The following is a 231439-nucleotide window of genomic DNA, read 5'->3' as shown; positions in this document are numbered from 1 at the left end:
CTGTAGTGTCCTTTTCTGGCTTAGGTATCAGGATGCTGGCCTCATGGAGTGGAGTTCCCTTTTCAGTTTTTTGGAAGAGTTTAAGAATTGGTGCTAATTCTTTAAATGTTTGGTAGAATTCACCAGTGAAGTCATATGGTCCTGGGCTTTTCTCAGGAGGTTTTTAATTGCAATCCAATCTCTTTCTGGATATAGGGCTTCTTCATATTTTGATTCTTCATGATCAGTGTTGGTTAGGTAATGTTGCTAGGATTTTGTTCAATTTGTTGATGTATAATTCACCTACGTTCTCCAATTTATTGAGGTACAGTTCATAGTATTTATTCTCTTATAATCACTTTACTTCTAAAAAATTGGGTTTTAATGGCCCCACTTTCATTTTCTTTTCTTAGTCTAATGGTTTGTCAATTTTGTTGATCTTTTCAAAGATCTTTTTTCATTTTTATATTTTCCTCTATTTTAGTTATTTCTGCTCCAGTCTTTTAATATTTCCCTTCTACTAGCTGTGGGTTTAGTTGTTTTTTTTTTTTGTTTTTTTTGTTTTTTTTAGTTCCTTATGGTTCAAAATTAGATTGTTGGTATTAGATCTTTACAAATGTGTTTATAGCTATAAATCTCCTTTTAGCACTACTTTCACAGCATCCCATTTTGGTGTTTTTATTTTCATGTCTTGAGATATGTTCTAATTTCCTTTCTGATTTCTTCTTTGATCCATTGGTTAAGGGAGTGTTGTTTAATTTCCACATGTATGTGGATTCCCCAGTTTTCCTTATTCTGTTGATTTCTATTTTTATTTACCTGTGATTAGAAAAGATACTTTGTATGGTTTGTCTTAAAATTTATTGATTTTTGTGAGCTAGCACATGGTCTGTCCTGCAGAATGTCCCATGCACACTTGAGAAAAATGAATATTCAGCTCTTGTTGGGTGGAACCACCCATATAAGTATGTTAGGTCCAGTAGGCCTTATAGTTGTTCAGGTCTTCTATTTCCTTATTGATCTTTGCATAGGTGTTTTATTACGGATCATGGGGTTTTGAAGATTATTATTATAGGGCAATTTCTTCAATTCTGTAAATGTTTGCTTTATATATTTTGGAGTTCTGATATTTGGTGCTTATATGTTTATATTAGCAATTTAATTCTTATCATTTTGTGATGACCTGTGTCTTACAAACTTTTCACTTTGAGTATATCCAATCCTGCTGATTACTGTTTGCATGATATAGTTTTCCCATCTTTTCACTTTGAATGCATGTGTCCATAGATCTTGCGTCTCTTGTAGACAGCATATAATTGGATCCTGTTTTAAAATTCCTATGCCAGCATTTGCCTTTGATTAGGTAATGCCATCTAAATAGATTACAGAGGACTGACTGGCATTTTGTTATGTTTTCTGTGTTTTACAACTTCATTGTCTCATTTCCTCAATTATCTTACTTTGTATTTAATTTTTTGTAGTGGTTCATTTTTATTCTCGTTTTATCTACATTCTCTAGTCGTCTTTGTAGTTCCAGAGAGATGACCTAAAACATTCTAAAGTTTTACCAATCTATTTTAAATTAATACCAACTTCAGTCACAAAGACTCTACTCATTCACAGTTCCACACATCTACAGTTCTACTGCAAAACGGCTTTTGTTATGTGGAAATTTCTTATTTCTCCATTTCTGAAGGGCAAAGTTGACAGGAATAGATTTCTTGGTTTACAGTTATTTTCATTAAGCACTATTGCTTCCTGACCTCGTTTCTGCTGAAAAATCCACTGATAAAAGTAATGGATTATGTTATAAATCACTTTTCTTTTGCTACTTTTAAAATGCTCCTTGCTTTTGGCTTTGATGGTTTGATTATGATGTGTCTCATTCTTTGGGTCCCTTTGGGTTTAACATTCATTGAGCTGCTTGAATTTGTACATTCCTATCTTTCCTTACATTTGGGTAATGTTCTGCTACTGTTTCTTCAAATCTTGTTGCAGCTTTTTTTTCCTCCTGGGACTCCCATAATATATTTTCATCCATTTAACATGACCCATAGGCAGTTTTCAGATTTCTAAAATTTTTGTTCTCCTGAGACCAAATAACTTCAGTTGACTGGTTTTCCTGATTCTTCTGTTCAAGTGTTATTAAATCCCCACTCAGCTTTTCAATTTTCAGCCAAGAATTTGATCCTTTTTCTAAAAAGGTAACTCCTATCTTAGTTGACATTTTGTTGTTTTTAAGATTTGACAGCACAAGCAGAGGGACTGGCAGGCAGAGGGAGAGGAAGAAGCAGGCTCTCTGCTGAGAGTCCGACTTGGGGCTTGATCCCAGGGCCCCTAGGACCATGACCTGAGCCAAAGGCAGATGCTTAACCAACTGAGCCACCAAGGTGCCACTATATTTTTAGTTTGACTTTTTTACCTGTAGTGTACTTAAAAGTTAGTCTTTAGTGTCTGATGCCTGTTTGTTAAAGGATGATTCCTGTCACATTATGTTCTTCCTTTGTATAGGCCATGTTTTTCTGTTTTTTTGTATCTTGGGATTTTTTGCTGAAAATTAGGCATCTGAAAAAGTAACGGTCTCTTCCAGTTCGTTTCAGACGGGCTCTATGCCAGAGAAAACCTTTATTAACTTGCAGTGTCTGAGCCTTGGGATCAACCCAGGGTAGAAATTTAAGGTTCTCTCAGGTCTTTTCTGGCCAAGTCTCCCTTGGGGCCATGTGCTGTTTTTTTATTCCCCTTTTATACATCACTTTAGCTGTTCTCATTCCTGGACCCATAATTTCTTGCCTGGTCATCTCCAGGTCTGCATTATCCCTGCAGCTTTTATAAGCTGTTTCTCCTTTATTTTTCACAGTTTTTGCCAACCAATAACACTTTTCCCTGAGCCAAATTAGGTGAAAATGAGACCCGTTTTTCAGGCAGTCCTACGTATGTTAGAATGTTGCAAATAAGGTCTGTCCTGTTTCCTGCTATATGAGAAAGATCCCCGGTTGCTCATAGGTTGCCTTCTCCTAACCACACTATACTGTGGAGGGAGTGGAGAAAGGTTGAATAAAATCATCAAATTTTTATTGTGACTTTGTCTTTATTAGACAGTTATTTAGTTGCTATAGACCACTGCCAGTCTTCTGGAACTCCTATAAAGCCAGTAGGTTTTTTGTTTTGTTTTGTTTTTTTGGTTTTTGAGGTTTTCATGAAGGAAATGAGGGCCTGGACTTCCTAATTTGCAACCTTGCTCCCATGTTGTGTGCAGTATAATACAAATACAATACAAAAATCAAATGTACAGTGTAACAAATTTTATTTTTTAAAAGATTTGAGAACAAAAAAAGGGAGAGGGGCAGAAGGAGAAGCAGCATACTCCTAGCTGAGCAGGGAGCCCCATGTGGGGCTTGATCCCAGGACCCTCGGATCATGACCCAAGCTGAAGGGAGACACTTATCCAACTGAACCACCCAGGTGCCCTTGTAATGAATTATTTTAAAGCAGACATTATGTAACCACAATCCAACTCAATAGAACATTGTCATCACTCCAGCAACACTCTACTTAGCCACTTGTAATCAAAGCCCCTATATTATCCCCTCCACCTTCACAAAGTTGAGTAATGTGGGTAATTGCATCCTGCATTGCCTTATAGCTTTAGCACTGTTACATTCCTAAACACTGTTAGATTTTTTGAACTGTATAAATGAAATCATATTATATAATCCTTTATAGTCTTTTAAACTTATTTTTAAGATCAGTTATTCCTTATAAATGTAGTTCATTCTCATTTTATACTATTTCATTGTATGAACATACTGCCATCAACTATTTTTGACACGCTTAAGAGTAGAATTACTGGGAAATGAGGAATGTGTATCCTCAGAGAGGTTTTAAGTTCCCACGAGCAATATAGGACACTATTTTTGTACATCCTAACACTTAAGTTTTACACATTTTGCTAAACTGATAGTAGGTTCCTTTTTATATACTGCCATTTGGATTTCTTAAGAACTAAACAAATTCTTTTGTGGCTTCCTAAGAGTTATTTGTATATTGTAGATATGTCAATTACAGGTTATAGGTGATGATACATACCTGAATTGCCCAGAATATCCAGTGTGTGCTTGTGGTCCCAGGGTAAATATTAAAAGGCCAGTGAACAAAGGTGTAGGACTTGATAGTCTAATCAAAAGGCCTCCAAGTTCTTTTTAAGATTTAAAAATCTCTCAAAGAAAAGTCCATATTTTCTAAGTAAATTATTTCTACTTCTGACAGTAGTGGACTAGGAAGTTTGGACCAATTCCCTGCCCAAGAACAAGTAGAAAAGCTAGACAAGACCTACACCTGCTTTAAGACTTCATAGAATCAAGATACTACCACCAGCCCAGAATCTAGGAGAATATGGAAATCCCGAGGAAGAATCTTGGCATTTGGGGCCATTTCCGCCTGGAAATTGGGAGAGAGCAAACAATAATTTTAGTAGTCTGCAGAACTAGGAGGATAAATGCTGGTATTTAAATCTGTGTTCATATGATCTTTGAAGAGTTTCAGTCTAGGAATAATGAGCCCATACCTACAGGTGGTGGACTAGCTTTGTATATCCTCCCTTAAATTGGATGAGGTTGATTCTGGCTTGCTAGTTTCCCAAGTACCTAGCAGAAACAAAATCCTCTTATAGAAATCAAAAGATACTAGGCCTAAAACATTCTTATACAATTTCTTATGTCTACAACACATTAAAAAAAACCCTGCATATTAGAAAATAAGATCACATGAACAAAAGTCAGGAAAAAACCCCACACGCAATAGAAGCAAGATCCACAGAGCTCTAGCCATGGGTTTATTAAGTACAGCTAAAAAGAACTATGCCCACTATGTTAAATGAAAGCTTGAAAATGTCAGTGGGTTAGCTATAAACCGTAAAAAAGAAAAAACCAAAAACCAAAAACCAAAAACCAAAAAAAAACCTGAGGTGGGTTAAAAGCTAGAACCAAAAAACAAAATAAGTAAAATGAAATAAATGAATGAGTTTAACATCAGATTAGCCACAAGTAATGAGAGAATTTAAGATTTAAGTAAGGAAAAAATACGTAGAATGGAAGAGCAAAAGGAGAGAGCACCAAATAGGATCTTTAAGAGTCTTAGAAGGTAAACAGAATGGAGAAGCAATATTCAAAGAGCTAAGAACTTTGAGTTTTGCTGTTGGAAACCAACAAGTTTAACAAACCCAAAGTAGGATACAAGAGAAGGCTGAAAAAGATACATCATGAACACATCTTAATGAAGCTGCTGGTAAGACACTATTATTAATCAAAGTAGGCTTTAACAAAAAGTGTTACTGAAAATCTGGTATTTCCAAAAAGTGAAGGATGATTAGACAAATCTGTTTCCAGCCTACAATTTTAACACATCACCTCAGCAAGTAACAAGTTTTAGGGAAACAAACATGCCTATATTGACCGTATGTTGGACCACAGAGCAAATTTCAATTATTTTCAAAGGGTTAAAGTCAGAGTATCTGACCACAATGCAATTAAGGTAGAAATGGACAATAAAACGATAACTAGAAAATCACATCTGAGTATTAAGAAACATATTTAACCTATGGTTCAAAAAAAGTATAATGGAAATTAAAATATATATTAAACTCAGTAACAATTCACATCAAAACTTGTGAGAATGGAACTCAAGCTATATTTGCAGTAAATTTATAACTTTAAAAATTTTATAACTTTAAATGCATATGCTGTGAAAAGAAATCAACATATTAAAAAGAACATCTAAGAAGAAAATTGACACAAATTAATGAAATAAAAAAATACTATAGAAAGTGTCAGCAAAGCCATACCCTATCTTCGAGAGAAAAACAAAATTAACTAAAAACTGCCAAAGAATATGAGCACCATAATGAGGGGGAGTACAGACAGAAACAAACACACAGGGATGCAAGACAAAAAAAGAAAACCAATGTTAGGAATGAAAATGGACATCATTATAGATTCTGCAAACATTTATACTGATATAAGTAACAATTTTACATTAACCTATTTTTAAATTTAGATGAAATGGACAAATTCCTTGAGAAACACTTCAACAACTCACATAATGAAGTAAAAAAAAAAAAAAAACAATAGTCCTATGTCAATACAATTGAATCTGTAATTGAAAACCTTTGCACAAAGAAAAATCTAGGCTCAGATGTTTAATCAGCAAATTCTATCAAACATGCAAATTTAGCATACCACTGTGAAGAGTCCCTAATTTACTATATTAACAGGATAAAGAAGAAAAATCAATTATCTCAGTAAATGAAGGAAAAGAAACATTTGACAAAATTCATTAATGATAAGAACTCCACATATGGAAAAAAAAAAGAACTTCCCATATGAGACGGGGACAAAAACATGGATGTTACCTTTTCTATGCAGTACTATCCTCGATGTCCTATCAGTGTAGTGTTAAGAAAAAAAAATGTAACCACTAGAAAGGGAGATAGAAAACTGCCATTATTCCTCAATTATGATGGTGTATTTATTAATAATTTGAATTGTTAGAATGAATTTAACAGGTTGGAGTATAATTTCAACATACAAAAGCAAACTTCCTATATGCTGACAATTGAAAAAATTCTCAGACAATATAAAAAATACATTATAATAAAGCTTATGAATATGTGCAAGGCCCATTTAAAAACCAGGAAGCAGAAATTAAAGATGACCTAGCCCTAAGTAAATGCAAGGATATCCCATGTTCATGGCCAGAAGACACAGTATTTCAAGGGTGTTTTCTTCAAATGATTCTACAGTTTCAATGCCCAAAAGCCTGACAGTTTTTCTTTCCCTCTTTTTGGTGTTCCTTAACCACTTGATTCCAAAACTTATATAACAAAGCAAAGGGCCATAAACAGCCAAGGGAAGATTAAACAATGAGGCTGGAACAGGAGAAGGACTTTACTGTATCTTAATGGCTACAGTAAGTCAAGACACAAAAGTAATGTAACAGAGTCTAGACACTGGGTTTCCTGCATAGGAGTCCTGCAGAGGTGTAGGAATAGGATTTTTTCAAGAAATGTGCACAATTAAGTGTACATACGCAAAATGAAACAAAAAGCATCCAAAGCCAATTCACACTGTATCTACAAATGAATTCCAGGCAGACTACAAAGCTAAAATAAATATAAACTTTCTGGAAAAGAATATGACAATCTTCACATCTCAGAAGTTCTTTTTTTAACAGGGTGTAGATGGCTACAGGCACACACAAGATTGAAAAATAAGGCTACATTAAAATAACGAATTCCTAGGCAGTTTGCAACACAAATGATGAAGGACCTATATACTATATAAAGTACTACAAATGATAAAAAAAAAACCAGAAAAATGGACTAGAATCAAAACCTATATAAAAAGATTTTCAAATGGCCATCCTCATTAGTAACCTGAATAGGCAAATTAAATAAACGAAATGAGAAATTATTATTCATCCACCAGAACGGGAAAATTAAAAAAAATTAATATGAGCTGACTAGGATGTAAGGATTACAAGAACCTTCATATCCTACTGAGCAGTTCTACTTTATTAGGTAAATCACACAAAAAAAGTATGCATATGTACTCAGAAGTAAAAGGATATTTCCATAGTACTTGTAATATCCTCAAACTGGAAAACAATGTATAAATATCCACCATTAGAATAAGTATGTGTGAAGTGGGATAAAAAGAAACTGACAAAAACAAGCACTACTATTAGTGAAAAGAAAGCAGCTGCATGCAATGTTCTGGATCAATTTCACAAAAACTGGAAAAGCACACACAAAAGAATAATTTGATTTCATTTATATTGTTCAAACTGTAGGTGCAGGGCACCTGGGTGGCTTAGTAGGTTAAGCATCTTCCTTTGGCTGGGAAGATGCTTAACCTTTGGCATCTTGAGGTCATGATCCCAGGGTCCAGGGAACAAGTCCTGCATCAGCCTTCCTGGTCAGCGGGAAGTTTGCTTCTCCCTCTGCCCCTCCCCCTGCTTGTTTTCCCTCAAAAATAAAATCTTTAAAAAAAATGTAGAAAGAGATTTAATGCAATTAAATAGTATATTTGAAGAGAAATACTTAAGTATTAGAACCAGAAATCTGTAATTACTATGAAATCTAGGAGAGTAGTTAGTTACCTTTTGGAGGGGGAAGTAGAGTGAAATCCACTAGGTATACAGTTTTATGTTCTCTGTGTTATATTTCACAGTAACAAAAGCTTACTTTAAAGAAAATTAAACATCATGACATTTCTTTAGGGATGCTCTGTCTCAATTTCCTATCATCTCAATTGTGGATGGCTCTTGAGCTCTCCCTTTGTCCACTACTCTACCTACCTTGAGGATTACGGGCAGCAAGGTAGATGTCTGACGAAACCCCTATCAAGAAGCAAACAGTTCTAGCAAGATGAAGACCATTCTGGAGATTGGTTGCATGACAATGTACTCAAAAGTACTGAACTGTATATTTAAAAACGTACAGATGTGAGATGGTAAATTTTATTCTTTGCCATAAAACTTTTTTTTTTTTTTTTAAAGGGAAGAAGGTGCAGTAGCTTCAAATCTCATCTTATGGATCTTTAGCATGAAAACATTAGTACTCTACAGAAGATACTTTTACACTAGCCCTCTGGCCTCTTGGTCATGACCTAGGGACTCAAATGAAGTAAACCTCTACAAATGCAAACTCAAGTAGATAACCTAAGTTTGAAAACTAAATTTCAGGGACACCTGGGTGGCTCAGCAGTTGAGCATCTGCTTTCAGCTCAGGGGATGATCCCAGTCTGGAAGTCGAGTCCTGCATAGGGCTCCCTGTGAGGAACTGCCTGCTTCTCCCTCTGCCTATGTCTTTGCCTCTGTGTCTCATGAATAAATAAAATCTTAAAAAAAAAAAAAAAAAAAGAAACCCTGAATTTCATCTTTGGATTTGTGCCTGACTGCCTTATTTATATTCCAAAGCACTCAGCTTTAATTCTAAAATGTGGAACAAAACAAAAGCTGTTTTATAGCCTAAAACTTCAAGGCTATGATCTTTAATACCTCCCTTTATGATGTGTGGTGTTAGTGCTAAAGAATATTCTGAGCCAATTATTGTATATTCCAATGTATTTAAACTACTGTAATTTCCCTTTTGTGCTAGAGTAAAACCACAAATGGGGTTAGAATATGATGTTTAACTGCACCCAAATGGTGTTCCCTAAAACTGAGAAAGTAGATTATTCCTGCTCTTAATGAGAAAATTCTACAATGAAAGCTTGACTGGTTACATACTTTAGAAGCAGGGCTTTTATTGAAGATCTATCCTTACTTAAAAGAGATGAGTTCCTACTTCGCTACATATTTCCATCTGCTGCCCTCCCTTCACTCATTCATAAAAAATACCAAATGAGACTTTAATTCTCGAGTAGAAAGAAGGAAAAATAAAATAGTATGTCTAGGCTGAAGTAATCTAGCACTTCAGTCCTCACAATTGTCCTCCCCTTATCTGTGTGGGGACATGTTCTAAGACCCCCAGTGGATACAGACAGTACCCATGCAGACAGTACCCAACCCTATATATTCTATATTTTCCTACACATAATACATATAAAGTTTAATTTATAAATTAGGCACAGTGATTAACATAAAACAGAATGACAAAAATCTACTGTAATAAAAGTTAATGTGAATGCGGTCTCTTTCTTTCAATATCTTATATTATACTCACCTTTCTTCCTGTGATGATGCGAGATAATAAAATACCTATGCAATGAAGTGAGGTGAATGACGTAGGCATTGTGATTTGTGTTAGGCTACTACTGACCTTCTAAAGATGCATCATAAGGAGAATCATTTGCTTCTGGATCACGGTTGACTGCAGGAAACTGAAACTGAGGAAAGCCAAACCACAAACAAGGAGAGAGGACTACTATTCTACATATTCTCTAAAATCTTTGTAAAAGTGAACAAGGAAGGAATTATGTGTTCAGTACTCTAACTCCTTTCAAAAATATTTATAAAAGACAACACTTAACACAAAATTTGAATTAACTTTATTTCCCCTACAGTCAATAACTTCTCTGCATTGAAGTTTAAAGCAACAAAAGTAAAATAAAATCCCCCAAATGACAAGGTATCAGAAATCCAGATTTAGTTACACTTTATTTGTGAAAATGTTCAGCCATTTTATTGGTCTGTAAAAGAACCATCATCTGGGTCAAAATGAATTCTATAAATCAAAGAATATTCTACACTTTGGAAAAGAAAATCAGCAGTAACATTCTCACTGAATATTGTAAATTACACTCTTCTTCATAAAAGGTACATACTATTCTGCACTTTTCCACCAAAAGCAGTGGTAAGTTATGCTTGTTTATATAAAAAAAAGTTATATCCTGTGGCAGGAAAAACCCTTTCTCTTTCACTTTTACTAAACAACTGGAGAAAATTTTCAAGTCTATATAAAGTTGCCTATAAGCTGGAAAATGAACATGTTCAATCTCCATTTATATTTTAGTGCATTTTTGACAATTGTCACATTTTTAATAAAAGTAAGAAAATGCATATAGCATTAAAGAGTGTTTCATCAAATGCTTCAGGGATTTAAAAAAAATGGAGCAGAGGATAAAATCATTGTGATGAATGAAACTATTAAAAAATGAGAGAAATCCAGGCAAAGTTTACAAATCCTTTGTCATTTTGAAGAGTCACAGATAAGGAACTTTGGATACCTGTCCACTTTAAGGGTTTTTTTCCTTAATCTTTTGCATGTAAACATAGTGCTAATCTCAGTGATACCAAAACTTATCCTGGTAAGCAACATTCTGTGCAGTTGCCATGCCTTCCAAAGGATATAAATTTAGCCCTTGAATGAACAATGCATGAGATCTGCTCTGTAAGTACCTAGTGAAAACAACTGCTAACAGCAGCAATGCGTCAACATAAAAAACTATTTGCATCAATTAGTTACTCAGAGGTCCATCTTTGAAACAGCAGCTTCTTCTTTGACAGAGCAAGTAGTAAGCAATAGAAAATGTACATTTGATGAAACATTCTATGCATTGGAGAAACATGAAAATAAATATAGTTCAAGGAAGTATAATTATTTTTCTAATACCTCTTTCTCAGACCTGTACTAGTTTACTGGATCAAGAAACATCACATTTGTCATTTGTATTTTACATATTGCTATTTGGGTAATTCAAATAAAATGTAGGTCTTGTAAAAAATAAAAACATTGACAAGTATGCATGTGCCAGGGACCAAATTAGAGGGTTCTTTGGTGCAATTAGTCCAAATTCTCAGATTTGAAGGATAATATGTACCAATAAAAAAAATCTGCTGTTAGACATTTACAGCAGTGCTCTGTCTTGCTTCACATTACAAATAGAAAATAGCTGTTCTCAATAAGCCAATTTTATTTTTTAAATCAGGCGTTGCCAGAGAATTTTGTACATTAATCTGGACCAGTGATGGTTCTGTACCCTCTGTTGTGAAACATGACATGAGCTAAAGGCAAAGACCGGTTCTCACAAAGACAACTGCTTCAAGTTAGGAACCAGAACAGTATATTTAAACAGTCTTCTTAGATATTTTCTTGCCTTTCTTAAAAACTAGCTTATTTTTAATGTAGCCACGCTTCCTCTTTGTAGTCTAAAAAAGAAAACAGAACACATGAGATTAGTGTAGGTTTACCATAGATTAAAAAATATATACACACATGGTTTAAAGCATTGTGATGCGAACTGTCGTTAACAAGCCTTTAGAGTTCTTCCTATGGCTGGACTGCTTGAACAATCAATGAGGCCCAATAATCGTTCTATGTTAAATATGCTGAGAGATCCAAGGTAAATTGAACGAGGTCCCTAACTAAGATGAAAACAATACCGGAGCATTCCTTAAAAGCCTTTCATATATTCCTCACCACCAGGTAAATGAACTCCTACCTTCCCTCTCAACCACTAAATGCTTAGCTGCAATAATTACTCACATTTCCAGCATGACAATATAACACTAGACTAAGGAATCAGGAAATGTTAATGCGGCTCTTGATTTAGCCTCCAAGAATTAGTATCAGAAATACTGATTTAATAGTATCAGAAATACAAATTAAAACTCAGTAATTTTTGTTACATGTAAGTTGAGGGTGATTGTACCTATCTATAAAAATGAAAGGAAATAAAATTACTTGGCACATTTTCCCAATTTAGGTAGAAAAATAAGAACTTAAAAAATGAAAAACAAAACAAATACCAAACACGGAAAAAAAAAAAGCTGTAACATTCTTTGAGTTTCATAGATCTTTAAAAAAAATAACATTTTTCTGAACACTTCAGGGTCCCACTAAAGTACTTTCAACAGATGTTTTTTGGTCTAAGATAAATCACTACAAATGTGGTGGTAGAACTTACTGCAAAAATGTTTGCTATTTTAGCATCTTAGAAGACAAATCATATAGACACATGTGTCTGACACTCTAACACATCCACAGATACTGAAAACAGCAAATATTTTTTTGCAAACAAGTAATTTAAAGCACTTAGAAGTCAGAAGAGGTTGAAGACAAATACAACTCCTGGAGATGGTTTCAGAAACTTATTAGAGTAAATGCTCTATCATGTAATTTATATTAGGTTTAAAACAATTTATAGTTTTTTCTAACAGGCACAAGAATACAAGGCAAAATGCAGTCCTTTTTAAGGTTACAAAAATTAGCTACTGCTAACTTGCCCATAATTTATTTTACTTTATTACTGATTTACAAGGGCAGAAAAGTAAAAAATACCAGAGGGCATAATTTAAAAAAAATTCAAACCAGGTCAAGGAGTTAGTTTCCTTATTATCTGAAGATTCTAACATGAAACCTTTTCTATAAGATCATGTAAAATGCCCCAGGTTTGTCAAGTATGTAACTAGACTCTCAGTGAACCATGCCAAAAAGTCTTTTCTCCAGCCCTGAACTACAATTCCTAGTGCCTCAGCCTTGTCAGCTTTGTAGTGGCAGGAGTAAGTTCTCAAATGACTGACTACACAGCCCCAGAAGTAAAAACTAGGGTAGGGAGAGGAAAGCAAATATTCCTCTAGTGCTGGTATAAAACAGAACATAAAGACATGGAAACTTGAAATTCAAAACTCCATGTTGTTGGCTACTAGAACATGTTTTGGGCACACAAGGCAGACTAATATTTATCCATTTATTTATTGATTTGGGGGGAAATGATGGTTTGACAGAAGAGGTCAGATTAAGAAAATTCACTATCATCAGTTAGACAGCAAGTTCAATGTACTTCTCAGGGTAGACTTTAACTGGGCTTAGATGTCTCAGGACTGACTGCCTTGAGACTAGCAGCATCTGTTCTGACTCTTACACTGATGTAACTCACCAGTTTCTCCTCCCACATGGTAATGAAAAATTAGGTCATTTGATTTGCCATTTCATGTAAATAAAGGCTGTTAAGTGAATTTGATATGACTAACACATGCATGTCAGCTCCATGTAACACATTTAAATATATTAGTCTACAGTCTAGATATGGTTGGTGATCTATATCTGAGAGAAAGTATTAATTTAAAAAGTTCCTAATAATTTTATAATACACATTGAAATAATCTTTACTTTGAATATATTTAAGTAATGCAAAGGGAAAGACAACTGCTTTAGTGATTTTAAAATACTCATCCGAGCAATGTAAACCTAAGCATCTTTCAAGACTTAAGACTGAAATGAGTCTAATAGTATCATAAGTACCTTAAAATACAATCCTAGTATTTTACCTGACTGCTCATTATTTCCCATCTCCCACAGAGAGAAACCTATATAAATACTCATTTTTAGTTGCCTATTATAGCAAAGATTAGATCTATTTGGCTTAAGTGAGCAATAATGGCCTTCAATAAAGTACTTCATTTCTTATTAAATATTTATTACAAAGGACTAGAATAGTCTCATCTTCATAATTCCTGTCTACAAGCTTTGTCATGATAATTACACTTAAAAATAGTTGTCTTAAGATAAATGATTTTTATTTATTTAAAGATTTATTTATTCATGAGAAACAGAGAAAGAGAAAGAGAGAGAGAGAGAGAGAGGCAGAGACACAGGTAGAGGGAGAAGCAGGCTCCACTCCACGCAGGGAGCCCGACGTGGGACTTGATCCTGGGTCTCCAGGATCATGCCCTGGGCTGAAGGCGTGCTAAACCACTGAGCCACCCAGGCTGCCCTAAATGATTTTTTTAAATTCAAGACTCTACCAATCGAATTCAAACTTAGTTGTTGTTTTTAAAGATGTTTATTTATTTGAGACAGAGAGAAAGAGAAAGAGAACACAAGCAGGGACCCCAATAGCATGACCTGAGCTGAAGGCAGATGCTTAACTAACTGAGACACCCAGGTGCCCCCTCAACTTTGGTTTTTACTTAATAAATAATAAAGTAGCAACATACTGAGAATGGAACATGAAAGTGCAATATAAACGTGCTTTAACCAAAAGATGAAAAATCAATCACATTTTTACTTTCACAAAAGTTCAGAAAGTGATGGCCTCAGACATATCTTACCTTCAATAAGTCTTACTAATGGGAATGACCCAAACTAAAAAGCCAGAATGCCTCTGGAAAATCCCAGCTTGGTTCACTGATAACCACATGCTATGCATTAAAGACTGTTGCTTGGGATATTTCAAGTGCTCAGTTTGAAAGGAATGGCCCTAGTTGGCTAGCTTGATTCTTAACTTTGTATATAAGCTAGTCTACACAGATGGGGCAAAAGAAAATTAGTAATCTTTAGTAACTTTTTCAGATCAACCAACCAACTACCAACTCTGAGCTACACTTTTCATAGATATGACTTCCCTTGGCACCCACCTTCTTTGACAAATACTTCTGTTTTGGGAAAATGTTGGTGACTCGAGGTTTATGGTCTAGTGTCTCCCTGTTATCAGGTGCTTTCACTTTATATATCCTCACAAGCCAGTGTTCTGATGTAAAGGCTTCCTCCAAATGTTTGAACTTAATGTCTTTGTTTCCAATCTCAGCATTACGTGTTCGATCAAAACCTGGGGGTGTACGAAAATCCAGCTGCAAAAGTGACAGTAGTAGATGTTAACTATTTTGGAAAACATTCAGTATTAGAAGATAGTAAATGGTATAATCAGAGTACAACTCTCTCCCTTTAAACTAGGAAACAGAATCAGAGCAATATATCGTAACATTTCTCATATGCTGCTAACTAGATAGGAAGAAATCAGGAAGAGTGAAATTAAATACAGCAGAATTAGAATTTCACTGAACCCTTAGGAGTAGATGAGCAGCCTGCAGGCATAAGAAACCAAAACAGCCAACCAAAGGAAATCCATCAAATCCCTTTTTCTAGGTATATAGAGAAACAGAGGGACGTCTTTTCTGTTTCAGGGCCTTGTGCTATCTATTCTCTCAACCCGAAAGTTCTTCATTCAGCTCTTCCGCTAGGCTGTCTCCTTTCTATCCTTTGGTCTTAGCCCAAACACCATCTATTCAAGGAATTATTTTCTTGAAATTGGTGGTTGAGAAGTCTCCTCCACTGTTTCCTTATCTTTTATTCTATAGCATTCACTGCTAACATTTTTTATTTATTTTTAAAATTACCTGTATCCTCCACCAGGAGGTAAGCTGCATGATGACTTTATCTTATTCAGAGTGTGGCTTTATCTCCCCAGTGTTATTTCTTAAATAAATGCACAAGTAAGCAGTGATACTACAACCAGAAAGTGGAAACTATAAAGGAAGTTAGAAAAGCCGAACCACGGGAGGATTTATGAGGAATGAAAAAAGGAAAAAATGGGGGGAAGGGAGATTTTAAGAAGTTCTCTCAGACTATGTTTATGTTCACATAGAGCATAAGCATATTCAACTTTAAAACAAAACCATAATAAACACTAATGAGGGAATAACTTGTTCTCGCATATCTACAACAATAGAAAAGTTGTATTCGTGTCTTAAACATTTATTATTCTTGAATAGGGAAGGTGTCAAAATGAACGCATGCCAGAAGCATGACTTGAAACTCTTAATTAAGGACACACACATGAAAAAGTCTTTTGATGCTATCATTAATGACCAGAGAAACTCATCTTTGATTCATTTTCTGAGATAGATAATTATTTAAGTGCTTTTTCTTGAGCTTAGAGACCATGCAGCTGCCTTCAAAGAAAATCAAAACACAAAACCTTAAATCTTGTAGTAAAATTATTGTCTATTTTTTAAAAATTATTGTCACCTACAGAATATAGATAATATAGTCAATGGTTATTATAATAGCATTATATGGTGACAGATGGTAGCTATACTTGTAAACACGATGTCTAAACTTGTGGAATTACTACCTTGTACACCTGACACTAATGTAATAGTGTTGCCAACTGCACACAAAAAAGAGCCACCTATAGAGTAATTCCAAATGAATAATAATGAAACATTATCTTGACCTGTTTAAAGTTCAACAAGCAATTTTTCCTCTGCCTTCTAGTATCAACCAGAAAGCAACATGAAATCAGACAGTCTTCACTGAAATCTTAGTATGAAGGTGTAACTTGGTACTACAGTCATGTAATCGAAGAGCTATCAAGAATGCCAGAAACTACCAGTCCAATATCATTATATACAGATAAGGACAAAAATGAGTCCAGGGAGGATGTGACTTGTCCAAGGGTTACATACTCTGACAAAGCCAGACCTAAAACCCAGGTATTATGGCAGGAAGTCCACTGTTTTCTTTTTGTCTCGTGTCTGCACGTTCACTCACTAGGTGGATCCTTAAACTTTTGTACGCACATCATTCTACTATTCTAGCAAACTCTTACCCTGATAGTCCCTGTGAAACAGAACAGGGAGAGAGAATATCTGAAGTGACTATATAACTCGACTCTTCAATTTCAGGCTTTCCCCCACCTAACAGCAAAGTAGCCTACCCACTTAAGATCACATGGATTCCTCCCTAGAAGACCTCTTCCCTGCAGAAAAATATCTTCCAAAAGCATGAGGTCAAAAAGTAACATGGCAAGCAAAGGCTGAATTTGAGCCTAGTGCTAATTAGTATTTTGGAAAGAAATCTTTGTTCTAAAAATATTTCCCCCTAACTTTTTACATAGTAGTTCCAGAAATCTAAATTTAAGGAGGTGGGGAATCTTCAGATAATGTATTTTTCTTCACAGCACAACTAAAACATTCATTATCCTGCTTTTAGAGGCAAACAAGACTGCTTTAAAAATATTACTTTGAATAAAGATTATAGGAAAACTGATGTAACCAACCTGCATTTCTCCAAATCTGTAGTATGACATTTTATACATAAGGCAATTCAACAATGTGGGGGATCCTGCTTTGTCTACACGGAATTCTCCTTGTGGGGTGAAATAGTCACTTTCCTACAAAAGAAATCAAGTTTCTGTGTCAGTTCAATCCAACACATTTAAAGCTACCAGCTTTCCCCCCCATTCATTTCCCCCTAAGAAGTAGCTTTTGAGGTATCTTCAAAAAGCCATTATTTAGTTATCTCAAAAAAAATATGGTATTAAAAAATATATATATATGGTGTTAGAAGATTAATTTATAAATTTAACATGATCCCTAAAAGAAACCTGCAAAAACTATCTAGCTGAGTCTAGAAATCATTTATAAATAAGAAACAAAGAGCATCTAAGAAAACACAAGAAATGGGATGCCTGGGTGGCTCAGCGGTTGAGCACCTGCCTTCGGCTCAGGGCATGATCCTGGAATCCCAGGATCAAGTCCCACATCGGGCTTCCTGCATGGAGCCTGCTTCTCCCTCTGCCTATGTCTCTGCCTCTCTGTGTGTTGTCTCTTATGAATAAATAAATAAAATCTAAAAAAAAAAAGAAAAGAAAAGAAAACACAAGAAAAGAACAAGTTGGATGAGGGAGGGCAGATTTTAAACCATGCTATAAAATCTCATTATTTAAAAGAAATGGTCCCAACACCATGGTTTAACACCCAGGTAAGCTAGCCCCTTCCAACTGCTCCATCCTCAATTCCATTAAACCTTTTCAGTTTTCCTAAAAGTTATTTATAATGCCATTTGAACTCTAAATAATCAGTTCTTTGGCTGGGGAGGAGAAATGTCTAAAAAAACTGGTAGTTTTTATTGGGATTATGTAAAATTTATAAATTACCCTCTAAGAGGGCCAATGTGGCAATATAGATAGAAATTTGTCTAGGAATTTATCCTATAGAGATATTTATATAAGGGCAAAATAATGAGTGTAGAAAGTTATTACACCACTATTTATAAGACTAAAAACCTAAATATCCATCAAGAAGAAAAGGTTAAAAAATCACGGCACACACACACAACCAACCAACCACTGTGCAGATATGCAATAAAGGAACGAAGAAGGCTCTCCATATAGTCTAAGACCGGAAGATCTCCAAGATATTGTATGAAGTGAATAAAGCAAAAACAAAGTATATGTTTTGCTACTAGTTACCTGCTAGAATAAGAATTATAAGAATATAAAACATGGGCCTTTTTTTTCTTTTCTTGGGGAAGGGGGTAAATGTTTACTGTGTATCTCTTTATATATTTATATTTACTTTTTAAAAAAGATTTTATTTAGGGGTGCTTGGGTGGCTCAGCTGGTTAAGTATCTGCCTAAGTATCTGATCCTAGGGTCCTGGATCAAGCCCCTCATCAGGCTCCCTGCTCAGCAGGAAGCCTGCTTCTTATTCTCCCCCTCCCCAATGTTCACTCATGCTGTCTCTCTCAAATAATTTAAAAACCTTAAAAAACAAACAAGCAGATTTATTTGAGAGAGAGAGAGAGAGAGAGAAAGAGAGAGAGAATAGTGGGAGGAGCTAGACAGGGAGAAACAGACTTCCCACTCAGCAGGGAGCCAGATGCAGGGCTTGACTGCAGGACCCTGAGATCATAACCTGGGCAGAAAGGCAGATGCTAACCTGACTGAGCAACCCAGGCGCCCCTGTATCTTATTATTTGAACCATGTGAATGCATTATCTATTCTCAAAGTGCAAAGAATACTTAATTTAAAAAGCATGGTAACTAGATCTATCATATGTCACAATTTTAACACTGCGAAAGCAAATCCACAAATGAAAATCACATACTGGAAAAATTAAATTAAGATTAATTTAATACAATGAAGTAGTGTTTTAAAATCATAGTTAAAGGAAAACATCACAGCATTACATGTGAACAGAAAGTTGGGAACTTTACTTCATCCCTATCACACGACACACATTTTCCCCAAAGTTTCTTTTATTCTGGTCGTGATGAATGTTACTCTTATCTTTTGTCCTTTTGTGGTTACCATGTAACCACAATGCTGGGTGCCCATCCTCTATGAGCTCATAACTCAGGGGAAGAGATATCCTAGAATCTATTAACAAAACAGGCTGCATGTGATTTGATGATGAATAAAACACACAGGTGCACCAGAAGAGCTTCTGGAGAGTGGATAAATCTGTGGTAGGGAAAGTATTCCAAGAAAGAGAAGAGTATATAAACACAGGTAACAACACATAAGTAAAAGAAAGAAACCACAAGGTAAATTTCATGGGCTAGAGTAGATTGACAGATGGAAAAAAACTGACAGAGAGACAAGAGGTCAGTAAAGAAAAATAAAGTATGAAGGGGTTTATACTCCAAGCTAAGGAGTTTGGATAATATACCACTACTTCATTACAGAGATTATTTCATATCAACTCTTAGGTTGAGCTTCATCTATATCACTAACAAATTTTCATAACAGCACCACAAATCAATTATTCCTGGCCTCCCCATTAGTGACAATTTTATGCTACCTTAATCACCATTATAACACCAGAACCAAGAATCAAACCTAGTGTTTCAACCAGGTAGCCGACTGGCCAAAAACAAGCTGCCCACTGCACCAAGCTGATAGAGGCAGGGTTTTAGTTCTAACTCCTATCTCTCTGACTTCAAGGCCGTTTATCTACTGAAGGCTTTTAAGCTGGAAAATGACATAATCAATGTCATGTTAGAGAAGCATAGGAAACAAGATTAAGGCAAAGACAGCAATTTGGTTAGCAATACTGTGCTATTTTAGGTTTACAATCATAAGGGTTAGTGTCAGAGTAGAAGCAATATAAATGGAAAGAAAGGGCAGAACTGAAAGGCTGTAATGGAGAAAAAAAGAGTCTTGAGAGGGAACAGTTTCACAGGGGAGAATAGAAATATCAATGAACTTCATAATTTTTATTTTATTTTTTTTTTAAGATTTTATTTATTCATGAGAGACAGAGAGAGCGAGAGGCAGAGACATAGGTAGAGAGAGAAGCAGGCTCTCTGCAGGAGCCCAATGTGGGACTTGATCCCAGACCCCAGGATCATGCCCTGAGTCAAAGGCAGATGGCTCAACCACTGAGCCACCCAGCTGTCCCAAACTTCAAAAATTTTAAACCTGGAAAAATGCTCATAGTCTATCTTTAATAAATAGTAAAGTCGGAGTGAGGGACTAATTTAGGGGAAAAGATGATGAGAAAAAGACGAGATACAATTAGCAAGATAAGAAAATTCCTCGGACACTGGAACTGTCTTTTATATGTGTAGAATGACCTCGTTTCTTACCCGAATGTCTTTTGGATGTTCTCCTTCAGCTATCCTAACCATCCAGAGAAACTTGTTGATGTCATCACCAGAATAGCCAATAACTCCTCCAAAAATAACCAAAACATAATCTACATCCAGACTCCTCATGATTTTATAGGCTGCTGATTCATTTGAAGACATAGCTTTTCCCACCTATAGAATAAAAAATGACAAAGTGTGTACTCATTCCCACGGTACACTATAAATAAAAATGAATGTATATCGGACAGAATGTACCTCAAGAGTTTGATTTACATTGGAATTCTTTCTAAAGAGATGATTTGCTACGAATTCAACAAATTTACCAGCATCTAGAACCACCTCACTTACTATAACCAATTATAGCAGAAATGTCACCATCTGAATACATGTTCTAATATTGTGCTACTAATTAAGTTCCAAAGCAGGCAAGAAAAGAAACGCAATTTCTCATAACCTCAAGGCCAGGAATGACCAGTGATATAGCTGGTACAAATATATTCTTCTCAGTCTACCAGATGATTAGCTACAACACTAATACAACTAGAACTCATTTGGTTAATATCCATTATCTATTTAAAATCTTTAATAGAGACGCGATTACCTTAATTTATGCAAATTACTTACTTAATAGAGTGAACATAATTTACATGCCCATAAAATGCAGTACATTTGGCTTTATATACTTACAAATATTTTTAATTTAATAATGGAAAATACAAGTTAAACAATACTTTAAAAGTTTCAGATTTTGCCTAATTCTTCAGTGAGCTAAATTTGTCATGTGATGTGCCAGAAATCAGCCTACAATTCTGAATATTTAAATAAGTATATACCATTCTTAAAAACAAAGTATATAAGCATAGCTTGCATTTACTTTATTGAATGTGTGAAATACCATTTTGAGAATTCAGCAAACAGTACTTTTACCCACATTTCCCCTACTCAAAACCAAAGTGAAACCTGCTTACTAAGTAGTAAATAAAAATTTATAATTTTTAATCTTTTATCAAATTCTTACCAGTGCTATGTGGCTGTTATTCCAGGTGTTATTATCCACCAGAGTAGTTCTATTAGCCATTCCAGCTATCTGATATCCATAATCCCACCAAGACATTACTCGGGCATGTTCATCTGTATTTTGCCTTAGCCAAAAGTAAGCTTCTCTAAAATCATCTAAGATATTCCTGGTGCTGAAAGGAATCAGAATATTTTTAAAAATAAGATCTTAAATGTGAAGAGGATCACTTAAAACCTTCAGGGGATAAAACCATTAAATAATTTCACATTTTAAAGCCTCAACAGTAGGGGGGAGGAAGACACACAAAAAGAGCTGGGTTAGTATTTTTTTATTAAACTGTAATATGCACACAAATCACCTATCTTGAAAAAAAAAGCGGATTCTGGTTTAGTAGTTCTTGGGTGGGGTCTGATATTCTCTGCAAGTATAACAAGCATTCAAGTGAAGTGGAAGCTGGGGAAGAAGGGTCATTGGGGAGGTAAAAGAAAAACATGGTGGATTCAAATGTAGAACCTCACACATATCATTCTATCTTTTCAGAAAGAAAAAAAGGGTTGGTAAAAAATCTTATAGCTAAGTTACTTTCTTACCCATCATGATTATAAGAGGCCAGGACCACACTTGGACTGGAGTAGGCATTGCTTGTGACCCAGGTACAGTGAACTGCAAACATCATCAGCAGCATCAGCATCAACATGGTGACAATGCTTTTTATATTAGGACCTAATCCTTCTTCAGTTTTTTCCTGTTCAGTTACATGTTTCCTCACTTTACCTGCCTGAAGATAGAAAAACTGGTTAAACAAACTCATTATTTCACTTCCTTCACTAAGACATTCAGGAAAAATGTGAGAATGTTAAATTTAATTCTTTAAGAAGGAAAATGTATAACCATAGGTATTCTTGTGTGAGTGATACAATGTTTTCTAAAAATTATCAAGGTAGATTCTAAAATCAAATGTGAATAAGAAGGATTTCTGGGACTATATCCAATTCAGGAGCTGATCACAGAGCATAGTATCTTTAGTAAGAAACTTTCAAACCCAGGTACCCTTAGGTTTTATTTAAATACAAAGGGAAAAAAAAACAAAACAAAGACAAAGGAGATAACCAAATTGTCTCATTTTGGCAACCTTTCTTATATAAAATCTACATTTGTCATCCTGAAAATGGCAATGTCCATCTATAATTCAGACCTGGACTTTAGTATAGGAAAAACCTCCATTATCATAATCTTCTAATTACCAAAGCCTCAAAATAACAGATTGGTTAAGATTACATTTTTGTAAACAGCAATAACAAAATCTCACCCAAAACTAAAAAAACAGAGTCATAGGTTCTAAACTGCAAGGCTCGTTTAAAAAACCACATAACAAAACATAACCACCACAAAAGCAAGAACATGCTTTATTAACACAAAGATGTATGAATTCTCTTGGACTTGTAATAAGGAAAGGAAGAATTTCAAAGTTGATATTTATACCAGGAATTTTCATTGCTTATTGGTTGGTATTTTAAAACCTAGTTAATATTCAAATAGTGAAGTTTAATATGTCCCCTACACAAGGATGATATGCAATTTTGTGACATATTTCATATTTTTTCATAAAAGGTTGCCCCCTCCATGAAAATAAAAAACAACATAGGATTAAAAAATATATCATTCAAGACATGTGCTGTTACAAGTCTTTTCTATACCTGCACCAAATATTACCCTGCTGTGTTATGTGAGAGGTTAAAAGTGAATTACAGTAATATTGGCCAGCTATCTGTTGCTAAAGCTTTTTTTTTTTCCTAAGAGTGAGACATTGTATGTGCACACTCACGTAAGTGAAGGAGGGGCGAGGCAGAAGGAGAGAGAGAATCTTAATCACTCTTCACCAGTGTGGAGCCTGAGGGAGGGCTCAATCTCATGACCCTGAGATCATGATCTGAGCCAAATCAAGAAAACATGATCTGAGCCAAATCAAGAGACGCTTAATCAACTTATCACTCACGTCACCAAGAGGCTTGTTTTTTAAAAGGTACTTTATTCCCTTTATTTTACTTTTAATCAACCAAATATTTAAAAAGTTTACACTGAATATGGACCTAAAGGATTAGTATGCTTGTGCACATCGTTTCAAAAGGGCTTATAGTGCTAAATTTGCATAATTAAGTAGAGCACAAGGTTGTTACTCTCAAAAGTAGAGAGGTTTCAGATAAAACTTGACCAATAAGAAATGAGAATCCCTTCTCTGATTACATTATATTTTCTTATTCTAAGCTAAAAGATCAAAAGACCAAATAGGCCCCAAATTTTGAGGCAAACAATAAAGACCAACTAGAAATGTCACAGGTGGTCTAAATCCCTGTTTAATCATTTTTCTTAATATGTATAGTTCTTACCATGGTAGAAAAATAAAGCACATCAAAATATTAAAGGTCTTACTTAGATTCCCACCTTATCATACAAATTTCCTGGGTTTCTTTTATCATCCTCATCACTGCTGTCTTCCACAGGTGGGTTTTCCCTTTTCATGTCATCCCCCAAATAGTGCTCAAAAACATTTGAGAACGCAATTGCCGACAGCATACAGACGACCGGAGTCAAAGTCAACATCAGCCGCACCATCACTCCAGCAAAATAGACAGCACTGATTGCATACAGAGCAACTGCAAAGACAAGTTCTCTTATAACACTTCAGAAAATGTCCACAGAAAACTGAGCTCAATGTTTAATACCACATTATAAACCAAAGCTAAAAAGAAACAAACATCTCATAAAAGAGCTAATTGTTTTAAATTGATAATACAGACCAACTGACTTAATAGTCATATTTAGAAATTATAAGTTGACTAAATACTACATATCAACAGTTTTAGGTAAATGTATCATGATTCAAACTTAATTATTATGGGAAAAATGACAATTTAGCATTTGTCAATAGCATCACATATTAGGAAATCCAGAGCTGACAGACTAAACATATTGGGTGAATTATATTATTAGGCACAGTAAGTTTACAGAATCAAACAGTCTATGAAAAGTCAATGCAAACATCTGGTATAAAGCCTGCGTTAAAGTGAGAATGGGATGAGAAGAATATAACTTATTAACCAAAAGGGGAACTTGTAAACTTACTGCCAAGAAACTTAAAATTTTTTAAAGTAATTTTTAATACTAAAGGCTCCACCAATTGTGGCTGAAGGCTGTTTGACTTTACAAAGTCAATGGTCATCAGAGCTCTTCTCTCATTTGAAACTAATTTTTTTTTTCTTGACCGTAGATTGTACCATATAGATGATCAGCTCAATGAATTTTTACATAATACAGATCTATGTAATTACCACCCATATCAAAATACAGAACATTTGCATATCTCCCTCAAAAGGAAACTTCATGCCTTTTCCCAGTCAACAGCTACCTCTGCTCCTATTAAAAAAAGGTAATCACTATTTGAACTTCTAAAGCATTAATTTGGGTTTTTTTTAGTCTTGAACTTCTTAAAATGAAATTATATCAAAGTGTTCTCTTTTGTACTGGCTTATTTACTCATGCTATTCTTTTATTAAATGCTGTGTTTTATATACTACACTATACAAATACATCAAAATTTATTATATTGCTGATAACCTCTGGAATGTTTCTATTTAGAGGCTATTACGGATAAAGTTGCTATGTATATTCTTAAACATGTCCCTTGTTGAACGTACACACTCACCTCTCTTGAGTATATATCTGGGATTGGGAATGCTGCCTAATGAGGTGGGCAAAACGTTTAAGCTAAATCCTTCTGAATAACAGAATATTAACACAACCTTATCCAAATTCCATTGATCTATATCAACAGAACGAGAATGATTATCATCCCTGGCTATAACTCATGCAGGTGCTATTTTTCTCCCCTGACTTTACTCTGGAATAGTAACTTGAGTGTCACTAATGGTTCATGCATCATACTTATAGAAGTTCAGTCCTGGTACTACAAATTATTTGGTTTTATGACCCTGTGCATGTTCCAAACCTTTTTAAAGTTTCAGGTTTTAACACCTGCAAAACAGCCACAATATACTTCTTGCGATGACTTTATCATGTAAAGGTCTTTAGTCTGCTTATTTCATCTACTTGTATCATGAATGTAAAATCCTAACCACTTGGCTTTAAAATAGTTTGTCTCATCACCTTTTTAGGTGGAAATATACATACACAAATCTAACAGTGAAGCGGGTATTAACTTAAAGGTGATTCTTACTCCATTACAAAATAACTTTATACTGAAATCTGGACAATGATTGCCGCTACAAACTTCTTCCTACTTAATAAAGCTAATTCAGAAAATGAAGACAATATAGTCAACAAAGTTATAATTTCCAATTCTCAGCCACAGACTATAACAATCTCTCAGAAAATCTCTACCCAATTGAAAATTTATATAATAGTTCTAAATTAATTTAAAACATTTTAATATGAGTATATATAATGCAAATTCACTGAATTTTTCTTGGCTAAACACACAAATTGAGAGAGGAAATTTATCTTGAATATGCAACGACTCCAGCAAAGAAAAACAAAACTTTTTTAAAGTGATATCCTCAATAAAGAAAATTGTTTCAAATCAAAGTATTTATTAAAAATCTCTTACCAAATACTCTTTCATCGTTGATATTTTTAATGCAGAACCATAGGCCTGCTGGGAAGGTACACACAAGAATATGTAGATCAAAGAAGAAAGATACCCAAGTCGTAGGTTGATGTTCAGACACTGATGCAATAATTGGAATGTGTATTTTTGCATACCTGGTATTTAAAAAGTTAATATTGTTTAAAATTTAATAAAACAGGAGGAGTTCCTTTTAGATGAAGAAATTTCCTTTGACTGTAAATATGGTTCCTATCCCCTCACCCCTTCTTGCTTAAAAGTATATTCCAATGTAACTTAGAAACTGGAAATAAATCTGGTCTACACTGGTAAAACTAAAACCAATATGCCACTTCTAAAATTGGAAGACTTATCTAAAGCCAGTTATAAAAGTGCTGGCTCTGACTTTTAATACAAAAATCTTTGCTCAAATAGAATTTTCTGCAGTTTTGCTTAGCATCTCATTGTTTGTATCAACAAGCTACACATATTTTGGACTTATTAATAGTAGAAATACCCCATCCAGTAAGATATCATATTGCCATACCTTTCTTAACAAGATGACACAAAGGCAGGTGAGGGAAGAGGAAAGGATAGGACAAATAGCTCCTGAAATGCCCTGAGATTCTAAAACAGTCAATTAAGTATGACTTCTAAAAATCTGACCTAGTATTTTAACCTCATCAGAATAACGGTCTACAACCAGGGTTTTCTTTCCCTCAAACTTTTTGGTGATCCACAGGCTGATCTCTTAAAACATGTCTAAATGTTAGTTTCATTCATTTATACATCATTTGCTTATGCCTTTAATTAGATCTGGGCCTGAGCCCTTTTCATATTATATCAAAAGGCAGGCCCAATCAATAAATTGTTTATTGGTAGAGGTTTACTGGGCCATATAGGAAGTAACAAAAAAGACAAACAATGGGGAAGAGGGAAGAGAAACAAATTATCATCAACAGATTATAGTCTATCCTTCGGAAAACATTTTAGAGACAAAAAGTTTTACTGAACTAGTTGTCTAATTTAAAACCAAATTTTTTTTATTAATTCATTTTATAATAGCACTCTTTAAAAAAATGTAAAAATACCCTCAAGTGTATTTGATAGATTAGAAATATCAAGGAACTTAGATAATGTGGTATTAGGAAAAAAGTTAGGTTTTTTCTTCACAACTCTAGCATATGGGTTTATAACACAGCACCTTAAGAATTAAAAATTAAGTATTACTAAAAGATGGAAACTAAACATAATTGTTAAAAACAAAAATCAATCATTAAATGGGCACACATGTTACCTGCAATGTTTTTTGACAAACGGAACTAAAATAAGGATTTGACCATGTAGAACAGAAATGTATGACTTACATATATCATACTAAAGGTGCATTCTAAACAGGAATTTTAAACAAAGATAAATTACACGGGATGATTCAACATTTACTAAACTAGCATAAGCTGGGTACTTCAGAAACGTTGCCAAGATACTGAAATAGAACAACAGAGAAAAAATGGTATTTTAAAATAGTATTAGGGCAAATAACTTATCCGCACTTACCCAGTGTCCCACAATGAGTAAAACCTGCCACTCCATGGTGCAATGTAACCTTGGAAGAAAAAATGTAGAGGAAATCAATCTGCCTTTTTATTGTTTATTTTTACTGATTGTTATGGGTTAATATAAGTTAATATTAAATAATTTCAGGGTTGTTTTTTTCTTTTGTAAGTGACAACGTATTTCATGCAGCTGGCAGTCAGATAAAATAAGGTTAGTAATCATATAACAACAAATATCCATGGAGATCACATTCTCAGAGAAATAAAAGTTGAGAGATAAAAATCATAAAAAATTTTCACATTCTCCTTTAAACTTCTAGTTGACTAGTAAAGTAAAATAAAGCTAAGACATTAAGATAGCATTTGATAATTTAAAAAAGGGGAAAACATCTAAATAATCCAGTATGCCAAATTTAGATAAATGCAAAGATGATTTTAAACATTCTTGCCTTTACTCTTGTAATTAATCCTTCTTGATTTTGAGCTAGGCTAGTGTTTTAATTTGACAGATGGAATACCTTTAGAGAGAACTGGATTTGTTTATAGAGACAATTGAAGTCAGGATTAGAAAGTCACTTAGAATCTAGAAGCAGGGATCCCTGGGTGGCGCAGCGGTTTGGCGCCTGCCTTTGGCCCAGGGCACGATCCTGGAGACCCGGGATCGAATCCCACGTCAGGCTCCCGGTGCATGGAGCCTGCTTCTCCCTCTGCCTGTGTCTCTGCGCCTGTCTCTCTCTCTCTCTGTGACTATCATAAATAAATAAAAATTAAAAAAAAAAAAAAAAAAGAATCTAGAAGCAGATGGAAACTGATTTGGTTTGAGTGTTCAAAAACTGGAAAGACAAAGTGTATGCAAACAAAAATGGCAAGACTGCAGTAAGTAACACTGGAAACTCTGAATTTTATACACTTTGGGGCTATTCATTTATCAAGAGAAATATGCTTGAAAGTTTATCTATGTGGGGCTAAAGCACTAAAATTAAGATAGAGTTTAAAAAAAAATCACATTTGTAGTATTATTCAGATTTTAGTAACTTTTACTATTATTTTTTATTGTTTAGACAGAATACAACTGTGGTTGTATTTAACCTACTAGGACAAAATAGAAAATGTACAAAATTTTTAAAGTAATTACCTTTTTGAATAATCTAAAGACAAGATTCACAATCTACAGGTGATGACACTTACCTGTATAAGTCAAATAGATGACACTAAGGAACACAGCACCTGCAGCTAGTGATACACCCAAAAAGAAAAGAGTCTGGAACTCTTGTTTTGTTAATCGGTCTCTCAGATACTGCAAGAAAGCATAAGCTTGCAGCAATGCAAAGACACCTAATTAAAGAAAGAGATGATATAAATAATCAAAAGTACTTTCCCAAAGATATTTAAAAATGTTAATTTAGAAGAGCTTCTTAGGATACCCTGTACCACACATATCAAAGACTAGTCATTTCATCTAACCAACATTTCCTTTGTCAAATAACAGTTAACCAATTAAAGCATTTAAAAAATTGATATTCTTATTTTAAAAATGATCAGACTCCTCATACATGGACCAGATGAGAAAAATCTTATTTCAATAACTAGAACCTGTTTACCACATTAAACTACTTCCTTGTCCCATATTTTAGTGATATGCTTTCTAGGGGCTAAAAAAATAGAATCATCATTATAAATAGTCCTAAAGTTTATTGAAGGATACAAGTGACTTGGATCAGGAGAATCTGAGTAGTTATCATTTATAGTTGAGTGACAGGCTGTAACCTTAGTTACACACTTATATATAATTCTAAATGACTAAGTATAAATTGAATATAAGATAAAATTAAAGCAGTAACAGCAAAAAAGTACTTTTGTTAAAATATACAAAATTGTTAAAATATACAAAACACGATACAAAAGCACTAGGTGTAAAACTAATAGGCACAAGAGAACCCTAAACCCATATAGCATATTGATTTTTCTTTTAAAAAATTTAGTCATAAGAGTTGTTTTTCAGAATTTTAGAATTTTAACCATTTTAGAATGATTAAGTAAGTATAGTAAAATATTTACATTTTAGGAAATATAAGAACCCATTAACAAAAAGTCAGGTGATTGTGTATCTTCACACACACTGCTATAAAGGATTATATGCTCAAAACTGGATATGAGAATCTGATAAAAGCTAGGGAATATCATGTCAGAGAGTTAAATATTTATAAAATGTTGCAAATAAAATAACTACCCACGGACTGCCTGTGGGTGACACAGACTTTGTGTTAAGAATCTGTTAAAGTTTTATTCAAATATTTCCCATTATCTTGTTAATTGTGACCTAGATTAATAATGGCAAAATAGTCTGCTCATACGGAGAAGAATTAAACTACTTCATAATCAATATAAAAGCCATTTAATTTCAGTTAAAATATATTTTAGGGAGATGTAAAGGACATAAAATGTTCCATCTAAATTTGCTGAAATGCAAAGTTGGTAGTACAGTAAACTCAGTGTACAAATATACTGTTTAAGATTTGTTTAAACAAAGCAAATGTTATTTACTGTTTGCAAATAACATGGATTGTGAAAAGGGAAGATTTTCCTTTTTCAAAACAACAGTAGCTGGGAAAATAGGCTCATTTGGAACACAGTATCACAAAGTCTTAATAAAACTCTATAAGACATTCAATATTTATAAAATATTACTGGCAACGTTTCAGAACCAATATGATGTAAACTTAAAGAAACCCAAAACTCTGAAAGAACTTAATTCCCTTCAGGACTGGCTGGTTATACATTCACATATTCTTTAGAAAAAGGAAAGCAAATATTTTTTTCATACCAGCAGCTGCCATGTGTTCACTTGTCCTGATTGGCTGGAATCCCACAAAAGGTATCTGCATGGATAATATTAAACCCACAATGTAGAAAGTGCTATATGCTATAAAGACAAAATAGGAAACAAGGATAATTTACTACTGCCATTAAGTACTTCAAACATAAATGTATACAATAACTCATATTTTTAAGCAAATTTTTAACTGACCTTATTTTAAGAACAGTATCTTGAAATGACCGCTCTACTTGATATTCTATTTGCTGATTAATTATAAATCATGAAAATTCTTTCTGCTGATCCTTAAAAAACGTTTTAAGTACTTTATTTTGCAAAATATCATTTAGAACAGTTTAGGAGACTGATGCTACTTTCCTTTTCCTAAAATGGAATCAACTTTTCAATCTATCATTAATAATAATTGACATGCCCCAGAAACTATTTAATATATAAACACTATTCCTACTGGCATTACTCTGAAGCATGACTTAAAGAATACTGATCCTCATCATATACAAATAGCTGCTCCTGCTTCAAAAGTTAAGTATTCCACATCCTTTTTATAGTCTAACACTTCGTATAGTACCTCTTAGTGAGAACCACTAAAACCTGTCCACTAAGTTTTATGTCATAAAAGAAGAGATTAAGTATACAAAAGTCAAGCCAAAACACACTAGTTGTATTTAGGTCACTATTTTCAGTTCATTACAGAGAAAGTTAGAATTGGGAATCATTGTAATTGGAAGTTTATCTAGAAATGAAGATAAAATCCAACTGAAATAATACGAAAATTGTTCCATTTATAAAGCTTATTCACATCATCTTATGAAGCATAGTCCATAGTTGTTGGCAAATATTCTATTAGGAAAAAAGACTGGAGTGTATTTAGGAAGAGAACTGTTATAGTATATATATTCATGTTCTACACTCTGTGTAGCACAGCCTTCAGCATACACTTCTTTTCCCCTGCTCAGTTGAGAAGGAATGTTTATTTGCTTTCAAAAGAAAGCCATCTATGGAAGGTAAACCATGGGCTAATGGTTCAAATGTTAAGTTGTCTCCTGAGCTGCATGGTTAAGAGATGACTACAGTGTTAGGAAAAGGATAAGAAGCTCAAGTAAATTTAATAGGAAGAATCAGTATATGTGAATAAAGTTTCCAATATCCTCAAGATAATAGAGAACTGATTGTCTAGAGACTATAGAAGTCATTCACTTAATAATGTACTTTCCAGGCATATTAATAATGGAATGGAATTACCTTCAGTGAGGTATTTGAACATAAATACATTAAGAATTAAGTAAACAAGAATTTCTATATTATGTGACATAAACTATCAATCAATTTGATTGACGGGATTTCTAGTATCAGTATGTTTCTGTCAGTATTGTGCAGATGCCCTGGCAAACAGTCAAAGGCAGAATCAGGAAAAAAATGGGAAGAAGTGATCTTGAACAACTACGTAACAAAAATTTCAGTTTCCTCTCTATAGAGTGAGGTTTAGATAAAAAGATTTGTAGATCCCCTTCCCACCAACAAAAAACCCTAAGGCTCTATGACCAACCGGCTTTCTACTAGACACCTTCTGCTGAGAAATCAAACCCTAGACAAATACTGAACATAGAAAGGCACAACTAGAAAGGCCAGGCCTGGGATTAACCTTATGTCATTTATGTATTTTAATTATAGGTAAGTCTACTTCTGTCTAAATAGCACCATCACCTCTTAGGCTAGATTTCTCTTTCTTGCAAACACTAATGAACAATGAATGTTCATACTGTGTCACAGAATTTGGATTAAATATGACAAGTGGCACATATGAATAAAAAAATACTTAAAAAAACTTGAGGTGAAGTTTATGCATAATCATCTAAAAGTGAACATTTTAGATGTATTTAGTACACTAACAATGTTATGCAACTACCACTGCTCTCTAGTCCCAAAACATTTTCATCACCCCAAAGAAAACTCACACTCATTAAGCAGTTGTTCCCCATTCCCCTCATCCCAGTGCAAAGTAAACATGAATCTTCATTTGTCTCTATAGGTTACTAGTTTGGTCTAATTGCAAAGGTAATACGTTTTTTGTTTTAGAAAAAAACAAAAAGTAAAAAGTCTCTAGTCATTTACTTCCCTAAGTCATATTTTCCAGAAATAATCACTAAAAGGTATGGTGAGCACACACAAACCTATTCATATTCATATTCTCTCTCTTCAAATCGAGCTATTATTATCATGCTTGGCAATGTAAAAAAGTTCAGCAACCACTTGCTTGGGAACTATCGAAGTTTCCTCTCAGTGGTTTGCTCAAGTTCATCCAGACTTATTCAAAAAGAATAAACCTCATAATATTCTCAATTCAGTGGTTTTATGCAAGTTCACAGAGACACTGTTATTGGTAAAGAAAAAAAGTCTTTATTATAGAAACAGATGCACTAGAATCCAAGTTATTTAATAAGAGTGATGGGAGAGTTGTTCAAGAAAAAGAAACTCCATCTCAGAAAACATAAAAAGACCAGATGGGACTTCAGTTTGTATTAGTTTGTAAACATAGGTTAATGCCAAATAAAACTGAATAGAAATAAGTTCAACAATATTTTACCTTTGAATACTCTTATCCATATCAGATATGCACCAATGATACAAAGTAATGAATAATATATGCAATAATCCAAAGATCACCATTTTCTTCTAAGAGAACTGGATTCATGTTTTCCTTATTTTTATATTTTTTGGATCACTGATCCTGTGATGTTTACACAGGGGGACAGATGTTCCTCCTAACAGCATTTCTTACTACACAGACATTAAATAAAAGTCAGGATTGCTTGCTAGGTAATATAAAATATCACAAACTCCTCTTGCTTAATATTGTCCTTCTCCTTTAACTGTAAAATTAGATAGACATTTCTGTATCTCAATTTAAATCCCATTTACAAAGCCATGTTTTAAAACATAGAAAATAAGAATTAGATAATACTCAAATAGAAAGAAGTAACTCTCAATTCTTAAAAATAAACACAATCTTTACTACTAAGTAAAAACATATTTTCCTCCATGCTTTGTACAATAGCATCTGTGTTTAAAATTTACCTAATTAATTCATTCAAATATAAACTTTATATCATTATGGTCAAGGCACTCTAAGAATACCAAAAAACCAAAAAACAAAAACCAAAAAAACCCAAACCATCATTAAGATCAATTCCATTCTCTAAGAGTTAGATATCTAATTGGGAAAATCAGAGATGTATGTAACTACGATACAATGAATCAAGTACCTGTCACATCAGTGAAAAATCCCTGGCTCTACAAAAACTTCAAGGAGAGATCTCTTCTGACATGAGAACTAAAGAGGCAGTGGACAACATCTCTACCATTCTCAGAAGACCTCAACAACACAAAAACCCACAGACAGCAATCATTCCCTACTAAGTCGTCCTATGAACTCTCTAGGACTCCTGAACAAATTACTTAATACCCATATCTAACACAACTTTCTACCCATCCATGTTAACTTACAATTCTTACCTATAAACCAGAAGAACAAAGCTTTCCATCAAAGTAGTGAACTCTTAAGAAAATGCACAATACCAATAATGTTGTAAATCATTTATTACATCATGAAAATGTTACCACACTGCCATCCTGTGGAAGCACAGTTACAGGCATTCACTACTGCATATAATATTCCCAAAGTGCTCAAAGAATTCCAGAAAAAATTGCCATTAGATATTTACAAGGTCTACTGTTGTTTGATTATTTACAGCCAAAGAAAATCTCTTTGACTTGGGTCAAATACTAATCTTCTAAACAGACCCTAAACATCTTTCACTGTTAAAATACTTTTATTTTTTTATCCAAAGGTATATATGGAGTAGAGCCAAATTAATTCAGAAAACTACTGTCCTTGACTTAAGGCACAAAACAAGTTGTTCTAGAAAATAAAAGGTACTGAAACTTCTGATTCAAGCTCCATTTAAGTTTTTTCAAGAAGCTCCTGCTGTTATTCAAACTAACCTTTAAGTACCATCTCCCAGACAAAGCCAAGACTTATGTTGATAGTATTCATTATACTTATAAAATACTGTGTACTGTGACTCTTGGGTGGCTCGGAGGTTGAGCGTCTGCCTTCAGCTCAGGGCGTGATCCCCAGGTTTGGGGATGAGTCTCACATCTCACATCAGATTCCCTGCGGGGAGCCTGCTTCTTCCTCTGCCTGTGTCTCTGCCTCTCTCTGTATATGTCTCTCATGAATAAATAAATAAAATCTTAAAAAAAATACTGCGTACTTCCTTTTACTTCAAGTTGGAAAAGGTTTTATGAATATTACATTTCCATTAACTATGATCTACCATTAAATCACCTTAGCATTTCTGAGTTGCTTCATATCCTGGTTGATATATATTTAATGGAAAGGGCTAACAAAATATTCCTTTGCCATCCCTCTGCTCTCTCAACCAAAACAGTATTAACCAAAAGAAAACCTGTGGAGAAATATCTTAAAATTCAAGCAATTCTGCCTCATTGTTAACAAATATGATTAAAGGACTTTAAGACTGTTGAAGCCTTTGATTAACAAAGATACTTTTACTATTTGATTACTGTGCATCCTGGGTAAATAAGCAGATGAAGAATGCTAAGAAACTTACAGGATACGAATTAAAGCTTAAAAACAAAAAAAGAACCATAAAAATATGGATAATTCTTCTTCTTCTTTTTTTTTTTAAGATTTTATTTATTTATTCATGAGAATACACAGAGAGGAGAGAGAGAGAGGCAGAAACACAGGCAGAGGGAGAAGCAGGCTCCATGCAGGGAGCCCGACATGGGACTGGATCCCAGGTCTCCAGGATCACACCTGGGGCTGAAAGTGGTGCTAAACCGCTGAGCTACCAGGCCTGCCCTGGATAATTCTTCTTCTTTAACAATTAGCAGACATATATAGTAAATACTTTCTTTTCCAAATACACTGTTCATCATTAACTACGTAGAGGATCAGTCTTTGAAACAGGTATTTTACAAGCTCAATTTGTATAAAGAAGCAATGACTTGTTCAAAAACACTTGAGAGACAATTATAACTTTTAAAAATAGCATATGTATTTCATACTGATACCTAAAATGACATCAAAGATAGTAGGGCAGAAAATAAAGAGAAATATATCTGGGTTTGAATTTTATTTCTATCATATGAAAAGCATTATTCACTTAATTTCTGACAGTGGTTAATGAGTTATCAAAGTACATTAAAATATAAATAGTGTGTGTTTTGAAGACTATAGGAAAAAAGTCATGAAATATAATTTTTTTTTAGATTTTATCGATTTATTCATGAGAGACAGAGAGAGAGACAGAGAGAGGGAGAGAGAGAGAGAGGCACAGAGACACAGGCAGAGGGAGAAGCAGGCTCCTTGCTGGGAGCCCGATGTGGGACTTGATCCGGGACGCAAAGATCACGCCCTGGGCTGAAGGCGGAGCTAAACCGCTGAGCCCCCCGCTGAGGCTACCCCATGAAATATAATCTTTACATAACTTTTAAGTGTTGGATAATACTCCTAGATAATTAACTCCTTTACAACTGAGATCAGTTACTAAATTTAATATGCAAAGAAGCAGTAACAGACAATTACCAGCAACCTTAATGCACTCATACACTAAGATAAAACAAAGAATTTAAACCATGCAGAATCATAAATCATATTACCACTAAAAATTAATTTGCTTAGGTTCTTCTTAACATATCTCTTTCTTAATGTCAACTACTATGGATAACTAGGTTTCTAAATTCATTTAACTAATACTACTAAGAATCTGTTAATTTATACTACACAAAAGCAAGTCTTCCGGAATATGAGACAAAATTCTCAGTTAAGAACAGACTCTTAAAGAAAATCTCAAATCTATTCTTCTAGTCAGAGTATCAAATGATTTACTCCTGTTTAGCTTGTGGAACATGAACATGCATTGTTTCTATTCACTGAAGAAACCTTTTTGATTAAGCTAATGATTACTGCTAAATCATAGGTGACACTCTTATTCTGTATATCCTGGGTCTTAAAGCAAGAAAATAGAAGACTAATCCTTCACAACCTACTTAATGAGTCCTATTAACAACATAGATGGCAGAAGCAAGAGCATCTTCAAGTGTACACCTGAGGTAAAAAATTCTCCCCCAAAGTAACTTTAAAGTACCCACTGAGAAAGGCACTGTACAGTACCCACTATAAAAGGAATCCTTAAGTATTATAAACAAGTCTAAGGAAAATTTCCTCAACCCTTTCCTCCAATAATTATGGGATATGTTAATAAGGATAGGTATGAGTACAGAAAGTTAATGTCATGAATAGTTTACCAACTAAACTTCATGTGAACAAATGGAGCTGTTTCTGATCTTGAGCCCACAAAATTAAAGCCCATCATAGTGTTTTTCAAGGGACATTTACCAAAACAAAGAGTTCTATGTATTTCAAAAAATAAAATTGGTAGTCTTCCCTATTTAAACAGATATCAGATTTTATTTTTAAAAAGTGCATTTAGAAGCAGAGATAGGAAATATCTGAGTATAAATACATGGATGACAGCTAAATCTTAAAAGGGAAGAAATAATAGACGATCAACAGATAGCATCGAAAATTGAAAAATAAAAATCAAGAAATAGGAGTTTCAAGTTGTGCTACTGTGCTTCGTATTAAGAAATATATATTTAGTCTTCATCCACTGTTCCTGGCACAGAGCTCCTAAAACCCTGGGAATTTCCTAAGTGATGAGAACGAAGGTGTCTTTTATAATGGTAATGAGGTGACCTTTGCATTTCACCTAAGAATAAAGGCTGGTTGCTGGAGGGAACCAACCACAAGATTAGTGGGTTAGGAATTCCAATCCCACCTCCCTGACCTCCAGGGATGGGAGAAAGGTTAAAGACTGAATTCAATCAATGGCCAACGGTTTAACCAATCATGACCCTGTAATGAAGTCTCCTAAAACCTCAAAAGGACAGGGCTCCAAAAACCTTCAGGTTGAATAAATGGAGATTTGGGGAAAGTGAAGTGCCTGGCGAGAGCATGGAAGCTCCATGTTCTTTCCCCATACTTGGCCCAATGCATCTCTTCCATTTGGCTGCTTGTGAATTACATCCTTTTATAATAAACCTGTAATCCTGTAATTATTCCAGCAAAGTAATCAAACCAAGGAGGGGGTCATGGGAACCTCTGATATACAGCCATATGGTTAGAAACACAGGTTACAACCCAGACTTGTGACTGGCATACAAAGCAGAGGCCAGTCTTGTGGGACTGAAGCCTTAACTGAACCCGGCTTCAGATGCCTACCTAAGGATTGATGGTATCAGAATTGAGTTGAATGGTAGGACACTCAGCTGGTGTCAGAGAACTGTTTGATGGTGTGGGAAAACCACTCCCACAAGTTGGAATTGGTGGTCAGAACCCTTTAGAAGTTTATTAGTTTTTAACAAACCAAAAGGAACAACTGAAAGAACTAAGAAAGTGGTTGGCTCAACATAAGAATTTAGGGAGTGAGCCAATTAAGGAAAAGATGGAAAAAAAGATGTGCTGATTTTGCTTATAAACTTTGTAGAAGGGGGAGTCGCACCGACCGGCCGGGCCAGGTGCAGCCCCCGCGTGCCTGGGGGCCACAGCAGCCCCGGAGGACTGTCACGGCGGTGGGCGACCCCGGAGCCCAGTTGACACATCTGTGCCCTTGGCAATGAAAGAAAGTACTCTCAAGAGTTGGACTGGAAAGGTGCCTACCACCACCGAGGGTTCTTGACATCCTTATCCACTTGCGGCAGTTCGATGCTTTCTAAATCAGCGAGCACATCCATAATCCCATGTGCTTTTCCAGACAGCCTGGTTTCTGTCTCCTACGCCTGGCTGTTCGAGGTGCTTAAGAGCTGCCTTGGGAAGAATGTTCAGGTCACACAGAAGGGCAGTTCCTCGGCTAAGCAGACGGCCACCAACATAGGATGATTTGAGAGAGCCAAGGAGAAGTGCTCCCCATTAGACCCCATCGCTAAAAGAAAACTCGCAGTGCTGCTCTCCAAAGGTGGGCAGTTCCTCGGTTAGTGGTGAACACGGTGCCCCTTTCCCAGGACACTGGAGAACCAATGTCGGGCCCCCTGGCAGCCCTGGGGGAAAGGATGGAGCTCCAGATCACTGGGCCAGGGATAACAAACCAGGCTGAGAAGGTGTGACCAGCTTTGTGGGCCCGGAAGAGTGAAGACATTATTCTGCCCAAGGTTCTGGTGGAAGGAAGCTTGGGGCTCTGAGGCCTCACTTAGGAATGTGATAAGAGTGATTTCCTTGCAGGACCCAAGAACTACACAGGTGTAGGGATAAGCAGGGTGGAGAAACTCTCGAGGGTGGGGGTAGAGTAGAGGTCCAGGAATGGTCTGCCGTAGAAGCTGGAACTTTCCATGTGATCAAAAGTATGGGACACGCCTAGGCACGCACCAAGCGGCTTCAGCCTCCATCCCCTCCCCCATCTTTCATCCAGCTGCCGTCTTTTCAGCAAAGGAATTTTATTTGTGTTTTAAGGCAAAAGTCTGGGACCCTATGGGGTCATCTGGAGAAGAGATGTGGCAAGAAGACTCTCCAAGGCAGCTGGCAAGGGTGTAGGTGGGAGGTGGGAAATTTCCTCACACTCAGGGGAAATGTAGCTCCTGCCTTCTTTTCTGATTGCTCTGAGGGGGATGTTTACATTTGTAATGCTGATAATGAGCACTCCATAATCGTTAGCTGGTTGCCAGGCACAACCACCCAGCAGGCCACACCAATGGAGAGTCCCGAGGCCAGGATGACGGGCAGGCATGCCACTCACAGAGGAAGCTCCCCTTGTACAGTCCCACACAGTGGATTCGTGGGGAGCTTTGGCTACTTCCCCACGCCCTGCTCCTGACTCCCAAATCCTTGCCTGTTGTCTTTGTGGTTTGCCAAGTTAAGAGTGGGAATGCCCCTGGGCCTTGGTGTTGGGGGGAGACACCCAGAAATTGTGCCTCTAAGGATGTATAGGAGTTTACTGGCTGCTTGGAAAAACTGGGGAGGGAGGGGATAGGGAGGCGGAGGGAACACATGTAACACTTGTCGGAAGCCAAAAATAAATAAATAAATAAATAAACTTTGTAGACTATCTGACTTTCTCAATTATATACATTATCTTTAATTTGAAAATTATAAATAAAAATAAGCACACCACTCCATTATTAGTTGTGTTTTAGTTGCTATTTGGTACTTTATGTAAGTACAAGTGTTATTTCTCTGCTATTCTTCTCATAATCAAAAACAGCTGTAGTGAAAGTACATCTTCATTTAAAAAAAAAAAAAAAAAAAAGGAACAATCTTTAGGTATCCCCAGTCTTTATAATCACCTCTCAGCCTCTGGAACTATTTCTTCTTGTCCAGTTATTCCTTCATAATTTTAACACAAACAACAAAGCAAACACTTAAGTAGCACTTTTCATTTAATAACCTTAATATTCTGCAAGGTGGGAATTCTCTCTATTTGATTCATGAGAACACTAAGGCATAAGGAAATTAAGTAATCCTCCCAAAGTTGCATCACTAGTAAGTGACTAGCCCAGGAACTGCTCTGCAGTTCACATTCCATTATAGCACCTCTCATTTAGGGTTATATCATCACAAACCTTCTATCTCTATTTTTTTTTCTATCTCTATTTCTATACTATTTTCTCCTCTCAAAATTTATTTCCAAAATTTCAGAAGGACACAGTCAGCTGGAAAGCCTAACAAGACTTTCCTGAAACTCAAAAGTCAAAACTGGTTTTCATAAACTCCTTCCCATTTCCATTTTATTCATATGCTGTAATTACATTGTAATAATTTTTTTTAAAAGATTTTATTTATTTATTCACAAGAGACACACACACACACACACACAGAGAAAGAGAGAGGCAGAGACACAGGCAGAGGGAGCCCAACGTGGGACTCAATCCTGGGTCTCCAGGATCACGCCCTGAGCCCAAGGCAGTACTAAACCTCTGAGCCACCTGGGCTTCCCTACACTGCAATAATTAATTATGTTGTACATTATAAGTTCCCTAGAAAGAGACCAACTTTTGATCATCTGTGCCTTCCTATTGGCTGCTAGCATATAACTATCTATTAAACATTTAATTCTCTAGTGAACCGATTTGAATTACCTCAAAAAAAAAAAAAAGGTAAAATTAGACAAACTAAATTCTAGTGCTTCCAGTTTTTGTATCCTAGAATTTTTACATGCAATTTTTCCTTTTAATTTTTTTTCAAAATTTTATTTATTTATTTGACAGAGATAGAGCACAAGGAGGAGGAGCAATAGGCAGAGGAAGAGGGAGAAGCAGGGAGCCCAATGTGGGGCTTGATCCCAGGACCCTGGGATCATGACCTGAGCTGAAGTTAGAGGCCCAACCAACTAAGCCACTCAGGTGTCCTTTTTTTTTTTTTTTTTAAGATTTAATTTATATTCATGAGAGACACAGAGAGGCAGAGACATAGGCATTCATGAGAGACACAGAGATATAGGCAGAGTCCCCACAGTGAGCCCGATGTGGGACTCAATCACAGAACCCTGGGAATCACAACCTGAGCCAAAGACAGATGCTCAATCACTGAGCCACCCAGGTGTCTCAAGTGCCCTTCTTTTAATTTTTTGTTGTTTAGCATTAGGTATGTTTCGTTTATATATTGCCAAGTATAAATACAATGCTTAAATATTTTTATTTTTTGGTTTTAATTTTAATTAAAAAAACTTTTAAGTAAGCTCTATGCCCAATGTGGAACCTGGACTCATGATGTCAAGATCAAGAGTTACATGCTCTGCCAATTGAGCCAGCCAGGCACCCCTCTGATTTTATTTTTAATTCACTCAACAGCAAGATTATCTTTCTCCACTCACAAACTCTAAATTCCTAGAATAATTTGTACAGAAATAAAGTATGTGGTATGTCTATAATATCTAATTTTTTATATGATGATTTCACCAGAAAATATTACCATAAATAAAAATACATTTTAGATATAAAAATTGTTTAAAAAAGGGTGACTGTTACTTTTCTTACTCTACCTCACTAAAGAAAACAAAGACAATAAGTGAATTCCCCAGTGACATTTAAAAATCATTTATCAATACTAGAAACCAATTTCTTCCTTCTCCTTAGATTATTATTCCAATGTAATGAGACCCTTATAAGTCATCAGAGATAAAATTCATATTTCTGTAAATGAAAAAGTCTCATTTATTATAAATTTAGTACATGCTCATTGTAGAAAATGTGAAAAGCAGAGAAAAGTATGAAGGAGAAATATCAGTAGTAATCCTTGCTATCTGCCTGCTTTTTATTCAGATTTTCCTATATCATCAAATACTAACTTTAATGATGCCATAGTATTTCTTATGATATGGCAACACTACAATTTAAATGGAACAAACTATTTTCGCATTATAACTTACACCATAGTGAACACCCCCTAAACATATCTTCATCTTTAATAAAGTGTGATAAACTTTTATAAAGGTTAAGTAATTTTACATCTCATTAGGGTTATGTGATATCTGCAGACCAGTCTTTCTATAAATGCAAAATAAGACATGAGTGTTCTTTTATCTTGTTAAAACATCAGAATCCTATTTAAACATAACTTTGTATAATTCACATTTGAATATAGTGACATATACCACGTCTAGAATATTTCTTCACGAAATAATTTAACTTTATACAATTCCTCCCCACCCAAATTTCAAGTAGTAGGAGCTTTTCTTCTCCCTTGCCCTCATGCCCTCCTGTGCCATATCTACCCTACATCCATATTAACTTCCAGTGCCCCCCTTTCCACATGTGAACAAACTGAGTCTCCCCTGGCTTACCAATGGATTCTAAAGACATATGCAAAAAATTTATTAAAAGGGAAAACCACTTTTCATAATTATTTCAAATGATTCATTTTTATTTCATTTAATTTGATAATGAAAACCCAATCAAACACATGGTTAAGAGTTTGGCATTTATCAATCATTATTTCTTTATCTAAATGTTTCTGTTCACCTGGAGAGAAAACTACAAAGGATGGTATGTGGTAAAATGAGAGGACAATCTATATCTATATCTATATCTATATCTATATCTATATCTATATCTATATCCACACTTTATAATGTTTTCATATTTTCCAGGACCATTAAGCTAGGTTAAATTGAACTTAAATCTTGATACATTAGGATATAGAAAGAGAATTGACTGTTTTATACCATCACTTTCCATCTATTTAGAACTATAAAAGAGCATAAAACTCACCTCAAATACTCTTAGTTATATGAATGGAATAAGTGATTAAGGAACAAGGAAGGTGGGTTAGAGAGTCTGAACACTATGAAATTATCTGAGGCATTTACTAATCTAACTTCATATACATGTATAATACCATCACACTATTTTATTTTTCTTCCCTGTGAAAAGAAGAAACATTTTCAAGAGCCAAATAAGCAGTATTAATTTCATACTTCTGTAAAATTACAAGATAAATCTTATTCATCAAATATAAGGTCTTTTCTTAATTTTTACCCTACTAGATTTTAGTGCTAACACTCAAAAGAAGTTGGACACTGCTCATGTCTTATACTTTCAGGTAGAAAATCCTTTCATTTGACCTCTTCAAATATATTTATCTGGCTACTTCTGACTACTTTGGCTCTCTTCCTCTTCCTGATTCAAGGATATTTAATAAATCTATCCCTCAATCTACTCCCTATCCTATTCCCCTAACCATTACATTTTCTTTTTTTTTTTTTTTCCATTACATTTTCAAGACCTGGGGCACTGGGTGGCTTAGTTGGTTGAGCATCTGACTCTTGATTTTGGCTCAGGTGGTCATCTTGGAGTCATTGGATCGAGCTCCATTGGACTCTGTGCTCGACGGGGAGTCTGCCTGAGATTCTCTCTTTCCTCTGCCCCCAGCCCCTTTGAAATAAATATATAAATCTTTGGGAAAAAATAATTTCAAGACCCAAAAGTTTTTAAATTAAACAACCTCTTAGTTCCTCCCCTATTACCATTTAACTTAAAAAACAATTCCTTTATAGATTTCTAAAACAAAAAGTTGAGACTTAAAATCTATCATCTTCCTTTCTGGATCCCAAAGACTGTTTACAGTGTGTTCAGAGTAGAGATATATCACTGATTGATGTATTTCAACAGTAAGGTATTTATTTATATGGTAGGCACACAGTTAACAGTAAGTTTTAGCATCATGGGTTGTGCAGCTAAAACATGTTAAGTTCAGGCTACAACCAAATGATCTTGAATGAATTACATCCTTTCTTGTTTCCTCATCTGTAAAATGAGGATAGGATAGTAATAGTACCTACTACTCACTCACAGTGTGGTTATGAAATTAAATGAGTTAAGTACATGTAAAAAACAGGATCATTTGTAGTGTAAAATTATTTCAGTGATGCCCCATACCCATTAGCAGTCACTCTTCCACTCCCCAAACCCCTAGTAACTGCTAAACCTACTCTGTCTCTAAGGATTAGTCTATTCTGAACATTTCATACAAAAAGAGTCCTATAACATATGGCCTTATGTGTATGGGTTATTTTACTTTTCAAGGCTCATGATGTATCGGTACTTCATTCCTTTTTGTGGCTAAATATTCCACTGTATGAATATACCATACTTCATTTATCCATTCATTAGTTTATGGATATTAGGTTGTCTTCACTTTTTGGCTATTAGGAATAATGAATACTGCTATGAACATTAGTGTACAACTTTTTGTGTGAATAATTACTTTCAATTCTCTTGGTTATATATGTATACCTAGGAGTTGAACTGCTGGGTCATATGGTAACTCTATGATTAAGTTTTTGAAGAACTGCCAAACTACTGTTTTTTTCTTTAATTAAGAAAATAAGCTTTGTATCTTAGTGTTACTGCTTACCAACAACATTATCATAATGGGATTGTATTATTTTATTAAGACATTGGGTTCAGACCACAACTTCTCTCTGATTAATTCAATCCATAAAAGTTCAGCCTTCATAGAAAATGAGCTCTAAGATTTGAGACAACATCTATCACTAGGCATCTTATTCAGAAGACATGTTTTAAAACCTAGAGAGAAAATAAAGATTTCATAGGAAAAAGACTCAGTCTATGCTATTGTCTGTTTGTGTCCCTCCAAAATTATTAAGTTTAAAACCTAATGCCCAAGGTGACAGTATTAGGAAGTAGCCTTTGGGAGGTAATAAGGTAGTGTGAGTTCAGGGACTAGTACCCTTTCAAAAGCTGTCTGGAGAACTAGATCATCCCTTTCACCATGTAAGGACAAAGCAAAAAGGTTATCAGCTATGCACCAGGAAGGGAGCCCTCACAAGAACGTCTGACCATTCTGGAACCTTAGTCTTGGGACTTTCCAGCCTCCAAAGCTGTGAGAAATTTCTGTTGTTTATATGCTACAAATTCTGTAGTATTTTGTTTTAGCAGCCCAAATGGACTAAGATTACCATACATTACACAGAGAGAGCTTTCAAAGGTTTATTAAACTGTTTATTTTGAGAATATTCAATCTCCTGACTACGCTGAATTTGAATAATATGTATATGTGAATGATTTTCATAATAGAAGCCCATTCTACCAAAAAAAAAAAAAAAAAAAAGGCTGGGCTGACAAATATTATGTAGACTAATTTCTACAAAAACCAAGCAAAAACTCATCAAGTAAAAATTGGTAACAATGCACTTGGGTAAAAATACATGACCAACCTTATTAATACAGAAAAAGCAAAAAAATATATAAAATTATTTTTACCTTCTTATGGGTAACACAGCCAAACAGAAGTGGCTGCTCAATGAAAAGAATGTATAGGAAACATCTCTTAGAAGATGAAATTTCAAGTCAAATCACTTACCTATGTAGACTCTTTTGCTGTATCTCTGCATCAGTAACAACACAAATACATGCAGTGGAATAAGGTTGATAATAAACACATAGCCACCCCAAGCAGAGACCTAGGAGTTAAGAAATGCAAAGTTAAATAATTTAAGATATCTGCTTTTAAAAATAAGTCTTGTCATGACAATCTAAATATATAATGAACAAACATAAACACTAGGATTCTCAGCAGTTGTGAGATATACTAAAAATTGATTTATATAACCTAACAAAAACCTATCTCTACTTATCTTTATTGATTATTAAAATAACACAATCCCATAAATCCAATATGCTTTTCTATATTCACTGGAGAAATGGTCAAATTAAACTAAATAAGAACACTGAGAACATTATAATTTGTGAGCTGATAGTAAAAAGTCTTTCATGAAGATAAAGATTCTTAGGATATAGTTCATAAATTTTTAAAAGAAAAAAAAAAGGTTTTTATTTCACCCATTTTTGAAAGTACATTTCAAGAAGCTTGACCAAGAATAAGAACAATGAATGTTAGCACCAGTCAACAACTGAACTACAAGGAACACTCATATAATCTTGACATGCTTTGAGATACTCAAAATAAAAGGTGCTACCTTGAGTATAAATTATTCCCTACTAACGGATTACAAATCAAGATTCCATTTTAATGTTTAACATATATCTTAAATATAGAATATTCTACTTAATCAGAATAGCTGAGTATGTTCTGGTCTAATTTTTTATGTGATTATTATTTTTTTAAAGTAAGCTATATGCCTAAAGTGGGGCTTGAACTCAAGACCCTGAAATCAAGAGTCACGTGTTCTACCAACTGAGTCAGCCAGCCACCACTACTCTGGTCTAAATTAATAAAGATTCTAAAGATGTTTGTTCTCAACCAAGAGTATTATGTTTTTGAGTATATTCAACAGGCAATAAACTCTTTTGAAGACCAAAGTTTTAGATGTGCTCTAATAATTAAAAGCTTAAAAGAACCATTTTACCAATAGTCACATTAAGAGACTGAATATTGGGATCCCTGGGTGGCGCAGCGGTTTAGCGCCTGCCTTTGGCCCAGGGCGCGATCCTGGAGACCCGGGATCGAATCCCACATCGGGCTCTCGGTGCATGGAGCCTGCTTCTCCCTCTGCCTATGTCTCTGCCTCTCTCTCTCTCTGTGACTATCATAAATAAATAAAAATTAAAAAAAAAAAAAAGAGACTGAATATTAACATATATATTGTAACTATGCTGCCCTTGCCTGAAATAATCTCATGACCATTTTGTAATTAAAGTTCATTTTGTAATGAACTACCTGCACTGTACAATGCATATAAGAAAATCAGTTTATTGCTTCAGTCACATGCTATTTTGCACCAAAAATAACGTTACTCTGATTGAGCACCAGTCCTACCTGAAGGATTTCCTAATTACCTTCAAAATTTAAATGCAAGTTTCAAAGAGAATGAGTTTGCTACTACTTGGGAAAACTGCACAGAATGTGTCCCAGGCTTTAACCATTTTAAAAGGGGCATGGAATTTGGATGCATAAATTCCATGAAATTTATTTAAAAACAGAAAAAAAGCTTACCTAAAATTATCACTAATTTTCAGCACAAGATTACTCTATAGGCTGTGGTACGGGGAAAAAGGCAGGAGAATGAAAAAGTAATTCTGAACGCCAATCTGAAGTAATCTAATGAAAAAAGTATGTAGGTAGTTTATCTGGAGGATAGGAACATTATTCAGGTAAAGTTTTACATCCGAAAAAAAAATTTTGTTTCACTTGTTGCAAATATTGTATTTGAGGGGTTGAGTATTAGCCCTCCCCATTAAAACAAGAGTTGCTACACATCCCAAGGATAGGGGTAAAGAAGAGAATGGCAGTAATGAATGGGAATACATTAAACAAAATTAAGATCCTAAAGATTTCAGGGGAAAAGAAGTGGAGAACGAGCCCAAATGAGAGGAAAATGATGAAGAAGAGGAATTGGTCTACCAAAGACTTGCTAGACCTCACAGAATTTAAAATATGACTTCTTACCATATAGAAATACGACAAGCAGCAGCACATTGTCCAAAAAACTGACCCAGTTTTTACAGATTTTACCTAAAAAACAAACAAGCAAATGTTTATAAATGTGCCTGCCAAATTAAAAAAAAAAAAAGTGTTTATAGTACACTTGTACTACAAAAATCCAAAGTTATAAATTAAAAAAAGAAATACAGCAGTTGTGGTTGTTATTCAGATATTCAGATTCACTTAACATATGCATTTAGAACACTGGGCAACAGTCAGGCATTTTATAAACAACCCTGATTTTTCTGTTATACAGTTTTCAGTAAAAAGAATCATCTTTCTAACAGAAGTAAAATTATATTTTTCTATTTTATTTTCTATTTAAAAATAATAACAAATTGAGATTTTAACTAAATAAACTTGTTCAGCAAATCTACATTTTTACATTTGGTTGGTTTTCTTAGGCATAACACCTTAATCTAATTTTTCTTCATTTGACTATATACATCTCACAGATAATTCAAATTATGAGCATCCATTTTTGAAAACCTATCATCTACAAATTTTTATGTGCCATAACCAATATCAATAATAATCAATAAATAATAATCTATAAAGAAGTTGGTAGCCCTAAAATAATTTCTTGGATATGTCAGCAAAATTCTCAATTACTCCAAACCAGAAAGGGAATTTACAATCAATGAAACATTAAAAAAAGAAACAAAGAAATAATTCCCAGATAAGTTTATATGTTCCTCTAAAAATAATCATTTGGTTCAGAAAAAAACACAAGTTCTAAATACTTATTTATGCCAACAACAAAAGGTCATCTTTATTTAAAACATATATACCTGATTTCAAGAAATTTACTTTAAAAATGAGCCTCCTCTGGTACATTAAAACAAACTACAGGTGACATGTAATCTTTGGGGGAACTGTAAAGCAAACACACACACACCCCACAGCAATGAAAGGAGGGGGAGAGCAAGGAAACAGAAAACATTCCTAGTTTATAGCACTTAAAGATACTATCAGGCTGACTTCTATTAGACTAGTGAAAGACTGTTTGAATTCAACATCAAAGTATATATATGTGTGACAAAACAAAGTATATATATGTGTGACAAGACACAACCACTTTCCCCCACTGAAACTAGTTTGATCCATGCTAAAATGTAAATAGGGAAGGCAGTGTATTAAAATACTGACCTTTTAAAAAGTGAAAAAAATTTCCAGGGCTGATTAGAAATTATTCCTATAATACCCAATCTCTAGAGAGTAGAGAGGTGAGAGTTGGAACCAAGTGCCAATGCCAAAATCACAGGGACCAGAAGACAAATTAGAGAGATCAAAGATGATTTTTAGAAAGGAAAGTAGCTACCAGGAAAATGGGAAAGAAAAGAATCTTCAAAAAGGCCTAATTCTTTTTTTTAAAGATTTTCTTTATTTATTTGAGAGAGAGACAGAACATGAGTGGGGGGCAGATGTAGAAGTAGGTTCCCTGTCAGGCAAGGAGCCCTAGGACATGGGGCTCCTTGACCCCAGGACCTGGAATTGTGACCTGAGCTGAAGGCAGCCACTTAACTGACTGAACGACCCAGGTGCCCCCAGAAAGGCCTAATTCTAAATGGAAAGACTAGAAGACATAGTGTCCTCAGAGAATGAGATGCACCAGAAACAAAAAGGAATCCCAAGAAAGGGGTCACAGAAGACTATGGCAGGTAGATCAATAGAAAAGAAAAAAAATGATTCTACCTAGTAACTGAGGAAAAAAACGACAGGCTAACCAGTGAACTGAAGGTAGAAAAGACAAAATGTTAGCAGGAAAAGCTTGCAAATGACCATTTAGTGCTTTATATTTGTGAGTTGGTTCCCATTTTATTGCCTCTTAGCTCCAAATGCACCCTTCAATATATATGTTCTATGGTAAACCAAAGCATTTCTAAGTACTTCTCCTTTATAGTGAGTATGAAGTTTTCTCGGTAGAGGGGTGCTGAAGGAACACTCCAGAAGAGCCTCCCCAATCATTTCCAATATAGGCTGGCGTTGGTGGTATGGGTGTGAGAACATCTGGTGGTGCTGACCCTAGCCATGGGCCCAAAACACAGTCCTGTGACTTTGCAGCCTTGGTCTAGTAATAACTTTTCTGCAGTCCTCTTGACATGGTACCCAAAGCCCCATACACAGTCTAAAAGCTTCCTGCCCCTGCTGTACGTAGACTCCCACTGTACACCATGCTTCAGGTCACCAGCTCCCCACTCCTAAATGCCTCAACTCCGGAGAGTGGTCAATTGCCTATCAGGCAGCTCCAAAGCAGCTCTAGGCTAGCCTAATCATCAAACTTCACTGGTATCGGTGGGCTGAATCACACCCTCTTGAATGAAATCTGAATCCTTTCTATAAGTTTCTGCTTCCTTAGGTATTTTCCTTCAGCCATAACATATCATATAGTTTCCTTCTGTATTACTCTTCTACCACAGTTAATACTTGTTTTTATAAGATTCCTCTTATTTACTATAAATGATTGGGCCCAGTCCTGCTACAATCTATTAACAAAAAAACAAAATATACTTGTAATCGTTAAATATAGTCCACACCCTGAAATTTCCTCAAACTCTAAAACCAATTATAAAGGCTGTGAGAGAATGAGGAAAGAATTTATACTCTGAATCAAACAAATTCTGCTGTTTACTAATATATATAAAACTCTACGAGGATATACTGGACACACAAATTAGAACTCAGTCATGCCCAACTAGAAAGGTACAACACTAAAGCAAGGACTACAGTCAAAGCACAATATGACAGAGACCACATGGTGGGTACAGACACTGAGTGGCATAATGTCCTTACAGATCCTGATGCCGTTGGTAACAGAAATACAAGTCCAAAAGCTGGTATATGACTGAGGGTTGAGTCCAAACTTAAAATAGTATGAATGTCAATATAAAGGAGAGGCTATGTTCAAGGGCCAAATCAACCTTTTTTTGGTGAACTGCTAAAATTTGAGAGTAATGCAGAAAAGGAAGCTGAGAACTCCTAGTTTCCTACCTTGAGGTACTACCTACCCATCAGTGGGGAGGAGGAAGGCCAACAGATGGTAGGTAGGTTTGGATAGAGGGCTTTTTTAACTCAGTCTTTGACATGTTAATATTAAAACTCCTAAATTAGAATTCTTCAACAATGGAACTAGAAATCAAAAGAAAAAAATGCCTGAGAAATTCCCAAATATTAGGAAATTAAACTACACATTTCTAAAGAACCCATGGGTCAAAGAAGAAATCAAGAATTAGAAAAAAATTTTAACTCCATAACAATGAGAATATAACATACTGAAATATACAGAGTATAGCTAAAGCAATGATGAAAGTATAATTTAAATTTCATATCAGAAAAACAGAATAGCTAAAGTAACTTGGGCTTCAACCTCAAGAAGTTATAAAGGAGCAAACCAGATACAAAGTAGATAATAAAAGTCAAGAATTCAATGAAATAGAAAACAAACACAGAGAAATATACATGAAACCAAAAGCTGGATAAACTTTAACTAGACTGACCAAGAAAAATGATATAAATGACCAATACTAGGATAAGAGAGGTAACATCACTATAGATTGCACAAAAATTCAAAGAATTATAAAGGAGTATGATGAATAATTTGTGCCAACAAATCAGATCATTTACATAAAATGAAAAATTTCAATAAATACTTCACACCAAATTACTCATAAAGAAACAAAATCAGAACAGAACTATGTCAATAAAAATTGAATTAGTATTTAAAAATCATCCCAGGTTGAGACACAATACCAAATCCTATAAAAATTCTTTCAGAAAACAAAGGAGAAGGAAACACTTCCCTAAACTTATTTTAGGAGCTCAGTATAACCCTCATATCAAAGCTAGACCGGAGCATTTGGGTGGCTCACTTGGTTAAGTGGCTATCTTCAGCTCAGGTTGTGATCCTAGGGTCCTGGGATTGAGCCCCTATCATTGGGCTCCCTCATCAGTAGGAAATCTGCTTCTCTTTCTCCTTCTGCCCCTCCCCTGCTTGTGCTCTTGCGAGAACATGCTCTCTCAAATAAATAAAATCTTTAAAAATAAGATAAAAAACAAAAACAAAAACAAAAGCCAGACAAATGCATCACAAGAAAACATGAGTTAATATCCCTCATGGATATAGATAAAAAAAAATCTTAAGAAAATATAAACAACACAAAACCACCAATAGAAAAAAAGGATTATGTGTCACAAGTGGAATTGATTGCATGAATTCAAAATTGTTTTAACATCTGAAAAAAAAAAAAATTAATGCAATGGTTCCCAACTGAGGAATAGGGAGAATTTACTCCTGGCATCTAGTGTGTAGAGGGGTTAAGGGATGCTGCTAGATACTCTATAACACAAATGTAGTACCCCCAAATGTCAATAGTATTTAAGTAGAGAAACTTGAAGTAATATAATTAAGAATGAAATCATATAATCATCTCAATAGACACAAAAAACTACTGACAAAATCTAACACTGATTGATAATAAAAATTCTTAAACTGAAAATACAAGAAAACTTCCTTAAGCCATGATAAAGGACATCAATTAAAAAAAAAACAAACCCATCATACTTAATGGTGAAAGCCTGAATGCTTTCCCTTTAAAATCAGGAAGGAAAGGATGTGCATTTTTAATGCTTCTACTGAACACTATGTTAGAAGTTCCAAACAATATCATCAGGCAAGAAAACAATATTTTAATTTCTGTTCATAGAAAGATATTGTTAAAAAAAAATAAGACAAGCTACAGACTAGGAGCAAATGTTTGCTCAACCCACATCTAATAGATAACTTATTTCCAACATATACAAAGAACTCTTAGAACCCAATAATAAGAATACAACCCAACCAAAACAGGCAAAAGGTCTGAAGAGAGCCATTTCACCAGAGAAGAATCAGAATTGGGAAATAAGCATATGAAAATATGCTCAATTGTTTGTCACTGGAGAAAAGCAAATTAAAATCATGAGATACCACTATATACCTACTAGAATGGCTAAAATTTAAAAATCTGAACATATCACATGCTGGTAAATGCAATGCCTCACATTTTGGTTGAGAGAATGAAAAATAACATAGCCACTTTGGAAAACTGTTTGGCAGTTGTTATAAAATTAAACATGTACTTATCTTACAAACTAGCAACCCCACACACCTAGGCATTTGTCCAAAAGGAATACTAATATATGCCCATATGCTGAACTGTATGCAAATATTTATAACCACTTTATTCATAAATGCCAAAAATTGAAAAATAAGCTATAGTATACTCATATAGTACACACATACTACTCAGCAATAAAAAGTAACAATCTAGTAAAAAATGCAACAACATGGATGACTGTCTAAAGTCTTATGCTAAGTGAAGTAAGCCATACATAAAGGGTCACCTCCCTTACTGTATGTTTCTACAACACAGCATTATGGAAAACAAACTCCCAAAGATATGTAAGATAGAAATCAGATCTGTGGTTGCAAGAAATATGGGTTAAGGAGAGGAATGATTGCAAAGACAGAGGAGAAATCCTTAAAAAAATTCTATAGGAGGCAATGATACGTACTGTTCCCAATACTATTTTATCTGTATCGGCTCTATTGTTGGTGAGTGGTAACAACAGCACAAACAGGTACTCCTCAATTTCTGTGTTCCTACAATGTTTTATACATTAACTTACTTAAACCACATAAGATAGGTACCTTTATAACTTCCATTTTATAGTTGACGTAATAGACACGGAGGTGGTTTAAACAACTCCTCACAATAGAAACTGAAATCCAGGTAAGAGGAAACCAGACCATGGCAGTTTGGCTCCAAAGACTCTACTTTTAACCACTTGATCCTGACAAAAAAAGATTAGAAACTAAAGAACACTAATCTAAAAGCATATTCAAAAATGTCTGGAAACAGTGCTTTGAAAACAGAGTACTTTATCTTAAAAAATTTAAAGACCTAACTTGTAAAAGGCATTAAGCAATTGGTTTAAAAATAAATACACCAGATGAGGAATTAGTAGACAAGTTACATTTACGTTTTAGAGATTACACAGAAAATGTTTTCAACTTCATAAAGTCATTTGGGTACAAAAAACTTTTCATAGTATTCAGAGCTGTTATTATTTTTACTTTCAATTGGTAAAGATCAAACTTGAAGTAAATGTAATTATCTACTGCAACTCTGTAGCTAAAACATTTTTTATATTTATAAGAATAGTGAATATTTATATAAGAATAGTGAATGAGATTAAGTGTCAAACACCTTACCACAAATCAGAAAATGAATCTTTATGCCAGAACTCCAAAACAACTCCTCATTTCAAATACTGGAGCTGCTTTTACTTTAAACCTAACTTATTTTAAATATGTTGGTTTAAAAAACAGAACAAAGGAAAAACTCACAAAATAATCTTTTAGTCCTTAGTGAGGATGCTTTATTATTATTCTGTTACGCTATCATTCTGAAAAGCAATAGGATACTGATAATTCCCCTAACTGCTCATCAACTTCATTTAACTCTGTATAATCAACATACAAAACAGCACCAGTACCACACCGTGTTCTACAAAAAGATGTTGAATTAATAAAAAAAAAATTATGGCATTTAAGAAAAAAAGTTGTAATGGAGAACTAATGGAATTCATAGAGAAATACAAAAGACCCCAAGTATCCAAACAAACCAAAATTACTAGTGTTTAAAAGCTAACTAGCATTATTTTAACTTTGATTTAGAACTCTAAATTTAGTCTTCTACATACTTAAACTAATACAATTAAAATTATTAGTTTACATTTCTGCACACACATGTATAAAAATCTAATTCTGTGACATCAACAATCAAAAAGGTAAGAACAGAGTTGTAAGGAAGATTTTTTATGTACTATTGAAGATGAGCTAGGATAAACTGAAGTAAGAGCATTATAATAGAATGCTAAATGTAACCTGCATGGTAACCACAAAGAAAACAGCAATACAATATAGACCAAAAGGAAATGAGAAAGGCATTTAAACATTTCATTACAAAAAAAATCAACTAAACACAAAAGACAGTAATAAAGGAGATAAGGGACAGAAAAGCTACTAGGCATATAGAAAATAAATGCAAAGTGACAAATAAGATCTTTCTTATCAGGAATCACTTTAAATGTAAATGGCTTTAAGTTCAACTCTCCAATCAAAAGACAGAGACTGGTAGATTGGATAAAAACACATGGTCCAATTATATGCTAGGGCATTCACTTTAGATCTAAAGACACAAATATATTCAAAGTTAAAGGATGGAAAAAGATATTCCATGCAAACAGTAACTAAAATGGAGCAGTTAACTATACTGATGTCAGACACAAGAAACTTTAACTCAAAAAACTTTTGCAAGACAAAACAGGACAATATATATTAATAAAACTTTCAATACTACAAGTACAACAATTACAACATTTAGACACTTAATGACAGACTATCAAAATATATGAAGCAAAACTGACAGAAATTAAGAAAGAAACAATTCTTTATTAGTTAGAGACTACAGTACCCCACTCTGAATAACTGGTAGAACTAGACATAAGTAAAGAAGACTTCAGAGGACTTCACAAAATAGACCAACTAGACACAATAAGATCAGGATACGCATTCTTCTCAAGTGCACATGGACATTCTCTAGGATAGATCGTATGTTATAGGCCACAAATTAATTCTAAAGAGACAGATATCATAGAAAGTATATTCTCTGACCACAATGGGAAGAAATTTGATTATCAATAACAGAAGTGAAAATACAAGAATTGTAAGAGTGCTATGAGTAACTGTATTCCAACAAATTAAATAACCTAGATGACATGGACAAATTCCTATAAATATAAAACCTACCAATACTAAATTCATGCAGAAACAGAAAATCTCAACAGACCTGTAACCAAAAAAGAGACTGGATCAGTAATCAAAACTTTCAACAAGGAAAAGCCTGGGACCTGATGGCTTCATTGGTAAATTCTATAAAACATTAACAGAATGTATATCAATTCTCAAACTTTTCTTTAAAAACTGAAGAATATGAAAGCGTTCCTAATTCATTCTATCAAGCCAGCATTACCCTGATATCAAAGTCAGATGAAAACACTACAAGAAAACCTACTGATCAGTTACCACCTATGAACATTGATGCAAAAATCCACAACAGAATACTAAAAACTAAATTCAGCAGCATGTTATGAGAAATGAAAACACCTGAGAGAAAGGAAAAGGATCATAAAATGATATAGAAGACACTTAGAAAATCCAAGGAAATCCAAGAAAAACAGTGAGACAAAATGATATTTAAAACTACAATTAAGAATAACTTCTCAGGTGCACATTATATGCCACAGAGCACTGCTTTTGGCAAGGTAATGGTAGGAAGAGAAGGAGCTTCCTGTGAATTGCCATAAAAGGCTCAGTAAAGAGCTATAGCACTTCTTTCCCACCACTTCCTTGGCATCACTGATTCCCATCTCTGAGAAACCCTCCTCCCCTGATACTCACCTGCTGAGTTAGTGACCCTGTATAGTACTGCCTCAGCAACATCTAACACCCCATCATCCTAATAACCTCAAAGAATTGAATCCTATTAACCTTCTTTCTCATTAGTCTGTGAGTTCACTGAAATAGGGATGATTCTATTTTTGATGATGAGTTACAGTCATAAGGAGTTGACATCTTTGTAGGACTCAGACTTAAAACCAAAACTTTAAACTCCATTTATTCAACTAATGCTGACGTAAACTTTGTATTCAAAATGGTTTGTTATTATAAGCATGAAATTTAAATTATTGAGAACTTTGTGGTTCATATTCCTTCTCTGGAAGAACTTTTATTAAGAAACAATATTTGACAAGGGCACCTGGGTGGCTCATTGGTTGAGTGTCTCTCTTTGGCTCAGGTTGTGATCTTGGGGTCCTGGGATTGAGTCCCGTATCGGGTTCCCTGTAGGGGCCCTGTTTCTCCCTCTGCCTGTGTCTCTGCCTCTCTGTGTCTCTCATGAATAAATAAATAAAAATTAAAAAAAAAAAAAAAAGAGTAACTTCTCAGAGGGGTACTTGGATGGCTTAGTCCTGGGAATGATGGAGCTCAACAGGGAGTCTGCTTCTCCCTCTCTCTTTTTGCACCACACCCCACTTATATGTACCTGCAAACTCTCTCTCAAATAAAATCTTAAAAACAAACAACAAACACAACTTCTCAGAAATAGTATCAATCTACATGTTGAAAAGGATGAACATAACCAGAAAGGTCAGCTTTTGGACACACCTAGGAAATTTATTACTTTACTGATATAGAAAAAAAAAAAATCTCTATTACTTCAGGAAAAAAAGACCACATTTCTCCACGCCCCCCACCCCCAAACAAGGAGATTTATTTTTTTTTAAGATTATTTATTTGACAGAGTGTGTGTACATGTGTGCATAAGTAGAGGAGGAGCAGAAAGAGAAGTAGACTTCCTCCCTCAGGGAGCTCAATCCCAGGACCCTGAGATCATGACCTGAGCTGAAGGCAGATGCTTAACTAACTGAATCACCCAAGCACCTCCATGTTTCTTTTTATTTTTTAAAAGATTTATTCCATATTAGGTTCCCTGGGGAGAGCTTGCTTCTCCCTCTGCCTATGTCTCTACCCCTCTCTCTCTCTCTCATGAATAAATAAATCTTTTAAAAAAAGGATAAATAAAATCTTTAAAATAAATCTTTAAAAAATACATTTTAAAATATTAATATACAAAATATTACACAATAATATATATTACATATTTAGTAACATTATATTAATATACAATACATAATATAAATGCTATATGTGGAAAAGCCACAGCAAATATACTCAATGGTGAAAGACTGACATTTTTCCTGTAAGATCAGAGATACAAGACAAGGCTCACTTTTCCAACTTCTGTTCAACACAGTATAGTTGGCCCTTAATAATGCAGAGGTTAGGGGCACTGATCCCACACAGTTGCAAATCTGCATATAACTTCAGACTCCCAAAAACTTAACTACTAATAGCCTGCTGTAGACTGGAACCTCACCCCAACATAATCAGTTGATTGACACATATTTTGTATGTTTCATGTATTTTATAATGTATTCTAAAAATAAAGCCAAAGAAAATATTTTAAAAATTGTAAGGAAGAGAAAATACATTTATATTGTACTGTAGACCTTGAAAAAAATCCACCTAAGGTGGATCCATACAGTTCAGATCTGTGTTGTTCAAGAGTCAAATCAGGCAAGAAAAAGAAAAGGCACCCAAATTACAAAGAAGTAAAACGATTCCTGTTTGCAGATAACATGATCTTACATGTAGAAAACCCTAGATTCCATACATATACAAAAACTATCAGACCTAATAAATGAATTCAACTAAGTAGCAGGATACAAAGTCAATAAACAAATATCACGTGTATTTTTATATGCCAACAATAAACAATCTGAAAAGGAAATTTCTGAAAAAATTTCAATTTCAATAGCATCGAAAAGAATACTACTTATGAATTAACCACTGAGGTAAGAGTCTTACAACAATGAAAACTCTAAAATACTGCCGTAAAAAGTTTAAACACATAAATAAAAGCACATCCCATGTTTGTTCATGAATTGTTAGACAGTATTAAGATGCCTATCGTACTCAAAGTGATCTACGAAATCATTATAATTGGATTCAAAATCCCAATGACATTTTTTGCAGAAAAACCCATTCTAAAATTCATACAGAATTTCAAAAGACCCCTAATATCCAGAAGTATCTTGAAAAAGATTAAAGCCAGACACATTTCCTGATTTTCAACAAGGGTGCCAAGATCATTCAATGAAGGACAATCTTCAATAAATGATATCGGGAAAGCTGGACATTTGTGCAAAATAATGAAGCTGAACCGTTACCTAACATCATATACAAGATTAACATAAAAAGATTTAAACATGAGACCTAAAACCCTTAGAAGAAAACACAGGGTAAAAGTTTCATCACATTAAATTTGGCAATGATTTCTCAGATAAGACACAAAAGGAACAGCAACAAAAGAAAGACAAATTGGACTTTATGGAAAATTAAAAATTGTCAAAAGACATTATCATAGAGTAAAAAAAGGCAACTCACAGAATGGGAGAAAATATTCAGAAGTCATGCATTTTATAATACATTGATATTGAGAATAGAGATCTACTAAAACTGATCAACAACAACAAAAACCTGACTCAAAAATGGGCAAAGGATTTTATAAACATTTCGCTAGATATACAAATGGTCTTTTAACCGCAAAGATGTTCAACATCATTAGATACCAGGGAAGTACAAATCAAAACTACAATGAGATACCATCTCATACCCATTAAGATGGCTACTATCCAAAAAGAAAAAGAAAAGAAAGAAAAAACAGGTACTGACAAGGATGTGGAAAACCTGGAACTTGTACTGCTTATGGGAATGTAAATTGGTACAGTGGCAATGGAAAACAGAATAGCATTTCTTTTAAAAAAAGGAAATAGAATTATCACATGATCTGGCATTTCACTTCTGGGTACATACCCCAAAGAACTGAAACACGATCTCATAGATATCTGTACACCCATGTTCACAGCAACATTATTCACAATAGTTAAAATACAAAAGCAACCCACATAACCATCAACAGATGAATGGATAAACAAAATGTGGTATATTAACAGAATGGAATGTTATTCAGCCTTAAAAAAAAGAAGGAAATTCTGACATGCTACAACACGTATGAACCCTGAGGACATAAGTGAAACAAGCCAGTAACAAAAAACAAAAACTATGTAATTCCACTTATAGGAGATACTTAGAGTAATCAAAAGCACAGAGCCAAAAGTGGAATGGTGGTTGTCAGGGGATGGGAGAGGGAAGAATGGGGAGTTATTGTTTAATGGATATAGTTTCAAGTATCATTAAGGTGAAAAGCTATGGAGTTGGATAGTAGTGATGGTGAGTGTATTTAACATCACTGAACTCTATACTTACAAATGGTTAAGTTTTATGTGTATTTTACCATAATAAAAAGAAACCATGAGTCGACCTCTTACCTTAGGTGATATATTAAAAACACACACATATAGGAAAAAGGTAAGTATTGGCAAGAATTCATAAAAATTAAAACCTTCCTACATTGTTGGTAGGAATGTAAAATGGCGCAATCCTGTGGCAAACAGTCTTGGGGTTTCTCAGTCTACACAGAGTTACCATATGAACCAACAATTTCACTCTTAGATATATACTAAAGAGAAGTGAAAACATACATCCACACAAATACTTGTACACAATGTTGTTAGCAGGACTATTCATAATAACATGTGAGAACAACTCATATGTCCCATCAACTTATGATGCCTAAAAAAAATTCAGTATACTCCTATAATGATTTGGCCAATTAAAAGGAATGAAATATTTATGTGTGTCAACATGAATGATTATGCTACATGAATGGAAGCCATATGTAAAAGGTCACATATTTTATGTGGGTTTTACTTATATGAAAAAGTCCAGAACAGGTTTAGTCTGTAGAGGCAGAAATTAAAATTAATGGAGAGACAGGGAATTGGGAAAACACAGAGTTTCTTCAGGGAGTGATAAAATGTTCTGTATATAAATAGAAGATACTTAAAAACACTAATTTGTACGCTTTAAAATGGCTGAAATGGTGATTTTATTTTGTTATGTGAGTTTGTCTCAGTTAGATTTTTAAAATATTGAAAGGTAATTAAGATATCAGTTATGGCACTCCTGCAATGGCTCAGACTCATGGTACGCTTATAAGGAACTAAACACCTATGTGGCGTTCAGTCCGTTGAGCGATCGACTCTTGATTTCAGCTCAAGTCACGATCTCAGGGTCCTAAGATCATGCCACATTTCCAGGCTCTACATTGAGTGTGGAGCCTGCTTAAGATTCTCTCTTCCCCCTTCCCTCTGACCCTTCCTGCCTCCGCTTGTGTGCGTGCGTATTCTCTCTAAAAAACAAAAAAATAAAAATACCTTTGTATACAGACAATATCACTTTTGCGTTTCTTAAAAGCATAAAAAAATAGGTAAGTGATAAAAAGCAAATGGTAATAATATCCAGATGATGGTTTCTGTACATCATTTCTGCTTTCAAATTTCTGACAAACAGGATTTATTTATTTATTTATTTATTTATTTATTTATTTATTTGAGAGAGAGGGTGCATGTGGCAGGGGTTAGGGGGAGTGCAGAAGGAGAGTCAGTCTTAGGCTGACTCCGCAGTGAGTGTGGAGCCCAGGGCAGGGCTCGATCTCACATCACCAAGATCACAATCTAAACTGAAACCAATAGTCAGATGATTCCTAACCAACTGTGCTACCTAGGCACCCCAGGATATAGTGTTTTTTAAATTACAAAATATAGTAGAAGAGTAAAGAACAGCCATCCAGACTTCTAAATGAGAATGCTTATGTGCTTCAGATGATTTATTTATTTTATATATATTTATTTTTTATTGGTGTTCAATTTGCCAACTTACAGAATAACACCCAGTGCTCATCCCATCAAGTGCTCCCCTCAGTGCCCGTCATCCAGTCACACTCACCCCCCGCCCACCTCCCTTTCTACCATCCCTTGTTCGTTTCCCAGAGTTAGGAGTCTCTCATGTTCTGTCTCCCTTTCTGATATTTCCCACTCATCTTCTCTCCTTTCCCCTTTATTCCCTTTCACTATGTTTTATATTCCCCAAATGAATGAGACCATATAATGTTTGTCCTTCTCCAATTGACTTATTTCACTCAGCATAATACCCTCCAGTTCCATCCACGTCAAAGCAAATGGTGGGTATTTGTCGTTTCTAATGGCTGAGAAATATTCCATTGTATACATAGACCACATCTCCTTTATCCATTCATCTTTCGATGGACACCGAGGCTCCTTCCACAGTTTGGCTATTGTGGGCACTGCTGCTAGAAACATCGGGGTGCAGGTGTCCCAGCGTTTCACTGCATCTGTATCTTTGGGGTAAATCCCCAGCAGTGCAATTGCTGGGTCATAGGGCAGATCTATTTTTAACTCTTTGAGGAACCTCCACACAGTTTTCCAGAGTGGCTTCACCATTTCACATTCCCACCAACAGTGCAAGAGGGTTCCCCTTTCCCCACATCCTCTCCAACATTTGTGGTTTCCTGCCTTGTTAATTTCCCCCATTCTCACTGGTGTGAGGTGGTATCTCATTGTGGTTTTGATTTGTATTTCCCTGATGGCAAGTGATGCGGAGCATGTTCTCATGTGCTTGTTGGCCACGTCTAGGTCTTCCTCTGTGAGATTTCTCTTCATGTCTTTTGCCCATTTCATGATTGGATTGTTTGTTTCTTTGCTGTTGAGTTTAATAAGTTCTTTATGGATCTTGGATATTAGCCCTTTATCTGATATGTCATTTGCAAATATCTTCTCCCATTCTGTTGATTGTCTTTTAGTTTTGATTTCATTGAATTTTTTTTACCAATACAGTTGAACCTCTCTTAAAACTCCTTCCTCAAAATTAATCATACTATACTGAGAATAACCACTACCATGAAGTTGTTGTACATGATGGATATATAACCTATATTTTTGTATACAACATATGGTATGATTTGTATTGTGTAAAATTTAAATAAAGATATTATACTGTACATATTCTACCTTAACTTATTTTTCAACTTGGCATTACATTATCAGATCTGTCAACATACGTACTTTTAAAATATTAAAAATTATACATTAAAAGGCCTCAAACAGATGTTCCAAATTTTGTGGGATTTTCCCTCATATGCATGAAATAAAGACTGTTTTTAAACATTTTTGGATGATTACAGCAGCATTAGCAGCATTCTACTGCTTGTCATCATCTTCATCTCCATGGGTGCTTTCTTCTGAAACTCAAAAATCAAGCAACAATCTACACTGTTGACAACATTTTCCTCTGAGATTTCTTGCCAAAGTATAAATTTCCACGAGCTAAGTAATTTTAAAAGATGTAATTATTAAAGAGAAAAATAATGCTCCCATTTACCTAGATACCTAAAAATATACTTAAAATATAAAGAAGTATTCACATGTAAAAATTTTGGCACTTTTCAACACTGAAGAAGCATGAACATAGGCTACAGATAATAAACAAATGCAAGTTTTAAGTTGAAGCCAATACTAAGTAACATCCTTTTACATGTTAAAAAGAACATAAGTTTAGAATAACTTGGCAAAATACTTCTGGTTCCAAATGTAAGGAACAATTCTATCCTAACAAAAAGTAAAAAGCTGAACAGACTGAAAAATTAACAGCTCTTCTTGGATTTGTGAGGAATGACAGAGGACAAATTGCTGCCCTCAAGATTAGAGACACACATGCAAAAACAGTGACACCAGTGGGAACTGATAAGGGAAAACAGTGGGAAATCTGAATTGTTTAAGGAATGGCTAGAAGCTCAGTGTGAACAATTCAGTGTGGGAACTTAAAAAGTCTAGGGTGGACCCAGTCATACAAGGACTCCACAATTCTGTGGGATTTACCTCCGAGGTTCTTATATAGATATGAGACAAATCCTCTGGTTTCCAGCACAAAAAAGGGAAAAAGGAACCATTCTGAAATATGCCTGAGCATTCTGTTCTTAACAAGGCCTGGAGAAACTGACACGGGGGAGAGGAAATATACAACTCTGATCAGCTTTAACTAACCACCCTATTGACTTAAGTAAGGCAGGAGGAGGAGGGTAACACAAGGTTTACAGTCCAGCTTACTAAAAGACTCAAACTTAATCATACAACTAGAGAATGCTTTCCCTCTCCACACACCGTAACTCCCCATTACTAAAGGCTTATTTACCACAATTCCTTTTACTTAGTACATCAGAAGAAGAGAGAGAAATAATAGAGTATTCAAAACAATAATGACAGAAAGTTTTGTCAAACTAATGTCAGACACCAAACCACAGATCCAGGAAACTAAAGCGCTAAAGAAAAAAATGCCAAAAAATCAAACTACACTGTACCAGGCACATCTCTGTCGAACTACAGAAAATTAAAAATAAAAAAGCCTGAAAGAATCCAGAGGAAAAACACTTTGCCTAGAGAGGAACAAAGACAAGAATTATATGACATCTACTCAGAAACCAAGCAAGCAAGAATAGAATAGAATAAGATATTTCATGTACTGAGAGCGAAAACACCAACCCAGAATTCTGTACCCTGTAAAATTATACTTCAAAAGTTAAGGAGAAATAAAGACTTTTCCAGACAAGAAAAAATTGAGAGAACTTCTTGACTGTACATCTGCCTTACAATAAACATTAAGTTGTTTAGAGAAGAAAAATAATACAGATCAGAAACTAAGACCTACATAAAGAACAGAAGAGCACTGAAGATGGAATAAGTTAAAATAAAAACTATTTCAAGTGCCTGGGTGGCTCAGTTATGCATCTGCCTTCAGTTCAGATCATGATACCAAGGTCCTGGGATTGAGCCTCTCATCCAGCTACCTGCTCAGTGGGGAGTCTGCTTTTCCTTCTCCTTCTGCCCCTCCCCAGCTCATGCTCATGTTCCCTCTCTCTCTCTCTCTCCTCTCTCAAATAAAATCTTTAAAAAAATCCATTTCTTCTTAATTGATCTAACACATTAAGTTTTTTGAAAATAATACTGTGTTCTATTCTGTACGCTAATGAGTATACCTTACATATATATATGATTATATATGCATGACATGAATGACAGTAATGATACAAGGAACAAGAGGGAGGAATCAGGATTATTTTGTTATTAAAAAGTACTCCCAATACTTGTGAAGTAGTATAGTTTTCTTTGAAAGACAATTTTGAATAGTTGTAAATGTCTGCTGCAAACTCTATGAGAACTACTAAAACAGCAAAAAATAAAACAAAAACTGATATGCTAAGGAAAGAGAGAAAATGGAATCCTATAAAATGTTAAGGTTAAAACCATAAGAGGCAGAAAAAGAGAAAGGGCAAAACAGGAAACAGAGCAGGGTAACAAACAGAAAACAGTAACACATATAGTATAAATATTAATCAACTATATCAATAATCACTCTGAATGTCAACAGTCTAAATGTACCTATTAAAAAATGAATTGAGAGGGTGGATCAAAAAACAAGACCCAACTATATATTGTCTGCAAGAAACACAGAGATTAAAAATAAACAGATGGCAAAAAAATGTACCGTACTAACACTAATTGAAGCTAACACTAATCAAAAGAAAGCAGAAATAGCTATACTAATTTCAGATTAGATGTCAAAGCAAGTAAAGATATTAGGGATAAGAAAAGCTATTACATCATGGTAAGGGGATTAATTCGCCAGAGGACAGAACAATCCTTAAAGTCTATGCACCTAACAACAGAGCATTAAACTAAGGGAGGAAAAAACTGACAGAAATTTAAGGAGAAATGGATGAATCCACTACTTTAACGGAGACTTCAAAACCTCTCTCAGAAATAGACAGAAGCAGCAGGTAGATAATCAGTAAGGACATAGCTAAACCCAAAATCATCAATAAAATACAAACTATTTCATCCACAACTAGGAAAATATACATTCTTCTCAAGGCCACATGGAATATTCGCCAAGATAAGCGACATTCTGGGCCATAAAATATATCTTAACAAATTTAAAGAATATGTCACATAATGTGTGTTCTTAGCCCAGAAAGGAATCAAACGAAAAATCACTAACAGAAAGATAACTAAAAAACCAGGAGTAAATAATATACTTCTAAATAACACATAGGTCACAGAATAACTGCCAAGAAAAAATCAAAAATATTAACTAAATAAAAATTAAAACATAATATTAAAATTTAGAAATAGTGCTTATAGGGAAATTTATAGTACTGAATGCATATATGAAAAAAGATCTAAATCAGTAATCTAAGTTTCTACCTTAAGAAACTAGAAAAAAAAAAGAATTTAAATCCAAAGGAAGGAGATGAAAAAAGAATCACAACAGAAATCAGTAAAACTGAGAAGAGAAAAATCAATGAAACCAAAAACTCCTTTGAAAGATCAACAAAATCAATAAGGCTTTAACATACTAAGAAAAAAAGAGGACACAAATTACTACTAGAAACGAAAGAAGTGATGTGACTACAGATCCCACGGACAATTTATTAAAAGGATAATAAATAGTAGGAACAACCTTATGCCCACAAATATAATAACCCAAATGAAACGGACCAATTCCTTAAAAGATAAAATCTGCCAAAATTTACACCAGAAGGAGATGATCTAAATAAATCTGTATCTATTAAAGAAATTCAATAATAGTTAATAATACCATAGTTAATAATAACCTTCCAAAAGAGAAAATACCAGGCCAAGCTAGTACTTGAGTACCAGGTTCATGAGTGAATTCTACCAAACATTTAAGGAAGAAATTATACCAATTCTCTATAATTTTTCAGAAAATAGAAGTAAAGGGATTACTTTCCTAACTCATTCATGAGATCAGAATTATCCTAATATCAAAACCAGACAAAGACATTACAAGAAAACTACAGACCAAAATGTATCAGATGTAAAAATCCTCAACAAAATATTACCAATTCAAACCCAGCAATATATCATAAGAACTATATACCATGACCAAGTGAGATTTAGCCCCTGGTATGAAAAGTAGGTTCAACATTTGAAAATTAATTAACGTATTACATCAAATTAAAAAAATCAAGGGAAAATCATCAACAGATACACAAAAAACATTTGACACAATCCATCCATTCATGATAAAATCAGCAAGCCAATTAATAGGCTAGAACTGCTTCAAATTGATAAATATCTACCAAAAATCTATAGTTAACATCATACTTAATACTGAGAAGCTCAAAGCTTTCCCACTAAGATCAGTAACAAGGCATAGATGTCCCCTCCCACCACTCCTTTTGAACATTATACTGGAAGTACTAACTAATGTGATAAAACAAGAAAAGGTATATAGATCAGGAAGAAGTAACTTGGCAACAGCAAAATAATGCTAGTTTTGCAACAGAATTCAAAATCCCAAGCCACTAAATCACATTTCAACTTTCTGAAGTATTTTTGACCCCTTTCCCCACTCAAAAAGAAACAAACAAAATCAGTAGGTGGCTTTTTGACAGCCTCTTTTTTAGAGCTATGACATATAAAGTAAGGATATTATCATCATCTGTAAAATAGGCATAACAGGATTGTTGTAAATGATCATATACACATGGCTGGCAGGCAGGGAGTGGGAGAGCATGCACAGGAGAGATACATGACATTTTAAAATTATTCATTATTAAGTTTACCATAAATAGTAATAGGTCCCTGTGTGGAACTATAATTGATACAGGACAAATGTGTACAACCTAGAGCATTTCCACACAAAGTTCATGAGTATTAAGTAGTAGCAAAACATGGAGTGCTACTTACCCACAAATAGTATGTGAACTGAAGTGCAAAAATAGCAATGCCTTCATTATCAAAGGAGCCAGCTACTGACCGAGAAATGTAACCTGGTACAATAGCAATAAAACAAGCAGCTAAAAGTCCTGCTCCTTGGTTCCAAAGTTCTCTGGTAAGCAGGAAAGTAGATATAGATGTAAGGCCGCTAAAAGTTGGTGCAAGAAACACACATACATCTCTTATATGAACTGTTATGTTCAATGTATTTAAAATCCAATGGATAAGGCCAGCTGTTATCATCAACCCTGGGTAAACCTAGGAAGACAAAAATGGAAAATCTAATTACATATAAAATAAGGTAGCTTAAAACACTAAAATAAGTTCTTTTACTATTACACAATGTTCTAGTAAGTTTGAGAGTAAGATCTCAATACAGTTTACCTTCTTCACTATGGTTCTACACTACAAAATTAAATGTTCTTTTATATTGGATGCAAAACAGAAGCTCAGACATGGAGCAATAGATATTCAAATAAAAAAAGGTCAGAAAGAATAAATCATCATAAATGAAAGTGTTTCGAAATGGAAAACCAGGCAATTTATTGACTCCACTACTTTTTCACTATAAAACAAAGTCCTAGTCTAACTTACTCTTTAAGTTTGGGGTTTTAAAATGTTTCAACTTTGCCCAACTTTTATATATATGAGGGAATGAGAAAAAGGAGAAGAAAAGTTATGTTCAATATTATGCGTCTTCCTTCCTTTCAAAGCCAAGATTTAGAATATAAACAATTCTAGCTAGGTATAAAAACCTAGTCAATTGATGAATTCAAAGATATCATGGGACTCTTGGAATGTTGAACATTTTTATATCACTTAAGGTGATGTAAGGATGGAAGAGAATATGGGGCATCCAGGTGGCTCAATTGGTTAAGTGTCTGCCTTCAACTCAGGTCATGACCTCAGGGTGCTGGAATTGAGTCCTACGATGGGCTCCCTGCTCAGCAGGGAGTCTGCTTTTCCCTCTCCCTCTGCTCCTCCCACCCCCCTCATATTCTCTTTCTCTCTCAAATAAATAAATAAAATATTTTTAAAAAAGGAGAGATAGAAGAGAATAATAATGAATTAGAAGAGGCCAGTTATGGGGATCCCTGGGTGGCGCAGTGGTTTGGCGCCTGCCTTTGGCCCAGGGCGCGATCCTGGAGACCGGGATCGAATCCCACATCGGGCTTCCGGTGCATGGAGCCTGCTTCTCCCTCTGCCTATGTCTCTGCCTCTCTCTTTCTCTCTCTGTGACTATCATAAATAAATAAAAATTAAAAAAAAAAAAAAAGAGGCCAGTTAACAGTTATATTCCTTAACCTCACTATAAAAGAGGAAGATGAAACATTAGGAGGACCCAGAGAAAAATAAGCAGAATATTGTTTTTAAGCTACTCATGTGATTAAAATGTGTATTGACATTTCCATACTTACCTAAATCCTAAAAGATTCCTTCCTTTCTCCATTATAGAAACTACCAAAAAAAAGTTATGAATTTCTTTCCTAGCTATATTATGTAAAACTGTAAATTCTCTATGATCTTTACCTCTTCCCTTGCTTTTTTCTCCTTCATATTTATCACCATTTCACGTACCTTTTTATCACTTACTTTATTCATTGTGTATTAACTCAACACCCTCACAAGGTAAGCTCTAGAAGAGCAGGAAAATTTTCCTTAGCACCCAGAACAATGATTGGCACAAAATGACACACAATACCTGTTGAGTTACATATGGAAGGAGAATGGGATTAAAGTAAAGTGTAAAGTGTGGCAATCATCACAATTCTTAAAAACTAAAATTTTGTTCCTTTTCAAAGCATAGGTTCCAGTGTATGATTTTGACAGCTCTATTCAAAGAAAATGAAAATAAATCTGAAAATACCTCTAAAGGTAGTCAATATATCCATGATAATAAAGCAAACTAAATGGACAAAATATAGCCAAAACACATACAAGTATAGGATCTAAAAACCTTAAAAACAAACCAAACAAACAAAAAAATCTCATACTTAAGTTCAAAAGAAAGGGAACCCTCTAGATACCAAAAATAAAGAGGGAATTCAAAGTAGATACAGAAGCCAAGGGAGCCCAAAAAAGAATACAAACCACTCCAGGCCAGATATACACCTTAGGGACTGGAGGTTGGCAGGGTTACTGCTCAATACAGGTATCAGAGAAAATGCCTAATTCCCAGCACAAACCAAGCTTCTGTTTATGAAACTGGACTAGACAAATTATACCCATCCATCAAGGGATTCAGTAAGAAACTTTGTGCCTTACTTCCAAACCTCAGAATACAAACAAAATGAGAAACTCATTCAATACATGTGTGAATATGGGTTCCATGTTTATAACAACTTCAGATGTGAGAAACCTCAAGCTAAGAAATAACCTCTAAAAACTGTCCTAGAACCAATGAAGCCCCTATGGCCTCTAGTGAAAGCAAATAAGAAAGATTATTACAGAAATGGTCCCAAATACTAGGACACCAAAAGTCTCAGAAAACAAACTCCCAGTAAGGATTAATTCAAAATAAAAAGTTAGGGCAGCCCGGGTGGCTCAGTGATTTACCGCCACTTGCTTTCAGCCCAGGGCATGATCTTGGAGACCCGGGATCGAGTCCCACATCAGATTCCCTACATGGAGCCTGCTTCTTCTTCTGCCTGTGTGTGTGTGTGTGTGTGTGTCTACCCTGTGTCTCTCATGAATAAATAAAATCTTTAAAAAAAGTTTTTTAAATAAAAAAATAAAAAGTTATAAACATACCCAGAAACAAACTATAGTCATCAAATATTACAATAAGGTAATTAGTACCATGAAGTGCAGATAATAGCCATCTAACTCATCTCTAACCACTCAATACCTTCCTAATTTGCTCTGGAGACCATGACTCCTCTCTTTGTTTGGGTATCTCTGTTTACATCAAGGATAAGAAAATGCCCCAGATTAGAAACAACACCTTATTATCATGGACAACATATTCTTTCCAAACAGGGAGGGAACGAGGGAACATTTATAAAATGTGGCTATATGCTAGGCCACAAATCAAGTCTCAATAATTTCAAAGGACTGAAATGACAGGATTTGTTCTCTAACCATAATATAAGTATAAAGCAAAAAAAGATAACTATGAAGTCCACTTATGTTTACAAGTTAAATACAATTCTAAGTAACACATGAAACAGCAGGAATGATAATGGAAATTGAAATAAATTTCAACTTGAATGACAATAAAAGTACTATGGATCAAAACTCAGGCATTATAAATGTAGCTAAAACAGTGATATGTGGGAAATTTATAGCTTTAAAATAAATACATTAATAACAAAGAACGGTTATTGAACCAACTATATCAAGAAGTCAGAAAAACATCAAAATATACCCAAGAAAATAGAGGAAGGAAATAAATCGAAATGCAATAAAAGACTAAAATAATCAAAAAGTCAAAGTTTCTTTGGGTTAAAAGATCTAATAAACTGATAAACCTTTGACAAAACAGATCAAGAAAAAAATAAGACTAAACACATCTTTAGGGATGCCTGGGTGGCTCAGCTATTGGGCGTCTGCCTTCGGCTCAGGGCATGATCCCGGGATCTGGGATCGAGTCCCACACATCAGGCTCCCTGCATGGAGCCTACTTCTCCCTCTCCCTGTGTCTCTGTCCCTCTGTCTCTCTCATGAATAAATAAATAAATCTTTTTTTAATTAATTAATTAATTAATTAACACATCTTTCCCCAAAGATGTCTATCTTGCACTATCTCTTCAACATTCTCCTTACATTCCAGACCATAAAAATATTTCCCTTATGTCACATTCTGAATATAATAGTTCCCCGTGAGCTATGATCAGTACTCAATTACCTGAAGTAACTTAAGGCAGCTTTAGGGCCTAAAAATTAAAATGATCTGGGGGCGCCTGGGTGGTTCAGTCGGTTAAGTGTCTGATCTTGATTTCAGTTCAGGTCATGATCTCAGAGTTGTGACATCAAATGCCAAGTCAGGCTCTGCACTGGGTGTGGAGCCTGCTTTAAGATTCTTTCTCTTCCCTTTCCTCTGCACCACCCCCAAAAAAATAAATAAAATTATCTGGGCAGCCCGGGTGGCTCAGCAGTTTAGCACCACCTTCAGCCCAGGGTGTGATCCTGGGGTCCCGGGATTGAGTCCCACGTCAGGCTCCCTGCATGGAGCCTGCTTTTCCCTCTGCCTGTGTCTGTTCCTCTCTCTCTCTCTGTGGCTCTCATGAATAAATAAATAAAACCTTTAAAAAATAAAAATAAAAAATAAAATTATCTGATTCTTCTAAATTTCTATTTCTTTTCAAAAAAAATTTTCAATTAAGTTGCTACAGAACAAAACAAAAACACAAATAACCTGAACTTAAGATGTAGTATGACAAGAAATCCTCTTTCCCAGTCTCCACTTGTCAGAAATAGCGGCTAGTGTGAGGTAACCCAAATGTGTGCAGAAAAGGTGGGGAAGCAAAGGGGGGAAAGGGAATGTCAAGAAGAGATTTAGTATATTAAATACTAGATAATCAGCCACAGAAAATTGTATTAGTTAACTATACAAAGGTTTCAAGGATCTCCATCACCTTAACAACTAATGATTTATAAAACTTTATGATTAACATAAATAACTGCAGATATACTTACAGTACCACCTACTATTCTTCCTAGTGGATACCATGCTCTTTCATCAAACCAATTTAAAAATTCATAGAACCCATGGGATGCAAGATGATGTGTTGATCTATAGTTAAACCTAGAGAAAAGAGGAAAAAAGGAAATGTTATGAAAATGTGCTTACCAGAAAGAAATAGCCCTATCTTGTTAATACTATAAATGTAAATATATGGCTACATACTTATTTCTTTCATAGAAATTGAATAATATTATTCTCCAAGGAATAGGCTTATACTACTTGTATATGACTAAAAACAAAGGACCCCCCCTCTTCAAAAAACCACACTTACAAAATTAATAATGCTCAAATTAACATTTGGCCATTGCTTAGATACAGGTGGCAGTACACAGCTATATATTTGAACAAAAAAGGTGAGGGTACCTGGAATTCACCACATGGTCCAAATCAATGATTCTCAAAAGATAAAGAATCACTGACGGAAGACAGCAACAAAACGAAAGAAGCATACCTGACATGATCACCTTCAATTCTACAACCCTAAAGACTACAGGAATAAAGAATAAATTATAATCGCACTAGAACCATAAGAGAATAAACTATTTGAGCACTGTAAAACGAGAATATGACCTTAAGGAATGAGAAATTTAATCAATGAAAGACAAAAGACAAATGAGAAGAAATGCACTGCAGCATTTTTAGACAAATTTCAACAAATACAAAACTAAGCACACCTAAAACAATTTGAGAAAAGTAAGCAATATGAAAGCTATGCATCACATACAATTGGAATGCCACAGGAAGCAGAAATGAGCCTATCTGAAGAGACTAAGAAGCCACAGCAGCCTGAAAGGATGTAACAACTGTAAATATGTATGCCCCTCAACATCCAAGCACCTAAATATATTAAGCAAATGTAGCAGATCCAAAAGCAGAAACAGACAGCAATACAATAGTATTAGGGGACTTCAATATCTACTTTCAATACTGGACACATCATGCAAAGAGAGTATCAGTAAGCGATATCAGGCTTGAACTACACTCAAACCAAATGAATCTAACAAATTAATATAGAACATTGTATATGACAGTGGCAGAGCCCATATTATTCTCAGGCACATACAGAATTTTCTCCAGAATATATCATATGTTAGGTCACAAAAACAAGTCTTAACAAATTTTAAAAGACTGAAATTATATCAAGTATCTTTTCCAACCATCATGATAAGACTCTAGAAATCAATAAGAAAACTGGAGAATTCAAAAACATGTGGAAATTGAAAATATGGTCCTGAACAATCAATAAGCCAAAGGAGAAAAAAAGAAGGACAATTAAAAACTCTCTTGAGACAAACACAAATGGAAATATAATACAGTAAAACTTAGAGAATGCATCAAAAACAATTTAAGAGGGAGGTTTAGAGCAATAAACATGTACATTAATATAAAAACAGATTTCAAACAACGTAACTTTACATCTCAAGGAACTAGGAAAATAAACGATGTCCAAAATTAGAAGAAAGAAAATAACAAAGATCAGAGCAAAGACAAATGAAATAAAGACTAGAAAAACAAAGATCAACAAAACAAAGAACTGGTGATTTTGAAAAAATAAACTGACAGAACCTTTAGCTAGACCAAGAAAAGAGAGACGACTCAGATAAATAAAATCAGAAATGATACTACAAAAATGCAAAGGATCATAGGAGACTACTATGAACATTTATATATCAACAAATTGGACAACTAGAAGAAATGAACAATTAAAAAACATATAACCTACATCAAGATTGAATCAGGAAGAAATAGAAAATCTAAACAGACCAGTAAGTAAGAAGATTGAATCAATAATCAAAAATTTCCCAAGAAAGAAAGCCCCAACAAGATGGCATCAATGGCAAATTCTATCAAACATTTAAAGAATAATTAATGCCAATCCTTCTCAAACTCTTCCAAAAAATCAGACAATACTTCTAAAACTCAATTTATGAGACCAGATTTACACTATCAAAGCCAAACAAGGGCACTAGAAGATAAAATTATAGGCCAATGTCCCTGATGAGCATACATGTAAAAATCAAGAAAATACTAACAAATCAAATTCAATAGCACATTCTTCAATACAACATGATCATAATCATACAGCATGATCAACAGGTATTTACCCCTAGGAGTTGAGGATGGCTCAATATATGGCAATCAATAAATGTAATATACCACTTATTAATAAAAATGATGAAAAAATCATATGGTCATTTCAATAGATGCAGAAAAGACATCTGGCAAAATTCAACATCCTTTCATGACAAAAAATTCTCAACAAATTGGGTATAGAAGGAAGGGTACCTCAACATAATAAAAGTTACACATGACAAGCCCACAGCTAAATCATACTCCATGGTGAAAATTTAAAAGATTTTCTTCTAAGATCAGGAACAAGACAAGGGTGCCCACTGTAAACACTTCTATTCAACATAAAACTAAAATCCTAGCCAGAGCAGTTTGGGGGGGTGTGGTGGGGAAGGCATCCAAGTTAGAAAAGAAGAAGCAAAACCGCAGCGGACATGATCTTATATACTGAAAAACCTACAGACAAAAAACATCATTCAAAACTCCGCTGCATTTCTATGTACTAACTGAAATATCTCAAAGAGAAATCAGGAATGCAATCCCATTTACAATAGTATTAAAGTCAATAAAAGGGCAGCCGGGGTGGCTCAGCAGTTTAGCGCCGCCTTCAGCCCAGGGCCTGATCCTGGAGACCTGGGACCGAGTCCCCCATCAGGATCCATGTATGGAACCTGCTTCTTCCTCTGCCTATGTCTCTGCCTCTCTTTCTCTGTCTCTCTGTGTGTATCTCTCATGAATGAATAAATAAAATCTTTAAAAAATAAATAAAGTCAATAAAGTATTTAGGAATTAATTTAACCAAAGTGAAAAACATGTACACTGAAAACTACATGATGAAAGACCTAAGTAAATGGAAAGATATACCATGTTCTTGGATTGAACCATTAATATTGTTAAAATGACCACAGTACCCAAAGCAGTCTATATATTCTATGCAATCGCTATAAAAATTACAATAATATTTTTCACAGAAATAAAAAAATAATCCAACAATGTGTATGGTACCACAAAAGACTTCGATTACACCCAAGGCAATCTTGAAAAGAAGGTGGTATCACAAAGGTGGAGGACTTCAAAATCTATTACAAAGTTATAGTAAACGAAACAGTATGGTACTGGCATAAAAAAAAAAAAGAAATAGACCACTGGAACAGAATATGGGGCCAAGAAATAAAATCACACATGCGTGGAGTCAATTAATCTTTGACAAGGGTGCCAAGTATAAGCAATGGGGAAAGAATAATCTCTTTGATTAATGGTGTTGGGAAAACTGGATATTACATGTGAAAAAGAATAAAAGTGTACTCCTATCTTATACCAACCACACACAAATTTTTTTTTTAAGATTTTATTTATTCATGAGCAACACACAAAATGAGAGAGAGAGGCAGAGACACAGGCAGAGGGAGAACCAGGCTCCATGCAGGGAGCCCGATGTGGGACTCGATCCTGGAGTCCAGGATCACACCCTGGGCCGAAGGCAGGCATGAAACCACTGAGCCACCCAGAGATCCCCCCCACACAAAAATTAACTAAAAATACATTATAGAGTTATATTAACACCTAAAACCATAAAACTCTAGAAAGCAAAACAAAAAAACAGAAAAAGTTCCTTGACATTGTCCTTGGCAATGATGGGGGGCAGGGCATCAAAAACACAACCAACACAAACAACAAAATATTTTTAGTATATGTGCTGCCGAAGCAAGCACTACAAACAACAAAATAAAGTGAGACTATCAAACAAAAAGTTGGTGCAAAGCAATGAAAAAAATAATATGAAAAGGCAGTCAATGCAATGAGAAAAAATATTTGCAAACCATATACCTAATAAGAAGTTAATATCTAAAATATATGAGGAACTGAGGCCACTCAAAAACCTCCCCAAGGGTGCCTGGGTAGCTCGGTTGGCGCTTAAGCGTCTGCCTTCGGCTCAAGTCCTGGGATGGAGCCACAAGTCGCGCTCCTTCTTCAGCAGGGAGTCTGCTTCTCCCTCTTCACCACTTGTTCTCTCTCTCTTTCTCACCCTGTGTCTCTCTCTTTCAATAAATCTTTAAACACACACACACACACATACACATATATACACACACCTCCCCAAAACAAAAACTAATCTGGAGGGTATTATACTATGAAGAAATAAGCCAGACAGAGAAAGAAAAATATATGGTATCACTTGTAAGTGGACTACCTTAAAAAAAAAAAAAAAAAAAAAAAAACAGTTTAACTTAGAGTGGTGGTAGCCAGGGGATGTGGGATTGGGACAAATGGGGAGATGATGGTCAAAAGGTACAAACTTTCAGTTACAATATGAATAAATTCTAAGGATTTACCATACACCATGGTGACTATAGTTAATAATACCACTTTATACACTTGAATGTTGTTGAATTAGATCTTAAGGGTACTCATAAAAAAAAAGCAACATGTGAGACAATACATATGATTAAATTATGTAATTATTTCATAATTTAGGTCTATCAAATCATCAGTGTATTTAAATATATGCAACTTTGTCAATTATATTTCAATAAAGCTGGAAAAAGGATTATGAAAAAAATTAAGAAATCTAAAGATAAATCCAGAAGGTTTTACATTTCTCTTACCTGGGAAAAAGAAACCTCATATATATCTCAATAGATTTCAAAATGCCACTGATAACTACAAGTCTCTGGATTTTTACACCATAATCTCCAGTCCTTTCCCTATTTCCTGTGCAGGCAGCCTCCTCTACCCAAGATCCTCTCATTAACTCATTCTAACTCTCCCCAAGAGATGTCAATCACTCTTGGGTCTCTTTAATAATTATTACCAGCATGCCCAACAATCTACCTGCCTACATCTGGTTTTTTGTTTGGGCTTGGTTTTGTCCTTGAATGTCACAGAGGCATCTCCAACTCAATATCCAACTAAACTCATGATCAGACTCCTATCTACCCCCAACACATATAAACATATGCCTGCTTTTACGATATTCTACCACCTAAGTTAAAGACAAAAATTTAGAGGTCATCCTTGACCTCCATCCTTCTCCTTCACATCCTACACACAAATCATAATCAAGTTGTCATTTACTCCTTAAATATCTCTGAAATTTGTCCACTATAACCGCTATCACAAAAATACAAAAGATCCTAAGAGACTACTATGAACAGTTATACACCAACAAATTGGACAGTTTGTCCCCTCCTTCCCTACTCTGATACCAGCACTCTAACCCAGGCTATCATCCTAACCAAACTCCTGCAGTAGTCTCCAACTCATCTCCTAGATATCCAATCTGTACACATCTCAACAAAGAACATCTTTTCAAAATGCAAATGTGATCATACTGTAATTTTCTACTAATATTCAAAGGCTTCCCCTATTAAAAATTTAAAAAAACCCATGTATTTAAAAAGGAAGGAACCTCCACTTCTTATTATAAAGCCATACACACTTTAGCTCTTAAATAATGCTAGTCTCATTTCATACCTTACTATATTCCTACTACCCAGATATAGTAGCCCCCTTTAACTGTGAGGGATAACATTCCAAGCCCCCCAATGAATATCTGAAATTGTAATGGAACAGAATCCTTTACATACTGCATTTTTTCATATACATACCTATGATGATTAAGTTTAACTTTATAAATTAGGCACAGAGAGTAACAATAATAAAATAGAATTATAACAATATAGTGTAATAAAAGTAATGTGAATATGGTCTCTCAAAATATTTTATTGTATGGTACTCATCCTTCTTATGATGATATGAGATGATAAACTGCCCACATGATGAGATAAAATGAGGTGAATGATATAGGCAATATGATGTAGCATTAGGCTACTGCTGACCTTCTGTCAGGAGGATCATTTGCTTCAGGACTACAGTTAACTGAAACCACAAACTGAAGATCCTTCCTAGGATCTTCAGACTGCTAATTCCCTCTCTCTGGATCACTAATATCTCCCACTCATCCTAAATAATTCACCCTTCAAATTTCAGCACATTTCTAAGGATGATGTTGTGAAAAGGTGTAGTGTGTTTTTTTCTTCCTAACACTTGCCAAAGATGTAATTTCACATCAGTTCACTTAATATTTACCTCACTAGATAAACACTCCCATTAGGATACCACTGTCTCCAGCATCCAGGACACCACGTAACACAAGTAGTCCTCAAATATTTAAATGAATAACTGATTTCATAAGTATGTTTTTCAGTAGGGGTGAGATACAATCAAGCTACTTTGATAGGTACCTAATGCCAGTTTGAAATAGTATCCCCAAATTAAAGACAAGGAACAAATTTTAACTACACTTCCTGGGATCTAAGCCTAAAGGCATAATTAAAAAGTTAGGATAAACAAGAAAGCTCATTAAGATTCTATTAAAAACCTAGTCAAGGTACCTAAAAACTAAACATAAATATAAGCAGAATGTGTTTAGTCCCATTTTATCCCCAGGATCAAGTTACTCCTGGTATGCGAGACTCCCAGAATTCCCTGATGGAATCTTACATACCCATTCTCTTTGATTTTCAGTTAGCTTCCTCCTGTCTAAATTATCATTTGTTTTTCTATCCATTTTCTGGCTTTTTCCAACCCATCACAATGAACAATCTTCTGGAATGCCCTTATGGCTTTCATTGTTTTTTACTTCCTGGAAGTGAAACAACAGGACTATAAAAGGCAGTACATTCAATTCACTGGGTACTTGTAGTGTTATAGTAGTCACTATTTTTTTTAGACCCATAATATAGTACCACATCCTCATCCTTCCCAACCATAAGACACACTACTTAAGTAATCTAAGTGTCCTGTGTGATAGCTAAATTAACTGTGACTGTAGGGGTAAATAAATAAAAAGTGGACACTCTATCCAAGAGTTCTTTCTTGTTGCTTAGCAATATTACCAATATAGGATTACCAAATTTGGTTCTTGCCAACAATGGTAACTATATGTTGATATTTCCATGATAACTCCTGATGCTGAGTACTTTTCATTTATTTACTGGCCATTAAAATTTCCTCTTGGGTAAAAGTGTATGTTGAAATACTTTGCACATTTTTTTTTTCTAGGTGATTTGATTAAGTTCTTTATAAGCTGTAAAAACCTCTTTCATTCCGTGGCCTCTCTTTTCATCACAATGGTATTTAAAAGAATAGAAATTCTTGACATACACACCTAAATTTACCAACATTCTGCTATAGGGTCGTGTTTTACTCCTAGGTAAAAATAAAGTCCTAACCCACCCCAAAGTTATAAGGATATTGTTTAATTCTCTTCTTCATAACAGTTTACAATTTCAACTTATTTATTTAGGTCTTTAATATACCTAGAATGGGTTATTTTACATGGTGTGAAATAGGGATTGAATTTTATTTTTATGTTCTCTTTTTAAATAATCGTTCCACCATCATTTTTTAAAACAACTAGGGGCGCCTGGGTGGCTTAGTCGGTTGGGCATCTGCCTTTGGCTCAGGCCATGATCCCGGGATCCCGGTATCAAACCCCGCATGGTGCTCCCCACTCAGTGGGGAGCCTGCTTCTCCCTCTCTCTCTGCCTGCTGCTCCCACTGTTTGTGCTCTCTCTCTGTCAAATAAACAAATAAAATCTTCAAAACAATCCTATCTTTTCTCCACTCCTCTGAAGTTCCACCTCCATCATATATTAAGGATTTGTTAATGTGCAGATCTGTTTCTGGATTGTCTTGTTCAAGTGGTCTTTATTTCTATCCTTGTATCAGTAATATGTAATCTTCATTACTGGAGCTTTAAATTATATCTTGACATCTGGAAGAACCTTCTTATTAATTGTGCCTTTTATTTTGTCCTTTTGCATTTTTATATAAATTTTAAAATAAAGCTTGTCAATTCCACCAAAAAAAGAAAATGTGAGGCTTTGATTGGAGGTCCATTAACTCCACAAACCACTTTGGGGAGAATTAACATCCTTACAATACTTGACAAATCCATAAATATATCTTCTTCATTTAAATCTTTAACGTCTCTCCAGAAAATGTGTAGTTTCACCTTACAGGTCTTGCACATCTTTGCTTAGATTTATTCCCATCTTTAATGGTATATTCATTTAATTTTTTAAAATTCTGCTTGACATTGACAGGAAATCTCTTGATATTTTTATATTGATTTTCTAACCAGAAATATTGCAAATGCTTATTAATTCCAATAATTTATCATTAGATCCCTTCAGACTTTAAATTTGAAAATCAATAAACATCCCCGTGACTGTTAAAAACATATAGATGTGCCAAAGACACTTCAGGTTTTGAAAGCCGTTAGAATAAGTAGTTTTTTTCCTATTTCAGTCTATTCAAAATATCAGTCCTTACAACTGACAATCTTTTCAATTAGCAGAAAAATAGAAGAATATTAATTTCAAAGTAAACAAAGTTAATCAAAATAGTTAAGACATACAGTATGAAATTCCAAAATGAAATAAGCTACTGCATTTCAAACTTTTAAGGGCATACAAACTTTATTCAAATAAAATCGTTATGAAAAATAAAAGATAAAGTATACTTTTCAAAAGAAATTTAAGTTGAAATTTATAGTATTTACTTATAAAGCCAAACAGGAAGAACAATTAGATGCTTTCAGTGAATACAGAATCTTAAACTTGAGGTTACATATCATAGTTGCAATGATGTTAACCATGTCATCTAATTTTTCAGCATTTTGGTTCACAAAATTGATATTTGTCTATCAGTTAAAATTTGTACAAGGGAGAATTTTTAAATGTTTTCCTTGTTAAAGATACTGTACAATTAGATGGAGAAATCTATTTGGAGCCTAAAAGAAAATTGATTGAAGACTGACTACAAAATTTTTGTATTTCTCATTATGTGTGTGTATGTGTACACATACATATAAATTATATTTGTAAGATTAAACCAGAAGCATGCAAATCCAAATTTATAAAATATCATGACATTGTGCTGCCAATTCAGTTGTTAGTATAGTTTGATTATTTTCTTTTATGGAATTCCCAGGATACCTCTGTGGAGCATTAAACATCCAATCCAAACTAATCTTTTTTTCCAAAGACATACAAATGGCTACAGATATATGAAAAGATGTTCAACATCACTCATCACCAGGGAAATGCAAATCAAAACCACAATGAGATACCACCTCACACCTGTTAGAACGACTATTTTTTAAAAAGACAAGAAATGACAAGTATTGGCAAAGATGTGGAGAAAACGGCTCCCTCATACACAATGTTATAGGGATAGTACAGCCACTATGGAAAGTAGCATGTAAGTTACTCAAAAAACTAAAAATAGAACTAGCATATCATCCAGTAATTCCATCTCAAAAAGATATCTGCACCCCAAGGTTCACTGTAGCACAGTCGAGATATGGAGACAATTTATCAACTAATGAGTAAAGAAAATGTGGCATGTAAAAACAACTCAAATATTATTCAGCCATAAAAAGAAGGAAACCCTGCCATTTGTGGCCACAAAGATGGACCCTGAAGGTATGCTAAGTAAAATAAAACAGAGAAAGACAGATACTATATGATCCTAAAAAACCCCTCATAATCAGAGAGCACACTGGTTGGTGGTTGCCAGAGGTAGGGAATGGGGAAGGGTGAAATGCGTGAAGGTGGTCAAAAGGTATAAACTTCCAGTTATATGATAAATGAGTCCTATGACATAATGTATAGCATGATAACTATAATTAACAATACTGTTCTGTATGTTTGAAAGTTGCTTAGGGAGTAGATCTTAAAAATTCTCATCACAAAAATAAAATCTATAACTAAATTTACTGTGTTAATCATTTTGCAGCATCTATATATATCAAATAATTATGCTGTACACCTTAAACTAATAGATTGTTATATGTTAAATAATCTAAATTTTAAAAAAGGTTTCTTTTTTTTTTAAAAGGAACCCAGGGGGGGCAACGTTAGTAACTTAGGAGAAAAAACAAACATCTCAATCGAAACAAATATAAAAAGCATTTGGACTGACAACACAAATACACTTGATTCTATTATTAAGGAACTTTAACATAAATTTATCAATTTTTAGTTTCACCTTCATATTGTTCAATTTTAGCATGGTCATTCTCAGGCCTTTGTTCCATCTACATAGAAACCTACCACAGCCATACATTATATTCTTCCTCATGCAATCCTCTCAAACCTGAAATTCACTCTTGAAGAATCTTCTCTAATATTCCATCACCCCCCCGCCTAGTCCTTTCACTTGAGCCTTGAAAACATCATTTTGGAACCTCTACTGTAGTTCACCTCATAATGAAATATCTTTTCTCTGTGATTTTTGTATCCTTGGAGGTATCTCATAGTTCCTGGCACTTCATTCACGAGGTTCAACTAATGTTTAGTTAATTCTCCTTTTTTGGAACACCAGTAATTAGAACATTGACTTAAATTTTTATCTTCTATTTTCTCCTTCATTAAACTCAAGCAGCTGTGTGCACAAAAGCAGTCAATTTTAGCATGTCCAATTTACATATTAAAAAAAATTTTAAGTAGCAAGAATAGGAGGTTACAGAGAAAACAAGAGGACCATAAAGTGGTAACTACTGAAGCTGAGTGATGTATGCCTAGAGGTTCCTTATATTATTAGATCTACTTTTGTGTATGTTTGAAAATGTGTGGATAAATATATAGTTTACATATACACAGGTATGTATATATGAAATTGTAATAAAATTTATATACACATATTATTTACATAATTATACACATAAGGAACATGATACATATATATATTAATAAAACAAACAGGTATGTGGCTTCTAGAAGCAAGTTCTTTATTCCTATTTTCTTACTTTTCATGGTTTTCTATAGATACATGGAAAGGCAGTTATAAAATACAGTGTCTCTGAAGAGTCAGATGTATGTATATATGTAAACTTTATTATGGAAAGTATCACAAATACACTCACTCTCATACATACAAATTAGTTTTCCCCAAGTAAAACTAGGTAAACAGACTGAAAAATGATGCATTAAAGGTTAGAAATCACCAAAATAAAATGGAAATAAAAGAAAAAGGTGGTAAAATAACATCTATCTTAAAATAGTCTGAGAACACTATCAGATTTTACATATATCCATTCTTTTATTAATATTGTCAAGTAACTTTCAGTATTTTAACTTCAATAATATAATTTGTTTTGAAACAAATATGACAAAAGATAATTATTAATACAGATGGTAGCTACATGATGTTCTTTATCGTTCTATCTACATTTGGTTTATATAACGTTTTCATGAAAGTTTTTTAAAAATAATGAATGCCTCTACCAAATTCTCTCAACTCAATGTCGAAAGCCGTTCTGCAATTCCAATAATGTGTGGAAAAATGACTTCATTAAGACAAACAAAATAATTTTCACATGGACATTTTTATTTTCTGAAAGGAGCATATCAATAATTCCACTACTTCCTGATAACAAGCAAACTGGCAGTTCAAAGATACAAGGAAAAAAAGTGAGGATAAAAGAGCACAGTATGATTTTTAAATTTGATAAAGAAAGTGCAATAGCCACATTACAAATTAAAAGAGGTCTTAAGAGATCCAATTTTACACAGAAGCTAAGATACGTTAATTTTGCTTTCTTCTGCAATGTATATTTAGGTAAGACCTAAATGTTCTTTGGCTATTCAAAGACACTGCATTTTATAACTGCTTTTCCCTGTATCTATAGGAAACAATGAAAAGAAAATAGGAATAAAGAACTTACTTCTGGAAGCCATCCACCTGTTTTGCTTTTTTAATCCTTGCAAATCCCACAGTTCATTATTTCTTCATTACAATAAACCCATCAGAAGTTAAGAAAGGTTTATGTACTTGATTTAGGGAGAAGAGACTACCTCCTCAAGTAGCAACATGTGATTAAATGATGAAATCTTATTTATGAAAAAAAGGTTATATTTCTTGGGTTCTAGTACAATCCTGTATTCAAAACATTACAGCTTAGAACTTTACAAGCTGATTTAAAGTTTATCCAGCATATACTGTATTGTTTCTTTATGAAAACAAACGCTAAATTCCATCTCATTTGTAAACCAGTACTGTATCTTTATGAAAGAGAAGAAAAAGCCATTAACAGCTGCCTCTGCAAATTTTTCCTCCTGTAAATCTTGTTGGATGTAACCACTTGTACATTTGATTTTGGATTTATTTCATCTTATATGAAATAACCTAAAGTACACCCTAGACAGTAACAACAAAAACAAACTCTTATGATCATGAAGCAAAATACCACAATATACCCTTAATCTTAAAGGTTAAAAAAAAAAATTATGCCTCAGCCCTAAAATTAACCTACAGCTTTTCAACCTTCAAGAAGAAACCTCTGGGGGAAAAAAAGAAGAAACCTCTGAGGTGGGAAAGCGTTTTGTTTATTTAATTAACATTTCCAATTCTCTACAAAAATATGGCAGTATGTCAGAAAAAATATTAACATAATTGGAAAATGCCTAAGAATAAATGAAGTGGAAAACAGTATATTGTTATCCTTAATGCCATGATGAACCTTAAGGCATCTAATACCCTATGACTAGCTTTTGAAACATAATATATAGTATGTGTAGAATCCGAATTGGCAAAGCTAAGAAATAAAAGCTTCACTAATTTACAGGAGGAAGTAAAAGACAAAGTTCTAGCCCAAAAACAAGAGCTAAAGGCAGCACTGAAAGTAAAACCTTGACAAGCTTTCCAAGGGCCAGTTCTGTCATTCTTTTCCCTAAATCACGTTACTTCTCTAAAACTATCTACCAAATACATACAAGTAATTATATCTTCAACTAATGTTTCCTATTGGACATTTCTGGGGAAGGGAGGTGTGGGCAGGTGATGTTGCTTTTTTTTAACACTGGCATTAAATTGATTGTCTCAAATAAGTGCCTGTTATAACAATTTCTACCTTTTTCCTATACAGATACAAGATTAATAGTTTTAGATAAATTTAGAAACAAGATTTATGGAATAAATTCAAACTATAAGTAACCAGTCTAAATACAGAGGTGATGAGACACAAACATGTTCACATCCCCAAAGTGTTCTATCCACAATCTGATTTTAAGACAACACAAGTCTAGTTTAGCTCAGCCTTTGCAAATAAAAATCTAAGGAACAGAAGAGTGGATCAGAAACAGAAAAGAAGAAAGAAACAAAAGAGAGGTAACAAATGCAAGTAGCAAATGAGGGTTAGGAGAGGAGGGAGGGCAAATGGAGAGTGAGGGGCGGAGTACTGTACCAAGTATTACCACATCCCAACCTAGTCCCCTTAAGAGGGAAGTCCTGAATCACCCTAGTATTTTAATTTGCCTTGAGGGATCCCTGGGTGGCACAGCGGTTTGGCGCCTGCCTTTGGCCCAGGGCGCGATCCTGGAGACCCAGGATAGAATCCCACGTCGGGCTCCCGGTGCATGGAGCCTGCTTCTCTCTCTGCCTGTGTCTCTGCCTCTCTCTCTCTCTCTGTGTGACTATCATAAATAAATAAAAATTTAAAAAAAAAAAGAAAATTTAAAAAAAAATTTGCCTTGAGATGAGAAACCAGATTAACTAAACTTAGGTTTCTATGAAAAATAAGGATATATGGACTCCAAGTGAGGCCTCAAGGTTTCCTCTTCGGAAAAACAACTTATCTCAATTTGACTGCTATGTCCTTCAAAACTTTCCCAAAACTCTTGCCTGTCAAAACATTAGAATAGTATATGCCTCTAAGGGTGGTTAATCTATACTGGGCATTAATATGGTTTTCATTTTTGAAAGATAAAAATCTTCTTTTCAAATTCTTGAGCAAGAAATATGCACCAGCTTTCTGTTAGGCCCTAAGAACAGAGCACTGGCAAAGTCACAGCTCTACTGGAGTTTAAGTGCAATAAACACAAACCAGGTAATTACAGATTGAAAAAAAAAGCTTTGGAAGAAATGAAAGGGATGAAACCAAAGAGTGAAATAAGAAGAAGGGAAAGAGGGAGGAAGAGGGGGTAAATACTTCTTTAAACAAGGTAGAAGTGGAGTCTTATAATATTTGTGAGACCTTTAAGGATGGGAGTAACCGGTCATTCCAAAAGGGGAAAAGAGCTCTCTCTAGATAGAGAAACTAGCAAAGGCAAAGACCTTAAGGTGGGAGCGTTCAGCATGTAAGATGTTTAACGGGAGTGGTGAAGAGACAAGTTTTGAGTTCTATTTATTAACAATTATTTTTAAAAATTGTTAACTGTCAGGTACTTTATAAGAACAGCTTTCATTTAATCCTCACACACAAAAATAAAACCTTTCAGGTAGTATACAATTTTATGCCCAGTCTACAGATGATTATACTAAGGCACAAAGATGTCAAATAACTTATCCAAAGTCGTAACAGCCATTAAGTCATCAAACTGGGATTTGAACTAGAGGGCTTTGACTCTGGTGGGCATGGTGAACCTTCTAAGTGGATTTCAAAGTTCTTTATACCGCAGGGATTTGAAAATGTCCATCTAGAAATACATTTCTGACATGAGTCAGGTATAAACTTTGAAGGGAGTGGGAAACACACTTTTGAACAGAAAAGGGCACCATTCTATTTTATATACTTTTACCTGTTTATATATTAGATTCTTGTGTATAAAGTCTCATTTGAAGAAAGCGTTCAAAAGCTAAAACGAGTGTTTGAAAAACACTGGTATATGTTTAAAATTATATAAGTAAGGGCCACTAAGTAAGTGGCTTAGTCAGTTAAGCCTCTGCCTTTGGCTTAGGTCATGATCCCAAGAGTTCTGGGATCAAGCCTGCATCTAGCTCCCTGTTCAGCAGAAGCCTGCTTCCCCCTCTCCTCCCAGCTCATGCTCTGTCACTATCTTGTCTTCCTGTCAAATAAATAAAATCTTTTTTAAAAGTTATATAAGCAAAAAAACCATTAGCACAGTTCTCTTAGTTAAGATGAAACTCTGAATCCTGAAGTTTATGCCCTTTCTTAAGTCACTTTGGAAACAAAAGGACAGAGAAGTCCAATATATCTCATTATAGATTTTAACTCTTTGGTACATACTACCTTTTAAACAGTCACATCCAGAATACCCATTACCTTGTATGTTACAATCACTGTGTCAGATGGAGAACTTTGGAAGATGGAGCACAATAAATTCTCAGCTGGGAAGAAATACATATCATTTACACTCTGAATTCAATAGCCACTTCTAGTCACAATCCCCCACCGTTGTGCACAGGAGAGAGGGAAGGCAGCACTAATGGCTACCATATATGTCATGTTGCTTTGTAGATGAAGCAAAATTCATTGGTATGTATGACATAATCCTATGTATGCCAATAACTTAAAGATTACATATGCATGTATATGTACATAGATATTTCTTTTTTTTAATTTTATTTATTTACTCATGAGACACGAGAGAGAGAGAGAGGCAGAGACACAGGCAGAGGGAGAGAAGCAGGCTCCATGCAGGGAGCCCGACGTGGGACTCGATCCCGTGTCTCCAGGATCAGGCCCTGGGCTGAAGGCGGCGCTAAACCGCTGAACCACCCAAGCTGCCCCAGTACATAGATATTTCAAAGATCGAGTATCCCTCAAAGAAATCCTAGGAAGCTACATAACAAGTTGTCAATAGATTGTGCCTCATTCTTTTGACTTTTTTTGAAACAATGAGCAACTGTTAAAGAAAAAAATAAGAAAAAAAAAAAAACACACAAAAAGCCTAGATAAAGAAAACCGCAGTCAGAAAATGTTATTAGGGGATCCCTGGGTGGCTCAGCGGTTTAGTGCCTGCCTTCAGCCCAGGACATGATCCTGGAGTCCTGGGATCGAGTCCCACATCAGGCTCCCTGCATGGAGCCTGCTTCTCCCTCTGTGTCTCTGCCTCTGCCTCTCTCTCTCTCTCTCTCATAAATAAATAAAATCTTAAAAAAAAAAAAAGAAAATGTTATTAAGTACTGCTTGAGCAGTAATAATCATCACCATCTTATTTCCATCAGACACAATCTATAAAATGCTTATTCCAAACCCTTCAGCAAACCTTACTCTCACAAAGGAGATAGAAAGCAAGTGATCCCCTTCTCTGCTTCAAATTTCTCCCCTTCTTGGCAGCTTTGCAGCTTTCTTATACTTCATATATTAAATCAATTCAACCAGTGTGTGTCTCCAGATAACCATACTCTACTTAGTATGCTATAATTTTTTAAGGTTTTTTTTTTTAAAGATTTTATTTATTTATTCATGAGAGAGACAGAGAGGCAGAGATATAAGCAGAGGGAGAAGCAGACTCCTTGCAGGGAATTCCACGCAGGACTCAATCCCCAGACCCTGGGATCACAACCTAAGCCAAAGGCAGATGCTCAACCACTGAGCCACCCAGGCATCCCTTTTTTTGAAGGTTGTATTATTTATTGGAGGTGGTGGTGGGGTGCATGCAAACAGGCAGGGAAAAGGAGCTGGGGAGGGCGAGGGAGGGGTAAAGAATCAATCTCAAGCTGATTCCAGCCTGAGCACAGAGCCCAATTCTGAGCTGGATCCCAGGACCCAGGATCATGACCTGAGCCAAAACCAAGAGTCAGATGCTTAACTGACTGAGTCACCCACGTGCCACAGTATACAGTAATTTCTAATCTTTACTCTCCCAAAACTTCTCATCCTAAAAAGTCATGTGCAAGCATGTGTGTACATAATTTTCCAAAAGACTTGCAATCCCTCCTTCCTCTTCCACTATTAACACAGGCTTGTTTTTCCTCAATTCTTCCTCCCTTATAAACAACTTGCCACATAAATGTTAAGAAACTATTCTAGGACAATGTCTAATGATAACATGAAAATAATGTCTGCTATCATTTGCATATTCAATATATCAAAAAGAAATGAGAAAAGGACAGGTAAGTATTTTTTTCTCATTCAGTTTTCTCCTTCATGTTTTTTTTTTTTTTTAAGATTTTTTATTTATTTGTGACAGAGAGAGAGAGAGAGAGAGAGAGGCAGAGACACAGGCAGAGGGAGAAGCAGGCTCCATGCAGGGAGCCCGACATGAGACTTGATCCCGGGTCTCCAGGATCACACCCCAGGCTGAAGGTGGCACTAAGCCGCTGGGCCACCGGGGCTGCCCTCCTTCATGGTTTTAAAACCGTTTACAAGGTATAAAACAGAGAATTAAGAATTCCTATTTGACCTAAAAAGACTGTTTCACTTTTATAATATACATGGATCAAAAACTGATTGTATATAAAGCAAAGTCTCAGTTCTCATGAAGAAGAAAGAAAATGAAAGAGAGACAGACATGGGAAGTTAATTCTATTATTTCTATTGCCCATTACAATATCTCCCAAGAGATACACAACTTCCACTATTATCACCATAATCATCTACCAGTATTTTGACTTGAACAAACTTATGAGATTTAAAGTTTATTTTTTAAAAGATTTTATTTATTTATTCATGAGAGACACATAGAGAGAGAGGCAGAGACACAGGCAGAGGGAGAAGCAGGCTCCATGCAGGGAGCCTGACGTGGGTCTCGATCCCCAGACCCTGGGATCACGACCTGAGCCAAAGGCAGACTCAACCGCTGAGCCACCCACGCATCCCAAGATTTAAAGTTTAAACAATTCATTTAGAATTTCTTCCTCTTTTCCCTGTTATCAAGTATTTTCTAGTTCCATAAGAATTTCAAGTATGGTTGTTTCTCACCCTTTCTGAATTTAAAAATCCTTACTTTATTCATTATGCCATTTTTCATTAAATCTTTAAATAATCTTATTACTAACATGTCAGAAAATTATTCATATACCCATTTCAGAAATGAAGTCTATAAACCATTTGTCTGTCTTAGTTCCGTCTCCCTCTTTCTGAAGAAGAAAAGTGCCAAAAATTTGCAGGAGTGGCTAATTTGCAGCTCCTTTTGGCTTTCATTCTTACTGTAATATATTACTTGAATAATCTATCTAAAAGTACAATCTCTACCCTAAGTGAAGCAATGGAAGCTCACCTTCTCCATTACCTATGTCTATGACTTAACTATTTCAATTTGTCCATTTTCTTTCTGGCATTAGTCTAGGTCTTCCATAAGGAAAAAAAAAAAAAAAAAACTTTTTCTATTTCTTCAACTACTGTAGCAAAAACTGCAGTATGAAAACACAAGAAGAAAACGTACTGTCCTTTAAAGAAGGTACTGTTTTTAATAGAAAAGACCTATTTTTCTAATTTTAGAATTCTAAATTTGCTTCTCTAAAGTATCACAGGATTTGTATCGTAATTTCTATCCCTGAAATGACTTCTGTTCATTTTTCTCTTCTCATGTAATACTGACTTTTCTGCTTTACTTCATGCTTTAGAATTAGTAATCTTTAGTAATCTTTATAATTTTCTCGACTTGCCCTCATAAACATCTCAGAATATATATTAGTATCGTAATGATAAATTTGCTATGTTTGAGCTCTAAGGACTATGATTCAACAAATAAACTTCTAAGAACTGAAAATGTCAGAAAGAATCATAAAGTTGTTTCAGTAACATGTATTTCACTTGTTCTCTTTAGAGAAAGCATGGTATTTCCACACCAACACTGGAATTGTGCCTTCATTTGAAACCCTAGATTTTCACATCTCAGGGCAACTTACAGAACAGGTGAGTGATTATGCTTTCCTTTTGTAAATGGATGATGGATGACTGTGCAATAACACATGGGAGAAAAAAAAAATCAGTCTGATGCCTAAACTTCAGTTTTAAGTACGTAAAGAACCATGCCCCTAAATCCCTTGGAAGAAAAAAAACTGAACACCATACACAGATATTTCCTTAGACACAATATTCCAAATATTGATGTCATACCTTGGTCTTTATTGTTCTCTTTTCACTGTTATTTCTCCTTTCTCCTCTTTCCTTTGTCTATTTCCTAAATTTGACTATGATGTATGATTCCTAAGTATGCAATTCTTTTTTCCAAACTCTGAATCTATATATTGAAGAGCCTACTTGAGTGTCTTCACAGATATAATATTCAACAAACCTAAAACTGAACTCATTATTTACTCTGCTCCCTACTATTAAAGTAGCTCTTGGGGCTCCTGCGTGGCTCACTCAATTAAATGTCCAACTCCTGATTTCAGCTCAGGTCATGATCTCAGGGTAGTGAGATTGAGCACACCCAGCATGAAGCCTGCATAAGATTCTTTCTCTCTCCCCCCTACCCTAAAAAAATTAACTAAAAAAAAAAAAAAAAAAAAAAAAAAAAAAAAAAAGTTGCTTTCTTAGTTAAAATGTTACCATTATCACTGGATTTATCTGGTAATCATTATAAAACCCTCACTCCCTATACTCAGCTCTTAAATTCCCCTAATTAAAGCTCTCTTCATATTTTATCTAGACTATTTCACTTGCCTCCTTACAGACTTTCTAGCTTCTGGTATTTCCTTCCAACTTCCCAATCCACCAACACAACAGAAAAATCTCTAAGATGATTATACCAACCTTTCACCTGTTTCCCAAAATGTACAAGATGAAGTCCTAATGTTTTTAAGACTCCCTGCCCTATCCTTACACTGAAATGGCTCCTTCCTATTTCTTGCTCACCTTATATACCTCAACTTCTGGTTTTTCACTAAACATGTACTATTCATGATTTTTCATACTTCCCTACCTTTGCACAAGGTGTTCTTGTTACCTGAAGAGCAAATCCTCCTTTAATATCTTCCCACATCTATCTTTCAAGATCTAACTCAAAAGATACCTCTTTTTAAGCCCTAACTATCCTTTTTGGATAAGAGCTGGTACTTCCCCCTTTATTCTTCGATCTTGAGCTTTTCATTTTACCATTTTCTAGTGCAACATACTAAACAGCATTAATTTACTATTAGTAGGTTCCCAACGTAAGTAAATAATAACAAACAGCGAACATTTAATGAGTGATTATGAATTATACACTGTTCTAAGTACCTTCATTTGTATTAATTTAATCTTCATGACAACTTATTGATACAGATATTACTGTCATTCCCAATTCACAGAGAAGACAAATGCAGAGGTTAAGTAACTTACTCAAGGTCATTCAACCAATAAATAGCAAAGCCCAGAGTCTATTTCACTTGATCTGATCTCTAGGCAAAGATAAATGAATTGATCTTCCTACCCCTAGCACCAAGCACAGTACCTGGCATGTAATAAGTTCAATAACTGCTGTTAAAGTGCCTCTGAACATTTTATATATGATCCAATTTTAAAACATTTTCCACAAATGTTCCGAGTTGAGTGATTTAGTGCTAGTATGAGAGGTTATGAGTTGTAGAAAATACTTTAACTCCCACTCTAAGATAAACTATTCTATAAAAATACACTATTCAGGTAGAAGGTAATAAAAATAGTGTAACTGATTTAATTAAATTTTCATGTGTAAAAAAAAATAAAATAAAATAAATAAATTTTCATGTGTGAACACTCCATATACCTGAGTTAGTACACTTGGGTCCCTTTTTATGCTCTGGGCTCTAAAGCCTTTCATCAATCCTCTATATCATTCTCAAGACTATTCAGTATTGTTATATAGAAATGGAAAACATCTACTGCAACCAAAACAATTTCTGTTCCCTTATTCTTTAAAAAAAAAAAAAAAATTCCGATTAAGAGTTTAACTTCCATAATTACCACCTCAGTGCTTGATCTGGCCCTATCCTAATACTACCCATACCATGTTTCTCGCTACATCCTAGCTATGGGGGCTTTATTTTGTCCCTTCAACATGCCAAGGTGTTCCTGCTTGAAGGGATGCTCTTAATTCAGATCTTCACAGGAATAGCTAACTCCTTGTCATTTTGATCTTAACTTAAATATCACCTCAAAAAGGCCTCTTCACTTCCATATCTACAGTGGTAGTCCCATGGCCACATTCCAGATATTCCATACCATATTATTTTAGTATTTTCATAGCCTTTATCACAACTGAAATGATTTGGATCTTTGTTTACACATTTACCTGCCAGAAAATAAGTTCCATTACAACAGAGACCCCTGTATATAATCCTAATCCTTAGTACTGTGCCTGGCACAGTTAACACTCACTAAATATTTGTTAAAATGACTTGAATGTTGAATGTACCATTAGTACTAAAAGCTTTTGCAATAAAAGCCTATTTAAAGAATTATTTTTAAGATCCAAAGATCTGTAAGATGTCTTAATTCCACAAAATTCCACCATCTTATTCCACAAAAATAATGAAATAGAGGCAACACAGAAAGATAAAGGACAAGAGAAGTATAGATACAAAAATTCAAGACTACATAAAAACACACAAAAATGTAGGCCATGAGAGGGCCTAGGGGTTTAAAAAATAAATCTGACTTCATTTCCCAGAAATCAAAGCCAAATAGGAGGGGTTGCCTAGGCTGGCTCAACTAATAGATCATGTGACTATTGGTCTCAAGGTCCTGAGGTCAAGCTCCACATTGGGCACATGGCTTACTTTAAAAAAAAAGAAAAAAAAAAAATTCCATGGTCTTTAGCTACAATACTAAATTCGATTTGTTAGACTAAAATAGAATACAGAACTCAAAATGCAGTGACTTTAACATGAATTTTCTTAATTTTTGCAATTATGCTATTTTATCCTTTTACAGGTTTTCATAGCTAAGCACCAACTCAAGGATAAAAGCAACAATATTAGAAATAGAGTCAGGACAGAATAAGTTATCAGGTGACAGGTATGTATGCAACCACACAGTTTCAGATTTTGACATTCCTAAAAATCTTGCCAAGTATGCATTCCCCTCCCCCCAAAACTGGTGTTTTTAAGTGAGAGAGAACAAGCACTTCTGACCAGAGTTTCCATAAAATTAAAAAATTAAAATAAAAATAAAAAATCAGGTTTACTGAAGGAAATGTTTCTTCTTTTTTTTTTTTTAAAGATTGTATTTATTTATTCATAGAGACACAGAGAGAGAAAGAGGGGCAGAGATACAGGCAGAGGGAGAAGCAGGCGCCACGCAGAGAGCCTGACATGGGACTCGATCCTGGGTCTCCAGGATCACACCCTGGGCTGCAGGCCGCGCTAAACCGCTGCACCACCGGGGCTGCCCAGAAATATTTCTTCTTCATCTTTCTTATACTTGTGTCTGGAATGATTTAGAACACAAAGAGGGCAGTTATGATTTAGTTCTGCAACCAAAAAAGGTCATAAAAACAGTCAAAACAACAAAAAATGAAGAGAATCAACAGACATCAAATACACTTTCACTGTGTTCAGTACAGGAAACACTCAGTGTAAGTAATTAGTTGCCGACCTTAGAGTTGGTTGTTTCTGAGAAGTTGGCAAAACCATGGACTGGCAATGAAAACCACCCAAAAAAATTAAAGGGAGAAATAGGCTTTTTAATCTTTCTGGGTGAGGGACTCTGAGAATCTGTTAAAAATACGGATCCTCTCCCCAGAAGAATGTGCATAAAAATTTTGCAGAATTTTAAACTTAATTTTAGAAGACCTCCAACACACATATTAGAAAGGCATTTCTTCCCAGCACTGAAAAATCTGCTGTGAGTTTGGAAAGAACCACACCTGAGATCTACTGAGGCAGTTCTGGGAAATCAAGACTATACTTATTTTTCAGCCATTAGATCATTCAAAACTTAATATCATTTTAATCAAGGGAAAAAATAATACCACCACCATTAAGGATAGTATCTTCAAAGTGCTATGTAATCGCCTGGTTCTTTTTCAAATCACTGTGGTGCTTAAGGGCTTTCTGTATCAAAAAGCAAAATTAACAGGTTATCCTTTTTATGTCCAATCTCAAAAAACTAAGGAGAGATGACAAAGATTCTGGAGAAAACAGAATTAATATTTAGTTTTCATTTAGAAGAATAAAATAAACTTCACATTTATAAAAAAGATTGCATTTTAAAATTTTGGTATATAAATATAGCATTATGCTATCTCAAACTGTGGTTGGCAAAGCTGTAATTGGAGCAAGATTACTCTACCAACACTTAAACAGATGTCTTTTGTGCATCCTAGAGCAGAAAAAGCTAGAAGCTACATAAGGAAAAACACTGAATACAAGATTCCATAATAATGCAAATATTTTTCTTGAAAATGCAACAACCATAAAATATAGATACCAACTATGAAGAAATTAGAGTTCACAAATAACTTTTCCCCTCAGAGCCAATAAACCTGGGCATTATACATACAAGTTCACAGTTCTAAGAACCAAAGGCAAATCTGGTCCATGACCTCATAAAGCTGACAATCTTTGACAATCTGGCAGGAGGGACAGGCAACAAGCAAATACAATCAAGCAGAGAAGGGAACCTATCGGATACTAAAGGACACCTAACATTTCTCTGAAGAATAATTTATATTAAGTATTAAAATATACTGACCTTACATATTTGATTCAGTGAATTTTGACAATTTTATACAATACCATCAACCGTTAACTATCACCCAAAACCATCACCCAGAAAGTAACCATGTGAATCTTTCCAGTCACTTCTCCCTCCCAAACACTGAGTTCTTTCATAACAGATTTATTTTGTTCTTAGATTTCAAACAGAGCATAGGGGCGCGTGGGTGGCTCAGTCAATTGAGTGGCCAACCTTTTAGTTTCAGTTCACATCATGGTCTCAGAGTTATGAGATCCAGCCCCAGGTCAGAGACACTGTGCTCAGCGGGGAGCCTGCTTGAGATTCTCTCCCTCTCCCTCACTCTACCCTCCCCCTGCCCATGCTCACGCACGCTTAAATAAACAAATCTTAAAATACAGTTAATAAATATAGATCACAGATTCTACTCTAGAAGTGTCTGGGTTTTTTTCACCCAACATAATGTTTTTGAGATTTAATCATGTAGCAGCAGTTTGTTCTTTTTATTGCTGAGTAGTATTCCATTTCATAAATACTACAATTAATTCTGTCTTTTTTAAGGACATGTGGTTTTCTTCAAACAAATATTTAGCAATTCCAATCACATATATTTAAAACTATTAAATGGTTCTCCAAAGTTGTATCAATACTTCTACCAGTAATGTATACTCCGTATCAAAGTGTGGGTGTTTTGTTTTTGTTTTTAATGGGCCAACCTGCACTGTGCTAGGTGAGAAACAGAATTGACCTGAACTCACAAAGCTCCCTCATGGAACTTAACTGACATCTAACTTATATCTGGATGGATTACAGAGCAAAACGGCAGGAAAGAAGTGTTTTAGAAAGAAGAAAGAGCATGTGCAAGGGCTAAAAAATACACCTAAGTTATTTTCATAATACTAACAGGAAATAAAACTAGACCAAGTTTTGTGATGTCAAGATTATGCTAAAAAATGAGAAAACAACCCAGGAAGAATAAGTTTTTAAAAGATCAATTAAGTTCTAAAGAGATACTATGGTTTATTAGATGCTCTCATGGCATCATAAGTCTTCCCAGTATATGTTATTCTTAATGGTTTCAAGATGATCTCTCCCTCAGACTAGAATCATGTCTATTTGGGCTCACACCATTGTATCCACAACGCCTGTCAAATAGGTAACATTCAGAGATGTGAAAGGTTTATCAAGGGTATTTGTATTAATTTTCTATTGCTATATAACAAGTTACAACAAAATCAATAGCTAAGAACAACACATATTACCTCATGGCTTCATGGGTCACAAGTGTTGGCACAGCTTAACTGGATTCCCTGCTTAGGGTCTCAAGGTGAAATCAAGGAGTTAACAGGGTTGGGTTCTCATCTGGAGGAGACTCATTCACAGAATGAACTGACTTCCAAGCTCACTTAGGTTTGCTGGCAGAATTCATTTTCTTGAGGCTATAGGACCAAGGGCGCTAGTTTCTTATTGGCTGTTGGTTGGAGCCTCTTAAAAGGCTGCTTGCAGTGCCTCGTGCACGGACTTCCCCCAACAAGGCTGCTGACTTCATAAGTCCGCAAGGAGTCTCTGGTACAAGTCTACTAGCAACACAGTCTTACATAACAAAACAATCATGGAAGCTACATTCTTATCACCTTAGACTTTATCCATTACTACTTTTCAAAGGCTTTCATCAACAGGCTACCTTGAAAATAATACATTCTGTGAAAAGCTTCACACAGTCCATCATAATTTTGAGTTTGTTTGCAAAGTGTAGTATAAGCTTTACAAAATTGACCAAGTTAACATGTATTCATTCACCTAGTAAATGAGAAGGCAACTAGTTCCACCAACAGAAATGACCAATTATGCATAACAATGTAAATGTAAGAGAATCAAGAAATAAAGGATAGAATTCCACAGAGAAAAAAATAAAAATTGAAGTAAAAAGCAAAGTATTAGAACACCAATGATTATATTGAGGATTAAAAGTTTTCTGTTCCTTCTCCTTTACCCTGTCACGCCAAGCATGTTACAAGGTACCAGTTCAACCTAAATCCCACTAGAGGAAAGACTTCATAAATACCCTAAATTCAGCACTAATAGGAATAGAGAACAACCAAGGTAAAGGAAAAGTACAAAGCAGCTAAGGCCACCAGCTCAAACCGGCATTTCAATCTACCATTTATTATTCCTGCCATCTAGTGGCAGGAACCAAAACAAAGCATACCAGACTGACAAACACCAGTTTACTCGAACTACTAAAACTAACATCTAAACCCAATCCTACCATATCTACACATGACCACCATCTCGGTAAGATATTAAACAAGCAGCCAATTTTATTACTTAAACTACAGAAACTTATGTGAGGATATATTCAAGCCTCGTAGGGTAACAGATTCATTGGTGTTTAACAAACAGCAAACAAAATTTCAAATGATACAGAAAAGTCTTTTTTTTTAATTAATTAATTAATTTATTCATGAGAGAGAGAGAGAGAGAGAGGCAGAGACACAGGCAGAGGGAAGAGCAGGCTCCATGCAGGGAGCCCGATGCAGGACCTGATCCTAGAGCTCTGGAATCATGCCCTGAACCAAAGGCAGATGCTCAACCACTGAGCCACGGAGGCGTCCCTTTTTTTTTTTTTTTTTTTTTAACTGTTTTACTTTTACTAGGTCAATTCTGAAGTTTGTAAAGACCCATAAATATACAGATTGACCACTGCCACTCCACCAAATCACCACTACTCATTTAATATAAAAGCAGTTGCAACTGGGTCTTAAGACTACTCTAACTTCTCTGCTCTTAAAACTGATGGATGAGTAATAATGATTCAAGATCTTCCCTAAACAGAGTTCAGGCTGTATTTATCAGATATACAAACTATTTTTCAATTTGAGTAACACATGGCAAAAAAACCGGTTGTTCAAAAGCTGAAACTGTCATGCAAAGTTTTTTTGGACTTCTCTATACCTTCTCACTTAAGATGAGATTCACTACAAATCAAAAAGGTATCAGAATTCATAAGAACAAACAGCAAGACTGCTTCCGAACACATTAATTGGAAACAAGATCCATGTTGCAGTCCTGTCTTCTAACTTCTGCCTTAACTGACCATGAACTATCAGTTATCCTAAGTATTCATTTGAAAAAGGAGGGTCTGTTCTGCTTTATAAAGCGTACTTAATAAACTAATTGGAAAAAAAGGAAAGGACAATGACAAGTTGGCACCAAAAAATTGTATCAAAATAACAGGCTGATAAAAGTACTTTAATGCCATTCAAAAAAAAAAAAAAAAAAACTTGAAAAAAACTCTAGCATCACATAGAAAATAGTGGATTTGGGGGTACCTGGGTGGCTCGGTCAGCTAAACATTAGACTCTTGATTTTGGCTCAGGTCATGATCTCAGTGTCCTGAGATCGATTAAGCCTCACACTGGGCTCTGCACTCAGCAGTGTCTGCTGGAGATTTTTTTTTTCTCCTCACTGCCACTCCATCCACTGGTGCACTCCACCCACTGATGCACGTGTTCTCACGAGCTCTCTCTCTAAAATAAATAAATCTTTAAAAATAATCAAATAGTGAATCTGACAAATTAAAACTAATGACAGTTTTTGCTCAGTTAAATCCAATATACACTGAAATCTAAAAAACCGGGGCAAAAGGCAAAGAGTTGCACACACTTATATATTTTCTTTCTCTCTGCATAGCACACATACATATGTGTATAATACATATTTTGGTCAGACACACACATTCATTTATTTTATTTTTTTAATTTTTTAATTTTTATTTACTTATGATAGTCACACACAGAGAAAGAGAGGCAGAGACACAGGCAGAGAGAGAAGCAGGCTCCACGCACCGGGAGTCCGATGTGGGATTCGATCCCGGGTCTCCTGGATCGCGCCCTGGGCCAAAGGCAGGCGCCAAACCGCTGCGCCACCCAGGGATCCCACATTCATTTATTATAGAAAAAAGAAAGACCTCCAACAAACATAATATATATAAACATGTCATATTTACACTTATCTTTTGTTATTAAATATCTACTTATTGATATTATGTAATTATTACATATTATACAATATAAATAAGATTTCCCAAAAAAAAAAAAAAAAAGATTTCCAAATAAGCATTGAAAATATAAATATGTATTATATTACACATATTTAAGTCAGGACATATATTCATATTCTACAGAAATAAGATTTCCAACTAATAAGCATCAAATATGCATTCCATGGAATATTAATTTTCTAAAAAATCCTACATAAATTCCTAAATATGGTAAACACTAGATTAAATAAAATTAACACTGTATTCAAGAATGTCTCAGCCTTTAACATGCTAACATGTATTATAAGTAAGTGGATGGGATAAGCAGTTTTTCCAAATTTAAAGTATCAGAGGTTATTTTGTTTTGAACTACAATTCCTGGGATATTCTGCGGAAAACATTTTGGCAAGTACTCTAACAAATGACTTCTGTATTTTCTTCTAGGTATGAAGTTCATTCTATAGTCCAGAGAAACCAAAAGAGATCCCATTTACCTAGTTTTTAATCAGAAACTTTTCAAACAAAGTATCAGCAAACATAACTCAAGAAGGGACTAAGAAAGAATAAGCAGAGAGTTTTCTCCTCCTGTTTGAAATGGGTTGAAAGAGACTGAAAATACTGAGCTACATGAAAACTTTAGTATCCTTCCCATATCTAATGTAATTTTACTCATTTCTGTAAAATAACAACATGTATTAAACTCCTGAGATTAGACCTATTTGGGGTATACCCTATTTTAACATGTGTTTATTCTGAGAATTACAAATGTTGCAAATGCATTTACTGAATTTTAAATGGACTTAACTTCTGCTCCCCCGCCCTTTTTTACAAATGGGTTACACTATGTTCAACCTGGTAGAATCTGGCATTTTACGTTCTTTGCCAAATTATTGCACTTGACACTTACATTTCATCATGGTAGCATTATATCAATACTATAGCAAATACCTTATAATTCACTTTATTTCTTGAGAAAGGTAACTAATTCTAATGCATGACACTGAAAGTGGAAGAATCTAGGGCAGGAAAGAATAAAAATGAATAAAAGGCTTGGTCATACAACGGCTGGTATCTCTGGCGGAAAATGTTTCTGAGTCAAAGTCTAAAGATGCTCTGTATTCCATTACATGTCAAAGAATTCCTCCAATAAGCAGAAGTATTATAGACTTTCATTTCTGCCTTTGAATCTTAGATCCAAGAAATCTGAAGGGACATGAAAATAAGTCATGCTCCCTGAAGCACTGCTTTTACACTGGAGAGCTGTACTAGAGAATCTGTCTGCAACATACAGAATTGTAATGATGGGAAACTACTCTTACACAGAACAATCTTCCTAATTTAAGAGCTGGGATGTATCTACAAGTTCATTTCTGTGTATTTTGTATTTGTTTAAGCATGACAGAAAGTTGTCTCATTTAAAGTCTTGCATTGTGGAATTCAGAATTGCTCTGTAGTACTTTCACTTTTAAAACAACTCACTACATTCAATGCCTAAAACTGTGTTTTTTAAATATCTGGATACTGGTTGTAAATCTCTGGCTTTTATAATTTCGAAAAAATATTCTGACCACAACACTTGAGAAACTTAATTCCTATTGATAAAGTTTGGAGGTGGGATCAGTCAAGAAAATCTCAAATATCTGCCAATTCCTTACCACTGCCTTCTGAAAACTCCAGCATACCCTCAAAGTGGGAAAATAGTTCTAACAGCAGAACTATTCTGGCTATCAAAAACATAAGTTTTGAAATGTGCTGGCAGATAGTGACTGAGCCAACTGAACAATTTAGTGGGAAAAAAAAAAACACTAAAGTATGGGTACAGGCGAGACAGTTAAGACCAGAGAAAACTTGGAGATGTACTGGTTCTAATTCTGTCACTCTGGCCAAGTCACTTAGCACTTTACCCAGAATACAACAGACCATAAGCAAATAAAAAATACTTGTAAATTTTTCCAAACCTCAGTCCTTTGGAAGTGGAGGGGTGTAATAAGTAGACTGATGGAAGCATCATGCCATTTCATAATTGTGCACATTTACACATGCTATTTTTTTAAAGATTTTTTATTAATTTATTAGAGAGAGCGAGAGCGAGAGCGCGCACCAGAGACACACAGGCAGAGGGAGAAGCAGGCTCCATGCACGCAGCCCGATGTGGGACTCGATCCGGGGTCTCCAGGATCAGGCCCTGGGCTGAAGGCGGCGCTAAACCGCTAAGCCACGAGGGCTGCCCGCACGTGCTATTTTTAATACCAAAAGTATTACCAGAGGCTTCTGACTTCACATAGTATTCTCTCAACATAGTAAACAATACTACTTTTCTTGTCTGTAAAATGGGGGTAATAAAATATCTACCTATCTTATAGTGCTTAAGAATAAGACACAAAATTTGCAACGAATTGGGACGCCTGGGTGGCTCAGCGGTTGAGCATCTGCCTTCAGCTCAGGGCGTGATCCTGGAGTCCCTGTGTGGAGCCTGCTCCTCCCTCAGCCTGTGTGTCTCCGCGCCTCTCTCTCTCCCTCTCTGTCTCTCATGTATAAATAAATAAAATCTTTTTTAAAAATTGCAACAAATTTAACCCAGACTTAATAGCCCTCCCCTCAAAATACAAAATAATCAAGTTAAAAAACTGACCAAAGACACAAGTATAAAACATAAAAACACAAAAGTTGGGATCCCTGGGTGGCTCAGCAGTTTAGTGCCTGCCTTTGGCTCAGGGCATGATCCTGAAGTCCTGGGATCCAGTCCCACATCAGGCTCCCTGCATGGGGCCTGCTTCTCCCTCTTCCTGTGTCTCTGCCTCTCTCTTTCTATGTGTCTCTCATGAATAAATAAATGAAATCTTAAAAAAAATGATAAATGCACTATGGTAACCAGTCTCCAAAACTGGTCCTAAATAATTCTGTCCCTACCAGTATGACTGATAAGCCTGTGTCTATTTTGAATAAAATACAGAGGAAGTGACACTGACCATTCCACACCTATCTCTTAGTTGGACAAGCAGCTTTCTTGTTTTTGGAATGCTCTTTCTTAGAAACCAGATGCTGCGATGCTTAGGTGGCTCAGTGGTTGAGCATCTGCCTTATTTAGGCCGGGGGAGTAATCATAGGGTCCAGAATCGAGTCCTACATCGAGCTCCCTGTGAGGATCCTGCTTCTCCATCCGCCTATGTCTCTGCCTCTCTCTGTCTCTCATGAATAAATAAAATCTTAAAAAAAAAAAAAAAGAAAATCCAGCTGCCATGCTGTGAGGCAGCCTAAGCAGTCACATGAAGGAACTAAGAACCACAGCTGAGCTCCCATCAAGACTCCAGATGACTCCAATCTTAGGCTGCACAGCATCCTAGCACTTCCAGCCCCAGCTGACTGCAGCCTGTTGACACTCCAGATTACTGTAATCATCCCAGCACCATAGCTGACATCATGAAGCATAAAAAATTCCCACTACACCCACAGAATTATGAAACAATGCAATCCTTTTTGTCACCAAGTTTTGGGGTGCTATATTTTTGTGAATTTAAACAAAAATTATCACAAAATTCCCAGGTATCTACTCTAGCAACCATCCACACATATACATTAGAAAATAGTTTTTAGTGTTCACAGTAGTATTATTTATAAAAGCAAAAAATGGGAACCTCAAATATTCATCAACCAGGAAATGTATAAATACAAATCAAAGAAAATTATATATAGAATAATACTATTTTTAGAGCTCCAAACAAAGCAAAACAGCAATAGACTGTACACACACACACACACACATATATATATATATATATATTTTTTTTTAAATAGTGATGAAGGAGATTCGGGCCTCTGAGAGGGCACCAAAAAAAAAAAAAAAGAAAAGACAAAGGAGATGTTAAAAACTGTAATAATGGTTTGCTAGTACTGAGACGAAAATGAGGAGGACAGGCTAAAGAAAAAATATGGATAGATGTGAAATTGGTAATGCCCTAGTTCTGTAGTTGGGTAGGGGTTTCACATAGGTGTTTATCATTATCTTCATAATTACATATGTAGCATATACATTTTATATGTAATATGCTTTCTCAATAGTTTGATTTATAAAGATTTACATCTTTTTATTATGTTGCAATTCATATCCAACAATTCTAACATGTACTTACTACAATCTTTTTAAAGGTCTAGAATTATTTTTACTTCAAAAGGAAAATTTTTATTTTAAATGCTGTTTATATTATACCTTATTTAAATGCGGTAAATTTTAAACAACCAAAATAAAGTGTACTGAATAAAAAGAAAAGATCCCCCTTTCTAAGTGAGCCACTCATTTTAACAACCTTCAAAAAATATTTAAAAATTTTTTAGTTGCAGGGTGCCTGGGTGGCTCAGTCCATTAAGCATTGGACTCTTGGTTTCGGGTGGCATGATCTCATGGGTCATGGGTTGGAGCCCTGCATGGTTTATAGCTCTGTGCCAGTTGTGGAGTTGGCTTGGGGATTCTCTCCCTCTGCCTTTCCCCCTGCATGTGTGCACTGTCTATCAAATTAATAAATATATCTTGGGAAAAAAAAAAGCTTTTAGTTGCTTCTCAAGCTAATTTTTCTATTTTGAATGAATAACTGGCCTTTATATTTAAGATTAGATTTATCTCATTTCTCACATATTATTTCATTATCCCGTTCCTTCTAATGCCAGAAAGCTGCTTATTAGCCTATTAAAATAAAGTTTTCTTTAGCTATGGTGTAGAGTAAAAATGATTTTAAAATTAAACTTCCATGAATCTTTTTTTTTTTTTCAGTTAAGAACATATGCAATATTTTGTCAGTATGTTCAACAAATCCTGTTCACTATAACAGACTTAAAGGCACAATGATGGATAACAGTTTTAAGAAGTACACAAAAACATCCGGTGAGATCATTACAACATATCAGTTTTAGGATTTACAGGAATGTTACTACTATTACACAGAATAGTATAAAGAGCTGACCAGTCATTTTGTTAGAGTTTGATAGTTAAAAAAATATAAAAAATAAAAGGTAAAGGCTTGGGCACCAAGCTGGCTCAGCTGGAGGAGCACAGGACTTTTGATCTCAGGGTCATGTGTTCCAGGCCCACACAGGGTACAGAGATGTTTTAAATAAACCAAGAAAAGAAAAAAAGGTAAAGACTTTATATTTTGGCTTATTTAACTCTCAGGATCTACAATATTCAATGATCCTCCCAGTGATTAGACACAACAAAGCTATTTCTATTGCAGGCACTTTGGAGACAAGCAATTCATTCCATCCCTAATGAGTATTTTTGTTTAGTACCCTTTAACCTCTTGTGGTAAGTTTAAATGAAATCAGTCAGAGCTGTGATGGCTTCCTAAGGTGTTAATTTCCATATTAATTACCAGTACAGGTATCCCCAGCTTTTTGAAAGTTCCTCTACCGCTCCTCTACCGCCACTTTGCCTTCAACTTTACCACACCAATCTACATGAGTACCTACTCTCGATAAGAATTTTCACTTTTACGGAAAATGGTAAAAAGGAAAAACAGTGTTCAGTGTTTATTTTGCAGCATGCCATTAAGGAGGCAGCCTGCATCCTAAGTAGCAAGAATGGCACCATCAATGAGCTCCATCCCTTGGGAACAATACTCAGCATCAAGCCACCATAGTTTTGAACTTTGTCTGTGAGCAACTGTCTCTCTCTCATTTTGTGCATCCTTTAAGCCTATGCCTCTTGTGCATCAGAAAAATGTGGGGTTATTTTTTGGGTCTGGGAACCCCCCCAAAAACTTTCCACATAGATTTATGGTTGCTTTATGCATTTTTGGCTCATAAAAGATTTCATTGGAATGCTGTACTTTTGGGTGGGGGATGTTATAATCAGAGTTAAATAAATCAAGAGCCAAGAAACTAAATGGATCATTAATCCAACCCCACCCAAACTCATCATTTGTATGAATTTAATGCCTACATACCCAATGATCATTTGTATTCTCACTACTCCTCCACATCAAGATATATTTCTCAGGACGCCTGGATGGCTCAGCGGTTAAGCTAAGCGGCTGCCTTCGGCTCAGGGAGCGGTCCCCCAGGTCCCGGGATTCCAGGATGGAGTCCCACGTCGGGCTTCATGCATGGGGTCTGCTTCTCCCTCTCTGCCTATGTCTCTGCCTCTCTATGTGTGTGTCTCTCATGAATAAAAAAAATAAAATCTTTAAAAAAAAAAAAAGATATATTTCTCAACAAGCTCAAACAAAATGCCATCTTGTAAACTTTACTTTTATTGCTGACATGTCTTTTCTCAACTCAAAAGTTAAAAGCATTAACTGGTTGCTCTTTTCTTATTCCATATTCCTTAACAGTGAGTTAAAACTTGAGACACTTATCTGCATTGGAAAAAATACTCATTGAACTAAAATCTCCCTCCCCTAAAGTTCTCCTAAGATATTCAGCCAGCCAGCCATTTCCCAATTGCTGATGGCAATCACTCACGCTCACAAATTATTTTTCCATTAGCATTATCACCTCCTTTCTGCATCATCAACTTTCTCTATAAGATTAAAACAACAGCTTTATTGAGGGTGAGATTATGACATTCACTACTAGGAGGTTCATCAAAAATTCCAAGGAGGGAGTGGTGAGTTTCCCTACCAACAATTCTCCAACACCTTTGTCCTACAAATCATCTTAATTCTGACATTAAGATAGTGTTAGATCCCAAAAGGCTCAGTGCTACAAGACTGATATCCCTAGCCCTCCCAAATCCCACTTTACATACCAATCACAAGTCCAAGTTGTCACCAGTGCTTCTAACCAACTAGCTATAGACCAAAAGTTCCAGGGACTCCCTCCTTAGGTTCAACTACTTCGGTAGAGCTGTTCAAAGAACTAAGAGAAAATATTTAACTTACTAGATTACCTATTTATTATAAAAGGATAGAACTCAGGAACAGCCAGACAAAAGAGATTCATAGGACAAGATCTGTGGGAAGCGGCATAAGGCTACCACACCCTTTCTGAGTACACTACCCTCTCCAAATCTCATATTTACAAATGTGGAAATTCTCCAAACTGTCTTTTGGGGGGTTTTTATGAAGACTCCATCATATTGGTATGACTGATTAAATTATATTGGCCACTGGTGATTCAATCTCCAGCCCTTCCCCCCTATCCAGGGATCAAGGGGTAAGGACTCTTAGTTCCAACTCTCCTAATCACATAGTAGGTAGGTTTCACTGGCAACCAACCAGTCACCATCCTTAGGTGACCTAAGGGCTTTCCAAAGTCACTGCATTAATAACATAACAAAAGATACCATTTTTCCACTCTCATCACTTCGAAAATTACAAAGGTTTCAGGAGCTCTGTGCCAGAAATGAAGATGAAGACCAAATATGTATTTCTTACTATGAATCACAGTATTCAATCAAATACCACAATCAAATCCAAGGTTTATCAAGGTATTACACAATAGAGACTGCCTGGGTTATTACTATCAAATGTGGTTATCTTTAAGGATAAGAATCCATGTTAACATAAATTGAACACCCACTATGTTCCTAATACAGTGTAGGATATTCTAGGATGATTAGAAATGATATTGTTACCCTAAAGGATCTTACCTCTCTATGGTAAATTACTAATAATATTATTCATTAGAGAGGAAAATAAGAACCTTATCACCATGATAGTATTTTACCACCTTAGGCAAAGAACAAATAACAACTTAAATCCCCTTCAGTGTTTTACATTGTACAGATGTTAAAATCTTCAAAATGGCTCTCGCCTATTTGGTTAAATGAAGGGCCCTGAATAAAATTTAACCAAAGTAAGTTTGTTCTATATTGATCAATAAAATATGTATCCATACCTCTCACACAAGGCAAATTAAACTATATTAGATTGTTATTGCTCAAAGATGTATGGCTGACATGTTTCCTAACAGTTAACACATTTCAAAAAATTATCCCTACTTCTCTGGGGAATTCAAACAAGACAAATACTAGAGGTGTTAAAGAAGCTTAAATCATTAGGGTTGGACCATTATTCAAAAACAGCCTAAATCAAAGTCATTCATATTTCTCTCTGGCATTTATTATTACAAGGGATATAGGTGAGAAGGGATAATAAGCATGTGTATACTTTTCTTATGATACTGGGTTTAAATTTTAAGTTTGAATTCTGTAGAAATACTGTTCTAGCTGACTAACTTGGGAGTTTGAAGAAAGGCAGTCCTAGATTTAAATTCTTCAAAAATGCATTACCTACGGTAAACAAGCCTTTATTTGTTTACAGAAGAGATCAACTGTTACCCATTCATGTAGTATGGATTACTTACTAATGGACAGCAGATAAATACCAAATTTTATGAAAATCATTCCGACCAATAAACAGACATGCATTAGAGAGCATTCATGTTTACTATTTCACTCAAGAACTGCTTTCTAATTAAAAGAAAAGCTTACAGGCTAAAATGCATTTCCAATATCCTTTATCATTTGCTACCATAGAGCCAAATTTCCACACTCACTACAACAGATTTCAAGTTCCTAGATAAAGAATCATGACCTTCTCTTTACTATTCTTTTTTTTAACTGAAGACTTCCGTTATGAAGGTTCATACAATGCTGTATTAGTTTCAGGTGTACAACGTAGTGATTCAACAATTGTATATATTACTCAATGCCTGACCTTTACTATTCTTTGAATAAAACTTTTTATCCCCTGAGAACAGTTTCTGAAAGGATCCTACTATCAAACCTCCCCTATTCTCCCTGAAGACCAAGACAGTTACTAAATCAATAAAGGAAATAAAGATATGGGAAAGAAAAATAAGGTAGCCATGGAAGACTGGAAGAAGAATACAGAGTAATCCTTTACAAAGATACCAACATATTGAACAACCCATTCTTGGAGTTCTCAATTCCTTTCAGCTCAGATCCCTTTTCAAGATTCTTTCCTTCTTTCTTTCAAGAACTACTCCCTACCTTATATAAAATTCAATATATAAACCTTAAAGTAAACAATAGTTGGCAAAAGCCATAGTTTAAAAAGCAATACTTTTGCATTTATCTGACTATCATTTGTCTCTTCAAAGACAGCGATGTCTCCTCTTTTACCCTCTCTTTCTTGTAGTCTCAGTGTTAGTTAAAAGACTGAATCTCTCTGGCCACTTAGTACTTTTTGAAAAGTTGTCAAGGTTATCTGGAGACAAGGTTGACTCCAGCTCAAAAGATCAATCTTGAGATAATTTTTGATCTCAAGTGAAGAGAAGGATGCTTTCCCTTTCCTACAGGTATTTCCTGCTGCAAAAGAGCAGGCAACCTCCTCAGGGGGGGTAAGAAGCCTGGTTAATCAAATTATTGCTAAATCTTATTGCCACATATTCTCCACAACCCTTTGATCAACGAAGATGGATCTTAAATACAATGTGGAGCAAAAAAAACAAGACACAAAGGCTGTAAGTGCATTTATCTCAAGTTTTAAAATAGGCAAAACTAAATTATATTATTTAGGAATGCACACAAAACTGTACCATCTATGAAGAAAAGTATGTAATTACTATATAAGGGAGAAGGGAAGGCAAGCACACATCAAGGCTTCTGAGGTGGTGGCAAATATTTTCTATTGCTTGATCTGGGTGATGATCACATGAGTGTTTATCTTATAATTAGTCATTACATTGTACATTAGGTTTATATACTTTTCAGAATGTGTTACATTTCACCATAAAAGAAAAAAAATTTTTAAAGACTGAAACCAAACACTTTCTCACCAAAAGCCTTTGCAGAACATTTTTCTCATGCTTATGTAAACATTTAAGACATTTTCAAAGAGTATCTCAAAAACTTCAAGAGTGCTGCCTTCCAATAATTCTGCGCTCCATTATTGTTCCTGTGGATTATACAAGTAGTAAGATGGTTTAATAATTTACCTTAATAATAAAACCTACTTAAATAGAATTTATTCTACTTTCAGGAGTTACTGGTATTTTAAGAATAGGCATGAAACCACTAAGAAAGTAGATCTTAAAAGTTCTCATCACAAGAAAAAAATATTTTTGTAACTTTTATAAGGTGACAAATTTTAACATCTTACTATCACTTCAAAATGTATACAAATACTGAGAGTCATTACGCCATACACTTGAAATTAATATAATGTTATGTCATTTATACTTCAATTAAAAAAAAAAAAAGGCATGAAATAAACATGGCGGTCACAAGGGAGTTTTCCGGTCACAAGGGAGTTTTCCTTGATTCTTTTCACCAATGCCACTCCACACATTTGGCCAGCAATAAACAATTATTTAAGCTGTGCATATATGAGAACTTTAGAAATTAATTATGAATTACTACATTTTAAGATAGTACAGGACATAGCATATGCTACAATATTATCTATCCATGGATATCTATGTATGGAGAGAAAGACCCAATTTAAGTTTAAAAACCAAATTCATCTGAAGTCATGCATAGAAAGATTGCTAGATATCACTGAAGGAAAGAACACTGCCCTGTGAAGAAAAATCTTTACGGGAGAATAGCTGATAATGCCCTGTGAAGAAAAATCTTTACGGGAGAATAGCTGATAAATCTGTAAGGCATAAAAAAGTAGCTAAAAGAAAACCTCAAAAGAAACATTATCAATTTAGTTATCAACTAATCATTTATACTTTACTAATATAAACATAATTTTTCTTTATGTCTTTATAATTTTTCTCTTTAGATGGGAATGAAGAAAAAAGTAAAAAAATATTTGAAAACTTAAAGCATGGAAACCATTAAACCCAATGAAATTACAGATAACTGAAGCATACAATCTTTCTATATCACCATTTCTAAAAAAAAAGTCAAACTTCACATAAAAACGATTTCATAGCTAAACTTGAATTGCCAACATTTCCAATATTGTCAATTTAAAGTGAGTGGTAGAAACTAGCTTCCCTTCATCTTCTCAAGTAACAATTTTCAAACAACTTCTCACAAAACTCCCTCTAATACAAACAAAGGTGCAAAGAAAATAGAAAAGTATCTAACCAAACTACAACCTTAAAAAAAGTACTTCACTCCTTTGGTGTTCAGCTACTTTGAAGCCCTGAAAACAAACCAAGCCAACATATACTCTGGAAGTCCTGTAGGCTATAGAATTCTGGGTCTATGCTGAACTTCCACCCCATAATTCTCTTAACTGGAATGGTTTAATATTTCCAAACTTCTTATAGTGAACTTTTTACAGACCAAATAAATCTGAATAAAAATAATATTCACTTGGATTCATTCATCTTTTCTTCTCATTCAGCTATTCCCCTTAAAAGCTCCATCTCTGAAAACTCCCTAGTCATTCAGGTTTAAAAACTTGAAGTCATCATCAACTCTTCTCTCTTCTCTGCATCAAAACAAATTAGCCATCATCCAACTAGTAAGCTTAGTTAGCTAGGCATGGATTGTGCCCAAGCACTTTGATAGGCCAATATGTTAAGACTTAGATCAGGGCAGCTGATTAAAAAACATAAATTAAATGCAGGACACTTTCATTTAAGCCTGCCTTGAAGGCAGAGGATGCAGTAAAAAGGACATAGACTTTGGAGACAAGCAGACCTGTGTTATTCAATTCTTAGGGGAATATCTTAGTATCTTTTATCTACAGAAATAAAAGATGTTACCTTATCTCCTCAATTCTAGGATCTAAAATCAAGTTGTTTAGAATGTTTATTAAAGTTATCCTGCAACACTAAGTTCCACAGAACAGAAAAAATGTTCACAGATGATATAGTCAATTTAATTACTGTAGCAGTCACAATTCTATAGAAAAGTATATTTCTAAAAATAGCATAAACTTGACCAACACAAAGGCATTCACCAACTTATGTACAGGCTATATTCCAAAGTATGTTTAGATGCCTTTCATGTGAAACTCTTAAGAGTTTCTTTTTACAAAGAAATAAAATTTCAGTCTACACATGCCAGTTTATCAATATTTACCTAAAAATGAAAGCCCTCTGGCAATTGCTTCTATCTCTTCCAACCCTTACCTCCATCTAACACTTTTTTTAATCCCATGGTATTGTATTGACACCTTCTATATCAATTTCTATATCCCTGGAAATTATTCATGTCATAAGTAGGTCCAGTGAGGATACAGAAACTTCCTCAGAAAAAGAGTAAGTGATTTACAAACAAAAAATATCTACCAGAATCAGTAAAGGAGTGAAGATGGGGTAGCAGGTTAACCATTTACATTTTTTTTTCCCCTTCAACATTATTATTTTGGCCCATGCATGTATTTATAGGTCCTGTATTATTTGAAAATGTTTTCACTTTTTCCTATTTATTGTAGGGACTAAAAGAAGTCACTTTTGCATTATCATCTGGACAAAACATGGCAAAAAAAAAAAAAAAAAAAAAAAGCATAAATATGACTCAGAGTAAGCAACAGGCTGACCAGTAAGAGGCTTCTAATAACCCAAAAAGAATTTAGGTGCTCCACAATAAATTAAGTCTAATAAAACCAACATCATACCATTCTAACAACTTAAAGAGTTTCTTCTGAGACATCAGATTTGGCAAAGTCAAGTCATTTAACAGACCCGCATTAACTTATGATGTACTCAGGTAAGTAAGTTATTAAGCAAAATCTAGAAAGATTAAATCTTGATTCTAACCTGCAGTCCAATTGAGGATGATACAGAAACAGTATTTGTACTCATTATGTTCAAGTAATCTAGAAAACAAATGTCCAGAAATAAGAGATCCTCTTAATCATGGAGTTGGAGAACAAAGAGAACACTCTTCATATTACAGTGAACGATGTACTATCAGTGTCTACAAGCAGAATTTAAAAGCAGTATTAGAAATATATGACAGCAAATAAAGTAAAACACGAACTACAGAATCTAGGTGCTCAGAAGTGTTTACTATAAAATTCTTTCAACTTTTCTGTATGCTCAAAAATTTTTAGAATTTAACAATTTAGCAATGTACTAATCTGCTGAATTGTGGGATGCTTTATACTTTGGGTTAACAGTAGTATGGTCCCTAAGAGCACTAAGTTTTCAAAGTAAGTAAAAATATGATTGTCACTCTAGAATATTAATCTTGCCAATATTTCTGAGAGCACATATGCACTGACAACTACTAAGATATTAAAATGAAGATAACTTTTAACATTTTCTCATATCCCAAAATACTCATAACCTACAGGGAGCATAAAAATCAGAATCAGATTAAGTATAGATAGGCTATTAAGTTCCCCCATATTCGTTAACAACGAGGTCAGAGCCCATAAGGAGCTTCTAATGCTTGGTCTACAACCAGTGTTATCTTTAGGCAAACTACTCCCGGCAGTAAGAGGTCTGCAGTCTTACTCAAGTTAAGCTCTCAAAATATGAAAATCCCGAACAAAAAGGAAAATTTCCAAACTCTTTGCTGTCAGATCCTAACATCCCAGGACCTACTACCACATGTCTTATGAAACCTATGATTACTACCTATAAGAACCATCACACCAAATGGGAGCAGGTCTGATCCTATTATCCAATGTAGCCGCTCAAGACACTCCCTGAACCTCCACCCTAAGTGTTCTTGTAACTTACAATGATCTTAAGCTCAAGGCTAGAAAAATTGTAAATTACAATGAATCCAGTAACCGTATACCTGTTCTGAACTGCAGGTGGACTGCTGCTAATGATGCCACAGTCCAAGTAACTTTTTAAGATTTGAGATGTTTTTTTCTAGAGCTGGTTTTGTTACCCCTTTTGTCTTCTTCAGAACTGAGGTCAATAGCCTCTTTTTTTCATCTGCAAAGTGAAGAAAAACATGGAGACCTTAAAGTGTAGGAACTAGTTGTCAGCTCACTAACAGCTTATGTTCCATAGGTTTATCAATCCTTTGAAAACATGTTTGCACTAATTAATCTATTTATATCATAGTTTCTTCGAAAAACTATATTCTAAGCTTCAATTCTAAACTGCAGCTTTCTGCCCTGCAAAAAGACGTCTGCCGCCCTTTTACAGCTAACAGCAGCCAAAACTCAGAGAGGCTCAGAGAATTCTCTCTCAAGGGCTCTAAGGAGAACCCACTGCAACTTGTGCAGGCAGGGAAAAGGCAGCTCTCCCTACATAGGGAGCTATGGGCAAAGCTACCACAATTGAACAAGAGCACAGTTATGGAAAAGGTATTTGGTTAATATAATGTAAAAGTATTAATAGTCGCAACAAAAGTAAGTAGAAATTACATTTTGCTCCAGATAAAAAGATAAAATTAGGCGCTGTTAAACTAGTTGCTCAACCAAATGTTTGGCAAGTACAGACAACATATTCTCAAACTGCTTCCTCATGTCTGATAAACTCAACTGATAAGGGGGGGGAATTACTAAAGTGGTGAGGAGATCATACCACAAATGTTGCTAAGTTCTAAAAAAAAAAGGGGGGGGGTAGTGTACTTTAAAATTCAGTAAACATATAATATCCAATGTTATATATCAACCCTTATAAAACTGTAAGATTTATAAAATAAATAGAGTGACAAATTTAAAAAACAAGTATAACTTTGTGACAATGAGTCACCTCTGGCAGCTAACTAGAGTCTTACGCAATTTGAGAACTACTGTAAATTATAGAAATAACTCTCAATCAAACTGAAAAAGTAAACTTTTCACTAAAAAGACTTCAGAAATGAAGCCAGTAACAGAGATATGAAAAAAGGGAAGAGAAGGCCAGAATAAATTGGTTTGTTGATATAAAATGTGAAAGAAATGTTTAAATATTATTGAAAGTTCATGTCATTGCTGTATGTTAAAATAGTAATCTGAGAGACTCCGAAGGTAGTGTAACATTAGAGTATTAGGATTAAAGATCAAACTGTTGGTACTCCTAGTAGCTTTGAAGAAAAATTGCTTTAAAAATCCAAAGTAATAACGATAGACAATCTAACCCTTTTCAAAATTTTTCAAAAAGAATGGATTATAAGAATGAGATACCTAACTACTTGAGATCTTCAAAAGACATGAAAAAAACAAAAGTGAGCAAATAGGGATTTTTTTTTTTTTTTTTGGTCTGAAAACTAATTTTCTCATTAAGTCAACCCAAATTATACCTAGACATTAAATTTATAATGGCAAATCTCTGCTCACAGTAAGGGATAGGGACGATTCCTTTATTGTAAAAAAACGACTGTTTAATACTAACGACAATTATCTAACATTATAAACAGGAGCATTTAATCAAGAATATAATAAAATATAAATATCAAAACTACCAGTAAGCAGAAGACCTAAATTAAGTAGATCTTTAAGAACAAACAGGTGCATATACACCTTTAAATTAGTGTATATGAATAAAGTTCAAATTTCATACCTTTAGCTAAAGGACAGTATTTCTGAAATGTGTTTCTATACATGAAAACATAGAAGTGAAAGAAATTTTCACATGGATTAAAAAAAGGTTATGCTCTCCAAGCATATTCTTGAAACTTGAAAAAGATCGACTTTTATAATTCTCTGCCATACTTTAAAAAAAATAGAAAGGAATACTATCTGTGAAGCAACCTGATTAAGACTTCATAATTACAATCCTCAATTTCAATAGTAATTTTTGGCTGACTTGATGCAGATTTCTAATCTTCCTTCAAAATAAGGGAAAATAAAAATCACCTTGTATCATTCAGTTGTGAATTTTTCTGCAATCTTTAATTTCAGCCTCAAAGTTCTTACTAAACAATATCCGGCCTTTACAAAAAAGATATTCTCTGCAGAAATAACTATTCACAATTTTTGTTACCCTTCATGTTGGGTCACCATGCACTTCTGCTGCTGTAATCTAAACAGGCAACTTTCTCTTTTTACACTGTTCAGTAAAATATTAGCAGTTTTCATTTTCTGGTTCCAATTTCATTTTTATCTAATTTGCTTAAGTGTTTCAAACCTAGACTCAGAACACTGTATCTCGTTCCTAAGGCTTCACAGTATTTTCTTCTATGATTTCAAACAACATAAAACTCATTTTTTTAAGTGTTAGAAAAAAATTAAAACCTCTTCAAGGATAATGTCCCAGTGATCAACTGTTGACCTAAACCGAATTCTCCATGAGTGGGCCTCTGTTGTATTCAATAGATGATGCATTACCAATTTCTCTATCTATAACAGAACTTCTTCCTATCTGGTATTTTAATACATAGGTAATTCACTTTCCCAAATATTTATAATCCATATATTAATGGCTCAAGAAGATTCTCTCTGTATTCAAATGAAAAAAACAGATATCCTAAAGTTTAGTTAAATCTACTTGTAAGGATATATGATTAACTCAAGGCTGACAAGGGGGTCAACACGAATCAAGTTAGTGCAAAAGGCATAGGCTCAGGTATAAAACAAAAACAAACAAAACCCAAACAGGCTGGCAAAGCTGGGGAAAAATTTAAAGCCATCTTCCTATCTACACGGTTCACAGACCAGTGCAGTGCCTAAATTAGCTAGCGCTCTTTATAGGTTAGTTCCCTAACACATTCAGGTCATTCCGGCTGTTCCGTGCAACTTCTGGATTGTAACCTAAGGCTCCCCATCACTGTGGCAGTTTGTTCTCTTATCCACAAACCTTCCTGCAGAGACCAATAAAGGAACTAATGCCATGCTTTCGGATATCGTGCCTCACACACCTCGGGTGACAGTTGGGCTACCGGGGTGATGGTCTTGCTCTCAAAAGCAACACAACATAATCGGGGAGCAGTGAGGTGCTTACTGAGTGCACTCAGGGGCCTTGGAAAAAAGCCACTCCTGAAAATACCTAACGTCAAATACATAAGAGTGCCTACCTTTCAGATCACTTTCGGGGATATTATTTCCCTTCCTACACCGCCGCGCTCGCTCTCTTTTCCCCTTCTTGTGTAGGAGAGCAAAAAAGGAGGCACCGTGAAGGCGTAACACTGCGAGGCTGGGCAGACGGGCTCCGGCGCATCTGGAGTCACCTCCAGCCGCCACAGGGCAACCCCTGGGCGATCCCATCTCCGGCAGCAGAAACGCGCCGGTCGAAAGGAGAGAACGCGAGAGGCGCGGGCGGGGAGGCGGGGAGGCGGGGAGTCCGCCCCGAGTCGGCCGAGGGGAGACCCGCGGGGGCCGGCGCGGCCGCTCCGGACTCAGCCAGCCGCGACCGCGGCGGGGGACTCGGCTCGCCGTCCCGGGGGGCCTCTCGGGGGACCCCGACGCCCCGCGTCCGGCTGCGCGGGGGAAACTTCGGCCCCGGGCGGGGGGCGCGCGGGGAGCCCCGGGACCCTGGCGGCGGCGCGGGGCCGCGTCCCGGATGAGCCCGGCGGGCAGAGGCGCGGGTCCCGGGGCGCCGCGGGCCGCGGGCGGGGGAGGGGGAGGGGAGGGGAGGGGAGGGGCGGCGGGGCACTCACCACGGGTCGAACTCGTGAATGATGCTTTCGAAGCGGATGACCGCGAAGAGGCGCGAGCTGAAGCCGGCCAGCCAGGCCAGGAAGAGGATGGTGAAGGAGAGCAGCGACTGCCAGCCGGCCGGCTGCGACAGCCCCCCGGACAGCCCCGCGGGGGCCGGCTTCGGCGGCGCCACGCCGCCCGCCGCCTTGTGCGCGCACTGGGCCCCGGGCCCGTGGTGGCCGTGCCGGCTGTTCCCCAGGGCCATGAGGCCGCTCCACGGGGACGAGTTGAGGGACGACTTGTGCTTGCTCTCCGGGGCCGAGGGCTCCGCCATGTTGTGCCCCGGCGGCGGGTCTCGCTCCTCGCCGCCGCCGCCGCCGCCGCCGCCGCCGCCGCCGCCGCCGCCTGGTGCGAGGGGTGCTGGGCGGGGACCCGGAGGAGGAGGAGGAGGAGGAGGAAGAACGAGGAGGAGGAGGGAAGAGCGCCGCGCGCTCCCGCCCTCAGCGCCGCGCGGCCGGGGGACAGGGGGTGGAGGCGGCGGCGGGGAGTCTCCGCCTCAGCAGCGGCCGCGGCCGCCGCGCTCTCAACTCGGATGGCCCTTGCGCCCCACTAGCCATCCGTGTCCCCCGTGCAGCTGCGGCAGCGGCGGAAGCCGACGGGACGAGGGCGCCAGAGAAGAAGCGGCAGACGGAGGCGGCACCACAGCGCCGAGCAGCAATGACATTCCCCCTCACGCCGCCGCCCGCCCCGCGGAGAGGAGCAGGAGGAGGGGCCCCCGGAGGCGGGGCGGAGCTGGGCCACCTCGGACTCCGCCCCCGGCCCGACAGGAACTGGCCCTTCCACCTGTCACAATGCGACAGGTCCGTTAGGGGGCGGGCCCGGCGCCGCGGCGCCAGCCAATGGGGGCGCGAGCTGGGGCGGGGCTTCGCCCAACCGCTCGCCCCGCCCCCCGCCGCTCCCGCCTCGCGCCCGTGCGCCCGGAGCGGCGGTGCTGCGCGGCTACGGCTTCATTGTCAGTTGAAAGACGCGGTTTCGCGCGCCGGTGGTGTCGGCTAGGAAGGGTGCTAGGCGGCTCCGCTCGCTGCATGAAGCCGAGCCGCGACGCGGGGTCGGAGGGTGGTCGACAGCAGCGGAGGCAGCTCCGTCAGAATCGGCTTAAGGGAGGCGAGCGGCGCCGCGCCGGCCAACCGGGCGCTCGCGGGCTCGCGGCGGTCGTGACTTTTAACCCGCTTTGCGCGGAGCGCCCGCCACGTGACCGAGCGCGCAGGCGCGTTGCGCTCGTCTTGCGCGCGCGGGGCTGGCCGGCGGGGCTCGGCCTCCGGGGCGCCCAGCGCAGCCTGCGAGAGCCGCCGCCGCCGCCGCCGCCGCCGCCCGGGTCCGCCCGGGTCCGCCCGGGTCCGCCCTGCCCGCCTCCCCGGGGTCCTGCTTCCGAGGTTGCGAGCGGAGGCAACTCCGCCGGCGCTGGAAACTCTCCGGAGCCAGACGACGAGCTCCTAAGAGACCCAGGGGGCAGACCAAGTGCGACTTTTCTTTGGCTCTTTTCACCTCTTGTATTTTTCAAATTGTTAAGGTTGCGTTTGTTCGCTGGAAATGGGAGCAGATGCAGCGCTTCTTTGTGAGCGGGCTGCGTGCAATCCACGGAACCAGTGAAACTTTGTGTCCGCTCTCCCTGAACTCTCTTGAGTGAATAACAACGGGTTGAAGACGCCTGTCCGCAAATTTTTGCAGGTCCTCTGTTGTATTTTTAGACCTTCCTCCCCTTTCTTCCCTCCCCCCCCCCCAAGAAAGTGCCACCGGAGACACTAAATTCAAGGCAGAATGAGTTTAAACGTAAGTGGCGTCGTGAGCCTCGAGTTACCCTAAGATACACCCCGCCCAGGGCACGGAGCTTTGATTCCCTATTTTCCGTGTAAAGTCATTGTCGGTGCTATTGGGGTGAATAACGTGAGCTTAGAAGCCCGTGTTCGCGTGATATTATAAAAGAACTCAGTTATGAAGTCATTTAAAAAATGTAACACATCTAGCAAACTTAAACATTTAGAGATTGTGGTTAAACGGTAGGTCTTTTCAAAATGTTGGATAAATGAACGAGTACGCGACTTAGTTTGAGATGGGTCTTTGAAACTCATGGATCCTTTTAACCTGCTAAGTGATGAACTTTTCTCAGGTCTCCTTACAAAAAATAAATAGTTTCATTAAGGAAAGGATTGAAAAGGTTTCCAGAAGCGGTCATTGCCAGTAACAATTTAATAGCTGATAAATTTGTGGAACATCTACATTATAGTGAGAATTATCATAGGGTATTCACTGAGCCCTGTCGTAGAAGGGTCACATGCTCTTTCTCAGAACCCAAATGGAATAGGCTAAAATGCCAGCATTTAGAGTATTGATGCCCATATTCCATGAATATGGATATTGATATTCTATCAATCTAAAATGAACTTTATATTTTTATTTTGGTATTTCTATTTTACTATCTTTTGTATAGATACTATTAAGCTATATATACACTATCTTGCTTCCTTTTTGGTGTTTTTTTTTTTTTTTTTTTAAGATTTTATTTATTCATTCATGAGAGACAGAGAGCGAGAGGCAGAGACACAAGCAGGCTCCCTGCAGGGAGCCCGAGGTGGGACTCCTCCCGGGTCTCCAGGATCAGGCCCTGGGCCCAAGGCAGGGCTAAACCACTGAGCCCCGCCCCCGCCCCGGGCTGCCCTCTTTTTGGTGGTTTAATCGCCAAAGTCTTGGTCTGAAAAGCGACAAGACTCCGTTCCAGTTGCATATTTTTGCTTACAAGCCATGTAGCGTTCGCCAAGTCACCTACCTGGGTTACCCCTTATACTCATAAAGTCAATTGTTAATATCACATGAGATAGCTTATCTGAAAATACTTTGAAAAATTGTTAAGAATCACAAGCAAATGCAGCTTAGCCGTGAGTATTAAAGCAGTAGGGGAAAAACCCTGTTATTCTTGGTCTTTATTCACTTACTAATACATTCAGCAAGTGTTTATTGAGCTCCTTTATGCCAAGCACTATGTGGGCACAGGATGCAGTAGGGAACATGAGAAATGTGGTTCCTTCCTCACAGAGCTCACCAGCCAGCCCTAGGGAAATGGGCATTGAGTAAACCACCGCCTTCCTAAGTACCAGAATGAAACGTGACAAACATTATCAAGAGAAACACATGGAAATTTGATCTGCACAAGATGAGACTGTTACCCAGAGAAGCAGCACTGGGAATGAGGATAAAATGACCAGGGGAAGAAGAAAGGAAAGAATTACCTAGACAGAGAAGCACAAAGGCTCTGCTTTGGCTCCTGGGAGGCAGGTACAAGTAACCCAGAACATGGCCAATATGGCTGCAACTCAGTGGAACTACATGAGATAGGAGTTGAATAAATGGCCAAAGAGTGTAGGTCATGTTAAGAGATGTTTTTGTTTTGTTTTAACCAGAGACTAATAGGGAACCATAAAGAGATTTAAGCAGAATTTGGTATGTATGAGATGGAGTGAGAGAATTCATCAGCTGTGTGTTTTGAAAAGATTAAAAAGAGTGCAATGTGAAAAGCACGTTGCAGAGGGGACCAATAAGAGATCTCCTCAGTCCATCTGTGCCAAATCTGAGATTTCAGATATTTTGTAAGGAATGAATTACAAGGAACCACTAAGGAATCCATAAAAATAAATTGCAACATGGTGAATTCTCAATTTCCAACCCATCAACATAGAAAAGTGACTCAGTTCATGCTTGAAGCTTGAATGTGTTGTTTTGACTCTGCACTTGAGCTTCTTGATCCTGCTAAGTGTTTTAGATGCTGAAACTGGGACAGGAGGGCCCAGAGAGGAAGGGATTTTTAGGGGCGGTAACAAAAGAATGGAATCTGGAAAGGGACATAAAGTAAGGACAGGAGTGACACAGAGTGCAGAGAAAAGTGATGTATGATACAATTGAAAAGTGTGCCTGGCATTGGCAATCAGGGTTTCACCAATTACTTTGGCAAGGTCAATTTTAGTGAAGTGGTAGGGAGCAGGAACCAGATGGCAGCAGGTGAGGAGGGTTTGGAAGCTAAGGATGTGGAGGCCAACCTTTTTAGAAGTCTGGCCTTTAAAGCACACAAAGAAAAGACAAAATGATCCTCAGTTCCTGGCTTTTCCCAATAAGGTCAAGAAAAGATTTCAGTGCAGATAATGTGCCTCAGAAATGGCACAGGTCTAAGAAAAAGTTTCATTCTCTTAGAAACAACATGACACATACTCTTGCACTGGGCACTGGGCATGGTAGGGAGCTGCCAGAGTCTGGCATATGACTGGCATTTGTAAATATTTGGTGACTGAAGGACTTCTCTACCATGAAGTCCAGAGAAAGATAGTTGCTGGTATTGATTCCATTGCTCAAACATGTCTTCGGGGTTTCCATCTTTCCACTCTATGCTGGATTGTCTGTTGTCAACTCATCTTCACCCCCTTCTGTGGTCTCCTTTGCATTGCTTGGGAGAAGCTGAGAACAGTATTTCCCAGGTCCTCTTCCCTGTATGGTTCCATGTTAGAGTTTGAGAGGAACCTAGTCAAGATTTGGAAGACAGAAAAGAGGGGGAGGTGGCTTCAGACAAATGGAAAAGAATGAGCAAATGTGCGATTCACAACATCTTTTTAGCTGCTGTGAGAACCACTTACACCATTGTCGTTGAGTAAGACAGACATAGAGTAAGGGAGGTGTTTTTTTTTTTTTTTTTTGGAAATGATTGGAAAGTTTTTGAAAAGTACCGGTTTCAGCCCTTTAGGTTGAAGTTTTCAAGGTTGGCTTCCCTGACCCTGACTTTTAGGAAGCAACTTCACTGATCTTAGTTTCCCTCAGTCTTCCAACATTCATACAAAAAATCATCCCTATACTAAAACCTTTATTTCCGAAATACCTAGAATAGCTCTGTTTCACCAGTTGAACCTAATAATACACATTCAGTTCTCTTAGTGTGTTGGTTTTCATTCCTTTGATTGTTGCCTGAAATTTTTCATTCCTTTTTATGGCTTCATGGTATTCCAAAGGATGGTTGTACCATACTCACTTAATCAATAGCCAATTCGTGGGTGTTTGGGCTGTTTCCGATCTTGTGCAACTACAAATATGGATACAATGAATAGATTTATAAAGAAGTGATTGTTCCCAAGTGTAGGAGTGTTGGTTGGAGAAACTACTGTAAGGGAAATTTGATATAAGCATATTTGGAATTTCAATAGATAAATTGTCCTCCATGTAGGCTTGTATCAATTGCATTCCCACAATGTGTGAGAGGCCCATTTCCTTGGGTCTCACCAGCGGAGTGTGTAAAGAAACTGTGGGCTTTTTGCCAACAAGTGAGGTGTAAATTGGCAGTTTTAATCTGCATTTCTCTTACGAGTAAGTAAGGCCAAGGGTATTTGATTTTATATTTAAGGCAATCTTTTCACATCCTCAATGAAGCAGAGTTGGCATCACTGATTGTGTATCTTTAAGCATAATTATTGGAGTAGTATGCTCCAATGTTATGGAAACCATTAACATGTATAGTTTTATTTGCCAGTTGCTCAGAAAACGAGGTCATCTATATTGAATTCATGCAAATCTGTTCTTAAAAAAAAAAAAAAAAACCTCTTCCGTTCAATTTAGCATATCCCCTAGATTATCTATTCTAGATCATGTACTTCATGAAAGTACTTTTGAAGTAATGAAAGGATTTTTTTTAATGCTTCATTAAGAAATTCAAGTAGAAATTTTCTAAAGATAGTCACTGTTAGCAAAAGTCATCCCCTGATAGAAAGGTGATTCTTCATTTTGTTTTAATATCATGAAATTCTGTGCCTTCCTGATATGTAGCTAAACTGTCCATTTCTTCCTAAAAACCTTATAGGAATAAATGAGTAAATAGTTACTTTAGCAAATAATATTTTCTTTCAATGTGTTTCCATTACAATTATAGTGATTCTGATACAGTATTATCACCCATCCCCATACATTTGGGATATTTTTTATGTTAACCCAAGAAGTCACAATAACTGCCTTATATTTATAAGAGAAATTTTTAAATTATGTTCTTATGAAATAAGAATAATGCTCAAAAAAGGTCATAAAATATGAAGATACTATTATTTCACCCTAAAGGTGTCAGAAAAACAGGAAACTTGAGCTAGAGGCTCCATCTTGCTTAACAAAAGAATTTGATATATACTGAGCTTCAGAATTTGTGTATACGTTTTTTTAAAAATCTCCTCACTTCTTTCTATTACAAATCATTGATATTTCGAATGTTTAATTTAAACTCAGGTACAAAAAAAAAAATAAAAAATAAACTCAGGTACAATAAATACAATGCTGAAGCAATGTATTCCACTTAATAATTACAACAAATTCATTTACTAGGGAATTAGAAGAGATTTTGTTGGTTATTAAATTAGTGACACAATGGAGAACGGAGGGCACATTAGCTGGAAGGTATAAAATTGAAAACTACATTATAATTTTGAGAATAAAAACAAAATTAAAAGGAGCTGAAGGGACATATTAATTAAAAATAGTTGAAACATCTAAAGCATTGTAAATGCATTTATGATTGGGGTGTTGATTTTATTTCTGAAAGTGTGGGTTTCTTAGGCTTTCAGTTTTCAACAAACATTCAACAAATGGATTGGAGGTACCGGGTAATGGATGTATTGAATGGATTCACGGAGGGATAAGGGAGACCAGAAGACATCTCTATAGCTACACAGCCAGACCTCACAGCAAACAAGAAGTTATTTGACAACATACAGCATTTGTGGTGGATCAACAAAACTCTGCTAGGCCAATGGAGTGACCTGTCTGTCATCTTCCTTGCACTCAGCAGCAACCTACACCATGCCCTCTCCATATGCTGACTTCACTGTTCTGTGTTGGTTTCCATTGTGACCACCTCTCTTGTCTTTACCCTCTAATTCATTCACTATTCTTGTTCTCAGAAACTCTTTATGCATGCTTTCTTTTAACTCCTACAGCTTTGGGACTTCTACTTACAGCCGTCTGTTGAAAAATTCTGTCTTCTCGTGAAATCTTTGCACATCTGCCTTAGATCGGTTTCCTCAGAAGCAGACCCTTAGATGAGCCTTTGTGTTATTTTTTGGTAGTGCTCTCAGGATTAAGTGGTAAGGGAAGAAGCCAATCAAGGATGCACTGTCAGCAAAGTCCAAGGAGGGTCCTTCAGGATAACCCCTGGATAGGTCCCAGGGAGCTTGGGAGTGTAAGTTATGCCTCTGACATCTAAACAAGAGGCAAAGACCTGAGGCGCTGCAACTTCCACACCTGTGGCTTGCTGGGAAATGAGCCAAGGCGATGCATGAGCTTCTAGGCACTTCTGGCTCTCTGGTTATTTGAAGGGAAAGTTTGGGACAGAAACACAGGCACATGGTAGAGGGGGACCTGCAGGTCTTGGATATGGATGAAGCACTGCTTCAGCATCCCTCTCACATTCAAATGTGGCTCAGATTGCAGTTCCCTGAAAGAGACAATCTGCTGGGTAAAGAAGTTATCCTCCCTTGTAGGATGCTCCTATTGGACTGCTCTACAGGCTCACTCATTCCATGGACTGTTGGTTACATCTAGACCAGTCACATTTCTCTGGTCTTGTCAGTTGCAGCTCAGGTAGGAGGGCCACATGCTACAGTGCCTGGTCACCTAGGTACACGGTCACCTCCAATAGGTGGCTATGACTGACAGTTATGCCAAGGCTCTTAAAAGAGAGCAGAGTAACTGGCCTGCATCTTGTACCTTGCATGGTCTGTTCCAATACAGACTAGTTCATCTTGTTTGAGTTTATTTGCACCTAAGTGCATACTTGTTACTTTAATTTTGTGTTTTGTGGGGGTTGTTTTTTGTTGTTTGTTTTTTTGGGGTTTTTTTTTGTTTTTTGTTTTTTTGTTTTTGATCAAGTGTATCTTGAAAGCAAACCACCATTTCTTAATCTCAGATTTGATTTTTTTGGATGAGTAGGAGTTCTAAATAGTAATTACTACTCGTGCAGGAACAGGAACAGGTGCTTGGTATTTTCTTATTTAATTTACTTCTGACAATATTTCTCAAAGCAAGACCCCACAATACATATATTATAACCACCTGGAGAGCTTATTATAAATGTAGATTCTTGTACCCTACACCCAGTATGTCTGGGGCATGACCTATGAGTCTGCATTTTCAATAAACATCCCAAGTAATTTGATTCACTTTGAAGTCTGATTACCACTGCTTCATAGTATAGGTATTAGTCACATCATTTTACTTTTAAGGAAACTGAGGTTTTATATTTTTTTAAGATTTTATTTATTTATTTGACAGAGCACAAGCCTTCTCCAGGGAGAAGGAGAGGGAGAAGGAGGCTCCCTGCTCCTAGGAGCTCAATCCCAGGACCCTGGGATCATGACCTGAGCCAAAGGTAGACACTTAACCGACTGAGCCACCCAGGTGCCCAAAATTGAGGTTTTAAAAGGCTAAGAAATTTATCTGAGGTCATATACAACTAACACAGAAAGTGTCTTGAAAGTTCTTTTCCATAAAAGGAAGTTTTCACTGATGCTATGTGAAGGTTTGCTTGCTTGCAAAAATGTTTACTATCAAGGCAAATTTCAATTGTAGTCAATACAAAATTATGATTTGAATATTTCTATATTCCTATCAGGAAAACGAACAAACATCTGAGTGCAAAGGAAGTAGTCAAGCAAATCTGTGAAGCTAAAAGTGAAGGGGTTGGTAAAAGAACATCATCAAGAGATTGAAGTGGTAGTTCAGCAATTTTGTTCCAGACATAGTGATAGTGTATGTTTGGTGGGATGCTGGGAAGGTTCAACACCTCATATTTGAGCCAGGAATGCTGTACTTTATGTAAGATAACCTGAGCATACACATGGAATTTTGAAATGTTCTTTTGACCCAGGCAAGAATGCAGGAGGTGGATGCGGTGGAAGTTCTTCCTATTTAAAACATAGCTGTAGACTTTGCATGCCAGGCCTTGACCATGTACAGAAGTGGCCACATTTCTTGGTGAAGTGTGGTTTAAAACATTTGGCAGAGTAATAGCAATCAAGGATTGGCTTGCTTGTAGAAAGGTGGAAGGTAGTAAAAATCTGATTTCCTTGTGTTTCATTGCCCATGAGGCATTCTTCTATGGAAACCAACTTAGAGATACCCTAGGAGGTAACAGGCTCTGGTCCTAAACTTTGCATATTGAAGCCAGAAACTGCTCTTTCTACTAAATTCTTCTTTTTCACTATATGTGTTGTTATGGACTGAATATGTCTTCCCCATATTCATATGTTGAAGCCTTAACTCCCAATGGGATTATATTTGGAGAGAGGGCCTTTCAGGAAGTGGTTAAGGTTAAATGAAGTCATAAGGGTGGGTCTGGTGTCCTTAAACCAAGAGGAGGAGATGTTAGAGATCTCTCTCTCTTGTGCAGACCACATAGAGAGAAAGCAGCTTTCTGTAACCTAAGGAGAGAGATCTCACCACAAACCCACACTTCTAGCACCATGATCTTAGACTTCCAGTCTCCAGAACTGTGTTGAAAATGAATTGCTATTGTTTTAGCAATCCAGTTTTGGAAACTGTGGGAGCTAAATAGGATGTGTACTGAGCACAACCTAGATGATCAATATATTTTTCTTTAGGTGACTTTCTCTACTCTAGAGTAGTCACAAACATTTTTGAAATGACAGAATCTTAAACTTATAAGATTCAACCAGATTGTATAAGGAAGTGGCTAACATATACACAGTCATTTCACCTTACCCACTGGAAATATGTTCCAAGACCCCCAGTAGATACATGAAACTGAGGGTGGTCCCAAACCCTATATATGCTATGTATTTTCCTATACATACATACTTATGATAAAGTTCAGTTTGTAAATTAGACACAGTAAGAAATTAACAACTAGTTATAAAATACAATTATCACAATATACTATAATAAAAGTTATGTGAATGTGGTATTTCTCTCTCAAAATATCTTATTGTATGGAACTCACCCTCCTTCTTAGGAGGGTGATGTGAGATGACAAACTGCCCATGTGATGAGATGCAGTGAAGTGAATGATGAGGGAACGTAATGTAGTGTTGGGCTATTGTTGACCTTCTGACCATATGTTAGAAGGAATATCATCTTCTTTCAGACCTCAGGTGACTGTGAGCAGGTGAAATGACAAAAAACAAAACTGTAGATAAGGGAGAACTATTGTAACTCATTTATTTAGGAAACTTAGGACCTTTACAAATACCCAGAATTCTTTATGGTTTGAATTCTCACTTTACTTATATTCCAAAATCTATTAGCATATAAAAGAAGCATTACAGATTTTTTTTGTAAATACTTCATACGAATTTGAAGACCACAACCCTAACATTTTTTCCTATAAAGAATCTAATTCAACACTCATTTTATAGGTATATAAAGGTCCTAGAAAGGCAAAGGCAGGTCCTAGAAAGGCAAAGTGACTTGTGAAAGACACAGAACTTATTAGTGGCCAAGCCAGGATTTCCACCCAGTTTTAGTGATTGCTAGTATATCATGAATGCCTTCCAGTTCAATGCACTAAGTGCTATATTACAAATGCAAAAAGTTTTTATTACAAAATATGCTTCAGATTTGTAAGATAATACATTTGAGAGGGAAGTGTTATTTTGAATGTTACTTCTTTCTTCTTTCTTCTTTCTTTCTTTCTTTCTTTCTTTCTTTTCTTTCTCTTTCTTTTATTTTTTTAGATTATTTATTTATTTATTCATGAGAGACACACACACACACACAGAGAGAGAGAGAGACAGAGATATAGGCAGAGAGAGAAGCAGGCTCCCAAGAGGGAGCTTGATGTGGGACTTGATCCTAGGACCCTGGGATCACAACCTGTGTTGCAGGCAGACACTCAACCACTGAGCCACCCAGGTGCCCCTAAACATTACTTTTAATAATAATTTGGGTAATAATAATTAGTCTGCTACTGATACAATAATGCGGCATAACAAACAACTCCAAAATTTAGTGACTTATGACAAGTATTTATTTTCACTCATGGACCTATGACTAGTCTGTGATTCCGTTGGGCTTAGCTGATGTCAGTTGAGCTTAGCATCAGATATGAGGAAGGATGAGGTCTTCTCCATTTATCTCTTCAGTTTCCTTGGACTCAGTTGCTTTTCAGTTCTCAGGGCAGATATCAGAAGCTCAAAAACCAAACCAAATCATGCAAACATATTTAATCCACTGTGTAAAAAAAAAAAAAAAATCCACTGTGTAAGGTCTGCTGTTGTTTCATTAACCAAAATAAGTCCTACAGCCAAGTCCAACATCAATGAGTTGGGCCTGGATGTATGACCAGCTCTCCTGAGATCATTGCAAAACCTCAATGGCAAAGTACATGGAAGTATAATTATATTACAGAAAAAAGATGAATTGAAAATAACAATCTAACCTATGAAAAATGACACTTGCGGTTTCTGGTATTAGAATATAGTTTATAAAATGTACTTTATATAATTCTGTGCATCAAATTTATGAGCCAAAAGTGAAAATAAATTTCAATATGCTGTATATAACCTCTTCTTTAAGATAAGGAAACATAGAATTAATGAAAAGTTCTATATTTCTTCAACAAAATATATGTCTCCTCTAAAGAGTGTCTGCTTTACCTATATGCAAGGCTTTGTTTAAATGACAAAAAAATATATTTTGATTGTAAACTTGTCATTTTGGAAAAATTTTAATTATATGAGGAGTTTTAATGTTTAGGGTGTGTAAACCTAAACTTCATTTAATCTTGCTTTAAAATTAATTTAATCATTAACACAAGAATTAGGTAAAGAAGAGTTCTGAATCCAAGAATATGGAATTTAGAGGCAGTAAAATAAAGAGGCCAATACAGAATCCAGAAAGAATGATAGAGAAAAAGCTGTAGAACTCCAAGAATGGGAAGGAACACCATATAAAGTCATGTTATCCAAATTTTAACACCATCTAGCCAGAATTAGACACTTTTCTTTTGGGCTACCCAAATGTCACTTCTAAAAAAATTCTGTTTTTAAACTGGATTAAGAATAAAGATAACTTATGAACTCACTATAGTGAAAAACCCAAAGTTTGTTTGGGTTTCAGGTGCAGCTTGATCAAGGGCTTTGAACAATGTCCCTAGACCCCAATTTCTCCATCACTACCATCCACTTGCATTCTTATTCACTTCCACGTTGGTTCCATTCCGAGACATGCTCTTCCCTTGTAGTTCAAAATAGCTGCCACCTCTCCAACCACATCTTACATTCAGATGAGAATAGAATGTTATAATCTTTTTTTTTTTTTCCCCAAAATTCCCAGCGTTCTCATTGCATCTGCTCATTGGCTCTGAGCAAACAGTATTCCTATCCTTGAACCAATCACTATGGCCAGGAAACTGATAATTGCCTTATTGGCCTCAAGTCCATGCTCCATTCTTGATTCTGGAACTTGATTCTGGAGCCCCACCAGAAGCATGCTTGGTTGAAAATGGGAAAAGATTTCCCTTGGGTTATAGTTAATAAAAGACAGGAGTGTGGATGCTGGGTGTACATTACAATCCTGTGATGTGTTGTACTGAAAATATTCTTCAGTTGTTTTATAGTTATAAGCAATTTATAGGAATCCAGTGATAAGCCCTGCTACAAAAATGTCCTTCACATTCTTTTTTTTTTTTTTTCACATTCTTTACACAATATGTCACTTGAGCTTTTCTGTGACTTCTATGTAATATAATACTGAATAATGACAATAGCAACCATTTATTGAATAAGTCCTATTTATCAAGCACGCCAGGAGCTCTCACTTAATCCTCATGTCAGCTCCTCCAAAAAAAGCATTAGTGTTTATATTTTAAAAAATAAAGAAATGATGCTTGGAGAGGTTAGCCACCTTTTCCATGAATATGTAGAGAACCTGGTAAAACTTGTGGACTATATTAGTTAGATAATATCAAAGACAAATTACTCTGAACTCTCAGTGGCTTAACACAATGAGGGTTTATTTCTTACTCATGATTCACATCCAAGTGGGCTTCTGAGGGCCTCTGCTTTGTGTGATTACTCACAGACCTAGGCTAACTGAGGCTTTACTTTCACAGGGCTACAGCATCTGGAACAACTGGCTTTCTCCATCACCATGGCACCATGGCAGTTGAACAGCCTGGAGAGTCTGTTTTTCAGTCCAGAAGTGGCCTGCATTATTCTCACTTGCAACCAATAGTCAGAACTAGTCACAAGGCCTTAACTATTACTATGGGCATAGAAAGTGAAGGAGAGCATGTGGATATTCAGCGAGCAGCAAGTATCCTTACTCCAGAGGCAATCCCAGATCTTTCTGACTATAGAATGGGTATTTTGTCCATTAGACCCTAATTTCTCCTGCGTCTAGCTACCTATTATTTCATTGTTTTAAAATACCAATTGTTAAAGATTTTCCTTATAGAAAATGTAGAAAACAACACAATGGTGACAGTGGTATAGTGATCAAGAGCATGGGCCTTAGAACCAGACTTCTTGAGATCATATCCTGGCTCTCTTTACTTGCTGCATGCCCTTAGATGAGTTATTCATCTTTTCTGTGTTATCAGTGTTGTCCATCCGTTAAAGGGAATAATAATGATGTTTACAATAGGGTCTACATAACAGGGTTATAAAGATTAAATGAGTTGATTGAAATAAAGCGTGAGTACAGCACTCCATAGCATGAGTGCTCAATAAATTGCTATTCACTTTGTAAAACTGTTTCTCAGCTGTGAGATGTAACTTCAGCCAGAAAATTTGGAAACAGGGGCCCTGGGTCACAAAGGCAACCACATGAGAGGGAATAACAGAGCAAACCTCAAACTGCGATTGAAAAAAACAACTCAAAGGTCAAGTTCAGTTGAAAGGGGGTAAGCAGGTGGTCTTTTTTGGCAAAAGCAAGTGCATGTGTGCACATTTGTGTGCAAGGCACAAAATGTAAAGCAGCAAGTTTGACAAGCCAAGTATGAAATTCTAGCTTGATAATCCCTCCTCATGTATCCTGTAGATAATATAATATATTTGGACATGGTTTCATATGTTTATGAATCAAGAAATAAAGCCAAGATTAGAAATACAGATTTTATTTAACCTGCTCTCATTTCACACACATGCACAAGAAATATATTTCAATCTCTCCTTGGCTACTAAGCCCTGAAAACAGTCCAGAGACGCTTGATACTTCTTCAACTCATTCCTTCTTTCCTAGACCATCTCTCTGGGGAATGTGACTTCTCAGTGGCTCTGCACAAAATTCAGGAGCACCATGAACTCTTAACTCTGTCCCCTAGGGGTATAGGATTGAAAACCAACAATCAGCATTTTGCCCAACTGGTCAGAGCAGCCTTCTACCACCTGTTAGCATCTGTTGGACACACGGGACTCCCTTTCATGTCAATGTTGAGAACACAACCAAACATTGGTGAGAATAAAATCTTTCCCAGGTATGCTAACAAATCTGAAGCATTAACTTTAAATTAAATTCATTTCTGCTTGAATTCAGTTTTTGTCTCTCTAAATCTCGAGCGCTCAGTGAGGTTCATGAGTTCTCAAGCTTACTACGAAGCATAGATAAGAAAGCCCTTAAGACTCTGAGTGCACTTTAAAATTTACTTTAAAAAAGTAAGTACTTTTGAAACCAGAAATTCAAATCTTTCTATGTACATTATTTAACAAAAATAATGACCAGTTAATAGTAACTTCTATGAGTATAGTAAGGACCTTAATTTAGTTTTCCTCTATTTTTCCCTATTCATCTTTGTGTCCTTTAAATAAAAGAGATTTATTTCATACTCTACACATAATTATGGCTTTGTGCCTTAGCTTTAGTACTAGGAGATGCCTCCTTCCATCTCTACTTGAAAAGAAGGATCTATAATTTCAGAGGAATAGTTAAGGATCTTGAAGGCAAAGCGCTTAAGTACAGATTATATAGTAGACACTGACCAAATATTGTTGACATTAAGATGTATACAGGAATTCATAATGCTCAGACTAAGTGGAAGAAAAAGCCCTGAGAGCTCCCAATAAGTTTAAGAGGTTTTTAATTAACTTTACAGACCAGGATTAAAAGTAAGGAATTTATTCAATTAATATTCATGCCCGTCTAAACCAGATATGGGACATTCTCACCAAGTCAATGGCACATTTATTATTCTAGTTTTGTTTGGGATGCAGGTTGAGCTATTTATTTTCCAAACAATAGCCTGTAAAAATGAACTCTGTCTTTTAATAACTGTTGCTGGCTCTCCACATTCATTTCCTTTGCCAAGTTGTATACCTGATATACATTTTAAACAGCGGGTCACAAACCTCCTTTGAAGTCATAAAACCCACTCGAGGTCAAGAGGGTACATAGCTCAGGCCCATTTTACCCAGGGGCTAAGATGCTGTTGTAACGATGCAAGTAGACAAAAGCGATGGATTTTACATGGGAATCTCAGCAACGCACAACTAAAATTTTGGCTTCTGTGTGTTGATGTCCCGAGTATAAAAAAACAGTAATATACCAGGCCTCCTTGTTTCTCTTATGTTGATGGTTCCCATTCATCTTCCTTAGAGATTCCAAGCCACTTGAGGAAGAGATGGTGAAGAGAAGGAAAAGAGGTATGGAAGGGGAAGAAATAAGGTGATATAATTATGGAAGAAACATTCAGAAAGACAGAAGCGAGAGAGAACTCTAGGGAGCAGGAAAAGTTGGGGGAAGGAATTTTCTATAAATACTGTTCCAAATAATCGTAGTAACTAAGAACAAAACTACAACTAACTATAGCTGTGAGATATCAAATGCTCGAAAACAAGAGATTTATGTGCCAAGGGGAGAAATGCTGCCCATGTATTGACATTAGCAGAGGAGCTTTTTGCAAGAGCAAAATCTGGGAATCGGACGGCTACATGTAGTGTCAAATTGTCATTTCTTTTCTACCTTGATGAACATTTTGTTATTTTTACACGATTGCTAACCAACAGAACCCAGGCTTATTTTTTTTTTTTTGCAAATTTTATAGCTGATTTCTGTACTTTTACATTTACTTGTATTTACTTTCTAACTTTTTATCTGGAGAATCTAAATATGTAGTAAAGAGCTCCCGTGTACTCGTAACTCGGCTTCCTATATAAGGCTAGCATCTTATATAATCATACTATAATGAGTAAATTATTTTATAGTTTCTGTAGGTTAGGAGTTTGGGCACAGGCTTCATCAGATCCTCTGCTTAGGGTCTCACAGGCTGCAGTTAGGTGTCAGCGAGGCTGCAGTCGTGTTTGGAGGCTAGACTGGGATGAATCTGCTTTCAAGCTCATTCAAGTGTTGGCAGAGTTCATTTCCTTGAGACAGTAGGACTGAAGACCCTGGCTTCTAGCTGGATGTTGCCTGGATGCTGCCCTCAGCTCTTGCATGTGGGCCTTCTGAAAGGGCCACTTAATTCTTCAAGGGCAGTGAGGAAGAGAGATCTTGTGAGTGAGCAATGTGAAGTCTTATATAATGTGTCAGGGTCACAGAAATGACATCCCATCATCTTTGCCATAGTCTACTAGTTATAAACAAGTCAAGGGCCTGGGATTGGACAAGGGCATGACCACTTAGGTTGGGGACCATGACTAGCCACCATGGACTCTGTCCCCCAAAGTTGTCATGTCTCCTTAATCTCCTCTAATCTGTGGCAGTTACTCAGTCTTCTTGTCCTTCATAACCTTGACACTTTTGAAAAATAACAATCAGTTATTTTATTGGTTTTGTGTACTTTTCACCATTGCATTCATGAAGTTATTAAAACATTTTTCTCATTGGGGGCCTGGTTAGCTCAGTCAGTGGAGCTTGCAACTCTTGATCTCAGGTTGTGAGTTTGAGCCCCACTTTGGGCATAGAGCTTCCTGAAAAAATAAAATAAATTAATGTTTTCCTCAGAGAATCATGATCACACACTTATCTTTTACCCGCCCCCACCCCCCCCCAAGATGACACCATCACCTAATAATGTGACTCTTTGCTTTTGTTTCTTGGGAGATGTTGGGGAACAGATTATACCAAAAGTAATGGATTATGTATAAAGTGTTGTGAGCCTAGACAAATGATCATATCTTTGATAGAAATCAGAAAGTTAGGGAAAAAATCTAGTTGGGAAACAGAGTGAACATTTGTTGTTTCCCCTCTGGGAAACCTCCCTGATTTTCAGTCTGTGCAGTTCAGATGGAGAGAACTCCACTCAGCTCCAGCAGTGGGCACATCTGTTACACCTGTCAGAGCCCCACGCCACAGTGATTGGTTCAGGGATTGGTGCATGAGCCAATAAGAGCTATAGAAATGTTCAAATGAAGCTCTAGGGCTATGGAGAAAGAGACAGGCATAGTAAGCTACGGGGTTCACATCATAGGATATATACCTGGAACTGTGGTAAAGCATTCTGCTATGTGTATTAATTAATATTAGGTTTTGCTGTGAGACAGAAAATCCAAATATACAATCATTTAAACGAGATAGAAATATATTTTCTCTAAAAAAATGGAAGTCTGGAGGTAAGCATTTCAGGGTTACATGTGACTCCAAGGTCATCAGAGAATTGTTTCTTTCTCTCTCACTCTAATCCTTGATAGCGTGGCTCGACCTGATGGTCCCAGATGGCTGTTTGAGCTTCCAGGCTGTGAAGAGGAGGAAGGGTAAAGAGGGATCCTTCAAGGACATTTTCTAAAAACTGCTCATGACACTTCTACTTATATCCCATTGGCCAGAACTTAGTCACACTGCTATGTTTAACTGCATGACATGGAAATATAGTCTTCATCTCAGGAGGCGGTGTGCTCAGCCACATATTAGAGTTTTTATTACAAAAGAGTAAGAGGGAAACACCTAAAGGAGGAAATGAGCTTTCTTTGCCCTATCCCTACAAAAGGAGAGCCTGAGAGTAGAGTCCATCCTGAAAGAACAGAGTTGAAAAATGAAAATAAATCAGTGTTGCCCTAATGATTAACTTTCAACCTCTTGATCAAGCTGTACCTGAAGGCAATACCCTGCTACTTAAGTTAATAACTTTCCTTCCTCCTTCCCTCCCTCCCTTCTCCTCTTCTGTTCTCTTCTGTTCTCTTCTCTTCTCTCTTTCTTTCTTCCTTTCTTTCTTTCCTTCCTTCCTTCCTTCCTTCCTTCCTTCCTTCCTTCTTTCTTTCTTTCCTTCCTTCCTTCCTTCCTTCCTTCCTTCCTTCCTTCCTTCCTTCCTTCCTTCTTTCTTTCTTTCTTTCTTTCTTTCTTTCTTTCTTTCTTTCTTTCTTTCTTTCTTTCTTTCTTTCCTCCTTTCTTCCTTTCTCTTTTTTTCTGCAACTGAAAACAATCTTGATTGGTACCGAAAGGAAGGTTTCCCAAAGAACTATAAGGTCACCTTTATTCCTTTGTCCTCTCAAACTCTCCATTGCCCTCACAGTTGCTCAGAATGGCAAACTCAGAATGAGTTTTCCTTTAGATCTCCTACAGGCCAAATTATGCATCTCCATGCTCCATTTACTTTCAGCCTAAAGGAAAGGGAACTTCCTCTGTTTCTTAGAACTTGCCTTCTTGGATTTGGTTACAGTTTTTAAAATATGTTGGCTTGTAAATGAGAAATCTCAGCACTACCTATTCTAGATTATTTATTTATCTTTAGCAAATGCTTCTTGGAATTCTTTTGCTATTCAATAAAAATTCCTCTATCAGATAGCTTGGCTGCATAACCACCTCTTTTTTCTTGATTATTATTTTTATTAACATTAATAATATTTGTGGGAATTAGAGCTTAATGGATTTTTTTCCTGTTTGTCTGAGAGTCTTGCCATAATAGGTCTCATTTTAAAGGGTTTTAAACAGTTAGTCAACGAGACAGCTTTTTTTTCTTTCCTCTTTTAAGTAACTTTACTAATAGTTTTAATTTGTCTAGACTGTTCCCTTGGCATCTTTTTCTCTGGGTCTTCTCTTTGGAGCAGAAGATACAAAACATTAGCTTTAGAGGCTTTCCTATCAGATTCTGAAAACATGGTTTTCACTTAAATTATCATGCTTCTCTGTACCTACTTATATCAGTAAAGTGATTAGAAGTGTCTACCAACTGCAATTCTCAGGCTATGAAATTCGGCTTTTTGAATTTAAATTATATGGCAGCACCATATGGCCAAGGAAAAAGGAGTGCTTAATTTCTTATCTAACAGAGAGTGCCTCTCAAGCAAGGGAAATTGCCGTCACAGTCCAAGCTTCACAGGCTCTCTGAGGCTTAGCATTACCTGCTGCCTCCCAAAATACACACATACAGGATTTTCTTACGCAACTGTGAGAAAAGTTACTACAGCCCAGCAGAGTTGAGGAGAACCCATCTGAGTCAGCTAGTGCCCATTTTCCCACAACTGGATGCTGAGGTAGCCATGAGTACAAAGTTCTGGAAGTGGGAGAACGCTGGGCATCTTTCACTTACATATATTTTTTAAAAATATATATTTAACCTGGGGTAGAGCCATGTTGCAGAATATCACTCATTTCCCCCAGGGCATTATATGCAGTTGCTACCAGCCTAATGCAGTTATGCTTGGGAACACCATGGAGACTCCTAAAGCTTCTAAAACACAAGGTCAAATTCTACAAATGTCCAAGTATGAAGGGGAGATGCTGCTAATTTATGATTATGGGGACTCTTCTCTTTGAGTCTGTCACAAATTAATTGAACTGAGGGAACCACACATCCTCTTTAGAATTATAAATGGGATCCTAACATTTTAGAGTCTCTGCCATTGCAATGACTGAGTATTCTTTCTCTCACATGACATTAGGGGACATCTTATTGCCTGATGAGATGGTGAACTCCTACTTATCGCTTCTTAAGTTGGTGTCAGGACAATTCAGGTATTAAGGGGTGGTGATCTCTTTCATCTAGCTTGCATATGAATTCGGCAAATTCTTCTCTTCTAAGAGGTACTGGCTATCTCCTTTTGCCCTCCAGATCTACTTCCCACCATGCCTTCTCTTCCTGGTGATTGACCTGGATGGGTGAATCCACATGGTCCCTGACCCGTGGCTTCTGGTTGGAGTTGTCCCGTGGCGAATACTGGCAGGTGAAGTTGGGCTACTTATTCCCCTGGCATCCTCTCTGTGGGGTCACTAGTGTTGACCCACAGACGCAGCTCCTGCCAGGTGGCTCATATGTCATAATTCTCTCTCTCTCTCTCTGATTTCTGGTAATTTCTCTCCCCCTGCCCCTTCAGGCTCTGAACCTCCTCCCTGTTGTTATTAGTTATAAATATTACACTAGCCATTGTGGTTTCCCTTGTCCTGCCCACACTTTCATAAATAATCCATTCTTTAAATTCCCCTCAAATTACTCATTTTCAGTGTACCTTGTTTTTCTTGTTGGAATCCTAAGTGATAAAACAGCTTTTTCTTGATTTGCCCATTTTCCCTTCTGACTTTTTCACATGAGCAGACTATTATAGTCTTTCCTTTTAAGTGCCTATGAGAGACCACTATATTTGTTTGCTTATATTTACTCACCTTTATACACTGTTGCCCTTCTCATTTCCAGAAGATTGTGATGATACTGTGTATTTGCTGGGTTTACCCTAGTCTGGACTTGACTCTACCCACACAAGAAATTGGAGAAAACCTTCACACTGGCTATTTCCCATCATGAAGAGAATCTTTAAAAATAGATTTTGTGGAATTTAGTCTCTTAAAAGTTAATTTGACTGAACCTGTGTGCCATGGATAAAACCTCAGAAATGTAATATGCATTTGCTTGGTGACATTGAAATATCTACTGTTTTGGTTAGCACAGATTAAACTGTGATTCTTTTGAAATAATTGTCTTCTTTTTCTTTAAATGCTTCCTTTGAAGATGTTATTTATTTATTTATTTATTTATTTATTTATTTATTTATTTATTAGAGAGTGTGTAAACAGGGGGAGGGAGAAGAGGAGGGTGATAGAGTGGGGGAAAGAATCTAAGCAGACTCCATGCACTGACCTTGGAGCCCATCATAGGACTTAATCCCACAACCCTGAGATCATGACCTCAGCCGAAACCAAGACCCAGATGCTTAACTGACTGAACTATGCAGGCACCCTAGAATAATCATCTTCTTATATAAGATAGATAATTTCTTCTCTTAGGTACCATTGCCCTATAAGAAAAAAATAAACCGACAACAACAAAATACTAATGTACTACACTTGTGATAAAAAAATGATCCAGGGGTGCCTGGATGTCTCAGTTGCTTAAGTGACTGACTTGATTTTGGCTCAGGTCGTGATCACAACAAGTTCGTGAGATGGAGTCCTGCATTGGGTTCTGCATTTAGTGCGGAGTCTTGGGATGCTCTCTCTTCCTCTTCCTCTGCCCCTCCCCCCACTCGTGCTCTCTCCCTCTCTTTCTACCTCAAAATAAATAAATAAAATCTTTAAAAAGTGATCCAGATATAGGTGTTAATTTATAGGCTATTCAAAATTGGGATAGATTATTCAAGACTGAATTTTCACTACATAATTTTTAGTACAACTAAAGTATATGGTGCTTTAAAGTAGTGGTAAAAATGTTTTGAAACCTAGGTATTCTGATGTTAGCTTTGGGCCAGGATTAACTTTTACCCACAAAGAACAAAACAGCTTCTCCTCTACTGCATCTCTCTGCCAATGAGATTGTTCTGGGCGAGGAAATGCCCACTGTGCCTGGGATTTAATGTCCCAATAGCAACCCTCATCCATGTAAGGACAAATATCCACATTTCCTCACCCCTTTTGGAGAAAGGACAATTCTAAGACATTTTCAATGCAAGTGTTTGGCAGGTCACCAGCAGGATTGAGCCCCTGTTGCCCAAGGAAGTAACATACTCACTAACGTACCATTTATTGGTTTCCTCCCTTCCCGTCTCACTTCCACACTCACTGTGCTTCCTGTGATCACCTCCCAGATAAACTATTTATATCCAAATTCCTGCGTCAGGGGCTTTTGGGAGAACCTATTCAGGATAGGAGACTCTAAAAGAACAATGGGAGAGGAGAAATACCGAATGATAGATCATGCCATCCTACGCTTCAACACAGTGTCTTTTATATTCTTCTGAATCATCTCCGTCTTTAGATTGTAAACTATTAAGAACACTGGCTGTTTCTAATCAACTCTATAAATCTCTGCAATCTATGCATGCAATGAAGAGGACTCGATAAATATTTGATAATAATGACAATTTTAAGATTATGCTATTTATGGGTAACCATTACCATAGTGAAGGGGTATAATTATTGCAAAACAGCAAATAAAGTCCTGCCTTTTTTTTTTTTTTTTTTTTTTAAGGTAAGTGCCATTTTAGTCATCTCTAAAGGCTCAAAAAGAAATAAGGTCTTACTTACATGAGCACTATTAGGGAAAGATAAGTTTATACAATTGTGTTCAATACAAACCAAATTTTTTCTAAGGTATCTTGTAAGGAATTTTTCACATTCCTTGCTCATGTGAAAGGCCTAAGCAAAGAAAATGCTATATGTCTGCATGGTTCCATTAGACCACAACACAGTTTCACCAAATGCACACTGGGGGTGTGTTTTGCATGTACAGCTCAGTCTTGTCTGGGGACTTTTATAAAACTCACTGAAAGAGCCCAGTCCAAAAATAAGTGGCAGATAATTCCGTAAAGAAAACAATAATGAAATAGAAATTATATGCATTATTTAACTCTGAGCAACACTCCAAATCTTGGCCCTTATTCTTTGACTTATCATCCATCCACTATTCAGTGAGAAGAATAATGTTTTCAGCATGTTGTTTTAGGAATCCCCCCCTCCCCAAATAACTCACTAGCATTTATCATATAGTAGAATGGTGAAAAGTCACCCAGGATAATACCAGACAATTTCTTCATCTAGCTAATGTTAATGAAATTGAATAGGCTTGTTCCAAAATTCATTGGGAGTCATTATTCACTGTCCTAGAATGCATTTAATCATATTCAGTTGTCCAGAGGTTGCATTACACATCTCTGAGGAAGGAAAGTTATGGTATAAAAAGAATCTTCAAGGCTGTACACAGTAGGACAAAATATGTGATGATCGCTCCTGGAAACCAAAGCACGTCAGCTTTAATTTAAAAACTTCAAGCTTAATTTAAAAACATCAGGCTAAAATGTAGCATATCTTAGCAAGACAAGGTAAAGTGCTCTTTCAAATTATCACACATTTCATCCTTCAAAATATATTCTTTATTCATTTTCAAAATCGTCATCCTAACCACATTTAGGCATCACTTGCAAATAAGCTAATGGTATAGCAGCACAAAATGCCAAGACAACTACAATTATCTCTTAATTACACACAGCAGGCTTCCAGTGTGTGTCCCCCGCCACCCCCTTCTGAGGATACTTAACAAGAAACAAAGAAAAGCCAAGCAAACCAGTTAGAGATCCCACGCAGGCTTCTTGATGGCAGGTTTACTCTGAAAGGCTGTAGAGCAAGATACCCCCGTAGCAGCAAACTGTCACCAGGAAGAGCTTCCCCAGCTCAAAAAAATAATCGGCCTGAATCTGATTATTCTGTCCACACTGAAGGATCTGAAGAAGTAGGAAACAAAACAATGGAGATAATCTGATCCCCCAAATCAATGGTTTACAAGGAGTTCCAGCCCTCTACATATGAAATAAGGAAATTTCAAGCAATTCACCCTAGGGCGATTTTATATCTTCTTTGAGAAAGAATCAATATCTCCTTGTTACTGTGAGATCATATATTTAGTAGGGGAAATGGTCTAAGACCAGAAATATGTCAAACAACTCCAAACAACTCATCTCCAGGGGAGATTAATGTGATTGGGTAAAGCCTATCAATTAATTAGTCAATACAAGTTTATATAGCATGACTATTAGTTGCCAGCTATGTCCAAAGTATGGCTAATAAAAACTTTGCATGTACTCTGTGCTTTTTTACACATTCAGTGACACACCTGCCAGGAGAAGTAACCCTCAGACATATATGGATTATGTGAATGCACGAATGGATCTACTGACTGAGGGTGATAACAATTATTCTGTGTGTGTAAATCACTTGCCAGACAACAAAGGATATTTGTAAACTTTCTTTCTTTGATTCATACCACCAACCTGTTAAATGGATAGGGACACGCATTAGCCCCTTTCTACAAATGAGAAAATCTCTTGATCAGTGATCTAGAAATTTCCAAGAGCTATGGGAATTTGAGTGTATAATACACACCATTATTACACTTGCCAGAGTTGGATACCAGAGTGGATATGGAGGTTTCCAAAACCAGATCTGAAGACAGGTGTTTTACTCACGGATCCAGTTCCACGCGAGAGATTTTAATTAGCCCCACCTGAGGTTTCCCAGCCTCTGTCTTCACAGAATATTTTCATATCTTGAATTTGGCATGACATATTGTTCCTCTTTCTTGGTTTTCTCTTTCTTCTGCTGGAACAGTGGCCTCAAACCAGGCTTTATTTTAGTTGCCTGCTGAGTTTATTATCAGTTCAGTTTTCTGGGCTCTACCACAAACCACCTGAATCAGAGATGCTGGATATAGTCTGGTACCAGACCTGGCTTTTGTTACTCTGAACCACTGGGCCAGAACTTGCCCAGCTTCTCTGGGCATTTGCTTTGTCTTCTTCATTTTTATGACCCCAGTCTAATATAGTGTAAGCAATATTCCAATCAATAAAAGTTAACTGGTGAGCCTAAGTGAAGGGGATGTATGTGCTCATTTGGTCATTCTTGCAACCTTTCTGTGAGCTTGGCATTTTTTAGTAATGAAAAGTTGGAGAGAGAAAAACAAGATGTGACTGGTTAAATAACTATTAATATAATTGGAAATAGTTTAAAAACCAAAGTAATTGTGCTTCAATAATTAATGTTTGATGAATGAATGAATGAATGAATGAATGATCTCATCTCTCACCTTTTGTTTGCGAGAAGATATTAGAAGCGAGAACTATCAGATTGAGTATTCAGTTAAATCAGAGGGAGGTAAAAGGTACCAGGAAGATCCTAGAAAGTGGGAGAGTTAAAGGCTAAAAAGAAGTTTCCCAGTTGCATTGCTGGAGCTCACAACCATTTATTTTCCAAAAATTTTCCCATAACATATCCTCTAAATAGACATCTGTTTCTATTTTCACTTCCAGCTAACCCTCTCTTGTCTGTATAACAGACAGGAAGCAACGGTGTGGATCAATGGGAGCAGCAGCAAGGGATCAGGTCAAAAAAGATGCTGGCTGGTGATATTATTCCTTTTGGAGAAGCCTTGGAGTCTCTTTCTACAGAGGCCTCTACACATTGGACACCATGCTTTGTACCATGCACCTTCCCACCATCCAGATCATACTTGACTGGAATAGTGATGGAGTCCAGCTTCAAAGATGGTCAAAGATCATCAGTCTTAGAGATAGACTGGTTCTATCCTGGTTCATGCCTGGCTTCTCTGAGGATGTTGGAGTATGAGACATGTAGACATACAGCAAGAGCTGGGCAGCAGAGAAACAGAGGGTAACAGAGATGGTTCTAGTGTGGAGGCTATGATGGAAAGATGAAGAGAGTCAATTGACCATGGCCACAGCAGTAGAAGCAAAAGCAGAAAAATGTTTGTCAGGATTCTTGGCTTCAACAGACAAAAACCCAGCTTAAACTTGCTTAGGCAAAAGAAGGAATTTATTGGCTAATACTGCCAGGATGATTGAGTATGTAATGAGGTAGGATGAGAAGCAAGATTTGGATCCCCTCAGAAGTTACTATCTTAGGGGTGCCTAGTGGCTCAGTCAGTTGACAATGACAATCTGACTCTTGATTTCAGCTCAGGTCATGATCCCATGGTCGTGGGATTGAGCCCTGTGTAGCTGGGCTCTGTGCTTGGTACAAACTCTGCTTGTCTGTCTCCTTCCCCCTCTACCTCTCGGCCCTTCTCCCCACTGGTCACTCTCTCTCTCTTCCTCTCTCAAATAAATAAATATATTTATTTTTTTTAACTTAAAGATTATTTATTTATTTATTTTTAAAAAGAGCACAGAGGGAGAGGGAGAACCAGACTCCCCGCTGAGCAGAAAGCCTGACCTAGGGTCTCATCCCAGGACCTCAAGATCTTGACCTGAGCCAAAGACAGATGCTCAACCAACCGAGCCACCCAAGCACCCCATAAATCTCTCTCTTTAAAAAAAAATACATTACTATCTTTATTTTGTACTTTTGTTTCCCTCAGAATGTTTGCTTCATTCTCTTTTATTGTCAGTGCAGGGAGAGGGGCCAAGGACACCTGCAGCTCTGACGTTAAAAAATCCTGGAGAAAGGCTCTGATTGTTCCTGCTTAGGTCACATAACCATCACTGGACTAATCAGTGTGGCCCGGAGGGCTGGGAACTATGGTCGTCAGTCTCTAGTAGAACCTCACAATTTGTACAGAAGACAAAAAACAAACCTCCGAGAAAGAGAATGGATTTCCCTGAAGAAGAGGGAGAAACTCTGGGTAGAGTAAACCATTGATATTTACTCCAGTTGCCATAAAATCAGAATGTGAGAGACAGTAGACACCTACTTCTGAGCACATTCCCACTTAAGATTTGGTTTCATCATCAGAGCAGCTGCTGCTTTGCTAGGGCTACAATTTTTTAAGTGTATTAGCCAGCTATTACTGTAATGAGCTGGATAACAAACAATCCAAAGATCTCATGGCTTGCGACAACAAATATTTATTTCTCATTCATGGGTCAGTATGCTCTTTGGGATGCTCTTTGGAATATGGGTTGGATTCTGGTATCTCTACACATCTTCTCCTTTTGGGACAAGTGTTATCTGAGACATGCTCTCCATATCCATAGTAAAGATCAAGAGCACAAAGAGCAAGCCAAATTGTGAAAGGATATTTTTAAGTGTCTGTGTTTCCACTTGTATCGTGCCTACTAACATTCCATTATCCATATCCACCATCGATAGGCTAGAGGAGTTCCAGTGAGGTAGGGAAGAGAAAATGAATACCTGCTGGAAAATAAAAAAATCTGGGCAGCCAGGGTGGCTCAGTGGTTTAGCGCTGCCTTCAGCCCAGGGCCTGGTCCTGGAGACCTGGGATCGAGTCCCATGTCAGGCTCCCTGCATAGAGCCTGCTTCTCCCTCTGCCTGTGTCTCTGTCTGTATCCCTCTCTCTCTGTGTCTCTCATGAATAAATAAATAAATAAATAAAATCTTAAAAAAAAATAAAATAAAATAAAATAAATGAAAAAATCTACCATGATACTCAATGGCATTAAAGGACCTTCTAAAAGGTCTGCTGAAATTGCTTCTTATTGTTTTATTGTTTTCCTATACATGTATTTAGTGGATATATATCTTAGTTCAGAAATTCTGCTGTGCATGGTATAGAACTTTGTTTCCTATAATGCAACTTAATTCTATTTTGAACCCCCATTCAGCTAAGCGGCTGAAACTTAACCTCATTTAATTCAGAATTATCTCTCTCCATCTTTTTCAAGATTGCATCTAAATCCTGGGGGCTTACATATTACCAAAATACACCTGGAGAGCATCTGGTCTTTGAGCCATCTATCTGCACAGACATCCACTGAAATGTTCATCATTCTGTCTTAGAAGTCAATCAACACAAATGACCACTGAGATGTCACTTCTTTCTATGGCTGCTTTACTCCTTCAGTACTACATTTTGGAGCATGAGAATCATTCAGCTGCTTCTGTGCTATGGTGGGCTCTCTAAAGTCAGGTATGATCAAAGTTCTTCCTGTCTTGATGCGTGTAACTCTCCCTAGATCTCTGTCTGATGCAGGGTCACCACAGATTATTGTGTAGGCCATGCCACATCTCTAGGCAGTGTCATTCACATGGGCAGCAGAGAGCAGGTATTCATCCCCTGATCCTACAAATCTATCTTAAGTTTTGCTGCCTGACCAGGGTCTCTGATCAGGAAAAAGAGTACAAGGCCACAATCTTAAGGACTTGCTATTTTCCAAATATTTAATGTGTCCCCTAGATTTTTTCCCCTTGGACTTACCAGGAAGAATTTTCCAAGTCTGAGGGAAACCCTAATTAGCTCAACAACCTCCCTCTACCTCTTCCCTTTTCCCAACCATGAAATTTCTCTGTCTATGCCGAAGATGGTCTCCATCTATCCTCTCATCCCTCAAAACAGAGCCTAGGATTTTGGAAACCTACAACAAGAAAGCTTAATTGTTTCAGTTTTCCGTCAGAGTTCATCCCTTCCTTGAGGCAATGAGCCTAAACCAACCTAACTGCTTGGAAAGAAAAGGATGTAGGAAAGAAATGCGCTACTTGGGGGGTGAAATCTCAAAAATGTTATCTTTATTACATTTACAGACTGAGACGCACTGATCATGCTTCAGTTATTTGAAATATGAAGGAAATAAAAATCCAACAACACACTTTCATAAGTCATATTTGTTGGGCTTTACATGGTTTTTGATACTTCTATTAAAATGTTTTGTTTGACACCATGGAAAATCAGAATATTTCAGACTAAATAGCAAATCCATTTACATTATGAGAATAAGGTTAAGAAGAACTAGAAAGCTGTCCCAAATCCTCATTATTTTCCTACGACAAGCTGGAAAGGGTCCCTTTCAGAATGATGTGGAACACTGGTCTAAAGCATTCCTCACTTTTCACTCCAGTTGCCAAACTTTCTACAGCACTCCTTCTATGGGATAACAAAATGTTGGATAATTTGGTGTGATTTTTTTTTGTTTTTATTTTTAAACAAGATGATATTCTTTGGAGGACTCTTTTGGGGCTATCTGAGCAGCCAATGAGATAACAACTCACTGTTTTCCTGTGACCGACTCCCATCTTAAAACTCGGTCCTCCAGTCGCTACAGCTCTTCTGCGTGAGCCCATCTCTGGCCATGGCCACCTAGACTGGGCTGGATATCTGATCCCAATTAATCAGTCTCCCCAGGTACTTGGGATCGAGACTGAAGAGAGAGTCTGTCTCTTGGCTGAACTTGCAGCTCCTGGGAAGCCGACCAAACTGGTTTGTGGAGAGAGAATGTAGAAGACACCTTTGCTGAATCTGTCCTGGCTTTGTAATTCCCAGATTCTTCTCTCCTAAGACCACATATATTGCTACTTTGATGTCCTCCAGGATTTTGAGATGGCACAAACTTACAATAAAGCCCTCTCCTTGATGAGCTTGAGCTCATCTAATTGCATTTCTCTTGCTTGCAACTAAAGTACTTTAACAAACACACTTTTCCTTTTGCTGAGCTCAGTTAAACCAAAACCTTGTTTATATCAACAAAGGACTTAATTAAGCTGTGTGGGTAACAGAAGAACTTGGATAAATATGAGTAGCTGATAGTAGTGACTTTAAGGGAAAGGGGAACATAGCAGTGGCTACCCATTGAGTTGCAAAGCCCCTATCTGTAATCTGTGCACATCAAACTGCCAGTGCAAAGTTTTGGGTTTTTTATATGAGAGCAGAATTGGTAACAGTTATGCCCTCAGTTAATGAACAGCCTGGAACAAAGGAAGGGGAACTTTTACAGCCTGCATGAAGCAGCTGAGCGTTTAGAGGTGGAGGGAATGCACAAGAGCAAAGTTTCCACTTCAAACATGGGAGGTTTTTGTAGTGCTTATTATTTTAGGCTACCAGACTGCCTGCTTTCATGTATTGATATATTGACTCTGTAAAAAAAGAAATCATTAAAAATATAAGTTTGATCACATGTTCATAGCCATCTGCTCTGGTGACTAAGTTGGGGTGCAGAATGCCAAGAAAGGATGTACCATCTTTTGTCAACGGAGGCAAAAATAAAAATCACAGATCAAAAATCGGAACTTGGGGGAAGCATCCGGATTTCTCAAATAAGTCAAGAAATATGCAAACTGCAGACCTCTTTTAAACTCTGCAATAATCTAACTTTTTGGGTGAGTTTTGTCTGCTTGGTAAATGAATTCAGATTGATGGATGAGGATGCAATAGGAAGCGAGGTCTCAGGGCCCAGATCCAAGCTCTCTGACATCACTCGAAAAGAATCTCCCCTGCCCCTGCATCTCCTCTGGTAGGGGATGAAAATCTAAAAAATGAGCCTATCTGAGAACCCTTGAAATTTTTCCTGATTTAATTTGTTAAGCATTCCATTTAAAGTCCCCAGTTTCCTGGTACAAGCCCCAAGAAAACACTTGCTCTGAAAAGAACCTTATACCGTGATCTCACCTCACATTATTGGTCAATAAGAGTCTAGCAATTAGCTTTTTGTAGAGTAAGGAGACAATCTTTCTTCTGAACCATATTTCTGGTTCTTTAAATTAACGGAACTTACTTTTCTTGAGGATGTTTTTAGAGTGTAGTAGAGCATGTATTCTTCATTCTTCAGCTTCAGAATTTAACTTCTAATTCCACTAAGTCTGCCCTTGGCTCTTGACCTCACTTCCAGCTGTTAAATTTAGCTCTCTGTGATTGCCATGGACAAGATGAGCTCTAGACAAAATTGGATGAAGGTAACATTTGTCATTGGCTCTTTTTCATCTTCCACATTAGCACGATATCTCCTTTTCTCCCCCATCCCCACCAAGCCATTCATGTTGCCTGGGTTAAACAGGCTCAACTTTCTCTGTAGTGTCCAGAAATCCCACTTCTGTACTTACCCATGAATAAAACTATATTCATTTATTTTTGTTAACTTAAAACACATGATTATTGAGCATATATTATGTGCCAGCCTATGTGTTAGACATATGGACACAAAAGCAAATTCCATGGGCTCCTGTTTTCAAAGAACTCATCATCTAAGCAAGAAGATAGAACATACCAAGTACACATGGACAAAAGCAAAAGCCAGCAACTATCATAACAATGACTACATAGATAATAGTAATGTGACATGATAGAAGTTGGTGAAAGCCCTTGGGAGTTAGGGGGAAAGAGAATTGGAAGTGAGGGGAGATTCGGGAAGGGTTCAGGTTGTCTGAATCAAATTCATTTCTGAAAAAGTGTGAGATAACACATTTTCAGATTGGGGGCATTTGTATTTCATTATTTTAAATGGGAAAAATAAGAAAGCATTTTCAGGCATAGAGGTGAACCACACAACAGGACCCAAGGATTACAATTGAAAAACATTTGAAATCGATTGACTCTGGAAGAGCTGGGCTATATGGTCATTATATCCACATTTCTTACAAGATTAGGGGGCTGGATCATAGCCTAAAATGTAAAGTGTTGATCATTTCTTCTTATAAAAATAGTGTGCAATGAGATAGATATCTATTTTGAAGTTAGAACCGGAGAAAACTGGAATTGAGATGAACCACACTGGCATATTTATCGATCTGCTTTGGCTTAGGAGTTCATCCTTTGCAATATAGGTTTTCATAAAGAAGGATAGTAATATGATAGGTTTCTTCAAAAGTCTATTATGAATATAGAAAATGACATTTTCTTCCTGGGTAGATTTAGCCTGATCCTGCCAAATCTGTCAGGACATTGCTTTGTATACCATTCTTATTGAAGAACTCAATAGATGCCATCACTGGTGTCAGCCCATAATCGGGGGTGAGCCTGGAGTAGCACCAAAGGTCAAAGCAGTGAACATTTGCCTGTTTAATTTAAGTGCAAAAAGGCCATCAAGGAAAAACACTCAGAAAATGATATGAAGTCTCTAAATTTTTAAAAGGTTTTATTTATTTATTTGAGAGAGAGAGAGAGAGAGAGCATGAGCACAAGCAAGGGGAGAAGCAGAGGGAGAGAGAGAGAGAGGGAGAAGTGGACTCTGCTGAGCAGGAAGCCTGATGTGGGGCTTGATCGCAGGCTCCTGGAACCATGATATGAGCCGAAGGCAGACACTTAACTGACTGAGCCACCCAGGTGCCCCTAAATTATGGTATTTTAATTCTCTATATCTATCTATCTATCTATCTATCTATCTATCTATCTATCTATCTATCTATCCTACTAATTTGGGGTGTAGAATCTGGTTGTATTAGTTAGTTTATACATTTCAGCTACTGTCATTGAAAGACTTCCAAGTAACTGGCTTAAGTAAGAAGTTTCTGTGCATGCAGCACAGGGCTGATAGGGCAGCTCCCTTAGGTCAGGAATGTAGATTCCTTTTCTTTTGCATTCAGATTCTTTGAACTTCATGTCTTCATCAGTAGGATAGGAGTGATTGCACCTCATTTTCCTCGTGAGGGTGATGAGAGGTAATGCATGCAGATGCCTGGTACATAGTAGGACCTCCCAATGTGTTCCTAATATTCACTCCCAGTCCTGCTGCCTTGTACTGTCAATCCTGAGGGCCACTTTTAAATAAGTGTATCATAGGGGTGCCTGGGTGGTTCAGTTGGTTAAGCATCCAGCTCTTGAATTTGGCTTAGGTCATGATCTCAGGGTCCTGAGATTGAGCCCTGCATCAGGCTCCCTGCTCAGCAGGGAGTCTGCTTATTTCCCTCTCCCTCTGCCCTCCCCTTCATCTGCTCTCTCAAATAAATAAATAAATCCTAAAAAAAATAAGTGTATCATAAAACCGCACTACTCTCTCTCTTAAATCTTAAGGCATCTCTCTTTCTCTCTCCTTTGCTGGAACTATTCTGTTTTTCACTTGATGTCACCTGCCTGTTTTGAGGGGAAGGTGTGATTCTTTGGGGTAAAAGGGTACCAAGAGGGAGTTCTGTTGATGAACACCAGAGAAGAAGGCATCTGTGGATTTTAATCTAGGGAGGTTCTTCCAAATTTTCTTCCCTGCCATCAATACTCTAAAGACATTTGACCTTGAAAGACTAAGACACCAAAAGAAGCTCCAGGCAGTACACATCTCTAACCTCTGTGTCGGATGGAACCACTCACTTAAAAGGTCCCAGAGATAGGCAGAGCTGTGTCTCTACATCCACAGGCCCAGGATTGTCCCATCCTACATTTCTAGATGGCTGGATAACGCACAAACTTTCTAAATGGGTTGGTAATTGTGTCTTTTATTGAAAAGGCTCTCTTTGTACCCTAACCTGGAAGGAGATCCAAACTTTCTTCCTTTCCAGTCTGCTGGGCCAGTAGGCATCTAATCTAGGTAGCTGCTGGAGGCTTGGACTTATTTGGGTATATCTGAAGACCTATGGGTGCCACTGGCAGCTATTTGCATGAGGTAATTTGTCTGTAGGGAGAGAGTTTATAACCAGGAAGAGGACCTTCATGTGGAATTAGTTTTATTGCTCTTGGATTGGCCCAGCCCCTGGAAAGGTATTTCTCAGTCTTCTAAGATAAGGGCTACAGCAATGAGATGTTTCTCAATGTGTGGACTCTGAACTACCTAGAGAGACTTGTTGAAAACATGGGTTCCACTTAAACCCTCTGAATCATAATCTCTGGTAGCAGGGTGTAGGAATCTGTACCCCACATGATTCTTATACCTACTAAAACCTGTTGCTTCAAGTGCAGTACAGGGCCATTCTCACTTGGGAGCTCGTAAGCAATGCAGCATCTTGGGCCCATCCCAGATCTCCTGAATCAGGGTCTGCCTTTTAATGAGATCTCTCAGGTGATGTTTGTTTGTTTGTTTGTTTTTATATTTTATTTATTTGAGAGAGAAAGAACATGCACGCATGAATGGGGGCAGGTAGGGGCAGAGGGAAAGGGAGAAGCAAACTCCTCACTGAACAGGGACTCCCCCTCCCCCAACTTGGGGCTTGATCCAAGGACCCTGAGATCATGACCTGAGCCAGAGGTAGGAACTTAACAAACAGAGCCACCCAGGTGTCCCTCTCAGGTGATTCTTAACGCACACTAACTTGAAAAGTACGGGCCTAATAGTTTCAGATCCATTGAGCCCAAAGGATTCTTTTCCTGACAGATTCTGTGAGATGGGAGGAGGAAGGTAAGGCACAAATAGCATTCTTTGGATGCCCAGGTGATGTACCATGGCTCATAGCATCTCACTTCCAGGGAGCCCAGAATGATTCTGGCCCAGTGAGCACTCCAAAGAAGATGGTATCAGTCTGCCATCTGCAGGGCTGGTGTCTTTGAATGTTACCAAAGGCAGCATGAACAGGGAGGAAGTGTCCTCAAATGGCTTTCTGAGGGGCAGATGCCTGGCACAGGGGTAAGGGTAGTGAGGCTGGGGCAGATGAGGAAAGAATGGCAAGCACCACGTGTTAACTGACAGTGGTGCTCCTTCAAGCATGACTTTGGGACAACACCTGCTGATTCCCAGGGGGAGCAATCTGAGGCTCTGAGGCTTTGCGGAGGGCTGACCATCTGTGTGACAGCAGTGCAGGCGAGGCCTCCTGAGTACATACTCAAGAGGCTGAAAGAAAGATGATCATATTATAGTTTGTTACAGAAAATATATATGTAATTAGAGGAAGTGCCTGAGAGGTTTGCAATCAGGGGCAATTTTTAGAGTCCCAGGGGGACATTTGGCAATGTGTGGAGACACTGACATCTAGCAGGTAGAGGCCAGGTATACTGCTAAACATCTTTAATGCATAGGGCAGCCTCAGTAACAAGGATAATCTGGGCCAAAATGTCAATAGTGCCCAGGTTGACAGACACTATATTGTATCCCAAAGATAGATTTACAAAAAAATCCCAGTATTTTCTATCGACTTTTACAACCACCCTGGGTGATAGTTAAAGGTTGACCATACAGGGTTAAACTAGCAAAGTGAGTACTCTCCTGGCTGGCAATCATTTCAAATTGACTATTTTTTCTAGGACCTTTTCAGATACTGAAGATAACTGATCAATCTCAAAAAGCTAGGGGAGTCTTCTGGCCTTTTAAAAATAATGGGTACTGTATTTGTCCTATTCCCTCATTTTTCAGGTATTTCTCTCACTACTATCAGTTCTGAAAAATAATGACATGTGACTCAGCAGTAACGCCACCAATTCCTGCCGAGTGAGCGCTGAGGACTGTGTTATCAGAGCCCGCCACTCTGAATACTCCCACTTTATCATGCACTGCGCCTCCAGGTTAGAAGAGAGGAAATGATTATCCATCACTTATGTACTTGCACCCAGCACTTGCTCTTCATATCTGATCAATCCTAAGCTTAAAAACAAATTACATGCATATAAAAATTACATTTTTGGAATAACCTGTTATTAGGTTTTTATTCCTGTTATCAGAGGGCTACACTGAGAACTCATAGAATAAAGGAGAAATATGATTCTGGGAAGTCAAATTTCTGGGCAGGAGAATGAAGACACTTTTCTGGGGGTGGGGCTAGTGATCTCAGTAAAAATCATCTGAGAGACACTGGAAAGTAAAAATCAAATTTATTTTGATTTATGGAAAGAGGAATATAAAGTTTAAAGGAGAAGCATGTTGTAGGTAAAGGAACACTGGATTCTCAATCAGACAGATTTTGGTGTGAATCCTGCCTCTGCAGGATACTAGCTGTGTGACTTTGGGCTTATTTCTTACTCTGTTTCCATTTTGGTTAAAAAGGGATAATACTATTTACCTCATAGAATTGTGTATTGGTTAGCTATTGCTGTGTAACAAAAGCCACAAAAATCCCAGTGCCACAATACGATAAACCTTTATTTAGGTCCTGCATCTGTGGAGCACCAGGGTCATTTGGAAGTCAGCTAATGTAAGTTGGAGTAGTTTTGTTCTCTGAGAGCCTGGGACCAGAGGTCTGCCTGAGACTATTTTTCCTTGTATTTCAAGTTTCTGCTTGTATCACATCTACTAACACTCTACTGGCCAAAGTTGTCACATGACCGAGACCAAACCCAAGGGTAGAGGAAGTACACCTCCCCAATATGAAGCCAAAGAAAGTCATATAGGCAAACCCACAGTCACCAGAGAAGGAAATATATAATTCCCATGGGAGTGAGGGGGTGCAGAGTGAATATTTTTGGACAATAAACTAATCTACCACAGGCTGTTAAAATGATTAAATTAATTTATGTCTTCAAAGCACCTTGCATAATATCTGCGACTAAAGTATTTCATATATGTTAGTTCATTTATCCTTCTCCAAACCCAGATCTTACAGTGAAGAATGGGGAACATAAACTTAATTTCAGAGACACCGTAATTATTTTAAAATAAACTTGACTTCTGTATTATGATTGGTTGGGAGAGACAGAATAAAAGGAAAAAGCAGAGATATTTAAGAAAGTAATAAAACAGAAGAAGAATAAGAGAAGAAAGAAACAATACCTCTTCAAATTTTGAGAGGGTAAAGTATGGGATAAAGAAGTAATACTTCTTGTAGCATCTGGGTGGTTCAGCTAGTTGAGTGTCTGACTCTTGATTTTGTCTCAGGTCATGATCTTAGACATGTCTCCCTTTGCCCCTCCTTGCTCATGCATGCTCTCTCTCAAAAAATAAAAAATAAAAAATAAAAAAGGGATCCCTGGGTGGCGCAGCGGTTTGGCGCCTGCCTTTGGCCCAGGGCGCGATCCTGGAGACCCGAGATCGAATCCCACGTCGGGCTCCCGGTGCATGGAGCCTGCTTCTCCCTCTGCCTGTGTCTCTGCCTCTCTCTCAATCTGTGACTATCATAAATAAATAAAAAATTAAAAAAAAAGAAGGAAGTAGTACTTCTATAAATAAAATATAAATTGATAAACAGAAATATAGCTACAAAACAGGAACAATAAAAATAAAGGAGAAAATTACATAAGAGACTCATCATGAGGGCAATGAGGGCAGCCTCGGTGGCTCAGCGGTTTAGCGCCGCCTTCAGCCCGGGTCGTGATCCTGGAGACCCAGGATCGAGTCACGCCTCAGGCTTCCTGCACGGAGCCTGCTCCTTCTGTCTGTGTCTCTGCTTCTCTCTCTCTCTCTCTCTCTCTCTCTCTCTCTCTCTCTCTCTCTCTGTGTCTCTCATGAATAAATAAATAAAATCTTAAAAAAAAAAGAGAGAGAGAGAGACTCATCATGATACCGGGAGAGCTTTTTCAAAATACATGCACCATTTCTTCTGCATCCCAGATTCTGAGATACACATTTTTCACATGGAATAGGGTAGGAAAGGGAGAGGTGTATTCATAGTTTTATCACCTCCTGTCAAGGTTTTATGAAAGACTAATTAGTGTTTTAACCAGTTTTTACAAGGTCACTGAGTACGCTTTATCCTTGATACTTCAGAAGCTCTAATCTGAATGTGGTCATTATTTCAACCTACCAAGTAAACAATCATTTTCTGGGAATGTGGTGTGAGAAAGAGAGAAATAGTATCACAGGGATCAAATGAACTTGAGTTGGTTTTTTCCAATGTGATGACTTGGTCCACTCTAAGAAAAGAATATTCTTAACATAAATCATCCGATTATTAAGTATTTCATATAACCAGGTTGCTCGGTATTTTATGGTAGAAAAAAGATGGTGTAGAAATTCTTTTCTAGAGTACAATAGGACCTTCAATATAATCCTCTGCCTATCTTCTAGAATAAGAAGAAATGATTTGGTCAAATTTGATTTGGTTAATAAGGAACAAAAGGAACCCCTTATTAAGATGAAAAGTGTTAATATTTAACGAGGCTCTCCTTGTAAAGAGCAATGGTAAATTGTCTTTATATTACATGCTTAAGAGAAGCAAAGACATAGAAATTCATCCCTCTTTAATTTTTGTATTGAAACTCTTGTTCGCTTCTTGCCTGTGCCATCTTGCTTTTTGGTCATACTACCAGTAACCGGCACACAGGAGATACTCAAAAATTGGGGCAAGGTGAGGAAAAGGCCATTTTTAAAATGATAATTAGCAAAAATATAACTTATCGAGGATAGGAGTGGGCACATGGAGAAGCTATCACCTTCTCACTCAGATTCCTCAAAAAAAAAAAAGTTTGTACTGCTTGGAGAAATGAAAGTCTGTCTTTCTGTCTCCTTTCTTTCTTTCAAATATCTAGGGTTTATATAAAAAAGCTAGGTCTGGAATGTAAAGATGTTTTAAAAAAAAAGCATCTCTTGAATGGTTGCTATAAACTGATAGCCTGAGGTAAGGAGTGACTTTTAAAAGAAAACAACTAATTTTTAACTGAAAGCCTTCATGGTCTCCAAGGAACCTAGTAATAAGAAAGCAGAATGCAAGAATTTTCTAGAATTTTTCTTCTCCCGCTCTCTGCTCACTCTTGCTGGCCTCCTTGCTCTTCCTAAAGCACACTAAGCTTACTCATTCCTACACTGAGGTCTTTCCACTTGCTCTGCCCTCAGCCTAGTAAGCATTTCTCCACCTGATATCTGCATGCCTTCCTTTCTCTATTTATTTAGGGATGCTTAAATATCATTCCCTCACAGAGTGATGCCCTTACCATCTTACCCAAAATTGTTCCCAGTTTCCTTCTATCCCCTAACTTGTCATTAATTTTCTTCATATCACTTCCTACTACCTGACAGCATATTATACACTTATTTTGCTAATAAGTTTATTGTTTATTCTTCACTAGAATGTAAGCTCCATGAGGGCAGGGCCTTCGTTTTTCTCACTGCTATATCTTCAGTGTCCAGGACAGTACTTGTGTACCTAGTAGATAATTCTATTAAATGAATGAATTCCTGTAGGGTGGTAAAGACATAATTGTCTGTTCACCATAGTTCTAAAGATGAAAATATCCCTAACACAAAGAAGGGTGTTTGACTACCACAGCTTTATAAAAAATTCATTTGAGGAGCACCTGCATGGCTCAGTCAATTGAACGACTGAGTCTTCATTTCGGCTCAGGTCATGATCTCAGAGTTGTGGGATAGAGCCCCAAGTCAGGCTCCTGCTTCAGATTCTTTCTTCCTCTCCCTATGCCCCTCCCCTGGCTTACTCTCTCTTTCTAAACAAACAAATACATAGATAAAATATTTAAAAAAATTCGTTTGAATATATGCATTCTTTCTTCTAAAAGCCATTTAAATCTATCAGACATGGAGCACTGTGCTTGGTGTTCTATGTATAATTTTTTTTGTTGTTGTTCTATGTATAATTGAATAAGGCAGAGTTTCTGCCTTAAGAAATGATAATTCAGAGGTGGAGTAGAGTCTCTCCATGTGGATCCTGGGGTGCCACTCACTGACATATACATACAACAGAAATCATGCCTTCCTAAAAGCTATGAAGTACACACCTGTCCTACTATACACAACCCTTAGGAAACAGCATTTCTTGTCTTTTCAGCTAACTGGTACTTCCTCAACAATCCAGATGCACAGGACCTTCATTCATTCATTCAACAAGCCTTTATTGAGCATCTACTACATATAAGAAAAGTGCCAGAAGTGGGGATACCAAAGTGACCCCAATAGAGTGTGGAGACAGACAAGTAAACAGGCAAATACAGCACACATGGTAAGTATATGGGTGGACTTCCAGGAGAGGACATAGAAAGGGTTTCCAATCCCATCTTGGGAGATGGGGGAGATTTGAGCAAGTTTTCCTGAAGAGGATGTCTCTAAGTAGATTCTTTACAGGGAAGCCTGTATACACCGTTTATACCTCTGTAATTATAGCGGACTACATATTGGATTTATTAGCTTTGCTTCCTGATGACAATGCTGACCTCTCTAGGGAATGGAGCACGTTTAGGAGGTTACAGTGGGTGATATGGCCACAACACTGGGGAAGCAGCAGGCTTTTGAGCTCTGTCAGGGGCAGGAGGAGGGTGAGCTTGTGAAGTACGTGAGGGATCAGGAAGCAGCTGCTCTGGTGAGCTGGCAGGAGGAGAATAAACAAAAGCTGTGGTTGTGGAGGGAGGTGAGAAAAAGTATGGAGAGAACAAGCGAGAACGGGAGCGGGAGAAACAGAGTCACAGAATATGGGTGAGTATGAGTTAGTTTGTCCTATGCATTGTGCTTTGAGGAGCATAGAAACAAAGCAAAGTCTTTATATACTGTACATAAATAAATCCCCTCATTATTTATATAATTATGCAAATATTTTAATAGCAGCATTGATAGAATTCAAATTCAAAACACAGAAAATAGTTCACCCACATTTTTTACCACCCCAACAAATGTACTTTAATTTTTGTGGCTTTCCAGGCCCAGCAGGAAAAACCTTTAAAATGTTTCTATCTCTGTAATCAGAGTGCTAATATGATTTTATGGCCAAGTCTTTGTCATCTCCAAGCTCTGTCAATGTTATGTAATGAACACCTGTACTTCTCTTTGCCTTGTCTTCAGCAAGTGCATGCAAGCTTTTACAACAGGACCCCAGAGAGGCAGCTTAAGGGGAAATGTGGAAGTGAGTGTAGCCAGCTGTGCTAAAGCAAGCACAGTTGTGTGTAAGCACCTTGTCAGCTCTAAAGCACAAGGCCAAAAATACACATGTGGCAGAAATAAAGTAAAAGAAAGCAGATTATATTGAAATGGTTGCAATCTTCCTCCTTCGCTGATTAGGAAGGGTTCTTGCTTATTTGGTCAGTCCACAGTCTTCTTATTTTCAGAAATAGGGAAATAGGGAAAATGAAGACATAAAAGGAAAAAAGAAAAACAGAAACAACAAAACCCTCTCAATCTACATAATAAAGCTGTATTTTAAAGCTTTGTAGGATCCTTGAGTGGCTCAGCGTGTGCCTTCAGCCCAGGGCGTGATCCCAGAGTCCCAGGATCAAGTCCCACATCAGGCTCCCTGCATGGAGCCTGCTTCTCCCTCTGCCTGTGTCTCCGCCTCTCTCTCGCTCTGTCATGAATAAATAAATAAAATCTTAAAAATAAAAAAAGCTTTGTAATAAAGAACTAAGGTGAAGACAGAGCAGGGGACACTGGAAAATGGAATAGTTCTCTTGCAAACACCATAATGACATTAAAATGACATAGTCCTGGTAAAAGTTTAATATAGACTTTCTGAAAAAAACAAAACACTACATGTGTATTGTAGATTTTATTGTGTAGCACACAGTTTACAAATAATAATAAAATATGTATACCTTTTATTATAAATTCTATATAAACAATTGATTCTCACAGAATGCTTTTATTGATTTTCGTTGAGCTCTAGTAGCCACTACAATTGACAAATGAATATACTTCTGACATAAACAATGGTTAATATTTTCGTTGATGTTAACAAGTTAGCCATAAGAAAGTGAAGCAAAAAAAATATGTTTAACTTTACACATTCATCAATGATGTGAGTGGGAGACTGCTGAATCAGATAATAGTTTTTGAATACTGAAAGAATATTTTCTCAATTTTATGCACTATTCATAATATAATGGCTATAGGCACAATACACCTTAGAGTTCAATCTGTATTATTAGCATTTTTCTATGACTTTCTTAAGTCTAGACATCCAACAAAACAAAAAAAATCAAGCCCTGATTTGTAATGCTTGCTGATTTCCATGGTGTAAACACTCCTACAATGGCCAATTTTCAAGCTACCAACATGATGTCACTGAACACAGAATTAGAAAAAGATGCCAAAAAAGCACAATTATATAGTATTTCTACAATACAGACACAAAGATGTAAAGAAACCTCAAGAATATAGATGGAGGGGGAATGTAGTAAAATAATTAGAAAGTGATGGATTTTGAACATTTATCTAACAGCTTTATTAAAATATAACTGACATTGAATTGCACGTGCTTAAAGTATATAATTTGAGAAGTTTTGACACATGTATACATTTATGAAACCATCATCACCGTCAAGATGATAAACATATCAATTACCCCCCCAAATTTCCTTATGCCCCTTTGCAATCTTTCTGCCTCCACTGCTTCTTACCTCTACCTCCAGACAACTACTGATCTGCATTTTATCACTACAGATTAGTTTTCTATAAAAGGAATCATGGACTGTGTACTCTTTTGTTTGGCTTCAGCATAATTATTTTGAGATTCACTCATGTTGTTGCATGTCCTTTTTTCCTCTGAGTATTGCATATTTATCACCTTTGTTTATAATCTATTTTGTTGTAAGTTTATATAATTTAATTTTTAATAATGGATGTGTTTAACAACCAGCTGGCAAAATTCCTGAAAATTTAACAATCAGCTCTTTCAAGCTGGTGCAAGCTGGCTCTGGCATACTTCTGGCGGGCTGTGTGCGTGCGTGCGTGTGTGCATGTGCGCGTGTGTATGTGTGTGTGTGCATGTGCCTAGTTTTAGAGAAGGCTGAGAGACTTTGGGACAGCTGCAGGGTTTGGGAATAATTGAAAATGAATGAAAGAGAAGAGAGAATATCTAACAAGTTCCTCTGTGTTCCCTCTTTGGTGTTCTTTGAGAGAAACTGCAGTAAAACGCTAATTAAAAATTACTTTTGATTGCTGGCTTGTTGTTTTAATTAATGCATGATGAGACGACAATACAGCTGGGCTTCGGGTATTTTACACAAGGGACTTTTATCATGGAGGGTTCCAAGAGAGACCTCCAAAAGCCAAAGTCAATAGGGGCAAACTGGTAGAAAGGGATTTGGAGTGAATGACTGGGCACGAGGATGCTGAGACTCAGTTGCCCATGTATCAGGTGTCATGGTCATCTCTGAGCTCTCCTAGAATGCACTGGATAGACGGGTACATGGGAGAAGGCCTGGGTTTCATTCTGGATCACTGGCAGATTGTCTTTAGGGAGCTCTAATTTGGGATGTAATGCTCACTGTGTACTGCCCCTAACATATCCTCAGGCAGAGCCTGGGGGCATGGGATGGGGGTTGTTCCATGCTTCTTCTATACTGTAACAAACTAAAAAAGTTAGTAAGGAGAGCTGCAACAAGGAAGAAAACTATTTACTGAGTGTTTGCTACATACAAGGCACTCAGCTGAGGGCCTTCTCTACATTATCTGAGTTAACAACCAGAACAACTGTGTGGCGATTAGTAGAATTTACACTCATTTTACAGGGAAGTTAAAACCTTTGATGAAAGTCACATCAGGAAGTGGTAGGGATGGTGCTTGAACTCAGGTCTATCCGATGCTTCCGGTCCTAATTTCTACACTGTACAGCCTTCTTGTTTGCTGAGCTATAGGTAACTGAGCACACGAGCACTTAAAAATTACAGGCCTGGCTGGTAAAGGGCCTTTTCCCAACTCAGTGACAGCATCCCTGGCTGCTTGGAGAGTGTGCCCAGAGATGACACTGGAGCCCGATCACCTGGGGCCTTTTACACTTGTTTTGGAAATTTGGATTCTCTCCTAAGGGCAATGGGGTTGCCATTGACAGAGGTTAGTGTGGAGTAATAAGCTCAACTATGCATTCGAGAAAAATAGGTTGGAGAGTAGTTTGGGTAAAATATAGATGGAAGATACCCCAAAATATAAGGTAGAGGTACTTGTCCTCTCTCCTTTTAAAAATTTCCTTTCCAACTATTCTTTTGCAGATCAGGTTCAGAGATAAGTAATTTGCCAAGGTCACACTGCTCCTTAAATCCTGTATCAGGATTTAAAAACTTTAGTTCATACAGTGAAGGAAGGATTTACTATCCTCTCAGATCTGAGGAAGAACAAAGGATGACTGAAAGTGGGAAAAGCAGGAGTGGATAAGGCGAGAAAGGCTGCTGTAACAAAGACATAGAAAACTAGTGGCTTAAGTAAGTAAAAGCTCATCTCCCAAGAAACAGTCTAGAATGAGGTATCTTGAGCTGGTAGGCTGTCTCTGCTATACAGGAACATTCAGGGACCCTGGTACCTTCCATCTCGATATCTTGTAATCTTCCTGAATGTCCACATGGCTGCTGCTGATTGACCTCCACATTCATGGCAAGGGGGAAAAAATAGTGTCTAGGTCAGTCTTTTAGAAGACCTTCTGTTGCTGGTATCATGTATGTCCACATCCCATTGGTCTGAAGTAAATCACGTGGCCTAACTGCAAAGGTGACTGGGAAATGTAGTTTCTTCTTGGGTGATTATATGCCTACCTAAGGCATAGGGATTCTACTACTAAAAGAAAGGGAAAAATGAATACTGTATGATCTTTCTAAGTCTTTCATTACAATTGCTCCTAGGGAAGTCATGTGGCAAAGCAACAACAAAGACTGCCCACATAATAGACGCTCATACAAAACAACTAATGAAAACAATATTCTGCAACAATTTGGAAAACAATGTCCTGTGGCAAATAGTGCTTCTACTAGACTGAGAGAATACATTTAGTGTCCTTGTGCTCATGTTATTCCTCTAGCTCTCTTGGCATTTTAGCATCGTTGGAAGATGGTGGCAATGTCAGAGTGGGTATTTCCCATGGCCAGGCCTTTGTAGATCAGTCAACAATTGGTCATAATATTCTGCTTGTTCTTGTGAGAGGTGAGAACCAATAGACACTCATGATTGATGAGCATCAGACAATGAAATGAGTGATGCTGGTTGATGGGGCCAGTGATGGTTGGAGAGAAATAACCATGGGCAACTACTCTTCAGCTCTAACCATTGATTGCCATGAAGGAATTTGAGTAGGGTTTCCAGGAATTTGAAATTCTCAGTAGAATACAGAAATATGGGTTTTTAGCACGTAATCTAATTTTTAAATTTTGGCTTAAATATTTTAATATGACTCTGTGGGCCAAAAAGAACACCCCTGTGAGCTGAGATTGAGCTCTGGTCTCTGTTTTAATGTTTCAGAGCTTATTTTGTCATTTATAAAGTGGGAGCAATACTCACCTCAAATAATTATAGGGTGAGTAGAAAGAAATAGTGTATGACAAGGGCAGATAATCATTATTGCATCTGATTTTTCTCATAATGAATTTACCTTAATATTAGGACATTCTCAGATCCTATCCTAGTGGATAAGAAGTTTAAGATGGATATTCCAAGAAAGATTAATATTCTAGAGTGTACAAGATTTACTAGAATTGGGTGTTCTGTTTCAGGTCTTCAATGCTCTCCTAATTTACACTTCCCAACATTTATTTTTGGAGGTGTTGTGGTAAAGATTTGGGTCTAGCTAATCTGAGCAACCAGTTTGGGTTAGAGATAAGGATGGTTAAATTCATCCTCTAATCATCCCTTGTTTGCTGTGTGACTTTGGCTCAGTTACTTAATATTCCTATGCCTTGCTGTTCTTATTTTAAAAGTGAGAATAATAGTAACTTACCTCATAAAATAATTGTCAGGACTCAATGAGATAATACATATAAAACCCTTAGTGTTTTTTGGACTATATATAGTGGACATATAGTAAGTATTCGATAAACATTAATCATTATTAACTATTTTGTCTCACCCAGGTGGATGATATATAAAATAGATTTTTTAACCTTTTGATTTTTGACAAAACATATTTTCAGGCAAACCACCTTACTTAGTCAACATCCTGAGCTGTTTATTCTCTGGGAGAACTGGGATAATACAGTAGATAAAAATCTTAGGAATATTGCTTAAATTGTCCTTTGTACAACTCCCTACAGTAAAAGGATAGTCAGGTGTAAAGTGTTCTAAAACAACAAAGTGACCTTTAAAGAAAAGCAATTTATTCATAAAGTAAATCACCAAAGAAAAAGGGGAAAAGGTCTTCTTGTATATTGCTAGTATCAGATCTTCGGGCTGGTGCATTGTTTTGCTTCACTTGTGTTGGTTACACACTATATGAAGACTTTTTTATTTCAGAGGTGATGGAGCCTGTGAAAAAGGAATATTAAAATTTATGACAGTAAATGATACACAACCTGTTCTACAGAAAGCCCCATAGGCAGAATAGTGGATGTGAAATACAATGTGTACTTTCAAAAAAATGGCAATTAAGCTCCTTTTCAAAAATAGACAAATTCCCATAGGATTAGTTAAACTTATTGATCATCCTTATCTTTATTACTATTATTGTTAGTAGGAGCATTAATAATTACTGATTTTTACTGAGTGTTTCCTATGGACCATCCATTGAGTAAACTGCGACATGCTTTATCTCACTAAATTCTCTCAACAACTCTATGAGTTAGGGACTATTATTTCCCTTTTTCAGATGAGGAAATCAATGCTTAGGAATGTTAACTAACTCCCTCTGTTTCATAAGTTTGTAAGTGGCATGACTTGGCTTTTCACCTAGCACTTCATAGCTCCAACGTCCATGATTCTGTGAGGGAATGAAAATTTTGATGAGTGAAATGGAAAGACAGGAAGAAAGAAAGAAAAAGAAAGGAAGGAAGGAAAAAGGGAAGGAAGGAAAATAAGAGAAAAAAGAAGGAAGGAAAAAAAGAATGAAAGGCAGGCTTCATTTTGCAGCTTTAAGCCCTTTCCTGGAGAGTATGTCTGAACTGAGTGCCTCATAGTGGGGCTTTCCACAGACAAAGTAATCAGGCTGCTGAGAGCTGTGGAGACAGAGAGAAGGGAAGCCGGAGGTTCAGGAAGGGAGGCTAACAAGCAGTGGGAGATTTTGAAGACCAGCTCTGAATGCTCTGCCATTTTGGCAGCAGTGTTGACATCTCATGGGCATTCTTTGAAATCCTGACCTATTTGTTCTAAGGATAGCTTTTATTGTCTCTGTTGATGATCACTATACTGGGATTCCTGGGAAGTCCTGCTTTCAAATATCCTGTTCCATTGTCCTCACAAGCACATTCAAACTTGTCAGTCTAAGTTTGGGAATTGCGGTCTTGCAATTATGGGCATGATTTTCGGAGCCCCTCAGTTCCAGTTCATTGACTCCAGCTGGCAAGGTGGATCCTCTCTCTGAGTGCAGTCAGCCTCTGTCAGAAGACAAGAACATCCCAGTGACAGCTCTGACAATCTCCCATTCTCCTGTGTGGAGAGGCAATGTTGTGTAGGACTCTGGATTGTTGGTTAATTTTACCTATGGTGTCACCATACTTCATTCGTGTTGTTTAATTAAATAGTCTAACTCCCTCTTATGGTAATAATTTAACATATATACTTTGATCGCTTTTAAACATAATTGGTGGTTTGGATGAATTTATCTATAATTACAGAATGTTGTCCTTGACTATGTCAAGTTTCTTTTTGACAAAGAAACTACTTCAATCGTGAAGCTATTGGCCTTGAATTGGATGAAACAGAAACTAGGTATACACTCATAAAAATATAAGAGCAGAAATATTTTTCTCTATAACATGCTGGGGGAAAAAACTCAAACTAATTTTTGTCATATTAAAACAAAATACTGTTTATATTTTTTTATGTTGGCTTTGGAGCCCACCCACCACATCTTTTTTTTTTTTTTAATTTAAATTCAATTTGCCAAATATAGTATAACACCCAGTGCTCATCTCGTCGAGTGCCCTCCTTAGTGCCTGTCACCCAGTTACCCCATCCCCCTATCCACCCCCCTTCCATAACCCTTTATTTCCTAGAATTAGGAATCTCTCATGGTTTGTCTCCCTTTCTAATTTTTCCCACTCAGTTTTCCTCCAGCCACATCTTGTTAGGCAGTGCTGTGAAGAACACTGGACATTGGGACACCTGTGCTCTAGTTCTGGCTTTGTCATTGTATCATCCAGAATTCTTTGGGTTGTAAGTTGCAGACAGGGCAACTTGAAATCACCTAAACATAAACGGAGTTTATTGCTTATGTAACCTAGATATCCAGGGTAGATCTGACCTCAGGTACCTCCAAGGAGTAAATTATATCATCAAGAGTTAATTTTTTTCTATTTCTCAATTCAACCTTTTGCTTGTCTGCTTCATTCTCAGACTACAAATGGCAGCTTACTACAGCTCTGGTATCATCTCCTCCCAGGCTGCAGACCAGAATGAAAAGGCAAGAATCTTTTCCAGAAATCCTGTTTCATTCTGATTGGACAGGCCTCCTGTTACTCCTAAACCAATCACTATGGTGTTTTGATCAACCATATTTGGATGGAGCTTCATCTCGACCCCTTAAGAGAGGGAACAGTAGATGTCCAGACAAAAGTGGGGGCTGTTGTCAGAAGGGGGAATTTATACCTGGGGAGTGTCAATGCCACTCACCAACTGTGTGACCCTAGGAGTATAATTATTAACCCTATGAGTAGAGTTAACAATGTCTACTAAAAATGGATTAAAAATTGCTTGTAGACTACATATACCTATTCTTGTGCTTTGTTAACTATACAGTATTATACAATCTTGTGTTATTATTTTTAGAAGTTTGTCTATAATCTACACCTAGAAGTGAAATTGATGACTTACACATAGGCTATGTACATCTTCAACCATACCAGGTAATGCCAAGTTGTTTTCCACCATTTGCAGTGGGTAAGAATCCCTGTTGTCTTACATTAAACACTAAGTATTACATTTTTTGGTTACTTTTAATACAGTGGATATGAAGTGGTATCTTATTGTTAAAATTAGCGGTTTCCTATTAATTAACAAAGAACATCTTTTCTCATATATGTTTTTTAACTATGTCATATTTGTTGGCTATATTCAGAGAATGTACTTGTTCATATATTTTGCCCATTTAAAGTATTGTGCTGTTTGTTTCCTTTCTCAACTATTCATAAGATTCCTTGTGTTTTTAGGATACTAATACTTTGCTGATTAACTTATTGTAGACACTTATCCCAAGTTTATGGCTTGCCTTTTCACTTTTTGATGGTGTCATTTGCTGAATATAAACTCATGATCTTAACAGTCTAATTTACCAATCAATCTCATCCTATAAGGTTTGTAATTTTTGTGCTACATGTAAGAAAACTTTCTGCTCCCTAACCTGTAAGGTCATAAAGATACTCTCTTCTAAAAGTTTTAGTGTTCTACCTTTCATATTTGAATTCTTAATCCACTGGGAATTTATTATGTATGTTGTAAGATAGGCATTCAATTTCAAATTTTCCACATGGACAACCAACTGTCCCAGCACCATTTATTCAATGACTATTTTTCTCTATGGCTGTGAAGTGCCACCTCTATCATACATCAAATATCCTTGTAGATATGTGTCTGTTTTAGGTTACCTGTCCTACTCCTTTGGCCTATCTGTACATCCCTGTGTCAATAAAGGTATTTAGAAAAAAAAACAAAACAAAACACAGGGCTTAAAAAAAAATCACATTGCTTGTGATGGGACGTGGCTAGAGTGTGGCATAGAGAATCAGCACTGAACCCAGTGAAGGTTTTTTTCCCATGTTTCATCTTATATATCAACAGTGCTTTGCTGATCTAGTTTCAAAAGTTTTATTAAGTTCTGCTTCATAGATGTCATTGCTCATCTCTATTCTTGTCCACCCATGTGTAACAATGGCATTTGTGTGTGTGTGGTTTTTTTTTAATCCCTGGTGGTATTCCATTAAATAAAGTTAAGTTTGAAAATCTGAGAGATTTGGAAAAGTTTATGTATGTCTTTTTATCTGTAGAAAACTTGGAGACTGAGAAATACTTTTGGAGAGAGGACTTGAAAGATTCATAGTTTTAAAGTGGAAGGTTCAGTAATCAGTAAATCTGGGTAAAAATGGGGCTGCTCATAAGCTGGGATTTCATGTAAAGAGACCTTCCAAAACATTCCTCCTGGGCCACTCACACAAAAAATTCCAGAAGGAAAATTATCCTTATGGCTCTTTTAGCCTATAGCACACTATTAATGCTTGATGAAATATAATAGGATTAAAATAAAGGCAGATAGAGGTTAGCCAGAAAGGATATAGATAAAAAATATACATAATTTTTTGAATACAGCTTTTTAGCCTACAAATATCTTTTTTTTTTCTCCCTGTGAATAGGTTTATTATCATTGTATGTTCTGCCTCAATGTGATTTTACATTGACAATACAAAATAACATGATTTTTATCTTCCTACTTTAATTTTCTGGCCCTTCTCCAGTGGCATTGACCACCTTTGTTGTTCCTCAAAGAAATTTCTTTGCCTGCAGCACTCCCAAAGAATAGGCTTGAGCAAAATTTCATGGAGAGACAAATTCAAATGGCTACCTGCTTGAAATAAGCTAATCGTGTTAGAAGAAATAGGGGAGTGAGATCCTAGGACTGCATGATTAAAATAGAAACTAAACTGTTTAGCTCAGAGATCACGTCTTTTCAGGCTGTAGTGTCTGGCACACTATGTATGTATGTGGTGGTTATTGATAATAATTATAAGTATGAATTGAAGAATGTGTAGGAAAGCAGCTGCCCTAAGATGAATTGGACCAGAGCCACAGTGAACGATGTCTGATTAATTAAAAACCCTGGTCCTTATTAAAATCACCATTATATTCAACAGAAGCCTGCCAAGGAAATATACAGCAAGGTTAAAGACTGCATGCGCAATTCAGATATCAGCTGTGCTCTTGGCCTTTGACTTCTGCATCTGAACATGTTGACTCTCAGCCAGTGGGATGTGGAAGTCAGTTCTCTTTTATTTCCCCAGTCAAAATCCCTCCACTCAAGTGATGTTTGGTGTCGACAAGCAAAGAATTGGTACAAACATTTTGTGGAGAAGGTGGAAGATTGGAATTTATGTTGCATATCCCACAGCAAACAAGTTTAAAAGTTCGCTTAAATATTTCTAATTTCCCCAATCTATTGTCTTACCCCAAGGGAAGAACTCTCTCTGGCTCCTCGCAGTTACCCCCAACCATGCTGGACTCTTTTCTCTATATTCTACCTTTATTTTCTTTTTTCTCACTCTTCAGAGTAACTTGGATTCTCATCATCTTATGAATAGCAGGTTAGCTACCATGCTTCATCATTTGGTCATATCCTCGAGGTTCTTATATCACTCTAGTGGGCTTATTCATACCTTTAACAAGCATTTATTGTGGTTTATCATGTGCCAAGCCCTATTCTAAGATCTAAAAATACAGCAGTGAGCAAAACAGACAAAAAGTCTTTTTTAAAAAAGGTTATTTATTTATTTGAGAGAGAGAGAGAGCACAAGTGAGAGAGCACATGAGCAGGAGGGGGGCAGAGGAAGGGGAGAAGGGAGCCCACTGAGCAGGGAGCCTGACCCATGACCCCAGGATAATGACGTGAGCTGAAGGCAGATGCTTAACTGACTGACCCACCCAGGTGCCCAAAATAGGCAAAAATTCTTACTATCAAAGAGTCTATAGTGGAAGGAGATAGATAGAAATAAATAAACAAGACAAGCAATAATTAGAATGTGTAACATCAGAAGAATTAGAGAGGAAGTGGTTCAAGATGGTAATATAAGAAGATTCTGATCTCATCTTCTTCCATGGATATAACAAATATGCAGCTCAAGAAGCAGTAATTCCTTCTAGAAAGAGCTTGAGAACTAGTTGAATACTTGCTCTACAATAAAGGACTAAAATGACCACACTTAAATGGGTAGGAGAGATAGACAGCTCTCACCAAAAACCTTACCCGTGCACAGGGACCCACAATTAGGAGGAATCTCAAAAAATAAACAAACAAAAATACATATAAACAGAGCTTCTCCTTAAGGGGCAAGGAGTTTGTGCTTTATACCAAGCACCCCAGTCCTCAAGTTCTGCACCAGAGAGACAAGCCCCCAAAATACCTGACTTTGAAAACCAATGGGAATTACACCCAGAGGGAATGGATGGCTTTGGGAATGATGATGCTACTCTTTAAAAAGTTTGTGCAGAGACTCATTCACCCAGGGACCCAGTGCAAAAAGCAGCAGTTTGAAAAGAGCCTAGGCCATAGATGAAAGATTCATTTGCTAAACTTAAAGCCTCTGCCAGAGGGGCAGAAGTCTGTTGAGACCCCCTGGGGAGAGAATACTAGCAGACATCATTTTTATGGCCTCCCTCTACTTTGCTTGGACTAGTGCTGGCAGGCAGTATTTTTGTACCTTCACTCTAACCACTTAGCAGTGGGCAAATAGCATAGCACTGCCAGAGTGGCAAGTGAGAGAAGCCCTGCCATCTGTGCTGCTCATGTGATGCTGCTAGACATAGTGGACAACCAGATCTGCCCTTCTGAGCCACTCACATAGCCACAACAGAGCCAACAGGTGTATGCAGCCCACACAGAGTAAGAGAGACATAAAGCTCGGGTTCCTAGGAGGGACTGCATTTCTGGACCCTCTGGGTCTTATACAATTGGAGAGATAGCTCAAGGGATAGCCAAGAACTAGGGCAGGGTTAAACAATGAGGTTCATCTACACAGGACAGGTAGAGATAAGCACTGTTTCACAGAAACAAGCATAGAGAGTCAAGCAAAATACGGAAACAAAGCTATATTCTAAATGAAGGAATAAGGTAAAATTTGAGAAAAAAATTCTTAATGAATTGGAGTTAAGTGATTTATCTGATAAAGAGCCAAAGCAATTGTCATAAAAATGCACACCAAACTTGAAAGAAGAGTGGATGAATACATAGAGAGCTTGAACAAAGAGACAGAAAATATAAGAAAGTGCTAAACAGAACTCACAGAGCCAAAGAACACAATAACTGAGCTGAAAAATACACTAGAAGGAATCAACAGCAGACTAGATATAGGATAATGAATCCTGTAAGATTCATTTACTACTCCTGAAGATAAGGTAGTGGAAATCACCCAAACAGAATAGCAAAAGGAAAAAATAATTTTGAAAATAAAGATAGTTTAAGGGATATGTAAGGCAATTTCAAGTGTACTAAATTTTTCCTATAACGGTCTCAGAAGAAGGAGAAAGAGGAGAAGGAGGAAGAGGAGGAGAGGGGGAGGAAGAGGAGAGAAAGGGGCAGAACATGTATTTATATAAATAATGGCTGAAAAACTCCTTTAACCAGAAGAAGGAAACAGAAATCCAGGTTCGGGAAACAAAGAGAGTCCCAAACAAGATGAACCCAACATGGTCCACACCAAGACATGCCATAACTGAAATGTCAAAAGTTAAAGATAGAGAGAGAATCTTAGAAATAGCAAGAGAAAAACAACTGATTATATGCAAAGGGAGCCCCATAAGACTATCAGCTGAGTTTTCTGCAGAAATTCTGCAGGCCAGAAAGGAGTCACACAATACATTCAAGGTGCTGAAAGGAAAAAACCAAAACCAAAACCAAAAAAACCTTCCAATCAAGAGTACTCTATCTGGTAAGATTATCATTTAGAATTGAATGAGAAAGAGTTTCCCAGTCAAGCCAAAGCTAAGAGAGTCCATCACCACCAAACCAGCCTTACAAAAAAACATTAAAGGAAATTTAAGCCAAAAAGAAAAAGTTATAACCAGAAGTAAGAAAATACGTAAAAGAAAAAAAAAATCTCCCTGATAAAGGCAAACTATAGTGAAAGGAGTGGATCAACCACTTATAAAGGTAGGATGAAGATTAAAAGATAAAAGTAGGAAAATCAACTATAACTACAATAAGTAGGTAAGGGAATAAAATAAATAAAATAAGAAGATGCAAAATATGATGTCAAAAACATAAAACATGAACTAAAAATGTAGTGCTTTCAGAATATGGTCTCACTTAAGTGACTATCAACCTAAAATAGACTGCTAATATATAATCATATATGAACCTTATGGTAACCATAAACCAAAAATCTACCAGTCAAAATTTAAAAAGAATTAGGATAGTCAAAAAAAGGAGAATGAGAAAGGAACTAAACATGACACTAAAGAGTGTTATTAAATCACAAAGGAAGAGAGGAAGAAAATAAAGGAGCAAAGAACTACAAAAACAACTAGAAAATAATCAATAAAATGGTAAAGCCTATCAATAATACTTCAAATGTAAAAAGATTAAATTCTCCAATCAAAAGACATAGTGTGCCTGAATAGACAAAAGGCAAGACCCATCTTACAAGAGACTCACTTTAGATCTAAAGATACTACAAACAAAGTGAAGGGATGGAAAAAGATATTCCATGCAAATGGAAATGAAAAGAAAGCTGGGGTAGTAATACTTATGTCAGAGAAATTAAACTTTAAAACAAAGACTAACAAGACACAAAGAAAGGCATTGCATAATGATAAGGGGGGTCAATACAACATAAAGATATAATATATGTAAACATGTATGGACTCAACAGAGGACTAACTAAACATATGAAACAAATATTAACAGAAAAGGAGAAATTGATTGCTGTACAATAATATTAGGGAACTTTAATATCCCACTTACATCACTAGATAGGTCATCTGGACAGAAAATCAATAAGAAAACATTGGTCTTAAATGACACATAAGACCAGATGGACTTAGTAAATAATTACAGAATATTCTATCAAAAGCAGCAGAATAAGCATTCTTTGCAAGTGTACATAGAACATTCTCCAGAATAGATCACATGTTAGACCATAAGCAAGTCTCAATAAATTCAAGAAGATTGAAATCATATCAAGCATCTTTTCTGACCATAATGGTATGAAACTAGAAATCAATTAGAAGACAAAAATTTTAAAAATGCAAAAATGTGGAGATTAAACAACATGCTGCTAATTAACCAGTGGGTCAATGAAAAAATTAAAAGGGAAATAAAAAAATACCTCAGACAATGAAAATGGAAACAACATTCCAAAATCCATGAGATGCAATGAAGACAGTTCTAAGAGGGAGGTTTGTAGTGATACAGACCTACCTCAAGAAACAAGACAATTCTCAAATAAACAATCTAACTTTATACCTAAAGGAACTAAAAAAAGAAGAAAAAATGAAGCTCAAAGTTAGTAGAAGGAAGGAAATGATAAAGAGTAAAAATAAATGAAATAAGGACTTTAAAAAACAATAGAAAAGATCAGTGAAACTGAGAGCTGATTCATTGAAAAGATAAATAAAATTGGCAAACCTTTAGCCAGACTCACCAAGAAAAGAGGGCCAAAATAAATAAAATCAGAAATGAAAAAGATAAAGTTACAACCATATGGCAGAAATACATAGGATTATAAAAAATTACTATGAACAGTTATACACCAACAAATTTGACAACCTACAAGGAATAAATTCCCAGAAACACAATCTACTAAGCCGAACCATGAAGAAACAGAAGTGAGCAGACTGATTACTAGTAATGAGATTGAGCCAGTAATCAAAAAATTTCCAAAATAGGAAAAAAAAAAAAAAAAGCCAAACAGGATGGCTTCACTGGTAAATTCTACTAAAAATTCAAAGAAGATTTGATACCTATTCTTCTCCAACTATTCCAAAACATTGAAGAGGAGGGAACACTTCCAAACTATTTTAAGAGGCCAGCATTACCCTCATACTAAAACCAGACGAAGACAGTACAAAACAAGAAATTATAGGCCAATATCCCTGATGAACATAGATGCAAAAATTCTCAGTAAGATACAGCAAACAGAATTCAACAATATGTTAAAAGAGTCACACACCATGATCAACTGGGATTCATTCCAGGGTTGCAAGAATGGTTCAACATCAACAAATCAATCAATGTGATATACCACTTGAATAAAATAAAGGATAAAAATCATATGATCATCTCAAAAGACGGAGAAAAAGTATTTGACAAAATTGAACACGCATGTGTGATAAAAACTCAATATAGTAGGCATAGAGGGAATGTACCTCAACATAATGAAGACCATATGTGACACATCCACTGCTAACATCATACTCAATGGTGAACACTAAAAAAACTTTTCCTCTAAGATTAGGAATAAGACGAGGATACTCACTCTTGTTACTTTTATTTACATGGTATTGGAACTTCTAGCCATGGCAATTAGGCAAGGAAAAAAACAAAGGGCATCCAAACTAGAAAGGAAAAAGTAAAACTCATTATTTGCAGATGACATAATATTATATACAGAAAACCCTAAAGACTCCACCAAAAAACCATTGGAACTAATAAATGAATTCAATAAAGTTGCAGAATACAAAACTAATATGTAGAAATCTCTTGTATTTCTATACAGCAATAAGGAAATATCAGAAAGGGAAATTAAGAAAACAACCCCATTCACAATTGCATCAAAAAGGATAACATACTTAGGAATAATTTTACTTTTTATTCCACCAATGAGGCAGAAGACCTGGACTCTCAAAAGTATAAGACATTGGTGAAAGAAACTGAAGATGACACAAACAAATGAAAATGTATTTCATGCTCATGGATTAGAAGAATTAATATTGCTAAAATGTCCATACTGCACAAAGTAATCTATAGATTCAATGCAATCCCTATCAAAATATCAATGATATTTTCACAGAACTAGAATAATCCTAAAATTTGTATGGAGCCACAAAAGACGCTGAATTGTCAAAGCAGTCTTGAGAAGAAAGAACAAAGCTGGAGGTATCATATTCCCTGATTTCAAATTACACTACAAAGCTCTAGTGATCAAAACAGTATGATATTGAAATAAAAACAGACATGTAGATCAATGGGACCGAATAAGGAGCCCAGAAATACACCCACACATATATGCTCAATTGATCCATGACAAAGGAGACAAGAATATACAATGGGGAAAAGACAGTCTCTTCAATAAATTGTATTGGGAAAACTGGACAGCTACATGCAAAAGAATTAAGCTGGGCTACTTTCTGATACTACACACAAAAATAAAGTCAAAATGGACTAAATACTTCAATGTAAGATCTGAAACCACAAAACTCCAAGGAGAAAACTTAGCTGGTAAGCTCCTTTACATCAGTCTTCATGATATTTTTTTGGATCTGACTCCATAGGCAAGAACAACAAAAGCAAAAATAAACAAGTGACTACATCAAATTAAAAAGCTTTTGCACAGTGAAGGAAACTATCAAAAAATGAAAAGGCAATCTACTGGATGGAAGAAAATATTTGGAAATCATATATCTGATAAGAGACTAACACCCAAAATATGTAAAACTCCTTCAATTCAATAGCAGAAAGCAAACAGTATGATTAAAAATGGGGAGAAGATCTGAATAGACCTTTTTCCAAAGAAGACACACAGATGGCCAACAGAGCCACGAAAAGATACTTAATATCTAATCATCAGGGAAAGGTAAATCAAAACCAAAGAGATATCACCTCACACTTGGCAGAAAGGCTATTATCAACAACAACAACAAGAAGCCCAAAAACAAATGCTGGTGAGGATATGGAGAAAAGGGAATCCTTATGCATCATTGGTGAGAGTCTGAACTGGTGCAGCCACAGGGGAAACCAGTATAGAGGGTCCTCAAAAAATTAAAAATAGAACCACCATACAATCCAGCAATTCTAGTTCTGGCTATTTATCTGAAGAAAATGAAAACACTAACTTAAAAAAATATATGCACTCCCATGTTCACTGCAGCATTATGTGTAAGAGACAAGATATGGAAGAAACAGCCTAAATTTCCATCATATGAATAGATAAAAAGATGTGGTATATGTACAATAATATATATATATTATTACTCAGCCATAGAAAGAATGAAATCTTGCCATTTGCGACAACATGAATGGAACTTGAGGATATTATGCTACGTGAAACAAGACAGAGAAAGACAAATTCCATATGATCTCACTTATACGTGGACTCTAAAACACTAACCAACCAACCAACCAACCAACCAACCCAAACTAAACCAGACTCATTGATAGGGGGTTTGAGGATGGGAAAATTGGGTGAAGGGGATCAATAGGTACAAACTTCCAGGGGATAAAATAAAGTAGTCGTGGGGATGTAGTGTACAGTACGAGGAACGTGGACATAATATTGTATTAACTCTGGATGGTGATAGATGGTAATTAGACTTATTATGGGGATTTTATAATATACACAAGTATCAAGTCACTGTGTTATGCATCTGAAACTAACAAAATATTGTATGTCAATTATGCTTCAATAAAAAAGTGTAACGTGTCAGATAGTGGTAAGAGCTATGTACCAAAAGAAGGCAAAGAAGAGCTAAGGTGATTCTGGAGTTTTTAGTAGGGTGGTCAGGAAATTTTGCTGACAAGGTAACATTTGAGCACATTTCTGAAGGAGGTAAGGGAATGAATCTTGGGTATATTTGAGCATTCCCCCTGAAAGGAACAGCAAGAGCATAAGCTCTGAGGCAGAAGCGTGCCTGGTTTGTTTCAGGAACAGAGGTGTTACTGGATCCCCAGGACCAGGTTCTTGAATTTCAATGTCATAGAAATGAACACTGAACTCTAGAGAAAGCAAACATGTGGAGTTTATTAGAGATAGCTTGTAGATAAGGGAGCTGACAAGAAAGAGGAATGTCATTCCCCGCAGGGGTGGCATGCAAGGCTTGTAAAGGCACTTTTCCAAAAGGTCAGAGGCTGGGAGTGGGAAAGCATCTTTCAGCCCCATGGTCATTATCTCGTGGTCGTTACTTTTTAGTGGACGCAAGACAATCCCAGGACGCCTTTTTCCAAAGAATGTGGTTGACATTCTTTCAGGGCTCCTGGAAAATAGAAATACTCGTGCAAGCAGGCTTTAAATTGTTACTTTTGATTTTGCCCAGACACCCATTACTCCCTGACAGCTGTTATCTCTCATTTGTTGGCTTTCCCAGGAGGAATTGTCTCTAAGGTTATGGAAACTTTTCTCCCTTGCCTCAGACCTGTAACGTTACAGGAGTTAAGTCCCTCTTGTTTCCTATACTGTCTCACAGGGAAGCCACTGTGGCAACGCTGGAGTGAGCAAGGGCAAGAGTAAATGGAGATGAGGTTGGAAAGATAATTGGCCAAGATCCTGACTGGGCCTTATCTTATGAAGATTTCAGTTTTCACATTGAGCGAGATGGGGAGACACTGAGGGATTTAGGGCAAAGAAATGTCATGATCTGATTTCTCTCCCTATGGTTACTAAGCTGAGAATAGATTATTAGAAGGTAAAGGAAAGCTGGCTAAGAGGTTTATACTCTAGTCAACCCCAGAAATAATGGTGTTTTGTAGAACAGTGAATGCAGGTGGTGAGAAGTATTGAATTCTGGATACATTTTAAAAGGAGTGTTCATAAACTTTGTTGATAATTTGGATGGGTATATATGGTGGTGGGCAAGAGGATTCTGATTTTGGCTTGAGTACCATGTGACAAGAATGAGTTTGTGCATTCAGAGATAGGGAAGACTCTGGGAAGTGTGGTGGGAGAAATTAGGAATCTTATTTTGGTCATAGTAAGTTTGAGATTCTTACTAGACATTCCAGGGGAGATGCTGAGTAGGCCCTTGGGTATAAGATGCTGAAGTTCAAGGGAGAGCTCTAGACTGGAAATACAAATTTGGAAATTATAAACATGTAAATAACAATTAAAAATGTGAAGCTGTGGAGATCACCAAGGTGGCTGATAGAATCTGATGACATGGCATTGAACACTTGTCAGAACATTTCATCTAAATAAATAAGTTGCTCCTCTTAAGAGGATGTCTCTCTACATATTACTCTGGCAAGACTGCAGACACATGAGACCCTATATGATCTGACCCTGTATTTCCTTGCTATTCCTTGTCTGTGCCACATATGCTGTAATTTTATGGCTTTGGCACTTGCTTTTCCTTCTACCCAAAAGGCTTCATCTTACTTACCTCCTTCAGATCTCTAGATGTCACCTTATGTATTATTTATCTCTTGCTGGGTAACAAATTACTCCTAAACTTAGTGACTTACAACAACAACCAACATTTATTATCTCATCTTTTCTGCAGGCCAGAAACTTAGAACAAACTTAGGTGGGTGGTTCTGGCTAATGGCTTTTCATGAAGTTGGAGTCTGGACTTCACTTCGGACTTTGGGCATCTGTGGGCCTTCCTGGGACTGGAGGTTCTACCTCCAGGGTGGTTCATTCACATGTTGATAGATTGGTGCTGTTGGTGGAAGGTCTGGGTTCCAATCTACGTGGTTCTCTCTCAAGGCTGCTTGAATGTCCTCATGATGTGGTAGATGGCTTGTCCCACCCAGAGTGAGGAATCCAAAAAAACAAAGTGGAAGCTTCTGTGCCTTTTATGACCAGCCTGAGAAGTCAACCACCTTAACTGCTGCTGTGTTTTATGGTACATAGACCCACCGTGACTTACTGTGGGAGGAGACTATTGGAGGGTGTGAACACCAGGAGATGAGGCTCACTGAGGGCCGTCTTGAAAGCTAGCCACCACATCTTATCAGAGGTTCCTTCCCTGACTATCCTGTATATTATGGGCTAGATGTGTGTGTCCTCCCCACACCCTCTAAATTCCAAGGAGTCTTTAACTCTCAGTGTGGCTATATTTGGAGTAAGGAAGTAATTAAGTTTAAGCGAAGTCATAAAAGTGGGGCCCTGGTTGGATAGCACTAGTGTCCTTGTAAGAAGAAGCACAAGAGAGTTCACACCAAGGAAGGTCATGTGAAGACATAGAAAGAAAGTAGCTGGCTGCAGGCCAGAAAGAGGGCTCGTACCAGTAACTGAACTGACTGGAACCTTAATTTTGGACTTTTAACCTCTATAACTGTGGGAAGATAAGTTTCTGTTGATAAAACCACCTAGTCTGCGGTATTTTGTTATGACAGCGCAAGCAGACTAATATACTGTATAAAAGAGCAGCCTCCTTCCTCAACACTTCCCACTCCCTTTATTCTGCTTTTCCTCCATAGTACTTAGCACCACCTGACAATTTCTCAGTTTATTTGTGTATTGTCTTTCTCCCCTTACTAGAGTATTAGCTTCCTAAGACCAGGGAATTGGTCTATTTGGTGTACTGTTGTATCCTCAATTCTGAAAACAATGCCTGGCACCTAAAACATGCTCAAAATTATTTGTTGACTGATAAATGAATATATCAGTATTTGACCTTAATTTATTTCTCTTCCTCCTCTCCTGGATGGCCAGGATTTTTTTTTTTACTTTAGTGAAATTTGGTGTTCATTATGCCTCATCACCAATGGTGAAATTGGGCATGCAAGAGAAATATTTGAAAAATCCTAATCTACTGCTTGTAGAATTCATTGTAGTAGGTTATTTGATAGTTAACATAGTGAAATAAATATAAGCCCATCTGAGGTAATTTTGAGTTTGTTCCTGCCTAAGTCATAAGCTGTTTGAAACCTGAAATTCTTGAGACTGTTTTTCCTGCCTAAGTGTGAGAATTCTGGAGCTTTGTAAAGAAGTGGAAAGAACATGTAATGAGCAATCCTGATAAAATAGTATGTGTGTGTTTGCACTTAATAAGAAAAGAGTAAGACTGGAAAGGTATACAAAACACACTTCTGTGTATTCCATTTTTTTCCATGGCACATAGGTGTTTACTTCTATTGTTAGAAATGAAAAAGTTATAAAGAATGCAATAAAAAGAATAATATTGCAGGATAAACTCATTCATATCTGTGTTCTGCTTCTTACTGATTGGGTTAGTTATTTAATCTTTCTGAGTCTTAGCTTCCTGCTCTATAGATAGGAAACAATAATATGTAATTTCAACCTTGACTTAGGTAGAAATATGTCAGGGAGTTGGTGTGTGGTTTATTCTTGCAGCCTGCGGTGAGGTCCTGGAAGAATGGAACAAAGTTTAGTCCAAGCTGGCTCTTATAAGAGGAAACAGGATATAACCTTACTATGCAAAGTCCTTTCTGTTTGCAAAGCTGGGGGCAGCCAGATTGGCTGACCAAGGACATTACTTCATTGCCAAGGAAAGGAGCTCCTGCCAGTCTTCTCTGTCTGGATATAGAATATGTTAAGGACTGGGTTATTCTGTTTGCTTGTATCCCAAAAGGAGACAATTGTGGCTACCTTATTTTCTTTCTATTATTGTTCTGTTGGTGATGGTGTATTGGAAATATTCAAACTTATCACTGCTGGACTCGGAGAAATTACATATGGACCTGATTTGGAGGCAGGCACATTCCCCAGAGACATGAGACTCAGAGCTAGATGTGGTAATAGGGTGAGACTTCTGGCTGTTTCTCTGATAAAGGCCCTTGGCCCATAAAAAATGCTACTACCATCAACATCATTACTATTAATGCCACAGTGTTCTCTCCCTCTGCAGTAACACAGACACCACCATTAATTTCCTTTCCATCTGGGCTTAACACTTGTGGGCCTCAGGTTCTATAGAAACATGGTCATATGTACAGCAGATTTTTAAAAAGCCAGAGTATCAGGAAATCAGCACACTTTCAGCCAACAGAGTGCTGGGAGAATCTAAGTCAGTAGGGATAGATTAGTCATAATATGGATGTTGATGGGCTCAGACAATTCTAATCAAACTAGAATGGGAACACAGGGGATTCGGAATGGTAGATCGATAAACAAGAAAACACACTGGTAAAAGCCACCTTATAACGATTGGACTTGCCCTCTTTGGCCCCCTTCCCACCCTCCTGAGGAGGCTCCCCTCTCTGGCTCCCTGCCCAGATCTGTCTGGCTACCACCTTTGTATCTCTTTCTCCTACTTTTGAGTTTTTGCCCACACATTCCCATCCCCTACTTTTTTATGGGCTTGATGGACTCTTCATAGTTCTTAAAATCTGTTAATCTACATCAACTGCCAAGAGAAATAGGTTTCAGGTTTATCTTTTTTCTTTTTTTGTATATATATTTTTTATTGGAGTTCAATTTGCCAACATATAACATAACACCCAGTGCTCATCCCATCAAGGGCCCCCCTCAGTGCCCGTCACCCAGTACCCCAACCCCTCACCCACCTCCCTTTCCACCACCCTTTGTTCATTTCCCAGAGTTAGGAGTCTCTCATGCTCAGTCTCCCTCTCTGATATTTCCCACTCATTTTCTCTCCTTTCCCCTTTATTCCCTTTCACTATTTTTTATATTCCCCAAATAAATGAGACCATATGTTTGTCCTTCTCCGATTGACTTACTTCACTCAGCATAATACCCTCCAGTTCCATCCATGTTGAAGCAAATGATGGGTATTTGTCGTTTCTAATGGCTGAGGAATATTCCATTGTATATATAGACCACATCTTCTTTATCCATTCATCTTTCGATGGACACCGAGGCTCCTTCCACAGTTTGGCTATTGTGGACATTGCTGCTAGAAACATCGGGGTGCAGGTGTCCCGGTATTTCACTGCATCTGAATCTTTGGGGTAAATCCCCAGCAGTGCAATTGCTGGGTCATAGGGAAGTTCTATTTTTAACTCTTTGAGGAACCTCCACACAGTTTTCCAGAGTGGCTGCACCAGTTCACATTCCCACCAACAGTGTAAGAGGGTTCCCCTTTCTCCACATCCTCTCCAACATTTGTGGTTTCCTGCCTTGTTAATTTTCCCCATTCTCACTGGTGTGACGTGGTATCTCATTGTGGTTTTGATTTGTATTTCCCTGATGGCAAGTGATGCGGAGCATTTTCTCATGTGCATGTTACCATGTCTATGTCTTCCTCTGTGAGATTTCTGTTCATGTCTCTTGCCCATTTCATGATTGGATTGTTTGTTTCTTTGCTGTTGAGTTTAATAAGTTCTTTGTAGATCTTGGATACCAGCCTTTTATCTGATCGATCATTTGCAAATACCTTCTCCCATTCTGTAGGTTGTCTTTTAGTTTTGTTACCTATTTCTTTTGCTGTGCAGAAGCTTTTTATCTTGATTAAGTCCCAGTAATTCATTTTGCTTCTGTTTCCCTTGCCTTCATAGATGTATCATGCAAGAAATTGCTGTGGCCAAGTTCAAAAAGGGTGTTGCCTGTGTTCTCCTCTAGGATTTTGATGGAATCTTGTCTCACATTTAGATCTTTCATCCATTTTGAGTTGTGTATGGTGTAAGAGAATGGACTAGTTTCATTCTTATGCACGTGGCTGTCCAGTTTTCCCAGCACCATTTATTGAAGAGACTGTCCTTTTTCCAATGGATAGTCTTTCCTGCTTTGTCGAATATTAGTTGAACATAGAGTTGAGGGTCCACTTCTGGATTCTCTATTCTGTTCCATTGATCTATGTGTCTGTTTTTGTGCCAGTACCACACTGATCATTGATGATCACAACTTTGTAGTACAACTTGAAATCTGGCATTGTGATGCCCCTGGCTCTGGTTTTCTTTTTAAATATTCCCATGGCTATTCGGGGTCTTTTCTGGTTCCACACAAATCTTAAGATGATTTGTTCCAACTCTCTGAAGAAAGTCCATGGTATTTTGATAGGGATTACATTGAACGTGTAAATTGCCCTGGGTAGCATAGACATTTTCACAATATTAATTCTTCCAATCCATGAGCATGGAATATTTTTCCATCTCTTTGCGTCTTCCTCAATTTCTTTCAGAAGTGTTCTATAGTTTTTAGGGTATAGATCCTTTACATCTTTGGTTAGGTTTATTCCTAGGTATCTTATGCTTTTGGGTGCAACTGTAAATGGGATTGACTCCTTAATTTCTCTTTCTTCAGTCTCATTGTTAGTGTATAGAAATGCCACTGATTTCTGGGCATTGATTTTGTATCCTGCCATGCTACCGAATTGCTGTATGAGTTCTAGCAATCTTGGGGTGGAGACTTTTGGGTTTTCTATGTAGAGTATCATGTCATCGGCGAAGAGGGAGAGTTTGACTTCTTCTTTGCCAATTTGAATGCCTCTTATTTCTTTTTGTTGTCTGATTGCTGAGGCTAGGACTTCCAGTACTATGTTGAATAGCAGTGGTGAGAGTGGACATCCCTGTCTTGTTCCTGATCTTAGGGGAAAGGCTCCCAGTGTTTCCCAATTGAAAATGATATTTGCTGTGGGTTTTTTGTAGATGGCTTTTAAGATGTTGAGGAATGTTCCCTCTATCCCTACACTCTGAAGAGTTTTGATCAGGAATGGATGCTGTATTTTGTCAAAGGCTTTCCCTGCATCTATTGAGAGGATCATATGGTTCTTGTTTTTCTCTTGTTGATATGATGAATCACATTGATTGTTTTACAAGTGTTGAACCAGCCTTGCATCCTGGGGATAAATCCCACTTGGTCATGGTGAATAATCTTCTTAATGTACTATTGGATCCTATTGGCTAGTATCTTGTTGAGAATTTTTGCATCCATGTTCATCAGGGATATTGGTCTATAATTCTCCTTTTTGGTGGGGTCTTTGGTTTTGGAATCAAGGTAATGCTGGCCTCATAAAACAAGTTTGGAAGTATCCCTTCCCTTTCTATCTTTCCAAACAGTTTTAGTAGAATAGGTATGGTTTCTTCTTTAAACATTTGATAGAATTCCCCCAGAAAGCCATCTGGCCCTGGACTTTTGTGTCTTGGGAGGTTTTTGATGACTGCTTCAATTTCCTCCCTGGTTATTGGCCTGTTCAGGTTTTCTATTTCTTCCTGTTCTGGTTTTGGTAGTTTGTGTTTTCCAGAAATGCATCCATTTCTTCTAGATTGCCTAATTTATTGGAGTATAGGTGCTCACAATATGTTTTTAAAATCGTTTGTATTTCCTTGGTATTGGTGGTGATCTCCCTTTTTTTCATTCGTGATTTTATTAATTTGAGTCTTTTCTCTTTCGTTTTTAATAAGGCTGGCTAATGGTTTATTTATCTTATTAATTCTTTCAAAGAACCAACTTCTGATTTTGTTGATCTGTTCTACAGTTCTTCTGGTCTCTATTTCATTGAATTCTGCTCGAATCTTTATTAACTCTCAGATTCTTCTGCTTGGTGTAGGTTTTATTTGCTGTTCTTTCTCCAGTTCCTTTAGGTGTGAGGTTAGCTTGTGTATTTGAGGTTTTTCCAATTTTTTGAGGGATGCTTGAATTGCGATGTATTTCCCTCTCAGGACTGCTTTTGCTGTATCCCAAAGATTTTGAACAGTTGTATCTTCATTCTCATTAGTTTCCATGAATCTTTTTAATTCTTCTCTAATTTCCTGGTTGAACCTTTCATCTTTTAGCAAGACGTGCTTTAACCTCCATGTGTTTGAATTTCTTCCAAATTTCTTCTTGTGATTGAGTTCAAGTTTCAAAGCATTATGGTCTGAAAATATGCAGGGGACAATCCCAATTTTTGGTACTGGTTAAGACCCGATTTGTGACCCAGTATGTGGTCTATTCTGGAGAAAGTTCCATGTGCTCTTGAAAAGAATGTGTATTCAGTTGCATTTGGATGTAAAGTTCTGTAAATATCTGTGGAATCCATCTGGTCCAGTGTATCATTTAAAGCTCTTGTTTCTTTGGAGATGTTGTGCTTAGAAAATCTGTCATTTACAGAAAGTGCCGTGTTGAAGTCTCCCAGTCAGTATTAGTGTATTATTATCTAAGTATGTCTTTACTTTGGTTATTGATTGATATACTTGGCAGCTCCCACATTAGGGGCATAAATATTCATGATTGTTAGGTCCTCTTGTTGGATAGATCCTTTAAGTATGATATAATGTCCCTCTTCATCTCTTACTACAATCTTTGGGATAAACTTTATCTGATATGAGGATTGCTACCCTTGCTTTCTTTTGAGGACCATTTGAATGATAAATGGTTTTCCAACCTTTCATTTTCAGGTTGTAGGTGTCCTTAGATCTAAAATGAGTCTCTTGTAGACAGCAAATAGATGGGTCTTGCTTTTTTTATCCAGTCTGAAACCCTGCGCCTTTTGATGGGATCATTAAGCCCATTCACGTTCAGAGTTACTATTGAAAGATATGAATTTAGTGTCATCATAATACCTATTCAGTCTCTGTTTTTGTGGATTATTTCTTTGGGCATCCTCTTTCTTTTACAGAGTCCCCCTTAATATTTCTTGCAGAGCCAGTTTTGTGGTCATATATTCTTTCAGTTTCTGCCTATCCTGGAAGCTCTTTATCTCTCTCATTCTGAATGAGAGTCTTGCTAGATAGAGTATTCTTGGCTGCATGTTCTTTTTTTTTTTTTTTTTTTTTGGCTGCATGTTCTTCTCATTTAGGTCCCTGCTTTCCTGCCAGCCTTTTCTGGCCTCTAGGGGACCCTCGCCCACTGGATTCTTTTTTATTTCCCCCACCTTCCTACCTTGTTAGAAGCGAAAACTCTTCTCTCTGCAGCATTCCAGCTGTTCTCTCTTTAAGTCTCAGGTTGAATTTGTAGGTTTTCAGGATGATTTGAAAGTTCTCTAGGTAAGTTGGTAGGGACAGGTGACTTGGGGACCCTACTCCTCTGCCATCTTGCCCCGCCCCAGGTTTCAGGTTTAATGGACTGCTATGGTCTGAACATTTGTGTTCCTTCAAATTCAGATGTTGAAATCCTAACCTCCAAAGATGGTAGTATTAGGAGAGGTAGTATTAGGGGAGGTGCTTAGGTCATGAGGGTGGAGCCCCCCAGAGGGTGGTTAGCACCTTTATGAGAGAGGCCCCAGAGAGTTCCCCAGCCACTGCCACTGTGCGAGGGCACAGAGAGAAGGTGCTGGCGGTGAACCAGGAAAGGGCCCTCACCAGAGAATGTGACGGTGCGTGCCTTGATCTGACAGTCCCCAGCCTCCAGACTGTAAGAAATGAATTTCTGTTGTTGATAAGCTACCCAGTCTGTGGTATTTTATTATAACAGCCTATATAGACTAAGACACTGATTGTATAAGTGCCATCATTACAGTTATTTGTCTTGGACTTGGGGTGGGGGGAATGAAAAAATCCCTTTCCTTAGAATGCCAAACCCAGATATTTGTTACCCATCAAAGCTCAGCCTAAAGTAGCTTCCTTTATTTTGTTAGGTGAAACATAGCCATCCTCTTGAAAATTATAATTAGAATGATTTTCTTTGGTCCACATTATGTTGTTGAAAGATTCATATTAGTTGCATAAGCAGGTAAAGAAATTTCACACACTATTTTGGATTTCTGATTTTTCTTTTTAAAAAATCAAGGATCTGCAACACTGAACCCATATTTCTGTAGGTCAGTGGCAGCTGTGGCTGAGTCATGGATTCCCTCTATTTGTGGCAGGAGCCCTTCTGTTTACCCACACCTGGATAACTTCATTCATACATTGGTGGTGCTTACCTGGCTCCTCTACGCAGTTCAGGGCTTGACCCCGTTGTTAGGAGAGGTGCCCTGTAGATTCTCTTTGAAGCCTGTCACCTTCTCACTGAAGCTGACTTTAGATTAGAGCTGTGTGCAGAGATTGGCAAGAAGTGCATTGACTATGGTGAAAATGTTAAGGTCATTTTGTTCAGAGGGTTCATTCATTTATTCATTTGGTCGTTCATTCCTATTGCCCTACTTTCTCTTTATCATTGTCCTTGCCTTAATTCTTTAGATACCATGAAAAATGCAAAGTACAAAAAGGTAAATGTAAAAGCTACTGCCTTTCTTACTCAAATCTCCTACCTTACCTTTCCAAAAGCTACCTCTTCTACTGTTTGTGTGTGTATATGTGTATATGTGTATGTGTGTATGTGTGTGCGTGTATTCCTTCCCAAGAAAGCCTATACTTATAAACAGGCTAATATATATCCCTCCTTCATGTGATACCAAATAGCAGCAAACTGTAGACTGTTCTATGACTTTCTTTTCGTTTCATGATACATCTTGCAGATTATGCCACATAAGTAAAGATTTGCTTCATCATTTCTAAAGCTCATATAGCATTTCATTTTATTCATGCACTATGATTTGTTAAAGCTTATTGGTAGGCCTGTAGCTTGTTTTTAATCTTTTATGAATACAAACAATGCTGCAATAAACGTCTTGTACATATTTGGGAAGAGGAAAATATGCCAGCGTATGTGTCTGATTTTAAGATGTGGAATTACTTGGTCCAAAAGGTATAAATAACAGAGTCCTTGAGTCAATTTGCACAGGCTCATGAGGAGCAGATTGGGCACCTCTCTTTCAACTTCATGATCAAAGAAGCCATGTTGGTAACTTGAAATTGACCATAGTGAGATTACTTATGTCTTGGAATCTGCAAACACTACAAATTAGGACTTTTCCCTTTCCTTCTGGACAGCTGGTTGTTAAACACTGTGATACTATAATTCAGTTCTAACACTACCCAGTTAGTGTAGACTCCAGTTTAAGGGTCCAGGGTCCAGCAAGACTGCCCTCAATTCAGATGCCAGATGCAAATCTGGGGGTTCCCAGGCTACTCACTCTTCTGATAAACTGGCTATAAATTTTGGGTCCCCCACAACTCTTTTAGGTTTAATAATTTTGCAGGATGACCCCTAAAACTTAGGAAAGCACTACACCGGTCATTACAGCTTTATTATGAAGGATAAAGATCAGGACCAGTCAAATAAATCTATTGATGTGGTCTGGTGGGGGCTTGAACATGGAGTTTTGGTGTCTTCTCTCTCTGGCTTCAGGACACATTGCCCTTCTAGCACACCAACATATTCACCAACCAGGAAGCTCATGGAGCCTCAGGTATCCAGAGTTGTCATTGAGATTTCATTACATAGGCATAATCGATTGAATCATTGGTCATGTGTTTAAACTCAGTCTCCAGCCCTGTACCTTCATCAGAGGTCAGGTGGTTGGGCTGGTGTCAGGTACTCCAAAACCCCAGAGAATTTAGAGTCTCCTTCCCAGGGACCTGAGACAAGGACCATTCAAATTCATCAAACACTTAACAGCATATCACTGGGTATAAGCATTGAAAATGTTAAAAGAATTTCCAAATTGTCCTCAGAGAGGTGGTACCAAATATGTAGTCTCACCAGCAACATATAAAAGTGTTTTTGGAGGGAAAATTCTGACCACAGTGATTTATCATACCAAATCACTAGAGTATATCAGTTTATTTTTGTTTCCAAAGGCTTATACCTGAAACTCTTCTTCAGTGGCCTATTCTCAGGCTTCTAGAGCCAGTCAAAATTTCTGGGAGTTTCTGGCCCCTTAGGACACCCCTTAGAAAAGGACTAATGGATACATGGTCACAAAAGCTGAGGCATAACTTACTCTCCAGAGCTCCTTTGAGGATTAGGTTTGAGAGATCCTCTGAGACTTTACCCTTTGAAGGGTAATCTCACCATTGCTTAGGGTCATGCTCCTTGTTGACTGTGTTAGAGATTTCTCTTGGTAGCACTCCCCTAAGAAGTCACTAATGCTTGAAGCCTCAATCAGGGACTATATCCAGAGAACTGAAGAACACGAGAATCTAAGAAAGAACACTGCTTCCAAACTGGTTTGACATGTGTTGTCAAATTCAAGCTGCCTCCCCTTTCTGGGCAGGATACTACTTTGATTCTTTTGATCCCAATGAAATAGGGTCCCTGAAACCCCCAGATACTGAAGGTAGATAAAGGATTTCACTTACTTGCTGGCCCTTACTATGAAAACTTAAAGATTCAAGTGTTATCAGTTATCAGTTTGCATCTAATCAGGAAAGCAGAAACTAACTGTAGATTTTCAAATAGATAGTTGGTTATAAAGGTGTTAAAAGAGCCAGAGAAGAAAATGTGGCAAGGCAAGGTTTCCCAAAGATCAGTGACTGCAGGAAGTGGCTACCCCTCTAGATCTGAAAGAGCAAAGAGCAAAAAAAAAAAAAAAAAAAAGAAACCAACCAAGCAACCAAACAAAACATTGCTTAGAGTGCACAATGTGTTGTTGTCAGAATTGGCAGAAACGCAGAAGCTTTCACTTGCCCATGGCTACTGCTGCCTCCTCAAAAACACAATCAGGTCCTCAGAAAAAGGGCTTCTTGCTTCCTGTCGCCTTCTAGACTCCTGCCAATGCCTCCCATTGGTGATATCCAACAGGAAGCTGGGTGAGAAGCAAGCCTGGGAAGTGTGGTTTGCAGGCTCTCTGCCCTGGCAGCAGAAAAGAGGCTGTGGAAGAGGAGTGTAGGGCTGAGGGACAAGAGACTCCATGCAGCACCCCACCCCAAAGTTTCTATCCTCCTCCTGATGGCAAAAAGCATTGAAGTCCCAACGTTTCAGAATTGGTGGAGGATGACCTTCTTGGGATGAGGGGTCAGGAAGCAGGCAGAGGGCAAGAGATAGAATGAATGGGACAGCAAGTGGCACTGCCTGCAGTCTGGAAAGTATCCCTTTAAGAACACCTGGAAGATGTCTAGACGGGGGAACATTTGGCCCCTTTCATGGTCTTATGGAGGACAGAAGTTAAAGGGGCACACTTTCTTTTATCTTTTTTTGGGACACTGGTGGACAAGCTTTCCTTTCAACTCTAATGAAAGCCTACACACAGGGGGACCTGGGTGGCTCAGTGGTTGAGCGTCTGCTTTCATCTCAGGTCGTGATTCTGGGGTCCTGAGATAGAGTCCTCATCAGGTTCCCCACAGGGAGCCTGTATCTCCCTCTGCCTGTGTCTCTGCCACTCTCTGTGTGTCTCTCATGAATAAATAAATAAAATCTTTAAAAACAAACAAACAAAAGCCTACACACATCCCAGGAGGAGCAAGCAAGCATGCTTTCAAACACAAGTGCGCTTGAATAGGAGACTTGCCGACTTTGTGAGTTCTCCTGTTTGGTTGCAAAATGCAGCCCATCTCTTGGAACAGGCCCAGAGACCTCGGCATTTGTTGTTTAAGAATCAGAGTCACAGTCTGTTAATTTCATCTGCTTTTGAGAAACAGAAAAAATCAGTGCCATGGCTCTCTGGCTCCATGCAAGGAAAGAAAGCATGCTTCCTTGGGTCTTCCAGAGGTCCCTATTAAGAGAATTTTATGTTCAGAAATAAGGTGGATAATTACAAACCCCACTGTATTAATTTTCTATTGCTGCAATAGAGATCACAAACTATCATAACCTTAGTGGCTTAAAACAACACAAACGTATTATCTTACAGTTCTGGATGGGTGCACTGGTCTAAAAACAAAATGTCAGCAGGCATGCATTCCTTTTAGAGGCTTTGGGGGAACATCCATTTCCTTGCCTTTTCTAGCTCCTAGAAGCCGCTTGCAGTTCTTGTCTCCAGCCCCTTTTATTTTTTCAGGTTCAAAGCCAATGGCATAGCACTTCTCTCTTTCTGCCTCTCTAACCTCTACTTCTATCTTTTCTCTTTCTCTCTAACCCTGAACCACCTTTATCCCTCTTATAATGATCCTGTGATTACTCTGGGCTCAACTGGATAATCCAGGCTACTCCCCATTTCAAGGACCTTAACTCTGTCATACTTGCAAAGTCTCTCACCGTTCCAGGGATGAGGTCCCTAGACATTTTGGAGGCCTGGACATCTTCTGAGACCATTGCTCAGCCGACCATTTCCACTATCCATAATTTATGTTAAATGAGAAGGAGGCAGAGAGCAAGTGCTGAGTGTTGAGCTGGGTTACGATTCCACATTTAGCGAAAAAGGCAGCTTCCATGTGGCCATTGAAACAGCAAATTACTTGCAAATAAATCAAAGTTAATCAACTCAACTTTCCTTGACTCTTCGCTATTTTAAGTAAACCAGTTTAGGACTCCCTCCATTCCTTTTCCTTGAAAAGCACTTTTAGAGTAGTAGCCACAGTTGCCCCAGGTTCTGGCACACAAGAAGGTCACATGGAAGGCAGAAAACTAGCAGACCACGGGAAGGACAGAGCTGGTGTGAGATGAGAACGGAACTTGAGATATGCTCACTGATCAGTGTGAACACGCGGCCCGGTGACTCTGGACACTTGGGGATAAGTCTTTAACAGATGCCAGGCATAGGAAATCTCACCACCAATGTGCTGGTGTGCATGCTATGCCCACCAGTGCAGTGTCATTCAGTGATGGTATGCATCTGAAACACCCCTAGAGCTTGCTAATCATATGCATCTGAAACACCCCTAGAGCTTGCTAATCCTCTCCAACCCGCCACCCTCAGAGTTTCTGAATCAAAGGTTTGGGGCAAAGCCCTGGGATTAATATGTTTAACAAATAATGAAGATTATTCTCAATAAACTTTAAGACTTATTGCACTTCTGTCTTAGAAAACCCAAGGGTGGTTTTTGTGAAACAGAAAAGTGTGTCATAGGAACCCAACCAAATGCCAACTGGGTAATTGCAATATTTATTACCATGACGCTCAGCCTTCAATATATTCTCTTTCAGAGCTCATTCTAAATACATTCAATATGCCTGAAATTGCATATATATGTGTGTGTGTGTGTGTGTGTGTGTATAGTGACCTGCAAGTAGCAATCCAAGCTTTGAGTATAGCTGTTTGCTCCTGAAAGAGTCTAAAAGGGGCTCCATCAAAGAGGAAATTCAGTTTTTCTCTTGGCTTTTACCTACTTGCATTTAACTTCAGACCTATGCGGTCCTCTCTCTGGCCAAGCTGATGTGGATTGCCACGTTCCATCTAAACGAAGGCATTATCAGTTTTAAGATGCACCATTGTTTTATGTATCACTATGAGGGGAAAAAAAAAAGCCGGCGAAACCATGACAATTATAAGACGTATTCTCATTTCATAGATGTTAAAGTTCCTAGGGGGAGGGGACTTGCCATGTGGAAATGCAATATTTCAAGATTGCTGCTTCCCGTGAAAGGAGAAGGCTGTTATTTCTGGGATGAGATCAAATTTCCCTCGAACTGTGTTTGCAGGTTATCTTCTCACTTGGCATCCGTGCATGGGAGAACAGACTCTAGTTCTGCATTAGCACATATTTTGTATGACATTGATCTCTGTCTTGCTAATTAAAAAATAAAATTCTATAGAAGAAGAGCCAATGATTATGGAAACCAAACTGAGAATCAAGAATAAGGATACAGTTTAACAAGAAAGTGTAATGACAGAAAGAACACTGCCTCCTCTGTATCATTTAAAGATGAACAGATTCAACAAGAAGAAAAAGGGGAAATTCTGTCCTATTTATTGTGGAATTAGCCAGGAAAAGTGTCTGCTGGCTCTCCATGCTCTGAAATAACCTTCTAGACGATGGACCTTGAATGGGCAGATTTCACCCTGGAAGCTTAATAAATAGCAGTGGAAGATGTGTTTTTTTTTTTTTTTTTCCAACTCAAGCCCTGATAAAACCAAGATTGCTTTTTGTCTTTCGTGAAGAGAAAGTTAGCACCAGAGAGATTTGGGGATCACATTTGCCATGCCATATGCCGAAAGGTGAAGGGTAGGTGGTAACTGGAGTTGGTTTCTTATACTAGGAGAGTGTATGTATGTATATGTGTATATATATATATATATATTATATGTTTTATTCAGCCAAGACATGTACAGGAAGCCACTCCACTCTGAGACTTGAAATTAGAACAACTAGATTTGGAAACCGGATTTGCAACCTACATTATTTGATGACAGTGATAAGATTTTGTTCTCAGGGCAAGAGGTGATTTGGTCAAGGGTTATTTCTTCCCTCTTCACAGGACACCTTGTGGCATTTTAATCCTCCTTCCCGCCCCCCTCCCACCACACACAAGTTTTCATACACAAAGCTTGAACTACTTAGAACAGTAGTTCCCAACCTGTGTTGCACATTAGAATTATTGGCAGAAATTTAAAAAAAAAGAAAACACAAAAATCCAAACCAAAAATACCCATGCGTAGGTCTCATTTCAGTGCAATTAATTCAGAATCTCTGAGGAAGGTAGGACCTGAATTTTTTTTTTTTTACTCCCACGTGTTTATAACGAGCAGCCCAATTTGCAATCCCTTGGGGTTTGGCACATGTCAGGCTAGAGACTTGAGCGGGGCCTGTGCTAGTAACAAACCTTGGCAGAAGTGACTAGAAGCTGGGATTGGAATAACCTCTGTCTTAGGGTCAGGTTCCTCATGGGCAGATGGTGATCTGAGGGTCTATTTGTATATAAGGGTTTCAATTAGAAAGTGCTCTGGGAAGAAACCTGAAAGGGAGTAAGCCAGAAGGGGAGGGCAGTGTGGTAGTTGGTCTCCAGGGTTGGCTGCTTTCCATTCTTTCCCTCCTTGGTTGCACATGCTACTCAACTCACCAAGATGAGATCTACTTCTCCCCTATCAGAGCTGGCCTTCTAACCTGCCTTGACCAATAGATGTGACAGGAGCAGTGCTGAGCCCAATTCCAGGCTTATCTTTTAAGAGACCTAGCAACTTCTTGTCCCTAAGGGTGGCCAGTCATGTAAGAAACTTAGCCACCCTGAGACCACTGAGCTATGAGGAAATCTAAGCTAGTGACATGGGGAGATCACACAGGGGGGAACTGAGGAACCCAGCTGACAGTGACATATGATGCCAATCACATCATCCTGGCCAGACCCGCAGTTATTTGAGCCATCCCAGTAGAGGTCCCCAAACATCCCCACTATGCTTTATCGGAATCCTGACCAGGAGAATCATGAGCAAATAAAATGATCACTGTTTTTGAACTTCGGGCTAGTTTGTTATGTAGCAATAGATCACTGAAGTTTTTTTTTTTTTTTAATACAACAATAAAAAACAATTTGGGGTTGTGGTATACCAATGGATAACTGAGGTTGGGTATAAGCAACAGTTAATGGAAGCAGAAAGAAACCCAATAGAGGTGAAAGGAAGCAAAATCCTACAGAGAGTTATCTCTAGCCTGATGCCATTGGGGAAATCTGAATTATGTCTCAGTGTTATCTTGACCTTAGATTTACATATTCTTGGTTATTGGATAAGGACCAGCTCATGGTACAGAGATGGTGGCATGAATTTCCAGGTTCCTCTGGCTTTCTGCAGAGTACGGAAAGGGTCAGTTACTCCTCAGAGCACACCTGGCCAGTGTCAGTGCATGGCATCATCACATCAGAGCATGTAGTAGTACAGCTTGCCTAGTATTATTTCTCAGTGTATAACAGACCACACAACCCAAGCAAAAACACCATACAGGTATCTCAGGCATAAAGCTTAAGTCTAATCAACTAAGGGGAATCAGGACTTCATATAATAATAGCAAATTATGGGAGGAATCTTTGTAGCTAGAGAAACAGGTAGTGCAGTTTCTTTTTTGCAAGATAGGAAATAAGCCCTGGAAAATAATGCAGGTAGAAGATGCTTGCGTAGCAAAGCACAGGAAGGTAGCTTTGTGACAATGCTGAACATTTCCTGCTGTTCAGAGAAGCATGAAGCAGGGAGATGCTAAATCGTTGGCAGGTGTGCTTGACAGTAGTGTTGGTACAACTAACTTCCTAATATCTGACCCAGTTGAAGAAATGCTTGTGGTCTTTTTGTGAGGTTAAATTAGAGCATAAAAATTATCTATTTTTTTAAAAATGGAAATTGGTCAGAATTCATTTACTGTTTTTATATAGAGAGAATTAATTTTCAAAAAAATGTTTTAGAAAAACTGCTCTGGCAATGTGGGGAGGAAGATCTTATTTTCTAAAGGCAAATTTTGGCTATCTCTGTCCTCTTCCTTCTACTTTAACACTTAAAAGCAGAAATAGGTTTTTTGTTTTTTGGGTTTTTTTACTCACAATATAAAGTGCTAAGTTTTGTGACTTTTTTTTCTAGATTCATCTCATAGTGAAAAACAATTCTTTACTTGGTATACAGTTTTAACATGTGGGTGTTCATTCAGAATGAAGGAGCTCTGCATGACACAGTTGAGAGCTGGTCTATTCCACTTGCTGTAATACACAGCCTGGACCTCTGCTGGGTAGACAAAGCATCACCATTGGGATTTTGGCTGAATGGGGTGGCAACTTTTGCCAGTGCCATAAAAGCTTCACTGCTAGGGTTAAACTAGGACCTCTGGGTAAATGTTGCCTCCAAATAGCTGTTGGTACCAAGGCCAAATTCACCAAGAATCAATAACTCTCAGATGGCTGGTTCAGAACTATCATTGCTGGAGCTGCTGGGAGAAAATCTCTGGTCAAGCCAGGCATCCGATGACACTAAGGAGTGGAATACACATCTACTTCCTGGGTAATTATTCGCTTCCACAAGCTCTGGCCCAGCCGACACAGACAGCAGCAGGTGGCCATAAGTTAGCAGCCCTTCCAGCACCTGGGCATCATTTTCTTCTTTATTTAGATATCTTAGCGGGAAATGGTGAAATTTTAATGGGAGACAATGAGACCCCAGGGATTTCCAAGTGCTAGCTCATGGAGAGAGGTCTTCTGGGGTCACAAACACAATCACTGCTTCTATAAGACCTGACTGTGATTACTCACTGCTGGGGGTGATTGGGATTTGCAAGTTGATTAAAACTGGCTGAAATAGAATTTCTCAGATAATTGCTGGAAATGGGCCAATGTCTTTGCTGGACTGAGTTCCATGTGGTTGATTATATGTTCTCTGACCAAGAGCAGATCCACAAAAGCCAGAAGGGTTTCTTAAAGATGAACCTTCTGAGCAGGCACTTTGTCTTTTGACGAGCCGAGCAAGAGGGGAGAGGACAGGATGTTCCTGTGTTCCCGTTTCTTTGCACTAAGGTGTTCACCAAAGGGATGTCAGAACCTAGTCAGGGTAATCTTAAATTGGTATTTGAACCAAAATCTTAAAGTTATAAATGGATTCCCTGGGACTGGTTGCCAAGGAAAACAAAATCAAAGCAAAGATAACTCTATTTCCTTCCAGAAAAAATGACAAAGTAGTATCCCATTTCTTTCTTTACCTGAATTTTTATTTTTATGATTTCACAGTTTTTTTCCCCAGAAAATGTGTCTTTCGTGACTTTTCTTACTTAAAAACATATCTGCCCCTTGTAGTGGGTGATGATCTGATTAAACAGTATTCCAGAAAGGCTATTAGAGCTTGTGCTCTCAAACCAAAACCCCAAACAGCTTTGTAAAAAGTTGAAAATGTCTTATTTATTTATTTGTTTGTTTATTTATTTATTTATTTATTTATTTATTTCACAGTGTTTTAAATGACAGGCTGAAAGAATTAAAAAAAATTATTCTATTCAAAATTGATGACGAGGCCTGGAAAAAGTTACTCCTATACCCTGCAACCTCTCCCAGAGAGCGATTTAGTGATATTGATCAATGACCTTAAAAACCTACATGTCCTCTGATCTAGCATTTCTTCTAGAACAGTCTTTAAGAGATAACCAAAGCTGTGAGTGAAGATTTAGCTTCTCTTACGTTTGCTGCTGCTGTCTGTCTAGCAAAAACATGTCTAGCGAAATCCTGTCTAGCAAAATCTTGGCACAGTGTTCAATTTGGGAGAACCAGAAGAGTATGCATTTAGTAACAATGAAGGTGGAAATGCTAACAGTAGTGGTCTCCACATGGTGGAATTACATTTTTATTTGCCTTTCCTATATTTTCTAATTTTTCTTCAGTGAATATATGCTACTCATTTAAAAATATTTTCAAAAGCCTCCTCTGAACTATAGAAGAGTTTCACGGTAGAAGTTTGTCTTCTGACATGAAAAAAATTTTCATGAAAATAACTAATGTAAATCAAAGAATGTTGAACTATATGTGGGATGGTTCTACTTTTTATTGATTAATTAATTAATTAATTATTTTTTTGATTCTACTTTTTAAAAGGTGAAATCAATTTATTCTCTTTGCCTCTTCTCTCTTTTCTCTCATAACACAAACATGTATACACTTATTCAGACATCTGGAAGTATATACACCAAAATATTACAGTGGCTTTTTGTTGGTGGAGAGATATGTTAACTTGATTTCTTCTCTTTACTCATCTGTATGATTTGTAATTTTTCTTCAGTGAACATGTAATATGTGTATGATTGGAAAAGTAGAACTTAATTTCACACATAGCAGATAGAGGGCCTGAAGTATTTGTAGGAGGGGGAGTGTGTGTGGGGCTCTGTTCGCTGCCCTCTGACCCTCTGCTACTTAGGGCTCATGTAGACTAGGGATTCTCTGTGTCTTAGGTAATGTGGAGCCTCCCATCTCTCCCCCCAGAGATGGGATGGAGCAGAGAGCCTCAGAGGATCATCAGGCAGCTACTCAGTGGCCTTTGGGATAATATATACATCTGGTACTTGGAAGCCGGTAGAGTACGGGAGGCGATTTGTAGCCTGCCACCTCTAAAAATTGCACCCAGTGCCTCCCTCTTACTAGCCTTTGCTTCGCCTGGCTCACTAGTGCTGGTGGTGGCCTTCAGCTCTCTAACACCTGGGGATGGGCAGGAGGGAAATGGCTTATCCAGGGATGCTGATCTATAAAACCAGAAAGCTTTCCCTGAGCTCTCAGGAAACATAGTGCACTTAGAGTTGTTTCCTCCAGTATTTACTCCCCTAGAGAAATCTGTGTAAGTGGGAGAGATTAAGGGAAACTAGAGCAGTGCTTCCCAAAGCTGTCGCTCGGCAGGTGTGTTGCATAATGGTTAGAGGTAGGCTCTGGTAGTGCCAGCACCTCTGAGTGAGCAACACTCTGCTGCACACTAGCTGTGTGACCTTGGGCAAATGTTTAAGCCCTCTGGGCCTTGGTTTCCTCATTTGTAAAGTCTAGATGATAATGTTGTAATGATAACATTAGGTAATGTGTATATTATAGAGTCTGTCACTTGGCAGGCACTCAACAAATACAAATGTTGCCATATTGTTGTTCCATATGTCCATTTCTATTATTTTAAATAATTTTTTTGGAATACATAATACATATACATGGCACAAATTCAAAATGTAAAAAAAAACAAACCCAAAACAACAGTCATGTAATAGGTCAATAATGTGCCCTCAGAAAGATGTCCATGCCCTAATATTCGGGTCCTATGAACATGTTATATGGTGAAAGGGACTTTCAGATGTAATTTAGGTTGTGAACTTTATGATAGGGAGATTTTCCTGGACTATCAAGGTGGGCCTAATCTGGTCAAATTTTCTTAGGCTCTAGTTGGAGAGCTGCTGGAAAAGAGGAAGGCCCAGAGATTCTCACTGGGTGCATGATCAGACCAGGTCTGCCGGGAGAAGACAATCTGGAATGTGGTGGCCTAGAGGCTCCATGACTGGCTTCTGGCTGACAACCACCAGCAATCCGAATTTAGCCAACAACCTAAATGAGCTGAAACTTAAGATTCTTTCCCATAGTTTCAGGGAGAGATGAGGCCGGCTGACACCTTGATTCCAGCCTCCTGGAACCCTGAGTAGAGATATCAGTGGATCCAAACCAGACCTCTGGTTATGAAAGAGTACATCTGTATTGTCTTAAGTCATGAAGTTTTCCCTAATGGAGAGAAAACCAGCCTAAGTAAAAAGTAGGTTTGACTACTACCCTGTTCTCCATTTCCTTTTCCTGGAGATAACCTCCTTATGTTTTGAAGGAAAAATCAGATAAAGAGCTCTTATCTGGGAGACTTTAAACTGAGAGATCTTTGGGAAGATCAATGAATAGGAAGAATGATAGTTCTTGGATATTTTCTTAGGGAAATCTTTAATGCCAAGTGTAAAACCGCCCATGTGAAAGTGATTAATAAAACAGTAGGAACATTTGAGATATTTATGAATCCTTACGGAAAAGAAAATCCCAACTACTTAGAAAATGTAGGTAATTATGAACGTAATGGTGAACTTAAAAAAATTCAAAGGTGTCATAAAAGAAATCTCCTTTTGTGAAAATTTAAAAGTTTTTCTTTTTAGAGCCATGAAAAAGCTTCTGAGTAGTTCAGTCATATTCCTCTCAGAAGCTAAAACCTTTAGAGAATGGGGAGATTGAGAGTGGAAGAGAGGAAAAGAAGGACCGCAGGCAAGTTGAAGAAGAGAATTACACAAATGGCAAAGACTTTTAAATATCCCAAATGGAATCTGAGCTGGAATCACTGCAAATAAGTCTGGGACAAGGCAGACAAAAGATGATCCTTTAGATAGATTGGGGTCATTTTGTAAGTCCCTGCTTCTACCAATAATCAGTCTGTAGCCTTTTATTTCTCCCACTGACATTTGGAAAGTTGACAGTCTATCAGCTAATATTTATATTTTAAAGTTGGCTTTTTGGGGACATTTTTTTCCTGGTGTTGGTGGGTGAGGGGAGGTCAGGAAAGGAAGGCAACAGGTCATCCAATGGATTTGTGAGAATATTCTTTGGAAGAAATGACTGAACCCAACAAATTGCAGAAGGCTGGAAACTGACTTACATGTTGAAAACTCATTGTATTTTACTTGATCCAACAGATTCATAATTGAGAAATCAATTTTAAAAATGCGTTATAAAAAATGCATCATGAATATTTGGAGGAAATAAAGTATAATGATTCATTTAATGACTATTAGCCCTAGAGAGAACACTGTAATCATCCCTGTATCGTATGGATAGTGGAAATACATAATTTTCGTTCAAGTCACATTACAAATAAGGCAAAATTCAGCTTCCTCAGGACAAAAAAAAAAAAAAATCAGAATACACAATGGTACTGTCAGAATAGTTGGTTTTTTATTTCCAAACAGAAAAAAAAATAAAGAATCCCATTGCTTTGCTATAATTTTCTCAAGAGATTTCTCCCTGAGAGGAATAAGGCATAATTCATAGACTTTTATTCCCACCCAACAAATATTTCACAACGTGTGAAATTACCCAGGAGTTCATTTCCAGATTGTACAATCCCCAAACTTGAGGCTATAGTTACATTTATTTCAAAGAAAGGCCAGAAACAATCTCCTCTGAAGTCTTTCTGCCTGTTAACACACAGCACAGAGCCCCAGGAATGATGCACCCCACGTGGCCTCTTTTTCCCTAACAAAAGAATCTCTGGGAGCTGAGTGAGTGCTTTCTATAACCAGAGCTCCTGAGTCTTTCTCTTCTTGGATGAATAAGAAACGTGTCTCAGTACAGGTGGTTTTGATTAATAAAATGCCTTCAAGGTTTGTAAGGAGAACTTGGGTTAATTGGCTTTGGCAGAAGGGATGGGACAAGCAACACCTATTATAGGTAAAAGAAAAGGCAGCCAGAACCAGAGGTCCTTGTCAAACCAACACTACACTTGATTGTAGGACCATACACTTTGGGCATGGAGTTTGGGTTGCTGTTGGCCTTTTTTTGATCTATTTCAACCTCTTTTTTTGCATGGCTAATGAGGAAGACACCACATGTAGTACAAATAACCCCCAGAAGAAACAGGCATCCTAATTATGAGAATTATATCAAAGAACATTTTTATCTGTAATGACTGAACATCTTCAGAAGACAAATTATTAATCCTCATGCAATTGTTCTACTTGTAATCAATTTCCTTAGAGTCTTCCATATCCAGCCTTGTCAGTTGGATCAAACTACTTGCATCTGGTTGCCAATTGGATTATAGCTGGTTAAACTAGGTTGTGGCTCATTTATTTTTATTTTTATTTATTTATTTTTAAAGATTTTATTTATTCTTGAGAGACACACAGAGAGAGGCAGAGACATAGGCAGAGGGAGAAGCAGGCTCCCTGTGGGGATCCCGATGTGGGACTCCATTCCAGGACTCTGGGATCACACCCTAAGCCAAAAGCAGATGCTCAGCCCCTGAGTCACCCAAGTGCTGAGGTTGTTGCTTGCTTATGAGAAACTTGGGATCAAATACTATCGTTCTGACTGAAGCATGAAAAGCATTATAGAAGAGCAATGTACATTTTATCTTTAAATCTAAGAGTGCTATCGACTGTTGGTAACACTTGCTGTTATTTTCCTTTTTGCACTGATCTTAGAGGAAAGTTTTCAAATACATTTGTCAAACGATTGACAAGAATATCCTCCTTCTTGTTCCATTTATAAAGCTACAGTTTCCTATCTCATTATCTTTTAAAGACTATCAAAAAAAAAAAAAAGTGGTGCTCTATTCTTGACTGTGGGAAGGTCTAGTTACCATGGTCTTGACAGGAGTCTGTGACCACCTATTCTATAGAATCCAAAGTAGCTCACTTCTGTAATACTAGTAAACTAGTATCGAGTAAACAAGTAAACTTTAGATTTTTCCATTTAGATCTTTTTGGATGGGAAAGAGTCCTCAACTTGTTTCCCCATTTATTTGTCTCATTGTCTGCCTAATGGAATCAGGTGGGTGGTTTGCTGCTGAGCTTTGATGACTGTGATGTGCAGTGCCTGGTGGGAGCTTCTTGGATGAAAAAAGTGGGGAGCTGACAACAGTGAGAATCTCCGTGGGCAGCAAATCTGAGCTGCCATGTGTTCTAATTAATATTCCACAAATCTTTTAGGTCTCAGCTTCCAAGCCACTTCCTCAAGGAAGCCTTTTCTGACTCGCCCAAAGTAAATGTCTCTCTTCTGTATTCCACAGTTCTATATACCTCTCCTCATCCAATTTCCAAATATTTGTCTATCTTTCCCCATATACCATACGCTCCATGAAAGATGGGAATTGTGTCTGTATCTCTACTACTTACCTTTCAATTGTGTGTAGACCGGACACGTGCCACTTATTTTTTATTTTTTATTTTTTATTTTTTTTTTTAGTGTAGCACTTGTATCTTAGAAGGTGTCAATTTTTGCCCTGGACTTTAAGCATGGCATTAAGAAAATTTTCCACATCATCCCTTGGCTTTTTCATCAAGGTTCTTCCCGTTTCCTTTTAATAAGCTCAAGCTTATGAAAATGTAAATTTTCTCACATTTTATGGGAGGGCTTTATCAAAGACTGCATGGAATCTTGCTCATTTGGCCAGGTTGTCTGTATAAACATCCGCTCAGAGGTGGACATGAGACAATCACTTCATTGCCTCGTAGGTAAGTACATTCTGCAACTAAAGTCATTTTTCAGCCCACGGATTCTTGGTAAATACTTGCTGAGTTTAGAAATCTGTGGTAGAGGAAGTGGTAATGTGGGTTAAAAGGCTTACATTTGGGAAAGCACATTTGACCTCCCACATTCGGATCTTGACAAAAGGGCCTCAGACCCATAATAACAGTATTTCTATTTTTAATCATGTTTTCCCATGGAGTTAACATTTAGTGGTTTATAGTGGAATAATTTTGGGGAACTTGAATTTACGCATCTCTTTGGGGCTGAAAGTAAACTAATGAAAATAAACTGCAATGCACATGGTCCACAGGTATAGTTAATTGCTATAAAAGACTCAGGATTCCTGGGGTGCCTGGGTGGGTCAGTAGGTTAAGTGTTGGACTCTTGATTTTGGCTCAGGTCATGATCTCAGGGTTGCAAGATCGAGCCCTGTGTTGGGCTCTGCGCTGGATGTGGTACCTGTTTAAGATTCTGTCTCTCTCTCTTCCTCTGCCCCTACCCATTCCCCTAAATAAAAATAAAGTAAAAATAAATAAATAAAAGACAAAGGATTTCTTCACCTTCATCTTCCTTGGTGAAGGAATCATCTTCCAGGATTTCTCACCAGCGCATTGGGGATTAAGTGCTTTCCTCTCTGGGAACTAGAGGATTCCCTTCCCCGCCTGCAAGGCATTTGTGTATTTACAGTCCTCTGGCTCCTGCCCCGGATCTTTATGAATCACATGGCTGCTTTCTCCCATCTGTATTTTATAAATTCTACTGGCGCATTTTTGGAGAGAAAAGGTACGAGTTAGCATGGGTGGGAAGTAATTATAGTTTTCAGTTCCCAATCTTTATCTCCTTCTAAGGGATTGAAGAAAGAACTAAGACCTTTCTGATGGTTAAGATTGTAAACCTGTGGGTGCTCTTGGAAGCTGTGGAGAAAGAGAGGCTATACAAATGGAAATGAATCCCCCTCCCACCCTCATATGTAATGCCTGGAAGACAACTGGAGAAGACAATTTTAGGAGCTTAAAGGACATTTGTTCATCATTTGCATTTCCCAGGATTTCAGGTAAGCTGAGTGGATTTCATTTCAGACACTATGTAATGAAATGCAGAGCTAATTTTAGGAGTTATTATTCATCAATCAATTAAGTCAGGAAGTTATTTAGTACCCCTCAAACCCCCCAGACCCCCCCAAAGCAAACCAATTTTCTAGGCTTCCTGTATCAGTAACTCTGCCATGATGAGCAGGCAGGGGACCTTGACCTTGGAACGTAGGTCATAATACACAGTGTGAGCATCCATCTGCCCTGTGAGGAAAACATGTGGCCAGGGCCGTTGCAGCAAGGAACAAGGAAATACACCTGACTCTGGGCTGCCCATTTCTTCCTGTGCTATTATTTGGCTTTATAGTTGGAAACTATCAATTTCTTGCAGATATGTAGTACCCATCCTGCTGGAGGATTATATACCCCTGTTGCATTGAACTCAGGTGTGGCCACGAAACTTGCATTGTCCAAAGAAATGAAGATGATGTTCGAGACTTCCAAGCAGAAGACCTAAGGGCTACTCTGTGGTTCTACCATAGTTCTTTCCTACTGCTGCATACTGGCCAGGTCACAGGTAGAGGCTGATCCATCAGCCTGAGCCCCAGGATGAAGCTGACCTGGAGAAGCACCACTGTTGATCTGGGAGACATGTAGCATGAACAAGAAGTAACCCTCTGGATCTTGGAGTCATTTGTTACCGCAACACAACAGTCTATCCTGAGCAATACAATAGTAAAAACCTTTGAAGTCTAGTCTGTGGAAATAATTTTTGCCTCTCTCCATCTTTGTCTGATCTCTTCTCTCTCTTTTTTTTTTTTAAGATTTAATTTATTTATTCATGAGAGATACAGAGAGAGAGAGGCAGAGACACAGGCAGAGGGAGAAGCAGGCTCCCCATGGGGGGCCTGATGTGGGACTTGATCCCAGGACCCCGGGATCACACCCTAGGCCAAAGGCAGATACTCAACCACTGAGCCATCCAGATGCCCTTGTCTGATCACTTCTTATAGAAAGCAACCTTTATTACCATACCAGGGATGCTTTTCCAGGTCTGAGTGCAGGCTTATGGAAAAGCTATGAAGTTGCTTACTGAAAAATGAGATCTCTACATAGTAATATGTAGCTCCAATTAGCTTCTGGAAAAGAGTTGGACAGAGAGCGGTTGCTCCCTGAAGGCCAAGATCATGTTGGTCTTTGTCATTGCTAAATCTCTGGTGCTTAGTCAAGTATCTGGCCTCTGGAATTGCCTTCCGTACATTGGACAATGAATTCAGATCAGATAATGAATGAAATTGGATGTCGCTATTCTTATAGGTGACGTGCAGCATTTGTGATGAAAAGAAAATTTATGTTTGAAAAGCAAGTAAAATCAAATAAGGAACTGAAAGGCCAACATGGGTCTAATGGAGTCTGCTCGGGCCATATCAGGTATCACCACCCCACAAGTCACTCAGGCCTATGCCAAAAGCAATGAGTAAAGTGGGCTGGGCCACATCAAAAAATAAGCTTCCTCCCCCTTTGCTTGAAACGTATGATTTTCTTAGTCTATCATTAATTCCTCCCACTTTTTGATATGGACATTTGTGAGAAATATTTTTCTTTCTAACTTGACTACAGGAAACACAAAAGGTCAATTATGATGACAGTCAGTCCCTCATGGTCAGCTTTGGTTTCTAGGGGATAAAAGAAATGGTAATTTGAAAAGCCCATGTCCTAGAGATAGGAGTCAGATGTGTCTCAGCTCCCTCTGGGTGCTATCATGTCGGAACACAGGCCTGGTTTTCCCAGAGCATCTTAACGTTTAGGAGCAGCTGACAATCTGGATTTTGGTTTTGAATTTCCCGATCTTTAAATGTTGGCAACTAAAAATTAATATTAAGTTCAGTGGAGGATAATACCTTTGCAGGGCGGATTTGACCCTAAGTACCAGTAATAACTTCTGACCTTGGTCTATTTTTATAAGGATGGCTTCGGGGATGAAAGCTCTAGACTTTAAGATTATATTTGCATAGGTGTGTGTGATTTTTAGAAAACACCTGGAGGAAGAGCTGATGCCAATTTCCACGGCCCCCAAAACCACAGATTGGTGACTCATCACCTGAGTTGCCACGAGGATAGCAGGAGGTTGCTATATGTCCTGTTGGAATCTCTCCTCGATTCAGGCCAACGCCCTTTGACTTTGAATATTTCTAAGACTAAATCGGAGATTTGGGTACTAAATTATATATTTAGAGTGTCCTTGCCAAAATGAAACATTATATTTTTGTGCAAGTGTGTTTATTTCTTGTTTCTTTTTTTTTCAGATAACGCTAGAGAATTTCCAGTCTCCTCCAAGGGCAGAGATGAAGGCCTGCATGAAGATATAAATAGTTAGGAGTCCCAGGACAAAGGATGTTCTGGAAAAGGAGAGAAAGACCTGTGGGTGAGGAGGCGTCCTTGTTGTTTTCAGCTTTTCTAAGATTGGAAAGGTGTGTACCACAGCAGTGGCTGTTTGAAGATGTCTGTGATCTTTGTGATGGACTCAATTGATGGAATTCAAAGGGGACAATTGTCTTGTTTGCATCTACCCAGTAGCATTAGAACACCTTTCCTGTAGTTTGGAAATTTCCCTCCTTTTAAATCTATCCCTGAAGGTAGAAGGAGGGTCTTGTGTTCCTGACTCTCACCTTCCCAATCCATCTTACAGCTGGTGGCTAGTGACCCAGGCTCGGTGTGATTGATTTCTTTTGTTTGTCTCTCCAGATCTACTTTCTACCCTTCTCTGCCTGCTGTGCCCCCCAGGAGGATGACCGTATGGACATATTACCACGTTCCCCTGCCTCTGGCTTCTGGTTGGGTTTGGCCAATGGGAGGCAACAAGAGGAGACTGGGGAGAGGGAGGAGAGAGCAGTGGAACACGGACTCCTCCAGCTCCATCAGTGCCGGGGAAGTGTTCTAACTGTTGCTACTGTTCCAGGAATAGACAGTAGGAATATCAGAGAGTTATGGACATAACTGATGACCTTGCCAACCTGGTGGACAATACCGATGAGAACCGTCCTACTGAAACCAGGTCTGTGAAAATGGTGGACAGAAAGTCAACATCTTGTGGGATGATCATGGTGATTTTATTTCTTTTTGTGGCTACTGTGGTCATTGCAGTGTGGCCTACCAACTAGGGTTAATTAAAGGATCACCAGCCATGAACCTGTGAAGGAGAAAAGTTGAGCACCCTTCTGGTACATGAAAGCTGCTCTCAATAAATTCCCTCAAAGCTCTGAAATGAAAGGAAACAAAACAAAAAACTGTTTACTATCACTACTATCTCTGCAGGCTGTTCCAGGAATAGCTCCTTTTCCCTGGCCCTTCAGATGTAGATGCTGTCATGGTCTGTGCCCACCGCCTACCCCCCCTCCCCCAGCCACTCCGAGGTTAGTCCTTGGCTGTATCACCATCCTTTCCCACATCAAGATAAACTGTCCTCTTAATAAAAACTCTGCAATTATCCTTTGCAATGTGCCATCTCTTTCCTGCCTAGAGCCCCACTGATTCACTCTGCCAATCAAGCATAATTTTGCCAAATCTTGCCAAACTTCGATGCAAAGCTGATGGCAGAAGAGTGTTGGGATGGCGTGACAGATAATTTTACGTGTCAATTTGGCTGAGCCATGGTACCCAGATATTATTCTGGACTTTCTGTGAGGGTTTTTTTTTTTTTTCTTTTTTGGATGAGATTAACATTTAAATTGGTGGACTTTGAATCAAGCAGATTTTTCTCTCCAGTATGGGCCTCATCCAAACAGTTAAAGGCCTGAATAGAACGAAAGACTAAACTCCCCAAAGCAAGAGGGAATTTTGCCAGCAGTCAGTCCTTGGACCTGAATTGCAACTCTTCCCCGCCAGCTTACCCCATCAGATTTTGGACTTACCAACACTCCACAATCACATGAGCCCATTTCTTAAGCCGATAAGATACACACATATACACATACACATACACATACACATACATGCATTTTCTATCTCTCTGGATACCCCTGACTGATACATCTGGTAAACTCACTTTTTTTCTTTGAGGGTTTGGCTCTGAGAGAGAATTCCTGGTATGGATGCGACAGCGGTTTAAACCGCATAATTATTGGTTGATGGCAACAGTTTCCTAATCAGCCTAATTCTGCAGTGTTTTGGGAACTGTTTCTAGGAGTTCATTCGAGCCTGGTCCTCCAGCCCTCCAAGTCGTTTTGTGTCCTGCTTAATATTCTTTGAATATTGTCCTTTGCTTATTCAAGCAGAGTCTGGCTTCTGTTGCTTACAAGCGTTAACCATGACTGAAGCATCGATTAAGTACAGTTAGAGAAAGGTCAGATTGTAAAAAAGAGAAAGTTCTGTTTTTGTTTGTTGACTTAAAGACTAGTTATAAAATGTAGTTTCATGGTATTAAAGCAATACATTTTTCTTGCAATAAACAATAAATATACTGTCATCCAGCTGTACTATTATTTCTTCCTTTAGAGTGTAATGTACTTTTCCAGACTGGCACAAATAATAAACTACTCAAGCATATTGTTATTGTTCCCTCATTTAATTTCACTTCTGAATGTCTCTGTGATCTTGATTCAGCATGAAGAAGCAAATGTGATTGTGTTTGCAAGAGGCTGCCTTCCAAGATGGTGTATGCAATGTTGGTGTAACGTTCCTTTTTCTCCTTGTCTATAGAAACATCAAGTTAAGCTTGCAGTTTCTGTGATGTTTGTAGAAGGATTAATTTCTACAAAACAGATTTTAAAATCTGCCTAAGGAATAGTCCTACTTGCTGGATAACTCAACCAGGGGTTTTTATTTCTGGTGTGCTTTAACTCTTTGGCTTTCATAGGAATGCATGAAAGAGGAAATTGTGAGAAAATGCTGGTTTTCCTGTTGTTATGTGGATTAATAAATCAAGGTTCTATCCCTAAATGGGGCATTTTTGTGCAACTCCCTCAGAGTGTAACTATTTTCTAAAAATATAATTTATTTTTTTAAGAGCAGTTTTAGGTTCACAGCAAGACGAAGTGGAAAGTACAGAGTGTTCCCATATATCCATGTGCCCCACATAGGCACAACCTCCCCCCACTTAACATCCTCCACCAGAGTAGTACATTTGTTGCAATTGATGAACCAACATTGACACGTTATTATCACCAAAGACTATGGTTTATATTAGGGTTCACTCTTTCTGTGGGATGTTCTATGAGTTTTGAGAAATGTATAATGACATGTACTCACTATACTATCATACAGAATAATTTCCCTGTCCTAAAAATCCTTTTTTCTGCCTATTCATCCCTCTTTTTCTCCAAACCCCATGGCAACTGCTGATCTTTATACTATCTCCATAGTTCTGTCTTTTCCAAGTATATAACATTCTACTTGGAATCATACAGTATGTAGTCTTCTCAGTTTGGATTCCTTCACTTAGTAATATGCCTTCAAGTTTCCTCCATGTCTTTTCCGCCAAGTCCTCCATAGGTGAGAGCTTATTTCTTTTTAGTGCTGAATTGCATTGCACAGATGTACACAGTTTATCCATTCACCTATTGAAAGATCAATTAAGAACATTTTTTAAAGAAGATGACATAGGGTCCACATTTAATTTTAATAGCTGTGTATATCATGTTAAGGCTAAACAATAGTTAAGAGTTGGACAAGAGCACAAGCAAATTCATGAATTAAAACTTCTGGTGCTTTTTCTCATTTGTACTGCATGACAACATTTATATCTTTGCTGCTCCCTGAGCTACATATTTCTGAATATATTTTGCTTCGATTGTATTAATGAGAACTCTTTTTGCTGCCCATGCATAGCGCTCCAGAGATCACATGAGGATACTACTCCATTTAGTCTTCTAGTCAATATCTACTAGGAAAATATAAACCTTTCTATATAGTCCAAACAGAGAGAGTTTTAATGCAGAGAATTGGTTGTAAACATCTTAGAATACCTGGAGAAGCAAGAAGATGGTGTTGTCTAGGAGTCAGGAAGATGCTACACCAAAACTACAGGCTGAAAATACAGAACAAATGCTAGTGTCATATTCAGAGATACCAGAAAATTTAGAATGATCATACCAGAACTTTAAAATAATTATAATAAATATGCTGAGAACACTAATGAAAAAAGTGAATAACATACAAGAACAGATGGATAATTTAAGCACAGATATAGAAGTGCTAAGAAAGCATCAAAACAAAGTGTTAGCAATGAAAAACATGGTAACAGAAATGTAGAATGCCTTTGGGGGCACCTGAGTATCTGACTCTTGATTTCAGCTCAGGTCTTGATTTCATCATGGTCATGAGTACAAGCCCCACATTGGGCTCCACAGGGATGTGGAGTGTACTAAAAAAAAAAAAAAAAAAAAATACCTTTGATGGGTTCATCAGTAGACTGAATGTGCTTGAGGCAAAAAGAAAAATCAGTGAGCTTGAAGCTATGGTAATAGAAACTTCTCAAGTTGGAAAGTAAAGAGAAAGAAGGAAGGAAAAAAATGGAACAGAGTATCCACATACACAAATGGCATAACATAAAAAAAAATGAGAATATTAGGAGGAAAAGAGGGAAAGGAACAGAAGAAATATTTGAAATAACAATGACTGAGAATTTCCCCAAATTAACCCGCTCCAAAACAAAGATTCAAGAAGCTTACAGAACAACATGCAGGATACATGCCAGAAAAATGACATCTCAGCATATTATTGTAGAACTGCAGAAAATCGAAGACAAAGAGAAAATCTTAAAAGAAGCCAGAGGAAGAAACCCACCTTACCTATCCAGAAACAATGATAAGAGTTTTCTTCAGAAATAATGCAAGCAAGAAGAAAGTGGAGTGAAACAGTTAAGGTATGGAAACAGGAAAGCCACCTACAACTTTGTATCCAGTGAAATTATCCTTGAAAGTGAATGAGAAATAAAGACTTTTAAGACAAACAAAACTTGAAGGAACTCATTGCCAGTAGACCTGCCTTATAAGAAATGTTAAAAGGAAAGGCATGAAAATGGATATATTTTTTCATTGGAGGACCTAAAAATCACTTTGCAAAGGGTCATGGATACAGGGAGAGATGGAGAATTTTGCTTATTTTTGGCAATCAATATATATACAGAGATACTTTTAGGTATTTTCAAGAAAAGAGAGTTTGTTATAAAATGCTTATTTCTAGATATTGTAGTATAGAACTAGACAGAGATAATCCATTTTTCTATGTCCTCTTAATTGGTATACCTTTCTTTTTCTGTCTCATCTATCCAGACCTCCAGTACTAATTCCTGAGTAAAAGTCTGATGGATCAGTTCCAACATGGACCACTCACCAGACTATAGACTAACACATATTCTGTCAGGACTCACCATTCCAGTAATTGCCAACATTGTGCTACTCTAAGTATCTGCAATTCTCTGCCTCAGGGCTTTCTTTTGATCCAAACTTGGGAGGCAGTCTGGCAGTTCTGAGGAATTGTCCTAAATCAGGGGCAATTGGGAATTGGTGGACATGGCAGATTGTTTACATCGATGGTACTAATTTTTTGATCCTCTCTGAATCCATGCCCCTTATACTATGACTTTGTAGTTTCTCTCACTAGAGGGAGGGCATAAATTTCCCCATCACTTGAGTATATGTGCTGCCGAAGTGAGCACTTCCGCATCACTTGAAACTGGGCTTCATGTTTTATCAGTCTATACAATGTTAGCAGACTTGATACAGAGGTTAGAGAAAGCCTTTGGTGCATTTCTGCTTTCTCCCCTATTCCTCTATGATTGCCATGAGAGCATGGCCAGGCTAGCCTGTCAGAGGATGAGACATATGGAACAGCCAAGGCCTTTGTAGAACAGCTGATAGTCAGATGACCCTCAGGCACGTAAGAGAAAGCCTAACTGAGATCAGCAGAGCCAACTAGCCAATCCACAGCTGGGCTGCAGATGCATGAGTGAGCTTAGCTGAGATCAGAAGAACCTGCCCAGCTGACCTGCAGATGCATGAGCAGAATAAATGGTTATATTTTAAGCTACTAAGCTCTCCTTGAACTACCAGCCTGAAGGGGTAGCGATTTAGGCAAGAAAGATTAAGTTCTTGACTTCTTTGGCAAGAGATAAGCTTGAGTATTAGGCATTATTGAGAAGGGGGATTTTTCTAAATTCTTTTAGTTCTTTTTGTAGCATTGCAAAAGCCAGCCTTCCTAGAGTTTCTCTTATTTAGTAAAGAAAGAAATATTTGTCCCTATTAAGGCTTGATCTTGAGGCTAGAGTTGGGAAGAAGGTGAATATGACATAACAGAAAGCTCGTCCCTCTGGTGAGGTGTTTTAAGGGCAAAGAGGAGGCAGAAAGAGAAAGAGGTACTGAGGCAGGCAGAAAAGAGAGCTCATGCAACATGTGGTTCTTAATATTCTCTCTCATGAAGATGACATACACATTAGAGGAGACTAGGTCTGAGGACACCATTGTCATTGCCATAAGGACATTTGTGTCTCCTACTCTTGATACCCAAATACCACTGAAAAGAAACGCTTGCAAAATGTGTGTTGGGAGTGATGTATGTAGGATTGGGGAATGCCATAAATAAGAAGGACTGAGCAGGAGAGTGGTTACTTCTAGGGAGAGAAAAGGGGTTTTGAACAGGAAAGGGTACCTGAGGGATTTCTTGGGTAGAGGTAGTTTTCTAGGACTTGACTCAGTGGTTTTCATAAGAGGTGTTCATGGCCTTTAACATGCTTTCATGCTTGTAAAATGGCTGCTGCACCTCATGTAGCATGTCGATGCTCCACACAAGATAAAGCTGAACCTTTTAAATGGCTTTCTTGTAGGTTATAACCAGAAAATTCCATTTATATCTCATTGACTAGGACTGAAACCACATGGCCACAACTAGTTGCAAGGAAATATAGGGAGGTTAGTATTTTTAAGTGGACACATTGTCAATCTAAAAAACCAAAAACCAAAAGCCCAAAACCAGGGTTTCATTAGACAAGAAGAAGTGAATGGATTTGGGGACAGGTATATAAGTTAGGATAATACTAGCTGTTTTAACAAGGAAACTCCAAAATTTCAATGGCTTAACAAAACAAAATTTTATTTACAGGTCACTAAAAATCCAATATGGTTATTCCTGCTCAGTAGGCAGCTTTTTTTTTAATATTTTTTTTATTTATTTATGACAGTCATACAGAGAGAGAGAGAGAGGCAGAGACACAGGCAGAGGGAGAAGCAGGCTCCATGCACCAGGAGCCTGACGTGGGATTCGATCCCGGGTCTCCAGGATCGCGCCCTGGGCCAAAGGCAGGCGCCAAACCGCTGCGCCACCCAGGGATCCCAGTAGGCAGCTTTCTATTTTGTTGATTTGCTATGCTCTAGGGAAATGGAATCTTCTTCATCCATTAGGCAGATGGGAAAAGGGAGTAGAGAAAGTATACAGCATCTTCGCCACTGTGGCCTTAGAAATGACACATGTTGAACCTGCTCATGTTCAACTGGTGAGGACAAGTCACATGGGGGCATTACACAACTTTCTGAGTTAATTTATTGGTAAATAATAACTCTTAAAACTAGCTCTGCATTTCATTACATAGTTTCTGAAATGAAACCCACTCAGCTTGCCTGAAATCTTGGCAAATGCAAATGATGAATAATGTCCTTTAAGCCCCTAAAATTGCCTTCCTTTCCCATTGTCTTCTAGGCATTACTATATGAGGGTGTGTGAGGGGGAATTCAAGCAAGTGATTCTGGGAAACAGTCTCCACCAGGGCATCCACTTCCATTAACAACCCTGTACCTGGGAAAGAACATAACGCTTTTTCTCAGTTTTTTTCTTTTTATTTGTCTATATTGTGCAGACTGGATAATTGTTTTTTTTTTTTTAAGAAACTTTTTATTGACATATGGTATATAATCAGGAAAGTGTATATATCATAAATGTACCGCCCAGCATCTTTTCACAAACTTAATACACCTATGTGGCTAGCTCCAGATCCAGGAACAGAACACAACCAGCACAGCAGGAAGAAGATGATGTTATCTATGTTGCTTATTAAGCGCTGTATCCATCACCATTCCAGTTTGGTTACTGAGTTCTGATAGGAGTTTAAGTAGACAGCTGCTTTATGTGCCTGGCCACACGGTCAGGACACTGCTGGTTCCTGATTGGCTGATTTTCTTGTGATCTGTTGCATATTCATCAGAGTGTGGGTAATGGAAACCACCTTTGCAGAGAAACAATGTTGTGAATGAATATTTTCAGCTTTGCCTAGTATGTGAGAGTGTTTTTAGGTTCTATATAGCTACTGGTGACATAGTTTAATGAATTCTACAAATGAAATGCCCCAAACAAAATGTTTCTTCTTAAAATACCCTGAAATTGTGGGTACATTTGTATTACAGAGTTGATAGAAGTGTGAACAAGGCAGGTAGGGATATAGGAATTAGCCAAGTGTTTCACATGCTTCTGTTAGTCTGGTAGGGTGTTTGTTATGGTTTAATTTTAAGGCATAGCTTTAATAAGCTCTCCGCATATGCAGTGCTGAGTGGTACCATTTTTGCTTTTGCCAAAAGCCTTTGAGCACGTATATGCCAGACACCATGCCAAGTGCTGCAGGCACAGAGTAGAGTGGTGGTTATGAGCATTGGCTTTGACATCAGAGAGATGTTCGTTGAATAACTGGCTTTGCCACTTTTTAACTACTTTTACTTAAGCAAGCGACCTAATCGCTTCTAGCTTCCTTCCTTTTCCATTCATTTTCATGTTCAGTGAAATGTTTCTGTAGCCCAGACTAGACACTGTACTTTAATAGTTGGATGAAATGAGCGTGAATCTTATTTAATAGTTTGCATAAGGTCCAATGTCCCATCTTGTGAACTCTGGGGATCTCATACATGCTGTCCCATGCAAATGTAGACATGCCTGTGAACTTCACCCCAAAGCTTTTGTGTGGTAGACTATGTTATAGGTATGGGAGGCAGAGACAACTTCATTTCATTAATAGAGACAACTAAAAATTGAATATTAGACATCCTTGCACTTAGGAAAAGCTTTGCCCATTTCTGTACCTTAGGTTCCAGCTGCTACCAAAATTATTTGGCAAGGCCACCTGCAAGGCTGTATAGTTTGTGCACTGCACAAAAGAATCTGGCCAAGGTTAGCAAGTGAGGGTAAAATCCAGCCTATGACCTGCTTGTCAAGCTGTGAGCCCTACTGAAGTGCTGTGTTTATTCAGAGGTGGTCCTTTTCTCTAATTAATCCACCCAGATGGGACACTTACAAGTAAGTCACACAAGGGCCATGTTGTGTGGTCATTTTACTCTCTTGTACCGTACCCCTTTCTTTTCCTCTCTGCTCTTTATATCTGAAGAGCAATAACACAGATTCCTTCTATAAGCCCATATTCCTTTAGCCTAAACCCTTGGGACCACACATTTGTTTTCTGAATTCAGAAATTTCCAGAATATAGAAAGGTACGCATGCCCTGTGTTATGTAACAACTCCAGCAGGGCCTGAGAAAGCACTCTGTAATTAAACACATTAATATTTTCCTGGCAAAATGCATGAATATTCACACTAAGTAGAATGAATAAAGACTATAAATAGTCAAGTCTTGCCACCAAGTGAGTTCAAGTCAGGTCAGGTTTTGCTGCCATTGCGTGTTGAGAAAACTTTCAGTTTTCAGAGTTTTGGGGGTTTCAGAATTAGGGATTATGGACTTGTGTTTTCTAATGCAGAGTTACTGGAGTCTGTCTGGTTTCTACACACCAACTCAGTCACCTTCTGCCCGTCCAAAGCTGTGTGGCAGATTTGAAATGAACTTTCATGATAGTCTGATTGCCTGGATTAGGTCTTCAGACGGGAGGATCCTAAATTTGGCCACTATGAGAATAATCTGAGGAGCTGGTTGCACCTCAGATCAATTAAATCAGAATGCCTGGGGGAAGGAGCTACTTTTTGAAGATCTCTGGGTGATTCCAATGTAAAGCAAAGTCTGGGAACCTCTGGCTTTGGTGTAAAGTGGAAATCATTTGCAAGAGTGCTGGGGTGGGTCTCCTAATCACAGGGAGGGCTAAACTGAGGCTGGAGCATGGGACTCAAAAGCACTTTTTGTACTTGCCCTACTGCCTGGAGGTGAGTGAGGAATTAAGGAGGACCACCACTAGCTTGTTGCCCTCGGGGAGGGTGCCTGGGCCTGTGCGGGACAATAGGTCACAATAACATATTTAGCCTGGGACAGTCCAAAATAAGACTCTGATGGCCAAGTGGAAACCTGCCAGGAGAACCTGCTGAATCTCCTTGCCTCTCTGGCTTCCATCCTGTTTCAGGGTCTGAATCTCAGTGGTTCATCTCTTATTATGTGTGAGGACCCTCCAGGCTGGAAGGTGGAATTGAGCTTTGCCATGTTACTCTTGCTACTTTCTATGATAAGGGCTCATACTCACCCTGGCTTCAGTCCAGCTTCCTTATGCTACTCATCCCACTTGATCTGATTTTGCCTCCTATGTCTCTCCCCTCCAGCCTTGTCCATTCAGCTGACATTCTAGAAGACCTCTGGAAAGTTACAAAGCAGGCAGTGCACAAGTGATCAAAATCATCCAGGCTGCTGAAAGCCAGACCAGCAGTTAGGGGTGGGTGAACCTCAAGAAATGTAGAGCAAGGAGAAGCAAGGGAAGAGATGCATGATATGGTTTGAACTATGGTTCAGCAAGTTTTCACTCACCTCCCCCTCACTTTCCCACTCTGTTGATGTTGGGCTTTGCTGCATGACTTTCTTTGGCTGGGTGAATGTTAGCAGAAATGATACGAACAGAGAATTTAAATGTGCTTGTGTTATTGGGCATACTCTCTTACAGGATACACTCTAAGGAAAGAATGTCTACCCACCCACTGCTGCTTCAGCCTGGGACCTAGAATAAAGAGACCTGAGCCCCATCCACAGCTTAGAGCCAAGCCAGACCACTAGAAGCAGAGTGAACCACCCCAGAGAACTGTGAGTGAAAAAAATACCTGTTTTTGTTGAAGCCACTGAGTTTTGGGGTACTTTGTTATGTTGCATCATTGTAGCAATAGCTGACCCATACTGAGGGAAATTGAGGGCACAAAGGTCATTCCTGCCTCAGCAAGGAAGTCTCTCTACATTTCAGTCTGGACTTAGGGCCAGTCCTAGTGTACAACTAACTAGCCTAGAGCTGGCAAGTAAAAGCAGATGAATCCCATTGGGTTGCTAATATGTAAGTTAGCTCTAGATGGGACTGGGGTGGGGGCAGTGGAGAGGACTAATTTTGATAGTTCCACATTCAGAATTTGTTGTAAGTGGAAATGAATCTGAGTGAGTAGCTCAGCAACTCTTTTTTATAAAAAAAAAATTTAAGTATCTTGTTCCACACCACAGCAAGCAGACAAGTTAGACCAGAAATCAATCAAAATCAGTCATTTCTCAGAAATATTCTCTGCACCTCTTCCCCCATGAACTGTCCTCAATCCTTCTATTATTGTTTTAGAGTGTCAGAAAATGACCTGAAGTGTGGTTGTGCCTTTTATGTTTGTCTTTATAGAAAGAAGTCTGACCTTAGCCTCCGGCATAAGAATGATAAGTAAAAAAAGATTTAAATCAAACAGAACCTGATAGTTCAATCCAGTTCCTTTTTTCTTTCTTCTCAGATGAACTTGTCTTAGTCTAAACTGTGGGAAAATAAATTCACTATTGTTTAATTCAACATTAAAATACTGTATGAGTGAATGAAACCTTTCCTAATTAAATCTGACTACTTTACATAGTGTGATGAGGGATAATTTGGATTGCACAAGATGTAGGTAGTAGTGAATAAAAGGATTCTTATGACCAAAGAAATTAGGGAAATGTTCGCTTAAACATTTAGCAGCTACCTTTATTGCAGGACTTTTCAGAGCCTTTGCTAAGCCAGTGGACACTTTGAGTCCCTAAGGATAAAACATTTCCCAAGTTTAGTTGACAATGAAGCATCCTTCCCCCTCGTCATCTTTTGGGAGTAGTGTGGAAAATGCTTTAGGAGATGTGTTACATAAATGTCTGGGTTTGTAATAATCTCTTCTATGATTTTCAAAGGTTAGCCCTGAAGCAATGATAGTGAAAGGGCACCTTCCTGGAGTGGAGATCCTTGTTAGCCTCTGCCTGGTTTCCTAAAGCTGTGGTCATCCTTTTATCAAGGGCTATGTGTCTCTCTCCTCTCTTTTCCTGGGACTACTCCTTAGAATGCATGGAATGAATCTGGCAAGCTTGTTAATGTCTAGATATTTATAAATATGTAAATATTTCACCACTGCTGCCTTCCTCTGTACAATGCAAGCTCCCTTGTGAAGGTATTTGTACTGACAGAGCTCAAATCTGCTGGCACCCCCACATCTGTCACTGTCTTTCTCCTGGAATTTAATTGGCAAGAGTGACTTGCGGGACTGTATTTGTTAGCATTCTAGAAGGGACTCTTTCTCCAAGGGTTCCTATTCCTAGTGTCTGATTTTTCCCTGTGTTACCAAGAGGGGAAAGCCCAAGCCCCTCACACAGGACCTGCCATGTCCCCACATCTCACCCATTGGTATATAACCCCTCTGAGTAGTTCTAGGTCCTTCAAGCCAATGTGTCTCTCATCATTGGGGCAGTGTTCTTTCTTCTATCTAGATAGGAAGGCACACCGGCTGGGGCAAGAGGCATATTGGTGGGGGGAAGATAAAGATAAAAATTCCAGGAGAAAAATTTTCCCCAACATAAGCTGGATTTTTGCCAAGGCAAAAGAAGCAGCATTTTGGGGGTGGGTGAGTATCCCCATCTTTCATCCATCATTCTGTGGAGTCAGGCTTGATAATTTCAGTTGCTTGACACTTTCTAGTGCATGTCAGGACCAAGGAGCTTACTTAGACACAAGAATTTAAAATTGCCTTATGAGAAAATAATGAAGAAAAAAGATCACTCGCCTACAAAAGAGAGAGATGGAGAGATCGAAGATGATCTTTGACTATGGGCTAGAGCCCTCCTTGATTTAGGGCCATAACACCAGAAGTAGATTTGTGTCAATGCAAATCCAACTTCCGGACCACATTTTGCATTCAGTTTTCTTTGCTTTAAAACTGCAGGTTATTGTGTGGAAGTTGACATTTTGAGCTTTGGTTTTTTAAGAACTCCCATTGAATCCCTGTGAAAGCAGATTATTAGAAGGGGAGTTACCTTATGGCTTGGAGTGGTATGAGGCTCCACACATGCCCGCAAACAAGTCCACTTCCTCCGTTAGTATTCCTCAATATAAATAGGTCTCTCAGAGCAGCTTTGGGTCTTTTAATGTATGCAAAGAGACCTGTTTTCTGCTTGTCATAATGTTTAATTGTAGCAGGTAGCTTTCCTATCACAATTCTGAATAACCATTGAACTTAACTTTGATTTGCATTGTCCTCATTTTCCCATTTATTAGCAAGCATATTGGCTCTGCCAGAGTCATGTAATTATCTTTGTGTCTGCCAGATTAGGGCATATGGTGTATTATTTTGGGAAGGCAGATAATGCTCCCATTTGGAGCAGTATCCGGGCAGTCTGAACATGCCTTAGAAAAGGTTTCTGTATAAATTAATTTCCCCTCTCAACTGTGTAATGACAGTATATTAATTTTTTGCTCTTTGAGGCATGCAGACTTAACTCGGAGAGGATTTTATAATGGTCTCCCATGATACCATTGGTTCGGCAATTTGAATATGTTAGCCTGGAGATTTTTTTTTAAAGAAAGCAAGCTGACAATCTGGTGTACCTCTTAGAAAAAAGCCACCAAATCAACAGCATTGGGCCCAAAGAACAAAAAGAGAATTGTAAGATGTTTTCCACTAACTTCTGAACATCAGGTGCTGTGTCTGAGAAGGGGAGACTGTCCGCTGGAGGTAACGACATCAAAGCATCCGTTGATGACTCCAGCTGGATCTCTCCTGTGGAGTCAAATCGCAGTCCATGGCTCATATTTTGGAAACTCAGAGATGTGCCCTTCAAGATACCTCAACCTGCAAAAAATTGGTCATGCACAATATTTTTAGGAAAAAAAAAAGAGGATTTTCTTCTTATTCTTTGTTCACTGAAGTGCTATATTAAAGGAAGATGATATCTTCTAAAGGTAACCAGCCTACAAAGGTGACCTGCTTTTGTAGGTTTTCTTATGGCACTTGTTTCTCAGCATAAGGGACCCTTAGTTCACCTGAGTAGTTGACCTTTGAGAATGCTTCAGCCACCACTTTCTACTTCCTGGTTTCCACCATCACATCTGCTAAGAATCAAGCGGTAGTTTTCAAACTCTGGATCGTATCAGAATCACCCAGAGGGCTTGTTCAGAGAGATTGTTTGGTCCAAGTCCAGAGCTTCTGATTTCTGTGGTCTGGACTAGGGTCAGGAATTTGTATGTCTGCTAAGTTCACAGGTGATGCTGACATTTCTGGTCTGGTGACCACCCTGAGTGAGCCACTGGTGTAGGTAGGGGCCAAGCCTACGGACTCTGAACTTGAATTGCCAGAGTTCAGGTGTAGGCAGTCATTGACTTTTAAGACACTCTGTTAACAGAAATACACAACATATCAGAACTGTGCCCTTGGGGTCATGGATGGTAAGGGTACCTGGGACCTTTAAATTCTCTGTGCTTCAGTTCCTCAGTTGAGAATGGGAATAGTAATACCTAGTTTATACAGTTGTTGTGAGGATTCAATGAGATAATACTCAAAAGTTATAGAGAGCATGCCGGACACAGCAAATACAACACAGGAGTAGCCATTATAACATTATTATTATTCCAGTAATACACTTAGAATGATATGATTTAGCCCCTGAAGGGACCTTAGAGACAATGTGGCCCAACTCTTCACTCTGCCCTGTTTTTTTAGGAAAGAAAAGGGGGTCACAGAGGTGGAATAACCCACCTAATGTTCTATGAAGAGCTACAACTGGTGCCAGAACACTCCTCCCTTAATTCTGATTTCAGTACTTTTTCAAAACATCATGCTGATTACTATGCTTTTAGAGATTTGTTCACAAATGATCATTCAGTTTATATTAAGGATGTTTTGATCTTGTTCAGCTAATTTAAGATCACGGAGATCTGGGAAAGTACAAGAGCTATGTCGTAATAAGAAGTTAATTTGGTGTCTGGCTTGAGAACAAGTTTTTTGCACTTAATCCATCACCTTGTTCCACAAGGGCCCCAGGATAAGCATGTTTGGTGGAAAGGCTCTGTTTTCCACTCTGGGTGTTATCATTCTAAAGGCTGTTCCCTCAGTCTCCTTAGAAGTAATTATTTTATTTTTGTTTCACGGGTGGTTGGGCTTGTGTAGGGCAAAGTCACTAGACTCTCTCTCTCTCTCTCTCTCTCTCTCTCTTTCTCTCTCTCTTCCTCTCTCTCTCTCTCTCTCTCTCTCTCACACACACACACACACACACACACACACACAGCTTCAGTTTATTTTGAATGATTGCTCCCAAGGACTGCCCTGACCGTTGAGGAGTGACCAGGTTGTTTGCCAGTGGACCTTTTCCACATATGGTTTATAACATGTGTTCATCCATTTTAGAGGCTGAGAAAATCACTAGGGCCAGCCAAAAGGTTGAGTTTGTGTTGGTTATTTGAACCACTAATATAATAGCCAATAGTTATACACATAGTGTATATATGCATATGTTTATTATCACATATATTTGAGGAGCCTGGGAGACAGGTACACAGAAACATAACCAGGCTTTAGGTATTTGAATAGGAGCTGGGGATAGGTAACTGTGTAGATTCATGAGTCATCATTTTGTAGCTCAGAGTCTTTGGCTATAGATGACATCAGCCTGGGCAGTGCATGACTCCTTAAAAAGAATGTAGGAGATCCTATTCAGATAATCATCGATTGCCTGTAGTTAGGCTAATTTATTGCAGATTTCTGAAATAACTCTGGATAGTACTCACGTTTGTTTTATTTTTAAATTAATGTTTTGTTTTAGAATAGTACAGATTTATAGTCAAGTTACAAAGAAAGTAGAGAAAGTTCCTGTATACCCCATAACCATTTTGCCCTAATGTTAGCATCTTGCTATATTAAATTACTATGGTGCATTTGTCACAACTAAGGAACTGACATCAATACATGACTATAAACAAAACTCTATACTTTATTCAGATTTCACTAGTTTTTCTCTAATGTCCTATTTCTGTTCTAGATCCCATTGAGGGTACTACATGACATTTAGTTGCCACATTTCTTTGGGCCCCTCTTGGCTATGATAGTTCTCAGACATTCAGACATTCCTTGTTTTCAGGAGTACTGGTCAGGTGTTTTGTAGAATGTTCCTCAGTTTGGGTTTGTCGGATGTTTTTTTCACAGTTAGACTAAAGTTCTGTTTTTTGGGGGGTGGGGTGGGGTGATAATGATGTTAAACTTGATCACCCGGCCAAGGTAGGACTTTGTAAAATAACTGTTTTCTCTTTCTACATACTCTACTCATTGGCAGCAAGCCACTAAATGCAGCCTATGCTCAATGGATGGGGGTTAAGTTCTATTTCCTTAAGGGAGGAGTATCTACATACAACATTTAGAGTGTGTCTATCCTGGAAATTGCCTTTTATCCGTTTGTTTATTCATTCAGTAATTTATTTACATCAATATGGTCTCATGGATATTTCTTTTACATTTTGGATTTTAATTCGATGCTACATTATTTATTTTGTTTCTTAAATTGTTCCATCTTGGTGATCCCTGGGTGGCTCAGCGGTTTAGTGCCTGCCTTTGGCCCAGGGTGTGATCCTCGAGTCCCGGGATTGAGTCCCGTGTCGGATTCCCAGCGTGGAGCTTGCTTCTCCCTCTGTCCGTGTCTCTGCCTCTCTCTCTCTCTCTCTCTCTCCTCTCTGCCTATAATGAATAAATAAATAAATCTTTAAAAAAAATTGTTCCATCTTTGGTCTTTGGGAGCTCTTTCAGGTTGACTCTTCTATTCCTTTGACATATCCTCATTATTATTATTATTTTTTAGCACTTTCTTACTTTCTTATACTACAAGAAGCTCCTGGATCATCTTGTATATTTCCTGCCCCAGTCCTAGAATCAGCTATATCTCTAAGAAACTCTAGTTATTTTATTGGAAAATGATGTTAGAAATCAAGATCTTTGCTCTAGGTGAGTTGATGGTGCTTTCATACAATCTCAGCGAGGGAAAACAGTTAATTATCTGTGGATTTGACTAACAGTCCTATGGGGCTATTCCAAAATTTGACAAAGTCAACAAGGAAAACTTTACAACACACAGGAAGAACTTCTTTTTAAGAGTAAACTTTTGGGTATTAGGGTGTAGGGTAGCTTCTTATTCTTTATAGCAGGAAAAGATCTTTATTAAAGCAATATTTTTTAAGGGGGGGATGTTATTTTTTTTTTCAGTGTTCTAGTCCTCAAAATCTTGGCTATAATTGTCGTATCAGTCCATCTCATTCTGCTATCTCTTTATACCAGTATCTGCTGAATATCTTTATCTTGGGACTTGAAGCAAATTACAGGAAGATTAGTTTGGGGATGACTAAGGACTTATTTGATTAAAGACTTCTATGACAAAACTTTTCTTTCTATCCTATAAGTAATGACCATCACCCAAGTTTATGGGTCTCAATTAAGAGAGTCAAAAGTGAGCTAGGGCAACAATTTAATTTTAAAAAATTTCGAGGAAACTAACATGTTATTTATGACATTTCTTTATTAAGGCCAACACAGACATGTGCAACACTTGAATGAATTTTAAAGATAATTATTGAGGCTTCACACTTTTTTTAAAAAAGGGATTTGTCTCCATACAATGGACAATTCAAGGATTAAAAGAATCAAGTACTACTATATGCTACAGTATGAATAAACCTCAAAAAGATTGCACTCAGTGGGACGCCTGGGTGGCTCAGCAGTTGAGTGTCTGCCTTTGGCTCAGGCTATGATCCTGGAGTCCCGGGATTGAGTCCCACATCGGGCTCCCTGCGTGGAGCCTGCTTCTCCCTCTGTCTGTGTCTCTGCCTCTCTCTCTCTCTCTGTGTCTCTCATGAATAAATAAATAAAATCTTTAAAAAAAAAAAAAGTTTGCACTCAATGGAAAAAGCCAGATGAAAAAAAAATCACATATTGTATGATTCCAATTATATAAAATGTTGAGTAGGCAAATTTTAGAGTAGCCCCATAGGACTGTTAGTCAATTCCACAGATAATCAACTCATTGAGTAGGGAGGGGCTGGTGGTGAGAAAGGGCATTAACTGTAAATAGATATGAGGGATCTTCCTGGGGTGATGAAAATATTCTAAAACTGGATCATGGTGGTGGTGGTAGAACTCAAGAAATTCAGTGAGTTTATTAAGAATCATTGAATTGTAAATTTAACAAAGTGAATCTAATACTATGAAATTATACCTCAGTGAAATTATTCACCAAAAAAAAAAAAAAAAAAAAGGTAAGGAAAAGAGATAGAAAAAAGGGCATGGCCCCCAAACCTCTTGAGGTGTAGGCTCAGCTGTTAGGGGTGCTTAGTGGAAAAGCTTAAAAGCACACCTAGTACCTGCAACCTGAAAGAACCTAACTAAGCAATATGTGTTTTACATATTGCTAAAAAAGACCATAGTTTTTTAAATAATTATGAATCCTATACAATAGATTCTGATACTCATTTCTTACACATTCTCATGAAGGAATTGGTGATAAATCTGAATCAGATAAGACTAAGAATTATTTGTCTTCAGAAAGGGACTAGAGCAATGCTTTTCAGACTTTAGTATGCAAAGAATCACCCAGTGATTTTATTGAAATACAGATTTGATTAAGTAGGTCTGGGGGTGCCACCTGAGATTCTGCATTTTAACAAGGTCCAGAGTGACACTCATGCTGATGTGGGTGTATGGAACATACTTTCAGTAGCAACAAGCTAGAGCTTAGTGGCCAAGAGTTAAGGATTTTCAAACAGAGGAAAATGGATTCATATCTGGACTCTGTAACTCACTTGCAATGTGGTTTTGTCAAAATGACTCAGTTTCTAGCTGATAAAAAAGTAGGACTAAAACGGTTGTAGCTCATAGGCTGTTGTGAGGATTAAATGCATATAAAACACTTCGGAATGGTCCTAGGCACACAGTGACTATTTAAGACAGTTGTCAATATTACTCTTACTATTCTGATGGTGATCATAATTTTATTTGTTTTTGTTGATATTCTGCTTACTGTGGACCCTTTGCTCTGTTTTGGTTTGGTATTAGATTATTTTATTTCTTCGTTCTTTCTTCTCTCTCTTTAGTATCAAGAGATTTATTTATTAGAATTTATAGAAAGTTGTTGGAGTTTGTTTACATGCTTCCAAAAGGGTCACGTTAAGTACCTACTCTTTGCTTAAGAGGCTTGCTTTCCTCCTACATTATCTGCAAAATGTCTGGCCCTAAATTATTCCTTATCCAGAAATGGCTTTTTCTCTGGGTGGAGCTCAGGCTCTTCCGGCCTCTTTGTCCTGTTTGTGTTTTCTGGGCTGTGGAGTAGTGAGGAGTTTTTCAGTTGTTTCCCCCCTTTTTGGGAAGAATAATTTCCTGCTAGGGTTTGAGCTGAAAATGGAATATTTCTTTTGTTGAGTAGAAAGATCCTGGAAGCCAAGACAATTCCTGTAAAGCAACATTAAACATCTCCACCCCCCCATACCCCATCCCTCCTGTTTAATAATTTTTAATATTGTCTCACATGTGAGAGAATTTGTATAGAGAGGCCAATACTTTTGTATTGATTAACCTGTTTTACAAAATGATATCTTGTACATATCTCTTGGTCACATAGACAGTTGATTATTAAATAATTTTGCTTTTCATAAGATACTTAGGTGGATCGTACCATCTCTAAGATGATGCATGTGTCCATGTGTGTTTCGGATGTATTTTATTTATTTATTAAAATTTTTTTTTTAAAAAAAGATTTTATTTATTTATTCATGAGAGACACAGAGACAGAGAGAGAGGCAGAGACACAGGCAGAGGGAGAAGCAGGCTCCACACAGGGAGCCCGACATGGGACTCGATCCTGGGTCTCCAGGATCACGCCCTGGGCTGAAGGCAGTGCTAAACCGCTGAGCCACCCGGGCTGCCCGGGTTGTGTTTAAAAGTACTCACAATAAGCTAGACTACTACAAGAAACAAAAGGAGGCATTTCTTTACTTCACACCAGTGGCCAAAACTTGAATTAAACCAAACTTGGAATGCAAAATCCTGGTATGTGCTCTGAAATCCCTGTAGTGTTATTTTAGATTCCAGAATGATTAACTCATGCTTTAGTAAAAATACTGCTAGGGGATATTTTTCAAAAATCCATTTCATAGAGGTATGATTAATATATCATTAAATGCATGTATTCTAGGTGTACAGTTCATAAATCTTGACAAATATGTGCACAGTGTAATCACCACCATTGTCAAGATATAAAACATTTCTATCACTGCTGGAGGATTCTTAATCCTGATAAATTCCACTGATAGGTGAAAGGTAAGGCCTACCCCTGTGGGTAGGAATTGAGCTCTCCTAAAAGGCAGGAGGGAAGTCATTCTGGAGGACTAATGAATATGGTTTCACTGCCCAGAGGACGTGATAGTAATGTGCCACAGAAGAAGGAAATGAAGTAGGAACTAGAGCTTTCCATGAGAAGGTCACATGCAAAGGCTTTCCTTTTTCCTATATTATTCTAAATCATATTTAGTATTCTGTGTCAAGTGTTACCAAGTCTTTTTCAAAGGTACAGAATCTATGTGAGTAGAGTTGGCAAGTGTCAAGGGGCAGACAGCAGAGGAAAACACCACCAGCTCTGTATCAACCTTTGGCTGAGGGCAGCACAGCATAGGCTATACTTTATTCAGGTTGAAAAGAGCCTTGGAAGTTCTAGGGTAATCAGGCACAAAGAAATCATGGCCCAAGATGGACCTGAGAATGGTGGAGAGGGAGCATGTGATGAAAAACAGCAGCTGTGGTTTAGACTGACTCAGAGGCAGATGTGAGATGAGTTCAACTCTTAAAATAGGGTTGTCAGACTTAGCAAATAAAAATACAGGATGCCCAGTTAAGTCTGAATTTAAGACAAACAATGAATAATTTTTAATGTAAGTATATCCCATGGAATATTTGGGATATACTTTTTTTAAAAAAGAATTTATTTATTTATTCATGAGAGACACAGGGGGAGAGAGAGAGAGAGAGGCCGAGACACAGGCAGAGGGAGAAGCAGACTCCACATAGGGAGCCCGACGTGGGACTTGATTCCGGGTCTCCAGGGTCACACCCTGGGCAGGCAGGTGTCAAACCGCTGAGCCACCCAGGGATCCCTGGGATATACTTATTTTTTTAAAAAGTCTGTTGTTTATCTGAAATTCAAATTTAACTGACAACCTACCTTAAAAGAAAGACCAATAATTGGCTTGCAATGTTCATATTTAATCAAAATTATTTAAAGTTTATATACACATATACAAATGATCAAAGAAGATTAAAACTGAAAGACTGATATATATATATATATATTTTTTGACCTGACTATGAAGTGAACTTGATATTTTATTTATTTGATTTGAGTCTGATTTCTAGGGAACTAAGTATGTTTTTGATTTTTAGTTCCAAAGTTGTTTAGTCTTTAGACATCTATTTAAGTGGGATATGGTTTCCTTCAAGACTCTCTTGAACTGGGCACCATCTCAACAAGAACAATTTTGCATCTGTGAATATTTGTTAATAGATAGTGGGTCACATAAGCCAATGACCTTTCTTATTCCTTCCTCACAGTTAAAAAAATAATTTCTATGGAAGTTGTATATGTATGTGTTAATAAAAACTCAAGTAGCTTCCACACGTATAACAAAAAAGTGGCCCTCTGTTCAACATTTTTTATCTATTTTCAACCCCCAGAAATAATCACTTTAAATTTTTTTTAGAAATTATTTCAGATATATACCTCCACATCTCAAATAATATTCTAATGTTGTTTTCTCTTAACATTAGTTTTTGACTTCCTGCAAGGGAGTTAGAATTTCTCTGTCTTATACTTCTCTCCTTATTTTTTTTCCACTCCTTCTCTCTGCAATCTAATCTATCACAATTTTTGATTCATTCAAGAGTTGGTGTTTACACTGTTTCAACTTATAAATGTCATTTGTTGCTGAGAAAGGTAGTAGATTATGGTTGCATTTTATATAATTTTTGTTTTTCTTAGAGTTAATAGTTGCCTCTGATTTTTTTCATATTTTTATTGAGGTATAATTGGCATGTAACATTATATTAGTTTCAGGTGAAATGATTCAACATTTGTATATATTGTGAAACAATCACAATATATGTGATATACATACACACACACACACACACACACATATATATATATGTGATATATATGTATATATACAATCACAATAAGTCTAATTAACATCCATCACCATATCCAGGTTACAACATTTTCTTTTTCTGGTGATGAGAACATTTAACATTTACCCTCTTAGCAACTTTCAAATATGCCACAGAGAATGTTAGCTCCAATCACCATGATGGAATTTTGTGCCTTTTAACTCCCATTACCCATTTTAACGTCCTCTCACCTCTGGCACCCACAGTTGCCTCTGTTTTTACTTTTGATTAGCTTTTGATAGACTTCTCTCAATTTTTTCCCCAAATCCTCTCACTAATCTATTAAAAATAGCAATATTTTGTTTCCAAATGATTCAATAATAAAATAATCTATCTGTTCCATTTTTTTCATTCTGAAAATCTCCCTACAATCTTCTATCTTCCTATTCCATCTAAAATGGTTGATCTTTGGCTTCCATACTGCTATCATCATTAGTCTTCCTTTCACCATCTGTTTGGAAATTTCCTTCACTTTACTTTTTTTATTAAATCTTTCTGGAGCTCACATCTTCCTCTCTCTTTTATTGAAACATTGAATAGCTTCTCATCAAACATGTGCATGGGAGGTTTGTTTATTTGAACATTTCCATGTTAGCAAATGTCTTTATTTTATTCTTGTACTTGATTGATTGCTAGAGTTAGTACAGAATTTTAGATTACAAATAATGACCCTCAGAAATTTGGAGGCATTCAATTGTTGCCACTCTTATTTCCAATATTTGTATATGACATATTTTCTCTTTCTCTGCAAATGTTTAGAGTCTTCATTTATCCCAGATGTTCAGATTTTTCATGATGATATGACTTCAATTGAATCTCTTATTATTCACTGTATTTGTCACTTAGAGAACCCACGTCTTCAGTTATGGACTATTTGCTTGTACCATGACCTTGATAATTCTACCATTTTTTGTGTCTTTTGTTTAATTCTGGAATTCATATTAATATGATAATGGGCTCCCTTGCATTATCTAATTTTGTTTTATTTTTCTTCCCATTTACCATGTCTTTGGAAAATTGTTCGTTCTTTCTTTCTTTCTTTCTTTCTTTCTTTCTTTCTTTCTTTTCTTTCTTTTAGAGGGTAGGGGCAGAGGTAGAGGGAGAGAGAGAATCTTAAGCAGGCTCCACGCCAAGTTTAAGTATGACACAGGGCTTGGTCTCATAACCCTGAGATCTGGCCTGAGCCCAAATCAAGAGTCAATTGCTTAACCAACTGAGCCACCCAGGGACCCCAATTGTTCTACTTTCTGTGTAAATTCTATTATTCTACTTGCCAGATAAGTTCATGAAATTTATCATCTACCCTTTTTATCAAAATCTTAATTTCAGTTAAACGTTCAACGATAGCTTTTTATTTTGTGTTGACTGATACTTTTTTATTAGCATCTTATTTGAGTTTCACAAATGGAAATATCTTCACTTAGCTATCTAAAGATATATTCTACAGATTAAAAAAAATATTTTCTTTTTCATTTATTGTCTCTATTTCCTTTAGATCCTCCTTTTTTGTCTTGGTGTCTTTCATGCCAGAAATCTGCTATAATACCTGAGGAATTTGGCTTTCCAGATATAAGGAACTAGAAGGCAGGCTGGAAACTATGTGTTGTGGGGAGGGGGGTTTTTCACTGGTGGGTTTCATTCGAGGATGATGAGGTAAGGAGGAGGCAGTTTTGTTGGGGCTCCCTATATGTCTCAAAAGGTATGTCTGTTTCAGCTTCCCTAGGGAAAAATCTGCTTTCAAGTGGGGTGAGATGAAGGGATGGTAAGTTGTCTGGCTACTATTGTTTTGGGTCAGGTAGAAGAAGAAAAATGAAGTTCTTATTGTTCAGTTTGTGGGTTTTAATTGCCCTGTTTTCAATATCCCTCCAACTCCATCCCTTTGTTCTCTCTTCTTCCACTCTATTTGTTCTTTTGGTTTGGTACAATTTTTTATTCCATTACTGGAATTTCAGTGGGGTGGGAAGGCAAGGGAGAAAATCATGAAGGAGAATCCACTTTTATTTAGAAGTCTAAGACAACAACTTTTCAGAAAAAATGTTTTTTAAAGATTTATTTTTTTATTTTAGAGAGGGCAGAGGGGCAAAGGGAGTGGGAGAGAATCTCAAGCAGACTCCCCACTGAGTATGGAGCTGGATGTGGGGCTCGAGCTCATGATGCTGAGATCATGATTTGAGTCAAAAATCAAGAGTTGGATACTTAACCTACTAAGCTACCCAGGCACCCCTTAAACAGTCTTTATCAATACAGTTCCCTTAATTTCCATCTAAATAGATTTTGTTGGTTTTAAGGAGTGGAATGTATTCTTCTTTCCAACCAGAACCTGAGCTGAGTGGTATCTGGTTCTATATAGGACCCTGTGTGTATTGAGTTTGGTTTCTAAGTCCCATACTTTAAGATCATCCTTTGTTGTTGGGCTCATTTTATTTTATTGTATTTTTAAATTATTTTTTTAAAAAGATATATTTGTTTATTTGAGAGAGAGAGCACACAAGTGGGAGGGGCAGAAGGTAGAGAGAGAATCTCAAGCAGACTCCATGATAAGTGAAGAGCCCAATGTGGGGATCACTCTTATGACTCTGAGATCACAACCTGAGTCAAATCCAAGAGTCAGTTGTTTAACCAACTGTACCATCCAAATGTCGTAAATTGTTGGGCTCATTTTAATGGATAGAAAGAAAGAGGCCATCCTGGAAACCACTTAAAATATTGGTGCTGGGAAGTGGGATGATAAAAGACATGCGAATACGATTAGATGTTCAAAGTCCCACTGAGCGCTAAATAGAGAATCTTTGACATTGGGTCCTTTAATCAAGTTTTAAAAAGTTAGGCTGAAGTGAACCTGTACCTTCATTATTAGGAAGTAAGATAGCATTTGAAGTACAATTGTGGAAGCAGTGAAATATATCCAAAAATCCATGAAGCAGCCGCAAGTCTATTATCACCCTTAATGGACTCAAATATAAAGAATTTGATTGAAGTCTTTGGACATCTGTGATTTCTAAACATATCTGTGATAGCTAATGACATTCCCTGGTTATTATTAAGAATATTCCTAGTCCTCCCCAGCAGGAAGAGATTCTTAAGGATGCCTTGATGTGTAATTAGGTGGGAATGCAGTTATATTTCTCTTTGAAGAGTCTGAGGATAATGTTCTAGTTTGCCAACTGACCTTATTATAAAGCTATTATATTTATGGGAATAGGTGGGGCTTTTGTGATCTCATATGAGTATGGAGAAAGCAATAAATGGGAACATATTCCATTAGATTGGTGCAGCAATTTTGAAATGCTTGATTAGGTGAGAAAAAAATATCATTTATTGAGTGCCTACTATGTACTAGGCATTGTATTAGAATATTAAATGCATTATCATTATTTAAATCTTTAGAATAACCATGTAAGGTAGGAACTATGATTGTATACATTCTATAGATAAGAACACTGAGATCACATAGGGAGTAAGTGGTGGAAACTTATTTGGAAAAGTTAGACTGTATAGCAGATAACATAGGTTCTCTGCCCATTTCTGTAGGATCTGATTTTACTGTGTGTGTGTGTGTGTTTGTGTGTTTGTGTATGCTTCAGTGTGCTATTGTTTTCAATAGTTATCACCTAAGTTCTTTTTCAGAGGACAGCATTTAGGATATTGGAACTCACTTTTTCTGGGAAAGCCTTTAACCAAAAACTGTCAGATGTGAGACTATGAAAGCTCAGCCTCCTTATCTCAAATTGGGATGAGGTGTTAAGTTACACACTCTACACTCATAATTGCTTCCAGGGATTAGGCTACTGTGTCTTTTTTTTTTTTTTTTAAGATTTTTATTTATTTATTCATGAGAGAGACACACACAGAGAGGCAGACACACAGGCAGAGGGAAAAGCAGGCTCCTTGCAGGGAGTCTGATGCGGGACTCCATCCCAGGACTGGAGGATCATGACCTGAGCCAAAGGCAGACGCTCAACCACTGAGCCACCCAGGTGCTCCTAGGCTACAGCTTCTATCTGGGAACTCCACCTGAGGATGCTCCCTTTCCTAGTTTGGACACCTCTCTCTTGCTTTCCTGCCTTTGCTTACTAGGTTCTTCCTGGTGTAGGTCCCTAGTATATCACTTATGTGTGAGTCCTTGTCTCAGGCACTACTAGAAAACTTCGCCTGGGACAGAGTGACTTTTTTACACTAACTGGTTGTGAGAATGCTCTTACCGGACTGGGGTAGACATAGGGGAGACAACTCCATGCTTGCTGTCCTCGCTCTGATGGCACACTATACATATTTGCAGAAATTTAAACTCTTACCCTGGTCTTTACGACCCACCTGATTTAGATTTAACTTACGACTCTGGCTTCAGCTCCCGTCATAAACTGACCACACTTTTCCAGGCACATGGCTTTCTCTCTGTTCCTTGAATACACCAAACTCATTACTGCCCCAAGGGCCCTGTACCTTGTCATTCCCTTCTCATCATTTATGTCTCAGTTCAAATGACACTATCTTAGAAAAATCTCACTTGGCCACTTTATCTAAAGTAACAGCCTACTCTCCCATTGTTAAAAAGAAAATCACCTGATTCTGTTTTCTTTTCTTTCTAGCATTTTTCATCATACAGCATTGCCTCATGGATTTGTTTGCTGAGTTCCTCATTGTTTCTTCTTCTCCATTAAAATGTTACCTCTGTGAAATCAGAGACTGCATCTGTGTTCTTTATTGTGCGCTGTTACATCCCTAGTGCCTAGGGCAGTGGCTGTCTCCTATCAGACTGAATACATACGTGCAATGTGGTGAATATGCAGCCCACATTGAAGGGACAAAGTAAGATCCTTGCTTTTGTCATTTGCGCTCTCTCCTCTCCATTATGTGGTTTGTCAAGAATATCAGATTAGTAGCGATAGAATTAGAAATCTATGATCTCTATATCTGAAGAACACAGCAAGGACTTCCATGTTACAGGATACAGACAACCCAGATGGCCACCTGGTGTGGGAATGATACTTGATTTCAATTCAAAGTAAGTCTATGTTGCCCTTTCTGAGACTTGGTTCTAGAATTTCTGACTCAAAACTTTTATGCCGGCCTGGGGACGTCATCCTCCTCTCCCTTCCCCCAAAGGTATTTTTGATTCACTCTACTCCCCCCTCCCCCACCCCCTCCCCGCCCCCAGTTGAACAGACAGACCAGCTCCTATTCCCATGTTCTCAGTCTAGCCCCTGATTCTGTCCCAAGAGGGGCTTCAATAACATTTCCGTATTTTTAAGTAGATATCTTGGTTCAAAAGTGACAAGCCTTCACTTGGACACTTGAGCTGCCTAAATGCGGACCAAATGGCTGATTTGTTTTTGTTCATAGTTCATAGTTTTGGGGAGCAATTAGACCCTTGCATCAAGAATGTCTGTGCATATAACTATATGTGGAAAGAGGAATAATAATAATAGCATTAAATAACTATTCCATTAGTGTATTTTATTTTATTTTTTAAAAATTTTATGTATTTATTCATGAGAGATGCAGAGAGAGAGGCAGAGACATAGGCAGAGAGAGAAGCAGGCTCCCTGTGGGGACCCCAATGAGGGGCTCCATCCTAGGACCCCGGGATCACAACCCAAGCTGAAAGTAGATGCTCAACCACTGAGCCAACCAGGCATCTCGTCCATTAGTGTATTTTAAAATGAGAAACAGCAAACCAACCCATAGCAATTCTTAGATGGACCCACACAGCTCTGAGTGCACATGTTTCTGGCATCTGCAACAATATCCTATTACTTCCTCTCTATCAATACTGTTTCACTGTCCGTGTGTTTATGTCATCAGGTCCCTTCTTCTGGAGAATTTGGGGAAGGTTAACATGAGACCTGGGAAGTCACAGGTCAAAGAGGGGATGGAGCAGAGAAGAAGCCAGTTACAAGACCTTTCCTGGAATAGAGAGGAAGGAAAGAGGAAGTGGAGCAGTAAACACAGGTACTCCACATCCAGTTGTCAAGCCAATGATAGGACTGCATGGAAACAGTGCTTGTTGTTAAGCTAAGCCTGGAGCGTAACATGAGAGGAAGGAGAGTACCACTGGTGCGAGTCAAGATAAGGAAAAAAACAATAAAAGGGAAAATGTATTGTGAAGACTTTGGAAAATGGGTCACCCATTGTACTTTTCATTCATTGATTTATCAGATATTTAGGGAACACTTACCTTGTTTCATCTTGATGATGACCTTTGCTTGTGTGTTGAACTATTTGTATCTAGTTCACCAGCTTCCCTGGAAGGTACTGGCAGTTGAACTATTTTGCAATGTAAAGAGTTTCTCTGCTAGATATCCTTCTTAGCCCTCTAACTTCCTTTTGTTGTTTTTTGATCTCTAGTTGGGGAATTGAGGTGGAAATGGTAGTGAGTGAAGTGAGGAATGAGGTATTTATGGCTACAATGTACTTGGGATATGAATGGACTGGACACTGGACAGGGTGCTGGAGAAGGGGAAGAATCTATGTGGATTAATTCTGGCAAGAACTCAGGTGAGCCTT

General features: G+C 37.4%; 2 protein-coding genes, 1 long non-coding RNA gene and 1 pseudogene across 6 annotated transcripts; 3 read left to right on the top strand and 1 right to left on the bottom strand.

Annotated features, from left to right (window-relative positions):
* Positions 1-10002: 10002 nt before the first annotated feature.
* On the bottom strand, positions 10003-117305 carry STT3B (STT3 oligosaccharyltransferase complex catalytic subunit B). 2 transcript variants are annotated; one of them, XM_072793104.1, is made up of 16 exons: positions 116518-117305; positions 71670-71778; positions 67002-67289; positions 47556-47621; positions 45510-45609; positions 30596-30694; positions 28960-29106; positions 27773-27821; positions 26219-26373; positions 24037-24248; positions 22185-22372; positions 21595-21766; positions 20574-20747; positions 17259-17372; positions 14836-15048; positions 10003-11625 (listed from the first exon to the last, which is right to left on the bottom strand). In XM_072793104.1, exons 1-16 carry the CDS (start codon positions 116829-116831, stop codon positions 11545-11547), a joined length of 2481 nt encoding a protein of 826 aa, XP_072649205.1. In that variant the 5' UTR covers positions 116832-117305; the 3' UTR covers positions 10003-11544. The 2 variants fall into 2 exon arrangements, with proteins under 2 accessions (XP_072649205.1, XP_072649206.1); XM_072793105.1 differs by lacking the exon at positions 116518-117305 and adding an exon at positions 108903-108937.
* Positions 23099-23196, top strand: LOC140614570 (U6 spliceosomal RNA; annotated as a pseudogene).
* A 506-nt stretch (positions 117306-117811) lies between the features above and the next one.
* LOC140614162 (uncharacterized) lies at positions 117812-137366 on the top strand. Its single transcript, XM_072793109.1, has 8 exons — positions 117812-118015; positions 129636-129886; positions 130766-131000; positions 132116-132162; positions 134149-134211; positions 136336-136408; positions 136506-136617; positions 137085-137366. The coding sequence occupies exons 2-7, from the start codon at positions 129682-129684 to the stop codon at positions 136537-136539; spliced, it is 657 nt and encodes a 218-aa protein (XP_072649210.1). The 5' UTR covers positions 117812-118015; positions 129636-129681; the 3' UTR covers positions 136540-136617; positions 137085-137366.
* A 3689-nt stretch (positions 137367-141055) lies between these two features.
* LOC140614163 (uncharacterized) lies at positions 141056-205172 on the top strand. Of its 3 annotated transcripts, XR_012015063.1 has the most exons (7): positions 141761-142245; positions 142779-143012; positions 144013-144257; positions 155621-155791; positions 200351-200556; positions 202840-203004; positions 203279-205172. It is a non-coding gene; the product is annotated as an uncharacterized lncRNA (long non-coding RNA). The 3 variants fall into 3 exon arrangements; XR_012015065.1 differs by lacking the exons at positions 141761-142245; positions 142779-143012 and adding an exon at positions 141056-141754 and having other exon boundaries at positions 203279-205170; XR_012015064.1 differs by lacking the exon at positions 142779-143012 and having other exon boundaries at positions 203279-205170.
* The last annotated feature ends 26267 nt before the right edge of the window (positions 205173-231439 follow it).

Source organism: Canis lupus, chromosome 22 (assembly GCF_048164855.1).
Source record: "Canis lupus baileyi chromosome 22, mCanLup2.hap1, whole genome shotgun sequence".
Classification (NCBI taxonomy): Eukaryota; Metazoa; Chordata; class Mammalia; order Carnivora; family Canidae; genus Canis; species Canis lupus.
The sequence above is the reverse complement of the archived record's forward strand: the minus strand, read 5'-3'. Positions and strand labels throughout refer to the sequence as shown.

Excerpts from the sequence above, each read along its gene's own strand:
- STT3B (XM_072793104.1), bottom strand. The coding sequence starts at position 116,831 with ATGGCGGAGCCCTCGGCCCCGGAGAGCAAGCACAAGTCGTCCCTCAAC. Across the intron at positions 71,779-116,517 it reads ATTCACGAGTTCGACCCGTG|GTTTAACTATAGATCAACAC; the intron begins GTGAGTGCCCCG and ends TCTTTTCTCTAG. Across the intron at positions 24,249-26,218 it reads CAACGATGAAAGAGTATTTG|TTGCTCTGTATGCAATCAGT; the intron begins GTAAGAGATTTT and ends TTGTCTTTGCAG.
- LOC140614162 (XM_072793109.1), top strand. The coding sequence starts at position 129,682 with ATGGCAGTTGAACAGCCTGGAGAGTCTGTTTTTCAGTCCAGAAGTGGC. Across the intron at positions 129,887-130,765 it reads TCTTTCTGACTATAGAATGG|ACCATCTCTCTGGGGAATGT; the intron begins GTATTTTGTCCA and ends CTTCTTTCCTAG. Across the intron at positions 132,163-134,148 it reads GGTGAAGAGAAGGAAAAGAG|CGTGGCTCGACCTGATGGTC; the intron begins GTATGGAAGGGG and ends AATCCTTGATAG.